The sequence below is a fragment of the Falco rusticolus genome, chromosome 3 (genome assembly GCF_015220075.1).
Source record: "Falco rusticolus isolate bFalRus1 chromosome 3, bFalRus1.pri, whole genome shotgun sequence".
NCBI classification, from domain to species: Eukaryota; Metazoa; Chordata; class Aves; order Falconiformes; family Falconidae; genus Falco; species Falco rusticolus.
The window spans coordinates 27,047,722-27,336,079 of NC_051189.1; the positions used below are offsets into that span (position 1 = coordinate 27,047,722).

Here is a 288,358-nt window from a genome sequence, read left to right on the forward strand (position 1 = left end):
CTCTGTTTTATTTTGGTGCTTTAATCTAATGTGGAGCGTCATTCTTGGTGCACACTTTGCATACCCGTCCTAGAAGGCGGCCACCATATTACCAGGAAGTCAGCTGCACCATGCTGAAAATATCATTGTGCTAATCGGGCACCCGATCTAGTCTGGAAGGCTTGGAGGTTGTGTGGGCCAGTCCCTTGGGCTATTTTTAAATATTGGGGTGAGGATCACATTACGCTGCTGCATTAATATCCATAAATCTCTACGGGTGATAGCCCTGGATTTGGACCTAAGTGCCCGGCTCTCTAGGCACACCGAGCAGAGTAGCCAAGGAGGGATGGGGACCTCATTGGGGCTGGTGAGTTGTTCACACTTTCCCCAAGATGACAGAGTTTTCCACATGCTTTGCTATTCAGTGGAGCACCTGAAAGCACAGTGAAGGAGTTTCCATCACGAGCTGTGATGGACCACAGGTGGTGTGAGCATGGTTCTGAGCATGCTGTGGCCAAAACACCCTGCCTGGCCCTGCCGACGTGGATGCTCACAGCCCTGTCACCACGGGCTTCTCTGTACTCAGCGTGCGCCTGGCTCTGAGCAGTGGCACTCACTCCTGGGGGTATAAGTATCTCTCCGTTACTCCAAGGGGATTAACTTTGCAGGTGTTCACAGTAATGGTGCAGTTCTGCTGTGCACAGGTGATGTCCCGGGAACATAAAGTGATCAGGGCTTGCCACGAGTAGGCCCCGAGTGCTGGCATTGTTATTGATTCCCTCTCGTTTCTATTGTCCTGCAGCCTTACTGTTTTCTGCAGTCAGTAAAACCTCAGCAAGGCTGCACGACTGGCACTATGTTCGGGTTTTATTGCCTGCTACTTAACATGCTGTTTTCAATTGTTCTCTTCTGCTGCCTCTCCACCAAAGGATGCTCTTTGATTTTAATAATTTATCTGCATGTGCTCCTTACTCCCAACTTGCTCTCAAACTTCACATCTGTTACACTTGTCACCTCTACTGCATCCTGTATGTTCTCCTTATATTTAAACACTTTTGCAGGTAACCAAAGAGAGGAAGAAGCCAAGGCACACACACAGCAGTGGGAATTGCTGCTCAGCATGGGACATGGCTGCTGGCCGGAGCAGGAGGCAACAGCCTCTGCAGCACCTTGGAGATGCTTTGACAAGGACTCTGCTCAGGCTTTCGCATCTTCAGTGCACCTGCTTGGCCCCAGTCCCCCCTCTTCTCCATCCCTCTTGTGTTCCCCCACTGAGCACAGAGCCTTCCCTCGTTGCTGGCGAGTGCTGGGCTCTGGCAGGGGTCTGTCCCAGTGGCAGCCCAAACCACCGGCTCCCGCAGGGCTGCAGCACTTTGCCTGCTGTGAGGCTGCTCGTCGCTGGGCTGTGAGCATGCTGGCAAGCTCTCCTGCTCTCTCTGCCTCCCCATTGACATAACTTTTGGCTCAAATTCTCCTCAAACTGCTTATCAGGCCACAGTCTGCATGCTCTGGGTGGTGTTCCTAGCTCTGTGTCTGCAGGCAGACAACCCTATGCCCCACAAACATGGGGCACGGGGCAGCTGGTGACCCCCCCGATGACAAGCCTGGGGCAGGGGGAGGTGCGAAGGGATGGAGTGAGCACCATCACCACTGGCCATGTGTGCCAGCTGCTGCGAGCCCTTGAGCTCAGCCCAGACCCAGGACCCACCTAGGCTTGGGGGCTCAGACCTCAGTGGGGGGCAGATTTTGTTTTCTCTTTTCGTATGTTTTAAAGTGCCACATCCACTCGTGTGACCGTGAGGCAGAGCCCTGGCTGTTCTCCCTTTTGCAGGCTTTTCTGCACATGCAGGCATGGATGCACAAAGCTATGCAAAAAAACCCAAAACAACCCACAAACAAACATAAAAAGAGTTTGCATTTTATTTTACCGGCAAGTTAAAATCTGTTCTAGTGAGGTGTGGGGAATGATGATTTTCCCTGCAATTCAATTAATGGTTTACAGTTTTTTTAATTATAGCATTATTCTTGCTTGTAGGCCTTTCAAGACTACATGCAACACCCCAAGTTAGGGACCAGCACAAGGGGCCAAAGAGCTGAGAGACCACGTATTATTTGTAATTAATGTTGAAACTGAGAAGGACAATTACATGGGTATGATTTCACACCACCTACATATAATAGAGCAAGCAGGAAGATAACCTCAGGGGCAGCCAAGCGTTTTTCACCTAGACTGGGATTTTGGCTCCATTTTTCAAGAGAAGAAAACCTCACACATCACTCGCCAAAAGAAAGGCCCAACCTATGGTAGCTGAAGTGGAGGAGGACAAACGGGATGATAGGGAGAGTTAGAAGGCAGGCAGAGATGGAAAAATAACCTTTTATTCAAGGGACTAGGGAAGGGACCTGCAGGGGGAAAGAGGAAGAGCAAGGGCCAGCGCCCACGCTCGCACGTGGAGGTGGCAGCTCCTTGATGGTCACGCTGGAAGGATCAGCTTACTCCTAACCTAAATTCAGTGCAGGATTATTAATGAGGTGACAAGTGCAGGGTGCAGAATGACAAGAAATCCACCAAGTCTTTGGTAGAGAGGCAGGCTTGAAGCCAGGGGTCCTGCTCTGTCTTCTAAACTCTTAGTGCTTTCTCCAGGGGAGATGACAGAAAACAGGCTTGGAAAGTTTATCTAAGAGTCTGGAGTGCCAACAGCTTAGTAGGGACAATGGTTAAATATAACTTTAAGCACAAATAAAACGGATGGATGAAGTTTCTCACCCCGTGTGGAAGGCAGCTGCACCAGTCCCAAAGCCTTGCCGTGCCGCTGCTCGGAGGACGAGGAACCGAGGCTTAGGCATGGGGCTGGCCCCTGCAACGGGCAATAATTTGCTCCTTTGCAGGAGCAGCTCTGCCATGCTGGCTACCACCCTCTGCCAGGGCAGGACCGTTGCTTGGGAGCAGCAGCACACCGGGGTGCCGCGAGGTGACAGCTGGGACCAACTGCTTTGCACCTTCCCACTAAGGTACTGCTCTCCCCAGTTTTGCAATAACGAGGAGAGAAACTACATTTCTACACAAACTAAGCCTGAAGAGCACTGCCTGGCTGTGGGAAAACCCATAGAAATCTGTAACTGAAGAGAGGTCTGGAGCTAGCATCCTCATATGACCTCCTGTTACAAATTCCTAGGGCTCTGGCTATTTATAAATGCCCAGTAAGGCTAGAGTTCAAGAACGCGCTAACAGTTTTAACTACAGAGCCAAGTCACCCTCTGGGGCACCTTCCTCATGTCAGGAAATTCAGAGAGGGTATCTGCTACACGAGGATGCTCCAAATCAGCCCCCAAAATGATTGATTGCAACAATGTGCTGCAGTATACATTAACCCCTGGAAGCCCCTATTGGGGTAATAGCTGCGGTAGGAAGCAAATGAAACTTGCCTTATCCAGGAGCTGTGTTCCAGGGGGAAGAGCTGCAGGATCAAAGGTCAACGTAATCCAGTGCAGAGACCTAACATGGTGGTGGTCTGTCACGAGGTCTCCTGCATGCCCAACATCACAAGCCACAGCGCTCTCTTGCCCGTCTCATTTGCTGTTAGCATTGCAAACAAAAATACTAGCTGCAGTGCGTGCCAGCCTCATACCAGCCTTGTAACGCCATCTTCATCGGGTTTGCTTTTAAGAAAAGTTACAGTGGTAAATTTTAAAATAAATAAATAAATAAATAAATAAAATATCTGCCACCTAGTGGCAAAGGAATTTATTTTATGGGAGATGCTGATGTGTGGGTGTGGTGTGTTGCATTAATGGTGGTTTTCCAAAGGTATTTTCACTTAGCAAACTCTCAGTTAAGCACTATGTGGCAGGTACAGATTTTGAGAACGTGTTCAGGTATGTCCCAAGGTATTTGCAGCATGGAGGTAGTCACAAAGCTAAGTGACTATCTGAGTGATTTGCTTCTATTACAGAAAAGGTCCTAAAGTTGCTCCTACCAGCCCAGACTAGCATTTGACAGGATATAAAATTAATTAGGAATTTTCTCCAGAATTCCCCCTAAGATGTGCCCCCTCAGCCTTCAAATCCTCTTTGAATGTAAACACTAGGAGTCCTAATCATTAGCAAAAAATGGCTCTTTGTAGCTCATTCCTGTAAGGAAAAATACAAACATAAGGAAAAAAAACCCCAGTTTTTCCTAAATTGTACTTTAATAACCGAAGCATACTTCACCGTGAATGTTTGTTCATGTCCCCTGGACTGCCATGCCAACCTCCCCGTGTCTGCAGCGTGAGGAGAAGGAGGAGAGGCCACAGGGGGACCCTGCAGCAAGCTGGGGGGCTGAGCGTGGCGTGGCCAGCCAGCAGAACCTCATCTTGGGAAGATGACAAAAGACCCAATGCTGTGTTTCTACCTCAGTACCATGTTGAGGGGGGGAGAGGGAATTACTGCAGCCAGTCCCAATGGCCACCTTCTCCAAGGGCACCGAAAACTTGAAAAAGAGGGCAAGAACAAGCTAAAAATAGTAAAGAGTTGTACATTGGGTCTTAGAGTGAGAAACTTCAGAATTCCAAGATTGAAAAGGGACTTGCTGACAATGTAGGAACAGTTCATAGCTGCTACTGAATCACTACCAAGTCCGCCTCTGAGGGCTTTTGTCATCTGGCAGAGAGAAAAAATAAAAAGAGAACTGATGATGCCAGACAATCTTGTGTTAGTAACAAGGCATGACATTTAATTATAAGAAAATAACCAACTGGAGCAAAATACAGAGAGTCTGCTGAAGTCTTCAAATAAAGACTAGGCACCTTCCTGGAAGTCGGGCTTCGGGCAGTTTGTTTGTGGTATAAGACAACGTGAGATTAGGCCAGATGATCTGGCAGTGCCTTCTGGTCTTGAAATCTGGGAATGAAGTCATACCCATCAATAGCCTTGTTACTCGGGAGTGTAATTTGGTGTTAGGAGCCTAACTTAGGAACAAAGTGTGAAGAGCATGTGTTAAGGATGAGCAATAAGGATAAGAGCAGCCATCGCCAGCCCTGAGATCGCTGCGGGACTCGGTATATTCTGCAAGTCTGAAGTCACGGGTAGATGGGAGGTGTTGAAATGTGTTTTCTTTTCTGCACGCTTAGACAGCTTCTGTAGAAATAGTTACAAAGTGCCAAGACTACATCCCAAAGGGGCTCCGGTTTTACTACTCTGTGGGCTGTTTTGTAAGAAGATGGTGTTCCCCAGGGGTCCATGGCATCCCCAGTCCCCATGCCAGTGCTTGCTCTCATGGGAGGCTCCCTTGCAGCCTCCTAGTTGAGGTGTGGTTTATTTCTACACATCCTCGACCAACATCAGCAGAATCAGGCTACCTGTGCATGGGCAGCCTTTCCGTATATAAAAGAGACTATAAGAAAGATGGAGAGAGACTTTTTACCAAGGCCTGTACGGACAGGACAAGGGGTTTTAAACTGTGAGAGGGTAGATTTAGAATGGACATAAGGAAGAAAATTTTTACGACAAGGTTGGTGAGGCACTGGCACAGGTTGCCCAGAGAAGCTGTGGATGCCCCATCCCTGGCAGTGTTCCAGGCCAGGCTGGATGAGGCTCTGAGCAACCTGGTCTAGTGAAAGATGTCCCTGCACCTGGCAAGGGGTTGGACTAGATGACCTTTAGAAGTTCCTTCCAACCCAAATCACCCCATGGTTGTATGGTTCTATACTGACCCAGCTACACGTCAAGTCCATAAAGCTTAAAATTTATTATCAGCTATTTTTTAAGCGTTAGCTGGATGCTGAAAACATGCCAGAAGCAGCTCATTTCTTGCACCAAAGTTGAATTACCGAGCTGGTTACGGTCAAGTCAAACTGATCCTCAACATCTTGCTGGGACGTTTTACTGCAGGAGTGGTTTTACAGTGGTGCTGGTTTTGGGGAGATGCTTGCAGTGGGCTGCCCCAGGGGGCTGTGTTCGCTCAACAGGAGGCCGAGGTGCTGCTGACTTTGCCAGCCTGGTCTAAATGGCATCAAATCGATGCAGAAGACTGCTCTGAGCCTTTTGAATGCATGAGCAGGGATGGCTTTGCTCCTTGCTGGAGTATGTCTCCAGCCGGGAGGAGCAGGGGGCAGCAGAGCTGGGGGTCTCCCCAGTCATGGCGCTCCCAGCCATTGACTCAATGCTTTGTAACCCATCCCCCCTGATTCACCACCTTCACACAAAAGTAAGGCTGGCTGTTTGCAGGCTCAAAATAAAGGACAGGCTTTGTTTCCTTCAGGTGTGTTTCCAGGGTAATATCCCTGCTGCAGTAGAGGGTGGGAGCCCTTGGCACCGGGGACCCCTTGGCTGCTGGAGGTGTGTTGCCCCAGCAGTGTGGGGGTCCCATGGGAGCCACGTCCCCCCGTTTGACAGTAAACAACTGTGTTTCTCAGCCAGGCTAATGGCAGGGGACGACACCCCACTCTGAGGGGCTTCAAGTGGGCAGCACACCTGCGCGACACCAGCCCGCAGGCCATCCACCCTCTCCCCTGACAGATTAATGTTGGAGGTTTGTTTCTGTGCCAGCTCAACCTAAAGCATGAGGTTCCCCACCAGAAAAATCTGCTGTGGGGGAGTGCACTGCAAAAAAGAGGGGGCAACCTTCCTCCCTCCAGCCCCAGGGGCTCACGAAGCCTCAACCATGCAGTGCTTGCTGGAGAGATGGCTGGCACAGGCAGCTTGCAAAAGCAGGCATCGGGCATATTGTCTTTTTATGTGCCTTTCTGCAGTCAAAGCGAATGCTGCTTCCTGCAGGAGTGCATGCCCAAGCGCTGAGGCCAGGGCAGCAAATGCAACCCCCCTGCAAGGCTGTTCCTTGTCCCTTGGTGCCACCCCCATCCTGCTGATACCTGTGCTCAGGGAGAGCGAGGGCTGTGGCTATGTGAGGTCCCACTCTGGACCTTAAATTTTTCTATATTATTACTTGGAAGAAATTATATTGACAATTCTCCTCTTCCAACTGAGAAAAGTTTTCTTATTCATTTGGAGCTATTGATTCCTATAGCAGGAAATGTTTTAGTCATTCTCTCCTCAGCTGGTAAGCCCGCTGCATTAGTCCAAACATCTCTGTCCTTTGACCTCAGCTGGGCAGCCTCTGCAAGAGCCAAACCAAAGGGACAAATGGCACAGCTTGGGTTTTTTTGGGAGGAGGCTCCTCCCCTGGAGGTGTTTATTATCAAGGTTTTCTTCCCAGAAATATCCTACAGCTCAAATAGAAGTGGCGGGACTGAGGGAAGTTCCTTTACAGAAATGTGCCTGATTTTAAGTGGTACCTTCCAGGCTCAAAAATCCATGATACCGTACACCACAGTGACAGCCACCCTGAACCACGTGGCCTCCAGCTGTGCCTTTGGTACCCAGGCAAGCGACCAAGCCAAGCATGCCCCAAACCAGCTTTGCATTTTCCTGCTGGCATCCCCCTTTTTGCCCACCGAACCCCTTCGAAATGAGGCTCACACACATCTGCTCAGAGTGCTGTCTTTCATTCTGGAAGAGGCCTGAAGACCTGCTGGCACACCGTTAGACCTAAAGCGGACGGGTAGGAGGGATGCAGCAGAGGAATGACTGTGCCTGGCTGCTGCTCCTGGCTGTGGCTCAGCAGCTCAGGAGATAAGGGCAGCGCTTGTGTGCCGCTGCGATCTTCACAGTGCCATTGGGTCCCAGTGAGTAGGTTACCTCGTCCTCCCTCACCCCTGGCGGCAGGCTGATTTCCTTTGTGATGCTTCTGTAGTTATACTCCTTTGCTCTTGCAGTGGTGCGTTCCTCCTTGTGCTCCGCTAACACCTTCACCTTCCCATCTCTTACTGTTACAGTGACTTCCTTGGAGTCAAAATCCTTCACATCCATCAAAGCCAAAAACTTGTGATCATGGGAAGAGTTTGACATCCCGTTAAGACTTCTTCGCATTCTGGAATAAAAATCAGATGACAGTCTTTCAGTCCAACTCACAGATGAATGGGTGGACCATCTTAAGGACAAGAGAAGTATATAGGAAACTATTGGATCCATCCTCATGCTGATGCACAGCACTTGAGGTGGTGTCTGCGCCATCAGAAGGAGCTCCCACCTGCACACCACAGTAGCCAGGACTATTTCAGTGTCCCCTCTTGAGATGGGCTAATCGTGGAGCTGAAAAGTTCTTTCACCTAAATACAGAGAAGCCAGCACTCCTCTTCCACATGTACATATGCCCACAAAGCCGTGTGTGTCCATCTTACACCTTGCCCTACATTCTAAATGGATAGTTACAATACATCACATTTTCCAGTTAGGAGTTTTGTTTAAAGCAATCGGTGGATAGGAGACACATCTGGCAAAAAAATCTAAAAAGTTCCTGCAGAGGTGGACTGGAGCCTCCCTGAGCCATTAAAATGGTTTCTGATTCTGTCAAACAGTGACTCTACTCACCCAGGAGGTTGGCCTTTATTCAGACGATTTGTAAAGCAGGCAATGGAAGGGTCACCTCAGTTAAAACAGTTAAACTGGGCACAAGGCACCAAATCAAAGAGATGATGGGAATGATGGGAAAGGAAATAGGGCAACAATGAGGGAACGGGCATGACCACAAAGGGGAGAAATCCCTAATGAGTGGTGAGTGGTTCGTTAGCAAGGTACACCCATCCCGGCAATTCTACTTAAAGCTCGCAATGATTCAACCTGGTGTGGTGGTTTTGGAGTGCGTTGTCTGTGTGAGCTGGCTCTTCTACCTGCCCCTTTAGCCTTTTTTCATATTGCTGGTTGGAGGAGAATAAATGTTCTTATGAAAGCTGATCCTTCCCAGTGTTTTCTGTGGGAAGGGGGTGCCTGAATTTCCCCCTGTGATGGGCTGAAATCCTGCTGTGGTTTCAGATGGCAGTGACATGGACTTGTGTTCCAACCAGTAAGTTGTCCCGAGTGTGGCAGTGCTGGGGAGCCTGGCACTCAGAGAGAGCATGCCTTGGCATCCCATGGCCCATCCTGAGACCCCCAGCTTCCACTGAGACCGAATTTCCATTTCTTCACTGGGATTTTGTTGTGCAATGATTCTGCAAGTGGATGCTGTGCCTGCCCAGCTCTGGATCCCAATGTGCTGGTGAAAATCTGGACACAGACACCAGTCCTGTAACACCTGGGATCTGAAATTCACTGCTCAACAGCCCTGCATGAGCTGCAGCTGCTGGGTAAGTTTAAAGTAACCTCACAGCAACTTTCGGTTTTGTTGAAGTCAGTGTAAAATTAACTCGGGGGTCAAGCTTGTTTTCCTTTTCCCTCTAATGCTGCTGCACGCAGCAGGTGACACAGACATGGCAAGCTGTGTGATGGTACTTGCTGCTCTGTGGGTAATGAAAGCGTCACAGTTGCCAGGGTGAAGACCTCATCATCTCCAGGCGCAACACAAGAGAACTCAAACAGAATCTTGAGTTTGGGGTGAAAATACCAATGCCTCAAATGCAGCAAAAGACTCCCACCGCTGCTGATGGCCAAGGGACTTCTTAGCCCTTGGGGTCTGTCAGCATTTGGCTGTGCCTTAATGTTAAGATTTTATCATTCGACAGCTCCCTTCCTGTAGGGGCTACCTTTGGGGTTTGTGTCAACTAGAGTCCAACCTGAACTCCATGAACAAAATAAAATCATCACACCAGTGGTCAAAATAGAGATGTAGGAATCCTGACACCTATTCCTCCTACTGTATAAGGTATGAAAGTATGGACACATGTCTGTGGTGCATCAGTGCTGCACCCAGCTGCATACAGGAACATTTTGGCTACTGATGAAGGCAAGTACATGTTTACCAGACTTAAACTGAATTGATGTTGAAGATGGACTTTGTTCCACAGCTGAACAGCTTTGGATCTAGTTGTGTACTTTACTGTAGACACAATTTGTGAGATGGTTAGTATCACAATGCCATGGCCCAAACCCTTTCTGGCACAGGAGCTGCCTGCATGGCTCCTCTCGGGCTGCCTGGCTGCACAAGCCGTGCCTTCCCATTCCCCTTTCAACTCATTTCTCCAGAAACGGCTATTTGTCTCCTTTCCTGCTTCTCCGCTTCCACTTTTGTTCCTGATGCCGATGCTAACCCTCCCTCCATCCTGCCTTAAAGGGTGCCGATGCCCGTAGAAAGCAGGCAAATATCTGTTACCTGCTCAGTTCTTGCTCCATGTCCAGCCTTGCTGTGAGGGACCCTCTCTCCCAGGGGCGAGGATCGCGCTGGCGCGAGCAGCAGGAGCACAGCGCCGGGCTGCATGGGGAGGGCACAGGGAGCAACTTGTGGAGCTGCTGCAGGTACTGCCCCAGCAGCTCCATCTGCCTCTTTATCTCTCTCTCCACATGCCTCAAATCCTGCTTGACCTTTTCCAAAAGGCAATTGTGCGACATCTTCATATAGCAAAGCGCATCAGGGCAGAAGCGTCCGTGGCAGCCTGTGCTTGTGGCGGGGGGGGAGGGGGAAACTGCCTTGAGAGTTTTGTCTGGAGACGAGTGTGTGAGCAGAGCCGCAGGTGCCCTTGCAGCCTTCCAGCTGGCACCTTGTGACATCATGGGTCTGCTGACACGTCACAGCTCCAGTCGCCATGGGAAGCGCAGCCCAGGTCCGTGCACAGCTGCAGCTCCCACCCAGGGACCAGGGCAGCCTGTGGCAGGGGCACACGCCGGGGGGCTTGGGGCATGGGGGGTATGTGTGCAATGGCCGGGCGGTGGAGCCATGGGCCATCAGGAGCATGACCTGGGTGCAGTTTCAAGCACAACACTCCTTCAGCACGGCTGCTCACACCGTCCCCTGCTCTCCTGCCCCGGCACACCAGCACAGAGGGAATGCAAGCCACCCCTCCCCGCTCCCAGGCAGAAATCCCCATCAATAAAGCCCACGTCTCCACTCAGGTTTTCAAGCTTGGTCTCCTCTTGAAACTCGTGGGGATTCCCATTCCCAGGGCCTGACCACCACTGCCTTGGGAGAAGGGAAACATAGACCCAGCAGGGGGCTGCTGGCAACCTGCTGCAAACCACAGCCCTCTGCAGCCTTCCCCCTCCTCACTGCCTTTGCTGCTGTTCACCACAGCCTCGAAGAAAAGATGTAAATCAAGGAGACCTACAGTTGCTCTTTACATTTTCCCTCTTCCTGCAAGTGCTTTGCATGAGGTGTTGGATGCGCGATGCCTACACACGCTGTTGGCTGATGCCCAGCACGGACTGCCATGGTGTTAGGCAAAGGTGACCAGAAGCCTTGGCCCGAATACACATCAGGATGGTCTGCGGGGTGCTGGCACCCCAGGGAGCACCCCCAGTTCCCCCAGTGAGTGCCAGGGAAAGGCAAGGTGCTCACCACAGCTCCCGCACAACTTCTCCCTGGCAGAGCACCCTGCCTCCCCATCCTGCTGGCTCTCTTCTCACAGGGTTTTCTCCAGTGGCAACAAGTTTCAGATGTGAATGCAAACCTGCTGTCCCCATCAGGAACTTCTCCCTGTGCTTGTTACTTTTTTTTTTTATTTTTTTATGGGAAAGACACAGCAAATGGTTAAAGATGTCCAGAAATGGAAAGTTCTCTTTGCATCCCTTACGGTCAGCTGCAGTTAAGGTACTTCTGGGAACATTTTCAGAACATGCAAATTCAAAAATATTTATGTCCCTGCTCTCACACCATGTTAAGCAAACAAGACACTAAGAAAAGCAGACCCAGGTCTTTGCTCCCCACCTTACAGATGTTACTCCACAGCTTTCTCTTGCTCATGCATCAGAACAAGGTGCTGCCTTGGCAGGAATAGACAACATGAGGATTTCAGATGATGGAAGACAGCAAAAAGGATGCTGCATCCTGCAATTATTTTACAGAGGACACAGGGCACGTGCCGTACACAGGGCACCGCTGCAAGCACTTATCTGAGCTGACAGCTTTACCTTTGCAGATCCTTTGTCTGCTGGGATCTGTTGCTTGCTTGCTCAGTGAGCTTGGGCAGGGGTGCTCGAGTCATCAGCTCCTGTTTTGAGGACTCCTGACGCCATCGTGTCCTGTCAGGCTGTTGTATCAGTTTTTCTTGAGGATGACATGCATAGGTTTCAGTGTTAGTGATGCTCATGGCATGGAGGGATTTGCCTGGCTCCCTGAAAGGTGCTTGTGGTGTACTTTAATCGCAGGCAGAGTTGGCACCAAAATCTCCTGGGTTTAGTACTGCCAGAAAAACTAAGAGAAGACTACAGGAGTGGGGAGTGCTTTGTATTTGGGGGAAATCTGGTCTTTAAGGCTTGCAGTGGATCAAGTACCAGTGAGAATGAGTAGTCCCTGTGCATTTAAGAGAGCAGGAGAAGACCCCTTGGGAACCCGGGAGCTGCTCCACCCTGCTGGCACCTTCCCATGGAGGAAATGCCTTCCACAATTATTCTCCGTATCCAAAAGCCCAAGTAGTCCAAGACAAGAAAATATCCCCTGAAGCATCAAGGGAGGTAAAGCCAAGCTGGCGCCAGGGGCTGTTCCCGCAGGGATGCCTGCCTGAAGGGAGCCGGACCTGCCGGCGGCTAAGCAGGGAGTGCAAAAGGGGACCCCAAGGACCACAAAGGGAAACAGGTGACATCCCAGGTTGCACAAGACCACGTGAGGCTTCCTGTTGGATACCGCTTACACTCAAACATTGGTATGTTACATGCAAGAATAAATTAACACATGCAGATAACTTTACATAACAAATTACATTTACACATACTAGCAATGAAAAACCTTTGTTAAAAGTCAAATGCCTAATACATACTTACAAATACCCCAATTCCCAGCAACAATACCCACCATCAGCTTCTGTCCCATCATCTCTGCTAAGTGCTGTAGCCCAAGACACAAACCGTATTCCTGCAGACTGGCCTGTGACACAAAAGCTGATCCCAGCCTCGGCAGCACCAACACCCTGGTCTCTCAGGCATCTGCAAACTGGTGAGCTGGGTGATGTGTTGTTTTCCCAAGGTGAAATATGAGTTTAGCTTTTCAAATAAATCAAAGCAGCCAGCTTATTTTTTATTGAATGGTAGTTTCATGACCAAAAAAAAAAAAAAAAGGCTGCTTTCTTACTCATAAAAGGCATCACTTTTTCAGTATGAAGACAAATTTTTTATTTAAAAGCTGAATTCAAAGGCTGTCAACACGTGAAGGGTCCCTCCTGTATGAAGTCTGTATACCTTTCTGACAGCAGTATTTTGTCTTTAAAACTCTGACACTTTCTAGTCTCTTTGGTTCCACATGAAAGAGTCTTTCAGGAGGTCTCTCTTGCATGGTGAGAGTCTGAATCCTTTATTTCACAGAGGAAGTTTTGTTTGCCAAGTCCCATCCGAAGAGACAAGATCTGGAGCAGACCGCTCGAACAGAGCATCAAGCTAAATCTCCATGTCAGAGCCCTGGGCGTATGGACCCCAGGAGCCGTTATGCAGCAAAGATGCTGAACACTAGGACGTGTGTCAAAATAAAATTTCCACAGGAAAAGTAACGGGTTGAAAACAATTTGAAGTTAAACCTCCCTGGTGCATGAAATCAGGGGGTTTGGGGATTCACCATGCACCTCACTGGAGAGCGGGGAGGCTTTGCAGGCAGGGGTGCTCACAGGATGCTTCATCCTTTGGGATGCATCTTTACGCCAGGGGATGTGAGCTTTTCCCCCAGGCATGATCACACAGGGAGTTTGTTCCCAGACCTGGAGAGCAACAGCATGGCCTACTACCCTGAGCACCGACCAGAGGGACCTGCATCCAAAATAAAATCAGAAGGCATCACCCCACATTCCGCTCGGATAAGTAGGTGCCTGTGGATATTAATCAGCCAAGCAGCGATTCGCTGCTCTGCTGCTCTGCCCCTCTGCCCCCTGTCCCATCCCACCAGCACAGGCTGATGCGCAGCGTGCGGCACCACTCCTGGCACGTGGTGACCCTGCTTTGGGAACAGCGTGTGCTTTTCCTTGTCTTACTGTGTCCTGAAACCTGCCAGGGAATCCTGCGGTAGGATAAAGCACCGTGCCAGCGAGTGCCCTCTGTGGAATCAACCCAGGGGTAGCAACACTGGGTTTACAGAGACTTCCCATAACACTTGCATGTGGAGCTGCTCATTCCCAAGGGCACTGTCACACCAGCTGCATATCTGCACTTATATTTGCAATCAGTGTTTAAAAATAATAAAAACCTACGTGCAGGCAGGGCATTTTTTTAATGCTCTGAAAACCAGGCTGTAGTTTTTAAACCAAAAGGAAATACATGGCTTTAAAAGCAATTTGTAGCCTTGTTTCCCTTTACTGCCGCAGCTAAGCAAGAATTTTATGCTGGCATTGTGCTTTTTTCATGCTTCTAATGCTGTTTTTAGGTAAAACCCCCACACTTTAAGTCTTCGGTCTTCCCCAGGCAAATCATTCACTTTGCACTTGTAAGGGATGGATGGCAGCTAGACTAGAAAACAATAGTTATTTTTCACTTTATGGTCTTGCTATAAAGATCTACATGGTGATAATCCTTACTGTGACTTCCTAGGGGTTGAGCAGAAGTGTGCACTTGCTTTGCCTGTGACAAGCGTCTCCCTTGATCATACGTGCTTGAAAACACTTTTGGAAGGCAGCTGCTACCTCTTTCTAGCATTTACCACTGCCCGCAGATGACAGCAGCCAAGTATTATAAATGTAGTTTCAGCATTCTCAGTCCTACATGATCGTTTCCAGTACTGTCCCCATAGAGTTTACTGTCTGTGGCTGTCATTTTCAGGAAAGGGACCTCAAAAGCATTCAGAGGAGAAAGACTGAACTTTCCTGGCAAATGATGGCAGCGGATGGGTTGCCTGGTATCCCTTTCCAGTCTTTCACTCCCCTTGAGTGCTGGTGTTACAGAAAACCCCACAGCCTCATTGGTTCAAAGGAGTCAGGTCCCACCTCAACCTGGTACATACAAACCAGCAAATGTTAGCAGTAAAAAATCCCTGAATTACTGATGTCACCTGCTCCTAGTACAGTAAGAGAAAGGGGGGACAGATTGGGATGTGAGCAACCTGCCCAGGTGGGTAAACCATAAAGATAAGGTTTATCACCAACCACTCTTTTGGGGGGGAAATGTGTGACTTGATATTGATACCACAACAGCAGCAGACTGGATGGAGCAAGTTTTTTCCTTAGAGATGCCAAATCAGCAGTCTGGGACCCTGTGATAAATGGAGATACTAGCGAGTCCTTCTGAGCCCTGGCTTGACGTACCTCAATAGGCTGGAGAGAAGTGTGTAGGTGACCCGTAAACTACCTGTCGTTTTTTGCTAAACACTCCAAACCATCCAGAATGTGGGTCTTGCCTCCCTCTACCTTCTCTCTGCCTTTTCTCCCAGCCTTCTCTCATGGTCTTGCTTCTCTCTGAAAAGATCACACTGTACCTGGCATATTCTGCAGCGTCACCATGAGTAGGCGACCGGTGTGACACCTAAGGGTACCTTAAACAACTCATCAGTCAGTCAAACTCCAACACCCCCAGCCCCAAAAAGCCTGCCAAGCCCATGTGCTGGGCTTGTCATTGAGCGGGCATGAGCTCGCAGGGCCACAGGCTCTTCCATGAGCCTCTGGGGTGACAGCAGGCTAGAGGCTACTCCACTCACCACAGTGTTTGTTGTGCTTGACTGCTCAAACAAGAAGCACCTGCATGGTGCCTTTTGAGAGAGGTGGTAGCCACAGACTCCATCACGGGGAGGGGGTTCACCTCTTTCCACAGAGCAGGATTAGAGGCAGGTGAGGGATGAAGGTCTCTCTCCCCAGTTTCTTCCTGCCTACCCATGGGCTGGAGTGAGGGCAGTGCCTCAGCTGTGTGCTACCACCACATATCACCAGACAAGGACAACTGGCGTGGATGTGAGGTCGACCCCCTGGAGGCAGGTACTGTGCCTTAAGGTATCAACATAAACAGGTAAAGAGACTTTCTGAGGCTGCTGGGTCTCCACCAGAGACCTGCATCTGTTCCTGCAGGGCAACGAGGGCGACTCAAGGCATCTCCAGGTTAGGAGAATGAAGAGTATTTTGGGTGGAGCTGCTAAGAAGGCATCTCTTCAGCAAAGCTGGCACGAGAGATCACCAGCCTTAGCCTTTCACTCCCTTATCAGGGGAGGATCAGGGTGGGAGATCACTTCATCCAGGTCAGCACCACGCTGGGCCACCTCCAGCTGCTCCGTGTACGGAGCTAGTGAGCTGTGGAGGTGGCACAGGAACCAGCCGAGTAAATGGGAAGTGGGGCCACACCAGCGTGAAACAGCTTCTCCAAAATGCCTGCTACTTTTTCAGCCATTTCTGAAAATATGCAACTCTGCAATAAAGGGTTGGGCTCCTGACTCACAAGGAGCCATTTAATCTACAGAAGCAGCTCACTCCTGAGGCAAGCTAGTCTGCCTTGTGCTAAACAGGCATTTCTTGATGGGCTGCTTCCCACAGCCAGAGCCAGGTCCACTCCTCCCCTTCCTCCCCAGCACTGACGTGCTGTCCTGGGCTTGACCAGCTCCAGAGGGGAGCAGGCGGGATGGTGGAGCTAGGGTGTGAGAATCACGCTGGGAAACGTCACCCACCATGAGTAATGCTGCTGGTGCCTCTGGGATGTATCAGGAAGAGCTCTGTGCTGCAGGAAGGTGAGCTGCTCTGTAATTATTTCCTTCAAGCTGTGGGAGAACTTGCCTGCCCTTCTGGGCATGGGGGGGTAATTACAGGCAGGCCTTGGAGGAGTAACCACGTGCAGCTGACTTGGCTGACATCACCGTTGCGGAGCTAGTGACTTCTCAGGCACGGGGAAGTGGCACCCAGGTTTATGTGGGTCTGCCTGGCTGGCTCCACTTGAAAGGGGCACCAAAAATGGCCGAGAAGGTAGGTGGATGGATGGGAATTGCTTTGAGCACAGGTCAACTCTACCTTGAAGGTGTGCTGTCTGTCATCTCAAGAACCAGCTCAGCTCCATTTCCCGAGGGGAAGGAAGGACTTCTGCCCCTCGGTGTGTTCCTCCGGCTGCTGGTGGGGTAGTCTCAGTAACCCACCTAGCAAAGAGGGGGTTTAGCATTGCTCCTTCACTGCAAGTCACCCGGTGCTGTAAATGCAGTGTGTGAGTTGCTGCCAACACGCTGATACGTGGATGCTGCGTGTTACTGGGACATGAGGATTTACCAGGGTAAAACCGCTGTGGTGTGATGCAAGCTTCAGCTTAATCAGGTCCCTGCCCAGGGAAGTCAAGGTGAATTTTGACTTCTTCTAAGATCAGGCAATCAAACATATTTGGGGCTGTCAAGGAAGTGAGTCCACGATCAAACTTCACTTGCAAATGCTGTTATGAAGTTGTCTTTTCTTATCAGTGGAACAGGACATCCTCCGGCTTCGAGTTTGCTGCACTCCTAGGGACCTTGCACAGTCAGATCTAACCCGATGGGAGGAGGAGGAGGAAGGAGTGCATATACCACAGCATCCATCTCTGATCTGGCCCTTGTCAGTCTCACACATTGTCCTGAACTCACTCCCACAGTGACCTTAAAGGCAACAACATTCCAACACGGTGAAGTCAAAACCAGCCTAAGTTCTTTGGCTTGTTGCTTCTGAGCCCTTGAGCATTCCTAGCTGTGGAAGAGCTTCCTGACACCCGTGAAGCTGAGAACTTTTATTTTAAATTGAATTTTAAATTGAATTTCTTTTAAATTGAAAACCAGAGTGGAGGGATGGCAACTGGAAGATGTCCTTCAGGCCACCGCTTACTGCCAGGGGTCACTGCCCCTCCCTGTCCTCAGCACAGAGCCAGGGACACCTCCACTCAGAGTCTACCTTGTCAGGGGAGATTATGGAGGGGGACTTTAAGATACTCCAAACGAAACCTGCAAAAAACCCACAAACCTAAAACCCCAACCCCCAAAATCTAACCCTAAGGGCTGGAAGCCTTGCTGCCTTCCCTGCCCTTCCAAACAGAATGCCTGGAATTAGCTTGTTCTTTCAAAGCCTCTTTTGGTTGCTTTTGAGCAAGAACAGACTGAGTACAGCAAGTATTGATCCGTTCAGAGTTTGGCCAATATATTTTCAGACCTAGCAGGTTTTGTCAGTGTCTGACATACTGATTTACAGTTATCAGCTAGAATCTTTTAACGCCCCCACCACGTCATTAAGTGTGGTGTAAGGATATCACTTTAAGCGCAGTCTGGACTAACTCTGGTACAGAAAGACAGACGTTTGACTGAGAGTGCAATTTCATACAGAGCACTGCAGGCACACACTGAAATCAGGTAACCATGTTCTCAAATGGATAATAACGATCATTTTCCCCTCTCCTAATTTCCATATGGAACAGAATTAATTAGCCATGCAACTACGCACCTATGTGTCCAGCCAAGTATTGCCGAAAGGTTTGGAGCAGACCCAGGGTGTCAGGCTCCAGCTCAGCCTCCTGCTCTCTGGAGTGGCACTGACTTCCCACACCAACCTGTAGAATTAACTCCTTGGGATGGTATTTCTGGATTCTCAGCACCCTGTTTATGTAAATGAGACAATCCTTTGATATCTTCTCGGTTTCACCAACTTATTTAACTCTCTTTAACCCTCATGGGAAAAATATTCATGTTACATCAAAACCTGCTTTTTACGTCTTTCCTCAAGGAATTCTTTCTCCGCTTGAAACTCATAATGGAGCAGCTGAGTTCCCTCAATTCAATTTTAAATGATTCGTTGAATATTCTACACTGACTCGCTTCTCACTCTGCTGCTCAGACACACTGATGCTTCGTCAACTTTAAAAGAGTTTTCTTTTCCTTGTTTTCCTAGTGCTGTCCTAAGTTGTCTTCCTTTCAGATAATGCTTCCCACAACATCCCAGGCTCTCTTCCACTTCTGCTCTCCCACTGGCACATAGCAGCAAGGACCTGAGAGCAGGGCCATGCTGTCTTACACCAAAATGAATAAATGTTCTTCTTCCTAACAAGGTCTGGTCTACACAGGCCAGATGGAAGAAAATTAGTGTTACCCTTCCCTTGTACAGCAAACCAGTTAATTAATTACTGGCCTGCTCATGGTATTATTCACTCCAGCTCTGCGTGTTTTAATACAATTAAAGCAGTGACAGATCTTTCCCCAGCATGTTTCAAGGCACCACGGTATCCAGCATAGTTGCTAAAGATGCTTTATCCCATGTGTACACAGGATCTTGACTGAAACACCCCGCAGCACTACACCTTGGAGAGCAATAGCCCATGGTGTACTTGTCACGGCATGTCAGTCATGCTCACTCACTAAGCTTGTGCTTTCTAGAGCCTCTTCTGACCCCAAAATGTCCCAGCGTCTCCCCACCAGCTCTGGCTTTCTGCCTGCTCGCTGCTCCTCTCGTGCGACGACATCTGCAATAGCCTGGCAGTGCCGCCCCTGCCCGTGCTTCTGCACTGATGGGGCGGTGCAGAGCGCTCGGAAGACACGCTTGCCACAGCTGCTTGCCATCACGCAGATTCCGAGGGGGTGACGCTATGGAAGAGCTCCTCTCTCCCACCATCAAGCCAGTCTACTCTTCCCAAAGGTAATATCTGAAAGCTGCTGCAATGCTTAAAGAGAGCAGCCTGCTGATAAATTGGAATGTCTTCTCTCTGTCACAGAGTCATTTCCAGGTACCCACATCACCCTTCCATAGCCCAAACAGGAGGACTGCAGTAGTCTTCAGGCCCTAAAGCTGCTCTGAAAATGCCCTTGCTTCAGCTTTTGTTTTCAGCCAACATTACTGCATTCCTACTACTCCCATTTAGTTCAAACAGCTCAGCAAATGGGTGAGTCTGGCACCCAGAAGAGATGTAAATTGTGGAGCAGCTGAAGATGGTTGCTGTCCGTGCTTTCCAGCTCTCAGGTGAACGACTGAGAGAGGTGGGTATTGCCCAGGAGCGCACAACTCACCTCGGGGGTATAAACTCCCATCTAAAAACAAGTGCTAAGAGCCGTCTGTGCCTGCACAGTTCAGCACGAAGTGTATTTGCTGGGTCTCGTCCTTCCATTTTAGGTATCTTGTCTACCTAAATGTAAATAAAGAACAAAATGTTATTTGCTATAAAAAAGGGCACTTTATGTTGTTAGTTAATAGTCTGGCATCTGCTTCTGTTCAGGACAGTCCTCTGTAAATGAAACTCAGCTTTGCTGCAGGAGTAGAAATCAATGTGCTAATGCCATGTAAGAGAGAACTCTTCTTAACGGGGACTTTTATTTCTCCAACACCCGTGCTCACTTCAACAGAAAATAGTTTGTATGTGCCAAGGCCACCTTTTGTTTGCTCCTCTGCAGGATGAAGGCAAGGCCTACCCACTCATCAGGGATGTGCCCAGGTTACCTGAAAACTGGTGAAGACCTCTCCATTTCCATCCACATACTTAAGAAAGTACCTCCCCAAAATGTGGTGTTGGCAATTGGTGCTGCCACCTGGGAGACGACCCTGAGCATCTGATAGGATATGAATGAGAATTCCCTCTGTGGCAGGTGTGCTGGACCAGCTGCAGCATCCCTGAGCACAGGAGGAGCCTTGCCTGTCAGCAGGGATCACTGGGCTCCTGAAGGCTTATGCAAGGATGCTTAGAGCTGTGCAAATCTCAGAAGTCACGCTTCCCTGGGAAAGCTGGTTATTTCAGTTTCCTTTCATTCCAAACTGGAACATAATAGAAATCTCAAAACCAAGTTTATTGAAGATCTTTGTTTAGATGCTGGCGTTTTATTATTTTACGGGATTCATATCAAATTGAAAAAGATTTAAAGTGCTTCTTAATTGTCATATGTCAGTGAAATCAGTGACTATGTGAAATATTTCCACTCTCATCCATCCTGCTAGGAAGAAAAAAATCTGTCAGTTTTAATGAGAGATGAGTTACCAAATAAATCTGTACCACTCACCAACATCATCTGGACACTCTGGATTACAAACGATGTCCTTCTCTGGCAGTCAGTTCTCACCACCAGCCTCCCATCATTTCTGTGACAGCTTGTCTCTGCACGAATGGAAAAAGGCATGGGCTCTGGTGATGACAAGAAAACTCCAACCCTAATTTTGCCTTTTTTCTCCAGTTTTTGTTCCCTGTTTAAAGAAGGATGAGCAGTTCTTGTTTGCAACAAAGATCTCCCAGCAAGGTGCAGCAATGACTGTGGCCCAGAAGGATGAGCCATGCAGCTGCACAGGTCCTACCTCATGACACCAAGCATGGGCCACCTTTTGCAGTGGTGAAATGGGAGCTGTGTCAGCCTGTGTCACTCCAGTGAGTCTATCCCAGGGCCTCAAAGTTTTATCTAGTGTATCCTCAAAGCAGATGTAAATAACCTGGTGGTTAAAACTGAAGAGTGTCTGGTAGTTTGTTTCTGCAGTTCTAGCAACAGTGGTGTGCGTGAGGAAAGACTAGCTTAGGGCCAGTCACAGGGATCTGAACCTCCACCTGGACATCAGGTACATCCTGACATGTCACTCTAAAAGAGATGCTTCCACCATTTAGGTATTATGAAACATGAAGCTCCTCAGCTTAGGGATTTTCCTTTCAGTGTATTTTTTTCTCTTTTCCATGGTTGGCTTCCAGTTTGGGGAACACCTGGGCACAAGAATGGAATCAACCTCAAAAGAAGCCAGTTCTGAAGCTACAACTAAACTTCTCCAGGCTACATGAAGCCGCAATGGCTCTTACCAAAGGGGGCTGGAGCTTCAGAGCAGGGATGGTAGCACAGGTAAACATGTCACTGAACCGCAGCTGCATGCGGAGGAGGAAGAGCACAAGATGTCTCTGTGAAGTTGTTGCCCAAGATTTGTTGAAATGAATTTCATCCTCTGTGAGTAATTATCAAATTAAATTGTTTAGGAATGAAAACTGGAAAAATTCTTTGAGAGGAAAAAAATTAGCCTTGAACTTGGTGTCCTCTCCCAAGAAACCCGTTAAGTATCTCTCATGATGTGGAAGCGGTAATTTGATTGTATTACAAAATAAACTGGAAAAACGCACAAATCCAACTGACAAGAACTTCCCAGTCAGAGGTGACTACAAAAAGCCCAGCTCACAGCATGAGCCCTCTCTAACCACATCCAGAGATGTTATTTGTGAAAGGGATCAAAGACCAGACAAAACCGTTGTTCTCATCATCTTCATTTCAGATGAATTCCGAGTCCCTCCGTATGCCACTGCGTCAAATTTCAGTTCTTTCCTTCCTCCTTTGGCAGCACCGTTAGGGTGTGAGACAGGTCAGACAGTAACTTCTCGTATTACTGAAGAGTTTAAAATTCAGCCTGTGCTTTGATGAACGATCACGATCACACCGTATTTTAGAAGCACTGATCTCTGAGACGGCCCACACGTGTCAGGCAGAGTGGGAGATGCTCTGCACCTCCCAGGCTCAGGTCTGTGAGGGTTGCTGCTTTGGAAGAGGCAATTACCTATGCACATGGATGTTGCTGCGATGAGCAAATGTTTGCTCTGGCACCCTGCCTGCAACAGCCCTGCCTGTGTTGGAGGCTTTGGAGAAGACCCTTGCTCATTTCCAGCTGGAGATACGGTGCTGCCACAGCATGTCCTGATGTGAGAGGTCCAAAGGACCTCAGTCAGCAGCTGAGGAGATGATTCATGGGAGACGCACATCCTCACTTCAGGGAAGCTGTGCCTGTCAGAGGGGCAGGATGAACGGCTGCCAGAGGCGACTGCTTCAGCACCGAGCGGCCAGGGCAGCGCTGCCTTGGGAGGGGGCACAGCCAGATGGCCGATGGCTGCCGTCAGCACGCACCTTGGTGGGCTTCGCTCACTTCATTTCAGACCCCTACAGCAAACACACCCACGCCCCTCCAAATTTCCTCTGCCTATGGAGAAGAGAGGTTCACCTAGGGCATGGTTAATCCCACCAGCAGCTGTACAGCTGAGTCTGTTGGGTCCCTGTTTCTCCCCACTGGCCCCAAGGAAGGTGCAGGGAAATAGCTCAGGTGTGGGCATCACCGTGGTAAGAGCAGGTGAGGCGGGTGCTGCTTTCTGAGCCCCAAAGCATGGGAACTGTGAGTCTTTGGATGTAACCTTACGCCAGTAACAGCACTGGGAATGCCTTCTGTGCATGTACGTATACCTCTGAAACGCAGAAAACCTGCTCTGAACCAGGAAAGCTCCAGATGTTGTTATAGCTCTGGCACAGTTTTCTTGTTCCAGAAACTATATCGGAAGAAAAGGCTTTTCTTTAAATTAACAACTGAGTTTCTGCCACTACAGAATGTTTTGGAGCCCCTCCTCCCACAGCATGACACGGGACACAGCTAACGAACACTGCTAGACCATCGAGCGCAGAGCTAGTTCAAACCTGTCAGGAATGTCCAGGGTTGATACCATACATTAATTATATGCTGTGTAAAAAAGGATTTCCTAAGAGCTTTTTTTCAAGTTAAACTGAAGATCTGGATCTTTCCTTTTTTTATGTGTCAAGGGACTAGATAAACCAGAATGGAAAATCCTGTAACAGCCACATTTCACACATCAGCATCGCATATCAGCGTTGCATCTCCTGAATGCCTCCTTTACCATGTAACAAACCCCTCTGTTTTAAAACAAATCTTTCTTCAAAGGAGCATCCTCAGGCTTAATATGCATTCCTGGTTTCTCCTTATGGCTTATCTTTGGAGGGGTGGAGATCCCAGGGTCCACCTTCTGAGTGCTAATGGCTTTTAGCCATGACGGGTCATCTTGACTGGTGGGCAGGGGGGAGTGGGGCACGTGCTGGGCAGGCTTTTATGACATAGCAAGGAGTGGTGGTGGCAGGCAGGAATGTGCCAGTGCTGCACCATCAGGGGCTTGCCACACATAGGGAATTTCATGAAGACTCTTAAACCATGGCCAGCTTGCTCTGCTCATCGTGCCCACGGCAGCCACCACATCACCCATTTTTGGGAAAAGCTACTGAGGCAGTGTACAGACAAGTAATCCCAGCAATACCTGATGCCTTCATCTCTCTTATCCCAGTCACGAGCTGCACTGACAGATGACTTCGCGATGAATGAAAAATGTGTCCTTGACAATTCCCCAACCTTTCAGCTACCAGTTTCCTCATAGAAACAGGTTTAAATGGATGCGTTCAGCTATGAAGTAGCCATAGGAAAGAAATGAGTGTTAAGAGAATTCAAATGTCATAATTATGACTACTTGGTACAGAAATGGGGGCTTTAATGTGTGCATGTTGACATTGTGGACCTGCAGCTTTAACATTTTCGTTTGATTCACTTTCTGGAACATCCCCATGCAGAAAAACTACCTGCGTGGCAGCATGCCCGCACAAAATCTGCTGGCAAAACCCACCCTCTAAGTGCAAAAGAGATGAGACTCGGTGACCCTGCCTCCAGAGGGTTAATCTTACTTAAAGTTACCTTATTGAAATCTAGTTACCTTACTGAAATCTCAGCATGGGCAAGGTTAGAGCCCACGGAAGCAAAGATCTTTGCTAAGAACCTAATTAAGGTGACCGCAGGCACGTGCTAGCAAAGCAGCCTGGCCAGACCTTGCATAACACAGAAGTCAGGGCTTCATGGCTAGTGCGGACAGGACCTTGGTGTCGCATCTTCAGGAATGGTTCTGGGAATGACTTACAGTCCCCTGAAGCTGCACTGATTTCAAATGAGCTGTGAGGCATTTCCTGATACTTCATTTATGGAAATGAATGTGAACTACCATTTTGTACCACAGTTTTTGGGAAATGCTCAGGCTGGCAGGTGGTGATGACTCTCTTACAGGTGCCTGCGCTGCAAAACTTCTCCAGCACACTGCAGAGGTTTCCTAGCAACTTCCTTCCATGGTCTTTGTGCTTAGATTTGTTTTGGGATGTGGGCCATTATAAAACAGTACTTCTGCCTATTTAAACTAGTTTAGTTCTTTTAAGCTGGCAAGGCAAGTGCAGTACAGCAGCAGTGTCTGATTTATATCCTTTTTAGCTACTCCCTCCAAAACTAACAGAGACCTGAACAAATGTAGGTGGGTTTCTTGCTTTTTTTTCACTAATCAAATCACCAGCTCATTGCTCAAATTGCTGAGCAATAAGAAAACTCCAATTCCATCTTTAAAAAACGAATACACAGGAGCAATGGCTTCTCTGATCTCTGCATCTATTAGGCTTGCTAAGCTCCTCTGGCGTATCCGAAACCAACAGATGTTGATCATGTGCTTTGGACAACTCTTTCCAAATACATGACAGACATCACATTTTTGAGCCAAAAATGCTCTTAAAAACAAGCAAAACCAAAGTAGCTAAACTGTGCTAACCTTCGTGCGCATGCATGTGTATCCAGTTTAAAATTGGCCATAGGTTTTAAGTCTGTAAATTCACTGATAGCATCCAGGTTTGAACACACTGCAGTGTTTATTCAGTATTTTGTACTGGCTCAGTCAGCTTGAAATGACACCCTTAACTAGAAAGGAAGCGAGGGAGCAATTTGGTAAGCGGAGCAAACTCAAAAGAGTTTGGGTATAAGGGGATGCAGGAGAGAAACCCAGATTATCCCAATCTCCTAGAGCATTATTTGTTACTGAAGTCATCCGCTACACAAACACACATATCTTCAAAGATAGCAGAGGGGAAAAAATGACTCCCCTCCCCTCATTTAGCAACTGGAATGTGAATGCCAAGTGCCTTGGTGTTTTCCTTGGCACCTGTGATGTTCTGCGAGCTCTCTTAGAGAGAACCATGAGCAACTGAAGTGCAGGAGGAAATGTGGAACCGAGTCCCCCTGTGCTGCAGCCAGACTCCTTCCTGCCCTCAGCAGGATCTGTCCCTGCTGATGCTGAACAAACCCCGTATTCACGGGGCTTGGCATCCCACCTGAGGCACAAACCCAGCCCTTCCAAAACCACCCTACATGAACTCTCTCCCTCTCCAGGCTTGGCTGCCACCAAGACTATTTTAACTCAGCATCAGGCACCTCCATCAGAGATTAGCTGCTCTTACACCCTTGTGTGAGCTGGGGATTTGCCAGCTCCTGCCATTTGCCATACTGCCCTGCCATAACCCATGGGATTTCTTGCTCAGCACTAGTGCTTGCACTGATGTGGCTATGTCAGCTGTTGGCATCGGCTGCAGAGATCAGGGCAAACTTCCAGAGCAGATCAGGCCTTGGATTTCTATCAAAACCCATCTGTTCCTGGATGAGAGTTATTCCCACCACCTTTATAGCTGGATGGGATAATGAGCTATTGAACCCACAAATCAGCACAACATGGAGCTCTTTTAATAGCCTTTCTCTCCAGAAAGTCAAGGCTGCTACCGTACCTTGTGTTCACCAGCCAGCCCAGCAAGCTAGGAGGACTTCTAGCTGACAATCTCAATTGTTTTTAAAGTGTTACCACACTGCTGACATTTGAAAAGCAATTCGATATTTCTCCCATGACAGTTACTTCAAGTAATCTGCAAACAACCTGTATGAAACAGCGGATGACAGCCACGATGCTTGTCTTTTCTGAGATGCCGGGCAGGACAGTGAGGTGAACACCGCAGCAAATACACCTCCACTGTCAACTTAAACCCATTTGGTAATGGGGTGTGTGCAGGAGGGTTAGCCTCACACCTCGGGCCCTGCCGTAGGAGCATTGCAATTAAAGAGTGCAAGGGCTGAAAGGAATTCCCACGGAGCTGCTGTGGCAGCGCTCCCTCCGCAGCAAGCTGCAGCACCAAGGGTTAACACTCTGCTGCCTGCCTCCACAAATCTGCATAATGCCTTGCGTTTGGCAGCTCATTTGCATAATTTTAAATGACTCTTTTGTGTCGAAAACAAAATCTAAAACATAGCTTGAAAAAATAAGTGGTAGATATTAACATTTCATATACTGAGAAGGCTCGGTTAAGTCTATTTGTCTGAACTCGTCAATTGAGGTTGTAAAAATAATTTTAACAGATTGATGTTGTTTCTTTATTGCAGAGCCTTGGGTGTTCTTTCCCGGTGCCATTTTGACTACCCTAAATAAGGTCTGATGTGCCCAGCCACCCCGCACAGCAGGGCTGAAGCATGCCCTACACAGGCTGAGAGCAGCCGGTGGGCTCAGCAGCTCCAGCCTTTGCGAGGGGGGTCCAGCCAGCCCCTCTCGTTAAACTGGAGACACAATGCCAGCAGCTGGAGACTGTACCCAGGGGTGTCGACACGCCAGCATGAGCTCAGTGTCCCACCTCCCACTGCAATGAGGGATTCAGCTCACCAGAGGACAGACACCTACATTTCATCAGCTGAATCACGCCCCATCTCCACTGATTACCATAACTAAGCCTCCACTGACTGAAGTGGGCGATAAGACACCTAAATTCAGGGATCTCTTGTCTGGACCTGATTCCCACCGCAAGTTCAGCTGACAGTGTGTCGTGTCGGTCTTTGCGGGCTGAGCCCCACAGCCCTCAGCTCTTCTCTCCCTCATCCTGGGAGACAGATATAAAGCACAGCATCTTCCACTTGCTGTGATGTGTTTCAGTGTAGGAGAAGGGGCTATTAGCTTGAACTGGCATGTCAGCGTGTTTTAAATCATAGTTTATCAGAGCAGCAGAATAAATCATAGGAAATAGGAAGCCAAACAGATAAGATACGCATTTAACAGTAAACTCACCTGTCGTTATGACTGAAGCCTATCTGAACTCCCACCCCAGTGCCTTACATACTGTAAACTTCAGTACATTCCTCAGGCAGAGACCTGTAATTTCTGCATCAAAAATTTACAGCATTTCTAGATGGGGCATCCCAAAACAATGCACTTTTGCTCTTGACTTTGCAGTCCCAAAAGCTAGGTGACAGAGGAGACATCTCCCACTTGTGCCCAGCAGGCGCTCTGTGCAGAGGAGTAGCCAAGGGGCAGAAGAAGGGCTCATTGCCCCCTCCTCTGTCAGCTGGAAGGCACCGCATAAGGGAAACCTTCAGGCAAATCTAGCTGGGTCTAGGTAGCTTGTACAAGCTGTATGGGGAAAAGAACAAGTGTAGGTATGTAATCTTGAGCGAACAGACCTGTCAAATGCTAACAAGTTTCTACCTGGCATGTTTAATTCAGTTTTAATTTTGCCCAGTGCTCATAACCCAAATTCAGGTGAACGTTGGCGTTTCCTGCAAGTGATAATACACTGACTGCCCTCCTTCAGACTCTAGTGGCATGACAGTTTTCAATAAAATGTTTCAAATATGATCAAAGGCCATCTTTTTCTATCATCACCTTTTGTAATAGCTAAACCTTTTGCTTGATACTTCTGTTAAAAATTAGACAAAGGCAGATACGCCGCATTAAACATTCAGCCCGAATAATTAAAGGCTGATAAATTTACAAACACCGCAGTTCACCTCGGTTTGTAGCAGTAGGCAACATTCATTGCAAGTGGAACTACCTGTAAGTTCAGTTAGTAGCCAGTAATTCTGTATTTGCAAATCTGCCTGCAGTTGCACGTAAACTACCTACCTATCTATATAAATACATGCACCAACACATACAACAGACAAGTGCTGTAACTGCTGTTACTCACAATAAAATGTTCATCCATCAAAGTCCCTTTCCTCTTACAAAGCACTGGAAAAAAAAACATTCCAAACTATTTATTCATATTTTCTTTCCTCCATTAGTTTCACTGAAGCTAAATGTGAACTGGCAAAACAGTTCCCAACACAGGTCTCTGTGTACTGCATCTCCTACTGACCACTGCCCCCACTGCACTTTTCTTTTTACTTTTTTCCTTTTCAGCACTGAATCTCCAGCAGCATAAAATTCCTAAAACTTTCTTTCATGGGACTCCCATCTGTTAGAGCTGCCTCTTCTTGCATGAAGTCAACATCTATTTTTTTTGACATTGTATCTCTTCTGTGACTGGCTGTGATGACCTGCTGCAATTATGTTCTCAGCTTGGGAATACACTACAATGACATGGAGGAACAGTTAAAGAACGGCTGTTCTGTTGTATGTAAATGTCCTCAGTGATTTAAGGAGGGAAAAAAAAAGAAGAAAAAAAATCTCGTAAGTTTTTTAGCAGAATGGTGAGATCTTTCCTGAAAGCAAAGTCCATTATTTAAAGGGAATGGGGTGGTCCAAGAGATGAGAATGCTTTCACTCGCAGGGAGCTGTGTTTGAAACCATGCCTGCTTGCCCATGGCAGGAGCCTCTGGCTGCTGAAATGTGGAATAGCTGTTTTAGAAGAGATGGTGAATTTGCAGCCTCTGCGTACACTCATTCTGCACAGGCCAAATTTCTCCTGAACAGCACTTCTCAAATGACACAGCCTCTGGTTTGCTTAAAATGCCAGCTGTAAATGGAAGCTGCTTCAGAGCTGTCTCATGGGCAGCTCAGTTTTCTCTCTGTGTGCCTAGGTTGTCATTTAAATCGGCAGTTTGGGCTCAAAACTCGTCTCCCTCTCACCACCCTCCAGGTCATGTTGCAGAGCAGCCTGAGACCACACAACCTCGCCTCCTTTTGGTGAAACCAAATGGAAACCTGTGCTCCCAAAGAGCGGGAAGCTGTGGATGTTCAGTCTGTGAGGCACACCTAGAGCTGGCCAACACAAATCCCCTCAAATTGCAGCACTGCAGATTCTTGGGCACTCAGCACCCATTGCTTTATGTTACAGTTGGCTCCTCTTCAACTTTTAAAATTTCAACAATTTTTCGAGCGGAATTAAACACAAATGCAACAACTACCTACTATTTCTTTCTATATTATAAATATCCGTCCACGACAGGTGGCTATTTAATGGCAGAGGAATAGCAGCTATAAAGTAGGCTACTACACCGAAAGGTAAATCTTGGTCCCATCGGAGTCCATGGAACAATTCATTTGCTTTTGCCCTGGAAGGTCTCCACTTCTTTCCCTGTCAGAAACAAATTTACTCTGCAACGATTTCAGAAGCAGTACATGAATCAAGGCCATACAGAAGTATTGCTGGGAATGCAGTTCACCCTCACAATTTATACAGGTGATTTTTTTTTGAAACTGCCACCTTTGAAGGTAAATACGGTTAAGGCAAGAGTAACTAAACCAATCAAATGGAACTAACAGGGAAATAAAACCCCTTTTCTGTCCCAGTTAATCATCCAGACTCCCTTGGCAGCCTGCAGTCACATGAGCAGGAGAAGGCAATCCACAGGGAACCCAGATGACCTGCTAGGGTCACATGCCCACCTTTTAGGTTGCTGAAGTTCAAACAAATTCTGTCTTTCCCTACCATAAGCTTACAGAAGCCACTCTGATGTAAATGAGCACCACGCTGCCTTTCAGCTGCCTGCACAGGGGCACCTGCCCAGGTGACACAGCCAACACAAAGCCTCAGAGATAGACCCATGACGTACACTGTCCATATGAGCTCTGCCCGTGCTGCCTTCCAGGGACAGTCGCACAAAGCGGCTGTCCACAGCCTCTGTTCCCAAGATGTTCAGCTCCTGCACCATGCCCAGGATGCCTGCTGAGCTCCTCCTGTGGCACCCAGCTGCATTTGTCAGCAGACAGGTCTGGTCTACACATACAAAAGCCATTGCGTAAACTTTGTGGTTGGGCCTGGACAAGAAGAGATGTCCTGAATGCCTAGTCAGAAGGAAGAGGTGTTCAGAAGTGTCTCTGTGGGAGCTGGAGAAGGATGCAAGTAAGGTGAGGAGCAATGTCAAGTGAGGGATCTATCAAAACAAAACCTCAGTCTGCCAGATACTGGTAGATGTACAAACTCCACTGAGTACTTGGCAGAGATCTCACCTTGGTCCCAGACATAACTGTGCCAAGTCCCCTAAAGAGAAGCAAGTACCCTGACTTCACACTAAAGAAAGGAGAAACAGACGCAGAATCCTCATTTCTAGCCCAGGAGTCCTTCACCTGCAGTACTGCCTTATTTTAAACAGGTGTATTTCAGTCCGTGTGCGGTAGCGAGTGTTGTATCAGCAGGCTGTGTGTCAGTGTCTAGCTTACCATATTAACTTCTGAACATTTGAGTCTCTTTGGGCCACATTTTGACACAAGGTTCTGGTCTCAGAGATCTGTTAGCTTAATTGACCTGAGCATCAGAAAGGAGGCAGGAGAACTGATTAGTACTGCACCTAAGGGAAAGACTGCAGCAGAGCTCAACCTTTTTTAGTTGCTGGAGAATCCATAGGGCAGACAGAAATGGTGCACCACTAGACACCAAAGAACCCACTGCAAGAAAAAAATCCATGGGAAACAAGTTTTCATCAGTTCTGAACCTTATTAAGCTCCCTGCTCTTTTGTGTCCTTAAACTATACTTCTTAAAGACCATAATCATTTCACACACAAGACAAATTATTTTTCTATTACAGCAACCTCTTCACTTGACAGCCAGGTGCAAGTTAGAAAATAAAGGATTATAAACACTTAATACCTGTTATCAAGATGAAGTTTCAGCTGTCATAAATAAGCAATGCATTAAAAAAAAAATCAGGCTATGACAATGTGGGAGATGAGCATGACAAAACATAGCCCAGGACAGCAGAAAGCAAATGGCTGGCAGCACAGCCCTCCTCAGCTGGAACTGATTTCTAGTATTAACTTGCAAACTATGCAGGTACTTGAGTTGCAAAACACACCACTGTGGTTTAGAAACCTGACGTTCCCAGCCCCAAACTGCTCTTACGCTGCACCTAGACAGAGGGAGAGCAAGAGGCAGCCAAGGAACTTGGCTTGAGTTTGTGGCACAAGGTGCTGGAAACAAAATTTCTTCCTTTGCAACGTACTTTGTTGCTTGCTATAGGAACTTCTGTGCAGCCTTGGGAATAATCTAGAAGCTGCAGTTTTGTGCACAACATTCTTGTTGACATTTCCAGGAATGCTGGCCTCATTTCTTCCACAGCAAAATACAATCTTCTGCTGCCAGCTTTATGTCATCTCTGTCGACATCTGGAGTTAACAGCCTGGAAAGCACATACTGGGGCTCTTCTTAGCTGCCTGAAGCCTTTACTCCTGCTCAGGGCCTCCTCCCTGACTTCAGCATGCCCCATCAGCCACAGGCCCCGCTGCACCTGCCAGCATCTGCTTGCACTGTTTACAGAGCAAAGTCCCTTATAGTCCACCTACTTTAACCCTCCCATCCCTTTGGGGACTAAGTCTTCTGTGCAAAGCACCAGGCCTGCAGCTGCCCAGGGAGTTTAGCGAGCAGTCAGGAGTAAGTCTGTCCTGGTGCATGTGATTCAGAAGCTGTTTCTGATGGGAAAGTACCTGGTCTACTGAACTGGCCATTTGTGGAGCAGGAGGCTGGAGGAGATGCCCTCCAGAGGTTCCTTCCAACCCATGCGCTTCTACCAGTCTGAAAACTTCAGGAAATGCTGACTCTCATCACAACTTAATTTCAGACACAACAGCAATGATCCCACAGCAGTTATTTTATATGGTATTTCCAAGCTGGCAAAAACTCTCGCACAGACAAGTATACCAGCAAGGAACTTGTTTGGCTAGTTGGGTGTTGGTGTATTTATAGCTGCACCTTCATAAGGAAGCTGCTGCTTTATCACTAGGCCTGAAAATAGCACCATCTATACACCGAGGAGCTGTGCAACACAGGGAAGTAAATTTCTTAGGCCAAGACAGAAGTCCTGTCTTTAAGATATATTTTGTAAAGAACAAAAATCTAGTTCAGTTCTTGATTTTTTTTCATGACTTGGTAAATATGGATTTTTAAATACCATTTCGGTATTGGATGTTGTCATCCAACAGGCTTAGTCAATCTACAAAACTTAGGAAAAGTTTTATTTTTAAGTTCTTAAAAAACAGGGGGTGTAAGAACGAGAGGTTCTACTATGAGCAAGCAATTCTATTTGGAGTCAGTTCAGGTAATGAAAGGACCATCAAACTCTGTTACCTTCATGAGCGGACAACGCAGGCATTCGATGCGTTACCACTTACTGGTACTCCAAAAGTCAACCGGTAAGATGCAGCCTTGCATTCTTGTTCGAGAAGTGTGGGTGCTTCCGACAGCATGCTGGAACTTCCACCGTGCTACAAACACCTGTCAGATTAACAATATCGTCAGCTTGGGTTTTTGCCCTCTCATCTACACTTAGGATTACCTGCCATTCTAGACAGCAGCATAAACTCTTTGTGCGAACAAAAGCTGACATTCGCACTACTTAAGTTTATTCTGGCTGCAAGTGCAAGTTCCAGTGGAATCCATTTTTTTTTTCTTTTTTGCTTATGCTGAGTGTTTGCATTGACACAGCCATAGGCAATGGCTAAAACTGGGGTTCAGTCATAATGTAAATAAAGCTACAGAAAAGGATTACTTGGAAATGCCAGCAGCAGAATGCTGAGCCCTAACAGACATGAGCCCTCTTTGGGCTTTTCCAGCTCTTTTCCTGTCTTTTATCCAACAGGTTTCCATAACCCATTAACCTCTAAAGCTTGCACGTGAAGGGCAGAAGGAAGAGAGTAATAGAAAACCCTTCCTTATGCCTGGCCCCTAAGAGAACTCCACTGAACAAGTCTGTTATTTGGAAATGTAAACACTTTGGAGGACTAGATCTTGATCCCAAGAGCAAACAAATATCTGGAGCTTCCCAAACCCTACCAAAAATTCTTGAAAGCATTCCCAGGGATGCAACAAGACCTACTGCAGGAGTTCATGTGGCCCATCCTCCTACAGTTCAATGGAAAAGAGGAATGACTGTCAAAGGCAAACACTAATTTTTTGTCTGGGAAACAACAGTAAAATTGAGGTGCATGGTTTTTCAGGTGATTATCAAAACACACTAGTGATTCTGTTAAGATGACTGAGGTCAAGACAGCTTAGAAAAATCTCTTATTGCAATAAACACCACAAATGTTTTCAGGAAAAGCATGAAGACTGATATTAAAAAAAAAAAAAAAAGCAAAACAACAAAACCCACAGACAAAGCAGGAGAAAACTAACAAATTTCGGGACAATCAAATGCAGACCTAAATACTCCAAAGACTTAGCTCTGTCCTAAGAGGAAAAAAAAGGGTCCATCATGGATCTACACATTGTTAAAAGCACAGCTACTGCACTGACTCACTATCAAACAGAACCAGTCCTTCTCCATGTCTTGTGTATTTCCAGAAAACTATTGGGATTTTCCTTCTAGGATAAGCTAAATTACTTATTTGTGCTTTTGAATCCACTTGAATATCACTGTCACTTGATAACAGAACATTTGGGGAAACAGTGAGAATGAGAAATCTAGAACACATCAACTGAGTATTTCTTCTCTTTATTGCATTTCCTGTTAATGATAGTTGCACTTAAAAAAATACACACCCCCAGATCTTTTGGCTGCAAGAAGCTACATCAGCTAATTCTTGAATTAGCTCCTTTCAGCTGTAGTGGAGAAGGAGCCAGGGAAGAAAGAGGAATAGAAGATGAGCAAGTTGCAAAATTCCTTAGATTTGGTAGTGGAGGAACAAACTATGACTTCTATAAATTAAATCTCAGAAAATAAATTTAACTTACAGAAATAGGTTCTAGAATTTTTTTTATACCATTATGATGTGATTGCTAGTGTTCCTCACATACTGAAAAATTACAAGACCGTTTTCTAAATTTCTGATTTCCTGAAAACAAGCAAGAGCAGGCTGCAAACCCTAGTAAAAAAAAAATAAAAAATCAAAGCTTGGTAGAATCCCGGCTAAGGTGTTAGTTTCTAGAGAAACTAATAGCTGTTTTGTTGACTTTGTTACACAACTTTCAGCAAATCGAGATGTTGATTTGTTAAAAACAACTCCATTTGCAAGGTGCACTCTCCTGGAACGCTCGAGTTGAACCCTGTCCAGAGGGAGGGTGCGCAGCCAGAGCGCCATCGAGTACTTCACTGGCTCGGGAACGAAGTTTTTACCGCGATCCACCACCCGCCTCGCAGGGAAAGGGTGGGAAACTCCGGCTGTTGGGGGGGGAAGCGGCGCTACTCGTAAGTAGGAACCACAAAGCGAGCAGCCGGCTTTAGCGAGTCGGTACAGGGCAGCAGCTTTGCAGTACCGTGCGGCGGCGGGGAGAGCCCTGTCGCACCCCCCCCCCCCGCCGCGGAACAGCCCCGCGGGCAGGGGCGGCCACACACCCCCCCTCCCCCCACCGGCCGTGCCCCCCCCACAGGGCGCCGGGCAGCGAGCCGAGCCACGCGCCGCTCACGGGGCACGGCCCGGCGCGCGCAGCCCCCGCGGGTGCCGGGGAGGCGCTCAGCAAGGCCGCGGCGCTGCGGCCTGTGCCCAGGAAAGCGGCGCTGGGCCGTGCCGTGCCGGGCCAGCCCCCTCAGAGCCCGGCTGACGGGAGGGGAAACGGTGCCGCCACGCTTCCGCCGAGCTCGGCCGCCAGGGAAGGGAACGGCTCCGTCCGCTGCCTCAGGGAGCCCCGCGCCCGAACCGCCCCGCCCCCGCCCGACAAGGCGTCACTCTCCGGGCACGTGGCCTTTTACGCCGCTCGCGCATGACGTCACCGCGTTCCGCCAGGCCTCCCTGACCAATCGGCGGCGCGCTTAGTGAAGAGGCGCCGCGCGGCGGCGCGCGCGCCAGTCAGCGCAAAGCTTACACCGCGGCCGCGCGCCGCCGCCCCGCCCTCCCCGGCGCGGCGCACGGAGGGAGGGAGAAGGGCCCGCTGGAAGTTAAGATGGCGGCGCGTGCGTGAGTGCGGCGCGGGCTGAGCCTCCTGCCGGCGCCGTTGCGGCGGGTTCCTGCTTCCTCGCGCCGCGCGCCGCGGCGGGCCAGCCGAGAGCTCCGCCGGTGGCCCTGAGCGGCCCCGGGGGAGGGACGGAGGCCGCGCGCCCCCTCCCCCGCCGCCCCCCCGCCCCCATTGTGTGCCCGGCCCCCGCCCGCCCGCCTCCCTTCGCCGGGGGGGGCTGAGCGGCGGCGTGGAACATGACCTCGATCCACTTCGTGGTGCACCCGCTGCCGGGCACCGAGGACCAGCTCAATGACCGGTGAGGGGCAGGCCGTGCGGCGGGGGGCGGAGGGGAGGGGCCGGCCCGCCGGGGCTCGGCCCCCTGTGGGTGAGGGGAGCGGCCGGAGCGCGGCGCGGCGGGGGCGCCCCGGGGGAGCGGGCAGTACCGGCCGCCGGGGACGTTCCGGCACCCCCCCCCCCCGCCGCCAGCACCCCGGCCGCCGCGCCGCAGGGCCCCGGCGCTTTCCCCCGGCAGAGGCCGGCGTCGAGGAGCGGTGCGGGCCGCGCCGCACGCAGCCGGCCCCTCCGGGCAGCCGCCGCCGTAAACTTTGGCCCCCGAGGGCGCGGGGGTGGGGGACCGTGACCTTCGCCGCGGGCCCGCCGCCCCTGCGCGGCCCCGCGGGGACTGCGGCCTGCCGGGGGAGTCCCGGCGCCTGGCGGAGGAAGTGGGCTCCCGAGGATCCCCGGCCGGGGACGAGGAGGAGCGAGAAACGTGTCCATATTAATCAGAGATGGAGCGAGGCAGACAATGCGGATGGGGGATCGCGGTGCGTGTGAGGGAATGACGGGAGCGAGGATAAAGGAGCGCTGCGCGGGGTGTTACCGGCGCACGTACCGCCGGTGCGCCCCGCCGCGCCCGCCTGCTGCCGGACCCCGGCGGGGCCCGTCTCCGGGCCGCCGGTTCCGCGCGGCTGGGCCGGGGCGGGAGTGACAGCCGGGGCAGCTGTGCCGCCTGCTTGGTGACCTGGCGGCCAAGTTTGTGTTGGGCTGGGGGGGAGGCACTGCGGGCTGGGGAGAAAGTGGAATGCTTGGGGGAAAATCAACCCCCGACCCGAATTTTCTTCGCTGCTTGACGCGTGCGTGACGGCGCTCTCTGTGGCTGTCACCTGTGTCTTCTGTAGCAATTAATAATGGTACGCCTTACAGCTTGTCAATTTCACTCGCGCTCTTTTATATGGAAATTTTTAAGAAATGTGTACCTCCTTGTTTTTAATTTCTTAGAGATTTATGTGTGAATAAATCAAGATCTTTAATCGTCACTGGATAGAAACCTACATTATTATCTTTTACACTACAGACAAAATACTACTTGATTTTTATAAATAGTATTTATAAACCTTCAAAAGTATGGGTGCTTAGTTAGATTGTTCTGGTTTTGATCTTACCAGGTTTCAGAATAGGTGAGGGTCCAGCTCGCTTCACTACTTGTAGTTCCATCACTTTTCCTAGACCAGTCTTTGCTGAGATGCCTCTGTTAAAACACAGCTGAGGTTTCAGGACTTATGATGAGGAAAATAGGTCATTGTAAAGATAACATTTCTGCCAAACTACATCATCTGTGCCCTTAAACAGGGAAAAGAAACTCCTAATGATAAAATAGGTCTGAAACCTGAACTGTGTTAGTGTGGAGTGTCCGTCCGTCCGTCCCCCCCCCCCCCCTTAAGCTGATAATACATTTTACAACAGGTTCCTGTTTCCTAGGAGGCCTACCAGTTCCTAAGGGATTGAGTGGCTTTCTCCACAGTAATACGTTCAAGTTTGGCATACATCATCTCTCTTTAGAGTGTCAAACTGAGAGGTGATGCTGTACTAGGAGTTCTGCTTCTTCATTGCACTGTTTTGATTTAGGGTAAGATCTAGCACTTTGAACTTGAAAGGACCCCAGTGGTTTTTGGTTTTCTTTTTTTTTTTTTTTTTATGTTGATAGGTCCTTAGAAAACATTTAGCATGTAATTATCACACTTTGTTTGGAGTGAGAGAGCTCATCTGATTTTTTCTTTATCATCACCTGTTTTGTTGACTTACTGATGTTAAATATAATGTCCCTTCAGTCTTCATAACGCTTCCTAATTTTTTTTAAGGTTGGGGTTTTTTTTTTTTCCTTTCTCCCTTCTTACCACAGAAGCAGTTCTTACAACTTCTGTTTGATACAGGAAGCTTCATAACGTGTAATTAATATATGGAGAGAGCTGCACAAGTGCTATTAAGTTGTGACTTATTCTGAAAAAACAAGTGGCTCCTTGATCAGAGCTGCAAGTCATAAATTTCTATTTCATAAATATAATTTTACTAGAAACGCGGTAGCTGTGTATCAGAACTTGTAATGCAGTGAAATCAGAATGATTCATAAATAGGGTTGAAGCACACACATATATGCTGGAAACGCCAGTTCAATTTTATCAGCAGCATTGCTGCTTATTACTGTTTTGTCAATGTAGATCATGATCTAGATAGGTTAATAAATTCTCATATACATGCTTATAGAAGTTAGGAACTTGGAACATCTCATTTCTCTGTGGTGTTTCTTTCCCTTCTCACACTTTACAGGCTTTTTGGAATTTGTGCTGCAGACAGTGCTCAGTAGCCCAAGTTAGGTTTTTTTTCTGTCAGCCTTCTGAATGACAATTCCTTCTCAAATTCCGATTTTGGGACCCTAATTCTGCATTGTATGCTTTCATATGTAGCGTACGTAGAACGTGATCGATAGTATTTCTTTCAGTAATGGATCCATGTTCTGTAAGGAATAATCGCATCTTTAAACATGAGGGATGTCTTGGTGCAATCGTTGTGTGTTCAGAATACAGGACAGTTTCATATTTTTGTGATAAGTTGATAAGTTATGCTTTAATAATCAGCATAGATGTGTGAAGAGGGTGAAATGTGTTTGGAAAGCATACTTCTGAAGTATTGCTCTGTTCCTAAGCAGTCTCGGGAATTCAAGGAAGTAGGTTTTTTTTGGTTTGGTTGGTGCAGTTTGTGTCATTCTGTTTTACAGTTTGATTTTCTGTGGAATTTGTTATACCTCTTATTCATGCAGCAACTTGGAGAATGGTAAAAAGCTTTAAAGAAAAAAAGGAAAAAGTAACTGTAGAACCGCAAATAGTTGGTTCCTGAGCATGCCTACTCATCATCTGAAAGTACATCTTAACTAGTGTTTTCTAAACCACTAGTTCATACTGTACCTTGATGGTAGTTATTAGACCTCTCTCAAATAATTTGAAGCAGTGTTGGCTTGTTCATGGTATTCACTGAGATGTCTGGAAGCTAGCTGCACTCAAAGCTTGTAGAGGACAAGGTTATGTTTAGTTTTGCAGTTGTATTAGGATTCATTTTTTGAAATTGATGGTAGGTAAGCTTTTTCTGGTAATTAGGAAGATAGGTAACTTGGAATTTTTCTTCTAAGCAATTTGTTCTCTGTGAACTGAATATGGTAAGTTTTAATGGGAGAAAAATTAGGTATGGCTTGCAGTTTGAGAAACAGTTCCATAAACTATTTGGGATGTAAATAATCAATGGCTTTAATCTTTGAAAAAGAGATGCCCAGCTTCTCTTGCAGTGGGTATTAGATGTATTTCGTTGATTATCCACCTGTTTCATGCATGTTTCAGGGTTGGAGACTTTGTGCTTTCTGAAGGAAGTTTGACACACAATTTCATAGATAAGTTAGTCTTAGTAAATTCTTCTTAATATATTTTTTACTTTGTGTTAGGAAGTGGGTGTAACCATGACAAATAACCATTTCTTGGCTATTATGAAACCTCACAGGAGCAGTTTAACTTGCTGCTCAGTAGAACAAGAAGGGGAGTCTTTCACCTTACAGGAATGGCTTTCCGTACGTGAACTAACCTGCAGGGACAGGGTTCATCTCAAGGCTTTGCCTTTGTTTTTACCGTATACTAAGAAATTTCTTGTCAGCTAAGCCATTTAAGTCCTAGCATAGGGTAAGATGTCGTTTCTGAAGTGGTCATCGACACAATGTTAATATGCTGTTTTTCTCTTTTCTTGAAGATGAGACATAATGAACTTGGTTAAATGAAGGGTGTTCTGAATTTAGGATGAGTGTTAAGACATGGTATGTAGTAAGTTTTCCCACAGTAAGCTTTTTGAAACAAGTATTGTGACTGAGAAAAGTTCGTTCGAAGCTTCAGCACGTATTTACGTACAGTCAGCTTCGAGGGAGGAAAGGATTATCTCAATTTTACGTGAGTTTGGTTGCCTTAATGATATATTAAATACTTCTCTCTGTTACTCAAATATTTCTTACTTTAGGCCATGCCTGAACTGAGAAATTAGCTAGTGTACTTTAAATTTCCTGCATTGTTTACACCTTCTGGTAATCAATTTATTTGGAAAAAGTACCTAGACACAGACTAAAAGTGTATGTTCTTGCTATCTCGTGGCTTATGTACATGAAAACATCATTTCAAGGTAATAGGCAAGTGATCAGTGGATATGTGGGCTGCTACTCTGGCAGATTTTCTTACCCTCCCTGTTGCATTTACTGATGAACAAATCTGGTAAAAATCCCAAGCAGATGTTGCTGGAAGGAGCTGGCGCAGGGTGTGGTGTTATTCTGTGAAAGGAGTCAGCAGGGATGTGGAACTGGTGTCCCGGCCCCACATGTCTGTGGGAGCCATGCAAGGAGAGGGAGAGCTGGCTCCTGCTAATGCAAGTGTTTAGCCCTGAACTCCCTCTCCGAGTCCGCAGGCATGCTGGGAGAGTACCTGTCCTCTTGCGGAGAGGAGGGCAGCCTGAGCATGAACTTCCCTGCTGTTACATGTAATCTGCATTGCTGCTCAAAGCTGGGGGAAAGAAGGGATTGATGAACTTGTTCTTAGATAGAAAACCTGCAAATTGTGTGCAGATAGTACAGTACTTCTTTTAGCTCAAGTGATTTATTTTGGTGCACTTTAAACAATTGCCTAATCTACTTTAGCAAAAGTGAAGTTAGCCTGCCTCAAACAGGAATAGATGGTTTAGTTACAGAGAAACCATTGCTGATGTAGTATTTTAATTGCCTGAGTTACAGTTGCTTGATGGGACTTTAGTAATGGGAGAAGTGTTGACTTCTTAGGATTCATTTCCTGAAACCATAACAAAATTTAAATTGACTTCTTTTAGAAGAGAGTGAGGGAATGGGATGACTATCATGGCATTATTATTATTGTCAGACTCCTAGTTTGAAACACTTTTTAAAAATAAAAAGTTTTAGCTGTATCAGAAGGTTTGCACCACCACTGTGGTTATACAGGCGGGCCATTATAGGATTTGTACATTGAGCAGCAGTGCATTAAGGTTTTTATCTTTATTTCAGTATTGTTTAAGGATGATAATTTGGGAAGCTAAGCATACACATAAGCGTAATTTCGTATCTGGTTGAATGTGAAAGGTTACTTATACACAGGCCAACAGTTTAGGTCTTTTTGGACTTTGCTCTGCCAGGGTCCTTTTCTGGTTATAATTTTTTGCTACACCCCAGACACTGCTTTTTAGAGATTACATATGTAATTGTCCATGAATGTTCATGCTGAAACTTTACTGAGATGTTGTAACTGGTTGCTCTCGTCTGGAAGGGGAGGTTTGTTATTCTTACTTCTTACCTTGCACTGACTTTTGCACTATTAAGTGCCTGATTACACAGTAAACTGACTTAGCTCTATATAATTTTAGCAAATTAACCCTGGCAAAGTGAAATAAATGGAGTTTTATGGATTAGGAAACTGAAATGGTTTATCTCCTGGTTGGGTGAGCATCTGAGTAGATGGATAAAAAAGGGAGGGGGTTTAAAAAGTGCTGCAGGAGGGTGAGTTGGGAGTGAAGAACAGGGAAGAGGAAGCAGGGTTGAGTTCCTTCCATTTTGAGAGCAGCAAGTTTATTTTGGCTACTGTAATGTGAAACTGTACTGTGAATGCGATCTGGGCTGAGAGTAGTTGCGACCTGTCACAAGGAATTTAGTAAAATGGTAATTGGGGCACAAATGCTGCCTTTTTTCCTTCTCAAATTATCTATGAGGTTTGAGCATATCTGTTGTTAGACCAATGATAAAAGTAAGATTAATGGAGGAAGATACTATTAGCTGTATTTTAAGGTTGGCAATGCAAGTCAGAGCTGTCAGAAACCAGCTTTTTCTGATTTTAAGAACAGTAAGGTATCAGTCAGCAACATTATGTGCTAATTCTGGTAAAAGGCAAAATCTATGATCAATAGTATACTTTTAAGGTGATTTTTATATAGTACATATTTATTAAATGTTCTAGTTGCCATTTAGAGGAGACTTTTGTAAAAAGATGTTTGTTAAACATATGTAATTAAACCATAAAATAGATGTAAAGGGTATGATGCTTTTTTCTTAAGCTCTCTAAAGTTTAAGTAGATAACTGTTCCTACACAATTACATCAATGTGAAAAATTACTTAACACTGAGGAAAAAAACCCAAGGATCTACCTAAGCATGGCAAGCTTTGCAGTGTGTTGTGGCTGCCTTTTTACAGTTATGGCATGGTTAACTGTGACTTAAATGAATTAGACAATAGTATGTATTTGAAAATTCCATAAAGAAGGAGAAGGGATTTCAAGGTAGCTTTTAGTGTAGTGATTACACTAACAGCAGTCTAGGTCGTTAAGTTTGCAAGATGCTCCCTATAGCTCTCAGCTGGTTTTTGTCTTTCCCTGCATCAGCTCAACAGCCACTTATGCAGAAGAAAACTGTATACACTGATAACAAAAACTACTTGTGATTTTCAGTTGCACAAACTTTTTTTTTTAAGCTCTAATTCAATGAGGTCCAGTAAGCATTTGGCTGTTAGTAATAATTTCACATAGAAGACTGCAGTAGTTGGCACCTGTATATGCCCCAGGGAAAACATGGGGACAGGTCCTAGTTGTAGAAGCTAGAGGATTTTAAATTGGGAGGAACAATTAGGAGAAAGAATACTGAAATAAGTGTGCAAATGTAATTTTCAAGGTGTACGTGTATTTTGTCCAAATCTGTAAGCTTGTCAGTTTAAATGAGGATGGTTAGTCCTCTACAGCAATAATTATCCAGGTTTCAGTATCCTTAATTCTTCTCTTTTTCTGACATAAAACTGTTTTGACAATAAACTCTGTGCTCTACTTTTTGAAGCCTTTCTGTGCTTAAAAAAAGCAGTCAACCCACACTGCTTCCTTTTTCTCTTACCCTTCCCCTCCAAAGCAAATTAACTATACCGTTTTAATTTAAAGAGCTTTTGGTTACATTTGAGAGAGAACACGTACCACCTCTCTGATGCAAAAGTATGAAGTTTGCCTATTCTAAACACTCCAAAAATACTGTAAAACTGAGTAGAAGGGCGTAAGGTGAGCACAGAGGTCATCTTCATTTATGTAAAACTGCCAGTTAGGTTCCAGTTGAGGAGTGATGTAACTATAGAATTTGCTGTCTTTGAAAATTTCGTCTTCATCTCACAAGTCTCACTGCTACTGCCAGCGCTTGTCAGGGGAATTTCTTATGGTAAATGTGCTTCACCTTGTCTTTCAGGAAATCTTAGCTACTGTGCTTTAAAGTGCAATGTGTTCTACAGTACTGATCCGTGTGGGTACAGAAAAGTTTTGAATATTTGCTTGCCACCCTTTTGTAACACCCCAGCATGATTATTTTGTGGCAGTTCTAAAAATGATTTTTTAACATAGCATTGTGTGGTTTGTTTCACTGGCTAGACTTTTGTAATCCCGAGTCTGGTGGTGTTACTCTGTAAGATGTTTCTTAGAGACTTCTCCAACTGTTTACATCCACAATGGAGATTAAATGTGTCTTTTCTTCAGTTTTGTTTTGGACAGCTTTTCTTGATTAAACTGGTTACTACCTTTTATCAGAAAGGATGCCCCATAATAGCTTGGGGTCTCTTATGTTTCTGATTTCATTTTACATGGTGTTCATTAAAGAATGCAGAATAAGAAATTTTGAAAACATTCACATGATTGGTACTATTTTGTACATTAACTGTGTTGGAACTTCTCACTGTTGTTGTTTTTATTGCCAGCTGTGAGGTCTGCCAATTTAATTTGTGACAACAGTGTAACCTCAACAGATGAAAGCACGAAGGCTGCTGGAGACTTCAGCAATCTTACGAATTTGTCTTCAGCACGCTCCCTCCACACACACACACACTCAAGAGGGTGTGTTTTTGTTAGGTTGGTTTTTTTGCTTTTTACTCTTAAGTAATCAGTATTGTGCACAGTGGGAATATCTTGAGTATTCCAGGGTGACTGAGCCCATGCAGCTGTAGTTTTCCTGGTCATTAGAAAATAGCCCAGAAATACCACCAAGCTCTGTGCACAGAGCACAGTTTCTGACTTTCTGCAGTGTGTTTGCCATCATCTCTAGTTAAGCTGGATGCAATTTTTAACAACTACTACCTTACTTATACAAAGTAAAAAAAGTTTCTAAGTAAGTTGTAGAGTAAGAAGTAGTAGTTGACTAGTTTAAGCCAAGCCTGTGTTAAAACAGCATTTTAAAAATCTCTTACAGTCTTTCAGTATGCTTCATTCTCTTTTCCATTAAGTTTCCTCAGACTCTCACCTTTTTCACCTTTGGGATAGATTCTCTCTTTATATACATAGGTAGTTCCAATAAAATGAGGTTGATCTTGATTGGGATCTCTTGATTCTACTAAAAATTATTTCACTATATAGTTTCCAGCATGGAATCTGGCATTTACTTTAATATGGATAAATGTTTCTGCTATAGAGTTTTTACCAAAAACTTAGCTGGAAAATACGTATTTACCCATGTGAATGCAGTTGAATGAGAGCTGTAGGCCTTACTCTGTTGTCATTTGAAGTAATTTGGCTTTATCACTTCCTTCAATAAGTGTTGTATCATTTTAATTTCTCATTCATCTTGCAAAATTGATTTTCTTAAATGTGTCTCTCAGTGTTTATTCTTTCATTTATGGTATGAAGTTTTGCTGTTCTCTATCCAGCCTGAAAATGACCAGAGCTGCTTTTTTTCCCCCTTTCTAGTAAATAGGAAGTTGTCTTCTTCTGCAGAGAATTTATGGCTTTTAATCCATTTTATATTGTTTTTCCTTTTAATATAACTGAGTTATTGTTGCCTGACCTTTAATGAAAATCTCTTAGGTTGGTGAAACTCCTTTTCTTTTTCTTTGTTTGACCATACTTAATGCTTTAGTAACAGCAGTTTTCCTTCTTTCTCTTCCCCGCGCCACCCCACCCCCCCACCCCCCTTTTAAAGGCATTATTTAGACAATGTTCTGGCAAAATGTATCTGTCTCTAGAGCAAGGAAGGTACTTAATAAAACATTCCAATGATACAAATCATACCATCATACCATCTTGTCATTGTGGAGCAGATTGGGTAGGCAGAATGTATGCAGTGCTCTTAATGGGATGGAGTCGGGGGATAACAGGCTCTAATAGCCAAAGCTTTGTTTCTTTCTCATGGTGCAGAATATCTGGCAAGTTTGTTACCTGAAGTAGTATGACTGTAGCCAAAATGTGAAGCAGGAGGTATGCAAGGTGCTGCTTCATAAATTCTTGTAGAGGAACCAAAATACCAGTTATGCTGAGGAGGAGGCACCTGGAGTTTCGTTGCTGTGGTACAGACAGATGGAAAAGAGAGAATCTGTTTCTAGGCAATGGAAAAAAGTACTGTGATGAGCTGTGCACCTCAAAAGCTGGGTTTTCTTTTGAGTTATTTTGCCTGCAGTGCACATCTGACAAAGTGTTTTGGCTGCTTTTTTTCTGCCATGGTGCTTGCTCTCTACTACTCTCTATGCCAGGCCTCGTTCCGTTCCTATCTAAATCAGAGATGCAGTGTCTGAGAGGAAGGTTTTGAAGATGTATGTTTAGTAGTATACAGTGCAGTGTGAGGAGAGGAGTCCATGGTATTTAAAAGGCAGTTTTTAAGAAGTTTGAAAAAGTGAAATGCAGGTGATACTGTGATATCGAGTTTTTGTTTAAGACTTCAAGCCTTGAAATTGAAGGAATTGGCAAAGAAAGGACTGGACATGCTGTATGATCTTTCCCTATTGCTAAAACTAATTCAGCATGTGAATAAGCATGATGGAGTTTAATGCAAAGCAATTAGAATTGTCTTGTTTGTGCACTTGTACAAAATACACTGTTGCTTTTCTCCACCCAAGACAAAAATTACTTAATAATGTGACGGTCCTTACTCTTAAAAATATTTTTGTAGCATTTGAATGCTCTGATCAAAGGCCATTTTCCAGCATTGCACATAGTGGTTGTGGCTTCCAAAAGCTTATAGCAAGAACGAAAGGGAAAATGATGGAGAGATTATGCTTTGAGTTCCCACAGTAGCCTCAGCTGAGACCAGAATCTGACTCTCCTGGCTTTAAGCTGGTGTGCTGGTAAATAAGACAGCCTCCATGGTGGCTTGTAATAAACTCTTGAAGGAGCTTTAACAATCTATCATTGTGGAACACAAAAAGGCTTTAAGATTTTACAATGACTGGATTTTTATTTTGATAGCAGGGTTGGGTTTTTTGTGTGTGTGGTTTTTTTATTTTATTTTTGTGTGGAATCACTACAGCAATGCTCTGATGGTAAAAAATAGGATTTTTTTTTCCATTTGTCTAAATGTGGCCTTTTAAGTGCCACTTCTTCTAGCCAAACAAGTGTACAGCTTGCTAGCTGCATTTTGGTAGCTAGCATTCATATGTTGATCAACACAGTAATACTGGCTCATATTATTTTATGTGAGTGTTTTTGAAGTATCCTTGAAGACAACCATGGGGTTCTAAATTCCCATTATCTGCATTTGCTATCACAGTAGAATATAATGATAGGTGGCTAAATAGCTTAAAGATTTTAAGATTCATAACTCACACCCAACTGAGTTGGTTGATCCAATTGTTTAGCTTTTAGTGGTCTTTTGGCTGAAGGAATAGCCTTCTGCTAAATGTTAAACAGATATTTTTTTTTTGCAGCTACAAGGACTTTGTGCAGTTGAACAGAATCTGGGAACACAGAATGATGGCTTGATGCATTCTACACCAGAGAACAGATTCCTGTCCTGTATTGCCTGAATCTGTGACCCATATTTTTGGAAGTCTGCTGTCATAGAATAACATCAGGTTGAGGCTGACTTGTTCTCCTGTAGTATATTTTTCTTTTTTTCCGCAGAAATGCCACTAGGCGTTTATGCAACCTGTGGCTGTAGGTCTACTGTACTAACAAATCTTCTGGATATTGTGCAAAATGACATATATAGGTGTGCTGTAACTGCTGTGTGCTAGTCCTGTCAGGATCATACCATTTGTGGTTTCTTTCTGTTTGTATTCAGACTTTTCATTACAATTTTTTTTTTTTCAGAAAAGGGGTGCCATGCTGCGTCATAACTATTTTAGGACAGGGGTTGGGTGTTTGCTTGTTTAAAAAGTGTGATTGACCTTGTATTCCTCTTGAGCTGGCTTATGCTTGTGCTTTGCACTGTGGGTTTTGTTTTTTGGTTTTGGAGGTTTTTTTAAGTATTATTCAGAAGGTGATGTTTTCAGTGTCACTTACACCCTTTCTTCAGATTTATCATTTAAGTAGATTTTGAACTAGAGGAACCAGTCAGCCAGCCTGCCTAGAAATTCATCGTTAATCAGAGGCATCTGGTTCTGGCAAACCTAATGCTGTGTTTCACAAGCCCTACAGGTGGCTGTCCCCTGGTCTTGCTGTTCCTGCTAGAAAAGGAGAGTACTTCCATCTGGATAATTTAGTACCTGCAAATATTTTTGCTCAAGGTCTAAATACTACTTCTCAGACACTTCCCTGACTCCTTGGCGTAACTTCTTTTCTAAAGCCACTGCCCTTACAGGGATTCTATAGCAAAACATGAGCTCCTATGTTTTCAATGGCAAAAAATGGGTTTTTTTGTTGATGTGCTTCCAAGTGAAATGTGTGGAGATCACATCCTGAAGGCAAAAAGCCCTCAGAATCACAGGATGGCTGAGGTTGGAAGGCATCTCTGGATGTCATCTGGTTCAACTCTCATGCACAGCTGGGCCATTTATAGCTGGTTGCCCATGACTGTATTCAGATGGCTTTTAAATAACTCCCAAGGACGGGAACTCCACAGCCTCCCTGGGCAACCTGTGCCAGTGCTCCGTCACCCTCACAGTAAAAAAAAGTTTCCTGCGTTGCGGTGTGTGCCCATGCCTCTAGCCTGGTCCCTGGGCACTACTGGGTACAGCATGACTGTGTCCTCTTTGCGCTCTCCCTTTAGGTGTCTATATATGTTGATAAGATCCTTGTGGAGCCTTCTCTTCCCCAGACTGAACAGTCCCAGCTGTCTCAGTCTCTCCTCATACGAGAGATGCTCCAGTTCCTTAATCATCTTTATGGCCAGTGTGTCCATGTTTCTCTTGTACTGGGGAGCCCAGAACAGGGCACAGAACTCCAGGGGTGGCCTCACCAGTGCTGAAAAAAGAGAGGGATTGCCTCTCTCAGCCTGCTGGGAAAGTTTTGTCTAATGCAGCCTGGGATACTATTTGCCTTCTTCACTGCAAGGCGTGGTGGCTCGTGTTCAGCTTGGCGTCCGACAGGACTCCCAGGTCCTTTTCTGCAGAGCTGCTTTCCAGCTGGGCCATCCCCAGCATGTACTGATGCATGGGATCGTTCCTCTCCAGGTACAGGACTTTGCTGTTCCCCTTGTTAAGTGTCGTGAAGTTGCTGTTCTCTGGATGGCGGCGTGAACCTCTGGCATACCCGCTGCTCCTCCCAGATTGGTGTCATCAGCGAGCTTGCTGGGGGTACACTCTGCCCCATCATGCAGAACATTAATGAAGGTGTTGCACAGGACTGGACCTGGTATTGACCCCTGGGGTACACTGCTGGTCACTGGCCTCCAGCTAGACTTTATGCCACTGATCACCACTCTCTGGGCCCAGCTGTTCAGCCAGTTTTCAGTTCACCTCACTGTCTGCTCACGCATATATACTTCTTGAGCTTTCTGTGAGGATCTTTGGGAGACAGTGTCAAAAGCCTTGCTGAAGTCTAGGTAGACAGTGTCCACTGCTTTCTCCTCGTTCTCCTATACAGTGATATGAAATCTGCCTTGCTTTCTTAAAACTAGAACTGAAATACATGCTTACCCTTTATGCAGGGTGAAGAAGGTGGTCAAGTCATTTTGCCTGCTTCTGCAGTATATGCTTTAATTGTATTTAAATGTGTTTTAATCCTGAATATTAGATGTTGGTGGGTATCTATCTTTAACCTGATGTCATTGCCACTATCCTATCTTTGTTAGTTTTTCTTCTCCTGCTTCAACCTTGTTGTGGTCTAGCTTGTACCTAACTTTAGATATAGGTCATTATCTATACCAGTGTTGTTAGATCATGAGATAATAACGGTCTGCTTTAAAGGAATTTACTTTCTGCAACCATTGTATTACCTGAGGACTTTTCAGTGCAGAACACTGCAGAGAACTATCTTCAAGAGATTATAGTTTGTTTGACGCATGCCATATTAGCTTTCTACTAGTGCTTACTAATTCAGCACAGTGTTACCATTGTTCCACAGAGGACTATTAAACAGTCAGAACTACCTTTATCAACCAAACTGACAATCTTTACAAAATGGAAAATAAAGTTTGGGAGCCATATTCTATAAACCCGTGTTGGTTGATACCATGAAACATAAGAGTAGCTGTTACAGTCAGGCAAGAGGTCTATCTTGTTTTCGTCCTGTTTGTGGCAGTGACTAGTGCTAGATGACAGCAGAAGAATGTTAGGATAGAGCAAACATACAGTGATGCTTTTCTAGCATCAAAGAATTTGCAGCTCGGGGATTTCCTGAGCAGTAGGTATTGGTTAGTGTGTAATAGCCGAATAGTCCTAATTTGTATTTCTTAGAATGGGGAGAGGACACCGTGTAAGCCACGGTACACCTGATAACTGACTGAGTGGAGCAACGACTTTGTCATCTTGTTTCAGTGATCTGTGTATTCCAGTCTAAACATAGTTCCACGCCACTGCTGAGAACTGTTAGTTACCTTGCAGGCTGTCATTTTGTACTTGCACTTGGGATTTTTTTTTTTTCTTATGTGCATTACTTTGTATTTTATGCAGATAATCTTACTACTTGCTTTTTTTGTGTGGTACTGTAGCATTTTTTTTTTTAATGAATACTCCCTTCTTACTACCCAGATTGACTTAAAGCACACTCTAATCTCCTCTTTTCCACCTACTCCCTCATGCCCACACCCCTTTTCTCCAACTCATTGGTGGGAAGGTGGTTTTTCACCTCTATTTCTTCATTTATTCCATTAGGAGAAAGGTGTTTGGGACAGGATCCTTTTGTATGCTGTATTATGGCATGGAAGATAGCTGGATGTGACTTCATGTCAATAATGGTGTCGAAGACATCCTGGGATCAGAACATGAAGATAACATATTTGCTCAAGCTTCTCATTGGTGTCTGTCTTATGCACTTCTGAGACTGTTTTCATGATGCTGATAGACAGGCACAGGAGTTTGTTTCCACGTGATTCAAGATAGGCCAGTGTGAGAGGGCTTTGATCTGGAGGCTGTGCAGCTCTGCTGGGCTAAAACCTGTTGGTTGGTCACGTAGCTGCCTCCTTGGGGCTGGCTGGCTGTGCTCAGAGCACTTCAGGGTCTCAGCTGAGGGAGGGAGATGAGGGTTGTATTTACTTTTAAAGTGTTGATAGGTGCGTCAATACTGTTTTCTAGGGCTTGAGTTGGTGAGTTTTTTTCCCCCTGTTGGATATCTGCTTATTGCTAGTCTTCCCTTAGAAAAGCATTGTATTGGTTCCTGTACACTTCTTTCTGCTCTGGTGTGAAGGTCTCATAGTTTTGTTGGCTTATAGACTTCGTTGACATACTAAGTTGTCTTAAAGGGGCCTGATAATTAGAAGAATCTGCCAAGGCTAAATTAGCTTAATTTTTAATTTCCCTACTCCAAGTTGCTTATCATAGCAAGCTGTTTTTTTGGAAAATGTACCTTTCCTTTTCATCTTCTGCAACTTGTAAAATCACCATGTGGTGCTGATGTGAGGAAAGCTCTTGTGGTGGGGCCTCTGTCTTGTGTTTTACTTTCAAAGTGTACAAATAACTTTTTAAGGCTATAAAGGAACAAACTCAGAAAAAATCCAAGAGAATCTTCTGACTGTTGTGTCTGTGACTTTGTAGTGTTTCTTGCTGAGTACAGAAAGACTTCCTTTCTTTTGGAGACATGCAACACACGAACATTTTGTTTTACATCTCTGTGGTTAAATCCTTTGTTTGGATTGCTTAATTTCAGTGATTTTTACTGTGTGTTCTTTAAACACCTAGCTGACATTTTAAAATCTACAGTTGCAGAGAAAAATGAAAAGTAGCTTTCTTCATGTTGTTACAGAAATTTATCTCTGAGATGGCAGAAATTGGTTTAATACTTAGAAATAAATGTGCTAGATGTACTGTTATTTGATCAAAGCTGCCAAATGTCATCTTAGATATTAGCACCTGTAAATACAGTTTCTGCTCAACAGCAAGTAAGTTTTTGAGGGGAAAATGTAAGTTTTGATACATGAGATTTCAATTTACAGTGTGCTATGCTTTTCATGTCACTCGCCTGCTTGGAAAAGTCTTCCTGGTGTTCTCTGAGTGTAGATGATGTAGGTGTGTTTTTTTTTTTTTCTTTATTTTTGTAATTGTTAGTTTTTAAACACATGAGGAGAAGGATGCGCATACATTCATTGAATTATTCTGAAATCTTATAGCAGTAAGAAAGTTCTCTTTGTCTCATGGTTTGTTTGTTGCTCTGTGATCTGTTGCTGGCATGATGGAAATACTTGGAAGGATGAATATTCCTGCAGGATTACTAGCAAGGTAGGACTGCTGCAGGGAACTGAGCATGGTGAATATGTATTACAGAAGTCTATAGTGTGTAACAAAAAAAAAAAAAAAAAAAATTTCTCAGAACAGCCTGCCTACTTAAAACCAGAAAATTTTTATTCTTGCAAATTGGGTAAAAGCCCAGATTGTAAAACAAAATTCTGCTTATGTGGATTTAAGCATTTATTTAAGTAGGGTAAAGTTACTTTAAAATGTACCAAAGCCCAGTTTTTCTATTAAATACTTAGTATTTTGAAATGGATTTTTTTTTGTAGCTTTCTTGCATTTTTGAGCCTAATTTGGTTTTATAAAACAAGATGTGCTGGAAGGTTAGGTCCTCTGATAAAGTGCTCTGGAAATAGAAATGTACTTTGAGAGAGGTAGTATCTTGTGATGAATAAAAGCGTCGCTTTTGAAGTCTGAGCTCCTGCAGTCTTGACCTGGAGCCTCTTCAGTTGCTTAGTGTGAGCGTAATTCCTTTCTATTCTGATCAGTTTGGAGAGGCTAGAAACTGTAGCTGCAAAACTTAAAATCAAAGCAATCTGTACATGGCTTGGACAAACTGATTTTTTGTTTTCCTCACAGCTGTTTTTGGATGAATTTTGATGGGGATATTTAAAGAATGTGTGTCTTAACACGCGAGCCATCACTGCTAAACTTTTTGTCTGAGTGTGGCAAGCTAGTGTGTTTCTCCAGCAAAATACATGTTGCTTCTACCTTCATCCTTTGAAATTGCCTTTAATGAGAATTTTTTCAAAGCTCAGCCTGTCCAGGCATTCATATCAGAAGTTTGTTTTACCACAGAAAGGCCTCAGTAGAAGTATTGACCTTCCTTAGAACTGATTAAATAGTCTCTGCCTGTACTTCTTCCTCCAGTGTACCATCAGTTGACATTATTGAATCATATTGAAAATTAACCTGATCTTAAATACGCCTTTTCTATTTTTCCTTTAGAGAGTTGGTAGTACAATACCATGCAAGTGTGCAAGTAGAAAGGCTTAGATTGCTGCAAGAAATGTTTTTGCTGCAGGTAATTACTTAGAGTTTTATTTGCACAGACTTACTCTCCATATAGAATGTACAAACACATCTTTCTGCTTTACTCTTGTTTTCCTCCTGGTTTAGTTTTGTGGCTGGCATTTGCACAAATGCTGGTGGCAGCACACGGGATGGTGAGGAGTGGGGATGAAGCCAGCAACCCAGCAGGGATGTGGCACTTGGGAACTACTCCTTTTTCACTGAGTGGTGGTCTGCATCAAATTTAAGTCCTCACGGATCTCTAAGCTTATTAGGCAGTACATGGTAATTTTACTATTATAGCAGTTACATATGAGATGCAACTCTCAGGGAGTGAGATAGTTTTTACTTTTTTTAAAAAAAATTATTTCTGTAGGAGAGTGTTTTACTTTCAGCATCATCACTTATATCCTTCTTTGCTCTCTCCCCTTAAATGACAGCAGCCTCTTTTCAATAATGTTAGAGCTCTTTTGATGTATGCTTGCTGCAGACAGACGTACTGTTTTGAGATTGATATTGCTAATAGATTCACTGAGTATGCAAGTCTTATTTTTCTGTGCATGTTTTTTCCCTATCACTACTTTTTTTTTCTTACAAATAACAAAGATTTTTTTTTAAATTGAAAAATGTCTATTTCTTTGGTAGCACTCAGCTTTTGCGACACAAAGCTCAGATAAGGAAGCTTTAAATGTTGCTCGTAGACTAGTCTAGTAACTGTTTCCAATGAAGTGCTACTTCACTTGTTGTCAGGTTTTCATATAGGCGGTGCAATGAACTTAAAGGTAGAACTTTCCTATTCTGTAATTATTACTCATGCTTGCCAGGAGCAGAAATGTTAATGGGAAACTGCTCAGGATTCCTGTGGGAAACTGTTAGGTGATATACTTAAGACATGAAACTTCAGAGATGTGTAACTTGTCATATATTACGCAGCAGATCCCCACTTGCTTTATAAAACCATCTGGTAAGCTGTGGAGTGTATGCCATTAATCTTCAGGGTTCATTCCACATTCTCCCACTGTAGTTCACTCTTGTGGGGTACCTTTCATGCAGATTGCATGTGAAGTTTGTGTTCTTTTTCCCTTTTGTGGGTTGTCTTCACAGAAACCTTATCTATGTATGTACTCTTGGACTGTGTGAAGTAGCTGTGGCTGGAAATCGGGAGTGTGAAATTGTCTACTTACAAACCAGCAGCCTGGCTTGGATAGCAAAAGGCAATTCTAAGCATGTTCACTTTCTTCCAGCTTTCCTTTCGCTGTGGTCCTTTCTTCTTGTGTTTGAAAGTTACTTCTATCAGTGTAGATTACCTTGTTTCTCAAACAGACATATATCTTTCTTTCTTTCCCTTTTTCCCTCAAGACAAGTGCTTTAGAGTGAAACTCTGTTGATAACGTTAAGACTTAGCTGTTTGGACCTCTGATCTGTATTCTTTCTCATGCTCAGGGTTTGCAAGTAACTGAAGTCTGTTGTCCATAGCAGTGTGTGTGTAGAAACTGAAGTGAAGCGAGTAAAAAGAAAGGATTTGGAGACGTGGATTCAGACAGAGAACAGTGCTGGAGTGCATGTCTTTTTGATAGGTTTAGAAAAGTGTTGCTGTGTATGGAGGAGATTGGTACCATGTTCATCCTAACACTCTACAAAAGTTGGGATTTTTTTTTCTTAATTAGGAAGACCTTGCATTATTTTTACAGGTTTCATCTTGATTTTATATCTTGATATAATGCGAATATTCCAAGTAACATTTGAAGCTTTTTAGGGGCTTTTTTGGCTTTCTTGTCATCTGTGGGAAGAAAGGAGCTCAAGTTTTAACTGAAATGCCTACCTTATACTATGGGAGTATCTTTACTGGCTGGAGAGGATCTTTTCTAAATGGATTAGGAATTACCTTAGAAATTACTGTGTTGGTTTCCACTTTTGGCACCATATGCTTTAAGCAGGAGTGGTCTGTGGGTTGGCCCTTTTTTGGATTCTTATGTACCATTTGGTGTGGCTGCAAAAGTGAGATGGAAGTACTTTTGGAAAAGTTCTTTCCCTTTTAGTAAAGGTGATGCTTTGCATAACCCTATATATAGTGAATTTTCTCAGAACTGTTTCTTCTACTAGTCAAAGTTTAATTGTACATCCCTTTTCACCCTGGCTTTTGTGCATCTGTTTCCCCTGTCTTTTCTGTTTTGGGCAACTTACTATTATATCTTTGGCTCTGATGTGCCACATACTTGGATTTCCTAGAAAATGATACTCCTGTCTGCTCTGGGATACTGTATTCAAGCTTATATGAGGAAACACAAGTGTATCTGCAGTTAAGGCTCATTGCTTCATCTGCCTATTTTGTGTATAAAGTTGTCAATGGTGGTAACAAAGCAGGAGTAGTGCTTCTTGGTAGTCACTGGCAAAATGCATAGAAATGCAAGAAAACATGGGTTTTGTGGCAAGATAGTAGATGGAAGGGTAAAACCCTAAAGTAAAAAACCTCTAAAGCCAAACCTCCAACCCAAAAACCTGATCTGAAGCTGAACACCATTCACTTCTTACATGACTCCCAACACCAAGTAGTATTTATATCGAGCTTTATTAAATGCGGTGGTAAGTTGTTCCCATAAAGTCATAAATATTCTCCTTAAGTGGATGTTGTGTATTGTGGATGTTGTCTTTCAAACAACAGCTTCATTTCTTACTGTTTCAGATTAAGAGAAGTTTCGGAAAAGCTGAACAAATATAATTTAAACAGGTAAGGCATATTGCATGCTGCTGTAAATTATTTAGGAAAGTACAGTATTTCTAATAACAAGAAGCAAATGATTGCACTGTAGATACAGCCTTAGGAAGCCTCAACAGTACTAATACTGAAGTTCAGAAATGCTTCAGGTAACACATTTCTTAGATTAGGAAGAAAATGTTAGGTTTTCAATTGTGATAAATATATTATTAAATACTCTCCTTCTTATGAAATGACTTCTTCATTTGAATTATAACCCCTGTTGTTTATTGCTGATCAAATTAAATGAAAACTCTTACTACCATTTAAGGTTTTGTTCTACATTTCCTGTGTTTAATGACCAGAAATACATCATAGTTGCTTCAACTAATGCACATGGTTAGTCATTCTTGTATGTTTTTATATCGGTAACTGTCACTGCGCATTGTTCCTCCCATATACCACTTGTTCTTTATTTTTTTTCAGGCTTTGAAAGTTTAATGATGTTATACATGCTTACTTTTTGTTTTTAGCCACCCCCCTTTGAATGTATTGGAACAGGCCACTATTAAACAGTGTGTGGTGGGACCAAATCATGCTGCATTTCTTCTTGAGGTAAATTACTTAAATCTGCTCAGATAACAAACTTGAAACCATACAGTTAATACTAGTTCTTCTAACAACAAGTTGATGAGCATTCTTCAGTAACTGAAGACTTGTTTTTGTTTATATTATTTTTTCTGTGCCTTGTCTTACATTTCAATTTGGGACACTTGGTTTTCTTGTTTTAAATATAGGATGGTAGAGTCTGCAGGATTGGGTTTTCAGTTCAACCAGACAGATTGGAATTGGGTAAACCTGATAATAATGATGGGTAAGAAATGCTTTCCTTCATATTAAATCATTCTTTTGAACTGGATAAGCGGCTTTGCTGCTTTTTTTGGTTTTGGTTTTTTTTGTTTGTTTTTAAACTAGATTGTCTTTGGAATGGGTACTTTGAGTAGATACATAATGGTCATGGTGATGCAGCCAAACAGCCTAGCTTGACAAACTGGTGTAGGATTAAATCATAGATGTGATTCCAAAAGAAGTGAGACAGGATCTCTTTAATGTCAAGAAACAAACCCCACCAAAAATAATCCTTGTGAAAGAAACTGTGTTAAATTGTTAAGCTTCATGTAGAATCCATTCTAAAAGTAGTCCCATCTGGAGAGGCCCACTTTCTAGACCTGTTGTCTTCAGTCCAGGTAAGTCCCCCTTAATAGGACTATTTAATGGTTCATATTTGAATGTAAACTGCTCTTAATATCAAAGTAGCATACTCAGGCTCAGGTTTTCAGATAGAACACCTGGTGATACAATTTGTGCCTATACACTAACTGAAAATGTAGCGCAGTGGCTAACTCACTTTGCTAATTAGCTTAATATGTATTTGCAACTGTGTTGTTATGGATTGCTGACACACGTAAGATCTACTAGGCATGCTTTCCACTTTCTTTTTCCAGTGTACCTCTTAATATACAGTTAGATTAGTTTGGAATATTCCCCAAGGGTGTTGCTTAAGCTGGTATGTTACCAGACTAAGTCCCTGAGAATTTAGACCTGGGATTCCAGGTTTTGTTCGTAACCCATTTGGGATTGTTTTGTGACTGATTTACCATCTTTTACTTTCAGTTCAAAGTTGAGCAGTGGCTCAGGGGCAGGAAGGACATCCAGGCCAGGCAGGACTAGTGACTCCCCATGGTTTCTGTCTGGTTCTGAAACTCTGGGCAGACTGGCAGGCAACACCCTTGGGTAAGTTTTGATAGGATTGAGGCTGCAATCTGTTTGTTCCATATTTGAGTATATGTGTATACACATATATAAATTGTATGCAGTATGTATAAGGGAACGTATAATTACAGCAGTTGTGTAGGCAGGGTATACTAAAAAAACCTTTGATTTGGTTAAAGTAACAGATATTCAAGTGACCCTTCAGTACCTAGGATGTGGAGCGTTCTTCGTATGTATGAGAAGAATAACTTGGTTTTGGCCGTGTTGTCTTTTTTTTGAACATTTTTTAGTTCCTTGATTTTGAAAAGCAATTTTTTAGAGGGACACTATCAATTTAAACCATGATAGGCTAGCAGCATAAAGTGAGTGCATTTATGCAGGAAAAGTCTTCATTATTTATGTTTGCAGACCTTTGTGTGCTCAGTTTTATTGTGCCTTCCTCTCCTCTGCCCCAAGTAATGAGAGTTGTTTTGTTAGTTGGGATCTTATACATAGTAATAGGAAGGGAACATTTGGAAGAGGTTGTCACTCAGAACCTTTAAAATAGTACTGTGTGCTAAATGTACTAAACAGATTCAGGTTTTTTATCATTAGCTTTGAAGTTGATGGTGTCCCTTTATATAGCAATGTAAACTAATCTTTATTACCTAATTACAGCGACCTCTTCATTATATGCTTTTGTAAGACTTGTTGAACGGTGCTGCTTCCTAAGGTTACTAAATGTAATAAGGAGAATTGCATTTACAAACTGTGGTTTCTGCATCTGAACGATTTGTTAAGAGGGAGGAGCTACAGCTTTTGCACAAAAGTATTTTTGTAGTTTGTTACCAAACAAACCAATTTCAGCTGGGGCTTAGTTGCATGAAAGATAATCCACCCCCTTACCCACCCCTCCCCCCCCCCCCCCAGCTTTCTGTGAAAACTTTGTGCATCTGAACCTAAAATCCACGTGATAAACTTTAAAGGCAAACTGGTATTGTCATGTTTAAAAAGTTACTATGGAAAGTGTAAGACAAGTGTAAGACTTCTCCCCTGCCCCCCCTTGTAATTTTTACATGAGCATAACCAATTAAAATTGGTTGAACCAATGTGCTTAGGAGATCAACCCTGAAGAATTCCTAATTTCTTCCCTAGCATGTTTCAGAACTAGGTGGTTGAAGGTCAACTGAACTAGTAGGGCAGCAGTAGACATTGTAACTGTTCTGTTAAATTAAGGGAATACTTAATAAACTTGAGTCTAAAAAACATTCAAACTGTTGAAGCCCTTGGATTATATCACTGGATTTAGAAAATTTCTAGCATGCTGGTGGGCAGTGGAGAGATCTGGAAAACAAGTAGGCGAGCAGAAAGAGTTCCGTTCTGTATTAATACTTACTCTAGGTTTAGACTGCTATTAAGGAATAGCTGTGCCCTGTGCCCTTATGATTTTTTTTTTCTCTATAACAGGACCAAGTTAGGACACACTTGGACTATTTAAATTATTATATGAATAGAAATGGTTTTAACTGTTAATGTCTTAAGTCTGTGGTTGATAGTTCATAACTTGAAGTGGAAAACGCTTCTGTAATAAGTATTGAAGTCTAATATGTAACCTTTTCTTTAAACCCACATCTTCCCTGCTGAGAGTTGAATTGAGAATTGTTGTGTAGGAAGAATTTGACTTCCCCTCAGCCCCCTTCCCACCTTTAGAAAGAGATTAACTGTCTTATTTAAAATGTCACATTCTTTCGTTCGGGTTTGTTCCCCCCCTCCCTTTTCAGTATTATTTTTTTTTTAGGGCTCTTTTTCTAACTCATGAGACAAGACTTTTCTCAAAGCCATTCTTGAATTGTATTTTATCTTGTCATTGTCTGTGTGGTTGCTGGCTAGAATCCTGAAAATGTAGATGGCCTCTGTGATAAGGCCTCATCTTAGGCAGAAACTTGAGTTATTCTGTGAATGCATGGTCTTGTCAGGAGAAAAAACAAACCCAACCAACCAGCAACAACAGAAAAAGTATCTTAGTCATCATCTTAAACCATAAAATGTTAGGTAAATATTGTTACTCAATTAGATTTTATAACTACATGTGGTATACTTTTGCCATGAATTTATTAGATACTGTTTCAGAGAACATGCTCTGTTTTCTTTTTATTTGAAGTGTTTTTCTTCTTGAAGGGAAATTGAGGTTTAGGGTGGTTGAGAGCAGGAAAGTTCTGCTAATACTGATAGCAATAATACCACGTCCAGTGTCATTTAAGGTAGATTTGTACAAGGAAGTGTAGTTAACCTTGAAGAACAAACTAGAGTCTTTTAGCCTTTCATGACAACTGCAGTATCTAGTCTTACGTGCAAATAGATTCAGTTGACACAGTTCTGTTGTGTTAACATTAGTGGAAGGCTGTAAAGGTGGTGAGTTGTCTGTTTCTACATATCACTGCCTTTTTAGTCCCTTGTTTTGGTACTGACCATAGAAATGAAGAAACTGTTCTAGGCATGTTTTTGCAATGTATACAGTTGATGTTGATTGCTCCGATAGGAGTAGGTCCAGAGTAGAGTATCTCTTGAAGACCATCTATGAGGATCAGAGAATTATCTAGTGTAAGATTTATTTTGCAGTAGATTACTTGATTTTTCCAGTGTAATCTTAAGAAATTTCTTAATGTAAATCAAGTCTCTGAAAGTTTAGAAGACCCTCTGTCAAACAGAGATCACTGACCGTGAAGCTGCTGCATATGTGCTTTTATAGTAGGAAGTTAACAGTTGAGTGTTAGATGTTATGCTTCTGATACTGTTGCTTTTAGAAACTCTGGGAATTGGTGCGTGCATGTATTTATGTATGTATACACCCACACAACTATATGAGTAGGAAAGTGTGCAATGTCCACTTGGAGTCCTGTTTTGTAATCCTTTTGTGTAATTCAGAACTTTAGCAATTGCCTGCTGCTCTTGTTCTTACTGGTTTTGAGAGATACTTTCATACTGTTTGTCTATGAAGTCAATCTGCAGTATTTTTCAGGAACTGTCTACAAGTTGTTATTAATAAAACTAAAGACTTAGCTCTTGAAGTATGCTGTAATATATATAAAAAAAAATCTAAATTTTTTAGAAGTCGCTGGAGTTCAGGGGTTGGTGGAAGTGGAGGAGGATCTTCTGGTAGATCATCTGCTGGAGCTCGAGATTCTCGAAGGCAGACCAGAGTTATACGCACAGGACGTGATAGAGGATCTGGGCTGCTGGGGAGTCAACCACAACCAGTGATTCCAGCATCAGTCATTCCAGAGGAACTCATTTCACAGGTATGTGAGCTGGAAACCGCTTGTTGCCAAAAACCTGGAGAGCTTCTCATAGCATGTGAACAGGAATGTGTTGTAATAGTAGTTCATTTTCTTCAAGGAGTAATGGCATATAATTGAAAAGATTGACTTTCTCTAGTTGAATTGCTTTTATTCTTAAATGCGTAGTGTGCATGATAGACTTTTTTGGATTCTAGAAGTTTTGTTTCCCAAACTTCTACTAAGATGAGGTATGTGTTTAATCTAGATGAGGAATGTCATGCATTGTTCATTTGCAGATGGAAGATTTGGTGAGAGAAAAAAGGTACTTTAGAATCATATTAAGCACGTAGCTAATAAAGTTAAGTTTCTTGAAGGAGTATAAGGAAGAGGGGCAGGTTGACTTTTTTTTTTCTTTGATAAGAAGCGATCCATTTTAGATTTAAATGGAAGACATTAAATATACTTCAAAACACTAATTTTTTCTTCACAGACACCTCTACTTAATTTGTAACTGATGAATGTTGGGTATAAATTGCTCTGCTTTTGCCTCTTAATGCACTAAAGCCTGAATAAACTGATGGACTTTGCATTGTGTGATTTAAGTGGAGTTTGTTAGGACTTTTTCTCCATGATTGAAGAAAGGAATACATTCAAATTATGTGAATAGTTAATGCATTTTAATTATTAGTTCAAAACAAGTTGCTGGTCTACATTTGGAATACAGCTGTCAGTTGCTAGGCCAAAGATAATCTGCCTGCATACTTTGAATGGCCTGTAGCATGACTGGCACAAGATAGGAGCTAGCAGGCAAGGTATCTACAGACACACGAGTAACAGGCTGGTTTCTAGTTCCTTTTTGAATTCAAAACGCAGTAAAAGCTGGGAGCTTCTGCCATCACAGAGGTAAGATACTGGAGATGTTGGTTACTCTGAAGTTAGCTTTGCTTTCAGAAGGTGGTTTGGTTAGATGACCTCTTGTCTCTTCCGACTGTGGAGTGGTGGGGTTGTTCACCTCCAGGATTTTTTGTGTTTACTGATGTCCTTGATATTTTACATGAAATAGAAAACCAGACTAATATCCCTTGGTTCAGAGAGTTCAGTTCTGTACTCTTAGTGTATGGTTTGTTGGTGATGACTTACCACAGCAAGGGAAGCAAAGTTCTTTTGCATGTTTTTTTGTTTTGTTGTTGTTTTTTTAATAGCATACTTTAAAACAGAAGGTACCATTTTAGGGTAATGTTTTTGGGGTAACTCTAAAGCAGACCGATAGAACAGAGCTTCACAGATGGTCTGTGTAGTATAGATTCTATTGTGTCTTGACAATCTGTAAACTTCTGGCATAGAATATTATGACAAAAAGTTTACCTTTGTGTGCTGTTAAAATGTCCCTTTCTTTTGCGTGTCAACGGACAACATTAATTGGTGTCTCATTTTTACTGTGTTATGAAAACATTCAGTACTGGTTTCTTACCTTCTTCACACAGTTTGTCATCTTCCAGAACTCTCGACCTTCTCTGGCATTCAGTAGAGGGTGGTCTGTCTGGAAGAACAAAATGCTCCAAGTTGTAGGCTTAATGGAATAGACAGAATACTTCTGGTTTTTGTAAATTCATTGCATCTGTTTAACATTTGGAAAGGTTTTTTCTGCAAATGCAGAATGTTTTGTTGCAGAAACTGCTGAAGATAAACCTGTAGAAACAAAATGATGAGGAAGACAAGGAAGTAAGGTGGTTACATGTTGCAGGGTAGTGGAAAGAGAAACCAGTGTCAGAAAGACAGGGATTGAGGTGTAGTTTTGGAACAACAGTTGGTTGCAAAACTGTTGATTGACACAGTAAGTTTAAACACTTTTATAGAAACATGTGGAACGTGCTCAAAACCAGATTTTCTTATCTTTTAATGACAGTATTAAGCATTTCAGGAATTAGATTCTAAGATTCCATTAGGAAATTCAGCACCCAAGTTGGAATTTAGTGGCCTAATGTGAACTGAGAGAAGGCTGACTGTCTAGTACAAGATACTGTGGAAAATCTATGTGAACCTTTGTCTGTATGTACTGTGATTGACTTTTCTATTTTATTACTTATTTTAGAATTAAACATTCTTATGAATGGTGGTTGGTGAGCTGAGAATAACCAAATACACTCTGCTCTTACAGGCACAAGTCGTTTTACAAGGAAAGTCCAGAAGTATTATTATTCGGGAACTTCAGCGAACAAATCTTGATGTAAACCTTGCTGTAAATAATTTGTTGAGTCGTGATGATGAAGATGGAGATGATGGGGATGACACAGCAAGTGAATCGTATCTTCCTGGAGGTCTGTATCTGCAGCTTTTGATAAGAAATTGCCAATATGTGCTTATTTTTTTGTATTTAAGCACTGACAGTGTGCTCTGTGCTGTGCAAGGTAGGCAGTGAAGACAGATCTTGCTTATAGGAGCAAAGTCTAAACACATACAAACAAAGGTTCACTGGGACGCCTTGAGGGATTAGGTTAGGCATTGAAGAATAACTGTTGACCCTGTTCATGGGTGGCATGAAAGTTATTTTTTTAGGATCCCAGGGTTTGTAACATCAGCATTACTTAATGTCTGTATTTGCTGCTCAGTGAGATGCTGAGACTGCTGTATGGCTTGCTTATAAAAGCTAATTCTAAAACCTTCTAGGGGCTTGCATGGTTTTTACTACTAGCATATACTCTTTTAAGTTTCAGGAGTTTTTAGACCAAAAGTTGTAAAGCTTTTTTAATCAAAATGCCTCAAATAAAGGCAAAACAGCTTACAGTTGTTACAGTTAGATTGAGAATTTATTCTTCATCTCAAGTTCCCTTCAGATGCTGTAGTATTCTGGCTGCACTGGTAAAATGCTGTAATGGAAGTCCAGTTAATTCTGAAATATTGTCTGTCCCACACAATTGCTTTTTATAAAAGACTTTAAGTCATCTTTTGCATTGGCTAAATAATTTAGGTAGTCTTTTCTTGCTGAGCAAACATATTTGAAAACACAGCAGCCAAATCTGATGTCTGTGTTAGGTGCACTGCATGAAAAGAACACATCTAAACTCTGACTACATATTAGCTTTTCTTTCTGTGTGTCAAAATGACATTTTGATATTTTTCTAATAAATGGGGTTTTTTTTCTGCTCATCTGGTTCACCAGGAAGGTTCATGGGCTTCCTCCATCTTTATCTTGTCAATCATGTGATTAGACAAAAGTGGTTTTTTTTGTTCTGCAGCAAAGACTTTGTGTTTCATTTTGCCTCTTGTAGTTTTAGTTGCATCTGTCAAGCTTCTTTATTTTGCTGTAGAATCGAGAATCCTCTGGTGAAAGGGGTGAAAAATCCTTAATCTGAGTCTCGTTTTTTAATGATCAGCTCAATAGCATTAGACAGATGCATTGGAGAAAGTAAATTCTCCTAGCTTTTTCCAAGTATTCAAAGCAGGAGTTCTTACTTTAAGCATACCTAAATGCATTCCTCCAGAACTGGCCTTCAGAAGATAAATCGCTGTTAGTAATGATTTACAGCAGTTCTTTTTAACCATACTAACCAGCTTTCTACAGTATTAACTATTCTCCTAATAGCTCCTGAGATCGTAAGGATCAGTTAATGGGGGTTGCCTGACAACCCATGACTGGTAACTTTTATTTGAAGGTGCCAGTGCTGCAGTCTGTGAGTCTTTTGTATTTTAGATAGGTTAAAGTAGAATGTAGTTTTGCTGTCTTCACTAGCTGTCCAGCAAACAGTTTTGTCATTGGCTTAATTTGTAAAGCTTTTCCCCTGTTTAGACTAATTATAGATATAAGGGATTGCAACCTCCTAATACCAGTATTTTTTTCCCCAGAGAAACTGTATAACTCTTCCCCAGTTCTTGTTGAAAAAGATGTGGAAATGACAACTGAAATGAACTTGATATGTTTTAACTCCAGTCGTTAAAGATGTAGTTCACAATTTGTGGAACATGCTAAGCCGTCTCTGTCTCATTTCAGTTTTATGGGCAAAAATAAGTTTGTTGCATAGAAAATAATTAATTTGATATCTGAATGTGATCAAAGCAGTAGGAAAAGTCTAGCTGAGCACTAGTCAGTGCTGTCATGATTCTACTATTGGTACATTAAATAGTAAAAAATTGCCAGTCCTTGCTTGTGTCCTATAACCATGCAGGCTAGTTTTCAGGAAAACCTGATGGCCAGAGAAATTGCCTATAGATCTCTGGAAAAATACCAACATTCTGTCCTTCAGAACTATGTAGAACCTTTTTTTTAAAAGTCTTTTGCTCTAGAAGCTTTGCACCACTCTTCTTTCACCTATCATCTTGCCTCTGGATGCTCTTTTGGAACTGTAGCATCAGAATTCATAAAAGAGAACACTAGATAACTGATAAATGCTATATGTATTCAATTCTTCGTCAGGTTTTTATGAATTATTCTGAAAGATAAAGAACTTCTACCTTTTTTTTTCCTTCTTTTTTTTTTTAATTATGTCAAATTATACTTCAAACCTTTTTGATTTTGTTCCTTCCAAGCACAAAAAAAGTAAATGATAAGAATGCTTTTGCCTCAGAACATTTTGATTATAAGCATATGCTAAGTTTTACTTTCTCCTTTCTGCATGAGTAGTGCTTTGTGGCCCTTAAATTTAGGGGTTACTCCTCTAAGCCTTCCAAGACAGAGAAGCTTTTTTAGAATCACTGAGAGTAAAGTACATGTGATTTTAAAAGTAAAAATAAAATTTAAAAAGTTAAGGTACTTTCCAACCACTGTGAAATTAATAAATTCTTGTTCAATACATCATAGTTTCATGAATGTATCAGTTGTGATAATTCCAGTTAGTATTGTAAAGGTTATGCATCTGAATTTTTTTAAGGAAACAAAACCCACGTCTCTGTTTTTCCTAAATTTTGCAAAATGTCACGTGAAGAGCAGAACTTTACTTTTCTGTGCAGATTGCCTTCAGTAAGTCTCTCTGAGAAATTTATTTTTGGACCCTTACGTATTTTGATTTTGACTTCTCTAATCTAGTCCCGTTTCTTTTGTTTTATGATAATTAGCAGGCAGGAATGTGGTTTCATTTGATGTATAACAAGTACATAAGGAAAATAATCAAGGTAAAAACTACACAGAACAAGATCATTGAGCATAGAAAAGACTTGAATGTCTGTGGATTAATTTTCCAGCTCATATCAACTAGTATTAGAGGCTTCTTCTGGATTTTATGTTGTGTTAATCTTCTGTATAGAGATTCTGTATAACTTAAAATTGTTGTTTGTATAGTTGAGACGTGTGCATGTTTGCTCAGTTAAGTTCTGCATGATACAGTGGGCTCTTGCTAGTGGGATTTGCGAAATGTGGGTTTGCAAACATCCAGATTGCCTTAGATGCTGGAATTGAGATAAGCTTGTTTAAAAATATTTTTTTTTTTTTTTAAGTAGAGAAGAGAGACAAGCTGGTTGCAGCAGTACTTAATTGTATTGGCTTGAAGTGAGAGGAGATGTGAACCGGAGCATGGTGTAGGATAGTTCAGTGGCTTGCTTTTTAGGGAAAGCAATTAGGCGTATGGTTTTTCTGTGCTTTTGTTGGTGCGCTGCTTTTTTTTTTTTTTTAAGATGAACTTCAGGTTGGGTAATATTTTGCACAAAAACCTGAATCAATTCAAGAAATGAATTCTGGAGTTCTGTTTCAGTTTGGTTCCCTAGGAAACCAACATACATGTTTCTCTCCCTTCACTGTCAGAGTTTTGCCCATTTAATCTGAACTTGAAAGAGGTGGAGATACTGAAGACATTGAATTCTTGATTATTTAATAAAAATATGCAGCTGAGAAGAGGGAGAGAACTTACGATTGCTCTCTTAAGGGAAAAGGCTTAATGTGTGCTCAGCTAGAGATGGGAAGTGATCTAGGCAACACCTTCAGTTAATGAATCCAGTGATTATGCCATGCATAGAGCTATTGAAAATAAAAATTTTCTCAGTACTTGAATTGGTGCTTATGTGCATACTGAAAATAGTTGGGTTTTTTTAGTGTGTGTGTGTATGTGTGTGTGTTTGTTGGTGTCTCCCCCTGTCTGCCCCGTGCTGGGATATTTTCAAGGGTATTTACAAGCGAATCGTAGGTATTTTCTTACCTAAATAGGTTGATGAGAATTATCACATCTAAATACGAAGGGTGTGGTCTGATTCTGGTCTAACACAGCACAAGAGATTAACGATACCATCCCATGGGATTTTTCTGAAGAACAGGAAAATAAAGTCATAGAGAATGTTTTTTTTTTTCCCCTGGATTTTTAAACTGGATGTAGCCTTGTGGTATCTGTGTTTTCACAGCACTAAAAAAAAATTACAGTGATGTTTGAAGGGGAGAGGATTTGGCTTCTATCCTTACTGGTTTTAGCACCTTTGTTTGCTGGTATGGGAAATGAAAGAAGGGGGGTCTCTTGCAGAAATATTGGAATAAAATTAAAATCTGATTTGAAGCTGAAATAAGAAAGTAAGAAAAGGCTTAATTTCCTCACTCACCTTAATGCACGTTTAGCCAAAACAACATAGTTTTGGTTTTTAAGTCTGATGGCTTGAATTTTTACTTTCCTTTTTGGAAACACAACTAAACTCAGCACGCCTAGCATGGTGCAAGGTGGTGTGTGTGTGACAAGTTAGTATATATTTTCTGTCAAGAGAATTTCTGGCTTAGTTTACCTTGAAAAAAACATACTGTCTGTTTTGAATGAGGCTGGAGAGTTCTTTTCTGTACTGGCCCGTCCTGTTCCTAAAAAGAGATCAATTTTTTTTGCAGTTTTCGGCTGGATAGTGACCCCAAAAAATGAGAACGAGTTGCTAGACTGTAGAGAGGTTGGCATTTACCTAGGAAGAGATGGTTGTCGTGGGTGCGGGAGGAGGGAAGAAGAGCAGCAGCATGTGAATATTGGGAGATAGAACAGAGTCTGAGCTGTGTTTCCAGCTCTGGAAGTCTGATACTTGGAAGTTGACACTCTTAAGGTGAGGTGTACTGCTGCTTTACCATTGCAGAAAGCCAGCGGAAAACAGATGAAGTAGCAGGCAGGATAAAGCAACTCTGATCTGAAGTTTGGCAAACAGGCTCTGTCTTACTAAAAGTCAGATTATTTTTTTTTCCACTAGGATTTCCAAGCAGTCTGTAAAGTATGACTTCCTAAAACGTACTGCGTGAACCACTGAGTCCCAAATGCTGTGCTTTCAGAAGCTTTCAGAATACACTTGAATGGATTACTTACTTAATGTAGAAAGTGTTTGTGCAGGTCTTTGCTTGCTTTGAAAGCCACAGCACTCACTAGTTACAGTGCTGTTTTTCTGGGGACAGCTGGTAGTAACTGGTGTGTATTACATTTCCTGGAGGTGAGAGTTTAGAAGTTTAATGATGAATATTCTGATGTGCATGTATCTGAGTAACAGTTTGAATAAATGCAACTGTTAAGTGAATTGATACTGGCTTAAGTGTGGACTTCTGGTTTCTTTTCAGTTTTTGTATATCCTCTCCTTTGTGTGTCAGTCTGTCCCGCCATCCCCTCTGCCTTTCATTCCAGACACTGAGAAAAAGACCCACAATAATCAGTTCCTACTGTTAAGAATGCTTTAATTTAACTTCAAACCTTGATTTCTAGCCACCATTTTGTTTTATGCCTACGATGACATAGAGGCTGAGAATTGGATGTGGTGTAATTGTATGTGCTACTCTTGTGTTTCCTGAAGGGATTCTTGTGTATAGCCTTGCGTTAGCTTCACAAGTGGTTTAAGCAGGATGAGGTGGTCCTGCTGCCAGAAAGAGCTATCTTCACATTCCCTTGCATGGTGGTGAGGTTTGTGTGCCTGCATGGGTTAGCTGAAACCTCATTTGGGGAGCCTGATTTTTTTAGTCACATTTGCTTGCAAATTTGGGATGGGGCAGAACTGTCTCTTTTGGCAGCAGTAGGGTTCAGTCTGTTTTGTTGCAGATGGTGAGGCACCACCTTTGGGGCTCTGTTCGACTACCCAGTAAAGTCAGTCTGAAGATTGCTTCCCACCTTACTTCTGTACCCTATGAAGTACCGTTTCAAGCCAGATGAATGCGCTACTTTGTAGATTCAGAAATCCCACTTTGCCTGAAGGAGGTGCCTGCCACAGGGACCAAGGAGAAAAGTAGGACTGTCTCTGTAGCAGCAAGATGCTAGTCAAGTTTAGTCATCTTGTCAGTCCATGTTGCTGGACTTCAATAAATTAGGTGAATTTTCAGTAGCCTCTTGTGTGTTTGGGTAGTAGCTATAGTTTAGTAAATAGAAGGAGATTGTTTTATACTTCAACAATGATCAGTACTTCAGAGAAACTCAAGTTTTCTAACAGAGAAGCTAGTGCAGTCACGGTATTTAAGTGTCATTGTTTTGGTGTTTGGTTGTTTTTTTTTAAACTGCATGGCTTTAAAAATGATGCTTTTTCCAGATAAATGTTGTTCTTAATGTAGCTGTCATTTAAAGCTTTGTACTGAGAGCTGCAAGCTACTAGCCTGTGAATTAAACCAGTATGTCATTCTGTGAAAGAAATGTTCCGTGGAGAAATGTACATTCTTTGACATCAAAGATGTGGGTTTGTGAAGGGTAGCTTTCACCATCAGCCCTCCCTTAATTCAAAGTCATCTTTGGAGTTCTGCATTACGTGCATGACCGTGTGTGCACATGTATGTATATGTATCTATCTTATGCTAGCACTTAGTTCTTTCAAGTTACAGGCTAAAGTTTGAATTTCTGGGTTACAGAAAAACGTGTTTTGGGCAAGTCTTGTTTGGGAAATGTAGTTAGGTAAGTGACAGAGCAGCAGTTCTTGTAGGGAAACTGGTTTTGTTCATTAGTCTACCAAGCTTGATTGTAAATGTGGTTGCATAGGAGGCACATGAGTTTGCACTGGTGAATCTGAAGAGCAGAAATTCAATTAATAGATAGGATTTTTTTGCTTTGATATTTGTTTAGTTGATGGTCTCTCTAGCTGATGTTTTAAGTAGCTGATTATTCACTTAAGACCCTTGTCTCCTCTTATAGAGGATCTTATGTCTCTTCTGGATGCTGACATACATTCTGCTCACCCAAGTGTCATTATTGATGCTGATGCTATGTTTTCAGAAGATATTAGTTACTTTGGTTATCCATCCTTTCGGCGCTCATCACTTTCCAGGCTAGGCTCATCCAGAGGTAATTTTGCACATTTTTTCTTTGTAATAAGTAGTTTGCTGTGGAAAAAGTTAGTGGTAGTACATACTGGTGCTTGAGATTCTGATTTAATGTGAAAGTAGACTGTGATATGTTTTCAAATGTAGAGTAGACAAATAGACTGTTACTCATCAAAATTATTAATGAATTCTGAATATTAGCAGGTAAGTTCTGCAAGAGCCTTGATAGTCATGTATTTTAAATCTCATTGTTGATCATTGGTGTTTCAAGGTGTTATAAAATTTTTGCATGTTAAGTTTGTTTTAAACTGTAGTGTAAGTACCTACTAATACATAAATTGCATTACAAATATTTAATTTGGCTCAAAAATGAGTAACAATTGATGACATGCAGCATTCTTAATTTTTTTTTCCTCCTTTCTTTTGGGTTGCTCTTTGTTCACTCTTCTTCACATTTCCTTAATTGTTCCACGACAGAAGTTACCTTTATGGTATGGGGAACTTAAAATACTAAGGAGGGACAAGAAATGTAAATTTTACCTTTTTGGAAGCATTTTTGTAGTTGGATAAGGAGAACTATTGGCAGCTGATAAAAAAACTTCCTTGAGCAGTGTTAAGGCATTTTACTTCCCCCTCCCCTCCCCCCCCGCAGTGTATTACACTTAAAAGATTTGTAACAGACCACGCAGCAATTTCCTATCTTTTTGAAGCTGTTGCGCAAATGCCTAGAGTATTTCCAAACTGTTAATCCAACCTCTGCTGTGATTGTTTGTTCAGTACAGTTTTGTTGCCTTTCATGAACATGTTTTAGTATATTAATTGCTGAACACATAAGTTCCTGTTACAAAACTGTTAGTCAAGGGTCAGTGTGATGTTTGATAGGAAGTAAGTGCAGTACTTTACGAAATACATCAGTAGGACAAGCTGTCTTGTTTGGCTTATGTAAAAAGGTTCCCATTTGTCTAATACAGCAAAAGACCCAAGACTTGGCATAATTTCTTGAAACTATTCTATATTGTGGTCATCTCATACATACAATTCCAGTTGATTTTTGTGAGCATAAGTGAAGTACTTAATAGGTTAAATGCATTATGTGCATGTACGAATATTCAGCATCTGACGTAACTCCTTCTAAATTACTCCTTTTTTTTCCTTTTCTAAGGTTATTCTATATAAGACGTTACCACGAATTTTATATTCCTTATTTTCCATGCATAGTTGACTCTTGGAAAGTTAGTTTGATTACCTGATTTAAAAAATTTATCTGCATGAGCGAACTGCAGAGTACTGGCTTTAGACAGTTTGTAGGCCAATTGGAGGGGAAGCATTTTGGTAAGGAACATTTTCCTACAAGGATCCTTTTTAAAACTTGTCTGACTCTTGAAAAAGTTTTCATTTGATCTACTCAAAACAGATACACTTTAATTTAATAAATCCAGTCCTATGGAATATTGCTTTAAACAAAAGGGGTTGGATTATCAAACATATACAAGGCCTTTTTTTAATGCTTGCTTTCTTTAACCTTTTCCAGTTACTGGGGTTTTTGGGAAAGTTGTTATGAAACTCTCTAATAAATACTCTTTTTTGGCTTGCATAAAGATATCTAACAGACTCTATAGACTTAAATCTTTATGTTCTTTTTGTTGTTGTTGTTGTTACTACTTTGATAAAACGATACTGCAAAACTCTGAATATTGTACTATAAAATTTTAAATTGCAATGTTAAATGTATTTGGCCTCTTACGATGTAAGTGAAAATGCTTTAGCACTTTTTTGTAGTGCACAAAACTGTAAGACTTCTTTATTTCTGGCTTATTTTTATGTTTAGTAATTCTAAAGTATGTATGCTTGAAAGGGTTAATATGTTGAATGTTGCATGTCAGGACTTTATTTTTTATCTGTGTGAGTAGATTTTTTTAACTGCTGTTAGTTGCATCCTGAAGGGTCTTTACTAGAGAGTGGCTTACTTTTATCCCACTGGTGTGACCCAATTGCATACCAGTTCTCCTTCTTCCCTTAGAGAGAGACTCTGAGCTGTTGCGTGAACGTGAGTCCGTTTTACGTTTGCGTGAACGAAGGTGGCTTGATGGAGCCTCATTTGATAATGAAAGAGGCTCTACAAGTAAGGAAGGGGAACCAAACCTGGACAAGAAGAATACACCTGTTCAAAGTCCTGTTTCTTTAGGAGAAGATTTGCAGTGGTGGCCAGATAAGGTATGGAAGTTTTTTTACTATTTTATTTGCATGCTGTGTAATAGGTGTGTTTATTTTCTCGAAATAAATACTTTGTGTTTGCTTTTTGAATATCACATTTCAGTGTATGTGAGATAATATAACAAAGCATATTCTTTATTATGCACTGAAGAAAATTACAAATAACTAGTTACACCCTTATAGCTGTGCTTCAGTTATTACTGTTTTAATTTTCTTCTCCATGTGTTTTGAAGGCACTGCTCTAGATCATACCATCATGGGGGTTTTTGTTTTTCTTCTTCTTTTACTTAGGTGCTCAAAGCATTTAATAGGCAATAGGGAAGTCATGAAACAATTTAAACTATCCTTCATCAAGGAGACCTTTTTCTGATTAACATTATTATTCCCAGAGATACTTTCAGTTTGAGTAGATTGGGCTTTTAAGCAGCAACAGTGAAAGTTGACATGTATTTGCCGTTACATTTTGAGTTGACCAATAATTTAAATGAGTATTGGTTGCTCCTTCAGAATCCCTTTTGGCTTTGATTAGCTGGTTTTCTTTGTAACCCTAATTCCATTTTCAAGACAAGAAGGAATTCCCACATGAGATATAAGAATAGCAGGGACACCGGCTATATGTTGCTAACTGGGTATCTATAGTCGTTTTCTTTATTAATTACCTAGATGCTTTGGGAAATGACTTTAAAAAACCAAACCAAACCAAACCCTAACCAACTAAAAAAACTTCCCAGGAATGGAATTGGTAAATTTCATGGACTTGGGGGTGTCTTTCTAGTGTTTCCATTTCTGTCTGTCTGCAGTATCTGTGCGGTAGTTATTTTGATATGTCATGCTTTATTTCTGTATGTTTTTGTTTTTTCCTTTCAGGCTAAATATAGATAGGGAGCTTGAAGAGGGATGCAAATTTAGAGACTTATTTCTGCTTACAGCAGCTTGCCTTTAGCTGCTATCATCTTCATTCAGGCATTCAAACTGAGAAATGAAGATTTCTAAAAACAATGTTTGTCTAATAGTTGCTCTCCCAACTAGAACTTTTATGTCTAAAGTGTGATGTGAATTTTTTCAGCCAGTAACATTGAACTCCTGTGTCAGTGAAAATTAGTGGCTTATGTCCGCTTTCCTTTGTCATAATGGTAGAATGAGAGAGTCATTTAGCTTGGGTGAGATTTCAGGGGTTTTAGCATCAAAGAATAAATGTAGTTTAGATATGTAATGCTGTCTTATCTTTTATATTTCCACAGCTGTGTTTCTGTAACATTGTTATGGCCATTACATTTGTGGTTTTTGTTTTGTTCTGTTTTTTTTACTACTTCAGGAATGTTTTTCCTGTTAATCCCCTTCTTCTCTCAGGCCCTGAAACTTAATTACTAAATTAGGTGGGTTTTTTCTTTTCTGGATTTTTTTTTTTGTTATTTACAAACTCATCAGACCCTACCCTAGAACAATTATTGCAGTCTTTTATTGGGCATCTTTTGGATGGCATTAACTTGTTGTGATACGTAATTCAATGCTTGTCCAGTTTAAATATATTGAACTTCTTCCAAGATACCTGCTTGCATATGCACTCATATAAACCCTTGCTTCTAGTTAAATGAAGGTGTCTTACTGGAAAGGCCTTTTATCTTTATCCAAAAGCAATTAAACTTTTCATCCTGTCCTTCAGCTGAACATTCATCAGAAAATTGTTCTGCATCTTTCTTGCTGTAGCCCCACTCTGAAGTTTTGTTGGTGGTATTTTCCAACAGAAATTCTTCAGGGTGAATCCTGAGGGAGATGATTTAGCTGAGAGGCCAGTTCGGATGTTGTTTCTATTTTGAAAATTGGAGAGGAGATCTTGAAATGTTAATGGAAAAGACAGTAAGCTAGGGAGGAGATTAAAGAACACGAGGAATCGCTACAGAATAACCAATCTTGTTTGCAAGTATTTTTCCTTCATTTTTCATGATTTTGACATTCAGCATTTGAGACAGAGCTATAGTAGTCCCCAATGAGGATAAACTTGCATTTATGGGAGGTAAAGTACCAATCTGAGAGGAAAGGATGGAACTTTGGGAAGCTGATAGTGTTTCCAAATGCATCGGTTTCACCTGTAATTTGAGACTAATGATGTTGAGGCATGTTGCATAGATACTGAGTTTTCTCCAAATAAGTCAAATCAACTGCTCAAGAATTCAAGTCAATGAACGAATTCTTCTGATAGTTCAAATCTTGTTGGACTGTAGTACTATCAATCTACTCTGCCATGTGTGTCAGAGCCACTCTGTAGTATGTCAAGTACGGCTCGTTTTTTTCCTGCTAGACTGTAGTTAGGCGCAAACTGAGTCTTTACTTTGTTCAAATAGGTGTGTTCTGTTTAGCTATTGAGATAATAAGATTTTGTCAGTAATCTGCATAGTCTTTGAGTGTGTAATTTCTCTGATCTGAAGTCGGAATTTATAGCTGAACACATTACATGCTGGTTGCAGAACCAGAGCTGTCATGTCATTTGTGCATCTTTGTGCCGTTAGCCTTTTGAATGGCCTCATGGAGGTGTGTCTAGTGTTGGTCCTGTATCATTTAGATCGCAATTGCTAGTATTTTGATGGAAGGAAGAGAAAAATTTTGAATGGCAGGTCTCTAGTGTCGAGCTTGTGGTATGAAACTGTTTACAAAAAGTTGTAAAACATATTAGCAAGATTAAAAATCATGATACTGTCTTGGAGCAAAAATTAATTGCTTTCCATACTTAACTTCAAGGCATTAGGCCAGATAACTTCTGGAGATTCATTTATGCTGATGAAGTAGGCATGCATCTCATTAGACCACAGTAGGTTCTGATGGCAGTTCTTTCTCAAAATATGCAATATTTACACAACGACAAGTATTAATCATGACACAGATTAGCATTCGTGCTACTTCTGCGCTGTGTTGGTAGATGCCCTCCAGAGCAAAATAATTCTGTTACGATTTAAGTAATCCTACATTCCATTATCAGTGTATAAAAGAGAATTACTTGTGATTGCTTCTGTCCCTTCCTGCTGCCTTCGTTCTCTTCTTTCCCAAAATACTGTTAAAACATTTTGAGCTATTGGTAAGAGATGTACTGAATCCTGTGTTACTCAAGGACACACTCACACCTTTTGAAGTGTGCACTTCTGGGCATGAAAATAGTAAAAAAATAGCGTGGATCCAGATATATGAAACTAAAATGTTGCCCCTTCTAAGCTTCTGTAGCTGAAAAAAAAAGCTCCTAATTTTAGGAACAGGTATATGTACTGGCTGGTGGGCTTTAATGGTCTGAGAGAGAATTCAGTTTCCCCTCCAATGGTTGAATTGGTCAAATGTGGCATATTCTATTCTGAGAGGAAGCTGGAGATACTGGTCTGGGAGATGTCTGCTACAGAGACCAGTTGTCATGTACCTACCTGTCTTTCAGATTTGTAGCTATAGAAGACAGCATTTGATTTTGTAGTATTTGTTTTTTAGTTCTTTAAAAGCTGTGTTCTCACTTAAGTGAACTTTTAGTTGTTACCAGTAACAAGTTTAGAAAGAGCATGGGTGTCCTATAGCTGCACTTGGTGAGGAGCAGTGGATGAATGGGCCTTACAAATGTTTTGCAGTAAACAGAAGCAAATGTTTTGTGAAGTCACTGAAAAAAAAGGTCTGTAGTTTGAGATGGATTACAATGCAAGGGGGAAGTGGTCAGATGGTATATGAGATTGGGAAAAGTGAGAGTGTAACTGTTCTGTAGTTGCTGCAACATTGATACACAACCAAATCTAAGAGGGGGGAAAACAGGCCTGTGAGGGCCAGGGTGAAGCAATTGAGAAAAGTTGTAGGATCAGAGTAGCAGAGAGATGCCATATGAGTTTTGGTAAAATGTTAAAAAGGAGAAGGGGCAGGGGGAGGCGGGAAGAATAACCCATAATTAGAAGCTTTTCCAGCGTTATCAGGTCATACAGCTGCATTAATATGTCATGTAGCATGATGAGGTTTTGTTGGAGTTTTTTTTTAAAATTAATCTTGTAGTTGTTTGCCTTCAGAAGTGAAAGATAAGAATTGCTTCATTGCTGAGGCAGTGAATTTGATAATTGATTTCTTGGGTAGTTGGAAGATACCTTTATGAGTATATGTAGGAATGGAATAATGGAATTATGTTTGGTTTTTGTTCATTTCAAAACACCAGAATTTTGGAGGGAAACTTTGTCAGATGTCAAGAGACCTTCCTGGTTTTAATTCTATGAGTAGTGTTGTGTTCTTAAAATATTGTGGGAGCTGTTAATAAACTGTCCAAGTTAAATGCCGTGTATATATTATTGCTACACTTCAGGAAAATAATATTTATTTATTTCTTACCTCACTCTGTCAGAAGCAATAATGCACTCTTTGTGTGTGTGTGTGTGTGTGAGCATGCTGAGCTTGAGACAAGCTGGTTATATCTGTATTTTCAAGTTCAACGTTCATGGCAGTGCTGAAAAAAACTTGATTTTTTTTTTTTTGCATTTATGTATTGATACATATGTATTTATAATATTGCTTTCTTAGACTTCATATTTCTGTATTTGTAGGATGGAACAAAGTTTATTTCTATTGGAGCTCTGTATTCTGAGCTCGTGGCTGTTAGCAGTAAAGGAGAACTCTATCAATGGAAGTGGAGTGAATCAGAGCCTTACAGAAATGCACAGGTACTCTACATCTTTAAATGCTTGCCTTCGCTATGATTTATATGCTTTGAATATCTGAAATATTTTTTTGTTTCCAAAGAATCCTTCGCTACATCATCCACGAGCCATGTTCTTGGGATTAACCAATGAAAAGATAGTGCTCCTTTCTGCAAATAGTATTAGAGCAACTGTTGCCACTGAAAATAACAAGGTATGAGATGTGTGCTGGTTGCTGAGTTTGGCAAAGATGGATTTGCTCAGTTAATTGTAGTATATTACAGACAAGTTGATTCTTCAGCTTCATCAGTAGTAGAAAGTACTTAACTCATTTGTTCATTCTACTTTTCCTCTATACAGATGTAAAAAAAGAACAGAAACCCAACTGGTGTTTTGTAAAAAATTTATTTTATTTTATTTTATTTTTAACCTTTTTGCAATCTGGCTGATTTACAGCTGAAACAGTGAAAAGATCTATGTTTTACCTGATTATCTGAAATACTTGGCTTTTTGCTGTAACAGTAGAAACTGACACTGGTTTAAGCATAGAGAAGATCCTTAATGTTCTGTATATATTTACTAGAAGAACTAAAGGGCTGTGAAGCTTCCAGTGCTGTAAAGCAAGCTATCTAAATACACTTTTCTGTCCAGTTAAGAGTAAACTTGAAACTGATTTGGTAAAGTATGTGCACTTTTTGAAGTACTGTTAATGACACTTCTGTTGTTTTTTTTTTTTTTTTTTTAACTTCTTTTGTTTTGTTGGGGACTGAAAATAGATGGGGGAAAAAAAATCCTGAAAAGCTCTTCTCTGGGGAAAGAAAAGGTGGTAGGAGATAAAATCCCAAAGGGAATCATTGGTTTTTTGTTCTGTGGTTGGTTTTTTTTGTTTGTTTTTGGTGGTGGTGTTTTTTCTTTCAAAACCAGTAAATATTACATTAAAGGGTGCAACTAAGGTGCAACTTTTCTTTCCTTTTTTCCCCCCATACCTTCTCTGTTGATTTCTTCTCCCTTAGGTTGCTACATGGGTAGATGAAACTTTGAGCTCCGTAGCTTCTAAATTAGAACACACTGCACAGACATACTCAGAGCTTCAGGGAGAAAGAATTGTTTCTTTACATTGCTGTGCTCTGTATACGTGTGCTCAACTAGAGAACAACTTATATTGGTGGTAAGTAAATAGTGTGTTTATGTACATCAGTGCAGATCCACTATCTTCACATGCTTGGCTCCGAGAAACATTGCAAAACTACCGATCCACAGTTGTTCTGAGTTCTGTAACTCTGCACTTGAGCTTAGGTTCCCTTTTAAAAGTATATTTATTCTCTTTAATGCCTAAAGCTTTTGGATCCAATTATAACATCTTTAAGAGAGTAAGGTTATTCTTTTAGGAGGTCTGTATAAATGCTTTAGCATTCAGGTATATCAGTACTACACAGTATCAGAGAATAACTTTTTTTATGCCTTTCAGGCCTTTTTCAGATTATAAATACAGAACAAACTTGCCCATGTATGATGTCCATATTACTCTGTTAGGCTCTGTTAGAAAATTTGGTCTATTAGTTTGTGGTCCAGATCTTAAAGAAGAGAAATAACATCAGATGCTCCCTCTGGAGCTTGTTAAAATATAACACTTCTAAACATTGTAAAATATGAAATGTTAATTAAAATATTTTAGCTAACAATCTGATAATTAAGAAGCCTATGTTTAAAAAACACAGACCCCCTCACCAAACCCTCAAAAGTAACACTCCCAAAAGAGCTCTGAAATTAATTTCTGATTTGAGTGAATTCATTGAATATTACTAATGCTTTGTCAGTATGCATTATTTTTGTTAGTGTGTCAGTAGTCACTGCATTATACATCAGGCCCAAAACTCAAGTTAAATACTTGATGATGAGTTGGAAATTGGAGCATTGAAAATTGGTTCTGTGAAACAGCTTTCTCATTAAATTCTAATAACTCTGAAAAATATTTAAGTACAATTGTAACTAGGCTTGTAAACTTACACAGATATATTTTATTTTAGTCCCAAATCTCAAAATTACAGCGCTCAGATTCTTGGCCGTTTTGTTATGTCACAGGTGACATACCGTGACACATAGAGTGATTAGTCTTAGTATGGAAACTAATAAGCCATAACATTGGAGATACCTGGCTACTAGAACCTGCCATCTTTACTAATTTTAGAATTGGTGCAATATATAAAAAGGCTTATTAGCATTTATATGTAATCTTTGAAAGTAATGTATTTATTAACCAACATGTCCTTTCTGAGAGAGGTTAAATGTCAGCAGCACAGTTTGGTGTAGACAGACGTTCCTGTTACTATTGATAATCCTTAGGTACAGTGGTCTGTAGTACAGTACACTAGACAGGATTTCAGTTTCCAGTGTTGCACAGGACCAATGCTTTTCATGGTTTACTTAATATGAAGGAGACTTTCAAATAAAAGCATCTAACTGTATAGGCCACTGACTAAAACATGAAGTGTCAAAATAATAAGCATGCTTAACTGTGTACGTAGGTGTTATTTTCAGCTAAACTGAATGGATCCAATTACAAAAGAAATGTTCTTTTTTCACCTTTTTGCAGCTTAAGTCTGTTGTAAGAGTCCTAGACTCCTTCAACCATGTCCCCAGAGAGAAAGTGAAGCTTTTGGAATTTAAAAATAAAAAAAAAGTTTATCCTGTTCCTTAATGACTGAAAGTTCTGGAAATTATCACCACTCATGGGAAAAATATTCTCGAGTTCAGAGGGGATAATCTGCAACCTGAAAGCTGTGACTGGAGCAATACAGAGCCAGCAGCATGTTGGACAAGGAGGAATGCCATTTGGCATGACATATTTTAGATGCTCTCCCTCTTCCTCCTCCTCCTAATAAACTGACCATTTGAGATTTGGGAAGTGGGACTGAATATAGAAAAAATGTCATTTCTACAGTGGTTTGAGATTTTGGAGAAGGTGGCACAGACTTGCATGTTTGATCATGACTACATTAAGCAGAAGGAATAAACTGTTCAAAGTTATAAAAAAAGCATTTCTTTCATAGCCTGTTTTTAAAACAAGATGCCTTTTTTTTCCACAGGGGTGTAGTTCCTTTCAGCCAAAGGAAAAAAATGCTAGAAAAGGCTAGAGCAAAAAATAAAAAGCCGAAGTCTAGTGCTGGTATCTCCTCTATGCCAAACATAACCGTTGGAACCCAGGCAAGTGCAACTGTCACAAGTGTCATTTTTACAGTGCTATGTGATGAGCTTACAGTCTGCACTTAAAAAAAAACCAAAATAAATTAGGTTCTGTTATTGTCATGCACAAAAGTTGTATCAATAATATGGAATTAAAATACCGTATTTTAATTTTATGACTGTAAATTGATGTGCCCTGTTAGCAGTGGTGATGTTTCACAAGTGTGGTTATTGCTGCAAACATGGAGGAACAAGCTGTACTCATACAAAGTATTTCTGTTTTAACTTACCTACCGATTCTGTATTTGAGAGAAAGTAAGTATAGAAATGCGATTCTGAATAGGGTACATAGCTTTGTAAATGATTTGGCATTTAAGTGCCTGCAATATTAAAGTCTGGGTTTGATTTATTTATGCAGTGGGATAGGCCTTTTGGTTTGAAGCCTCTTTACGGAAAAGGTTAATAGCTGATACAGAGGTGTAAGATTCTTTTTGTGAATTAGTATTAGAACTAGTATGAGACAAAACAGCTCCTTCCCAGGGAGCATGTTTCTTTTGGTTCCCAATCCATTCTGATCGGTTCAGGAATAAATCTTTGTACTGAATTTGTGCTTTGTACTTTTGTGGTTGAGCAGCTAAATACTATATATTAAACAGTTTCACTGCTAAAGCTGTTGCTTTCAGCTGTGAATTCCACAACAGCCCCTTTTTTTCCTAGCAAAGTGTGTATAGTACATCATGCTGACTTTCCTCTTCATCTAGTTCCATACGTTTTCTTGTTTTTTTGACTATTGCATGTGTCACCAAGAAAATGCATGCATATATGATTTCCATTGGTATAATCCATTGTTCTCATAGAAATAAATATTTCTGTCTGTAGGTGTGTTTAAGAAATAACCCCCTCTATCATGCTGGAGCAGTTGCTTTTTCAATCAGTGCTGGAATTCCTAAAGTGGGTGTGTTAATGGAATCTGTTTGGAACATGAATGACAGCTGTCGGTTTCAGCTTCGGTCACCTGAGAGCTTGAAAAACATGGAGAAAGCTAGCAAAACTACTGAGGCAAAGTAAGTGTTGAGAACATGCATGAAATACACACAAAACATTTATTTGCTGATCTCTTGAGTTGGTGATTGATTAAAAATTGAAAAGGAGGAAGGTCAGGTTTTTATCAGTTTGAAATTTTTGCCATCTTTATAAGATTCTAGCTTGCTTGTAAACTTTGCTAAATGTGCAGAAAAGCTCGCGGCTGGAAAGGCATCTCAGTGCCATGAAACCACTATGGAAATGTGAAATGCAGAAGGAATATTAAATGAAGACCATCTTGTAGTGTTTCATAAAGCTTCCAAGATGTTATATTTGAATAACTGAAAATGGTTTTGTTATGGAACTGTTTTCAGGCCCTTCTTCATGGCACTGAGACAGCTGTTTCAGCCCCTCCAGAGTTTTTGGGAAAAAAAATAGCGTTGGGTTGACAATAGCCATTTAAATGTTTTAAAACGTATTTGCAGTTTCAAGAAAAACTTGAGACAGCTTAGCAGTTTTAGAGTTTCAGGTTACTGTATAAAGCTAATAATTCTTCCTTCCAAATTAAGTACATCTAAGGATGTTTGTTTACTGTAATATTGTATCTATGCTCAATTAATATTGTAAAGCTAATCCCTGATTAAGCAGCATAGCACCATTCCCAACATCAGTTGTATAGCCTTGTCAGTTAGGATGGTTGTATGCAAGTATGGAGTTACTTCATTAAAGTATTATTAAAGGAACATGACTGGGACACACTGACACTTTGTCCATTGTCACAGAAAGATTTTGCCTTTTTCTTTATTCATTCTAAGTAATACCTTTTGTTCTAGACCTGAAAGCAAACAGGAACCAGTGAAAACTGAGATGGGTCCTCCACCATCCCCAGCTTCCACTTGTAGTGATGCATCTTCAATAGCAAGCAGTGCATCAATGCCATATAGTAAGTAATGTGTAGCTCATAGTAAGCTGAAATATTTGTGTAATTAAGTTTTTGTAGAAGGCAGTTCTTAGAAAGATTCTCTACTAACTTCAGAATCTGTTTCCGTCTTTCAGTCTGAACTTCAATATATGTAAAGGCTTTTGTAATAGTCTTCAGATAAGCAGTGAATTGTCAGTGTTACATTTAAAATGTATTAGTATAAGCAGTGACTACTTGCTGTAAGGTAAATCTGTGCAAGCATATCACAGTTCTCAGAATTAAAAGTATCTTTCAGGAGGTGAACAAGAGGGAGTCTGAAGATAAAGTTGTTTATGTTTAATTGCAGCGTGACAGCGAGTTTCATTACAGACCAGAAGTTGAAGTTGTTTTGGAAAATTCCTTTTAAGATTAAGCTGTTGTCGCACAGCTTCCTTGCAGTTGAACTTCAGAGCATAAAGCAGTAGTTCATGATCTATTATATTAAATGTCTAAAACTAGACGTTCTTAATATTAACATACAAAAGCAGTGAGAGAAGCTTTGTAGTACAAGTTGTACTTACAAACCTAAAAGGCTGCATGAAAATTCATGTAACTGACCTCTTAAGCATTTTTTTTCTGTGTTTAAACCCCATGCATTCATAAAGGGTTAATTACAATGCCATCATTTGAAGAAATCTCTTCTCCACTCCTGTTTCTTCTAATTGTTCACATACTGCAGTTTTAAGAAGTGTCTAGAGAATTAGATGGCCTCATTCAGTGAGTGAGAATCCTGTATGCTCCAGTCTGCACTACTGTCTACTTTTACTAGTAGAATCTTTTGCTACTTATTTCTTCTCTTTTGCAGTTTTTTCAACTGTAATTTCTTACTGACTGTATTTTTTCTTGAGATTTTTAACTGCTTGAAGTTAACTTCACAGTTAGCTTAGCAGTTCTCTGCTTCTTTCTTTAAATATGTTGGTATTATTATTTATACTATATACTCAGTTCAGGACATTAAAGGTTCTTGTCAGTGTTAATTTAGCCATATTATGTATTTAGATTTGATCCTGAATGTACTATAGTAACGATTCAGATAACGTCTTTGCAGCGAATCTAACTGTATTGCAATTACTATTAGCCCATATAGCTATTTTCTGTCTCATTTGCTACTCTTCTAGATGTTTACCAAAAAATCTGTATGTAGTGGGCAAGCAGACTTTTCATAAGGGTGATAAAAAGTACTTGTAGCAGGGCTGAATGAGGGGTCATACAATGTCAGCCTTTGTACTTACAGCATGGCTATCTGAGCCCTGCCAAAACAATTTCTTGTATTGTAATTATTTTGCTCAAATGTCCCTAAAAATTGCTTTGTTGATCAGATAGGCTTTATGAGTGCTAATTTCATAGAAAAAACATGAAGGTGGTATGGTATGCTGTTGGGTAGCTCTGACTTTTTTAAAGTCAGATTCTTGTTAACCTCTTGTTGATTGTTGATAATCTTTCTGGTGGGAAAGGTTTGGTGTTTACTGAACATTGCATTTTGATGCTTTGATTAAATATTTCAGGTCCTTTTTTTTGATGATAACTTTTTTGTCACAGAGCGACGACGATCTACTCCTGCCCCAAAAGAGGAGGAGAAAGTGAATGAAGAGCAGTGGTCTCTGAGGGAAGTTGTGTTCGTGGAAGATGTTAAGAATGTTCCTGTTGGCAAGGTTTGTCTGAAGTACACTGTCCCACCAACTTTGGGGAGGGAAGAAAAAAAGTTTTTCTTTTAGATAAGCTGACTATTAAGAGTCATGGTTTTGGGGATGCTTGAGAATGTTTCTGACTAGTATGACTTCTGTTGCGTTTTTATTTGTCCTTAACACAGTGGTAGTAACAGACTGAATGTGTTGCGAATACAACGTGATGAATCTTAAAAAATAACATTCTGGTACTTAAGGTTGAACCACAGTATTAAGAAAAGCAGATGTGGTTTTATCTGGGAGATTATTTTTGGTGAGTTGAGCAATAGCTCCCACATGTCCAATGGGATTCGGAAGAGTTACATGTGTTGACTGACTTCTACATACACATCAGCTGAATGTTCGGGTGAATCTAATGTTGTGGCAACCAGAGAACAGAAATGTTTTGATTAGAAATGACATGCTTCATTAATACAACTCCAAAGTTGTTTGATTTATTACTGCAAAAAATCTGTTTGGTCCTTGTAAGTTGTTCATTTTCTCTCTAGTAAATGTTTGCTCTGACTAAGAGTGCTGTAGAAGAAAATGGTGCATTTCTTCTTTCACATTGTTGTGTGATGTTAGGAGGGATTAGGTCATCTAGACAGTTCTCTGTCTCTATGCTTTTCAAAAATAAGAGCAACAGGTAAAGGTTTTCCACAAAATGAAAAGGTTGAATTGCTTTCTACTTGATTCATAGAAAAAAAACCCAAACCAGTTACCAGAAGAGGAACAGTCCAACAGAAGGCGGTTGGAATTAGTCAGAGTTGTTTTCCTTCTAACCTAATGGTTACAACCTAGTGGGTTTACTTGTGCAGGAGTGGAAGATTTGCCTTGAATGGTATCTTGGAAAGAAGGAGACCCACAATGAGTTTTGATTATCAAGTTCAGGTCATTTTTGCAAAAGGGAGTATGGAGCAACTTAATTCATGGAAACACTTCAGTTTCTATAAATGAGGTTTCAAGATCTAGTTGAAGTTGCTGAAACCATTGTTTGCATGTCATATGAGCTTTGGGAAAGCCCCTATTGTCCTTCTCTGTCCTTCCTGTTTTAGATCCAAGGATGTTCAGGACAGAGACTGTTTTACTGTGTATATATACAGTTGTGAAGGTGTCTGTCTTTTCACACTGCATCAAGAAGAACTGCTATAATAAATAGAGAAAAGCCTTAATTTTTGTATTTGGTATTTTCACTGAGGTGCTAAAACCAGTCAGTGGGCTGTCTTCTGAATAGAGTTATTGGTGCTGAGTCTATTCTGTATCAGTCATTTATGGCAAAGATGCTTTTTTCTCTTCTTCGTAAAGCATGCTGTCCTTTTGCAGTGATGTTTATGGTTGTTCACTTTTTTCCTCTTACAGTTTTGTAACACTTTATCTTTAGAGTTGATCTGTGAAGACAAAAGTCTTGCCTTACATAATGATTTATTTCTGTAGTAAGAGGAACAAAAACCTGGTTTCTGTCCTTTTACCTGTAAGAGCATCTGAAATTTTGAACATTTACATTCTTTAGAATGAGATTAATAAAGTGATAGCCATGAGTTTCTATCAAAATGTTTGCCACCTTTTAAATAGATAATTCTTTGTTTTACACACAAAAAAATAATTGTTCACTTAGGCTTCAGGGGGTGGAATTTAGAAATGGCATAGGGGCCCAGATTTACTGATGCTCAGCCTGTGTTCCTGAAATAATTTTGTTTTTCAAAAGATGTGTTCCTGTACTTTTGGATGTACACAACAACTTTGACGTCTCCAAAAATTGCTTGGTTAAAATCCTTCAAAGACCACTGTTACGTTCTGTCCTTGGAACGGTGGGCAGGTAGATGGTGTCAAGTTCTAACATGCCTGTTTCTCTCCAGGCTCTTACTGATCTTGATAGACTAGCAGTCCACCCCTGAGTGCTGAGATCTAAGATGACTGTAATTATTCTGATAGCAGTAGATCATACAACCAGCCTTTTACCATGCTACTTTGTAAATGTGGATTGCATATGGTGCCGCAGCAACAAATGACCAGGGGGTGTGGCAAGAGTGGGAAAGTTCTTACTTTGGGTGGGCAGTCTTGGAAGAAATTAAGAAAGCGTAAATCTACTTGCACCCTTGGACTTTGTAGTCTTTCTCCTTGGAATATGTTATCTTCCAACCTTATTTCAATTTAAGTCCATCATTAGATGAAGGAGAGGTAATGACTGTAAGATTATCTACCTGATGGAATGAGTAAGCCTGGCACTTGTCTCTTCTGTTGTCTGCATTGGTGAGAAATCTCACAGTCTTCTTTCAGTGTAGTTTAGAAGAGATACAGGCTGAAATAACCCTTTGTTACTGCTCACTCACATCAGATGGTTAGAAGCTGGTTTTGCCCACCCCGTGCAACTTGGGATACTCTGCTTACCCACATTAGCTTCGGGATCTCCTCTTCTGGAGTGGCTTAGATGGTATCTGGAACCACTGTTAGAACAAAAGGGTAGGGAACCTGGGTTGAAGGTGCTTTTTTCTCTGGCAGCCATGGTTTGTTTTGGTCTGAGGCTTTCCGTTAGCAATGTCCAAGGCCTCCCCAAACTGTTCATCAAGGTTATCCTCAATTGGGGTGAGACTTCTGTGTGTTGCCACTTTTTCAGTTTGTGTGCCCAGAAAGCTTATCAAGTACTAGTGGTTTTGTGAAACATAAATTTGGATTGAGTAGTTTGTTCCTTAACTTGTACTTTGCATTGTATTATTTCATTCAGTCACTTAAGCTTGATGTTGATGTTTATTTATCTTGTTGAGTGCCAGGCCATTATACCACATCTGTGCTTTGGAGCTTTCCGTGTACAATTGCAATCAAATGTTTCAGTCAAGCTCCTAGTTGCTTGTTACATCAATGGATAGTTTTATTTTTTTTCTGTGTAACTACTATAGCCAATAACTATAGTAGTAACTCTTTAACTGAAGACCTGCATTTTAGTTACCCTTTGAAGAGCTGAATTTCTTCTCAACCACATCTTAATAAAAATATTTTCCAGTTTTTAAGATACATGATTTTCTTCTCCAACCACAGAATGGGAAATAAAATAGTATTTGGCGTGCGGACTCTGAAAGAGTCACCAGAGTTCCAGCACCTTAAAAACTATCAGCATTTCTTTGAACACAAAAAAAAAAGTGATAAAAGTAAAAAGTGATGTAGGTGATAACACTAAGAGCAGACAGAAAGCATGTGGAAGAAAACTTTCAGTTATGGAGACAGGATATGTTAAATATTTGGGGATTTCACCTTTTCTTAAGGTGTGTTTCTTTCCCCTGTTGGCTAGATTATAAATCTGAAAGTTCATAAACAAAATTTTATACACCCTCCTAGACGCTGACCATTTAGAATCTTCTGTTTTCACAAGCAGCCCAAATTTGCAGTTTTTGTAGCAACATTCAGTCATTAAAAAAATAAAACTCTACATGTAGTCAGACTAAAAGCTGTGGTTGAAACATCAGCATGTGATTTCAGGCGTACAAGTTAGTCTGATTACCTGAAAAACATCTAAATGTACCTTGATTAATTTTTTTTTGACCAAATCACAATTTTTTCTAGTGTTGTCTTGCAAGTCTCAATAGAAATCTGTATTTGTATAGTCTAAATCAAAGTTAATATTCATGAATATTTTGACTAGATCTGAATTTTGAAATTTTTGGGTGGTAGTATTACAGCCATCAGTGATGCTCTACTATTAGAACTAGGAATTCTGCTGTTAAAGTGAAGTGTGAGCATATGGGGAGCAAGTGCTCTGACTATCCACAGTAATCTTTGTTACAAAAAAAAAAAAAGCTAAGACTTTCATATTTGTTGTTTTCTCTAGCATTGTTGATAGGCTGCATCTAGCCCTAGAGCAACTGGGAAACATAGAAATGGCTGGATTTTTATTACCTACAATATCTTGAAAATTTGAGAGATTTTTTTATTAAGTTGATTACATCTAGATCTTTAATACTGCTTTGTAAGTGCTTTCTGTGTAGAAACTATTGAGAAGTTAGGGCCTAATCAAGATTGGTGGTTGCTTGTGTCTGGTTTTGATCAAGACTGAGAGCATACAGCGATCTAGATCTTATTTTTACTCAAAATTAAAACATTGTCCATCCTTTCCTCTGCTCCCTTCCCTCTTAGCTTTGTTTTCTTTTTGGAAAGTCAAAGAGCCTTGCTGTTCGGTGGTGGCATAGGATGTTTCTGTATCAAGGAAACCTGTTTTGATGGTTCTAATAGCAGCATCTGGAGAGAGGCTTACAGTCTCGGAAATGCCTCTGTCAGTGTGGGGTTCAGTAACTTCCATTTCCTTGAGGGGCAGAGAGGGACACAGATCCATGAAGTCATGGCATATGTCTGGATAGCCTTGTTTGTATCCTTCGGTCCTAAGGGACTGAGCAGAGAACTTTATCGAGTGTGAGGAACAGGTAGTAGACCCGTTAAACCAACGCTTCATTTTTGCATTGTGCACAGTCATCTTGAGGAGTGACCACTTAAGACTTTGCAACAGAGGCTTTAAAAACTTAGATGGGGCCGAAGAAAAAAAAGTACAAGAGCTGACGGGCACTTAAAGAAGTAAGAGGCTCAGTGTAGTTGGGTTTTTGTGGGGTTTTTTTGGTTTTGTTTTGGTTTATTTTGGTTTGTTGGGGTTTTTTTGTGTTGAGTTGTTAGCTAATGTTTAGAACTCATTGCCACAGGAATAGTGTTTATTTCCAAAAGTGATTGGACAAATGAGTAAGACAAGAGTCTATCTAGGCTATTAAATGTGAGGTTGTCCTGCTGTTTGTAGTGGGTGGAAGCTGGAAGGGTACCAGGGAAATATCAGTAGGAGCTACTCTAGTTGGCGTTGGTTTGTCTTGGACATAGGATGCTGAAATGGAGGGACCTTTGATGTAATTCAGGATGCCTATGGCACCGTTAAGAAATCTAGGTTTTTAAGATTTCAGTAATTTTAGCAAAAGAGCAAGGCTGATGACCAAGGGCTGTAGAATTTAATTGCCACTTATTTTGAACTTTTTTCTTTTCCTGATAAAGATCTGGTTTATTTTGAAGCAAATCAACCTAAACAGTTTCTGTTCAAAGCTTTTGGTAAGATTGTAATGTGTTTTGCTTGTAGGTGCTAAAAGTGGACGGTGCTTATGTTGCTGTGAAATTTCCAGGCACCTCCAGTAATGCAAACTGTCAGAGCGCTTCTAATTCAGATCCTGATCCTTCTTCTCTTCTCCAAGACTGTAGGCTGCTCAGAATAGATGAATTGCAGGTATGTCTTTGTGAAACATCGAGAGAACTATCAGTGTTTTGAAATGTCAGCACTGTATGCTTAATTGCATCTTAAACTTTTACATACGTTTCAGGTTGTAAAAACTGGTGGCACTCCAAAAGTTCCTGACTGTTTTCAAAGGACACCTAAAAAGCTGTGTATTCCTGAAAAAACAGAGATCCTAGCAGTAAATGTAGATTCAAAAGGTAAGTAGGGCGTACGCTGCAAGATGCTCTGTTGGATCCTTTATTACCTCACTCTCTTCCTAGTGGAAAGCAACTACTGTCAAACTAATATGTACAGTTCTTTCAGCTGATATTAGTAATTCCTTAAAAGTGCTATAGTCAGAGGTTCTTTTTACTGGAAGCCATCAGTAAAAGACATTAACCTTTTTCTTCTGTATCTTTGAAGGGGTGCATGCTGTTCTGAAAACTGGCAACTGGGTTCGGTACTGCATATTTGACCTTGCCACAGGAAAGGCTGAACAAGAGAATAATTTCCCTACTAGCAGCATTGCATTCCTGGGTCAGAATGAGAGAAGTGTTGCTATTTTTACAGCTGGACAGGTTTGTGGTTTTGTATCTCAATCATCTAACTTCACTGCACTTCCAGCATCTTTGAATGGGATTGTACAGCCTTTTGTAAGGCTTTTCCAAAGACTGGCAAAGAAATAGTTCTTCCAGTAGGTTGTGAAAGACTTGTTGCTACCATTAGTATTTTGAAGGTGCAAGAGGAATAGCAATCTTAACTTGCTTAAGCACTTTTTATAATCTTACTCAAATTCTACCTTGAACGAAAAGTAAAAAAGGATGAAAAAAAACTTGGCAGAGTAGTTCCTGTTAGTGTAAACTTGTTATCCAGCTATATTTTGGAATTAGATCAGATGAAAATCCGCTCGTGAGAATGGATATGTTAACAAAAAAAATAAATCTGTATTGGATACTGAAAATGATACATTAAGGTTTTACGCAACTCTTTCTACTATCCAACGTTAAGTATCTTATTTTATCTTATTTTATGTGATTACACAGCTTGATTACATTGTGCAGGCATCCATGAGGAGGGCTGAGAAAAACTACCTAAGCCATTTTAGTAACTGTTTTACTTCACTTAGGATAGTTGAAGGTCTTTTGGCAAAAGACCTGAATTTGAATGTTTTGTTTCCATATATCCAAGCATACTTGGAGCATTTAAGTAAGCTTAAAGTACAGGTTCTGTTTCCTTGATAATCTTTTGTGATGCATGTATACCATAAAGAAGATGCTTTTATTAGTATTTACTATGTTAAGTACATTTCAGGCATCTGAGAAAGGGAATCTGTTGTGCTGTGCCACTTGTAATGATAGGGGACAATGGCATAAATGGGAATTTTAGGTAAAGTGTTGTTGGCAGTCAAGCAGAACTAGACCTTTTGGGAAGGATAAATTGTGGAGGCTTAATGATAAAACTTTTTCCCCCCAATTGTAGGAATCTCCTATTATTCTTAGAGATGGAAATGGTACAATCTATCCAATGGCAAAAGATTGTATGGGTGGGATACGAGACCCTGACTGGCTTGATCTTCCACCTATTAGTAGTCTTGGAATGGGTGTTCATTCCTTAACAAATCTTCCTGCTAACTCGACCATCAAAAAGAAAGCTGCTATTATTATTATGGCTGTTGAGGTAAGATATTTTCTTTACTACAGAGTTACGTGCTTTTTTTCTCTTGCTTTCATAAAGTAATGCTTAAAGCAGCTTTGTGTTTAAATACCATTTTGTATTTTAACTATTTCAAAGAAACTAATTTCAACAGAAAATTCTTGTAGAAACATGAAAGCACAAACAAATTTACGTAGTAAAATTAAGATCCATTTTGGGGGTGCATGGCTTCTGTAATCAGGCTTTTAACTAATATTTTTTGGCATTACTGTTAAAACTTATTATTTGATGTCTACTACCAGTGTACTTTTTTTTTTTTTTGGTTGCACAGTTTTTCTGAGGGATCCAGCAACTTGTTTTCTTGTGAATGCAATAGTTTATTGTCTTACATTTTTTTAAAAAAATATTTGGACCATAAGTTAGGAAATCAAGTCAAGCAAAGGCTTTGGGGTTTTGGGTTGTTTTTTTTTTTTTTTTTCTCCCACTTGAATTGCCTGTAGAGTTCTGTACTCATCTGTGGTGCTGTATGAATAGTTCTGGTGTGAATTTATGTATCATACTTGTATAGACCTATCAGCGGTTTGGTGCAGTTTAGTTAGATCTGCTGTGTGCTGTGCTGCCACCAGGAGGTATTGTGTACCTGTTAGACTGAGGTTGATTTCACAGTGGACTATTCCATCACTCTGGAAAACCTTGTTATATCAGAGATGAGCCTCCCAGACTTTCAACAGCTTCTGTTCTTTCACTTTGCAGTATGTATATAGTTTGTTTAAAACAAATATGTAAGAGCTAGTTAATGTAGACCCCTTCGTTTTTTTCAGTTGTACCACTTTTCCCGTGTTACATGCAGCCATGAAATAATCTCTTAAGAACCCAGCTATGAAGTCAGAGGCATACTTCTGTGAGCCTGATAGCTTCTGCTATTTAAGCCTTTCCTTTACCTTGTCTGTGCCTGAATGCATGCTGTTTTCTGTTTTTAACAGTGCTATAATTGAGGTAATGTATATTCTCAATAGTTCCTGCACTGACTTCCAGCCAACATCCTAGATTTAGACCTATTAATTTCAGAAATGGAAAACTATAAGTACTTGGGAAACTTGTATGTCTTGCCTTTTGTGTTTTAAACTGTTAAAATATTGTATTCTTTTGAGTACAGAAACAAACTTTAATGCAGCACATACTTCGATGTGACTATGAGGCTTGCAGACAATACCTGATGAATCTTGAACAAGCAGTTGTCTTGGATCAGAATCCACAAATGCTGCAGACGTTCCTTGGCCATAGATGCGATGGAAACCGCAATATTCTGCATGCTTGTGTGTCTGTGTGCTTTCCAACCAGCAACAAAGAAACAAAAGAGGAAGAGGGTGAGCTCAACAGTATAATGAAAATACTTTGAAAGTAAACTTTTTATGTATTTTGAAGAGCATTTGAAATAAAGGCTGCATTGTTCATATATGGGTATCTTAAAATTTAGCACCTAAAATGTGTCCTAGCCTTTCAAAGGTGCTGAGACAACGTTTTTGTTAATCTTATAAGGATTTATAAGAATGCAATAATTAGAATACTAACCTGTTTTTATTGATTATAAAAGACAAAGTTTTCCCATCCACATGCTAATTTTAGATGAAAACAAGTATTTTCCAGCTTTTTGTCACTAGTATCCCGATTATATCACTATAAACTTACAAAAGAAATGGTACTTAGTATTTTTCAAGTGTTACAGTATATGTTAATGCCTGCAGTAAGAAATGCTAGTTGCAGTTGACGTGTATTAAGAAACGTGAAAGAATGACCTTCTGTTAACGCCAGTTACTGACACCATTTAAAAATGTCTATTAAATACTGTTACGTAAAAAGTATGTTAACAGAACAAGGTTGCTAAGTCAAGCACTCAAAAATTAGGAAATGCCAGAATTAAGTTTACCCGTGTGCTATACATGGGTATGCGTTGTTAAATGGTCTTTAATTACACCGTCATACTATTTTTTCCACAGGACTACCTCATTCAGTGCACAAGATGGACGGTGCTCACCGAATGGGTAGCTATGCAATATTTCTTTTTATCCTCATCATCCAGTGTGTGGCCCCATTCCTTACTTATTGCACACCATACAAACCCTGCACTGAATAATGAATGAACTTCCTCGTGGGGTTTTTGTATGGTGCTGTCATTGAATTTTAGTCATACATAGACCTTAATTGTTCATTGTATCCCTATTTATAAAATGGGGGTAACGCTGCAGCTTTCTCATCTCTTGCTTGAAGTTTTACTATAGCTTAAAGTATTACAGCTTGAAGTTTTTCTGTATTCAAAGCTATTAACTAATTTTGAGGGTTCTGTTTGAGAAGTCTAGGGTCTGATCTCAGTTTTTGGATTAGGTGTTATCTCAAAACACTTTAGTCTACAGCTGGATTAATAGTAGTTTCAGTTGTTCTGTGAATGTTAATTATTTCTGTGAGTCAGGCACCTTTTAGGTGTCCAGAAACTATTAGAATGTATCATGATCATCTGTAAAAACTTGCTTCACAAAGTTCTGTGTGCTGTTAGATGTGGCAGAAATAGATTCCATTTCTCCAAAGTGATGTTCAGTGACATTAAACACAAGACAATGCTCCCCCCATTCCTTGCCAAGCTGTTGCTGCCCTATTACACGCCTTCCAAATGTTGCAGCAAACAAGGCATAAACAGCTTGCTCATTGTGCAACCCTTCATCTTCAGTGTGTCGTCCATCCTGTGCACTGATTGAGGCAGGGGTCTTGTTGCGGGGTGGGGTGGGGGACAAAAAACCCCAAAACAAATAAACAAAACCCAGTTGCGTAACTGAAGATTGTTTTACTATAAGCACACAAGGAGGCTGAAATAAGGATGCATGGGCAAACTTAATCTGACTTTTCCTAATTTGAGTGCTTGTCTTTGCAACCTTGACATTTTTTCAGTAACTTCATTTGGATGTAATTTACCTTTCTGAAAAATGAAAAACGTGAACCTGATACACTTTTAACACCCCTCTGCCTCTCTCTTTCCCTTCGCAACAATTGTTTTAGAAGGGAATTCGTATCTTTAGATTCAAATCACATTCACCTTCCACTGTTACTGTTAGCGATGGATATTAGGACAAGCTTGTTTTCTGTGCATCACCTGGAGGGCAGTGGTGACTGATGTTATTGTCTGTAAGTTATACAGTGTTCTGTTGAACTGTAAAAGAAGTTTGATTTAGGAGTAAAGGTTTCAATTCAAGACTCCAGATACAATGTTCTTTAACAATTACAGAACATAGTGCCCTTTCCCAGCTAGTACCTGTCTGAGTTTCTTTGCCCTTCTATGTATGGTTTCCTCCTGCTGCAAAGGGAATATTGAGGGCAGGGATAAGCTTTTTTTATTGTCAGATCCTGTGCCTCGTGTTGGATAAATGAGCTGCAGGAAAAGTGGCTCGAGACCTGCAGGGCTGGGAGAAGGCTGCTCTGTGTCTCTGTGATTTGATATCTCCTCAGCCTTGCCAGTGGAACGGATCTTGGAATTCCAAGACAGGTCCAAAAGAAATGTCTAAGGCGTGTAAAATCATTAAAGAGTTACGATACTCAATTTCAGATAACTTTATTGAACACATGCAAACTGAGTTTTTTTTTCTAGAGAATAAGGGCAAGTTTCATTAGACAACAGAACCACAAATTACCCTTGGAACCAGCACATTTACAGTTGATGGATCTCCAAAAAATAATACTGACTTCTTAAGTGGAGCAGTGAAAATTCAGTTACAGTTTACAGTGGGACGAGGGATAGGTGAAACTTCTCTGTTGCAGAGAACAGTTGATTGCTTTCAAGATCTGTGACCCCCTGTGTGAGGGGTCCAGAAGTACTATGAGATGGATCATGAGTTAAGAGAACTAGTGGACCTTAGAAACGAGTACAGCCCAATACAATGGCAATTTGTTTACAACTGCAGGTCAACTAGTATAGAACTAGGGGCACAAAAGTAATATTCTGTTAAGTATTTGGTAGTTCTCTGCTGTAGGCACTAGGTGACTTTTGTCTGAGAAACCTGCACATGCTTGAGAACAAGCAAAATCTAAGATCTTTGCCACTTCAGGTAGTGATAAGTGGAAAGATCTAAAAAGTAGCATACTATAGAAGCTGACGGAGACCACTGAATTACCTTATTCTATGAACTCAAAAGTTAAAGGTATTAATAGTACGTTCTTGTTTGGGGAGAAAAAAAACCCAGAAGGAATTATCCGAGTGTTAGTATTGTCAGTGGAGAAACTATGCATGCAAAGAGTGGTGGCTGTCAGTTTGAAAAGCCTTTAAATGGAAAGTGAGCACTAGCCATAGCAGCTTTTAGACATGTCCTGTAAGAATGATCAGACTCACTTTATGGATTATTTTTTTTTCTTTTTCCAGAAATACACCTTTTCCTTCTAATTTGTGCTAAAATTTGTCTTTCACTGTGTTAAAAGGAAAATTGCCTCTGGCCTGGCCTGTATCATGCTGAAAGTGGCTTCTCTTTCAGTTCTTTCTGGATCCATGACTGTAGTGATTCCTAATTTGCTGTGTAGTGTCTATGCAATCTTTAATTTTCAGTAGCTCCTAAAGAAGCCATGACTGTTGCTCTGTGCAAACCTTGTACAGCTGACTTCACTGCTTTATCTGTTTATTGTCTTGTGGATAGATAAATCTACACTAAGTCTTTGATTCAGATGGTTGCCTCAAGTTGTACTGTAACTGTGCAACTAGGCAATTTTTTTATATTCTGTATAGCACTTGGCACAGTTCAGTCCTCGTTATGACTAGGACCTTTAGGTGTTATGGTGCTTAGGGTTTTAGATGTTAGAACAAATGCTTATTCTTTCTGATGTAAACTACTTGTGCTATCTTATTATAATGCAGTTTTCCTGAGCATGCTCGTAAGGAGAGCATGTATCTTACAAACCCAGAATTTTGCATTGTTCATAGCTGCTCATTTTGAAGTGTGCTGGGGTTTTTTTCATTGTCATTACTTTTGAAGCCTTGACTCAGCAAACGTCTGGAATGAGCTACGTGACAGATCCTTGTCTTTTGATTATACTGAAATCTGTGAAAGCTTGTTCTGCAATTTGGGTGCCTTGGACTTCCTTCCTTGATGGCCTTTTAGAAACCAAACCCAGTCAGAATCATGGTTAAGCTCATCCAAAATAAAAATTTCTGTATGAACCTACTGTGTCCCTCTAAATCTTACTAAAAAAAGTGCAGGGAACATTTTATGATTAGTGACATTTCATACTTCATACTTCTTCCTTATAATTTTCCCAAGTGAAATTTGGGCAGTAACACTTTTCTTAATTTTTCAGAAGCAGAGCGCTCTGAAAGGAATACATTCGCTGAAAGGCTCTCGGCTGTTGAAGCTATTGCAAACGCAATCTCTGTTGTGTCGAGTAACGGTCCCGGAAATCGGGCAGGATCATCAAGCAGCAGAAGGTAGATTTACTAATGCTTTCCTCCTCTTTTCTGTATGCCGATTTACATATTAATTACCAATCTCTTACTAATTTGTTCCTTCAGTCTAGTTTAACAATGGGCTCTATTGCTAGTTTAAAGCCAGATTTGACTTCTTCAAACACCATACTAGAGCTCTGGTGGTCTTTTTGAAGCCTTTTCTGGTATAAGAACTAATGTTGGGATATTTCTAAACTAATTCTGCTTTCTGGGGTTGGGACATTGTCTCATGGGTTGTAAAGTAGAAATGCTCCTCCTTGTGGGGAAAGGGGATTTGAGGATAAGCTTTAACAGTCTTTACCAAGGAGAATTAAGTATTGCAGACATACTGTAATAGTGGTCAGGCTTGCTGTTTTAACAGCATTTCTGAGGGAAATTATCACTTGCACAGATCAAGAATACTGAGATCAACGTAACACCAGTGAGGAGGAACTCAAATTGATTCTTCCTATCCTAAGCAATCATTGTTACAGTGGGAGTCCTTTTTATCACGGTGGCTGTAAAGGATAGGTTCGTGATGGTGACAGAATCCTGATTTCTGATGACATTTATGTTTTTCCTCTTTCCATGATGGTAATTGAGTGGTGCTCATGTCAAGGGAATTTGACAGTATCTGTACTGACTTCTAGTCAGTTCACAGCACTATGGATGAGAGCATAGTACAATTTTATTACTCAGCTCTGTAGTCAAAGCAACTGACGTGAAATCATGTCTTCATCCTTCCCAAGCTACAGTCCTCATCACTGTGATCTTTTTGACGTGGGAGATAAGGGTAGGGGTTGAAGATTCCCTCCCATATTTTGCAGGAGACGTTACTTACAAGAGGAACTTGTGCATTTAAAAAAACCCAAAACTACCTTTACATTTGCACCTCTTTTGTTTGAATCACACTGGGTCTACCACCTTTCTCTCGTAAGATGATACAGAATTTCTTGAAATTTTTTACTGACTGCACCCTGTAAAGTAGTACTCTCACATTTACTTTCACATTAAATAACTTCAAAGAAATAACTATTTTCAAAAAAAAGGTTTTTTTAAGCCCTATTTTTATTTTTCCATTGATTTCTTCTTGCAGTTAGATTTTAAAAAACAGAAAACAGCTGCAACAAGAGCAAATCCTTGCACAAGCTTAACACCCCTGGCAATGAGTTTGGGGTAGAAGGAATGTCAGATAGTGGCGGTAATGTCCATTAGCTGCTGCTTCCTGCAAGAGGCAGTACTGTGATGACTAGGGTTACATTCTGGGCTCAAACCTGTCTTTATACATTGCTGGCTGACTTTTCTTCCAAGGCTGTTATATTCTGTTGCAGCAAAATGGGATACAGGAATGGAAACCACCTCTTTGCTCATTCTTTATGCTGAAGAAAAATGGAGATGATAAAGAGTTTGGTTTCCTTTTTCAGTGTGAAATTCTGCTCTAAAATGTTCTACTTAAATGAAAATGAGATAGTATTTTTACCTTCGTTTTGTATTCAGTTTGAGATTAAGGGAAATGATGAGAAGATCCTTGAGAGCTGCTGGACTGGGCAGACATGAAGCTGGTGCTTCATCAAGTGATCACCAGGACCCAGTTTCTCCACCAATAGCTCCTCCCAGCTGGGTTCCAGATCCTCCTGCAATGGATCCGGGTAAGTCTGTTCATGTGTCATATTAGACTGTAGAATTAGAGATTTAATGAAGGAACCAACAACTTTTCATGTGAACCATTTAGATTTCGGCATGAGACTGAAATACCTAATGTCATTGAGGTAGCTTTAAGAGTTTACTGAAGGCTTAACAGCTGTTTCTAAATCCAGTATGTGTCTTCCTAATGCTGGTGTCAAACTTCTGTGAAGTGTGTGTTTTGTAACGTTGAGTTACATTACTAATCTAGGAATGTGCCCATTTGTAGGAAAGAGTACCAGCTAAGTACAGAAAACCTGCAGTGTGTTAGACATTGCAGAAAGAGCATGTTGTTAGGGATGTTTTTATGTATTGATATACATCCTGCTGTTCTGTTTACTGAAAGATGGTGACATTGATTTTATCCTGGCCCCCGCTGTGGGATCTCTTACCACAGCAGCGACTGGCACCAGCCAAGGACCTAGCACCTCCACAATACCAGGTGAGGACATATTGCTTATCTGATTATGCTTTAGAAGGAAAATGATCTCAAAAGCTGCCTCTGCTTGCACAGACTTTCTGCATATGAAAATGCCTCCGATCAGATGAAGATTGGATTGAAGCAGAATTTCAGAAGTGTGCAGAAAGTAAATGAAGCGCCATGCTGTCTTTTATGTAAAAAATATTTTTACCTGGGGAATGACAAATATGTAAAAATACGGTAATCGGTATGAAATTGGGATTCCTTCCTGTATTTCAGAATGTAATTTGGAACTGAAATTTACAATACTTCAGTAAAACATTGTTGAAATGAGCAAACCACTGAATAGTCAAGCTACTGATTAATCACCCCAGTGAAATACTGAATTACTTGCTTTAATAACTAGTCATTTTTTGAGGAAAAACTGTTTCTCTGCAATTTTTTTTCTTTATTACAGGTCCTTCTACTGAACCATCTGTAGTGGAATCAAAGGATCGGAAGGCAAATGCTCATTTCATACTGAAATTGCTATGTGATAGTGTTGTTTTACAACCTTACCTTCGAGAATTGCTGTCAGCTAAGTAAGGATTTTTGTATGAATTCTCACTATCCTTTGTAATATTGTATCACCTGAAATTGACTACATAGAAGCCTTTTCGTAAAGATTATATAAAGATGCATTAGTTAAAATGGAGAATGTTAGAATATTGGCTGTATTTGTGTCCTGACGTCCCTTAAAATTAGGTCTATTTCACAGAAGTAAAACAAATAGAAGAGTCCTTGTTTGTTCTGTGGTTTTTCTGATTGCACAAGGTTAGCAGTGCTAAGTTTTCATATATTTGTTTCCTACCCCTGCTGTTACAACAAAAAATTTTAGTGTATTTTAACTTTTCTGTTGTTTTTTTCCCTAGGGATGCAAGAGGCATGACACCATTTATGTCAGCAGTTAGTGGCCGGGCATATCCTGCTGCAATTACAATTCTAGAAACTGCACAGAAAATTGCTAAAGGTACACCAGTTTCAGTAATTATCATGTGATTTCTTTCTGAAGTTTGGCATGTGTGCAGATTCATTATTAACAGTGCTTTTTTGTGTGTGTGAAATTACATGTGCTTTAGCAACTGGTGATGATGGTAAACACCTTTTTCCAAAATACTGTTTATTACTGCATGTTTTGGAAGTCTTGCTTTTATGGAGTATCTTCCTCTTTTGTGGTGTATATATTATGATAGGTTTCTGTGAGTTTTATTGTTTTTGTGTTCTTTATGGCCTTTTCAGTATTTCATTGCTTTATAAACATCAGTGCGTTGAGGTACTATTTTTCAGTAGCACAGTGGTATCACCTGGAACTTCTTTGAATTAGAAAAAAACCCTATGTGATAAAGCAGTATACCAGTCTAGATCCTGTTTCTGAAGAGACTCCTATACACGTTTTATGACTCTTTCGATGGTGGTATTTAACTATTTTAGAAATATGTGAAGTTGAACTTAACTAGAAACTTAAGCAGATGAGATGTGTGGTGTAACAAGGTCTATAGGGCTGTGTATTCCTTGTAAGAATATTGCCCATAAATTATTTTTTTATTTTTTCAAAATGGTGGTCCACTGAATTGATTAGAATATCTGTGAATTTAAAACTGGGAAGGAGTTGGTGGTTGTATTTTTCAGTCAGGAATTTGCAGCAGCTTCTTTAAGAAATACGTGTAATGTGACAAGTGGAAAGCTTTTTTGAAAAACTGTGACAGAGACTTCATTCAAACTTCTGACTCTGTATGGAATTTTGTAATGAAAAACATCTGTTAAGTATGGATTCTGTTGGTGGGGTTTTGTTGTTTCTTGAGGGGTTGTTTTTAACACTGACATTCTATTGTTCTTTTAGCTGAAGCAACTTCCAGTGAAAAAGAAGATGATGTGTTTATGGGAATGGTTTGTCCTTCTGGTACAAATCCAGATGACTCTCCTTTGTATGTTTTGTGTTGTAATGATACATGCAGTTTTACGTGGACTGGCGCAGAACATATTAACCAAGTAAGGCGCGCTTTTTTTTTTCTTTAAGTAAATAGGAATGTGTTTCAACCTTGTATTGTGTTAGTATACTAATCTAATTATTAAAGTTGCATTGTTTTAATGACTGTAAATTTTAAGTCTGGTATGGTTACTGCTCCCCTGTTTGCTTTGTACTGTCAAAGCTGGCTGTGTTGGTCAGAATGTGGCTGTTTATGGGTGTGCCTTTTCCCCTCTGGCTAGCTTTGGCAAAAATACTGATGGAAACAGCTCTCTGAAAACACTGAATATTCTAACTAAAACAAAGTTTCGCTTTCTAGAATTTAATTACTTCTAAGTGAAGGCATCGTTTTGAACAAGGTTTTATTGTAACCTGAAGTGCTGTGAGATTGCAAGTGCCATAGAGAGAAAACTATGCGTAATATTTTTGGTAATTTTTTTAGGATATATTTGAATGCCGAACATGTGGCCTGTTGGAATCTCTTTGTTGTTGCACAGAATGTGCAAGGGTCTGTCACAAAGGACATGACTGCAAGTAAGTATTGTGTCCTGTTTCTTAGAATTAAATCAGTATTTTGTGGTCTCATTTGTTTACTGACAGTTAATAGGGTTTTTTTTTTCCTTGGTTGAAGCGTTCAGTTATTAGAGAACAGAAGATTTAATAAAGTACTTTAAAATCTTCCTCTGCTGCTCTGTAGCGTTTAAGGGTCAGAATTGAAAGAGTAACCTGAAGCGGCCTTGTACTTCTCATTTTGTGGAATTCAGAGTAAATTAGTAATTCTGACACCCTCAAAGAAGTTAATATTCTAAGAATAATAGATCTAAACAATACCATGTTTTCATTTTGGGTACCTCCAGGGGTTGTCTGAAGCCAGTGAATCCTGATGACAGATCATTCTCATAAACTTCCAGAAAGAAGTGTAGCATATTAATCTCTAAGGTCAACTGTAATAAAGGGAAAAGTGGGCAAGCAGTCAAATGAATAGTCAAGAAGTCTATGATCAGCTTGGGCAAAGCTTTGAAGTTGCAGATGTTTTGTGCTGCTGTTACAGGGTATAAAAGTTGCAGCATTAATATCCTAGCTATAATAAGCTAACAGATACAAAGATATTCTCCAGCATTGTAAAAATTACTGAGATTTTACTGCATGTTGTGAGGATTTCCAACTTAACTTTCTTGGCTGGAGGCTATTTTGGGAAAGAGTAAATGGTATTGGATGAGTTTTACTAAGGCATTATGAAAAGCTCTGTAGTGAAACTGCTGTTTTAAAATGAGTGTAGGAGATAAGAACAGCAAATGTAAAGTGTTGCCACATAAATAAACTCTGCATTTCTCTTTGACACTGGGTTTTGGCATCTTGCTACTATAATAAACAAAAAACTCTAGCAGGAATCTTAATGTGTACACTAATGCCCTCAGCCTGCATAGAAGATATTTAGTATATTACTGAACAGTGTTGCAGCTCACTTTTTCTATTTCTTGTAGGCTCAAACGAACATCTCCAACAGCATACTGTGATTGCTGGGAAAAGTGCAAGTGTAAAACATTAATTGCTGGACAAAAGTCTGCTCGCCTTGATCTCCTTTACCGCCTGCTTACTACCACAAATCTCGTTACCATGCCAAATAGCAGGCAAGCACACAGTTGTAATGACTAGGGGAGAATAATTTTTATTATTTTTAAATATGTGGTATGTCATGTCTCCACTAATCAATTTTTCATTACAGGGGAGAACATCTGCTACTGTTTTTAGTACAGACAGTTGCCAGGCAAACTGTGGAACACTGCCAGTACAGACCACCTAGAATTAGGGAAGATCGTAATCGTAAAACTGCAAATCCTGAGGGTAAGAGCTGTTTCAGTGAAATAGATGGCAGATTCCATATTTCAGTGCCTCTTTCTTATATTGTTTTTTTGTCTCTTTAGATTCTGATATGCCTGATCATGATCTAGAACCTCCTCGTTTTGCCCAGCTTGCTTTGGAACGTGTTTTGCAGGACTGGAATGCCCTGAAGTCCATGATTATGTTTGGCTCCCAGGAAAATAAAGACCCGTGTGTATTTACCCACAGTTGTCAATATAAAATTTGATCTGGTATTTGAGACCTGCTGACTTATATAAAATTTATTTCCTTCCTTTTTGTTTTTTCCAAGTCTTAGTGCAAGCAGTAGGATAGGCCATCTTCTGCCTGAAGAGCAAGTTTACCTTAATCAGCAAAGTGGTACTATTCGCTTGGACTGTTTTACACACTGCCTTATTGTCAAGTGTACGGCAGACATTCTGGTAAGCCCTCTTAGCTGTGTTCTGTATAGATTTTTCTGAATAATGTGATGCTATAGCGTATCTCGGGTGATAACGCTTGGAGACTAATTTGCACGTATCTTCAAGTTACTTGCGGTTTTGTGAATTTATACTGTTATGGCTCTGGTCTCCCTTTGAATCTTAATCTGTCTTGTTTCATGCCTGGAAATTACACAACACTATTGGGTTGTTAATGACCTGTTTCTACAGCTCTTGGATACTTTGCTGGGTACTCTGGTGAAGGAATTACAAAACAAGTATACATCAGGACGCAGAGAAGAAGCTATTGCTGTTACAATGAGGTTCCTGCGTTCTGTGGCAAGAGTGTTTGTCATTCTTAGTGTGGAAATGGCTTCCTCCAAAAAGAAAAAGTAAGTGGTGGGGGGTGTGCATGTGGTGGTTGTGGTGGCTTGGGTTTTTTAATTTAAAAATGTATTCTCTTGTTAAATGAGTTGATACAGATCAACAATAGGCAGAAACATCTGAATTAATTTGCAGTCTGTAGGCAGCATTGTGTGGAAAGGTGCAAACCTCAAGATTGCACCATAGCTGCTGTTATGTCATGTGGCTTTTTAATACAGTGCTTGTTAAACTTAAATGTTCATGCTGAATCTTTGTTTAAAATGTTAAGAATTTTGTAAGTAGAGGTGTTTTTAACATGTTAAAATTAGAATCTGTGGTTGTGTGTCAGTAATAAATTTAGATATCCAGCCTTAGTCTCAAATTATTGAATGACAAATGTTTTTAAATTACTTGAGTAGCTGTGCATATTGTAGTGGTACACGTGAATATATGTATCCGTTAAAGATAATTGTCTTGACTCTTTGGAGGAAAAAAAAAGGTATCACCATAATTTTTTTTTTCAGGGGAAAAAAGCCATACTTGACCTATGTTTTTCCATATTTTTTTTCCTAGCAATTTTATTCCACAGCCAATTGGAAAATGTAAACGTGTGTTCCAGGCATTATTGCCCTATGCTGTTGAAGAGTTGTGCAATGTAGCAGAATCTCTAATTATTCCAGTCAGGATGGGAATTGCACGTCCTACAGCACCCTTTACTCTTGCTAGCACTAGTATAGATGCTATGCAGGGAAGCGAGGAACTATTTTCTGTGGAGCCTCTACCACCCAGACCATCATCAGACCAGTCTAGCAGGTAAAATATCCTAAAGCTCACCATTCGTTATTTTCAAAGACTTGTTAAAGGTGGTTTTGTTTTGGGTTTTTGTTAGCTTTTCATTAACGGAAGTGTGGTGAGGCTTCTTATTCTGGCCAAGCATTTTGGAAGTACTTTCCTACTGACAAATTTCTTCAGTAATTCAGGTTTATAGTGATGTCCAAAGATCCAAATGTTTTGTTGTTTGTTTTTTTTCCTGTTAAGTTCTAGTCAATCTCAGTCATCCTACATCATAAGGAATCCCCAGCAAAGACGAATCAGCCAGTCACAACCAGTTCGTGGCAGGGATGAAGAACAAGATGATATTGTTTCAGCAGATGTGGAAGAGGTCAGGGGTTCTTTCTTTGTATTTTTTTTTCTTCTCAGTACGGCACCTAATGAATTAGCGTGTGCTTTAACGTCTGAACCAAAAAGCTATGCATCAAGACCTCTGATTTGCAAAAAATACTGAGTAGTTACAAAGTCCTACCAAGCCATAAGTATTTTGTTTTTAAGAGCTTTGTAGTTGTTTTGTATTCAGCATTATTTAGTTGTTTAAAATTAATAAAATAAATTAATAAAAATAGACTAAATTAAAGTATGGTTTAGAATATTAATAAATACATCTGTCATTTCCTTTATATATAAGCATACACTGCATTATAATTGCCTTTTAAAAAAGTTTTTAAGTCTTTCAGCATATGGTTGCTATTATGTAGGTTCTATTAGAGAACTAGAGGGTCTTTTACCAACATGGGAGCTCTTCAATATTTGGATACTAATTCTAGGGTTTATAGTCAAGTTTACCCTTTCAGCATTGAAATCTAATGTCCAAAGCTGTGGTTTATTTGTGGGCCTGATCCCCACCCCCCCAAGCACTGTGGACTGTACAACCACATACAACTACTGTGGCTGTAAGTTCATTTTCTGTTCACGTCAATTGTGAGGTCATCTTCCTTAGATGTGGGGTTTTTTGTTTCTAAGTTTTTTATTTAAATTTTGCACTGTGTTTTTGAAAATATGTAGATTATTTCTGATATGGAAGATACTCTAGCATAAAATTACAGTGCTTTTTCCAGGTTGAGGTGGTTGAGGGGGTAGCTGGTGAAGAAGACCATCATGATGAACAGGAAGAACATGGTGAAGAAAATGCTGAAGCAGAAGGACAGCATGATGAGCATGATGAAGATGGTAAGTATAATGCACATTATGCGCATTACTGCTTGGATGAGCAAACAGTGCATCAAAAACAAAAGGCATCTTTGGAGTCACCAGTGATAATGATTTGGGAGACTTGTGTGAGTAGAGAGAAATCCAAGGGTTTTGGACTATGCATCTTACAAAAGGAGATGAGTAAAATTATAGGTAACTCATAGTAGGCAAGTACATGATCCTTTTTTAAAATTATTTTTCTCTTTCTGAATGAAGAGAAAATACTAAGGTACCAAAGGATAAAAAGAACCCAAACAATCCAAATGTTATTACATGCTTGGGTTTTTTGCCTTTTGTGTTTGCCGCTGTAAAATGTTGCTGACATAAACTACTCGAAGGACTAAGAAAATAGCCTAGCTTGTGTATGGCTAATGACAGAATAGTGGTCATCCTCAAAAGGGATCTGAATCATGATGAGCTAGGTTTTAAACCAATCACAAAATGTTAACTATGATTCAATACTTTGTAGACAAAATCAATCTATTATGTATGAAAATTCTTGCCATTAATATGACTTTTATTAGTTAGTTTGGGATTAGGTGGCCCAAAGCTATGATGAGAAAAAATTATCTTCTCTTTCCGACTGTGCCTTGTGTTTCTAGTCAACTCATTTACAGTACAGGAAATCTCTTTATTCACTTGCTGTGTATTCAGAACATTTAATTACCAAAACGTAAAACAAAGTCTGTATTTTTTAATTAGATTTTTTTCAGGTTTCAGGTATTCCTTAGATGTTTGTTTGAAACAGCATATGGTTAATTGTCCTGATACATGTGTATGAGGAGTTGTGGAGTCTTTTGGCTTGACTGACTAATTCTGAATCCTTAAAGTCTTAATTTTCAGTGTGTTTTTTGAATGTATATGTGCAGTACAGAGTGAGAGGCCCAGAGGCTGCTAATTGCTGGAAAATAAGAAAATATGCTCCAAGTATTGCTGCACGTTTGCACTGCTTTTGTGACCTCTCCCTGCATATCCATTAACTTCTGCTATAGTAAGAGGCTCTGGGTTTTGTTGAATGTGTCTTACATGAGTCACTACAGTCATTCTATTTTTCTTTCTAAACATGAGGTGTTTTGTATATTGGTTTTATAGGCAGTGATATGGAGTTGGATTTGCTAGCTGCTGCTGAAACAGAAAGCGACAGTGAGAGTAACCACAGTAATCAGGACAATGCTAGTGGGCGCAGAAGTGTTGTCACTGCAGCTACTGCTGGGTCAGAAGCAGGTACACCACATCATCTTGTGTTTAATCTAGCTGTTTAAATTTAGATATTAGGATTAAGTTGTACTTGAAAAAGAAATGTGTTAGTGATTATATATGGCTTTAACAGCGGCAGAAGTGGTTTTGGATCTGGACTGCATCCAGCACTCCAGAAATATATTGGAGAAATTACTTACTTCACAACTAGATTGGACAGAGTGACAATTACCTAGTTATGACATTTTTAACAAGTACCTTTCCCTTGTAATCTTATTTTCACTTTCTTTGTTTTATATTCTCTTCACCCAGCTTTTTCCCCTCCCACCTCTGCCTTCCACACGTTTCCTGTTTTTCCTTTGCTTTTAATTTGCCTGTAGTTGTAAGGTCTGGTGCAGACTTTTTGGACAAGGAGGTGCGCTGAGATGTGGCCTGTCTTTTTTGCTCTTATGGAGCTTCTGTATGTGTTAGCCAGAGATTGGGAAGTGAAATGAAATGAAATGTTTTCATTCATTTTTTTAGTGTAGAAGTTAAATATGGTTTAAAACAAAATACAAAATCTGGCCAATCATTTTAAGGCTTTTTGAAAGTGACTGCTCTACTGTCCAGTTTGGAAGCATACTTTTTAGAATGTATTGCCTGGGGGCAGAATCAGTGAAGAATTTTAAAATAAATTTATTTCTTTGTTTATCTTTTGAAGTTTAAGTAATCTTACTGCCTTTTCATGATACCTATGGAAAATTAGCAGTATCTTATAAGGACAACTGAATATTTTTGGTAGGGGTCCTTGAACCTTTTTAGTGCATGTGGTTTCTTCTCATGGAAGAAGTTCACAATGCTGATGTGATACATGGGAACGTGCATAGACATGCAGTTTTCAGTTACTTGTATTGCTTATTTTCCTCAACAGGAGCTAGCAGTGTTCCAGCATTTTTTTCTGAAGATGATTCTCAGTCAAATGATTCCAGTGACTCTGATAGCAGCAGCAGTCAGAGTGATGACATAGAGCAGGAGACCTTCATGCTTGATGAGCCTCTGGAACGAACCACCAATAGCTCACATGCCAATGGTGCTGCCCAGGCTCCCCGTTCCATGCAATGGGCTGTACGTAATACCCAAAACCAGAGGACTGCTAGCACTGCTCCTTCTAGTACATCAGCCCCAGCAGGCAAGTCTGAGTAAACTACATGCATGAATGTCAGTTAACTCTGCTTTTGTTCCTTCCTCTGTTTTTATTTGTTCTCATAAGGATGAAGTCTTATCTGTTTGTCTTAGAAGGACAGTGCTGACCTATCTTGACTGTTCCAGTTCTGGTTTTGAATTTAAAAAAAGGAAGGATCTGTTGTAGTTCTTAAGAAGACATGAGTATGCTTACTGTAGGTAGTAATTTGTTGCTAGTTACAGTTGTGATGTCCGTAATATTTACAAGCTTATTTCTGGAAATGTTCATATTGGTCAATACAGAAAATATATAGCAAAGGTTAAATACATTCATTAACGTCATACTTTCTTTCATGTTTAGCAAGTTCAGCGGGCTTGATTTACATTGATCCATCAAACCTACGTCGGAGCGGTACCATCAGTACAAGTGCTGCAGCAGCTGCTGCGGCACTTGAAGCCAGCAATGCAAGCAGCTATTTAACATCTGCAAGCAGTTTGGCAAGAGCATACAGTATTGTGATACGGCAGATATCTGATCTGATGGGCCTAATTCCGAAGTACAATCATTTAGTATACTCCCAGATCCCAGCTGCAGTGAAACTGACTTACCAAGATGCAGTTAACTTGCAGGTAAGAACATCCAAATCTCTGTGGAGAAAGATAATTTCAATAAAATTGGTTTCTTTAAGTGAAATCATAGAATTGTTGAGGTTGACAGTGACCTTTGAAGATTATCTAGTCCACGTTCCCTGCAAGGGTCATCAGGAGGCTGCTCGGGACTGTGTCTACTTAGGTTTTGAGTATCCTCAAGGATACTCCACAACTGCTCTGGGAAACCTGTTAATTGTTTGAATACTCTCATAGTAAAAAAGTTTTTTCTTGAATTTAAATGGACTTTCCAAGTATTACAGTTTGTGCCTGTTGCCTCTTGTGCATGTACTGGGTGTCACTGAGAAGAATCTGGTTCTATATACTTTATACCTTTTTATCAGGTATTTGTACACACTGTTAAGATCCTCCTGAGTTTTTCTTGAGTCCAGACTGTCCCAGCTCTCTCAGCCTCTCCTCATATGAGAGATAGTAATAGGCTGATGTAGCTATGGTTATTAATTCCATTAAATTGTTCATATTTCATATATATGTATTATTTCAAAAAAGGAATTTCTGTTGATTTTTTTTTTTTTTCATCCAAGTTTGATTGGTGTCTAATGAGTAGTTGAGTCAGGATTGACTGGTTTGGAGATACTAGTGATCTCTACTAGAAATCTTTTGCTCTATTCTTTCTGACATGAGCTGTTGAGTCTATAAAAGAAGAAAATCATTAAGGGCCAAATAATTAAATGAGATAAAAGACTTGTACAGGTAAATGTACTGTTCACTGTCCCTTCTTTCAAGGACGTGATCATCCTTTCCCTCTTATGTGTGTATTTTTGGGTACAGTGCTCTTGACTGTTGGGTTTTGAAAGTATATGTAAAATGCATTTTTAGAGGAAAATATGTGAAAGGGAAGACTGGTATCTGGCATGTATAGAAAGAAGTTTCAGAGATTTAACAACACAGGAGGAACTTCAGTGTGTTCAGAAAGTATGTATCAACTTGCATGTATGTGGGCATAGTATATAGAGTGAAATGATCTGTACTGTATTTTGTACAAAAATCAACTGTCAGAATAATACCACTGCTTTGGGGAGCTCAAGAAATCAAGCGATGCTGTTTTCTGTTAGTACTGCGTCCTGGGATGTGAAAAATGGATGGCAATGTATTTATTTGTAATTGAGCTACAAAGTATTTGTATGACTGTATTTTCACAGTGTAGTGGAAGAGAAAGGCTTCTGATTTGGGAGAGGAACATTACAAAGAGTATTATGGGATTGAACGCTGGGGGAAATATGCAGGGAAAGAAATAAGAGAACGTAGTTTTATTATGAAGGAGGCTGAAATTAAGTTCTGTTCAGGAGATTCTTAGTGGGAAAATACTCTCTTTGCTGAGTAGAGAAGTTTTGCAAAGCTCACGTTTTTGCCAGGTGAGTGCACAGGAGAGCTGTCCAGCTGAGGCAGCAAGAGATTTGTATTGGTATGCGAAAGCTTGGCAGTAGAGATTTTGTTTGGATAAAGACATGGGGTTGAGACAGCATTTTGTTAGTTTAGTGGGTACAAGAACATTTGAAGAGTGAGGGATGTTTTTGAAGACCCGAATGTAAACGAATGAAGAAAACAGACGGGTGTTGGATAAAAAAACCCCACAACAACAGATCAGCGGAGTTAGCACATGGCAAGAAAAGCAGGCTCCAGAGCCAGCATTGGGAACAGGTGAAGAGAAGACTGGACCAGGAGGAGATGTTTGTATGCAGGCATAGTTCTCTGTGCAGGTCTTACCTTTGTCATCTTCACTGAGTAAGTTGCAAGGGGTGAAGAATGGTGAAAGATCTGGCTGGTGAATGCCACAGCAGGTTGAGGGCTGTTAAAACTACTAGAAAGTCAAGAGTTGGACCAAAATCTCCAAGATGTGCACACCTGGGTGGTGTGGGGTGGTCATAAGGTGAGGAGTGGAAGAGGTGCCCAAAAGGGAGAGAGGGATGGTAAGAATGCTTTACAGACGCCAAGGTATTAAGTGACGAGAGCTGCATACCCCTACAGTAAATCAGCAGTGTCAGTAGAGCTTTTGGAAACTGACTGTTGGTCATTCTTGAATGTGGTTTTACAGGCTCTTTGTAGGGAAGCAGGTGTAACTGTAAAATCCATGGTGGAGGCTTATGTTGAGGTTGCATTCTTATCCTCTAGTTCTACTGATTGCAAAACTCATTAAATCTTGTTTTCTAAAGAATTATGTAGAGGAAAAGCTTATTCCTACTTGGAATTGGATGGTTAGTATCATGGACTCTACAGAAGCACAACTGCGTTACGGTTCTGCGTTAGCATCTGCTGGTGATCCTGGACATCCAAATCATCCTCTCCATGCTTCTCAGAACTCAGCCAGAAGGGAAAGGATGACAGCCCGTGAGGAAGCCAGCTTAAGAACCCTTGAAGGAAGAAGGTATGAAAATCATTTGATTGCTACATGCAATATGAATTACCAGTTTTACAGTCACCTCTTCTCGTTCGTTGACATTTTAGGAATCTAATTTTATAATGCAGCAGTGTAGTTACTAGTTTGGTTTAAGTTGGCTTTATGTGTTGCTGCCGCTGTTTGGTTTATTCTGATGTACTAGATTCATCCTTGAGCATTAAGTCTCTATAATATACTGCACCTGAGCTACTTACAGGAAAGCATAAAACTGATTGTTACTGTTACCATCACACTGGTGTTTTTTCTGGGTGGTGGTGGTTTTTTGGTGTTTTTGTTGTTTGTTTGGGTCTTTTTTATTTTTACATCCATGTTTCAAACACAGAGACTAATGTGTAAAGGATGCATTCTGCTGTGGTGCCTAATCTCTCTACTCAATCCTTTCACTAGACGTGCCACTTTACTCAGTGCCCGTCAGGGAATGATGTCAGCACGTGGTGATTTCCTGAACTACGCACTGTCGCTGATGCGTTCTCACAATGATGAGCACTCAGATGTCCTTCCTGTTCTAGATGTCTGTTCACTAAAGCACGTAGCATATGTTTTTCAAGCCCTTATTTATTGGATTAAAGCAATGAATCAACAGACAACATTGGATACTCCTCAGCTGGAACGCAAAAGGTATTGAGGCTGACTCATAGAAACAAAAACTTTGCAGAAGTGGTGTATGCCCTTTTGTTTGTCATTGGCATTGTTACTCAGAAACTCATATAAATATATGCATGTATCTGTATATCTGTGTAGTAAGATTCATATTATAAAAATAATACAGATAATGGTATATAACGTATGTATGTTTGATTGATAAGCCTGTTGCGGTTCAAATCATTTCATGCTGATTGCTGTAAAAGGTTTTCTTACCACTGAAAGTTAAGTTTGATTTTTAACTCCATGGCCGTGCCTCTAAAAGATGTACTCGGGACAATTTCTCAGTTGAAAAATGCAGTCTGCTCCTCACGTTTAACATGATAACAACTTGTTTAGAATTCTGTGGGATCTTCCTTAGAATGACATGGGAGAAAATGTCAGGGTGGTATGATGGGCTTAATAGTTCTATTTTCCATTTGGTTGTGGGTATTTGAGACTTACCTGATGATTTAAAGCACATAGGGAAATCAATACCTGAAAATGTCCCTAAATTGAAAATCCCTGCTACTTATAGTATAGCATTTTACAAGATGCATTTATTACTTTTTAAAATGTTCTAAGATTTTTTTTTTTTAGAAATGTTCTTTGATTTGAAATGGCCATTGATGATCGTAGAAATATCCACATTTGGTAGTCTACACCATCTGTTCCCATTTCTTACTAAGTTTTGAGGTAATGTGCCTGAACAGGCCTAGTCAACAGTTAAATGAATGTAAATCTTTGCCCCTTCCTGCTCCTAATTTTCGATGTTGCAGGCTGAGCTCAACTTTTTTACATCCTTTTCTCTACAAATGTAGTAACTGGAAAATACAAGGTATTGATATTTTAGATATATGCTGGACTGCTGCTCTAGTTTGAATGTTATGTTCAATATATCTTGGTGTAATGTAAGGCTTGTTATGACCTCAAAATGTATACCAGAGGATGTTGTCGTCAACAGTAGTTTTCTCACAAGTAGGGATGATTTAGTACAGTAACTGATGGAGCTTTTGTGCCAGCTGACTTGAGTAGTTATTGCTGTGACTTTAAGCCTCTTCCAGGCAGTAACATACTTCTGGAATCTGTCATTCATATTCACATACTGATCACATCTGAATTCACATACTGAAATCTGTCAAATGACTCTTCATCAAAGAATTGCAAAATTCCCATTAAATGCTTATAAACCTAGAAGGCCTAGACCTTTTCCATTAAACATGAGTGGTTCAAATTCAAACAGTCACTTGCTTCTGTTAAATGGTATTTCAGTAGCCTGTATGAAATGAAATTTTACCAGTCTTCGTCTAGTTTCAGAACATGCACAAACAGCCAGAAAAGAATACTAGTCAAAGTTCTCGATCCTTTTTATAATACAGTGAGGTCTGCAAGCTACATATTAAGAAAATAATTTACCTTCTGATGTGTGATCAGTGACATAATTTTTATAGGACTAAGCATATTCTACACCAGTAAATTCTAGAATAGCATTCATTTACGTGTTTCTTCCACTAATGCAGGGTTCCTCGGGTTTTTATATTGACAGTCTTTAAAAACAAGCATACCCATCACTGTCTGAAGCTGTGGCTTTTTAGATCAAACTTGGTAGATGGCCAAATGGCTGTAAGGGTAACTGTGAGTAATGTAGTGAGTGAGTATGTAGAGTACTCCTCTACAGTACTTATATTTTAGAGTGAATGAGTTCTATGTATAGCTCTCAAGTACACTTACTGATGATACTCTTGCTTTTATCAATTGCTACAGATGTAAATGCTTTGCCTAATGTTTTCTTCAAAAGGATTGACTCTTTTTTTTATTATGCCTCTCTTCCCCCCCAAAGAACTCGAGAACTTTTGGAACTGGGTCTTGACAATGAAGATTCAGAACATGAAAATGATGATGACACCAATCAAAGTTAGTACACAGAAACACTTTATAGTATTCCAAAATACGACACTTTCTTACTGTTTTTTCCCCTTCAGCTAGCTGAGACTTTGAATAAATTTTGCTACTTGTATATGTTGCATTAAAATTGGGGTTTAGTAAGATTTTCTTAGCATTGTTAATTTACCAAATGTCTTCTGCCATTGCCTGTTCTCATTTTGGAGCTCTTTTTGTGTCACTCTCTCTAAACTGTAGCATTTGTGCCTTTACTTACTATTCAACACAATGACAGTATTTAAAATTTTAATTGGAATTAAACTGGTTTTTTTATTGGTTAAACTGCTCCTGAAAATGGTAGAATCTATATTCTATGCTAAGTACATATAGTGTAGGATTGCATGTTCAGTAAAGTTAGTTACAGTAAAAAGAATAAAAGCGATGACTAAAAACGCAATAAAAAGATGAGATTTGTGGAAGTACCCTGTAGAAGTATTACATTTGCAGAGATACTCCTCCAGTCAGATAGCTAAGAGGGAAGCATATTAATTTTCGGTATTTTAAATCCTTTGCTTTTATAACTGTGAAAATTGAATCGAAATATTTTCTGATATTTAGGTGCTACACTCAACGACAAAGACGATGACTCCCTACCAGCAGAGACTGGCCAAAACCATCCATTTTTCAGACGGTCAGACTCTATGACGTTCCTTGGCTGCATTCCACCCAATCCTTTTGAGGTTCCTCTGGCAGAGGCCATCCCCCTGGCAGACCAGCCCCATCTATTACAGGTGACATCAGAGATGGTGTTCTGGAAGAAAATTGCAGTTTGCTTTTTTGTTTCTAACTGAAGTATATTATTTACCCAGAATGCTTTTGTTAATTTTCAGCCAAATGCTCGCAAAGAAGATCTGTTTGGCCGACCAAGTCAGGGTCTGTATTCATCTTCTGCCAACAGTGGGAAATGCTTAATGGAAGTTACAGTGGATAGAAACTGCCTTGAGGTAGGTTTAAAGGTTTTATTATTTTAAATTACAGGGTAACTTAAGCTAGTACCTTCATTCTTTAAAAAGGTACTCTAATGTTTTCACAGAGAATTTTGAGTAGCTTTCAGTATAACAACTGAAAAGCCTAGTAAGTGAAAACTTGGGACTTTTTAATGAAAAATATACTTAATAAGTTTTTTTAAACATAGGATCTTTTATGATTACTGGTTATAGCAGATTTTAGGCAATATTTTTAAAGGCTGCAGTACAATCCCCAGTTAATTTTGAAATGCCAATTATGTAATTGTGATAAAAAGAATTAAATCTCCTTGTAGCCCAGTAGATTTGACTTGCCTACCAACTAAGCATTAAATGTCAAGCATATGAAATGCAAACATAAAGTGGGAAAATGGTGTTTCATAGTTGTTGAAATGATTGAAGTTACTGTGTTTAACAGGTCAATTACAGTGCTCACTTTTGTGTGGTTTAAAAATTACGTATATTTATATAATCTCCTGAAAAAGCCTTCTGGACTGCTTTGAAAGTGCATTTAAATTTTACTTCTCCTTGTTTAGGTTCTTCCAACTAAAATGTCTTACGCAGCCAACTTAAAAAATGTTATGAGCATGCAAAATCGGCAGAAGAAGGAAGGGGAGGAACAAAACGTGCCTACGGAAGAATCTGAGAGTTCAAAGCCAGGGCCTTCAGCTCATGATCTTGCAGCACAACTGAAAAGCAGCTTGTTGGCAGAAATAGGATTGACAGAAAGTGAAGGGCCACCTCTCACATCTTTCAGGTAGTTTGAGTTAAAAATGACCCTATGAAGTATTACTGAGTTGATAAAAGGATACTTGGGACTCTGAAAAAGTCTTCTGAAATTAAAATGGGTAGCTTACTTCAGTTTGAATTTTTGGTTTGTGTTTTGATAGTTTTTAAAATGAACAGCTGAATGCACAGCAAGTCCTGATGTCTTGCTACAGACCTACTATGATGTCCTGGGTAGCTAAGTTTAAAAATTGGAAGTGACAGCTTGCCATCTGTGTCAGGTGATGCTGACCATGCTTTATGTGGTTAGGGATTTAACTGCCCTCACTTTGAATTACAGCTTTTTTTTAAAAAAAATTAAGGTCTTAATTGAAGGGAGATCAATAACAGTGAATTCCACGTGGCAGTGAATTACATGCTTTGAGAGTAGTTTCTCTTCAGAAGCAAGACTTGCTTCAGCTGAAACTAAGCACCTTTGTGTGCTTTTGTCCACAAACTTACTATACTGTTTTGTTTATCAGAAATAAAGAACTTACTTGAAGGCACAGGGTAAGAAAAAGCAGAAGTACACAAAATGTGTCTGAAATCTAACTTAATTTTGCTTGTCTGTCATTTTTTCCCTTCTGTCAGGCCACAGTGTAGCTTCATGGGCATGGTTATATCTCATGACATGTTACTGGGACGTTGGCGCCTTTCTTTAGAGTTGTTTGGTAGAGTATTCATGGAAGATGTTGGGGCAGAGCCTGGATCGGTATGTATTTCCCAGTGTAAGGACAGTTCCTCTTACAACTAAATTGTGAACCTCCCTCATTATTCTGATTTTGGGGTTTTTTGTGTTTTGTTTTGTTTTGCTTTTTTTAAGATCTTGACTGAATTAGGTGGCTTTGAAGTAAAGGAATCAAAATTCCGCAGGGAGATGGAAAAACTAAGAAACCAGCAATCCAGGGATTTAACGTTGGAGGTAAAAAATGTTAGTTTATCTTCTGAATTTGTTTTCATTAATAGTTGAGTTATCACACGTTGCGGTAGCTTGGTAGAAGTTGTATTTCAGAGTCTGCAAGCAGATGTCTTAAACCTTGCTTTGTGAACTGTGTTGCAGTTATTTTGTAGTTTTTCACAGTCTTATTGGTATTTTCTGAGTCTATGTGGAAGTGTCCATAAACTTCTCATGAAGCAGAAAGTCTCTGTATGATGATTGGTAAAGAAAACTTTTTGGTGTTTTCACTAGGTGGACCGAGACAGAGATCTTCTGATTCAGCAGACCATGAGGCAGCTCAACAATCATTTTGGTCGCAGGTGTGCTACCACTCCGATGGCTGTACACAGAGTAAAAGTTACTTTTAAGGATGAGCCAGGAGAAGGCAGCGGTGTAGCACGGAGCTTTTATACTGCTATTGCACAGGCTTTTCTGTCAAATGAGAAACTGCCAAATCTAGATTGTATTCAGAATGCCAACAAGGGTACCCATACAAGTAAGTGATGCACAGCAGTTAATCAACGTTCATAAAAGCTTGGGATGCTTTTTTACATTGAAATACTTGGTATTGTCTCAGAGATTTCTCATTAGCGCAGCACGAGAGCAGTGAAAATGGTGCATGTTACTTCTCTGAGGCAAGGAAATAGCAGAAACGCGAAGCTCTTGTTTTTTGCGAAATGGGTATGCTGTAGATGCTCTTAGCTTTTTTGAGCATCTTTCTCTCTAGTAGGTAATAATTGTCATGATTTTAACTAGCAAGAGCTTACACATTTTAATACGACTGTTCCATCTGGCTTATCACAAATACATTTTAATGTTTTTGAAAGTATATATAAGCTCTTGAGGTATTATGGCATTTATAAGTTGGTACAAACACTTCAGGTTCCTTTCTTAAGTTTGGGCGAGTGCCAAGTCACTACTTTTAAGTGGAGTGGTTCTGTCTCATCAATGCCTTTCAAGCTATCTTCCAAAACTGTCTTCCTTGCACTGAAACTTAGGTAGGAGAGAGAAATAGAAAGATGTTTAAGCTTATGAGGTTTTTCCTCCTTCAGGTCTGATGCAGAGATTGCGAAATAGGGGAGAGAGAGATCGGGAAAGGGAGCGAGAGAGAGAAATGCGGAGAAGTAGTGGCTTACGAGCTGGTTCTCGGAGAGATAGGGATAGGTAAGTGATGTATTTTTAATTTGTAGAGATACTTCATCAAATAGAACAATTGCCTTGGTTATCTTCAGGAAAGGTATTTTTACTTCCTCAAATTAAAGGTGTCTGTCTTTTTCACTTTCAGGAGAAATTTATAGGGTAATTTCTTGAAATTCAAAATATATTTTAATTCTGTAAAGAATAATTATGCTTACTTTAGCATTGATAGATTATGTCTCAACCATATGCCATCAATCTCTCCTCCTAAAAGAATAATAAAAACTTGTGTACTGGAATAAAATTGTGAGGTATTTTAGAAACAACGTTGCCTTTGGTGGCATGTCTTTGGCTACTGCTGTATCCAAAATACTAGTAGTATTAAAATCTCTGGATCATTTTGATTCTCTGTTTCTAAATCATTCTCTCCAAGCAGCTATGAGCAACACTACTATTCCAGCATAAAAGCTAATGCTATTCTGAATCTGTGTGCAAATTATACTGTTCCGGGAGATATTTGCATATTTCCTCTGAAATGAGTACACACTGCTTTAATTTTCTTAAGGGACTTTAGAAGACAGCTTTCCATTGACACACGGCCTTTTAGACCGGCATCAGAAGGAAATCCTAGCGATGACCCTGACCCTCTTCCAGCACACAGACAAGCCCTTGGAGAAAGGCTCTACCCTCGAGTGCAAGCAATGCAACCAGTAAGACTTATCTATGTTATACACTTAATGATACGCTGTTCTTGTAATCTTTTAATTTAACAATTAACTTCCTTGTCCATCATTGTTTTACATAACTGAAAATATTTGAAGATGTATGTCTGTTTTTATATTCTTTGGCATTTTCTTAAGATTTTATTTGTGTGATTTGTCATTTAGTTTAGGAGATATCTTGTAATGCATTCTGTATTTGAAATACTAAAACTTTCATAAAACCATTCTGTATTTGAAATACTAAAACTTTCATAAAACCATATTTGAAAATGAGAGAACTGGCGGAGAATAGTAAGACATACCATTCTTTATCCCCAGGCATTTGCAAGTAAAATCACAGGAATGTTGTTGGAATTGTCCCCTGCTCAGCTGCTTCTGTTACTAGCTAGTGAAGATTCCCTTAGAGCAAGAGTTGATGAAGCAATGGAACTCATTATTGCACATGGCAGGTAAAGTATCAAGGATTCAGATAAGAAATGAAAACTTATTTTTGTGGCCAAAGCACTTGTAATGTGCTACATCTAACTCTGATACATGCAACTTATTCCTTGCTTTATTCTAGATATTTTTCTTTGGGTAAGAGACTTGTTGACTTTGGTTTAATCTAATCTTTCTAGTTTCAGAATATGACAGTTTCTTTGTGTGAAATTAAATCTGTCCTTTTTTTCTTTTTTTTTTTTCTCTTTTTTTTTCACACCCCATCCCCCCCCCCCCTTGTCAAGGGAGAATGGTGCTGACAGTATATTGGATCTTGGATTGCTAGACTCTTCAGATAAAGTGCAGGTAACGAACTGTTGCACAAATCAAATTTACTTAAGATCCAGCTGTATTGGTTAATTTTAAAAGCCTAAGCAACTGGAGCCTTCCTTTATCATGCAAGACAAAGTTCCATTTAATTATCTTGTGAAGCTACCTTTTTTTTCTTTTGAAAAGATTTAGCAGTAATTACTCAAAAGTTTAAGATGTTCCCATTATGCAATATCATGGTCATTCTTAACCAATGGAACCTGAATCTTTGGGTCTATCAGCAAATAGCTTGTTGATATGTGTTAGCTACTAGAAGTAAGTTTGTTAATTGCTGTTCTTGCTTCCAAAACAGGAAAATAGAAAGCGACATGGTTCCAGCCGCAGTGTAGTAGATATGGAATTAGATGATACAGATGATGGGGATGATAATGCACCACTCTTCTACCAACCTGGAAAACGAGGGTTTTATACACCAAGACCTGGTAAAAACACAGAAGCAAGGCTGAATTGTTTCAGGAACATTGGCAGGTATGCTGCTGTTAACTTTCTAGTCTGAAAAAATGTTAAAAACAAATATACAAAATACCAGGGAAAGTACCAATGATCCAAACTTCAAAAACTTCCCTTACTACTTTTCTGATCAGTATTTCTCACCTGGAGCTAAATAGTGGGGGATTTGCACATGTCAACTGGAGATTTATTTTCCCCTTACATTTTTATTTTTATCATTTTTTCACAATCTGGAAGTTCTATACTGCAGGAAGTATTTTTTAAAATTCTGTATGTCCATGTTTTTCTTTTGGGGATTTATAGGACTGCAAAGCTAGCTGCAGCTTGATGCTTAGAATATTTTGACTTTTTAAATGTGAGTTTGCTGAAGGATCTCCAATGTAATTTCTGTCATACCAAAACAAACCCCGAACATTTATTTTCAGAATCCTAGGATTGTGCTTGTTGCAGAATGAACTATGTCCCATCACATTAAATAGACACGTAATCAAAGTTCTGCTTGGCAGAAAGGTAAGTTGAACACAGAAATTTTAATCTCCTTCAATTACATGAAATCTTATCTTTAAAAACTGCTGTTTTTCCCCCAAGGTGCATGTACTGACTAGCAGAGTTGATATTAGAATTGTAAGGATGCCTTTAAATTGAATTTGAGAAGTATTCATTTTTTCAGTACCTAGAATTTGAGCTGAGTATATGCACTAGAAGTCAAGTATTTGACTAAGATGGAATGGTTTGTAATAGGTTAGCCTTTGACTCTTCAGAACAGCTTGTTGTCTCCTCTTTTTGTCTTCCTGAAGACTCAAAGACATGGTGTTGGATAGTACTAGGCTATAGCATCTCGGCTTACCAAACAGCATTTTCCTGGATACCTGAGAGAACTCACTGAATTTAACTGTAATTAAATTGTTTTCTCAGGTATAATTTAATTCAGGTTGATGATCACCTACTTTAGCAAAAATATTTCCCCGCCCCAGTAAACATTAATTATGTACTGCACATTTCACACATTTGTCAGTAGCATTGTAAAGTTCTGTCTGATGCAGCAAGCTTAAACCAAATTTCCTTAAAAACAAAGTTGATCACATAATCAGTTATCCAGCGTACATAGGATATTTAATGAAAAAGGGTTAATGGCAGAAAGACACGCCTCCAGATATCCCCTGATGTCTTCCAAGAGAGATTCCCTTCTAGTTCTTTTCTTCATATTTTTCTTCTTGCATAAGTATTCTTTCCAGTTAAATGTTGGATACATCAAAGAATATTAGGTTTAGTTCAGTTAGTAGATTTCTCTCCAGGCTGATAAAGAACAAAGAATCAAGGAACTGTAGAAAGCAGCAAGTAAACATTGGTATTTGAATTGTCGGATACTGGTGTGCGGCTATCGGGGCATCAGGCATTTAAATGGACTTAGTGGAGGGGAACATTTTGGAGCACTAATGCAAATTGTTTCCAACTTCAGCCAACCTCCATCAAATCTCTGATCCAGGTGATATGTGGAAGAATTTAAAGAAAACCACTATACATTTTCTTTATAACCTCTGTGCCCTTAATAGCAGGAAAGGCTTTACAGGTCCGTCTTTAAATTCTGCTAATGCGCTTCAGTTGGGTATTTTAAAGTACCTTCAAAAGCAGGCTTTTGTCAAACAGGAGTTGGACTGCCTGCATTTCCAGGTGTTTGTATGCTTTGTTACATGGGTTATGCACTGCTGCATGCCAGCGCATAGGTTAGGCAAGGATCGTGTAATTTTTAATATATTCTTAAACAACTGGTATGTTTCCAACATCTAGTTTCAAACATTTATCTTTTTTTAATAGGTGAACTGGCATGACTTTGCTTTTTTTGATCCGGTTATGTATGAAAGCCTTCGGCAACTTATCCTCGCTTCCCAGAGTACAGATGCCGATGCAGTGTTCGCAGCCATGGACTTGGCCTTCGCAATAGACTTGTGTAAGGAGGAGGGTGGAGGACAGGTAAGCACAGCTACACCTGTGGCTCTGTAGTTTCAGAATTCGACAGTTTATGTATGTTGTAGTGCACGCATCTCCTGTCATCTGAGAAGAGCGTGGATTATGATGTTTTACCCTTCCTAGATTCAAATACAGTGTTTTCCTTAGACAGTGAAGTGTGGGGTTTTTTTCTTGAAGGTGATGTCAGTCCTACCATAACTTCTGGGTAGCGTAGTCAGTCCTAGGGAGTCCTTAAAGCTAACCTGTAGTAGTAAGTTTTGCTTGGTTTTAGAGATATGTTAAGCAATAAATGACTGTGCAGCATACTGTGGCTGTTGTAAAAATCTCATTTTCTTTTTTCCTTCCCTTCCCTCCCCCCTCAACCCCTTAAATTGTCCTTGTTACTTTGCTGTAGGTTGAACTTATTTCCAACGGTGTAAATATACCCGTCACTCCTCAGAATGTATATGAGTATGTCCGGAAATATGCAGAACACCGAATGTTGGTAGTAGCAGAACAGCCTCTACATGTAAGTCTTTTGGTGGAGAGTTTGTAAAAAAAACAAAACAAAACCAAACAAACCAAAAACAAAAGCATAAAAAATCTGTAAGATTTCAGTCAGTTAATTCTTTTCCTCATTATGGTATTGCTAATGAGATTTGTTCTGAAATCTTGACAGCTAGATTAATATATTGCATTTTTCTAAAGTGTTTAATTGTGTAGCTGTTAGTGCAGTACTGTGAAGACTGAATACTTCGAGCAATTTCTCTTTTTTTTTTATAGAATGAAAGATCATTTCTTCTAAACTTGAGCTCACTGGTTAAATATGTATGTTAATTTCTTGCTCAAGTGGTACATATGCTCCTGGGAATTTTTGTTTGTGTTTAGCAGCTACTTCATTCTAATAATTTGTTATAGATTTGTTTAGCCTTCTAAATAAAGACTGAAAAGAAATTTCAAATTATTTACATAAATCACCTTGGACTTCTGGCTTCTCTCCTTGTTTCAAAAGGAAAAATCAGTTACAAAACATGCAGTGGTGGTGTTGTTTTACTAGCCTGGCAAGAAACCTAACAATTGACTATAAAAATACATTTTTAAAAATGTGATTTTTGAAGCACTTTTTTATTTTAAAAGTTATGGAATAATATATTTTTGTAAACAGTTAATGAAGGTCCAGTACTTGGAACCACTTACACTCTGTCATATGATACTACATTCAAATTTGGTCATTTCTGCTGACTGTTTCCTGCTGCACTTCTGAGATAGCTAGCGGACTGTGCAGTTTAGGTCCAACGGTCCCACAGAAACGTGTTCCTGGAATTCAGTGATTTGATCTCAGTGTCTGCCTACATTAATAGTTTGTCTCTTTTTTACTTTAAGAGTTGAAAACCATGACATTTGTAATTCATTTCGGCATTTACTAAAACAAATGTATTCATATATGTCCATTTGAATATGGCATTTCCAAGCTTTTCAGGATATTAATTATTTGTATAAAGGGGGTGTGTGTGTATAACATTTTTAAAGCAGAGTTGGCATGTGAGTGTCTGAGGAAGAAAAGTAAAAGTAATATGCAAGATGTGTTTTTCATAATTCAGCGTAACTCAGCAAAATACCTGATCTTTTTAGCATTAGAGAATTAATTTGCTTCTGCTCCTGGTGAAATACTAGTTCAAACTGTTACTGCTTTCTTTTGCAATAGTAGGTAGGGTTTAACAGATTGGTGCATTTTTTGGGGAGAATTTGCATCTCAGGTGGTAAAACTTTGAAAGAAAAGAACAGCTAGGAGAATAATGAATTTTGAGTTAATAGGGGATTTCACATGGAACTTTTCAGTAATGCATTTAAAATCAGACTGGAAGTGATGTGGCTATAATGTGAATCTTGTGGTTTTAACTTAAGGCAATGAGGAAAGGTCTCCTGGATGTACTTCCAAAGAATTCATTAGAAGATTTGACAGCAGAAGATTTCAGACTTTTGGTGAATGGCTGTGGTGAAGTAAATGTGCAGATGCTCATCAGCTTTACCTCTTTCAATGATGAGTCAGGTATGAAATAACTTATTCATAAACAGAGTTGCAGGGATAGTTTAACACTGTTTGTTGTGTATGGAGTAGTTACCACCATTAAACTTAAACTACCTCTTAAAATTTGGCTGAAAGTCCTAATAAAACTAGTACTATGTTTTTTACATACTTCTAAAAATCTTTGCCTTCAGTTTGGTGGGGGGAGCACATTTTCCAACTTCCCTGTTACTTGATGTTAAATGAAAGGATGGTATTGTTAATAGCATATCTTTTCTTCTGAAGGTTCTGACCTAAATTTAGAACTATACATGTGATGGATGCAGTCTAATATTTCTTTAAATATTTTTTAAACTATATTTAGCTGCTGTTAGGATTTTTGGGACAGAGGGGGTGGGAGTTGTACTGAGGTATGTCAGAGTTGGCCTTTACATTCAAAAATACGTGTATTAGTTTTGAAATTACTTGTGTCTCCAATATCAGGAGTTTATGAATGAGATTGTAGCAGAGATCCAACTTAGTACATCTAAACCAGATCTCTCTCTTCCAGTGTACCAGTGAAATGATGTGTCTTTTTCATTTCACACAGGAGAAAATGCTGAGAAGCTTTTGCAGTTCAAGCGTTGGTTTTGGTCCATAGTTGAGAAGATGAGTATGACAGAAAGACAAGATCTAGTAAGTTGTCCATTCCCAGTGGAAATGTGCAGAAGAACTGAAATAACTTTGGCATCATTACTGTTTTTAACTGTATCTATCTGTAGAGACTTTTGTTTGCGAAGAGTTATGGTAGCAGAGCAGGGTAGTAGGGTTTGATTAGGCTTCTAGTTCTGGAAACGTCACACGTGAATCCTAGACCTTCTTGCAATGGAAAGTAAGCATGCTGTGTCATTACCCGTATTCACAGGTTTCTTATGGAAGCACCGTTACAGCCTCTGCACAGTTATTCTTCAGCTGAGTAACTGGTCACCTGTGGTGTGGGCTAGTAGGGATTTGAGGTTTAGTTTTCCTCCTGTGGATCACCTACTCTCTCTGACTTCTTTGTATCCTGAGGGCAACACCTGTGTCCTCTCTGTAAGGTGTCAGTAGTGATACTATCTCCTCCTCAAAGGCCTTTACGAATAGCTGATGAGAAGCATGAAAGAAAAAGATACTGTTCAGGGGGATTCATTTTTGGAAGACTTGCCTGTAAATTGTATTGGTTGTACGCTTCTGAAAACTATGTGCTTCTGACTTCCTGCTACTTAAGGTACTATCTTTCCTTTGCAGTTTGTTAAAAGGAAACAAGGACTAATCTGAAAAGCGGAAAATCTAGAGCACATTTGTTGAGGAATGTCTGTGGTTACACTTTGGTAGTGACTGCTCTGCAAGTCAGTATTGCACATTTGAGACAATAAACCAAAATATTCTCTGTTGCTGCCTTTTGTCTGTACAAGTACTATATTCTGTAGTCACTAACTGGTTTTTGAGAGATTTCTGATGCATTTCGTATTGATAGCAGTCACCGTCTTCCCAGATGGATTTGGGGATGCTTCATTTACTGAGGATTTGTCAATACAGGGTTATTTTGAGTGATGCTTTCATCAGCTTTAATGGAAGTATATAATATAATGAGCAGTTGAGGAAAGAGGAGGAAGCCGCTACAAAAGCACGTAGTGTGACTACTGAATTTAGTTGGCATATTGAACAGAAGATGCTGTTATTAAACTTGCTGCAACTGTGCAGTTCTTCTGTAAGCTGTCCTTGCACAACATGTAGGCAGTATTAATTTTAGCCTTGTACAGCAAAATTTTAAATGCGGTCTTCTTTTTTCAGGTTTACTTTTGGACCTCAAGTCCATCATTGCCTGCCAGTGAGGAGGGATTCCAGCCTATGCCATCAATCACAATAAGACCACCAGATGACCAACATCTTCCTACAGCAAACACTTGCATTTCTCGCCTTTATGTCCCACTCTATTCCTCTAAGCAGATTTTGAAACAGAAATTGTTACTCGCCATTAAGACCAAGAATTTTGGTTTTGTGTAGAGTATAAAAAGTGTGTATTGCTGTGTAATATTACTAGCTAAGTTTTGTAGATTTTTCCATTTGTCTATAAAAGTTTATGAAAGTTAATGCTGTCATACCCCTGGTGGTACTTTAAAGATTTAAATGCAAACATTCCTGTACTAAATTTGTAATGTAAAGGCCTAAGGAGCACTGGCAATATCTGATTGCAACAGTTTGCTAGTCATTAACTCCTTTGCCTAACCCCAGCCAAAGATGACAGCAGAACAATATAATTTACACTGTGATTTATCTTTTTGCTGAGGGAAAATATGTAAAATGTTCTGAAAATTCACTGCTGCCTTTGTGGAAAGTGTTTCAGCAAAGGTTCTTGTATAGAGGGAGTAGGGAATTTCAAAATAAAGAATTAAGTATGTTCTGTGTTTTATTTTAACTTTTTTTTATGGTGTTTAATTTGTGGTTGGCTGCAGTTGTGTGTCATGTATATTGAACTTGTAAAAAGTTCCTGACAGCTCAGATCCCAGAGTTGGGATCGTTCACTTATGAAACCACTTTCATTGCGATTTTTGTTCTGATTGCATTGAACTCTGGCACATCAGATACCATCACTAATATTTTGCATGTAATCTGTACCTTTAGGGGGTTTTTTTTGTTTGGTGGTTTTTTGGGGTTTTTTTGTACATATGATGAGGCCAATGCACAGTATTTCATAGTTCACAATCAACATTTTTGTATCCCTGTTTCAGTGAACAGACAGTCAGGAGATTGTTCCACTACCAGTTCTAACCTGACACTTGTACTACGTTATCTAACTATGTAAACTCAGCCTGGGCACTTTCTGGTAACTGTAAAATGTTTATAAGATCATGATTATTGAAGATACATTTTGGAAAACTTTAATGTTCGTGAGCAGCTTAACTTCTTTTGTATCTAGCCTTTTTTTAAGTATCTTGTTACAGTTTTTTAATAAAGAAATTACAGACGAAATACCAAGTCATACTGAAGAAACGATAGTTTTTATTTATTTAGCCATTTATACTTCAGCTAACAGCATACACTAAATATAGTTCTTCATAAAAAATCTGAATTTTGTAACTGAAAAATTGACCTGTAGAAGACATTCAGCCCACATTTTACAGTTAGCAGAGAATCCTGAATGAAACAGGCCAGGCAACCCCTTCTTTTCACAGAATTGGTTTGAAGGGAAAGTGGCTTGTTCTGAAAAACCTCAAGGTAATTAGGTTAGAATAAAATTCTCAAACTGCATTGTAGTGGGTTCTACTGTATGTTCACTTTTGAAGTGGTTGGTTGATTTTGGGGAGGGCAGTCTTTGACCATAACTTAGGACTTGTTTTCCCGAATGCTCAAGAGATTTTTTTAGGGTTAGAAAGTGATGAATAAAGGAAGGAGCTACTTTTTCTCTGTCAAAAGAAATTTCTGAAAGCTTAGCAGACTGAAGTAGTGAAGGTTAAGAGCTTTTGTGGTGGTGATGTTCTCCCGCTTTCTTGCTTCTCCAACCCATGTTAGTGATTTTATTTATTTTTTCCCTTCCTTTTGTTGGGAAGAGCTAAAGTAATGTTCCGTCAAATCAGAGTGGAGTTCACCTTTGCCAGAGCTCTACTGGGTTTTCCTTTCTGTCAGCTAGCTGAGGATGTCTGGAAGTTACCTACAGGTGATTTTCAAAAAAGCCTCTGTCTTCATCATTTATTTAGTTGCTAGAGTTATGGAGGGCAGTTGAGATAGGAAATTCTGATCACCAGCTGCCAAATTGTTGCTGAAAATCATGTTTTCTAAGTAAGGCTGACTGTTTCAGGCTTGTGTAGTTAAACTGCAAATGAATCAAGTAAACAGATGTACTTACGCATGTACTAACACTTCCTAAATCAATCATCCTAGAAAAGGATAGTTTCAATGTACAAGGATTGGAGCCTATTCAGGATTTCCTGCTGTGACCTCCAGTGTAGCTTAAATTCAAAACTGTAACAGATTTTCTATGCTAGTATCAATGAAAACGAAAAGCAGTACGGCTACACAAGTCTAGTAATAGGTGTATTGGTATAGAGAAAATTTATACTGTTACGGCTGTTCTTACATACTGAGGAGGATAGTTATAAAGGTACAAAACAACATATACCTTATGCCTGGATTTCTAACTGGTGTTATTATTTCCATTACCAAAAATGCCTCTAACTGAAATGTGTGAAGTTAGTAGAAAGCAACAAAAGAAACTGTTAAGAATAGGCATCAAATCTACAGTCTGTAAAATAAAGCTCCCAGCCTCACAAAGCTTTGTGAGACTTGATGTATTAAAAAGTATCCAAGGCCCTTGGATGAAAGGCCATATATAAATGTAAAGTACTGTGTGTATATATATATATATATGTATTGTGTGTATATGTATATAAGTGTATGTGTATGTATAACATATAAATATATGTTATATGTATATATATTTCTGTATATAGCTTAAACATTTTTTTAAGTCCTGTAATGTATAGCTAGACAAAAATATGCAGATAACTCACAGTAGCTCACCATATATACACACACAAGGCATTCTGGTAAGTGGAGAGGGAATCTAGAATGATTTATGCTGTCGTCATTGACTTGAAATGTGTATGTAGCTTTATAAATAGCTTTTTTCCTCTGTATGGTATATTTAAACTATATCAAGATTTTAATAAGAAAAATGTTTATTAAAATCATACACCTCATCTCCCTTTGACTTAAGCCCTTCTGTTAGTTCACTTTCAAGATGTGGTAGAGAAACTAGTTAAAGGAAAATTCTGTACTGTTTACATTTTTTAATAGTCTAAACTCTTAGCTGTTCGTAACTGCTGAAATAGGAGATAAAGGTAGCTACTAATAAAACGTTATCACCAACTACTAGACTAGTTCCTATCCTGAATCTAGGGAAAACCAACACCTTAGTGCTAACTGCTATGGCTAATTCTCGGCACCAGTTCCTGTTCCTTCGCTAACTGTGTCCAACACAGAAGGGACATCGCTTGCACCAGCTTTGTTAGTTTTCCAGAACTGAAAAATTGTATGGACTTGTCATCAAGTGGCCTTTCCCATCTCTTTGGTTTGGGAGTGACTCCTCTTTCCTGCAAGTTAGTCATTTGGTCGTGAGATAACATGCAGTGGAGAAGCTGCAAACTGGCAAATCTGTGACTCCGAGGCAACACCCTTCTTGTACAGCAGCAGTTACTCAGGGAGGCAGAGGAAAGGAAATCTTCCTAATCTCTTAACCTACGCATATCTTCATATAATTTGCACAACTGTATACAGTCCTGCTCTTTTTCGGAAGTTTACTTCCACGGGTGAGAGCAGTGTGTAGAGAGCAGGTTGTGAGCCTTTCCTCAGTAGCTGGCCTGCAGGTGGGACGTGTACCCTGGTCACTGCCAGCCACCTCGTTTGCGGTTCTGCTTCTCACAGGGAGCCCTAATCCAGTACATCTCTTCATCGTTCTTAACACCACGTGACAGGTTGTTCAGTAGTAACCTCATCAGAGGAAGCTTACTGCTGTTCTCCTTAACTCCCTTTTATACTGCCCTTACAACCTGTGGAACATGTCTTTGTGTGCGAATCTGTAAAAGCCATTCTGAGCTTTTTCTTTGTACTCTGTTTCATTGACACTTCCATTTTTCTGGCTTCTTCTCTCTAGGGCTAACTACAGACACCTAGCTTAGTAGCTTTGATTCCCGTTCTCTTTTCAAGCTTCATATGATTTGACCTTTTTTCTAAACTCTTCAGTTTGCCTTTTTAGTAACGGGTCTGCCAAAATCAAATAGAAAATTCCACAAGTCTGGATTAATTGGATTTCAGTGGGTGTGGCATTTGCTTATCCCGAGGTCTGAATGTCCACACATAGATAGAAATGTGTAGGTGAATTGGTCATGCAAAAGCTTCAGCAACTATCTTGAATTCGCAGCGCTGCAAGTTCCCATGTGGTCTGTGTGGGGAGGATGCAAGCAGACTTCACAGCTGGAATCTGGCCTCCATCAAAGCGTAGTCATTGCCCAGCAGGACTTCCTAGCATCATCAGGAGCACCAATGGGTCCTTTCCTCCTTGGAAATTGGTTCTGTGGGTTTTATTTGCAGCTGTTTGAGTATCTTGTCATTGAGCAGATTTGCTGGACCAAGAAGCACAGAGGGGTTTTCATTGTATCTTGTAAGGATTTCTGTGGAGTTGTCTTTAAGAGGATAACTTCATGTCCTGCTTGAAACACAACCCTGTAAGTGAGACTTTTTTCCCCCTCTTTGTCGGTGGCTTTCTTAATATAAAGGTATTTTTTGTCATTAAATATAATAGCAATACACCATTTAGTATAGCAAGAAGCAGTCCCAAGCGTTTCAGGACTTTTTTCAGTAATGGTGAAACTTGTCAGTATCCCTTGTCCAGTAACGATGGCAGGTAACACTGATGCGTAGGTTTAAATACTATCGTCGTGTGAACCTTTTGGAAAATAGGTAGCTGCCACAACCTGTGATAAGGTTTCCCTGCAAGGAGACGCTTTTTAAGAAGGTAGTTGTTTTGGACATAATGAAATTGTTCACAAATTGATTTTCATACAGTGAACAGTTTTAAGCTGAAAAAGCAGATTTCACTGTAAAAATGAAAATCTTGCAATTTACCTGAAATGGCATTTCTCATCTAAAATACAGTATTTATAAAGCATTTTTAAAAGGTAGCTAAGTATTCCCAAAGTAAGCAATGTCTTCTGGGGGAGGGAGGGAAGAGGCATTCTTGTTCAAGCTGTGTTAACTGCATATTGGATGCCTTAGTAGATAAAATTTTGGGGCATACTTTGAACTTACTCGGCCTTGTCATGAAAGAGTACTTTACCCAAAAAATTCTAATTGTTGCTAGCATAGATTACAGGGGCGTTGATTGCTTTTATTATTTTTAGAACTACTAAATACAGCATGAACTTCCAGATTGTTCTCATTCATGTCTTTCCAAAGGAGAATGTGGACTGGCTTTTCTTATTTTTAATAGGGTTTTTTTGAGTGGATTATTCCATTGGACAGAGCAAGTTTCGGGAATGCTAAACTGTGCTAGTAGTAAGCCTGTAAGGTCTGGGTCTGTCCAACAGTGTGCTAAAGGTGCGTGGTGCTTGCTGCATCTCCGTTAATTGCAGTTAGCAGAGCGAGAGCGCTGTTGTGAAGCCATAGGCCATCATGCAGGAACGCCCGTTCTGGCGTGCTGCCTTGCCACGGGTCTCCCCGCTGTGGAGTGCCCTGCACCTCCAGGCAGTGCCACCACGCTTTTGGGACATGACAGTGGATGTGACGTGATCCTGCAGATCAGAGTCCGCCCCCACGCAGAAACACCTCCCCAGCTCCTAGCGCATAGGTTTGTTGTGAGTGAATGCAGGTGAGGGGCTGTGGGGACCAGGGCAGGAGGGCTGCCACGCCACCAGGCAGTTAGGCGCTAAGGAATGAATATAGCGTCCACCACCCATCGGGGAGCTTGTTCTAAATAGAGCATCACAGGTACAGCTGAGTAATCCGAAATCTTGCAAAACTGTGCATAATGTTGTATTTCACATGTATGTTTATTCTGCTTGTAACCTATTTTACAGTTCCACAAGTGCTTTTCTGTATTTCATCTGTATTATGTTATGTACATGATGTAATTAGTTTATATAAAACAAAGAAGTTGGCAGATTTTTGCGGAGCCGTAAGAAGAGCCAACTGGTGTTTTCTTAATCCTTGTGGTATGTGTCCTTTGCAGTATTTTTCCTTTGTATATTAATCTTTAGGCATCATGTAAGTAGATGTTCACTGTGCATCTGTAAAAGCGCAGGTGTGACTTCAAGAAGTTATCCCCAAATACTGGAACTCTTTTCTATTGCTAATTATATTAATCTGTGGTAGTTCTTAAAACTTGTCAAATACTCAGCAGACCAATCCCTTATTTGGGGAATTTTGAAACAGCAGCCAGAAATACCAGGTTAGGCAGCTAAGACAACTGATAGGCAGGTCAATGGTATTTAATACGACTAGTATGCTTAAGTTTTGCTGCTTGTTTTTGGCACAGAAAGTCATGCATCTCCCTCTTAAACCATCAGCATGCTCTGCACTGCACACACCAATAAAATTTGTCAGTGCTAATGGTTCAGTTGGGTTTGCTCTACATCAATCTGTGTTCCTATAATCCTATGTTATGGGCAAAAAACTGGAATCCCTGGTACTCGGTATGCCAACAAGTGGACCTGTTGTTGGATGTGATTATTAAGAAACTTGTATGGGTATCTCTGGGTAATAAAACTTAAAGGCTGACTCAGCAGAGGTCAGGTAACAGCAGATGTTAGCGTAAAACCGCCTTTTCTCGTTTACTGTTTGTGTGTTTCTGGTGTGCTGTTTAGTAACGTGCTGCTTAGGCGTGTGTTTCTGCTCCTTAGAAAACTCGCTGTAAGAAAACCAAAGCTGTTCTCATGCTTGGCACCAACACGGTCACCTGTGCTGCACAGATCTCGCCCCTGAACTTTACTTACCCCCTGCCCCAGTGAGGCGTGAGCTCCTCTCACTGGTGTAAAGAGGCCACAGGATGCAGATACAGTCTGGAGGAGCCCAGCTGGCCCGGCTCCCACTTCCCACGCTTGGGAAATGGGGAGAGGGGAGGTCTCAGTCACACTGTGGCAACCAGGTGCCTTTAAGAAAAAAAAACACCTGAAAATGATAGAGAACTAACAAAAATGAAGCTTCCCGTTCTGTAAAAGGATACCAGGATCCCTTGAAGCTGCTACCTGTGTACCACGTACCTTCTCTGGCTGCAGGGTGGTTGGAGATGTTTGGCCGGTACTTGGAGAGGGGAGCACTGGGCAGCAGTTGCAGGGACGGTGCACGGTGTCCCTGGACTCGTCTCTGCTGAGGAACACCAGGACTCCAGCTTGTCATCCTCCTCCTGATGGGACCATGCTGGGCTCTGGGCATTTGTCTTGGCCTCTAAAGCATAGCTCAGTCCTGTCTGACTGTCTTGGTACTCATAAACTTCTAGTTCTTGCTCACTGGTGTTTGCTTCTAGGTTTGTGTCTTTGATTGCGGGTCTTCATGACAAACCGGGCTGCACCCATGGGGTGGGATTTTACTATCTTTTCTTCCTGTGGACTGTTTGTTTTGGTAAATGATCCGCACGCCTGCAGGAAAGGGGCCCAAGGGCCTGGGCAGCTTTGGGACCAGGAAGGAAAAGGAAACCACTGAACTCTGGCGTTTTCCAGCTCTGGATGAAATCTGCCCACTTGCAAGAAGGGACAGAAACCAAGGTCCATGGTACTGCCACACACAATTATAGTGCTTGCAGACCCACGCAAGCACCTCCGGTCACAGCAGCTGGGTATGTGTGCCAGGCAATTACCGAAGGGTATTCTGTTAGCTCAGGGTGGATTAAAAAACTTTTTTTTCCTTACATAGGTTGCTCTTTTTTGTACACTTTGAGTGCCCATGTGTACGCGGCCATGCCAACTTCAGGTTACCTCTCTGTGACAGCTGCTGCCTCAGCAGGTGTCTGCGGCCAAACAGTTACCCCCACCCACGCATCCTCCGGTATCGCCTCTCAGAGGCTTGTCCAGGATTTTCTCCTTACTTTGGGGTCGTTGCTTCTTTCTTTCATTCTTTGGGTTTGGGTTTTTTTGTTTTCCTTACACAGTAAGCCCACCGGTTGCACCCAGTGCTCCACCTCCCTCAACCTTCTGTCTGCCTCCGCCCCGGCAGCGGCGGGGGCCGAGCCCAGGGCAAGCGGGCACAGACCTGCGTACGCCGCTTGCCCCCGGCCCGGCGGGCGGCCCCGGGCACCTGCTTCTGGCGCCGGTGCCGCCGCACGCCCGGTGCCGCCGGGCCCCTCCCCGCCCTGGGCCCACCGGCGCGGGGTCCCCGCCCCGCCCGCCCGCCCGGGGGGAGGAGCGGCCGCGGCCGTTCCCCTTCGCCCGCCGCCGCCCTCCCGCGGCCCAGTCGCCGCCGGCCATGGGCGAGCGGCGGGGGCCAGCGGTCCTGCAGGAGGCGGCCGGGCCGGGGCGGGTAAGGCCGGGGCCGGGCCCTGCGGCGGGTGTCCCGGGCGCGCAGCCGCCGCCGCCCGGGGGAGGTGTGGGCGTGCGGGTGGCTCTGGGGGGCAGCGGGGCGGCGGCAGCCCAGCCCTGCGCGCCGCGTCCCAGGCCTTGCGCCACCTGCCTGTCCGGGGCCCTGTCCGGGCCGCCGGCGCCGCGGCCTCCTGTGCCGCCCGGCTGTCGGCAGCTGCTGCCGCCTCCCCGCCGGGCCAGGCCTCCCCGGGGAGCGCGGGGCTGCCACCGGGGGGACCCGGCCGCGCTGGCTTCACCCCCGCCCGCCCTGAGGACCTGCTGGTGCGGCTCCGTGTGGCGCCCGTGACGGCCCTGGGAAGGGCGCAGGGTCGCCCTCACGTCCTTGCCCCGCAAGGGCTTGGGCGGGTCGCAGCCCTCGGGCACCGGCGCCGCGGAGGCCACTGGAACGTGCGTGTGGCGAGTAAAAGCGGCCGGCCGGGCTTCGGGCCCCGGCGCCGGGGGGGGGGCCTGGGCAGCGCCGGGCTTTGCCTGCCCGGGGCCGGTGCCCGCAGCCCCCCGCGGGGCAGGCCTGGGTGCTGCGGGGGCTGGCTGCCCAGCCGCGACCAGGGGAGCCCGGCCCCGGGGGGTGCCTGAGCTCCCTCCTGGGGCTTCTCCCCGGCGCGACCCTGCCAAGGCAGGCAGGGGTGTGGGAGGGTGGCGGATCTTCATGGCACAGAGCCCCACGTGGTCTTCCCGAACCTTTGTGTCTCAGCAGTACTCAAGTTTCCAGAAACTGGGCTGTGCTGTGTTAGATACAAACCTAAAAAATCCCAGAAAACGTTCCCCCCTGTGAACAGCAGAATGCTGTACCCACTGTGAAGCTCGTTCTGGCCTGCCGGAGGCAAACGGCCATCCTGTGCATCCTGAGCGTAAGGAACCAGCAGCGTCGTGCTGTGCGATGGGTGCTGCCTCTTCCCGGGGTGCCGGCGATCTAACCAGCCTCGCTGCTGGCATGGTCTGCACCGCCCTGGGCTGCCTCAGAGCCACCTCTTGCCTGGGTGTGAGAGGGCTTATGGATACATATCGTGATGGGCCTTGAGCTTTTTCTCTGGCAACAACTGATAAAGGGCATATAACTGAGATACTTGCACGCATAGGCCAACAGCTGTTGCTGTGCGATGGTGGTTGTACCTGTGTATATATGTTAATTGTTTCCTAGTTTGCTGAATTTAAAATTAATGGAAAGAGCTTCAGTACCACCAGGCAGTCTTTGTTGTCCGTTGAATTAATTGTCACCACCAGAAGAGTTTAACAGTTGCAGAATAACTGGGGTATGATATACTGGAGTGCATCTTGCAAAGGGCTGATGATTAGGAGACTGGAGCATCTGTCACATGAAGAGAAGCCACGAGTGCCGAGACTGCTCAACCTGGAGAACAGAAGGCTCTGGAAGATCTCATCAGTGTGTGTAAACACCTGATGGAAGGAATAAAGGAGATGCAGCCAGGGTTTTCTCAGTAGTGCTCCATAATGGCACCAGAGGAAATAGGCATACATTGAAACACAGAAGGTTCCATTTGCATGTAAGAAAACACTCTGGTTTTCGTCGAGGTGGTGAAATGCTGGCACAGGTTGCTCATAGAGGTTGCATGATCTCCATCCTTGGAGATATTGAAACCTCAGCGGGACATGGTCCTGGGCAGTCTGCTCTGGCCGACTCTGCTAGAGCAGAGGTTGGGCTGTGCCTGCTAGCTTCAGCTCTTCCGTGCTTGTCTGAACGGCAAGTAGCACATTTGCATTACAAACTGGACACTATTCGTTATGATGATGAGTGTTGACCGTTCTGTGAACCATCATAGGATCAGGGAAAAGATCCAGGGTGCAGACTGAAAGCGGGAGGTGTATTGCCCTAGTGACTGTTACCTTCTCCAGCTTCCCGTACCTCTGCCAGTGCCCCCCGGGGCCAGGAAGGCAGGGCTGGGAATGCATTGTGTCCTTCAGCACAAGGTGGTGGCTGTTCTGAAGCCCTGGCAGCACTCCGAATGTGCTGTACATCCCAAATTGAATTGGAGTAGTATCTTCCATGAATTTTCAGCTGAGTTGTACCAAGACATGTACTGCGTTAACAAACAGGAAAGGTAACGAGTATTGCTTTTGATAAAACTTTTGCTAAGAGGGATGGAAGCCAAAATGGAGAGACTGGACTGTCTTGGGGCCAGCAGCTGTCTGGTTGTCAACTAAGAAATCAAGCCTGCTTGTGAAACTCCTCTCTACCCCAGAAGGGCTTAGGGGAGGTGGGAGATAGGTTGAGGAGAAGATTCCAGTATGGTGTAGTTTCTGTGGGCCGACCCTTCCTTTATTAACATTTAAAAAAGCCACCTATTTTTTAAAAAAACTTGTACCATTTTCCAGAACTGTGTGGTAGTCCTCTTCGAGGTCATGCCATCACTCGGAGTGTTTAGCTCCAGGAAGCTATCCTTCTGCTGTCCTGCCATCAGGGCTTCCCAGAGTGTACACACTGTGTCACAGACCTTTTCTTCTCTTGCCTTTCTGTCTCGCTGTGTGCAGACAGTATTTCTGGTGTGATGATCCCTCTCTCTGTGGTCTGCAGCGTGGCAGCTGTTAAAGGCCATTGGAAAAATGATAAATGCTCCTTGTCTCTGTGCTGGTCTCTGGTTTTCCTGCCATACTGGAACTTGGGTTTTCCTGTGCTCCACTTCACTTTGGTACGCCAGAAGTACTTTTCAAGTTATCTCCTGGTGTTATGGGCCCTGCCTGCTGGCTTTTCAACGACTTGGGAACAGCAAGGCTGAAGTTAGTAACTGCTGATATAAACACTTGGGGATAGTCCTCAGGTAGCATAGGAAGAAAATGCTGGGCTAACGAGGAAGACTTTGGCAGTGGTTCCTTTTCCAAGGATGATGGCTGGTGCAGAAGCAGACGGAGGGGCTAGCTGCATGGCAGGCCTGGAGAAGGTGCGTGTTAAGGCAGGGTGCCATACACACCGGGCCCAGACTCTCTGCGGCACTTCCAATGGTTTACTGCAACCATCTCTGCATCCTGGCAAATGCAAAAGGTTTTGCGCTCTCGTGGCCTTCAGCAGAGACTCCGTAAGATGATGCTGGGAAATCTGATGTACTTGCATAATACTTAAAAATATAATAAAGTGGTAAAATTGTAACCCAGAAGGTGCTTCCTGGTGTGTTTGCTTTGTGTATCTGTGGTACATAGGCCAGCTATCCAGTGTACATGTGTGTGCGTTTGTTAAACGTGAGCAGAATTATTTGTTTGAGGGTATTTCCCAAACTGAAGTAAAAGATTACTTTTTACTGTGTGAGTGGCTACAAGCAGACTGGGTAGGGAAGGGACTTTGGCACCTCCTAGGAGCGCGGTAGCAACGGTATTTAAAACCTTTTGCTCCCCTTCCCTGCTGCATTATATATAGTACCTCATACACTGCCTGTGGTTAGTTATCCTCTACGGCACTGTCAGCAGGATCTCAGAACTGACCCAGAAAGGTGTCCTGCTGGCTAAACTTTTGATCAGTGTGAGTCACCAGGCCTTCTGGAGAGGTTGTTATGTGCTGTCCTGACAGCTCTTCACAATGGTTCTCTTCAGTAGGTGCTTGGTGATGTGCCTGGCAGGATTGCTGTCTGGTGTTGATCCTAGGAGCAGATGTCCCCGGCTGGAGGTGACATGAAGGCCCTACTCACAGAATGCCCTCTCCATGCTGCTGTTCACTGACTTTGTCCTAAACACCAGCCATCCCCACCTCGGGTGGGCTGATAACTCTCTTGAGGAAGAGCTGTACACAGGCATTCTCTGGAAGCCCTGACAGAGGAAGCAGCGTGGGGATGGGTGACACCAGGCAGGGATTTTTCTGCTGCCTGTTGTTGGAAAGAGAGGCACAGAGCTTCATATCGGCGCTCAAGGGACAGTCTCCAGAGCAGCCTCTGGAGCTGTGCTGATGTGCAGGCTGCCTTCTGCCCACCACAGGATTGCACACATGAACATCCACACAGAGGCTCACTGAGGCACAGGGCTATTCTTCCACCCAACAGGATTAGTTGCTGTGATCTCTTGGCATTTTTAAGAAAGTCCATCCAGGCCCAGGTGGCTGGATTTGGAGGTAACCTGGGTGGTGAGCCTCGCAGAGCTGTGCTGGATGCTGGCTGGCAGCAGTGTGCGGTGACCTCTCACCTATCTCCCCGGGTGCAGTGCTGCGGTGACTGATGTCGTCTCCCGGGGCAGATTTTCTCCTTGCGGTGGGAAGGGCTTTCTCTGCAGCGTGCAGGTGTCGGGCGCTTCCTGGTGCTGGCACAGCTGGGAGGGGCGGCTGGTGTTAGCAGCACTGGGTGAAGCTGGGCAGACGGGTAGTGCTGCCACCCCAGCAGTGGGAGCACAGATGGAGGGTGAGGGCACAGGTATCCCAGGGATGAGTAGAGCATCCACCTGGGGTGGGCAGGTGAGTGCCTGAGTGACATGGGTGGCTTTTGGACCACATCTTTGGGATATGGGGAAGAGGAGGAGTAAGTAATGGCAACGTTAACCAGAACTGTGCTTTATCTTCAGAGCTCCTCTCCAAGCGTGCCTGAAAATGGCTTGGACCCTGATGAGGAGCCTCTCCTCAGAAAAAATCCCCGCCGGTTCGTCATCTTCCCCATCCAGTACCCAGACATCTGGAAAATGTATAAACAGGCGCAGGCCTCCTTTTGGACAGCAGAAGAGGTGAGCCCTGGGGCCGGTGGGTTGGCACAAGGCACTCAGACCGGGGTCCTGGGGCTTCCTTCCTAGCTCTGCTGGTGGCTTCTGTGTTGTAAGGGTTGGAGTTAGTTGCATCAAACATGAGGAAAGCTGCTTCCATAGGGCAATTCGGCAGAGCTGGTTTAGGGCAAGATGGAATTGCATCCTGGGGCGCTTCTCTGGCTATAGAGGGAGCCTAAGTTAGATAGCTCTGATTTGTGGACAGATAGCTCGTACCCTGCTCTGTATCTGCAACTAACTCCTCGACTGTGTAAGATGCCCTGGGAAATTTCACGTGAATGCTGTTCTTTAATGTTAGGCACTTAATTTCCAGAAAGTTGGTGGTAATCGGGTATTTTCTAAAAATGCTTCTAAGTGACTCCTGATTTCCCTGGTTAGATGCTTGCCCTGTGTTATAACGCAGGCTGTAAGGTTTGCCCCGAGGCTGCTGGTTAGCCAGACCTCAGCAGTCCTCAGGTCACTACGTTTGCAGCAGCAGAGGCTTCTGAGTGCTGCAGTGATCTGGAGAGGTTACCTGCCAGCGGAGCTCGTTGTTCCAACTTGAAGCTTCTGCAGTCTTTGCTCATTTGTGAGCAGTGACCTGCCATTGCAGAGGAGTGAGCTGCAAGCGCTGGCAGGGTCTAAATAGACCAGAAAGCATCCTGGAATGGTGAGGCGCAACTCTCCGTGAAAATGCTATTCCATTGCCTGCCTGGGAGACTTGTGCCCTGTTGCAGTAGAGATTGGTTTAAACTGTTAAGAAACGGCATTTAAATCCTGCCTTACCAGCATCGCCCTTTTACCATGTTACTGGTTCCTTCTTACACTGTCCTGCCATCTGTCAGTGCATTTCCAAATGAACTGGAAAGTTAACTGTAGAACTGGTTTGTGTGTTTATATACACACACGCATATATGCATATGTAATTATGTATTGCCTTTGTATTTTTCACATCTGGCCCTACTTAACTGCTGCTGCAGTTCAGAAATCCCTCCAAAGAAACAAAAAAGACCTATGAGAGGGAGGTTGTGGTTTTCTACTGTGGCTAGAGTTCAGTCTGGCAGACGAGAGCAGTTGCAGTGTTCACCCTGGCACGTTCTTTGGCAGGATGGAGGGCAAACATCTGCCAAAGGCAAATGTCCCCTCGGTCCTTCTTTTGGCACACCTGGGTACAAGTTCCTTGGAGTACCAGCATTTATTTCAAGTAGAGTTTAAGTGTCTCAGAGTGAGCTCTGCTTGCTGGTGTGTGTTTGTGCTCATGACAGGAAGATACAAACGCTTCTCAAAATCTCATTTTCTCATAATTCAATAGACACTGATTTTTATTCCAAATTACAATAGTGTAAACTGCAAAGCAAGCACGTTGATGTTACTGTTGTAGAGGGAGACGTCAGTACTGTGGTGTGTCTGCTGTCTTTTACAGTCACGCGTATTTAAATCCTCTACATATAAAGATCTGAGAGCAAATGCCAGAACTCTGCCTTAGTTATTTGACTGGGCTGCTTCTGTTCTTACAGAATGACAAACTCAAAAGGCCAATAACGTTCTTTTTTCTTTTCATTAGGTTGATTTGTCAAAGGACCTTCCTCACTGGAACAAGCTGAAAGCAGATGAAAAATACTTTATCTCTCATGTTCTGGCATTTTTTGCAGCCAGTGATGGAATTGTAAATGAAAACCTGGTGAGAAGGCTTTACAGAGGGCTTGAATACTTACTCATTTTATTGGCTTACTGGCTTTTCTTTTGGGTCTTCTCACATTAATGCATAAGTTTATTAATTGTGTACTTTTTTTTTTCTTCCCATCATTTCACCTTTGCTCAGGGGAGTAAGCAAGTTGTTCTGGGACCAGTGCCTGAGTTAAATTTGGTTTACTCTGGTCAGTGAGACTCCAAATCACATCACTCTTGGACACAGTTTTTAAGTTCACCCTTCTGCCTGGCTGTGTTGATCTGCATTTCTCAGTGACTTAATAGAACCTTACACTTCTTCCCATACTTGTGTTAGATGAGAAGTAGGGAAGGGTTGTGCTGTGCCATGCTCTGTCATCTTCATTTTGGTAAAATCTATCTTACTCTCACTGAACAGCGTCCTAGAATCTTTTAGGGCTGCAAGTGGGTGCTGCTAAAAAGGTGGGGAAATCTTTCTGCTGAAATCAGTTCTGGGCTGCAGAATGTCTCATCACAGCTTATCAGTGGTATCTGACTGCAAATGCCCCGTTTAGATCTTGAATGTCTGTAACATGCAGAATATGTCGTAGTTCATGTGCATATATTGCAGAAACACATCTTATGTCATAGTGTTTTATTTTTTTTAACGATGAACAAAAAGTCTGAGGCTTTGTTCAGTATGAAGTGTTTACTATTGCAATATTTTGCTGTTGTCCTGTGTATGTGTGCCCTCATGTTTCACTGCAGCTCTCTATCCAATATGCACAGCAGGTGTGTTTACTTATTATAGCTAGCTTGCTTTATTTTCTTCTGCACCACACCTGTCCTGTTGACAGACCTGTGAGTAAAGCAGGGCTGAACTGCTCCCATCCTTTCTCTGTGGTAGAGGTTGATTGTCTCTCCTGCTAAGCTTAGAGTACTGTCACGCAGGACTGGTTTTACTGTACTCATTGCTGTGCTTTCTGGTTTTGATAGGTGGCACGTTTCAGTCAGGAGGTGCAGATCCCAGAAGCGCGTTGTTTCTATGGCTTTCAGATTCTCATTGAGAACGTTCACTCAGAGATGTACAGCCTGCTGATAGACACCTACATCAAAGACCCTGAGAAAAGGTAAACCTCTAGAAATCTGTCACCTAGTCCAGCGGCACCACTGTTGGGCAGCAGCAGCTGTCTTCTCTTTCATCCTGACTTACTGGGGGAGTTGGGGGTAGTTCCTTAAAGCTTTCAAGGCCTGCCTGCCTGACCCCCAGAATGGAGAGGACTATTACTGACCAACAGACATGCGTGGGAGTGTCATTAATGTTTGTGTGGATCTTTGAGTACAGGAAGTGCAGGCAATGTGAAATGCTCTTAAAGGTTGGGACAAGCTCCTTATGGTTATTTTGCTCCTGAGGTGCTTGTTCTGACATCAGCAAAGGGTTTGCCTTGGGGAACTGAGTGCTCATGATCCAACAGGTGTTTCTAACTTATGTAATCAATATATTGCATCCTTTCAGCTTTTTTGTTGTCGGTGTTTTTTCATACAACTTGAACTGCTTTTTTTTGAAATACTGGGTTCTCTGGAAAGCCCCATCACTTTTGTTGTCTGGAGAACTTCCTGGTTTCAATAGTAGTACGTTTGAAAAGAAGCACTTTCCCTTAGAGGGTCCACCATGGCGATGGTCAGGCAGAGCTTGGTTGCCCATGGTGGCATCCTGCGTGGTGACAGTAGGAGGAATGCAAGATTTCCTTTCAGGTGTTTAGCACAGGAACAGAGCCTGTGCCCGTGGGAATTATCTGGTTCCTTTTTGTGGAGCTGGGCAGGATGAGGTTTAGCTCGGTGTCTAGGAAGTGGCTGCCATCTGGCTTGGAGTCTTGAGAGGCAGCATGGTCTGATGGGTGGGCACTCCTGGGGTGGGACATTTCAGTTCACTTCCTATCTGCAGCTCACCTCCACTGAGACCTTGGGTTTGTTGCTTACTGCCCATCTGCCTCCCTGTGTCCTTGTTATTGGAGACCATCACCCCTTTTGGGTGGGAATGGTTTCTTACTTGGGTTAGTTCAGAGTCTAGTGTAATGGGTGCCTCTGCCTGGTGGAGCCAGTGGGGACAACCAGAGCAGATATATACATAAATCCATTCTTATTATTTTGATGTTTTCTCTTTGTTTTCTTCTATAGGGATTTCTTATTTAATGCTATTGAAACAATGCCTTGTGTCAAGAAGAAAGCAGACTGGGCTCTGAAGTGGATTGAAGACAGAGAATCCACTTTTGGTGCGTAGCTTCTTAAAAACTTGTGTTGCACATGTCACAAGCTAACCCTCTGGGAGTGAGCTGCATCCCTGGGACATGAAATGAAATTCTCCACAGATGTGGCGTGTGGGTCTCTGGTTTAACTAAAGAACTGGAAGTAACTTCTGGTGAGCATGCGTGTTTTTATCTTCAGCTAAAGTGATGTAGTAATGACAGTGCTCACTAGAATCATGTTATGAAAAATGCTTTGGGTTTCTCTGTCTTTTTTTTTCTTTATACCAAATAAGCCTAGTTTCTTCAGTTTTTGCTTGTAGACCTTGTTTTCTAGGAGTTACAGGTTTTTTTCACCCAGTTGTCTCCTATTTTGTACTCTGGTGCTCAGAACTGGGCAGCTGGAATCTTGCAAGTTCAGGCTTTTCCTGTGTTCATGTTCACACAGACAAATTCCTGTGTGATGTTAGCCCTTTTTTGGTAACAGCATGACTGAGCCTGAGCAAAAAAGGGTTCGAGAATCGTTTGTCTCTGGTGTTTCTGATTTGCTCTTGGGACCAGGTTTCTAGCTTTTGTACCTCATTTCAGAGCTGTGACACTGGCTCAGCTTCTATCGGTGTGGTGCAGGGTGTCCTTTCCAGGGTTTTGCATGCAGCTTACGATGTTGACTCTGAAGGGTGTGTTGTAGCTGAAATGAATAATGGTCAGACTCTGGTGAATTTTCTAAACCAAATATCCTCCATACTTAGAGAAAGCATAGGAGATGGAAAGACTCAGCGAGATGAACAAAATAAACCTGAATATCATTATTTTGCAGTATTTGTTGTTCACAGCTCTTGTTTGAGCGAGGTTCTTTTTGTAGCTGTAGATTCTCCTGTCCTGGAACATCCCACTTTCTCCCAGTCTGCCTTTGCTTCTTGTGTGTGGAGCCTCATCTTCATCTCTTTCATTTGGCTTCCAGCAGTGTGGGATATGCCAAGAATCAGAAGGTTCCCAAACCCAAAAAACAATATCCCCTCCACCCCCTGGTCCCCAACTTCATGCATCCTATCCACATTTTTGTAAAGTATATTTCTGCTCTTCTGGATTTTCATCTTATTGAGAAAACTTCTGAAGTCTAAAACATTTGAGGGGGCCAGGTCTTCCAGATTATGAGATACGATATATGAAAGTGGCTGGCTGGCTTGTTTGCTTGGTGTTTCCTTCCAGCTTGGGGACCTGGCCTGCAAGTGGGTCTCCACAGCTTTGGGTGGTCTCTCATGCTGAAAGTTCAATTGCCATATTGCTGTATCTGTTCTGTGGAGTCTCAGCCTCCCAGCGTGTGCTCACGTTATGTGGTGCTGCTGGTGGGTAATTTTTGTTTCAGCATTCATTTGTATTATAGCTAGTCAGGTGGAATATAGTAAAAACTGTGTCAATATTCAGTCTTGTGCTTCATTAAATCTATCTTGTACGAGCAGCCTTCCTCCAGTCCTCTCTAGAAGTAACATAAGAGATCTTTAGTGTTGCCAGACAAATTATTCCCCTAGAAGCGTCATAGAAGTTACTAAGATCGTGTCACTCTTCACGCTTTTTTTTCTAACTTGAATTTCTTCAGATGAACCAGCAGATGGCATTTGCATCCCATAGAGGATGTGGGACATTTGGCTTTTTTGGGGTTATTTTCTTTTTTAAACAAAATTCTATGCAGTTCTCACTGGAAGAAGGCACCAGCACTTAATGCAAAAGGTTTTTGTGTTAGAATATACTCATGGATTTTTTGAAGCTGTTTAAAATAGAGCACATCTAATGATGTGTCTTTACCAAGCAGTCAGATGGTCTTGCAGTCTGAAGAAATACATTCCTGTCGAGAGTAAGGAGAACTGGGACCAATAATGCTGTGTTTTCCCTTGATGAAAGGTGGGATATCACAAATTGTTGTTTTCTTCTTGATGAATTATGGTCTGTGGTCTTCCACTCTTGCAAGAATATGGTTTTGTGTAGATTCTCAACAAGCAGAAATTCAGGTGTAGGATTTTCTGTTTAATTTATAGAAGGCTGACTCTTCTCTCAGTTTTGTCTATTAGTCATACAGCCATTTTCCTGCCTTTTAGGAGAAGGCGATGAAGGACTACCAATGTCATGGCCACTTTGGACAGTTACATTCTTTCCCTTCCGACCTGTGACAGTTTCAGTGGGTGCCCTGGTTCTTCAGTTCTGCTGGGGTTGCCTGTGGTTAAGTGCTGTTACATGTGTATACCCTGTATGCCTCAGGATGTGCCAAAAGATGCGGTCAGATACGGCACCTGGTGCTGCAAAGGGGTTTACTCCTCTCCAGCATTGGTCTGTCTGCTGCAAACAGTGCATCTTCCTGATGAGCAATACGCTATTTTGTGTCTAACTGAAAATGTGTTATGTTAAACAGGTGAGAGAGTGGTTGCCTTTGCTGCAGTTGAAGGCATCTTCTTTTCGGGTTCCTTTGCTGCTATATTTTGGCTGAAGAAAAGGGGCCTGATGCCTGGACTGACTTTCTCCAATGAACTTATTAGCAGAGATGAGGTAATTTGTCATGTTCTACATACTGTCTGGGAAGGAAAGTGAGTTTCCAGGGGAAGGGCAGAATTATATTCACGAAGATCCCATAGTCTTGCCAGAGTGGCCCACCTCTGGTGGCAGGGAGGGTTGAAGCAAGGGCAAAGAGAGCCGAAGGCAGTATTTGGGTAGGAACCAGTGAAAAAGAGAATCCAGCAGTGAGCAGGGGATGGATGTGTATCTGGGTACAATGGAGCCTTTTTAATGTTGACAGTGGTGGAGGCCAAGGAGGCTGTAGTAGTCTGAGTAGGTTCTCTGCTAGCCAGCGTCAGCAGTAGGGTTTTCCAGGGAAGGTCCACTGTCCTGGTAGGACAGAGGTCCTGGTTACCTGCCAGGTAACTGCAGGCCATGCTCTCTAGAGCTTCTCCTGCAGTAATCCTTCTGTGACTGCTTTAACATCACCTGCCAGACAGCACAGAGAAGAGAGGTACTTTCTCCAGAGCAGTGCCTGACCCTGTTCCTGCAGCCTGACGGAGGAGCTGTAACTTCTGACATGTATGAAGATTGGAGTCCTGCGAGGGAGCAGGCTATTCCCAGAATATTTGTGAAAAGGGGAAAGAAGCAGACCTCTAGTTAAATGTTACTAATGAACTTACAGTCTTAGGTGCTGCTGTGTCCCCCTGTTTTTAAAGGGAGTAAACAGAACTGTTAGCAGTACCTCAATGCATAGTATGATCAAAAGGGTGGACTTTTTGGATTGAAGGGGATGTTTCTTTTCCTGTGCTGTGAAGGGAGGCAAAGGCCTGGCTGTCTTAAGGACTGGTGTGGGATTGCATAGTCTCCTGCTGCAGTGGGGGCTGGCTTGGGCAAGGACCTAGCTAGGACGTGACTCGGCCTTGCTCTCTGCCTTAGCTGCTGCAGTCGAGTTCAAGTGGCCTCCTGTACCTCTCCCCATCTGCCCCTAGTTGTGGGTCCCAGAGCTTGCAGACGGCCTTCTGCATCTGCCGTCTAGCCAGCTGTGGTGGGCTGCTGCAGTAGCAGCAGGTAGCGCTCCCCTCCATGTTCTGGTGTTCCTGTGCAGCGATAGAATCTCCTGGGAGGGGCAGCTGCAGAGCTGCCTTGGAGGGGAGTGCTTCTTAGCTGAAGATGTGATGTGTCTAAGGGGCTGTGTGTCAGCACACTGAATGTGGCAGGCCACGTGCTGACAAGTGCCCTTTTCTTCTCACTGCTTCCTGTGCTGCTGCCTGCCAGCTGGCAGCGGTTGCTTACAGTTGGGGCCTGTCTTTAAGGCATCGCACAACTTATGGTGCTGTCAGCGCTGAAAAAGTGGAAAGACCAGTTTTGTGTACAGTATAAACATGCCAGTGGTTTGAACTTAACAGGGTTGGTCTAAAAGAATCAAGAGCTTTATCATAATGGAAGTAATTTCCATGGATTTGATAAACTGTTTTGAAAGGAGACATCTTACAAGATGCCTTTAATTTAAAAGACACTTTTGAAGAAAGTGATATGATCAGTAAGCAAAACCAAACAGCTCTTCAGCCTTGACCTTCTTTGTGTCTCCTGTTTCTGAGTCATCATGAACTGATCCATTTGAGTGAGGAGGTATTTGTTTGTTAGAAGGATCATTTCTATATAGTTCCTCTATACAGCACTGTGACTGTACTTCTCTGCAGAGCTGAGCACCAAAAGACTGAATTTTTCTTGAGCTCCGCTGGCGTAATTCCAACTGCAGAGCTGTTATGAGGGGTAAGGCTTGGTGCACACAGCACCTGCATTGCAAACCAGGAAATGCTGTTACAAAAGCAGTGGCAGTAAAAAGAATCCACAGTGGAAAACTACATGAACTGTTTTCTGATGCATCTGATCAGATAAGTGGTTAATGCTCAATATGTTTTTTGAGCTGCAGGCTCTGTTCCCAGGCTGTTCTTTGAGCTGGTGCATCTCTGATTCTTAAAGGTGCAAAGCCGCTGGGAGCACCAGTCAACGGAGCATACTGGTTTGGGTGAGAAGCCAGGCATGTCCTGCATTGTGCTGGTGCTGGTGCCCTGGACAGGACCGCAGGAAGCCCTGCAGCAGGCAGCTAATGCTGTCCCTAGAGGGGGAGTATTCCCCCGGTTATGTTTTATTTCAGGGCTGTTTCATGACCTGAATCACTACAAACACTTCGTAGCCTTTCTGAAAAAGATTTTGCTGCTTGGTTTTTGTTTTGACCCTCGTTAACAATAGCACTCGTAGCCCATAGTCTGCCAAATCCTTCTGATGGGTTTCCACTCTGGGTGTGCCCTCATGGTGCTTGTAGACTGTAATTACCACCTTGCTGTTGAGAGGAGAGATGGTAGCACCGTGTTCCTTTAGTCTAGCAGCGCTGGCTATGGCTGAAACCAGAGGCTCAAGCTGTAGCCAGGCAAGCTCAAGTAGCGACTGAGGCACCTCTTGGAGCAGCTGTGTGGTACCCCCCCTTGGACTGTGAGGGATCGCTCATCTGATGCGATGTTATCCAGTTATCCAGACTGGAGGTTTTTCTGGAAATCTTGGGAAAGAACACAATTTTCTGGGCTCTGTACAGGATAGCTAGGTGAAATGTAAAGGTGGGTTGAGTTGGGGCACCGTAGCCTGAAGCGTCAAAACCCTATGAATGTTGTGGCGGCACATTCCTTGCGGTAACTGCACGTTGTGTGGAGAAAGAACTTGTTGGTCTTGGATTTTGTGACTCTAATCTGAATCTTCCTTTCTGAAAATTCTGTGAGGAGAAGCAAGGGAAGAAATGCTACTAAAAGAACTTGAAACAAGTATTTCTGTACAGAAATCTCAAAGCAGAGAGCAGGTAAACAGTCTGTTAACTAGCAGGTAGTTTTGCAGGTCTTGACGTAGGACTCTTTCTGCAAATCCATCTCTGAGAGGCAGGGACCCAGCAGGGTTCTTTGTGGGATCCCTCACAGTAAAGCAGCTCTCAAAAATATGTACCTGAAGAAATATGTATGCTGAGCATTATTTTGGCGTAGGTGGCATGTGTTGGATTTCAGATCTTACTAATTGGGCTGTAAATTAAATGCCTGCTACACGTGGTAACATTAAGACTGTCAAAGAAGCAGGAGGCTAGGAAGCTTCAACCTGAATGAGGCTGCCCCAGCGTAAGTGCAAACTATGTGGAGGAGGGAAAAAAATTACTTTTTTTTCCGTTGTTCTTTGTTGTTTCAGGGTCTGCACTGTGATTTTGCTTGCCTAATGTTCCATTATTTAGTGAACAGACCATCAGAAGAACGGGTCCGTGAGATCATTGTTAATGCGGTTGAAATTGAGCAGGTAAGCCCAGCTGTGACAGCACCATGGGCAGCACAGGACCAGTCTTATGTGCAGAAATCAACAAATTAATTTCTAACTTTTGAGATTCCATATTTGATACTTGACTCAGGCCTGGATCCCTGATGCATTATACCATCCTGGCCCTCTTCTATAATGGTTACAATAAGAGTGAGGGACTTTCTGATTCAGATGTTGAGCAACTGGGAGAAGCTGAAGCTGGCAGCTGATTTCGTCCTTAATAATGGAAAAGAGGAAAGACCATCTTTAGTACAGAATGGAATAGTTCCAGTTGGAAGGGACCTACGGCAATCGCCTAGTCCAACCACAGCTGTCTCTTACGGAAGAGTTTGTTTACCTCTGTCCTTTCAGGATTGTTGTATCTCCCTGCTGTGTACACATCCCTGCTTGTCCTCTGGAGAAGACAGGGTCTGTTCTGGCCACGTGTACCATGCTGGGCTCTGACTTTTTCTGAGGCTGCTGTCAGGTTCTTTCACGTGAAGTGCTACCACCCATCTGCAAATACAAGTTTCTGCACTGCTGAGTGTTTGGCAGGATTGCAGTTTACTCTTTCTTTTCTGCTGTCATCTAGCTACTGTGATGATGATGAATGCCCCAGCTTTGCCTTACAATGCTGTCTGGTATTGCATCGGTGCCTAAACATACACATGGCTGGGTTCAGCACTCATATATATATCACTGTCCTCTCTGGTCTGTCATTCTATAATGGCTGGAACCCGAGGAAAACTGGAGGTTTCTGGATCTGTTCCTGCTCCCACTAGTATGGTCTGTCGGTTTTATTGAAGTTGAAGCTCAGGCTTACATTGAAACTTGGGATGTTCCAGGGGTGTAGGGAAAGGCAGGTGAGAGGGACAGTAATAAAAATTCTCGTGCCTTTTCCAGAAAAACATGCTAAAAATAAAGGAAGATAGAAACAACTACTGAAAACAGAAGACACTTGTTGATTTTAGTGATGCAAGTTATTTATTCAGACAACTGCCTGGGGAGCCTGGAATATCATAAATGTGTTACTGTGAAGCACAGGCATCTTCTCTCCTTTTCCCTTCTTAAATTTCATTTCTCTAAATGTCGTCTGTATTTTAACTTCTAGGAGTTTCTAACAGAGGCGTTACCTGTAGGTCTGATTGGAATGAACTGCACTTTGATGAAACAATATATTGAATTTGTTGCGGACCGGTTACTTATGGAACTTGGGTTCTCAAAGGTAAGAGGTGCAATCGTCCAAAATGCTGGCCTGCCAGGACAGCCCAGGAAAGCTGTCAGCACAGAGCAGTGCTTAATGTGCCTGGGAGCAGGTCTTATTTAGCGCTTGCACTTTCTTTGAGTGACAGCCGAAACCACAGTATTAATACATACGCTTCACTATTTGAAAGAGCAAGAACAATTTAGGCCATTGTTTCCCTTCAGTTGCTCTGCAAGTTTGTAATGGGAAACTTAATGCTGTGCTCAAGTGCTGAGGTGCTCGAAGGATAATAAGCACCTTGCGTGGGTGAACTTCACCATGGACCGAACTCCTGGGGAGTGACAGGACTGAATTTGCTTGGATAGTTGTCCATAGATTCTACAGCACGTTACAGCAAGGGATGATCTAGTTTGAAAGGGTTTGACTGTTCTGTTTGTTGGGGTTTTTTAAAGCAGTGTTCCCCTATCAGAACACCGGTCTAATAGTGTTTCCCTTCCTTAGGTCTTTCATGCAGAAAACCCTTTTGATTTCATGGAGAATATTTCTCTGGAAGGAAAAACAAATTTCTTTGAGAAACGGGTTTCAGAATATCAGCGTTTTGCTGTTATGGCAGAAACAATGGACAATGTCTTCACTCTGGATGCAGATTTTTGATAACTTGGCAAAAAATGGTGACTGTTTCCCTCTTCTCATCTCACTTTCTGCTGTGAAGTTGTCTTCATTTCCTGTCCTGGAATGGGAGTCTGCTGGAATTTGTTTCCTGGGTTTTCATGTTGTTTGAGGAGTAAATATGTTTCTCTCCATGTCATTTAAAAAAAAAAAAAAAGGGGGGGTGTGTGTCCTTTTTAAAAAATTTATATGACTTCTTTTTAAAATTATGGCCTTTTTAAGATTCCCTTGACTCAGTTGCTGTGATTGCTGTCTTTAAAAATGACCTGGATACTACTACTTTTTCAAGATTTTGTTTTAAGAAAGCAAGCTACGTATTTACCTCATGTTAGAGTATTTTAATCTAAAAACCAGATGAGGTAACACTCTATGTATATATGTTGCTATAAATTATCTTCACAGTCTATTTTCATGGCTATAGATTTGGTCTAGAGTAAAAGCTGTTCTCTTTCGTCCTGCTGCAGATAGGGTAATAAGTGAGTGTGGGAAGACATTAATAAGGTTTGAACTTCAATATCTTATTAAACCCAGGGATACAGTTTGATCTGCCCATGAACCTGGGTTCTGTCTGAAAACGTTTTTACTCTAGTTGCAAAACTGATGGCTGTTGGTAGGGGTTTAAAGCAAATACAATTTTTGTCTTACAGCTGCTGTTGAGCAGGTTAGTGGCTTTGAATGGTCCTTGAAAAGGCAAGCCTGTTAGTACTGGAGAAGAAAGACATCCTGTAGTTCTTTGGCTTGTGCTGCCTGTTTGTCCCTGCTTCTCTGAACAAGTGCCTTATTAAGTAGTCTGTAGTTGCGCTGAGTTGCGATCGGCATCGGACACTGGAACAGCCAGCTCTGGGTGTTTCCTCTCTTCCCTCTGTTGTGCTGGGTGATTCTCTCATTCTCAGTTTCACTTGTGTGTTGATAGGGTGAGCAGGCCTATCATTCCAAGGGGTTATCCCTTGAGGTGCTACAAACGTACTACTTGGGCTGTAAGGAAGCACTGGTAACGTATGGAGGTGCTTCAGGTTGTGTGTTTCATGTGAGCCATTGAAACCATTGTCACAGAAGAGCTTCTGGAGGAAGGTATTGTACCTTTCAAAAACAAAGTAGTATGGATTAGCAGCATCTTACAAAGGGACTGCTGTTTGGATTTTGGTGTGTTCCAATGTGTGCCAGAAAGCTTTTTTTTTAAAAAAAACTTTTTTTGTTGTCAATGCAGAGAATGGAGCGATTGGAAAATGGCTGACGTACTGCAGTGGTACTTGCGATGGAAGGGATACTATTCACTTGTAGGTGAATTTTATTTGCAAATAGATGTGCTCAATTTTTTCAAAGGCAAAGTGAGTGTACATCAGCTAGACAAAGAGTTCTGCTTTGTTAAACCCAAGCATTTTTTCATAATGTTTAGCGATTTGTATCAGTCTTTCTTTATTGTTGCAGACATCTTGTGCTGCTTTCAGTATGCTTGGCATGAGATGGAACCGACAGCCCAGGGTTATCAGTGATGGGGTGGTATAAGTGATATTTCCCTGCTAGCCCAGATCAGGCATAGCCCTCAGTACCCTTGTTCCATCAAATAGGTCCGCTGCCTTCGCATAGTTCCTAGTGAACAATTGTTCTGGTGTAAAAAATAAGCAGCAAAATGGACTCTTTTTGTTTGGTCTCAGTGAAAGGTTGTATGTAATGAGCATGGAAGCAGGACAGCTGGTTTTTTGTTTCCTAGAGAAGAGCCTGCATCATTTGACACATGGTACTTGGGAGGGGTAGAGGGAGCCTGGAGAATACAGAGAAAAGCTGAAGCTGGTGTCCCTCACTAACATCCTGCAACTGCAAGAGAACTATGGACTCAGAAAAATCCAACGCCTTTTGGAAATACTTTGTTGATGGGGGAGAAGGAGAAAATGTTGTAAATGGGTCTGTTGTTGGAAGAATGGAACCTATTTTTATGTCACTAGAAGTACTAAAAATGCATTTTGTTTGAGTGTTGTGAATTAAGATGAGAGTATAGAGAATATCCAAATATGAAACTACTATGTGCTCAGGTTCTGTAAATGTATATGAGATACCAAAGTCTGGTACAACAGCTCCCACTCCATTTGTGTGTAAAATATGTAGTTTCAATAAAACTTGAAAGTGGAGAGGAGCATGCCTTTGCTAGTGACATGCTTTCTTGGGAAATCTGAAATGATAAAATTGGGCCGTGCTGGAGTAAGTTGCTGTTCACAGCTTTTGGGTTGTGGGAGAAAGTTACGAGTACTCCATACGCTGTCTTGCACTTTGTGAGCGCTCGACTTGCTGTTTCTTGTTCCTGGGAATGGGATTTGCCGTCTAGGGAGCAAGCAAATGTATTTTCCTTCTGGAATTTTCTGGCTCAAGGGTGTATCTCTTGGGAGACCCTTCGATTCAAAGAAGAGACACTCCAGAAACGCGATTTTGATGGGATGGTATCTGATATATCAAGGGCATTGTGCCCTTGGGTCAGGCACCCTGACTGTGCCTGGACATAGCAGCCAAGCGCTGGCCAGCTGGGTCCAAGCTGGCAGAGGTTCACACCTGATGGCACCTGTGCGCTCAGGGGTGTCAGGTCAAAAGTCTGGTCCCTGCTCCCCTTTGTGCCTCCTGGTGACAGGCAGGAAGGGCAGAAGGTTGCTTCCTCTTCCATCAGTGCTGGGTCTTGGGCAGAACCCATGTGCCTCCGAGCGCTCTGGTGGGCAAGCTGGGTCTGGCTCTGCGTGTCTCATGATGTGGTTCATCACGCTTAAAAAGGCTTGATGGGGCTGCGTGGGAGAGAAGGTGCGGTGCATCCTGTCAGTGTATAGTCTGTGTGTTCTGGGTTGGAGTGCGAGGCTGGTGCACGACTCGCATTATAGCCAGCAGGACAGAGAAGGTGCTTCTGGGTGGTTTGTCTCATGGAGGCGGACATGTCTTCAATGGTCAGGTGAGCAGATACATGTCTCTGGGGGCTGCAAGGGAAGCTGAGGCTCACGGGTAGAATCCCACCTTTTCACATCCAAAACGGCCGCCGTAGCTCCCGGGGTTCTCATTTCAGCGGACACAAGGATTGTAGCAAAGCCCAGGGCTTGATGAGCAGCAGCCGCAAGCGACAGCGTGCTCCCAGCCCTGCCTGCCCGTCGTGAGCCCACTGCGCAGTGCAGCGTGTCTGTGACTACTCCCAGCCCTTGCTGGGAAAGCAAAGGGGGCGAAGGCAGGACAATTAGCAAGCTCTTGCTGTTTTTTGACAGCCTGGAGACCGTGTTGCTGGACTGGTAAGATTTTTGCAGCAGATGAGGACATGGTGTGCGTGGCAGCGCAGCCGGAGCCCTGGCGGGCTGGCTCTGCACCACGTCAGTTCCTTGCCCTAGCCTTTGAACGTGGCTCCACAGCAAGTCTGGCCTCCCTGCCCAGCTTGCCCCAGCAGCACCTTCCTTCCAGCCCTTCCGAAGGGGTGATCCGGGCTGGTTTACCTCCTGGTGGAGCCCTTGAGTCAGCTAATACCAAAGTTTCTGTCGCTACATTCTCTAGAGCTCCTTCTGGGAGAGAAACGGTCACCGGAGATGCTGGTGTGTTAATATTACGTGTGGCCCTGGATGTGTTTGCCAGGAGGAGGCTTGTGCGACGGGGGACCGCTCTGCGCGCTGTGCTCTGCAGAAATACACACGTGCATCTATAAACTTCGTGTACGTGCATCCCGATGTACGCGTCTGGTACACGTAGACGTACGCATACACGTACGCAAAAGCAGAGTTGAGGGGGAAGCCTTTAAATGTCATGTTTCAGCAAACCCTCTCCCTGGAGCAGAAGGTGAAGGTGGACACTGCTGTTGCTGCTATTCCTGGTTTGCTGGCTGCTGCCTGCCCTGCTCCTCGCTGCCTGGGCACGGGTGACAGCAGTGGCACAGCCAGAGGCTTCTTCTCCCATCCCATCGTACGTAATCTGGCTCTAGGAACCAAGGCTGCCCCCAAGCCCTCTAACCAAAATCTTAAGCGCGGGTTTTATCGGCTTAAAATACAGGTAAATCTCAGGAATGGCCGTGTTCAGCCAGTGTGGAGCGCACACACCTGCTTTGAAGAATTGTAGATGGTTCAGTGTAGCCGTGTGGATGGGTTTGGGAATTCCCTGTTGCATTTTGACCCTTCTAATGAAATAAAAGTGACAGACATGGGATTTCTATGACAGGCAGCGGTTGCTGCCAATATCGCAGCTCCTTGTTGGAGCTGTGCTGACTGGGGTCTGCTGCACTGCAGTCTTCTTCCCAAATCTACTTGAAGGGCTTACCTGGGAAATGTCCTTCCCCTGGCACTGCTGCTGCTTTGCCTGCACCATTTAGCACAGTGCTGGCTGTAGTGTGGCTGCTGGTGGGTTTGTAGGCACAAATCCATATCATCAATCCCTTTTTTTTTTTTGTTATAGTACGCAGTTTGGGTAGTGTTACTCTGGGAATGTCCCCAGGTAACTGCTGCAGCGTCTCTAGTAAGCTTGCAGTACAAGGAGGTGAGCTGCCACAGCAAGCTGCATGGACCAGCCTGGCATCGGGGTGAGGTGTTGACTCCTGCTATTGGGGACAGGTCACCTTTGGGCCTCGGTGGTGCCTGTTCTTTTAGCGAGTGCCTCTCGCTGCAGAGGCAGGAGGAGATCCTCACAACAGATGATGAAAAGGGACCGAGAGATTAATGAAAAGATGGTTTTTTGGATGCTTCCATGACCTCACCAGCAGGGACCAACTTTGGCTCCTGTTCCTCTGGTGCCCAATGAATGTCAGAAAAAATCTGTGCCAGGCACAGTGACTGCTGGATGGCTTGCTATGTTCTGCTCAAAGCCTGTCACTACAAGCCCCTCCTAAATGTCATCCCACAACTCCCACTCAGTGGCTACACAGAGAAATGAAGCTGCTGGGACGCTGTAAGCAGCTCTGCACGGTTGCTTCTCTGCCCACTCTGCGTGATGGCTGGCGTGGTGATGCCGTGACCTTTCAGCTGCAGCTCAGGCTGAAGCCCTGCCTGGCTTGGGCTCGGCTCTTGCTGAGCCCTGTGTGCAGCACCAGCACCAGATGAAAGGTCTGTGGTGAAGCAGGGGCTGAGAAACCGGGGCAGATGCTGACAAGAAGCACGCTTGCTCGCCCTAGCCTGGGCTTGGAGTAGGCTGCACGTTCATGTGGCTGGTGTGGTTTTGGGGGGCTTTATTTCAAGCCCCCCAAGCAAGGTCCTGTTTCAGGTCATCCATAAATTATTCCTTTTAACAAGGAGGCTCCCAAATTCACACTGCAGGCTCTGGGTGAATGGCAAGGTAGTTGGTGGGTTATTTTTTTTCTCGTCAGTTGGCAGATCCAGCAGAAGCGTTAAGAACAAGTCTCAATGTGCAAATAGTTTTCACTCATCTGGGGAAAGCCTCTGGCACCGCATCCTAACCTGAACCTGAGCTGCAGGGAAACTTTGGCTGCCCATCGTCGTTCCTTAGCTCACGGATGTGGTTCAGAAGCGATGATACTCGGGTTGTTTTATAAGGAAATGCAAGAACCCTTTCCGCAGCCGGTGACCTTGCGATGCAGGGGGTTGTTCGGGCTCTCCGCCTGTGCCATGTCTGCAGGTCTGTTACCAAAGGGCCCGCCCAGGGCTGGCTGGTGGTGGTCACCCATGCTGGCCCCCGCCGTGGGGCACCCGCAGAGCAGGGTGGGCTGTGCTGCTGCTTGCACAGGCGGTTTGGAATGGGAAGTTGAAGGCAGACTGAGGTGGCACATCTGCCACCTGCTAAGAGACTGGGACCACCCAGGGAAGGGCTGGGGGCTTCTGAGGCCAGTGATGTGCCTCAGGTAGAAAAAGTATGACAGGCAAAAGATGTGCTGATGACAATGGGAGTGACAGCTGGTTCACTCCTCATTGCTTAGGTGCCAGCAATTGTGCGACAAAACCCATCATCATACACGGACTTGTGTGGTCACTCATGTTCTGCAGTTGCTTTCCTGATGGCTCCATCACCCCGACTCTGGGGAACTGAACCCAATGGTGAACAGCACAAATATTGATGAATAAATATTCACTAACAGTACTGAATAATAATACTAGTGGTACCATCTGCTCAGTTGGAAGTTATGGCAGAAGCACCTTTGAGGGCGTGGAAAATCACTAGCACTGAGAAAAGTTACTGCCAGTGCTAAATCCAAGGAGCCCAGAGCAGACCTGGGGGGAGCCTGAGCCCCAAGAGTCTCAGCCCCCCAATGGCTGTTGCCACTCTGGACTTGGCAGTGACGATAGCAAAGGGCCACGGCTCCCTGCCTTGAGCTCCCACTTGGTGGCGAGACCCTTGTTCCCTGAAGCAGGGCCAGTGCATGTGGGCAACTCCGTGTGGACGCAGGATTCCGAAAGAGATCATTTACAGCTTTGGAAAAAATAAGATTCTGTACCAAACTGAGTGTTTCATTACTAGGTTGCTAACATTTAAAAGCATTTCTGTGGGACGTTCCTGGTTTATTTGCTACTGAGATAACTTCTTCCAAGCACAGACTTGCTTTGAAGTGTCCTGTTCCTCGTGGCATAGAGCAGGACGGGAGAGGCAGCTGTACAGCAGCTACTCCAGACCAGAGCTGGGTCCAGGGACATCTCAGCCACCTTCTGATGCACGGAAGCTCCCCCCACACTTGCCTTTCTCTCGGACATCGCAGCTCCGCAGGTAGGAGGAAATCTGGGCTGCTGCAGCTGTAGGCTAGAATGGACTTTAAATGAGGCTCCAGGAAAGCAAGGGGGGTTCTTTGGAATATATCTCAGCTGGCGAGTTCCTTCTGCCTATGGAGAAGAGTTTCTGTTAACGAATTTAAGCCAGGTTAGTGAGTAAAGGCTGTTCAGATCTTGGCTGTGGGATCCCGGGGCAGCACAGCATGATAAAAGCCACGGTGCAAGGGAGTACTGGTTTAGAGCTACAATAACAAGCATTTCTGCCACTTGAGAAGAGGCTTGTCTATCAGTTATTGATTTATTTTTTCTTTCAATTGAAGTGAAATAGAGTTAAATTACAGCCTATTAGGCTGACTGCAGAACTGAATGTGTTTATTGAATGACTTCATAGCGTGTGTAATTGCCTGCTTCGGAGATGGGTGTTACGACAAGCCCCGGTAGAGCTGCCTCACTCCTTGCAGTACCCTCCGTCTCCTGTTTATTCATCCCTCCGCAGGCTAATGGCACCACATGTGGAGGGGGGCCTGCAGTACTCTGTCCTGCAACCACTACTGTATGTGCCACATTTTTGGAGGAACACCTTGGAAAAAGCATTTCTTTGTTTGTTTCTCCAAGATTCCTGTTATTAAAAACCCCTTCCGTGCAGCTGGACCAGTCTGCTTGACTTCCCTTGTTAGATGCGCAAGGTGTAAGGTCCAAAAACGTTTTCCCAGCTTCTCCCATGTTGAGCAGAGTTTGAGGGTGAAGCAAAGATGTCTCCTGCCTTTGGAGCCACTTTTGAAAGGATAGCAGCCAGCTGATGCCACAAGCCCTGTGGCTAGGCAGAGGTGTTGAGCCTTCCTCCTTGCCCCCCCCCCCCCCCCCCGGTCCTCCTGAGCTATAAGGCAGCGGTCACATCGCTGGGATGCGCATCCTACATCTGGCACAGGCAGGATGTTTTATGGCTTCGATAGGCTGCTGAGGCTAGACAAAACTCATGGGGAAACGCTGTGTGCAGCTGCTGAGATAAATGCAGATGTTTTCACAGTAGGATGGGGCCTATTGCAATGTCTGTTTGCAACAGAAAATCACTGGATAGGAATTCTAACTAAAAAATAATTGTACTTTTAATTCTGTCTTGATTTTTTCCATTTTTTTCTGCTGTCTGGTTTTATTCACCTTGGGCCCATTAGATTTACATGCTTTAAAAACATGAGGTTCCGAACAGGTGTGTTAAATCTCTTCTGCCACTTAATATTAATCTACATGTACTCTTGGAGCTGCTGTACTTTGTGGTATGATACCTGAATAAGCAAATCTTTCTCTCCCACATCCATTAGATGTAAGGGGCAGTGGTAGCACATGCTGATTGTATTTTAATCTCAAATGGTCTTACCCAAACCCCATAAAACTGAGAGCAATTGCTACCATTTCTGTTTCCTTTGTGTCATGGCTGCTAATTTATTTCCCTGTTACAGCTGACTGTAGGTCCCAATTAACAGACTCTGGTTATTCTCACTTCAGCCTCACAAAAAGGCCAATTTTTGCCCAGGAGTAGGAGAGGGATTTTTTATTATTATTATTTTTTCTCCATTTACTCTGGCTTGTGGGGCTGAAAAACGGAAGTTTATGACAGTTGCATGTGCATCAGTGATGTTCAATGTGAATGCTGCTTGTGCAGGATGGCCGTGGCTGGGGTGGGAAGCACTTCCAGTAGACCTCAAAGATGGGAAGGCAGACCCTCACCCAGGATGCTGGTGAGCATCATGCAGAGCCACTGGAAACATTTGACCCAGTCAATACCCAATGGGTAAGAGGAAGGAACTGTGGCTTTGGTGCGATATGCAGCTATAAAGTCCCATTCTTTGCTCTTTCTGCATAAAATAATACCTATACACAGGTGAAGTGGAGAATAAGTTAGGATGGAGGTGGGGTTTGTACCATCCTGGGCAAGTATTTACATTTCCTGAGGGCCAGCAGTGTTTCAGACTACACCAAAACAAACACCCATTAAAAAAAAAACAAACAACAAAAAAACCCACCCAGAAATCCATGCAGTTGCAAGCCACCAGCACAGCATGCTGGCCCCCGAGCAGTGCTGTGCTGGTGGGATCCAGCCCTGCAAGCAGAACCTGGCAGCAGTACATCTTTACAGCCTGGTGCCTGCTAGCAGGTTGGGAGCTGACAAAGACTGGCTTAAACAGCATTAATTTCTTCCCCAGCAGCCACCTTGAAGACCTTCTCTAAAGTGAATTAATTGTCAGCACCAGCTGTTGTGGTTTTATGACAACTCTCAGATTCTTGCAATGAAAGGTGGGAACAGAAGACCACAAGAAGATGAGAGATTTTGGTTCAGAGGCAGCAAGTGTCTCCTGGGATCTGTCCATCTCTGCAGGGCAGGCCGGCTGCCAGCTCCTCAGGCTTGGGCTGGAGGCAGCTGGTGATGTTTGTAGGAAGGAGCTCAGCCACCCTGTGCTTGCAGCTACCCTCCCCTACAGCCCCCCTTGGAGCAGCCTGCGCCATAGCCCAGGGCTCCTTCGGTTAAAAGGCTTGCAGTAAACCTCACCCACGTCATCTCCCGGGGCCATCGCATGGCAGGGAGCGTTTACAGCTTCATAAAGTGCATTTGAGAATTCTTGTACATTTGCCAATAAACTTTCCAGGAGTAAAACATGATTCCACCTGAGAAGGGTTTTTGCAGCCCGGGGTTTTCCTCCATGGACAAACATGCGGTGGTCCAGGACTGTGTGTTCGATTAACGGGGCACTGCTAAGCGAGCCCGGGTGCCAGCACTGACCCGCACGGAGAGGTGAGCAGCCCAGGCTGGAAAGTGCCTGTGGGTTTACCCAGTGGGCTCCATTACGGGCGCTTACCCTGCCGTGTTTCTAGAGGGGTGTAAGGAGAAGGAGATGTCTGTGGGAAGCGCAGGCGTGCCTGTGAGACAGCCACAGCAAGCACTGAGCTCTGCAGCAGCTCTGCGCTGTGGCTCAGTCTGCTGGGACCTGTGCGTGCCATTGACTGTCTTTCTATTTACATGTGCCGTGAGAGGAAGAATGAGAGGATCATGCAGAAGGCAAATTTACTTTGCAAAATTAAAAATAAACCCCAGCCCCCTGCTCAGCTGTTCTCTGGCATCTACTCCTACATAGCAGGAGCATCTCCAGTGACTCTCCCTTAGTGATTGACAGGTTATTTTTCCCCGGGGACGCTGGCCTGCCCAATGCAGCACCCTCCCATGCGGAGGTGGCCACCAGCTGCTCCGGGGTGCTGGCAGCTCCTCCTGCTCAAGGGCTGGCACAGCCAGTGAAGAGTTGTGTCCACAGGAGGGAAACGGCACCAAGAAACCTGACATCTCCTTCCCTCCCTTCACCCCTTTGAGCAGTGCTCCCTGCTGCTGCCCTGGATGGAAACCAGCCCCTCCATCTGATGGCCCCTGGCATGGGTGCTGTCCACTCCTTTCTTGTTTTGGGGCCACTGAATTATTCCCTAGAAGAAAAGCACTCTCCCTAGAAGAAAAGCACTCGCTTTCTGTCCAGAGGCAGTCTGCTGAGGAAGCAGGTGGGTGCCAGTGCCATTGCACTGGGGCATTTCACACACACCTTTTTGCTTTGCAGGGGCAGTGGGCTGTCAGGTAGTGCTGACCCTCTCCGATGAGCAGAGTTGTACAGTAACGCACCCAAACTGCGTTTGTGTTTCTACCTCCTTATTAACATGAAACTGGCATTAGGAGCCTAATTAGTGTACTTTATGGGCTGGGGTGCTTGAGGCAGAAGCTGCAGCGGAAGCCAACTCTGCAAGCACCAGAAGAGGTAAATTAGAATAATCTTGATGTGATCTACTTTAATTTACACCTTCCTCACATCTGCACAGCTCTCTTCCAAACCCGTAGAGTGTCAGCCACACGAGTTTAGACTCTTGCTGTAAATCAAGCCCACTGATGAAAAAAATTCATGGAACTTGTAATGCCAGGAAATCAGGGGAAAGTTGCACTTCATTAGCAACATTGTTCCCTTGGGATACATGATATTCTTCTCCTGAACTTCTGGGTGACATCCAGACTGCAACCTTGCACAATGTGTGGTGTACAGGACTGTAGCCCCAGGGTAAGGAGTCCTCCAAAAAGGTGATGGAGAGTGGGACATTTGTGGATGCACAGCAGGTTTGAACCTATAAATCCCCTGGGTTTGCTGAAAGACCCGTGATGTTCAGCACTGAAGCCAGAAGAAAGAAGCAGCTGTTGTGTTTTGGGGTCTTCTAGAGTCCTTGGGGTCCCCTGGGTGAACTTTTGCCATCCCTGAAAGTGGCACGAGGGAGCAGTTCAGTCATTCACTTTTTGTGCCAAAAGCTCCAGAAATGAATCATGAAAGGTCCCTGAGCACTGCTGGGTAGGAGCTGCAGGTGTTGGGTGTAACAGGTAACTGCGGTGGTGGTTGCTCTGTAGCCACTGCGTTGCCATCATTTGTCTAGCATGCTCGTTCTCCTCCTGTTCTTCTGTGGGCATGAGACAGCACAGCTTGTGCCCGTATGGCTGCAATCTTCTCTCCTCCACCCCCACAAACTGTGGCGGTAGGGTTTGCCAGTCTCCCCCAGCAGCAGGCTCTACTCCAGACTGGTCCCTGGGCTGTACCAGAGCACCAGCAGGGAAGGGGCTGATGTGGCTAGCAGGGGCCGTATGCGTGCCGGGGAGGATGCTGATGGTTAAACACTGCAGGTGGCTGCAGGACAGTGCTGGAAGTTGTTTCATCCCCTATATGCATAGGGATCTACATCCTACATGTCTGACGTTGGCTCAGCACCAAATCTTGTCTTTAAACCTGTGGAGGTGGCTTCCTGAAGAACAACTTGGGTTCAACCGCAAGGTATTGGACTCGATTTGAGACCTCCTGGGTGCAGTTTTGGTCCAAAGTCATACTGGAAAACAGAGCAGATGATGAACATCTGGCGTTAAAATGTACCAGTTCATAATGAAGAACCTCCAGAAACAGAAATGGTTTATGATGACAATTCCAAGGCTGTCACAGCTGAGCTTTCAGCAACCACTTGACAGATCCCCAGCTGCAGGTCGCTTCTGAGGAACACCAGATCTTGAATACAGTCTCATGACTCTTAGGGAGCTGTTCCTGGAGGAAGTCTTTCTATTCCATGTCTCATGGCTTTGCTTGGGAGGTAGGTAATAGTTCAGGAGATGGTTTGTCCTCTCTGCCATGCAAAGCAAAGGATGCTTCTCAAGAAAGAAAGAAAGGGTAAAAAAAAAAAAAAAAGAGGCAACCTGAAATCTCTTTTTGAAGTACAAACCTAACCTGGGTCATTCAAGGCTATGCCTCTCTCTCCTGTTACCTGCTGCATGTCTCAGTTCATTAGCTCTGTCATAACTGCCTTACCTGGTCTGTTTGACCCACCACTTGGGAAAGATCTGCCTCTGCACAGTGAGAAGTGCTCAGGGAACTTACTTTTAGTTCGCATGGACTTCAGCACCAGGAAGCCCACTATGTACCTGATCTTTCTCTTGCTGAGTGTGTATCACACTCTGGTATTAGGAATGGCTCTTGATCTTCTTCCCTACATTTTTGCACAGTGGCTTCAGGGGCTCCTGTGTTTTGGATTCCTCCTTTGGGACTGGGAGGGGAGCTGGGACATCCTTTGCAGGCGATGGGTTAGTGATCCCTATTTCAGTCAGTCACATCTTTGGGAAAATCTGCAAGTCCTCGCACCCTGAAAGGTAGAGATGTTAGTATGCTGTAGAAGGAGAAAAAAAAATGCATCTAAATGACATCAGCTATACCTGACTACCTCTTGTTACACCAGTGTAAGCTGCGGGAGAAGGCCATGGATGCTGGGGCTGTTACTGGAAGGGTTTTATTTCTTCCATGCAGAGCTTCCATTCAATTAACAAAATTCAATCCAAGGCTTTTTTAAAAGATCACATGCATTACTACAGGGTCATTTTACAAAACTGTAGTGTTATAGTTATGTATTTGAATTCTTGGAGGGTTCTTATTACAGTCTCAGCGTACCACCTTTTCCTCCAAAATATCCTCTTTCCAAACAATGTCTTTCCTATTGCTGCATGTCCCTTTTCCTTCCCAGTCCCACTCCCTCCTCCTAATATTGCTAACTGGTAAAGCAAGCTCTAGGAGGACAGCATGGGCATGCACAGAAGTTCTGATGTTGTTGGGATGTTTGCAGGAGTGTATTTACTTTGGTAAATTGAAAAGGGTCTCAGATAAGTGAAAGTTCTTGTCTAAAAGAGGAGTCTAAAAGTGAGGGATTGGCTGTCTCAGCTGGTCATGTCATTACTGCCTTTAGGCTGGGGATATGACAGTTTAGTTCTGCTTTTAGGGTCATCCTCATTGCTATTTACCTAGACCAAGCCATTTGAAAATACCTGATGGTAAAACAAAATAAGTGCATTAAAGAGCTATAGTTCTTTTCATGGCAGGTTTTAAAATAGCAAAGCCACTGCAACTTAAAGCAAAATCTCTATTTATTTGTTAATAAATAGCATCCATTTTTAAAAATTCAATACTTGTATTTGATTAAGCTTCGAAGAACCATGTGTACTAGATAACAAGATAGAATTGCATTAACATCCATAATTTAATTTCCCATCAGACTTCAAATAAATTTTCTACTCATGTGAAACAAATATCAAAGTTGTTGTGGTTCATCTTCCATGAGTTCCCTTTTTTGAGTTATTGTAAAAACATATTATGCAAACCATGGGACAAGCAAAGTATGAAATAATTCCCTTCAGCATCTTTCTTGAAAAGCCACAGAATTTTTGCTTATTTTTAAAAGAACTTATGCCAAAAGGAAAATCCTTTAGTTAACCTGAGCAAAAATGTTGATTTTTATTACTACTTTCACCTAAGTTGTTTCTGAAATATCTTACCAACAGAATAAAAAAGGGTATTTTTAAGTAAAACTGTGTTAGTTGACATATTGGGTAAAACAGGGCAAAGAGATCCAGGTTCTTTAGAAGTGTCGAGAAATATGATTCAACAGTTCAGTGTTGGTCTGACTGTGAGTTCCCCACAGGAAATGTGGAGAGGTTCAGTAAGGAGGGTTTTAGACGCAGTTCATAGGATTAAATCTGAGCTTCCCTGGTTTTGTCACATTTCCACTGGGTCGGTAACAACTCTACTGGATAAGAACATTGCTAATGCTGTCTTGCCCAAAACTAGTAATTCTACGATTGTATTAAACTAAAGCTATTCTTTGTCAATTACTATTTGAAAAAAAAAAAAAAAAGGAAAGAAAAAAAAAAGAAAAAGAAAAGAAGGGGGGATTGTTTTCAGTAATCTTTTGAGGTGCAAATAGACATAAAGAAAGATAAACAGTTTTGGACTAAAATAACACACTGTGAAAGAGAAGAGAAAATTACACCTTGTATTTTGAAGGAAATAACATGGTGGGAAATAAATACATAAAAGGAAATAATTTTGAACACAGTTGTAGGGTTATCACTGCAATTTGCTAATAAAATATTCAATAGCTTAGTCTCGAGGCAATGTCCAAACCCATAAAGTCTGTAATTGGAATTTGTGGGTTGATTGAGACCTATTTTCATCTCTAAGTGTGAACTGCTCTTGTTGTATAGAGAAGATAAGATTATTCAAGAACTCCTAACAAGAGGACTCATTAAGATAATTCTAACTGGCTTTAAATAACCAAGAGGACTCATTAAGATAATTCTAGCTGGCTCTAAATAACCAAGGTTGTACCTGTTACTTTGGTAATAAATGTCACCGCCGTGAAGATTTCTATAAACATCAATGGAGTTATGAGTCACAGAACATTAAATTTTCATTAAAAGCAGGTTTGTACCTCCTAAAGGAAATTATACAGTGAGTCAAATTTTGGTTTTGGCTACATTGCTGGCTTGCACTCATAGAGCACAGGCCAGCTGTTGATGCTGCAGGGTGGCGGTGTGAAGCTGGAGCTCTTTTGCTGGGAGCCAAGGTACATGGCTACCACATGGGGTCTGCTAACAGCCCTTCCCCACAGCCGTTGGGAAGCTCTTCAAATACACCAGCACAAAGCAAATAATTTGCACACCAAGTCTTTGTGGCACAAAGAACATGTGTTTTGAAGCCTTTAAGGTTTGCTTCCCATGATGTCCCACAAACCCTGCTTATTACATGAACCCTTTTGTCTTGAAAGACACATTTGATTTTCTAGTAACGTGCTGTGATTAACTACTCAGGATAAATAAGCACAGAAATTCCCACCTTTCTCATCCCCATGATTAATGTTTTTCACTGTGTTGCTGTGTGATTCCTGTTGTCTTTGTGAAGCTCACCCACCCCAGCTTAGACCTTCAGGCCACATCTATGCTAGTAAATTAAACATGCCCATGGCCGTTAACTGCTTTAAGATCAAGTGGCATGGGGCAGCCCGGACCTGCACTGTCAGCGTCTCACCCCCAGAGTGGGGCTGCATCTGCAGCACCTGCCAGAGCAGCGCTACCTCCCAGCTTGTGGGGCTTGTCTGGGAAAGCATCACTTGGTTTGGGCTGAGACTCTGCCCGGGACTCTTAAAACAATATAACATCCCAGGCAGTGAGCACAAGCCATCCCTCAGGAAAATGTCTCGACACTCTTTTGATTTCCAAATAAAGCTGTAGCCTGTTGGTCTGCAAGAGAGCAGTCTGGAGCAAGGTAAAGGGCAAACAATGCCCAAACCCATTTGAGGAAAACTGAGGCCAAACTCTTGCAGTGTTGGAAAAATGGTGTTTTCAGTTGCTGCTTAATGAAAGTCAGGTTTGAATGTTATTTAAGGCATTCCTTCCCACCCCCTTCCTCATATTTTATATATTTGCAAATGTGTTTATGCCTTTTTTGTTTAATTTACAGCCTATCAGATGTTTTCTGGTGTGTCCCATATGACCAGGCTAAGAAAAAATATTTATGGCATTTTCTTTTTAATCTTGTTAAATCTTCATCACCACACATCTTCCCTAGATGTTTTTGTTGGTTTAGCACCTTACTCAGACTTAACCAAAAATTACGTTTTATTAATAAAGACATGAGAAACAAGAGCTCAACTGGACAAGGTGCAGGGCAGCCTGGTCTGGGTGGCCCTGGCTGAGGAGGGGGGCTTGGACCAGGTGACCTCCAGTGGTCCCTTCCCACCTCAACCACTCTGTGAGTCTGTGAGGGCATGTCAGGGGGATGCCAAAATGCATTACTGCTTCCCCAGGCTTGCCATGGCTGTTAAAGATCATGGATCAACATGTTTTGGGGAGAGGATCATGGGAACTGTTGAAAGTAGCCCTGTTCCCACCAGGCTCATCCCATGCTGACCCCAGGCCCCACTGTGGGTCAAACCCTGTCTTCCTGGTAGGGATTCATAGCATCGCTGCCCACTGATTATCAAAAACAAAAAATGGTTTGGCCTCATTTGACAGCTTTGTGGGTGTTTGTGCTATAGGATATATGAATAAAGACTATTTCTCCATGTTTGGTTTTACTCTGCATTGCAATCTGTTTCCAGTGCATAAGAGTATTCTTCTGCATAGGGACTTCCTATAAATATCTTGCTGCAAGCCTTTTCTGCAGTACAAATACAGCATCAATGCAGGGTGAAGATTAGGTAAGCGAAAGCCCAGCTAGAACTCAGGCTGGCCACTGCCATAAAAGATAACAAAAAAAGTTTTTACAAATACATTAGAAACAAAAGGAGGGCCAAGGATTATCTGTAACTTTTATTGGATGCGAGGGAGAATGAGGAAAAGGCAGAGGTGCTTAATGATTTCTTTGTCTCAGTCTTCAATAGCAAGACCAGTTGTTCTCTGGGTACCCCGCCCCCTGGGCTGGAAGACAGGGACAAGGAGCCAAATGAAGCCACCATAACCCAAGGGGAAATGGTCAGTGGCCTGCTGCACCACTTGGACACACACAAGTCTATGGGGTCCGGGTGGGATCCACCCAAGGGTGCTGAGGAAGCTGGTGGAAGTGCTGACTGAGACGCTCTCCATCATTTATCGACAGTCCTGGCTAACCAGAGAGGTTGGCTGGAGGTCAAGCAATATGGCACCCATTTACAAGAAGGGCCGGAAGGAGGATTCAGGAAGCTGCAGGCCTGTCAGCCTGACCTCAGTGCCAGGGAAGGTTATGGAGCAGGTCATCCTGTGCGCCATCACATGGCATGTGCAGGACAACCAGGGGATCAGGCCCAGCCAGCATGGGGTTATGAAAGGCAGGTCCTGCTGGACTGACCTGATGACAAGGTCATGTAAGGTCTTCTGTGACAAGGTCATGCACTTAGTGGATGAGGGAAAGGCTGTGAATGTTTACTACCTGGACTTTACTGAAGCCTTTGACACTCTCCCACAGCATTCTCCTGGAGAAACTGGCTGGTCATGGCTTCTGTGGGTGCACTCTGTGCTGGGTTACAAGCTGGACGGCTGAGCCCAAAGAGTGGTGGTGAATGGAGTTACATGCAGCCAGTGGCTGGTCACAAGTGCCCTTCCCCAGGGCTCAGTGCTGGGGCCAGTTCTGTTTAATATCCTTATTGATGATCTGGACAAGGGGATCGAGGGCACCCTCAGTAAGTTTGCAGGTGACACCAAGCTGGGGGGAGTGTTGATCTGCTGGAGGGCAGGAGGCTGTGCAGAGGGATCTGGACAGGCTGGAGTGATGGGCCGATGAACAGTGCTGAGTAGGGTTGTCATTATTTAGGCAAAAAGGGCAGAAGGAGATAACAATTGCTAGGCATGGAAGAATAGGATTGCTAGGGACCTCAAGAGATCACCCCAGTTATTCCTGTTGGCCAAGGCAGGTTGAATCATACTTCTATCTATCCTGACATGATAGTCAAGCCTGTTCCTGGCAGGATAACCCACCTTCCAGTGCTGGATCTCACCATCACTCCAGACAGTGAAGTCCAGTGCCTCACTGTTAGCTGGTCTAGTACAAACCTTCCTTCATACCATTCTAAAACCCTTTTCTTTCCTTGCCAGGAATGCAGAAATCATGTTAAGAAGTTAACTTTTTGCCACTGTGATTTTTTATCTTTGAAGAGTATTCTGATTAAGCTGACCAGCCTTGGTGCTCTTGCCTTTCCCCACGGGTTGTGGTGGAAAACCCCACTGCCTCAGCAGTCCTTCCCAGTCCTCCAGCTGTGCCCGTCAGTATGCGGTACATCACAAGCCACAAGTTGTAGCGATAAATGTCAAAGATGGCATTGCTCAAGACACTGGCTCCTCCTATTAGCATCAGCAGTGCTCTGCGTCGCCTGCTCCAGCCATGGTAGCTGAGACCTAATTTCTGTTGGTCACTACCAGAAGAAGCCTTGGCACAGGGGAAAAAGATGAGGCATTTCCCCCTGAAACAGTGAAAAAGACAAAAATTCAACAGGGAGAGAGGGCAAAAAGCATCTGGAATTCAAACTGCCCAGAACAAGTTTCTCTATAGTTACAAATGTCTTAAGACCAGGGGAGCACCTGGCACCTTGGGCTGGTTTTCTCCAAAATCCGTGATTTGCTGGGGAGGCAGCTTCCAGTGCCTTCTATTGAGATGCTGTTGGGGGTGTGAGGGCATTTAGGCTGTTTCACACAAAAATTACCACCCTGCTGCTACCAGCTGCTACTCACCATTAACTCATTCCTCCTAAAGCTGGCTCAGCCTTTGGTTCCTGACAAACAGAACCAGATTTTAGTATTATTTTTTTTTTTAAAAAAACCCCATGATTTCAGGTATTTTCCTGAAAGGATTTCTGAAGGAATTCCCCCAAAGGCCTGCCTTTGTTCCCATCTCTTCAGCATCAGCTATTCTAGCCTATGGACACACTCCTATTTCCTGAGAACAAGCTATGTATGGTTCAGCTCAGTGCTTGTTTAGGCTTGTTTAACTCATGTTTTTGCATTCTTCCCTAGTACAGGCTGTAGACATTTAATTTACCAAACATGGAAAGTGGTGGCTGTGGAGAGTGCAATGCACTTCTGGTGTGCAAGGCTGCCACAGCCAGGTATGGTTAGGTTTAGCAGCAAGAATCATCACTTGAAAGCAGGTTTTGGGACCACCCTGTTATATTTTTGTTTGTTTTTCAGCAACAGTTTTTTTTAACTGCATTCCTAGTACCTTGCTCTTTGATTTTAAAACCTTACTGACTCTTAAATCCTAAAGAAATCAGTGTGTTAGAGACACTCAAATGAGTCATGAAACAGCTCAGAAAAGTTCATGGAATTTCTGTAAGGGCAAATAATTTCCCTGTCCTTGACCCAAGTTTTCATGCAAGATAAACTTTTGTGCCTGGTGTGGCCCTAAAGTACAGCCTAGAAGGTCAAACCTTTCAGAAAGCAAAGTGTGACTGGTAATTAGGTGCTCACACAAGAACACTCGGGTAACCTTAACTGCAGTCCCTTGCCACTTCTACCAAAATGCCTCTGATTACGAGCTGGACTGGAGTCCCACCGACATGCAAATACTCTCATTGAATTCAGCTGGAGCTGAAAAGCATCCCCAGATCGTTTCCCCTTGCTTCCTCTTTTGCTTCATCCGGTTTCTCTTGCAAAAGAGTGCTGGCTGTGACAAGTGCCACCCCGCTGTGGCGGTGGCTCGGGGATGCTGCTCCAGGAGGCCAGGCTGCATGTGGTTTGCCAGCAGCTTCTGGAGATGTCTTTCAGGGAAACCACCACGTGAACATGTGTGGTGGTGCTCCGTGGGGTGTGCTCCTCACAGCCACTTTGTTTTGTCATTTCTAGGGACACTATTGGAAATGACATTCATTGTAATGTGTTCATCCTGCTGGATTTAATTAGAAACACTCAGCTTTAATTAAGTGTTTGTTTTGCAGTCCCGATAGTTCTATTTTGATAAGACTGTGTCATGTAAGCCCTAAATGAAGCTGAAGAAGTGGATTACTGCATGTCACAGCTCCTGAGTAATGATTAAAGACAATACAATGTGAGATGCAGTCGCTGAGAGTGGGAGGCAACTCCGTGCTTTGCGGTAAGTATTTACCTCGTGCTTTCCAGGATTTTCCTGTACTATTAGTTCTCTGTATCCTCAGACTCATTCTTTTCTTTCCAGCACCCTCCTCCTGTGACTTCTTCAGGGACTGGTGGAAGTGCAGTGGGACAGGGGCTGAAGGGCAACACAGGTTGTGCAGTGCCACCGACTCCTCCATCTTTCCACCCAGAGCACACCCAGCATGAGAGGAGTGGGGAGAAGATAGGGCTCCACCCCAAAACTGTAGGCCTCTTCTTGTCTCTCTTTTTCTCAATAAACCTGTAGTTTTTCCATTTAATTTTCATGCATGGTTTGGGTGCTTATGCTGCAACAGTGACTTGCCCCCACATGGCCCACTCCATATGTAAAAAAAGGCTGCATGTTCTGTAGCTCCTGGATCTGTTAATGGTTTTCTCTACTTACCTACAAACCTTTCTTGCTTAAAGTATAACTTCAAGCTTAGCAGAGAAATGAGTTCCAGTTATAATTAACACCAAGGGAACAGACCCAAGGGAGAGTTTTCCCATGAAGTCATACTAACGCCTGAACTCTTGCTCTAAGGGTCTACGGATGAAAACACCCTCAGAAATATTGCAAGCCTCTGGATCAAGACATACTTTTATATTTTCAAAAAAAGCTAAAGCTAAGGCTAATGAAGAAGGCTTAGACTTGGCCTGGAGGACCAGGGTGCTGCTGTTGGAGCCTGACAGCTAACATAGCATGCTTGCTCACAGACTAGTCCTGCATACGGTGCTCAGCACCTCTCTGGAGTTACCATTGCTCGCAGCACTGACCTTTAGCCAGAGAGAATTGTTCACATCAAAGAGCATAAACACTCATTCTCTCTCTCTCTTTTTTTCTTTTTTTTTTTTTTTTTTTTTTTGAGGGTGTTGCAGTGAACAGGGAAAAAAATTGCAAACCTCAGATGCGGGAACATAAATCCACTCTAGGCTGATGGCAATACATGCAGTTTCTACCTGTGTAGGGCCCACAGCCAGGCCACTCTATGACCACATTCTCTCTCTCCCTTTAATAGGATTTCATCAAGATTAACACCCCTTCATTGTTAGCCTGGTGTCCTCCCCTCCTGGAAGCTCAGTCCTAAAAGGAGGTAAAAGGGTAACGAAGAAAGACAAATCCCCACTCAAACGGATTTTGCAGTCAGGCTAAGTGTAAGCAGATGAAGCGGTTTCATGCAGAGTTTCTGAACCCCTGGAGGCTGATTTTCTGGGGAGACAGAGCATGTTGAGCACCCAGAGCAAGACACCCTCCCCAGTACAGTGGCCCACACGTACGCCTTGCCCTTGCCTTGGAAGTCCCTCTGTCTCTGGGTAGGTACCCAAGCAGATCATGATTTGCTTTCTCTTTTCTGTGCCGCAAGCCTCTTCCTCAGCCTCCCTACTTTCCTCTCCTACTCTCACCCTGTTCTTGAATCTCTTTTATTTTGAGGTTTATTTTTGTGCTTTCCTGCTGTCCCCTGCCTTCTTCCAGCTTGATTTTCCCAAGGTGATCTACCTTCAGTAAGCAGCGGCTGAGCTCAAAGACCTGATGTTGTTCCTGGTGGAGACATCCTGCACAACCTACGGACAGGCACTCCCCAGCCCAGCAATTTCCATAGTAAGAACTTCATGACATTGGTCAGAACCAGATCTCCAAATGCTTAGATATACACAGCAAAAACTATAGTTTAATAGGGGAAATGTTAGTAGTATTTACATTTTATGCCATAGCATTTTCAGAAGCTTATTACCTTCCTTGAATTTATGATATTATTTGGCCTTCAACAAGCTGGCATGAGAAGGAGGCACGAAAAGCAGCCACAGACGTTTCCATGGTGGTTTGAAGTCTGCTGAATACACCATACGCAGCAACAAAAGCCTTTAGAAGTCAGCTCTAGCTCCAAATGTAAAGTGTTGCTTGGTCACGTTGCTCTCTGCAGCGCTGCTGGCAGGTCTCCCCAGCCCCACTGGAAAGCTGCCTCACCCAGGCTACATGCAGGAGCAGAAGAAGCAGAGAGGCAGTTCTTGTAGCTGAACATGGAGGGGAAGTCTCTGTGCATGGGGTGTTGGGATGGACACAAGGGCTGTGGGTCATGTCCACCTCACCAGAACTCAGGCTGGGAATGGGCCAGACCTGCTTGCCTTGGCCGTGGCTTCCCTCCTCACAGGGTCTCATTGAGAAATCAGCTGCACTTTGGCTCTAAGGTAGAAAAAAAAAAGTCAGAGAGAAGGTTTAGAAGAGTGGGAAGTGAGGACAACCATATAGCTGCCTTGCCAGCTCAAAAATGTTCCAGTGCTATGACAACATCATCCTTGCAGGTGAAGCCTTTCCCTGCTGGAGCCTGAAACAGCTGTGCAGCAGGGCTGGGAGAATGGAGGAAGGATATGGACATGCGGATGGGGATGGGCATGGGCAGGAGGACCTCTGTCCACACAGCAAATGTGATCCTGCAAACCTCCCTGATGGATGTATCAAAGCTTTATGAGGATGCCCCTTGGTGTGCTCCTGGGGGTTGAAAATGGCAGGTGACACACAGGAGGAGAGCTTTGCTGCATGAGAGCAATGAAACTGGTAGGGGACCTGTGTGGGGCTGTCGTACAACTAAAGCCTGTGCCACCTGAAGTGGGTGGAACAATCATCCATTCACATCCCCTTCCACTAATTTGGGGGATGAGTGCTTGGGCAGCACCCTTAGGAGATGCACCGTCGTCCTGGGATCTGAAGCCATCAACTTAATAGTGAGGGCTAGTAAGGCCTTTCCAAATAATACTTGTTTTCTAGAGCTGGCAAGTGATCTGAAAAAAACTCCCGAAGCCTTATATAACTCTGTCTGGGTAGCTGAAAGTTTTCTCCTAACTCCAGCCTAACGCAAATTACTTGCAATTTACTTTCCTTTTGCTTAACATAGTAGCTGTTATTAAAAGCAGAAGCAGTTACTAACCATGAAGATGTGCCCTTTGCAGCATCATATCATCCTTCCCGTGCTGCAGAAGCTGGGATAGGATTTCTCCAGCACATTTTGGAATTCTTGGGGCACTGGTGGCATTAGCCCATCTCTACCTCCCCACACTGCCTTCTTTGGTTTGTCTGTGTGATACGCTTTCCATAGCACTTCTTCCCACACACTTCAGATTCACTTTCCCAGCATTGTAGCAATGATTACACATGCTTCTGTGCTATCAGCCCACCACTGTGTAGCAGTAGGATTACATAAAGACGGGTGACAGAGAGAAGTCTTAATCACTACACGAAAAAAACATTTAACTGTTACCTGTCTCGCAACAAGGAACAGCGCTTTTAAAGCCCTTGTGACATTTCTATGCTTTAAGCTCAAAGTCTTATTTTAATTCTCCTGTCATCACATATGAGCCTTGATATTTGGAATCAGAATTAAAAATATTTATGTATCAGCTTTCAGCCAAAGAACATGCAGAACATTAATGGCCTTTTGAGTTCAGGTGTTGGCTCCCAGTCTCAGTTTCTATTCTCTCTGGATGTCCCAGGCCAATAAAGAAGTCTCATTCTCCTTTCTTATACACAGATACACACAGACACTGACAGGCAGCTTGCAGAAGTGAGCTGACATGCTGCTTGTGTATGAATAACCATTTCTCAAAGGCATTCTGGAATAATTCTCCCTGTTAGCTTTTATCCCAAAATAGTGTTTATACCATGTGGCTTATAATAGAACAGCTAAAATACATCAGGGCAGTCTTTCCCCTCGTCACAAGATTTAAATATACTTCCTTTCTATTCCCAGTGTGATTTATTATCTGTCTAAACATATACACCCCCCCCCCCCAAGACAGACACCTCATCTTCTTTTGTATCCTGAACACACCGCAGATATTTAGGAAGTAACAAACTAATAGTGTAACAGTAATAGCTAAAATATAAAGATATGTGGCTGTAATAAAAGTTGTGGTAGCAATATTGGATTTTTGTGGTTTACAGTTCCAACTTTGACTTTCAGAAAGTGACATTTATATGCGCTCTGGGAATGTGATAATAATCTTGGTACTCCAAAGTAGTTTTCCAGTTTGAAGGACAATATAAAACAAATTAATTTCAGTTCTTAGATTAAGCATCTCCCCTTCCCTAGATGGTAATGACTCAAAGCTACTATAATAAAATTTAATGGCTGCTGTACTGTGTATGAGTTTTTTTTTTTCTTTAGCTCATATGCATTCAGTTTCTAGAAAAGATTGAGTGGAACTAAGAAAAGTAATTCCAGAACTGTTGATTCCAGGCAAAAGTAGCTCCTAATGTTGACTGTTCCATGCACTTACAAATTAATTATAACTGTAGTGTTTCAGAAAAAAAAAAAAATGCTTTATCATTCCACACCTGTTTTCACAGACTCTACTTTTTTCCCCCCCTTTTAAAATATTTACAAGGACATTTTCCATTCAGCATTTTCAGTGGAATGCTGCCCAAGAAGTGGCTGCAGAGCCCAGTGGGTGTCAGCTGCAGATGTTACTGAATTTGGTGAGGATGGAAGGCAGGGTAAATGCAAAGACTGATAGGTGCACTAACAGCTGAAAATAGCAGGTCCATTTGAAACACTAGTGTTTTGTAGCCTCTGATCAAACAAGCCAAATCCACAGCAGCAGAACACTGTTAAAGGACACAGAAAGGCCCTAAAAAGTTATCCAGCTGACTGTGTTAATAATCTGATGTTGGTTTCCAAGGAAGCCTTTTCTGTCTCACTCCATACAATACGCTATCAAAAAAAAAGCATCATAGAATCACAACTCGGTTCAGAAATGAAACAGAGGTGTTCTGCCATGGGGAGAAGTTCAGAAGTGATGGCCCTGGCACAGGGGCTCTGCAGGGAAAGGATTGCTCCCAGAGGTAAGCTTCTACCAAGAGAAGCACAGATGCTAAATTCCACATTTGAATCACGCCTCTCCGTATTTTGGTTAGTCAGCTTGAGGCTTTTCATAAGGTTATCACATATCCACACAGCAGCCCTGGAATATTCAGCTGTAAATAATATGCAGATGCACTACATCTTACTGAGTACGCATCTGGAGATAAATTGGGTTCCTCTTTCTGTAGATATGTTGATAATCATAAAAGTCAGCCAGGTTTTGATGATGTTTTAGGAGGAACCTCTATGTAGTTGCAGTAGTTATACTTCAGAGGCTGGCAGGAGCTCATGTGAACAAACTTGGATCTATCACTGACACTCTTGTTATGATCTTGTCCACAGATACATAGATACTCAGAGAGGCATCTTTCAAGAAATCAGGATCATTTAGGTTGGAAAAGACCTTTAATATCATCAAGTCCAACCCAGGCCTGTCAAGTCCATCACTAAACCATGTCACTAAGCACCACATCTATGTACTTTTTAAACACCTCCAGGGATGGTGACTACACCCTGCTGCAGCACTCTTAAAACTAGCTGTCTGCAACAAGGCTTTTACCATCCCACACCAGGTTAACCTCAATAAATAGTTAGCACACCTTGCCCCAGCACGGCCACCAATCCCCCACAAGGCTTCAACCCTTCATCTACTGTTCGTGCTGTTTCTTCATACTCTTCAGGCCAGTCCATCCTGCTTCTTGCCTCTGCTGCATCCTTCTCCTTGTCACTCCTCCATCCAGGGCACTCTCTTCTCTCCTCCCTCTGCTTCTCCTAAGTCTCTCTTCATTAACTACTCCTCTTCCATACCCCTTAGAGCTATTTAACTACTTAGCAGGAACCAGCCACAGCTGCACCTTATCCACATCAGCCAACCCACCGCCCCTGAAGCCAGCCCATAGCTGTGTATTGTTAAATAACTCAGCTTCATTACTCTACACACCCCCTTACTGAATAGCCTGTTCCAATGCTTGACCACCCTCTCAGTGAAGAAATTTTTCATAATATCCAGTCTAAGCCTCCTCTGGTGTAACTTGAGGCTGTTTCCTCTTATCCTGTTGCTCGTTACCTGGGAGAGGAGACCAACCCCCACCTGCCTACAGCCTCCTCTCAGGCAGCTGCAGAGAGCAATGAGGTTCCTCCTGAACCTCCTCCTCTCCAGACTAAACCACCCCAGTTCCCTCAGCTGCTCCTCACAAGATTTGCACTCCAGACTCTTCACCAGCTTCGTTGCCCTTCTCTGGATACGCTCCAGCACCTCAATGTCCCTTTTGTAGTGACAGGCCCAAAACTGAAGACAGGATTTGAGGTGTGGCCTCACCAGTGCCAAGTATGGGGGGGACAATCACTGCTCTGGTCCTGCTGGCCACACTTTCTGATACAAGTCAGGATGCTGTTGGCCTTCTTGGCCAACTTCTTGGCCACTACTGGCCCATGTTCAGCTGGCTGTCAACCAGCATCCCAAGGTCCATGTAATCCTGAAGTTGGCGGAGATTATGCCAACTGAAAGGTCACAATATATCTTGCCAAACTGAGATGGTGACTCTTGATTTATAACCCCCCATCCACATTCCAGAGAGCCTTGCACAAAGGGGGAATCTGTCTTAAAAGCAGGGTTTGAAAGCTTACATGTGTTCTTCCTTCATTCCCCTGGCTGCTCCAACAGCTATTGTGGTCGATCAGACATTTTCATGCTATTTACAACATCGCTATGCAGTGACTGCTGTCTGCAGACAACTGATGAAATCAAGAAACCTACGTCAGGCTTGATCTGCTTTGTCAAAGCATTCTAAATCCAACCCTGAGTGGAACCCATGGCATTTCCCCATTTACCTTGCCATATGGCACGAAGGGCTGAGTATCATGGACTGTATGCACTGTATCTGCTGTCTCCATGTGGACCAGGCTGATGGTTTTGCTCTGCTTTCTGGGAGAAACACAGCCTTTCCCTGTGGGGGGAAGGAACATGAGGGACCCAAATAGTGTGCCCACGTTTGGGTTTTTCAGGGCAGGAAAGTTCGTGGGTTCAGGCTGGTGCATCCCAAACTGTGGAGCCCCATGCAAACCCCCACAGCTCCCAGCCCATGTGACCATCCTGTGCTCCTCCAGCTGTGGTCACTCAGGCTGTGTAGACAAGCTGGTGTCTGAAAAGGATCAGAAGTTCCATGAAACATCCTTGAATACTGTAGGATGTCTGCTGTGAGCTACACAATGCAGCTGTTTCATCTGCTCAGCCTCCACATTTACCACATTGCAAAGTCCTTCAGAAAAAACATTCCATCAGGCTGCCATGTCTCTTCTCTATAGAGAACTGGTGGGACCCGTCTCTACTGCTCTTTGTAGTGAAGATACTAAATGTTAAAAGCTTGTTTGTATTAATTCTGGATGTTTCTACAACCTTGGAAAGCAAAATTCAGTGCCCTATTAGTTGTAAAAAATACTAAAATAGATGAAATGACAACAGTTCAATATTATCAGACAGAGTTGCAGAGACAGTCACATCACAAACATCTACCGATGGGCTGAGGCCAATTGTATGAGGTTCAACATCCTGCACTTGGGTCACAGCAGCCCCAGGCAGCGCTGCAGGCTGGGGGAGAGTGGTTGGGAAGCTACCTGGGGGAAAAGGACCTGGGGGTGCTGGTTGACAGCTGGCTGAACATGAGCCAGCAGTGGCCAAGAATTTGGTCAATGGCATCCTGGCTTGTATCAGAAAGAGTGTGGCCAGCAGGACCAGGGCAGTGATTGTCCCCTTGTACTCAACACTGGTGAGGCCACACCTTGAATCCTGCCTTCAGTTTTGGGCCCGTCACTACAAGAGGGACGTTGAGGTGCTGGAGCGTATCCAGAGAAGGGCAACGGGGCTGGTGAAGGGTCTGGAGCACAGGTCTTGTGAGGAGCAGCTGAGGGACCTGGGGTGGTTTAGTCTGGAGAGGAGGAGGCTCAGGGGGGGCATCTTATTGCTCTGTACAACTACCTGAAAGCAGATTGTAGCAAGGTGGGTGTTGGTCTCTTCTCCCAAGAAACAAGTGGTAGGAGAAGAGGAAATGGCTTCCAGTTGCACCAGGGATTGGACTGGATATTATGAAAAATTTCTTCACTGGTAGTGTGGTGAAACACTGGAACAGGCTTCCCATGGAGGTGGTTGAGTCACCATCCCTGGAGGGAGGTATTTAAAAAATGTGTAGATGTGGCACTCAGGGATGTGATTTAGTGGAGGACTTGGCAGTGCCAGGTTAATGGTTGGACCTGATGATCTTAAATGTCTTTTCCAGCCTACATGGTTCTATGATTCTCTGATTCCATGAAAGGATGCTACTTTGGAGCTTTTGTCATTGTCTTTCTGTTGTGCTTCCCAGTAAAAAAAAAAAAGTGTTTTATTAGCAGCAAGATGAATATTGAGGGTGTTTTATAATCATAAAGCAAAATTTAGCTACATTCATAAACACAGTTACCCTAGCCAAGGCAAACAGGGAAAGCCTAGTGTTTTGTTTACAAAGAGATAGCTGCCCTTCAAATATTTACAAAGGATGAAGGCAAGTTCAAGAGCAGTTGGCAGAAGGATTGGAAGCAGTAATGAGTATCTTCATGTAAGATTATTATTCTTGGGTGAAAAAAAGACTTTGCAAGAATAGTCAATTCTTAAATTATGAATGTAAATGTGAAAAAAATATTTAAGCACTACAGATGCCAAACAAGTTATGGATCTGCAGTCATATTATTTGACATTATCCTTTCAGTTGCTTTGATTTAGGAAGAGTATGTGCCTGAGGGAGAAGTTCTTGTGTTAGTAAATGAGTGACAAACAGGTTAGGAATGTTCATACCTACCTGTGGACACCGTGTACCACACGTTTTATTAAAAAAGGCATGGCAGGGCAGCAGAGAGGAGTGTCTATTTACCGCAACCTGGTTGAATAGGTCAAGTTTCCATGCCTGGGGATGGGAAGTGGTGGCTCAGCTGGGAGTAGCATGGGGAGTTTACAATGGGGTAGAGAGGAGGAGGGAGAGCCAGTGAACAGGGGACCCAAAGCATGTGGATGGACTGGGGGACTTGGGGGAAGAACAGACCCACAGTTTGGCCTCTGAGATGATGAATAGGAGGGGACCTTCTTAGGGGACCGTGTGGACTAAAAAGCTGATGGTCAGGAAACAGGGTACTTCCTCATTGAGGCCAGAATGGGCTGGGGGAGATCTGTATTCTGGTCTTACTCAACCATCTTACTTACAGCGATTATGGGGGTTTGTTTGTTGTTGGTTTTTGTTTACAGACAGCAACTGTTTGCCTGGTTCTAGTTTATTATTTTGTTTCATGTTGAGTCATCCTGCCAGATGTCAGAGGCATTTTGGTGTGCCTGTTTTAAAGCGCAGGTGAGGCAGTGTGTCCTGAGGTTCTGGCCGACTCAAGGGCTCATCGCAGTGGTGTGGCCACGCTGTGCTAACCTGTGTGCAACTTGGCAAATGACAGCCGTGTCTGCCAGGGTTATTGTGGGTGTCTCACAGCTGTTTTCTGTTTCAGAGACTTTGCACTGTGAATAAAAGGAGAGTTAACTGCCTTCCACTTCACATGCAGATTTTCCAGAGCTGTTTCTGTTTTGCTTTGAATGTGCGTGGAAGATGCCTGACCATCTCATGTGGCTCAGGCTGGTTTTTTTTGTACAGCAGTGCCCACTGGGGAAACGTCTGCATCTCATGCCTTTTCATGCTCCCATGGGCATGAAGAGCAGATGGTCACAGCCTCCTTCAGTTCTGCCTTGTGACAGAGGAGCTGTCAGTGCATGCCATTTATCAGAGATTAATTTATATTGTTTGAAGATTGTTGCTTTTTTCCCCAGCTGACTTAGAGGGAGAGCTTCATCTTCCCCCTCCTGATTTCCTTGCATTTAAATTGTTGGGATGGATTAAGGACAGAAGGGGTATTCCTAACCATGCGGGCCGTGAGATTAGGTGCTTTGCCTCAGGCCGCTGCTCACAGTCTTGCTGGTCCCAGATCCTCAACTCTCCACTGGTTAATAACACAGTTTCCAACCTAGATGTATTTGTGGCCAATTTATAACCATTTTTTCTTCTGCCAAAGCTGTCTTCCAGTTTCAGTAGTTTTTTTCATTCTCTGGTATTCCCCTTCCTCCGGGGATATTTATAAAAAGCTATCCTGTCAACTCTCAAGCTTTTACTCAGTTAGGCTGAGCAAGGACACCTCTCTTAATCTCCTCTGACAATTCTGGTAGCCTTTTTCTTGCACCTTTTCCCGTTTGAAGTCTTCCTATTGGCCATGGCTGATTGGACTGATCATCAGCAGCTTACTATCTGAGCTGCTGTAGATTGAGGAGAGCTTGACTTAGGATATGTCTTCTAGAGATGTCTATTCTCTTCGGACTCTGTTGTGCATGTAACAACAAGAGTGCTGTGGGAAAAAACAGCCCTGCTTACTGCTCTGAGGCAGATACATCCATCTCGGGGATTGGATAGGGAAAAGAAGAAAAAAGAAAAAGACACAGTACAGCTGACACAGACAGAACTTCACATAAATAACTTGGAGCCATCAGATCTTGCAAAAAAATTATCTGAAATCCACACCCTGATGAGTAACTCTTGGGTAATGCATTTGATAAGCAAACAAGATGTGCAGGCCTGTCTCATCTGCCTGGAAGACCCAGAGCTCTGAAAATACAGCTCCTAACACAGGGCAACTCCAGCATATCCTCCGTGGGGGTCAGCAGAAACAGGTAGCCTTCCTAGGCCAAGAACTGGTGTAGCAGAGGTCTGTAACAGACCAATATCCAGACTTGTTTCCCACTGGCACCACTGCAAATGCCAGAACTCCTGTTGGCATTATCAGGCTCTGCCCTCATGCAGTGGCCCACTGTGCCCTGGTCCAAAGGGAGAGCTGCAAAGATCAAGCAAGACCAAACCATCCTCTGCCACAGACACGTTTTTTGGAAATCACTACTAGCATGTGACATGCTGGGCTCTGAAGGTGCAGCATCATGGCCAGATTCTTGCCACTGCCCCACAGCCCATGCCCTGACATCCCCCTCCCTGCTGCCCAGTCCTGCTACTTGCCTGGCTACCTGGCCTTGTCACCAAACCTCAGCTTCGCACCCACCACTTGGTCATGCAGCTATGGACCCCTTCCATCCACTGCATGGAAGACGTGTTTGATATTGAGGAACAAGTGTGATATGGACCAGGGTGGAGATTGATGGAAAAGACCCTTGCCTACATATTGCTCTTGGAACAGGCCAACCTCCTGGCTGGCTTCCTGATCCTCACTCGTTGTCTTGGGATGCAGTTGTGCTGTGTCTAATATTAGGTGCTAACATTTTTCAAGGTTCTCCTGTGTCCACAAAACTTTTCTACTGTGAGAGATTTTCATGCCATGGAAGACATACTAAACTCTAGCTGTTTTGAGGAGCTGCCAAACACTGCAATTTAACTGCTGGAGCAGCCCCCAGATTCAGGGCACCTGGACTGTAATTTCTGTTGAGTTGGTGCATTTCCTTGAATCTCTCTGTGAGGAAGATTATACTTGCTGGAGGCTCAATGCTGTTGGGCAACTGAAAAAGCAGCAGTTAATGAAATCAGAGTGTTTTGCACTGCATTGGCCAGTACAGACTCAGTTCCCATTTTCATTGGGATCTAAAGTACCAGCGAAGCACAGATGTTAAACAGGCTGATGTCTACTCAGATAAGCTGCTTATTGTACTGCCTGGCTCACAGCATGTGTCATGATTTTGTAAATGTAAGATATTCCTCTCCTACACTCCACATAATTTTTGCTTGGAAATGTTTCTCAAGGCTACAATGCCCTGAGACAGAATAAGACCAACTTGTCTATATTACTTTTTTTTTTTTTTTTCCCCCTACTCTCCCTCCCCCCCCAGCAGTTCATCCAGTCTCTGGCAGAGCTGAGATTATCCCAGCTGGAGCACCAATTCTCACATTGTTTTGGTCCTTGGTTACTATATTCAGGCTGTTTTCTCTTTGCACCACACACTCGCCCACTCATTACTTTCTCCTACGTTCTTCCTTGCTCCCTATCCCTCAGTCTTTCTACTCTTTTCTGTTTGTCCCTGGCAATTTGTTGTCAACCTCTTCTAGTCATGTATTGTCTCCTCTTTTTCTCCTAACCTTCCTCTAGTAGATTAACATTTGGTTTTTTTGCCTTGGTGTCTTTCATTTCACTCAGTTTCTTGGTGTTCTCCTCTTTCCTTCATCTGCTTGTTCTTTGGGGTTTTTGGTCTCCTCTTTCCTTCATCTGCTTGTTCTTTGGGGTTTTTTGGTTGCTGTTGTCCTGGTTTTCACACGTTGGGTGATCTGTTACTGGCTGCCCCTGCCACGCTTGCTCAACCAGTTCCCATGTGCATCTCCTCTGGTGCATTTTAGGGAACCGGTCGTTGACCATTGGTTTTATAGAAACATCCTACTGCAACATAATGAAAGCTCTGTCTCTCTGTGTGCGTGTGGTAGCTTGTGGACCGTCAGCCACTTTCCCCGCTGCAGGGGCTGCTCAGGGCACCACATCAGAAAGTTCAAAAATCGGGAAACAAAGCGCCCGATGCCCCACACCAGTGCACGGCAGCACCACTTCTTCCAGCGTCTCCACTGCTGTCCGCAGGAGGTGATGGCACTAATCAGCACTTCTTCCAGTATGGCAGTACTGCCAGCTCTGCTCACCCTTTACAAGGTGGTTTCATGGGTCGACATGGTGAATGATTTACTGCCAAGAGACAGACTGAGGGGGGAGAAGAGGCTGTGGGAGGCGGATGGAGGATGCAGGGAGGAAGAATGGTGGAGGATGGCTTGGGAGGGGTCCCACCTGCAGGAGAGAATAGGCTGCTCTGGGCTCTTCAGACAAACAGAAAAATGAAAGCATAACTCTGATGTTGTTTATATAAAAAAGCCAGTAAGTCACAGTTTTACTGGACAGCATGTTGGATGCATTTGGAGAGAGAAGTCAAGCAGCAAGATATTTCTACTGGAGACATGCAGAAATATTCAGCAGCACAGTTTGAGGCCCATGAAGATGTCTTGGAGATGTGTGTTCCTCTGAGGAAGACACCTGCAAACTGGTCTGCCTGCTGTGCAGGGTAGCTTCTTCCTCCTATTCCTGGTTTTCTTGACTTTTTCCCTACCTGTCTTGACCTCTACACTTTGAAGATCTTTCTTATACCTTATCCTGACTGTTAAAGATGAAAAGTTGTTTCATATAAACCTGTGTCAGTGCCTTGTGGTCTTTTCCCTTCTGGTCACAGTTTCAGATGGAGTGCACAGGAAGCCTTGGTGGGAATTTCAGTAGAACTCAACTGCTGATAGGAAACTGCAGAGCTCACCAGAAAATGTTCATTGGCTTCTGGGCAAATCTAGAAGCAGGATCTACAAGAATATTTCAATCTGCTCATGAATTCGGCCTGCCACTGAAACAGGGTTTCTTGTTTCTGCACCGCAGTGAAGGTGGCTGGTAACGGTGAAGACAAGGAAACTGGTAATTTTGGCATGCGGCAGTAGTTCTTACTAAAACCTGTGGATAGACTGGCTTTAAACTTGAAAGGGCTACCTAAATCAAAGCCAGGGGATGCTGTCTTCGTTAGTATTTCAACCCAGTCCCTAGTGGTGTGTGGCTAATCCAGACTGGTGTATGCATTTGATTTTTTAACATCTTAGTAGAAGCAGGTGGTTTTGAGATAATTTTTTTTCCTGATTATAACTGCTACTATCTGCTACTTGATACAGAGCTTTTAGATCTGTTTGTTCCGAGGAAATAATGGTAGATTTGAATATGAGATTTCACCTGTTCCCACTGTTTTCCATCAAATCTTTGACTGAACTCTTGCTATAGGAACTGTCTTTGGTATTGCTCCAGCTGTTTTTTGCGAAAGCTACTTTGTATTTTTAGGCTAAAGTATGAAGTGATCCTGAGACATACTAAGAAGTCAAAAGTGCCATCACTTTAATAAGTTTTCAAGGCATTTATCACTTTACCAAAGTTGCTCAATAACATAAGAAATATTTTCAGCTTTACTATAAAATTTCATAAAGCTGCAATAATTCCTTCTAGTGATTTCCTAGCAAAAACACCTGGAGTTTCTTCATTTGTGCTGGAATCCCAGCATCTCAATATTCCTGATGTTGCAAGTCCTGTCTGCTCCAATTTAAATGTAGGAAAAGTTTCAAATTTTACCTTGACAGCTCAGATCTTCCCAGTATAGTCTCTAAAGGAAGGTGAAGCACTTCAGGATTTCTACAAGTTTTATATCTCAATATCTTTATATATCAAATCCTCCCTCCCAGAGGTAGCTGCAGGTTACTGAACTCCCAGACACATGGGATTATTTTCTGACATATGAAAATGGCACTCCAAGTCTTCTTGCTGGTCTCTGGATCTTGCTGATTATTTTGGAGAAGGCTTAGGCCCTTAGTAATTAGTGGGCATCTTATAGCACAAAACATTACCTGCAAATCCCACCAAAACATCAGTTAAGCAAAAATGTTATTAAAGAGAAATATCTACTAATTTTGATGGTTTAGTGTTAACTTGCCTGTATCTGCAAAGATCACCATGTTTATGATATTTTGTGTTCTAAAATCTGGCAAATTGAAAGCTGAATTATTAAAGGTTATTTTATTTTTCAGTTTCTAGCAACATTTTAACAGAAGAAAAGTAATATACTTTCTAAATGTTTATAATGCACTTTTTATGTGTCTTTCCTATTGCTCAGAAGTCTTTGTTAGTATAGGTAGGTTTTCAAAAAATTGTAACTTTGAAGGCAATTTCATTTCAGTGCTCTTATCTTGATCAATTTGCCATGTCTTTCAACATGAAACTTCTCCCTCCAGTGTGCAAGTGTCACAAAAAGAGTGGTTGGGTCCAGTCTCCTAAAGAATTACCACCAAAGACTTGAAGTGAAGCAGATTTAATAGGAATATGTGGGAATGTGACTACACAAGATTTGATGGCAAGTTTCACTCTATTACTTATCACATGGAGTAAATGCACAGAGATAAATCAAGTAGAAATCAAATTAGAATAGAGGTAGAAACAGTTTAATAAGATCAAAGGGTATGAAAGGGTAAAAGAGATCCTCCCATTGAGTCATGAGGTTTAGAGTAGACCCCCTTGCTTTCTAAACTCTCACAGGGTTTAGGTGTGGCTGGATCCAATCTTAGTCTCAGTCTTGGTCAACAGTTTATAAAGGGGGTGATATAAAAAGTGGAGTAAAGAATAAGGGAGACCCTTCTGCTGAGTCATGAGGTTCAGAATAGACCCCCTTGTTTTCTAAACTCTCACACAGTTTAGATGCAGCTGGATCTGTTCCCAGTCTCAGACTTGGACAACAGATTAGATCTGAAGGGTAGAGAGAGACAGAGAGAAAAAAAGAAAGTTTATTCACATTTTGTAAGATTTTAGCAGCAAATCCATTTGCTTTAAATCACAAAATTATATAACTAACCTAACTACTTCGAGCCTGCAGTATATATTGCAGCAAAGGTATACCTGCTAAAAGTTTGCTCTTGAGTTCAGTGAAATGCATCTTATGCTTTTGCATTCCTCAGTGGGTGAAGGGTTGAGCCTTGAGGAGCAGAGGAATCAGCCCAGGACCCATCATCAGCTTTCCTTGATGGTCCCCCTAGTATCCAAGGCTTGGTGGTCTGCGAGCCCTGAGTGATATCCCACTCAGAGGGAGATGCTGGTCGCAGCCCACTGTGGTCCAAGAAGAGCTCAAAAGGGTCTCACTTAAGGACCTCTGCTTATAAGACTGTGAGATGAAGGCCTTAGTCATCAGTAAATTTTTATCCCAACTGCAACCTGAGATATTAATTTTCCCAAAAATTCCAGGAACAACATATTGTTCCACTCGGTTACCACTCGGACAATGATCTGGTAGGAGGAACATTCCAGGGCTGTCAGGGAATAACTGATTATTTCCATTCTTCTTCCCTCCTTTGACCAGTCAACAGGAGTTCCAGCACAGGCAGTGCCACCCTCTGCCTCAACTGAGTAGGAGTTACCGGTACAGTCAAGGGGTGTTCAGCTGCCCAACTCATTACTTAAGGTGCTGAGGCGTAGCCAGCAACTCCCGAGTCCGTAGGACAGCCTGGAGAAGGGGGAGAAGTGCAGTCACCATAGCGCGTGAACTGCAGTGCAGAAAAGAGCTGTTAGTAGAAATGCTTTTGTCGTGCGGTACTTTCAGCAGTTGGTTTAATAGTCTTTCTATAATTTCTTACTCTGAAATAATAATTTTTGATTTATTTCTGAGGTGCCCATCACTGTAATACCTTAACACCACAAAATCAGCATGGGATGACAAAGTCCATACAAGGAGTGTTTCCTCACAAAATTTCTTAAGCAGAAGCAGCTGCAGGAGGCAGTGAAAGAGGCTGCACTCCAAATGCGACCTGTCCTGTCTTCTGAAGGTAACAGAAACTAGCTATAAATCACTTACACTGCTGAGTTTGTCATTTTTGTGTTCAGGGTTTGGGTGTTCATGGCTGACTGTGGTATTCTGCTGAAAGGAGAAGGTAGGGCAAATAGATGTAGGACTTCTCCTGGGAGGAAGGACAATCTGACAGTTTGACTGTCCCAAAAAAGATTATTGTGGCTTCTTACCTCCACTCCATCTCAACAATAACAGTCATGAAGGGGTAGGCAATGGTGTGCTAGCTTAGGCTTTGGATAGGTGAAATACTACTGTCCCAGAAGTTACAGACCATGAGAGGGGGCAGGCACATAGGTAGGACTACAAATCAGTAGGAATTACCAAGTCACTTCTGTAGTTTATAAATAGTCCCACTAATAGGACTGGATCTGATCTAGCTCTTAATGAAGAAAGAAAAAAAGATATATTAAAAAGTAAGCAAAATGCTGGGCTGAAGAGTGAACAAAAATCTCCAGATTACCATACCAACCCATAAATTAATGGAAAACCTTGATCTGGAATACTTCTTTCAGTTCTGGTAATCCTTGTGAAAAAATACACCAAAAACTTTCAAGTGTTGGCAATGGAGATGGTGAAAATGATTTAAAAGGCTGGAGAAATTTCTGTGGGAACAAATGGAACTTTTCAACTGTGAGTTGTGCTAGAAGGGCATAGTCAGAGTGCATGGAAAAACAGGTCACGAGGAGAGGCAAACTGCACCCAACCTTCATGAACAGGAATGGAGCAATGCAAAAAAATGATGAGACACGCAGGTCCCAATATGGTTGTGTGTTTGTAGCATTGCATTGCTGATGAAAAGTGTAGTTTGTTTATGCAGGTTTATGTACAGTGTTCAGAATAGAGCAGGAGGGAAGTGGAAAGGAGGAGAAAAGTCCCAGTGTATCCCTTTGCTCTCTTGTTTTCTTCTTAGATGAAGCTTGGACTATTTCCTTGAATAGCTGTTATGAAATCATAGTAAATGCTGCCCTGTTTTGACACGTGTGCATGAAGGTACCTGCATGTAATTCATTCTAGGCTCTTGCATTTCTTGTCCTTGTAGTGGCTGCTGCAGCTCTGGCAGTGCCCCTTTTGACAGGGTATCCCTAACCGGCCCTTTGAGAGATCATATCTGATGTTGACCTCTTACTGGAGAAAGGCTAATGGACTAGATGGACCAGTAGCGTGATCTGTGAGATCATATGATAAAAAAAGAAATGGAGATATGTTAAAACTGAAAGCCTTTAATCAAAATAAATATATTTCAAGCAAACTCGCTCCTGTTCCTAATTGCATCTAAGCCTGGGTTCCCAGCGAGCTCTTCTGGGTGCATGTGTGCTTGTGCACGCAGGCGTGTAACATTCACTCTGCATCAAGCAAATTGCCTTGGCAGCATCCTGACAGCTGCGGTCCTCGTGCCTCTGAGGCTAGGTAAGAACACTGTTCAATGTGATAGCATCAAGGGTAGACTTTCATTAGTTACTACTAAAAATATCAATGGCTGCCTATAGGTAGTGATTGTATCCAGTCACACATAACTTTTGTATTCAGCTGTTATTTCCTAGAGTAGATACTGGCTGGATTCTAAAATAAGTTATGCTGCATATTATCTAAGTATCTGTGTATGGACCTCTGAACTGTACCTTACTGTTTTCTAAAATGTGATTCTTTCTTTCCAATGATGAGGAAGTTTCTATATGAGAATGATAAAAATATTTTTGAAGCCACCTTGAAAATAATTTTCTTTCCTAGCTTCTCTATTTCCATGTTCAGCCTCTGCACCTGCCAGTGTATGAGTAACGTAACAGCAGCGTAGCACTAACAGCTGTAGGCAGGAACGCAGAAAGCAGAGCTAACAGCAAAGCTCAGCTACTCGCTGGCCCAGAGCTCTGACAAATTCTTTGTTTTCCTGTGCTGGAGGAACATATTTCTAAAAAAAAAAAGGATCACACCATCACCACCCCCCCCACCCCCCACCTCCCCATTAAATGTGAAATAAACCAACAAGGTCTGTCTCTCACGGCCTCCAGTCTGGTACCATGCACAACTACATCCCTGGGTGTAACAGAAGCCAGAGCCCAGGCAGCTGTGGGACAGGCAGTGCTCAGTGTCACAAACCCCTCTGTCTTCACACCAAACATCTCTTTTCTTCTGCTTCCCAGCTATACCTTCCCAGCCACCTAGTTTTCCTCATTTCCCTGTTTTCTTGACAATTTAACTTCACTCAGCACCGAGGTCTCTAAGGTGTTTGCTGCTGTTGCACTTCTGCTTCCCCACTCCTGTTTGTAAAGAACGTATCTGGAGAAAGAAGAAATGAAGTCATCAGTCCCTCTCTTCTTTCCCATCTTTCTCCTACCTCCCACTCCCTCATGCTTTTCCCACATCTCAAGACCAGTGGATTGAGAAGCATCCACTGGTTTGATCTCTGCTCTGGTGCCTCCCAGTGTCACACAGCAGGGTGGAGCAGCCAGGAGAGATGTGCTCTGGCTGTGGGGAATGCCAACCGCCTGGCTCCCTGCCTTTGCTCTGGCACTCCTGAGCACTTGCAGGCAGCTTGCTTCCTTGCCTGCAGTCCCCCAGGCCATGCAGGGAGCCATCCTTGGCTGGCAATGACAAAGAGTGCCTGCAAGGCTGTATCTTTTTTGAAAAGTTAATTGACATCTTCCTATACGGAGTATTTTAAGCTACAGTACCTGCCAAGAGACTCTCAAAACAGTCCTGATGGGGATGGGGCTTTTCAGTTTAAAGGGCCCCCAATACTATTTTCTGCCTGTTTGCTGTCACAAAGCTCCACTGCCCCACACATATAGTTGTTGTTTTGACACTGCTGAACACAAAAGAGAAAAGGAAAATGATTATTTCTGAATGTTTTTTGAAGGTTTTTAGTGCAAAACTGGAAATGCAAGGGAAAGCTTCCTTTTCTGTTTGGTAGTGTGTCCCCATGGCAGAGAATAGATGTCCTGTTACCAGGCTTTTGCAAAGCATGTGTATGTGATCATGGCGTAGAGAGGTTGAGAGGAAAATATTATTAATAGACATAACATGGGAAAAAAAATCAAATCACTGTTCCTCACTGAAGTGTAAGAAAAGGAATTAGAGAAGGAACCTGATGAATAGCTTACCTAAAATTGAGACTCTGATCAGAATTATACCTGTCTGAATACATAGTTCAAGCAGAAGAAAATTACACCCCAGGAAGCTGAAGAGCAATTTCTGCCTGAGCATGTGTTATTTTTAAGCGACAGAAGACTCTACAGGTGGTGACTAGTTCAACCTCTACAGCCCGTTCATATGGCACGGTGTCCAGCTGGCAGGAAACGTGAAAAGTGTTTCTGGGAAGAACAGAGCATCTTGCCTGACTGTCAGGGTCGCTCCCTCAGAGCAGGGATGGCAGGAGTCTGTGCGTGGGGGTGGTGGTGATGTGCCACCTCTCCACTTGCCCTGTGACACCGAGACAAACCAGGATGCAGCTGAGCTCCATTTATACCCCAGCGGGAAGCCTGCCTGGAGGCCGTTGCTTTCTTTTCTGTACAGCAGAATCAATTTGATGCATGTACTCAACAATCAAATTTAGATTATGAACGTTAGGGATGCTCTTCTGTGCAACACTTGATCAGAACTGAAAGATGATAGGAAGGAGCAAAGGGCAATGCATTCAATAACTTATTTCAATTCTCCTTTGGGTGACTTTCTTGTTAATCCACAGAGCTGTCACTCCATCATCATTCAGCTCTTCTTCCTAAGGCACCTACCAAAACCATTTATTTCTCCTATTAAATCAATAAAGAATTGTGAAAACTGTAGTCTGGGGGCTTTTTATTCCTTAATGATGGACAGGAGTTCACAGGAATCAGAGTGCTGCAGTCAGGAAGGGTTTGTATGTATCATATCTGTAGCTTTTCTTGGAGCCAAAGACCTATAAATTTTCTTATAAGCTTTTAACTGGAGAAATTTAGTATGTAGTGAGAAATAAACTCTTTCATGGTCCAAGTTTTAACTCTGGCTGAAGTGGCACTTGGTGACACACCTGTACCGTGCAGTATGTGTTAAATCACAGAGGTAATTTGAGCTGTGAAAACGAGCAGAAGCACCTTCTCAGATTCCCTGAACTCAGCATGCTTCTTGCAGTTCAAGACAGCAGAACGTGCATACTGCTGGACTTCTCAGGGTCTGTGCTCCCCTCTCAACTGAGTTTCAGCTCCAAGCATCTGGTAACACACTGTGGTTCACTTTCTCAAACATCATCTATTTTTGACACCAAAATGATATTTCACTCCCTTTGTGTTTCATCCAGTGGCTGACAATGAAATAGTTAACGATGATGACTTTGGGCAGCACTCAGTGCCCCGCTGGGGTTAACGGCTTCATGTCTCAGAGCTGTGGTGTTAGTTATCTCCATTTGTGCTTTTACACCTCTCTTTAAGAATCCGTTCAAGAAACTATTTCTTACACAATAGTTACTACAGAAGCACAATTATTTTTTTTTACCTGAGCACATCTCATGGAGAAAATCCTATATGTAAACAAGCCATCAATGAAAATGCTTTCTTCCTGCAGTTCCTGTCCTTATAATGGAATCTGATTTTTTCAGACAATGTTTGGAAAAAGCACCCTGGTTTGGTAAAAGGCCCGAATTCCCACTTTGACATGCAGCATTCTGCAGCACATGCATGTTACTGTACTAGAACTGGGGAATAGATTCAGAACATCATCTGGCATTAAGTGGGACACCAGCAGCTGGGACACCAGCTAACACATTGTGTTTGTCTACTTACATATTTATTTCATGGTTTATTACTTCCTTAAAGGGAGATGCTGAACTTCCGTGGATCCAGTTGAATATTGTGCAAATTACGGACATCCAACATTTCACAAGATGGATCTTTATAACTGGCAGATATATATAATGTGGTTTTGTCCTCACACCATTGATACGCTGTTCTTTTTTTGAATGCCAAACCGTACAGTGGGCCGGTAACGTACAGAGAGCAGTAAGCGTTTGGCTAATCTGTGACGTAAACCAGGTTGGTAGCACAGATATGGCATGCTGAGAGGTCTAGCCTCTGTTCCCAGCTGCACCCCACCTTAGCTGTGCGATGCTGAGCAGTGATCTTACTTTGTGTCTGATGATGTGCACCACAGATGATGAGGTTCACTTGTACAGCCCTCAGCAGCAGGAGTAGGGGCTGCCTCTCCAATCTGTGCTCCCTGCTCCCTGCTCTTTGGCCAGCAGCCTGCTTGGGCTCTTTTTCTTACTGGTAATGAATCATTGGCATCATTCTTCTGCATGTTTTTTGTGTGAGCTGCGATTGCCAGTGCTTACGGCTGAATGAAATGCAACAGGGCGCCCACAATTTTGGACCCAACTGTGACAAAGGGCAAGGAGTGTTTCCTCACAATGGATGGATAACTTGTGTAAAGTGATGTGTTGGAACAGTTATTAGAAATTTTTATTTTCTGGCCAAGTGGTGGCTCCATCTTTGCATGCTGAACAGAGAGCAATAGTTGAAGACAGGAGGAGGCTGCCAGTAACACTGAACACTGGAAAGAATAATTTAAAGTAGGTAATGCTGATGGTGCATTGAGTTGTTATTGCATCACAAGAAATTCTCAGGGGAGTGGGAAAGGCTTGAACCTAGCCAGAAACCCAGGGGGAAAACTGGTACATCAGGGTGTCTCCTGAAGCTGTGACCACTCTAAGATGAGGGTCTTGCCTAAAGAGTGAAAGGTGCGTAGGCCTGGGGGAAAATGAGGAAGTCCTGCAGATGAATACATGTGTTTCCAACCCTAGAAAATGTTTTGTCAGTCTTCAAACTGAAGTAAGTAAATTAATTCTTTACTTTCCCACAACATTAATCTACTGCTAAGAGTGATTTTCAGGGAAACTGATAACAGAGGATTTTGTATCCAAGCAAATGGTGAAACATAGGTAGAAGAACTAGTCTAGTTTCATGTTGCCTACCACCCTTGCACAGGGTCAAGGGTATTTCAGTGTGAGAGGAATTTTCATCCAACAACCAGTACAGGTCAGTGTGAGAGCTAATAATGTGGTGTCGCTTTTGAAGAGCTGTTTTCCAGTGACAATTATGCTCTCTCTGACATTTAGCAAAACTGTTAGTTTAGGAGAACTGTTCCTGATGTCTAAAAATCTTTCTTACCAGTTTGTGGATGAAAGCTATCAAAATATGTTGTAGTCAATAAAATCAATGGCTTATTCATAAGAACATTGAGAAGGTTTCTTGACCCTGCAAAAAATTGAAAATCTAAATATGTTTTCTCAGTAACTATATTCATTTTATCTTAGTAACTGGCATAATTGAACTGGTAAAATAAGTGCGTACACAGCTACTTACTAAGGATGATAATATTTTACTAAAGCCTAGGGCTTGCTGATAAAAGTAAAACCTAATTGTTGAGACTTAGTCTTAAAAATAACTGTGTAAAATGTGTTTTCAGACTATTATTGTCGTACAATATCGAAAGTGGATGAGGTGCTACCCAGAGCAGACTGAATTTTTTTTCTCAGGGGATTTCTGAGATCACATGTTATGGTGGGTTATTAACGTGATGTGCAGATGAAAGTTACTGTATCAATAATCTCCCAGATCATATGTACACCTTGGTACATTAGCTGAAGGAAACTTGAACTCCTTTTGTAGTTCTTGCGGGCCTCAAGGACACATTCTTGAAATTTTATTAAGGATAGAGGTGCTGCTAGTGTGCTACACAGATGTGCGCTTCTAAAGCTGGATCTCCCCTATTTCTCAGATTCTTCTAATGATGCAACAATGCATTGGACTGAAGGTACTGGATGAGCAAGGTGTCTCTGGATCAGAGCTCGGCAGCATTCGACTGCAAACAGTGTGGTCTGGTGAAGCTGGAAAAATTACTGTTAAGACTGCAGTTCAGTTAATGTAAATTTAGGAAGGCAGTTGTTTCACTGATTGTTTTGATTTTGCCAGCCTTTGCTGTACGCAGCATCTCTAACGTATGGGATAGTCCCTTCTGAAGACCGCAACTGGCTGATCAACATGTGATCCGATGAAGATTATGGCAGTACTTGGCAGATGAATCGGATTCCTCATACGCATGCATATGCTTTGCGCTCTCTTTGAGCAGCATTAGTATTGTAAACGTGTACGGTAGCCCTGTCACGACACATTTTTCCCTTTGCAAAGGGAGCGCCTCAGGCTGTTCCTATGAGACAGTAGATCTGTGTTAGTTTTAAAGCATCTTTTTGAACACTGCCAAAGCTCACATGGCCTTCTCAGCATGAAGTTCCTATCACTCAAGAGCTGTCGGGGGGGACTGCCTCTTCAGCTGGAAGTAATTTAAACAAGCAAATGGGAGATGTGTGCCCTGGCCTTGTAGAAACTTTATTTCTATTTTTAAATGACAGCTATTTCTCTCCTTCTGACAGGGCAAGATCAGAAGTGAGGCCCCCCCATGAATGCATCCTCAGGGGTCTCCAGCAGGGCCTGGGAAGTTCTCTCATACTGCTGGTGGGCTGCTGCGGGGCTTGGGGCACTGTGGACCAAGCTCAGCTGGAGTGCAAGGGAGAGCATCCCTCACTGGGATCAAAGGAGCAGTGTCTCCTTACAGCCTAGCTCCACGTGGCCCACCAGCTAGAAGCCCCAGAGGGTAGCTGGCTTGCCCAGAACTGTCTCTGCAGTGCAGAGAGTTCTCTGAAAAGTGACTGCCTCTGCCATAGCTTTGAAAATGGGATTTTTATCCTCGTAAGTCTTTATTCTGCATCCTAGATTCTGGAGGAAAACAACTGCATTAGCGACAATGGGCATAAAGTAAACTGCTGAAAGGAGGGGACCTCTGCAGAGTGCTCCTTCTCCCCTTCCATACCTGCCTCCTCCAGCCTGCAGCGTGGAAGAATATTAAAACCCATTTGTGCCTCCTCAGACAAGCATGTGGATGCACAAGCCACCCCAAAATCCCACACATTTCTGTGGGTGTTCAGAGCCCTGCACGCCCTGTAAGTGCAGGGTGGCCCCAGGAGGTCTCCACACAGCTGGGTGCAGCAACCTGGGAGGCAGATGGGAGAAGGACTGCTCCCCACCCAGCAGCGACGGGCTCTGAGGGTTTTCCATCCTGCAAGGAGAGGAACATGAGTGACAGATGTATTTTTCTTTCATTCAGAGCCTGTTATTCCTGCATTTTAGTTTCCATTCACAACAAAAGGAAAACAAAGCCTTGGTGAAATGTCAGAGTACCCCTGAAAACCAAACAGTTTTGTCGAACAACCCTGACCCATGCTTGTGCTGGTGGAGATCACTCTCATAAAGTCAAACATTGCCTTTGCAATAGAGATACAACAGTGAAAGATAGGAGGCAAAGCTTGCAGGGGCCTGAAATGAAGTGCCCTGGGCTGCAGTTTGGCTGACATCACATACTTCTGGATGTGTGAGATGCCCATGGTACGGTGCAGATGGCCAGGATGGTGTGAAAGCCCATGTCACACGAGTGGCCACAGATTTTATTTGAGGGCTTGATAGGCACCAAGAATCTCCAAGTGGTGTGAAAAACTCCAGCAGGATGGTGTCTTGGTGACATATGCACAAAGGAGACCAAAAGGGAGGATCTTGCCACCCTTAGCTATAGGGCCATGCCACAAATTTCTCACATTCTGATGTGGCTGTTGACTTGGTGGACAGCTTTGCTCATGCCTGTGGCACATGAAGGTACCTTGCAGGCTGGGATGCAACATGGGATTTGCCAAGTGCATGCATGTGTAAGATCTGGTGGTACATACGTCTTGTTTGTCTGGAACACAGGATGTGAAAAAGCCTGCAAAAAGGGTCAACGGTTATTTGGTGAGCCAAATAATAATTTCCTTTACTCTCAGAAATTCTACATTTCCTCCTCCTGGGTCATTTTCTTTATCCATATGTCATTAGCTGTGCAAGGTCACCTGAGTGGTACTTGCAGAGAGAATTGGCCGTGGCCATGTGGCTGGAGATGGTCTATGCTGACTGGGAGTCTTCTACAGCCCATCCCACGGTGATGGGATCTGGAAGAGTGGAAATCCTTTCCTTACAGACTAGGCTTTTTCCTTCCCAGGTCCCTGGCTGACAAAACAGATGGACAATGTTCAGATCCTGATCCTGACATGATGTGCCAGTCATGATGAGGGACGTCTGCTGTGCCTTCTGCTAACGTGGAGGGGCTTGAGCCATCCACTTCTGCATACATTTTAAACATCCTTTGAGACTTTTGCCTTGCTATCTTTTACAAATTTCCAGTTTAGAATAAGAAGTCATGAAGAAATCACTCAAAGGAGGGTTGTCAGAAATGCCTAACACATTTGTATATACAGTCTCTTCAGACCAAACTCTTCTGAATAACTGGTAAATAGAGTTTCCTACTGAACAGCGCTGCATTCACACTGACATTTCAGCCCAGGCTTTGTACAAATACATATCCAGAGGAGGCTTCTCTAACGAATTATGTTTATTTCCAAATGAGAAATCTGTCTCAAGAACTGATTTCTACTGTGACTAGCTGAAAGCCTATTAAATAGTGCAATAATGGCCTTTAAATTACAGTATGTGTTGAGGTAGACCTGCTAATAAGTTGGATTTTCTGTGGATCGAAATGTCCCTTTTTAGCAGGTTTGTGCTGTGCCGGTGTCCTTGCCTGTCTCAAGCAGCAGGCTCTGGGGGCTGTTCTGAAAGCTTCATTAGAAAATGCTTTATGAAAACCCTCTGATCTCGGCAGCAGGCAGGAGAGACCGTGTCTGTACAACCTTGCCATTTGTACAGAGCAGGGGGTGAGCACCTCTCTCTAATGTCCACTCCTTTTAATGCTTTAAATAGCTCTCCTTGACACATGACAATGAAAATGGCTTACTGACAAGTTTCTCTTAGCCCTGTGGCTATGAAGTCTGTTCTCTAAAGAAAAATAGATGTGGAGACCATTTGGCTTAAACCCCCTTAAGCAAGTGAATAAAATTAATCAGCTGTCTTTTAACTCTGATTCATTTTTCCTTTAATTCAATTTACAAAAATGTGCAGGCAGAGTCTGAGCCTCTGGGTATATTAACATTAATAAAACACAATTAAGCAAATGTTATTATGTTGCCAGCAACAAAAGGAATGCCCCTGAGTATACAGCTTCCCCTTGCCGTAATAAATATGCAGACACAAGAACTGTGTCTGCAACCCATTGCTTAAGCTGTCTTAAAAAACCAAAATACCCACTTTGGTTAATACAGAGAAACTAGCAGGAACAGGCTGAAAGTTAACACACCAAGATGTAGTTGTCTGAAGAGGAGAAGTGAGAGGGACAGGTAGGAAAGATTTGCCTTTTGTAGTCAAATTTAAAGGTTTGGACTTGATTGATTAGTGTGAGTCGCAGAGCAATTGACTGAGACCTTTGAGGATGATCACATTTTTTCATTGCTTCTAGAGCCAGCCACAGTCAAAACTCCACTCCCAGCAAGAAGAACAGAGGAATAAAAACTAATAAGGTAAGAAATCAGTCACTTTAATAACCAAAAAGGAAAACTGCTGAAAAGTGAAAATTCTAGTAGAATTTTTTGGGGGTGAAAACTGACTACTTAATGTGACAAAAAATTATAAAAAATAATATATATGTATGTGTATCCTGCATGTTTCAGAAGAACCCCTGATAAATCAGGATATATATAAAAAAGTTAACTTCTCATGTGATAATGCAGACTTTACAGCTGCAGAGTAGCTATGCACATGCTGTGTATGAGCTAGGAGGACCCTAATTTACCAAACTCTGCAGTGAAGTCTACTCATAATTATACCAATAGAAAAACTTCACATAGTGATACCCCTTTTCAAAGCACTGGATTAAGTGTTGTCAGGTAATTGTTAAAAATATCAACAAAATGCAAACATCTGGTCAAAAGCAAAGTTGCTCCTTTGGCATTTCATTCTGAATTTGGAAGTATATATTTCAAAAGATGGGATTTCACAGCTTGTGTTGTGTAGGGAATGTTTTCCCAGTGTTTTGACCCCAGGTACTGAGGTTATCTATTATTTATTCCTTTCTTGGACTCTTTTCCTCATTGCTTGTATCTCTGCCAAGTTAGGATAAATGTTTGTGCTAATCCACTGGATGACTCTGAGTCCTTTTATTGTTTCATCAAAAAAAGCACAATTCATTGTTCCTGAGAAAGGACTAGGGACTTTGTTTTGCAAGGATGCAATCCCTAAAGGCTTTCAATTGTGATTCTTTAATGAGTTATTCCTTTGGGGAAAGCAAAATTAGTTTGAAAGAGAGATGGTGGATTTTCCCTTATGATCAAGGTGGGATAAGCTGTAAGGCTCTTGGGTGCTCCTGCCCATAGCCGTCACTGCCAAGGGCAGCCAAGGGCCATCATGGTCTCCTGGTGCTTTGTGTTGGGCCGAGGTGGGAGGGTCATGTCCTATCTGGAGCCCAGGGCTCCACCTGCAAAGAAGCGATGCTCTGTTACCCAGAGGATAAGCTGGCCAGAGTGCATGTAAAGCCAGCCGCAATGCTGTTGGTTTGGGCACATTTTGTTGCCTGACCAGGTGGGGCTGCAGGGCTGGAGGCGAGAGCCCGCCCAGGGGCTTATTGCCTCCAGCCTCACGTTTGCCCTTTGCTGGGGTGAAATGGGGTCTTGGCACAAGGGGAGGGTCAACTTCGCGTGTGCACCTCTGTCTAGTTCCAAGTTTTCTGTAGCAAGGCCAGTGGTGGTCACTGCTCAGTGACATGAACAGCATCATCCACAAGAGCCAGGTGAAGCCAGAAAAGGATAGGAAAAGAAAGAGAAAGGTCACCTGGGTCCTGCAGTGCCTGGGGAAGGGATGGCCGCAGACCTAGAGCTATCACTGCTGACTTGGACTGAGAGCATGTGTTTACTCAATATGCAAGGCAAAAGGGAGTGTAAGGAGTGGGAGAAATAATCCAGAAGAGATAGGAAGCAATTCAGTAACAATGTATGAGCTATATAAGGAAAGCCTGAGAAAAGCTGGAGTTGTTTACTCAACAGAAGACTGACACATGGTAGCCATTTTCAAGTACGTCAGAAATTGCTAAAAAAATGTTTATTGTTCTTTATGGCTGCTCCGTTACAACAAGCAGGATTGGAGCAAGGGAGGTTTAGGTTAGAGAATTCCCAATGTTTTCTAATTGTTGGGAGAGCCAGGCAACTGAGCGGAGTGCCAAGGGAGATTGTCTACTGTTTGGACTTAGAGGTTTTGTGAAACAAGTAAAGTCTTATTGATCTGGAATGGTTTAGATATAAATTATTCTGACTTGATGCTTAGGGATGGACTAATGACTCCTTGAGCCTGTTCCAGCCCTATTTGCTGAGATTTCTACGCTGTATAAACTCCAGTGTAGGTCTGACCTAGCTGGAATGTTTTTGCCATTAAACAAAACAAAAGGCTTACAGATGGAATAGCAAGTTACGTACTGCAAATTAAAGTTTTAAGTAATTATGCATGGCCTTTTCACATTGTATTTATACTTTATGAATGTTATTTTAGCTCACTGCGTATAAATAACAAGTTGAGAATTGCTGCCCTTAATTGAAACCATCTCTACTTTTCTATGAGAGAGATTACCATTTTTAACAGACTCTTTGTGATCCAGTGGGGGTTATTGGAGGATTTTTTTGCATTGTTGCTAGGCAGCTTGCTCCATGCCAGCAGACAGACACTGCTGGGTATGTCACGGCTAATTAAAAAAAATCTCTATATTTTTGAGTACACAGCAGCCCAAGTTTTTAAAGCTTGCTGCTCGGGATAAGGACAATTTAACTGGTATGCGGACCAATGAGACAAAATAATAGCAGTTGTGCAGTGTTCTAAAATAATTTGTTGTTTACAGACTCCTGGATCCACTGGGTGAATGAAGCAGCAAATATCTAAATACTATTTATTTGTGAGAAAAGAACACTGAGCTGAACTATTCTGGCATCGGTTTTGTTCAGGCAATTTCAAATAATCAAGTATCACATTCAAATACAAGAATAATAAATATAAGAATGCTTACCATGGAAGAACGTGGAATTTTTAAAGGAGCCTAAATTGTTTAATTTCTACAATGTTTTTTGCGGTTAAAAAGCTGTTCCAAGTTATTACCAGCTCCACCATGGCCTTTTTTTTTAGAAGGTTAGCCAACAGACTAGGTAAAAAGGCCTCTGCAGAATAAGCTGAGGAATTTTTATAGCCAGACAGATTACTGCTAGGTGCTAAGCAGGAGCAAAGGCAGCATCTCTGCCTGGATGGTCCCTGGGCAGGTGCAGTGTGATATGCTGCTGCTTACCTGCAGCTGCTGCATTGCACATCACTGGAAACCATCCTGTGCAGTGAGACAAGGCTGCCTGGTTCAATAGATTTAAAGCATTTGGTAGCTTTTCTTCAGGTGACTTACACAGGGTATCAGCAGGTGCAATTAGCAAATATGAAAGAAGAGTCTTTGTATGATTTAAACGTGCAGAGGATCAGTTACAATTGGTTCGACCTCCGTTCACCCTCAAGAGAGCATCAGAAATGTATCATTTCTGCACAGAGGAGTACAGGCCAAAGGATTAATCTTCATTTAATCTCTTAGGAAGTTACTATTTAAAAAAATTATTGAATGGCAGGCAGAGGTACAGGGATTATAGAAGCTGAGGACACCTGATACAGATATGGATATTTATTGGAGGGAATAGATTTAACAGGTACTTGGGTTTTCTTTTTCTTTAGAGGGATTGCTTTTAATCTGGATCTAGTTCAGGGAAATGAACAGACTGAAAGAAGCTTTAAACTGCTTCTGCAGCTAGGCAAGAATTATACCTGTAGGGATCATTGTGGAAACTTGAACTTTTTCAGATGCCTTTTACATAAGGTAGGCAAATAGTCTTAGAGGGAAGCTTTGAACTGACAATGGAAGCTGCCACCTTCTTCTCTTCTTTAAAACCTTTTTTTACCTGTTTGTTTTTCTTTGCCCTATCCCTTCCTTCCCAACTATACTGTATTTCTTTTACTTGTTCATGTAAAACAGTTTTGAAGGAGACGCTGGGGCTTATCATAATCATATGGCAGTTGGTCTTTGTGCCTGGCACTTCTTCCAGGGGTGCAGGTCTGGACTGGTGACCTTTCTTTCCTTGACAAAGGTAGATTTTTTTACCGTTGTGTCCGCTACTGGCCTCTGAGAAAGAGAGGTTCTGTTCAGTCTCTATTAAAAGAGGAAATCTGTGTTGAAGCAGAGATGTTGTTGGTTTCTTTGGAATCCCTGATGCCTTTTATAAATAGGATTCATGTGGACTGTGTCTGTAGAGAAGTGGTATGTTCAGTCCCAAACCTGGACTGGCCACGACTGACACGAGGATGACCTGAGCAGTGGCAGACACAAGGAAGCTGGATGTGGTGAAGTTCACGGTGAAGGTATGATGGCTACTTGAGAAATAGGAATAGCCATAACCGGTGGAGCAAAGGATTCACTTATCTTTTAGGGGGGGCGGGGGGGGGGGGGGGGAAGTAAAAAAAAAATCTCTATCCTTCCTTGATCAATGGTGTTTTGGAGAAATGGTGTGTGTCAGGGCTCTCTCACCCCTGTACTGCTATAAATACAGCGTGGTGCACGGCAGTGCGTGTGCAACCCAAGGTGAAGGTATTTACACTGGGAGCCCACTGAACATTTTAGAAGCCATTGCATTCTGTAGGAGCGTGATTATATTTGTAAGGCTTGAGAGATGCTCTGCAGGCATCTACAGGACAATATAAAATGGCTGTGGTGGCTTATAGCTGCCTGGGAGCCCCTGCCTCTGTTTGCAAACTGGGGTAGCCCTGCAGGAGCTGGCAGTGCTGGGGATGGGAACTGTGAGATGGGGCCAAAGGAAAGCCTGGTCTCTGCTAGGGGGATGTTTGGGCTCTTCTGTGCCATAAAATACGTCACCAAATATCCGTGGTGGGGGAAGGAAGGGCAGATGGAGTAGAAAAGTATGATGGAAAAGATCTGTGCTGTTGAGGGTTCTGCGTGTCTGTTGGATTGTCAGGAATGCTGAGCATATACAGTTCCTGTTGCCACGAAGAGGCTGTACTTACAGTCACTATTTTTAACACCCAAGGAAAAAACATTCTTACGATGGCATATTCCATTTTCTGTGTTCCTATAAACATACCTCATCTATCTCTACCAACATAGGTAATCTGCTTAGTGTTTATGTTATTTATTCCTTTGAATTCTGCTTAAAATGGCATCTATTGTTGCTTTCCAGTACTCGTCCTCTCCTTCTCAAATACTTTTTCTTTCTCCCCTTATTGTTCCCATGGAAAAAAGTAAAACAACCCCATTTTGTGCTGGGATTATTATCTGGATCCCTGCAAAACTCTTTTCTCAGCGATGAGGCTGAGACCTAGGAGCTGGAGGATGGTTTCTTGACATGCAGTCACTAAAGCACTGGGGATTTTTCATGCGGAAGGGTTTTTTTAAATAAACGTATAAATCCTGTTAGTATTAAAGTACTGTAGAAGATTCTCTCAAGTTCATTTTAGGACAGTCTCTGAAGATCTAAATCTCCTGGCAGAGATCTTTCACATCTACTTAGCAAGTCAGTCTGTAACATTTTGGCACTGCAGTGGCTCTCCTGTACACCATCTTTTCAATGCTGCATGCTGTGAACTTGCTCTCCAGAAGATGCTTCTGAAGGAGAGTTGGGTGGAATTGACTTTCTCCAGCGTCTGAGGGCGGACCCCAGAAATAACACTGACCTCAGCAGTGCTGTCCACCGGCCCCAGGCAGCTGCAGGCAGCACTGGCACAGCCCTGGCAGTGCTCTCGGCATGCGGAGGAGGAGGAGAAAGGTTAGACACCCCATCACTGTCAGCCAAAATGGGATTTTGCCTATTTCTGTGAGTGAAATAGATCCAGCACTGCAACCCTGCTACTGAAGGGGTGCTTGTTGTCCTTAAAGTCTCAGTAAGAGACAGAAAGTAACCTGATTACGTTAGGACACAATTAAATTACAGGAGGAATGCTGTCCAAAGTCAAAGATTGGCTATTCTCAGTACATTTATTTAACATTAAGGTCTGTTATAACTTTCACTGTGGAGTGAAGGATGGGTTCAATTAACTCCCTGATTTCTTGTATTGAAAGAGATTAGATTTTCCTAAACGCTATGGGAAAAAAGGCTATCATTTTATACATCTCCAGAACAGTAAACTATTCATATCAATTTCATTTTCATCAAAACAGAGGTTTGCCCAAATTGGAGATCAACTCACATTTTATGCACTTGCCTGTGTTTACTGGGATGCACTGGGCTGTGTTATATACCCAATGAGAGCAGTACTTCTCCAGCTCTTACCGTGTGTTGTGGCACCAACCTGTTGCTGGCAGCCATGGAAGTGCACAGGCTATAAACTCAGATCTGCCCGCGTGCAATGGCACACGTGTGTGTGCACCTTGAAGGGTCATTCCACAAGGGGGTGGTCTGGACTGCTCCTCTGAATGATGCCCCCAGGGAATATCCTCAGGTTTGATTTGTGGTGGCTTGTGAAGCAAAAGCATGATGAATACGTGTCCACCAGCCACTGCAACTGAGCTTTCAAAAACTGTTCCATAATACTTCTTTGCAGTGGTATGTTCAGGATCAAACATCAGAACTCAATTTTCTATAATTACACAGGTTTATGGAGCTGTCATCAACATGTCAAGACAGCTAAGAAATTAGTTTGGCTTTTATTTCTAAAATAAGTCTTTTAAGGAGAATGTTGCCTTTCAAATATTTAAAAAGAAACAGAACATGGCCAGGGTAGAATGGGCTGGCAGTTCTTTTAATGGCTTGATTTATGTTTAATTAACTACTGATAAGAATGAAAATGCTCTGTCCAGATTTTGTGACTTACATACATTTCTCTGCATTGGCTATACCTTTGCAAATATACAGTTGGCATATATTAATTACAGCTTTGTGGCATTATAACTGGTGAAACAGAAGCCTGTGCATTTTGTGGATTAAAACATAACTGAAAAATTTTAATGGCTGCTGTTCCGTCATAAAATGGGAGCCAATTTCCTCTTAAATATCTACCTGTATCTGCACTTGGTGATAGAACCAGCAGAAGGGTGAATGTTAGAAATAATAAATAATTCTCCACAGAACTGCCAGTTTTATTTATTTTTTAAAAATGCTTTTGACACATCATTGAACTCTTTGATGAGGGTCTTTTTTCCTGATTTTCTTAGGTTTTTGAATTTTGCAGAGGATCATATAATTTAGGAGAACAGTTTGCTCCGCATTGAAACAGTTTAACATGCAGAACTAGGGCAAACAGAAAAATATCAGCTCTCCAGTGTAGTGAGGGTCATAATCTGAATCTGATACATGGCACCCTTCCCTATTATCAGTGCTCCTTGGTTGGTGGTATCTCTCTAATTATACTGCAGCCTTTTCCCTCTTCTTTTTCATTTAAAATGGCCATTGCAGTATTTACAGAGCAATGAGATGCCATGTACTTGAAATGCATCCTAGGAAGGACACCTCTGTGAAAAGATGCAGCAGCTGGAGTTCCTCAGCTGGGGGTAGTCCACTGGTTGGGCCAAGTGGTGGGATTTGCATTCACGAACGTTAGAAAGCCTTCAGGTCGTTAAGGATAGTGATGTGAGGAGAAAGGGAAAAAAAAGAAACAGGAGAAAAAGAGAAAGGTACTGTTACACCAACAAGTTCCTCCGTTTGGTGAAAGCATTTGGATTAGGAAGTTCAATAGGGTTACAGGTATGTGTTGGATGTCCTGCCCTTGGCTGGGACAGAGTTAATTTTCTTCCTAGTAGCTGGTGCAGTGCTGTGTTTTGGATTTAGTATGAGAACAATGTTGATAACACACTGGTGTTTCAGTTGTTGCTGAGTAGTGCTTGCTCTGCATCAAGGACTTTTCCATTCCCCATGCTCTGCCAGTGAGCGGGTGCACCAGAAGCCAGGAGGGAGCAGAGCCAGGACAGCTGACCCAAACTAGCCACAGGGATGTTCCATACCACAGAACATCATTCTCAGTGTATAATCTGGCGGGAGTTGACTGGAAGCTGCTGGTGGCTTCTGGGGGGCCAGCTGGGCATCGGTCAGGGGGTGGTAAGCAACTGTATTTGGCATCACTTGGGTTTTTTTTTCCCCATTGGATTTTATTCCTCTCTTTTCCTCTCTTCTTTTCATTATTATTATTATTGTTGCTGTTATTATAATTATTACTGTTGTTATTATTATTATATTTTATTTTATTTAAATTATTAAATTTTCTTATCTCAGCTCACAAGTTTTGCCTTTTTTCCGATTCTCCTCCCCATCCCACTAGGGTATCTGCGGGGAGTGAGGAAGCAGCTGTGTGGTACTTAGTTGCCAGCTGGGGTTAAACCTCAACGGTGGAAAAGTGACAGGGATCTTTTCTGTCCTCCCTTCTCTCCCCACTTCCAAACTGCTTCTTGCTGTTCTGTGCTTCTGCCTACTTCTGGAACGGAGGATGCAATGCAAGATGGTTTTGGAGATGCTGGGACTACCTCCCTCCGTCAACCCTTACTCAAAGGCTGCAGGACCATGGCAGCAGTGTACCTCATCCACTGTCCTCTTGAGACCTTCAAACCTACTGGTCCTTCCTGCCCAGCAGCTCTGCTTTGCCCTGGTGCACTTCTGGGGAGGACAGAGCAGAAGGTCCTCTCTGGGTCTTCTTCCCCACTGCCCCCACAAATGAATCTGTGCTCATTGGGGCAGAATAAAAAAATGTGGGAAGAGAGGGGGTGCTGCAGACGGGTGGGAATTGGGCTGAAGGCACTGACACTGCAGGAGCAGCGGTGCCTCTCAGTTTTGGTGCAGTCTGGTACCACATGCCCAGACTCTCAGTTTTGCCATGGTTCCTCTCATACACTCTGCCATTAGTTCCCACACCGAGGGGTGTGAAGGAGTATGGGCACAGGTTAGGTTTTGCAGGCACATACACAGATGAGTTTTCAGAAATGCAAGTGTGTAATACTGCAGCAGAAAAATCGTAGCTGTGCTAGCAGTGAAGCAATCAAAGAAATGCTTCCAATTATTTATCTTGCTGCTTTTTGTCACTACATCTTACACCACACTCCATGGAGGTGCCTGACTTAGAGCCAGACCTTTAAGGTGCTGCCAGGGATAACTGTTCTCATGAGAGGAAGAGATCTGTAGAGAGATGCTTTAGCAGAAGAGGAGCTGAGCTGTAGAGCAATGATGTGAAGGGGAGGGCAGAGGGCAAGTGGATGGAAGAGAGGAGCTGATATAAGCAGGGATAGAGAAATACTTCTAGTGCTGTAGAGATGATGTCGTGTGTTTGTTGCTGCAAACAGCAGTGACACTAACACGCTGCTTCAATACCCAAAGACAGTGCAGCTATGAACCACAGACTTTGAGTTCACTAATATTGTAGTCAAGGGGTCCAACAGAATTTCTGCAAGCAAAGCTCCTTAAGCGGAAGTAATTAAAGTGAGGAAACAAGAGAGCTTAAAGTAACATGTCAGTACAAGGAGATATATTAAGAAAGTGCTTCATTAAAGGAGTGCTTTTTATGATGTAAACAATGTATTTTGCAAGTGAAAATGTATGTTTGCAAGTGTACCAGCAGAGGTTAGTAACAACATCAGTGCCTTTTCCCATTTCTTTGCCTTGGTTAGAAGAGTGACTTCAAGAAGTTATTTGTGGGTCAGTGGAAGCACACACTTTGCATTTGTGTGGGAGCTCCTATGCAGTCATATTTCCATCATGTCCTTGTGTGCCTGTGTTTTCATGCCCTGGGCCGTCGAGAATGACCTGTGAGCATTGCCTGCCACCCAGGGCCTCCAGCTCCTGCCACTGCGCTCCTGCGTGACCTTCTGCAGGTTGTCTAGGGTTGGCTTTTCAAAATTACCCCTGAATTCCAGCTGTTGGATGTCAGATGACATGATATGGTTTTCAGAAATGCAGATCCTCTGTGCCTATGATTCATAGTGTCAAGAACAGCCATGAAATCTGGAGCTACCATTGAACAAAAATCCAGTTGAAGCCAGTGGTTGTGGGTGGGTTTCACAGCCTTGGAGGTTAATGTAATTTTTTTAAGATTGATTCCCAGAATTACAGCCATTTAATTAAAAAAAAAACACAACCAAACACCCCAAACCCCCAAACCCATCAGAAATAATCTTAATTTTTTTCTGCATTTCAGATGCCTCCCCAGCATAACAACCTTCTTTGGGTTTCTATTGGGGTTTTATTTGTCAATGTTTGTTCACTGCTTTCCAATACTTAGGAAAGTGCCTTGTAAACAATGAGAGCGCACTTCAAGTAGAGCTATTTGCCCTTCAAGTATCCCAAAACATTCCGCCAAACAATACATAGGAAATAATTTAATTACCAAGCTAAACCAGTTGCTGTACCCTACAGGAAGATTATTTGTCTCTTGCTACATACCTCATGGATCTTGTTATTGGGTAGCATTAAATGGAAATTGGTACCGAGGTCCCAAATTGTCTTTAATCAGGACATTATATCCCAGTATCCTGGGCTATGTCTGCTCTGAGTAATGAGATGCTCCTGGGTTAAACTTCCTTGTGCAGTTTCAGTGGAATATCACTTTCCTTATGTCTAACCCTGATTTATCACTGAGTGTCAGGGATGCTGCAGTCCCTTGATGTTCGTTGGCAGGATGAATGCGGTGGGAGGAAAACAAATTTCTTATCTAATAAGGCCTAATGTAGTATATGATTTTTTGAAAAGCTAGCAGATTACAGCATGTTAATTTAGAAAAACATGCATGATCCTTAGCTTCCTGTAAGAAAAGGGCAATAGGAAATGTGCTAAGATGACAGGTACTCTTTCAACAAGTAAATAAACTGATTGAAATAGGTCACTTATGCAAGGAAGGAATTAGACTTTGGAAGCACTTTTCCTCTAATTGTGAGTTATGTAATGATAAGTAACGAGTGCATCTTTTAAAAAAATACATGGGGCTAAGAGTTGCTCCAAGCTTGCATATTTTCATAAAAATACACACACCGGTGGTGTGATTTCTCCCTCCATGCTATTTTTTCTGGAAGGATGTTTGCATTTACAGCCTTTCCAATGATTTTTTTCTTTCTTTTGCATATTATTAATCTGCTAGTGATTGGATTAAATGTGAGAGAAGCAAACTGCTGCTTCTAGGTATAGAAGCATGGCTAGAGGTATCTCTAATAATTGTTTTACATACAGTTACCATGGAGACTTGTCTATAGGTCTTAATTTGGCACGACTGGTGTAGGAATTTTAGATTTTATAGAGGCTTGCCTGGGCGGAGGCAGGGCTGAGGGTTTGGCTGGGGTCAAGGCAGATGGAGAGCTGAGCCTATGGACTCAGGTCAGAGAAGGACCTGGAGAGGCAGTGGCATGGCTCAGGCAGGGACCAAGGTTGAGAGCCTGAGCTGAAAAGCATCTCCCAGGTGAGGGGTGGAGGCCCCGAGAGGGCTCATTGCAGCCCCTTCTCATGCATCTCCTTCCCCACGGCTGATCCCAGGTTACAGCTGCACCACACACCAGAGCTGCCTGTGGGCACAGGCAGCCAGACCCCGTTTCGGGGAGTGGACACAGCTGCAGAGTCCTGCTGTGTCTCTGGTTTTGCTTATGCAAGAACTGAAACCCACACAGGGTGTTAGCAGACACTCTTGCACCTGTAGGTTTTACCCTCTTACACTCCACTGGAGCACAAGCCTCTGTCCCTCTGCCCTCTGGGAAAAGAAATGTCTATTGCCATAGGCAAACTTGAAAAGCAAAACTAAAAACCCGAGCTTTGGGGAAAGTCAACTGGTGGAAGGATGGGATCAGGGATAGGTCTGGAGGTAGCTGGATTTTATAGGAGAGAAAAATCTGGGCTGAGAGGGAGAAGGAAAGGAAAAACCATGGGCAGAAAAGTGGAAATAAACTGTTTGCCAAGGAAGAAAGCAGTGACTCTGTGGAGGATTTGCCTGAAGCTCCCAGACCCCCAGACCACTGAGGTGGTGAGGGGTGGTGCTCAGCAGGAGGAGATCCAGGGGGCTCTCCTCCCTCTGTAGAGGACTGAAGGCAGTGGGTTGGTTAGCATTGATAACATGCAGCTGTGGCCTTGCCTCAAAGGCAGTGGGTTGATTGACATGGATGATGTGCAGCTGTAGCTCGTTCCACTAAGTAAATAGCACTGAGGGTGGGGGTTGGATGGTGGAGGAGTGGTGTGGTCTTGTCTCTGGAGGAAGGAGAAATAGCATAGGTAGTAGAATCTGGCTGATGGTAAAAGTCTTGTTGCAGCCTACTAGTTTGTTTGTGCTGCAGCAACTGGTGTTTTATGTGAAGCTAACTGGGTTGGACTTGACTACAATGTCCCTCCTCACCTGTGTTTTCTTCAAACTGAAGCAGTGAGTGACTTGCGGCTGGATGCAAGACTTGTGTGACAGCCTGATCCCACAGGCTCTGGAGAAGAATCATAAATTTGCTAGGTGTGCTGGGCTGCCTGTTGGGTGGTTGTGCTGCCTGGAGGTATTGCTGCTACCTCTGGGGTTGTTGCTGCAGCTGGGCTGAGAGGATCAACCTTTGCAAAAGGGTAAGAAAGAAATAAATAATCTGTCTTGAGGCAACATGAAGGGCCTCCCTGAAACAAAAGAAAGAGGTGCAAGGTGTCTGGGGACCTGAGCATTTTAGTCAGTAATGGATTTATGGTTTTGGAGCTGCTGCCTTCCACCTCACCCCAATGAAAACCAAAATGCTGCAATCCGGAAAATGTAATTCCTTTCCAATGTAGAGAGAATTATTTTTTCTTTTTATTACTTTTCAGCAGAAGAAAAACCTGAAAGAGATCACTTTGGACTGATATGAACTACATCGCTCAATCTAAATTAAAGTATTTGTTTCCATTTTAAATAACTTATTCCCTTTCCATAATTTAGAAGTAAAATTTTAAGCAGAAATTACCATTTTGAATCAAGTCAAGTCGGCTTTGTAATTAATAAAATTGGTCATTAGATTCTAGAAATGCTGAAATGAAATGTTCTGACACTCAGCCTTTTGGGGTGAGTGATGCTTCTGTTTTTTTCTCTCCTACCCTTAATTCCCTTTATAGTTGTTTTTATTGAAGTCTTTCTATACGCTCTAACTGGACTGTAACACATTGGTCTCTTGAGTGCCCAAATAGCGGAGTATTACTGATACTGTATGACAAAGGTATTTTTGTTTCTCATTTGTTGCTGGAGTTCCTAAAACTGGGCAAATTTGGCTCTTGCTTATGACCGTACTGTGTAGTTACTCTGTATTTACATTGTTTGCTTAAATGGTACTGAAATGCAAGCTTTTGAAATTGCTGTGGTCCCTGCCTTTAACAGAGAAGGAGGGAAAAAAAAAATAAATCAGCTGAAGGTGATGCTATTAATGCCAAAGTCCATCAAGGAGTGGTGGAGAAACATATAAATTATTTTCCAAGTAAGGGAAAAGGGAATTTAACAGTAGAACAGTGCCGTAGTACTTTGGCACTGTATACAAAAAACAGGAAAAAAGAAATAAAACACTCCAAGATAGAAAGAGAGATGATGAAAGATTCTAGGGCTTGCTAGGAGATATTTTTCACTAACAATTAGTAATGCATCCAAAGTAGACTTGATCATTTATTAACAGGAAAGAATGGTTTTATAGTTGAATAAAGTGCCATGAGTTTCGTGATCTCAGGTTAATTACTTAATCTGTGTCCCATATATTCCCTTTGTGACTGAGAGGCTTCATTAAAACTTTATAATCTCTATGATAGAGATAATATTTACCTTTGAGGAAATGCTCTAGAACTGAATTAACCATTTTGTAAATAGATTTGAGGCTATTGAGGAAGATGTGTTATGACCAGCTCTGCCAAACTCACTGCTGACTTTAAGAGATCTCAAGGCTTCATTTTTGAGGAAGCTGGTTTCAATCTAGTTGGATTAAGCTGTGCACTTGGTCTTAATTCATGAGTGGCTCCTAAATATTGTTATATGCATTATGAAGTTGTTACCTGCTTCCTGCCTGTAAATTAACTTTAGAAAGTTCCTGAAGATATGAGCTAGGTTAATGGTGACCAGAAGTGGCATGAATTAATATCGGTAAACTTATCACATCTACAACAGGCAAATCTGGAATCAATACAAAACACTAGTAAATATGCTGCAGTGGGCATAGCAGGTGTGGCATAGGCAAAGGAACATTTAAATACCTTCCAGCTGTAAACCATCATGCTACTGAGGCTTTCCCAAACATGTTCAGGTAAAGGTGAGCCATAAATGGTGATGGAGAAGGATGAGAGGGACCAACAATATACCTTGCTTGAAGGCTGCTTCAGAATGGGAAGGGTGGTACAGTTGGCCCCTTCATGGGCAGGTCTGTAATATGGACGTGGAGCTGGTGTGCCTTTGTCTGGGAGGGGGTAGGAGATTAGGGCAGAACAAAGACTCTGAAAAATTAGCCAGAAAAATAAAAGAGTCCTGGAAAAGACAGCTCTGAAAACGTGTCTGGTAGCATCCAACCCATGGGAACAACAGTGTTATGAACTACAGCCTCATGAGCAATGCTGGATCTTCCATGATTTCATGGATCTTCATCTTCTAAGAGGAAGAATGATCTTGAAAAGTCATGCTGATATGCTGGCTCTACTCTCCGTTGCAAGTCAAATGTTGTGATAGGCAACAGGCACAGTAGGGAGAAATGTGAGCAGCAGCAGAGTCCAGACCAGTTTTATTCAGAGCAGATTCTAGCACAGGCGAGCATCTGGGTTTGGGGTTGTGGATTTTTGGCAGTGGGGAAGACAGCCAGCACCCTGGGCACACAGGGAAGCACCTGTTGCCCTCCTCTCCTGAGCTGTCAGCAGCACAACTGTTCATGGGCTCTGTGAGGGCCACTGCAGCTGCCTGCTCGGACAGAGAGTGACCAAAAGAAGACAAGGTGCCACCTTTGGTGCAGCGAGCAGCAGCAGTGGCCCCACTAACCAGGCACAGACAGCACAGGCAGCTGCCCGCACGTGTGTGTTCTATCAAGGCCTTGGCAGCCCACCCTGTGCCCAGCGATGCCGGACTGTGGGCATTCGTCAGTCTCTGGAGTTTGATTCACTTGTTCAAATTCATCTTCAGGACAAATCCACCAGCCAGGTTATATAAGAACAGAGCTTGACTGGCCATCTGGGGAAATCTCGCTTGCAGAAGTAATTCAGACTGGCTTTTGTATGAGCAGTTTGCAGTTTCTTGTTGATTGGAAATTGGCTGAGAAATTGTAAACAATGCGTAGTGATTAACAGCAGTGAATCAAGCCACAAAGAATGGCCAAAGGGACTGGGGTTTCTTCTTCCTCTGCATCTTTAATTGTAACGAAACCCAAACATTTCAAATATTATGAAGTCAAACTTTCACATGATAATCAGTAGGTATTGCATTCTCTTACTAACAGAATAATAAAAAGATTAAAAGGTGGGCCAAAAATTGAACAGGATTCATGTCTGAAAACAGTAAACTGGCATCTGGCAGTTTGAAATGCTTATTCTGGGAGAGGGAGGAAACTTAGAAATGAGTAATTCACCAAACACCTCCTTGCAGGGGCATCAAGAGTCTGCAAACTAATGCTGACAAAAATCCAACATGATTTTTTGCTTTATATATATACACGTGTATATATGTATACACACACATCCATCATATGGGAACAAGTACACTTTCTCTGCAGGGCTGTGAGATGCCTTTTGTGCATGTGTGGGTGAACGGACCCTACCTTGGGTATCAGACCTTCCTTGGACACTGCCAGCTAGCTGAATATGAATTATTTCACTCAGTACTTTTGGTTTGATAAACATCAGATAAAATTAAGACAAGTTCTGAGAGAGCTTTGCCTAAATCAGGATAATTTGCTTGGGAGGCCACTGCATCCTTCCTGGTCCGCCTCCCCTGGCAGTTGCTGTGTGTCCGGGTTCCATGCGTAGGACCAGAATGGTGGGCATGCACTCATCCCTAAACACTCCTCCTGTGTTCCCTGCAGTGAGATGTGGCAGGGCTCAAGCAGGTTCCTGAGGCACTAGTATGTGTAGCCTGCCCAGAGGCAAGAAACCTTGTTTCTTCCGTGGCCTGCAGCTGCAGGAGAGAAAGCCTGGAGTACCGCCTCTAGCTAGGCATGGCCTCTGGCTCTTTCCAATCATAGAGTCATACAATAGTTTGGGTTGGAAGGGACCTTTAGAGGTCATCCAGTCCAACCCCCCTGTCATGGGCAGAGACTAGATCAACTAGATCAGGTTGCTTAGAGCCCTGTCCAGCCTCATCTTGAATGTTTCTGGGGATGGGACACCTACCACCTCTCTGGGCAATCTGGTCCAGTGCTTCATCACCCTCATGATTAAAAAAAAAAATATTCCTTATATCTAGTCTGAATCTACCCTCCTTCTGTTTCAAACCATTACCCCTTGTCCTGTCACAATAGGTCTTGCTAAAAACTCTGCCCCCATCTTTCTTGTAAGCCCTCTTTAAGTACTGAAAGGCTGCAGTAAGGACCCCTGGAACCTTCTCTTCTCCAGGCTGAACAACCCTGATGCTCTCAGCCTGTCCTCATAGAAGAGGTGTTCCACCCCTCTGATCGTTTCTGTGTCCCTCCTCTGGACCAGCTCAAACAGGTCCACCAACAGGCCCATGTCTTCCCTGTGCTGAAGGCTCCAGAGCTGGACACAGCGCTGCAGGGGGGTCTCACCAGAGTGGAGTGGAGGGGCAGAATCGCCTCCCTTGCCCTGCTGGCCACGCTGCTTTTGATGCAGCCCAGGATACGGCTGGTGTTCTGAAGTGTTCTGAAGATGGTCTCCTAAACCCCTCAGAACTGCTGAGCCTATCTTGCAGGGCTTCCAGGGGGTTTGGCTTTGAGACTGAGCATGTTATGGTGTGCTTCCAACACCTGTGTGTGGCAGGCAGCTGCTTTGCTCAGGCTGTCACAGCACAGCCGCTCACAGTGCTGGCTGGCTCCCAGGTAGCTTGTGAGGGCTTTCTCAGAATTCCTGATTTGAAGGAAAGGTGGACATTTTTACCTCCGGTTAAAAGTTGACATTTTATGAATTGGATAAAACACCGCATCAGTGGGCTCCCAGAGTGATCACCATTTGGTTCTGGGTACCTCATACTTGGGAGGTGCAGACAAGCTCGTGGGGGATTTGCTGTGAGGGTGGTCAAGCACTGGCACCAACTGTCCAGGGAGGTTGTGGGGTCTCCATCCTTGGCAAACCCCAAACCCAGCTGGACATTGTCCAAGGCAACATGCTCTGGCTGAATCTGCTTGATGGCTCAGGGGGATGGAGTAGAGACCTCCAGAAATGCCCACCAGCATCAGTGATTCTGGGAGTCAGGAGTGGCTGCAAAAGGGCTGGTTTCTGTAAAAAGACTAAGAGCTTCTCTGATCACTGGCTTTAGCTGCATCTTCAGGGGCTGGAGTTAGTCCCAGTTCCTTGGCTAGAGAGGGAGGGAGTGCCTGGTGCGTGTTTCCTCTCCTGCCAGCCACCAAAGAAACAAACTGCAACAGTCACTTGCTGTGCTGTATTTCCCTGCCTTTCCCACCCCAAAGCACCAACGGTGAAGATGGGCCAGGCATGAGTGTGAGCTCTGTGCAAACTCATGGTGCCAGAGGCACAACATAGGAGGCACAAAGACTATAGAAGATGGTGTGTTGAATGAGAAACTCTGTGTGTGTATAAGCCCATGTACATATGGTTTTAAAACCCTGCATGGTCATAGGCTGCATTCTAGCGCATCAGCACCCCTCCTGATTTTCTGTTGTGATATGTACCAAGCACACTGACAAAGTGTGGTAAGTGATAACGCAGTGCTGCTTCATATTTGATGAGTGTGTTGTATGGAAGCTGAAGGCTGTGACACCAACGTCCTTTAGCTGGCTGGCTTTCCCCAGCCAAGGAGAAGACAGCTTGGGCTGGAGCAGGGAAACCCGTGTGCTACATGAATGAGGGCTGCAGCAGAGTTACACTGCTCAGTGGGTGAGCCGGCGTTCCCTGGCATGTTGTCTGCCATCCAGACTGCACGTCCCTAGCCACAAGTAAACCGTGACATCCTATTGCACCATTCTGAATGAATTTATTTGAAGGATGACTTGTAAAAGGGCAAAATTTAAAATGGAAAGTAAAGGATAAAGGTGGCAGAAATCCAAATGCTCATTCCTAACGCTGGCTGCTGGAAGTGGGTGGAAGCTTGTTCGCTGAGCCACGCTGCTTCGTGATTTCAGTGCCTGCATTTTCTCTAGACATCCAGTACCTGGCTTGTCACTTGACATGGCACTGCAGCATATGCTTCATGCACATATTATCCCCCTCTTTTTCTTCCCCTCCCCAGTGTGAAATCCATCCCTAGCTTTACTTGTCATTGCAGTGGATGGAGATCTACAGCCATGTGCAAACACCATCCATGCAGCAGCGTAGGGCATGAGGTGAAGTGCCAGTACATATCCAGCCCCTGCAAGGAGGTTTCAGGTGCTGACTGCTGTTGGCAAAGGAGGGAGGGACAGCAGGTGATGGAAGAGAAGGCATTTCCCACTTCAGAATGTGTACCAGGCACATTGGTGTCACCACTTGCATGCCTTGCACCTGCCTTGCAGTGCAGTTTCATTGGTGGGTGTGCGAGCTGGCTGTGGTCCCTTAGGGTTTGCCTTGACAAAGCAGCACAAGGGGTAAGTGTAGGAGGTCGGCAGCCTCCTCTTCAACAGCAGCTTCTGTGGCTGCTGCTGATTCCAGATATTTTATTTTCAAACCTCATCCCTGCCCTCTTCTCTCCCACTCTCCTGCTCTCCTGTCCCCAGCCATGAATATCAGCCTTGGTGCCTCTGATTTCTCTCCTGCACCCACACAGTGGAGAGGCCAGACCATGAAAGTGTTAAGACAGACATTGCAGGGATGCTTAGGGGGCTGGAAAATGACACTGGCAAAGGAGATGAGGAGCTGGGATGGGTTAGAGGAGGTAAAGAAGAAGGAGAGGATGAGGAGCAGGAATGAGAGTGGGACAGGGAAAGGGAGGGAAGGATGGGTACATCTAAGCCAGAAAGCCAGCAAGATAGGAGAAGAGAGCTGGTACAGGCTTTGACTGCTGGTCACCAATGCTGGGAGATGGGAATGGGCGGTTTAATGCTGTGGGGATGAAATAGTAGAGCTTCTTAAGAGCCAAAGTGATGTTTGACAGGTCGTGCCCTGATCCTGGAGAGGTCCCATCTTGGCCACTGCTGGGAGAAAGAGCAGATGGAGACAAACACTGTCCTGGCAAGCTCCTTGGCATGTGTTTTCCCTTGTCCTGTGCTGAGAGACCCTCCTCAGCATCCCTGGTGGGGTTCAGGGAGCAGGTCCTTTTGTGCACCCCTGGGCAGCCCCCTCAGAGGTGCTGGAAGGTGCTAGGCAGTGCGCTGCTCTGCCCCAGCCCTGGTGTGCTGATGCTGTGCAGGCACTGCTGCCATGCTGCCACAGCAGCATGCTGGTTGGGATTGTAAACAGCTAAAGCAAATCTTGAAAGATTAAAAGGAGAAGGTGGTTTTCAAACAACACAATTATATAAATGTTGCAAAATGAGCTTTAATGCTATGGTTCTGTGACCTCCAAAATTAATTAAACCAATTGCTTTTACACCCACCCATGGAACAAGACTTGATCAGTTACAACTCTCTTCTGTTTCACTAAATATTATGATTGTCAACAGCATGAGTAGAGCTTTTGTTTGATGAAGAGATAATCAACTAGTGAGAAGCATTTGCTAAATACTGAGACTTTAGAAGATTCATTTTTTTCAAAGCCTGTGGTACTCATGTGCTGGAATTAATGGTTTTCGGGTCTAATGAATATGTAAGGTTTCCCGCTGGTGGAAGGATGCTGAGATGTGGTGCTGGAGGAGCATGTACATTTGCAGCCAATTTCCCTGTGGTGTCCTGGCAACGCGCTAAGCATGGCACCGTGGAAAAGCGCTACGCAAGGTATCAGCTGGAAATGGGAGCACTAAAAATTGATGTTGTCAAATCAGCGCTAGCAAGCAGGGTCTTTTCATTGGTTGTAAAGCCAGAACTAAATTTATACCTGTAGTATGCACTATGGTATGTATAGTGTATGATATAAGAACACCATCAGGTAGAAGATAACCGTAGGTGGTCCTAACTTCTCTTTTGACATGCAGATCTGCTTGTCATGCATTTCCAATTTACCTGCCCCACTGAAAAGTGGCTAACGGGACTTGCTTTGCCAAGAAAAGCCAGACTGTTTCTGATCTGAATAGCAAATCCAGCAGCCCTGGCAATCTGTGGGTCTGGTTTGTGACTTTCTTTCTTGGAAAGGAGAATTAATGAAGTTCTCCTCTCTGAATTTCTCTTCTCCTGAGCCTCTGTCCCCAGCTGTTTGCCACAATCTGCACTGGAGAGGGCTGTGCTGTGCCTGCCACTTATGGGAGGCCTGTGGGAGGTGGTGAATCCTCAGAGGTACAGGAGGAGGCTGTGTGCTGCTCCGCAAGTAAGAAATGATGTGAAAGACTGTTTTTATACTTCATCAGGTTTGTTTCATAACTTTTTATGTTTGTTTGTTGTCTGTAAGAACATTCTGCTCGATGAAATGGGCTCCATAAGGCATAGTAGCAGCAGGAGGGTTGTGACCGCGTTTCCCCGTAATGTTGTGCCTTCATGGGTGAACTTCCTTAAGATTCATAAGTTGCCTTTTTGCATCCCTTCTTTCCCCTTTTCCCTTTTGTATCACTGGGACTTCTGAAAATTAGTACTACTGACATTACTGGAGCAGCCAGGACCTGATGAAAACACAGCTCCGTTGTACTGTCCAGAAATAAAATAAAACCGGAGTGGTACCATCAGCACATACTGCTCAGCAGGGCTGCGGCGTGCATGTGAATTCACACATCTACATGTTTCATAGACTCTGGATGATCATATAATATTGGTAATTTGATGGGGAAATTGAAAGGTGTAATGGGCAACATGACATAATGCTATGTTTCTAGGGTCCTAACGTTCCAATAAAAAGCATTTGTTCCAGTTGGGTGGTTTTTATTAAATTAAAAGAAAAAGCAAAAAAGACCCCTCCTTCAGTTTCTCAGCAAGGAAGGTCAAAGCCTCTTCAAAATTAGATGAGATAGAGATATTTTTAACCAGTAGAAGATTTCCTGTTTTTAAAGGCAGTAGTGCAAATTTGAAATAAGACAACATAAAATGTAAAGTGACTTCAATGAGCTACTTTGTGACCTTGGGCTCTTCAGAGCTGCTGAGTTAACTGTGCTTCTGGTGGGCAGCTACACAGCGGAAACGAAGGAAAATATGTTGTGGGGGTGAGGGTGCTCGGCTGTTTTGATGGTTTTGGGGTAGTGAGGTTGTTCATGTTGCCTTAGTGATGGCTTCCTTGGAGTTTTTGCTGGCATTCACAAGCATTTAGATTGGGTCTTCGCATGGGGCTGCTGGGATAGAATATGCTGAGCTGCAAATCCAACAGTAGGATGTGGACATAGTCACCTGTATTTATACTCTGCTGAACACTTCTGGTTGCTTCACGTGCATCCTGCTCAGTTTAGTTCATAAAAGCTTCTGTTCATTGAAAAAGCTCATTCAATTCAATCCATAGCCTAGATGGCTAAAGCATGGTGGAGCCTTAAACTGCTCAGAAAAATGTTTCTGGTGGTGTTACCTCAGACAGTGTCCCTTTTTCCAATATACCACCTTATCCCCCACATCCAGCTCGAGCTCAGCTCCTGAGAAATCACTGATTTGGAGCCCAGAGGCTGGTGCTGGCAGTTGGTACGGATGTACCACAAGTGTGGGTTTGCTGGTGCAGCAGGGCCAGGTACCTGGGCACTGGCCGGGGAGGGGCCAGGGGGGTCCCGGCTCCCTGGGAGACGCAGGAGCAACCTTGGTGCCTGCCGATTGCTGTAATGAAGCTTGCTTCGCTTATAAAACACCCAGATCTTGGCTATTGTTAAGTACAGAACATTTTTCAAAAAGACATACGTTGTTTGTTTTAAGCTTTTAATTGACTACTATTTATAAGATTATACATGAAGGAAGGAAGGAAAAACTTTAAAAATGCCCCAGGTTCATACTCCATAGCATGGAAATATGTCTCGACTGTTTACAAGTGCTCCTTGTTTTGTGTTCGGAGGCCGGGTTTTTTACTTCCTTTTGGACTGTTCTCCACTGGAAATGAGAATTTGCTGCCAAAATAGTCCACCTTTTCCTGAAAGACTTGGTATTAATAGTTTTGACAGAACATCTTGTTCCTGTGTAATACAGGAGTCAGTCTAGCAGTTGGTCCTGAACAGGGGTACAAAATGTGGTTGCGTAACTCTTTTATTTTGAGATGAAATATCTGCAGTTTAATAGAAAGAAGTCTGAGCTTATGCCAGCATACATCTTCTGAAGTTAGGAGGAAAGTGTTGGTGTAGCAGATTTCTGTGCTTGTTTTTGTTTAAAGAAGCAAGTAATTTTTATTAAAATGCAGTGTGAGGCTTGGAGCATTTCAGAAATACAGTTGTGGTGCTTCAAGTCCCCCGAAAGGGCTTTTCTCACCCCTGCCCTGACCCCCTGCCTACGTGGGCAGCCCCGGTGCTGGCTGCCTGCTGCCCTCACACCACCTGCCTAGCCCACCCGTAGCTCTGCTGCAGGATGGGGGCTGAACAGGGACCCCAGCGTGCCCACAACAGAGAAGCTCCGCAGATGCCTTTGCTGAAATATCATCAAGCTTAGACTCTCTTGACCTAGCACACATAATAGGAGTGATCCCAGACTTGGCTAAAAGCTCCTTTGGAAAGCCTCATGACATCTTCTAATTTATTCTTTCTTAGTTTCCATTGTTTGATTTCGGTTGCTACTTTTTATTAGCAGTCATTGTAGCCGTGTGACAGGGAATGAATGATCTTTGATAAGGGTTATTTGTTTCTTGTGGTAGGCAAAAAGAAAAAGCAATTTATATTCTTGCAAGACTTTTCCCAAGCAGAGCTCGGTAATTAATGCTGTAGACTGTAGTGCATTAAGTGAAATGGCATTTTGTAGGCTGTGACACCAACAGCTCCTGAATGTTTTTAGGCAGTTTTACTTTGCTCTGTATCTGTGCTTCCTGGGTGGCTGTACACAATTATTGCTATATATTATTTGATTTTTATAGCAATTAAACAATCTTGTAATTTATTCTGCTAGGAAAAGATTTCTCTGCTTATAGACAAAATGCTATATACTTATGTATATATCAGAAGTATATGCTCTTCCCTCTTCTGCATTTTACAACACATTTTATGCACGAAGGTTGAAATGTAATTGTAGAAAGAGCAGTTGATAATGGCTTCAGTAGAATACCATTTTTACCAGTCCCTGTGACTGTTAAATTCTATGATGCCCTTTTTCAGATTGCTGCCTTGCTTTCCTTAAATTAGTGGAATGGACCAACTGTTCAGTTTAGGCAGGCTTTAAATTGCTCCTCGTATGTGTTACAGAAAACTGGGAAAGATTTGTAAGATTTGTAGAGTTTCATAATCCTTTTCACTCTTTTTTTTTTAAGGCCTACTCACTACCTCAGTACCAGTACCAGTTTGGAATTGGGCTTCTGTTCTACAAGTGAAAATAAGTTCCAAAGTCAAACAGAAACCTGTTTTGTACCTATTGAGTGAACAAAGCCAGAAAGAAGATACCTGGAAGGTTTAAAGCTGAGACAATAAAATTTGCTTTAACAACCCAAAGATGTAATTCTTTTTCCCTATCTTTACTTTTTATTTATAGACAACCTTTTCTAAATAAACCAGCCTGATAATTAATAATAATACAACATCAAGTGTCATTTGAGTAGGGGCATAAAGTGGATAAGGGATGAGGGATGAGGGTAGAGAAAAACTGCATTTGGTTCTGCTGGTAGTTCTCCAGTTGTGTTGATTTTGACCTTGTTTCTGAAGAGGAGGGCAACTGGAGATGAATGCACACAAATCAGAGAGAGGGGCAGAGCACAAAGCACAAGCACTCTGGCTCTGGTGTTTGCAGTTCAGCTAGTGCAGCTGCAGGAGGGTTATGAAGACTGCAGTGTTTCAGCACAAGTGCCCATGGCCCCACCATGTGCTGCCCAGGTGCTTACCCTGGGTGTCATCTATCCCAAGGTTTGCCAACTGATTTGCAGAAATGCAGAATGACTGCAGGAATGACTAATTTGTCTTGTCAAAACAGGCCAGTAAAAGCATATTTCTCTGAGACCATACTGTAAATCAGAAGATGAAAAGCAGGGGGAAATCTCATGCCAGGAGCTCATGATGGGGAAAAGAGAAGCTCTAACATGTAGTGTTTTAAAAGCAAGTGACAGTGTGTGGTCAGCCCTATGGGTGTGTTGGAAACCTGCTGATGAAAAGAGCTGCAAGCCTGAATTTTCACTTTTTTACTCATGCCTGAAGAAATGGCATCTATTTCTTATAGCAAGCAGCACCTATCAGAAAAGAACAGCAGTTTGGGGTTCATATTTTTTTGTAAACTAGACCTATGTTTGTAGGCCTCTGTAAATTTGTCTTACTTTTTTTGTCTCTGAAAATAGCTGCTGAGCAGCACAGTGTCAGTGAAGCCAGATGGTTTGTACGACAGTGTAGAGCATCCTGCTCGTAGGGATAAGAGCATATCTTACTGCTGTTTTCACTGGAATCTGGGCTGAGCTCAGGGAGAAAACAGCAGGATAAAGTAGATCTATTAGGTAAAAATGGTGCCTCTTCCCAGCAGGGGAACAAAGCCTCAGAAGAATTTCACTGACCGCAGTGAGTGCATCTTCTGTCAGGTTACGGAGCTCCTTCTCGCTTGGCTGGCGGTGAGACCAGCCTCGCGGTGTGCGTTTGGGGGTGATGCAGGCTCCAGGGTAGGCTCACTCCCACCCCACCTCGGGTACCTCCAGGCTGGCTGTCTACCTCAGACAACACTTGGCAGAGAAACAGGTGCTTCCTGGCCCACCAGCCCACCCATCCACAGCAGCCGAGGCGAGGGAGCGAGGCTGCCAGTGGGGCCAGGGGAGGTGGGTCGCAGCCCAGCGGCCGGCATTGGTGCTGTGGGTGGCTGCTTTTCCAGCCCTGTGCTGCCAAGGAACTGACAGCATCCGCTTCAGTTTTTAGAAGTATTCTTGTTATCAAAAACTGAGATCTGAAAGCGCTTACAAAACCCGAGAAACTAATTTTTCTTTGTTTGCAGTAATTTTCAGAAGCATCAAAGTAGCCTTTGGTAGAACCCCATCCAGCTTCCTCACAACATCTCCTCTTCAGCTGAGTTGTTTTCCACAAAGTCAAGTTCAAGAAATTACTTTCTCAAAGCAGGACTTTCAGTCACTCCTGAATTGGCTAATTGCTTTTTATTCATTTTATAAACAAAGAGATGAAGGAAGCTAACAAAACTATCAGCATATAACAGACAGAAGGAAACAAAGAGGATATTTATTAGTTAGCCAATATACAAACAGGCAGAAGGAGGATCATTTTACTGTAAGTTAATGTTTCAGCATAAATGTTAACCAAAACTGCTGTCTGCATCCCCAATGTAGAAGTAGCTCTGCAATATGGCTATTACTATGCCGTTAATGGTATCCGTTAATGGTATTTAAAACAATATTTCTATTTGCAAAGTTAGATTGAAGATCTCTCTAGTTAGGACCATCTTTATTATAATTATGAAAAATAAATGCTATTTCTGTTCTCATTTTTTGGGGGGGATATCCTTTGACACTTGCATGGTCCTGCTCAGGTGGGTGGGAGATGTGAAGTGGCCAGAGGTGCCAGCCTGCAGGGCAGCACGAGGGTATGAGGCCACGGGCACTGCTTGGTGGTAGTAACAAAGTTCACCCTTAATCGTGAATTGTCTGCAAAGGAAATGATTTTCCACCTCAGGAACAAGAAAACCAAGCAACTAAATGATCATTTTGGATTCATGTCATCTGTGAGAATTTTAAAACGTCCAGCTGCTTTTCTGAAGTTGAGAGAGGGAGAAAACACACAAACAAATGTCGCAATTTCTCTCACGGTGGACACACGAGGTGGTGGTGAGCCTTGCACAGGAGCGATCCTTGTTCATGGGTGCTGAGCTGTGCAAGGTCTTAGGGGATGCAGAGGGAAAGATCCCATTTTGGTTAATTGGTTACTGATCTCCATGCTAAATTTGTTGCATTCAGTATTGCGATACCTTGCCTGTCTTGTTAGTTTAAAATTTAATTTGAAATGAGACTGAGTGCTTTGGTTTGGGGATATAACCTACCCACACCTTGCTGGGGGCTTTGTGTCCCCAGAAGCATTGAGTTCCAGTCTGAAACAAGTTAAGTGGGAGATGAGCTGCTGCCGACTCACCATGGAGGTGCTCGATGTATGCAGGGGTGCGAGGATGCCTTTTTCACCAACTGCATGCAGCCAGAGGAAACCCATGTGTGGGATACAATTGAGGTGGACAGAGCCTATGCATGCCCCCCATTCTTAAACTGTTGTGTCAAATGGAAAAGTTGGCTCAGATACACAGTGATCTTGCACAGACCCAGTGCAAAATGCTTCTGTACTGCATGGGAGATAGATATGTGCATGCAGGGCATGCACATCTAGAGCAGATGGATGAGCATCCAGATGACGAAGACTCGAATATTCTGGCTGGCCCCAGACCGAGGTGAGCAACAGGGTGAAGTAATCGCTAGACAGCAAAAGTGAGCCTCTCTGATCTCTTCAGTAGAAATAAGGACATATTAATGCTGGTGCACTGAGCCCTTTGAGAGCTGGTCTGAAATACCAGGGGCTGTTTCGGTCCCATAGCTCAAGTAAGAACTGGAAGGAGAGTGAGGTCAGGGAGGACAGTGAACAACAGTTACTTGGGAAAGGACAAGGCTGGCCCAAGAACATCTGTGTATGAGCTGCTGTAAATAAAATAGGGTATCACTTAAAGAGACACGGGTAACTATTAGAGCAAGCAGCCCTGAGCCGTTATAAGATGTAAGAAGGGTTTTGGCAAGCATCCTGTAATTATCTTAGCTGCAGTGCAAGAAGTAGACTTGCTGACTTGGTCCCTTTCAGTCATACACTTTGTTTCTAAATTTCAAGTAATTCATATAGCTACACACTAACTATGCATATATTTTCCCATGTGGTACCATACACTATGTGATTGCATCACATACTTGCTCTCTCCTACATGTAAATGTGTGTACGGATACATGCGTCTGTCTGTGAAGAGAGGAGGAGAAATGAAGGGTAGTGTAACTGAAAATGTTTACATGTTTATGATTAACAGCACACAATTTTAACTCTGTGTCTGCTTCATTGAGTGTCTTTCTTTCAACAGAAATAAATTCTTGGGGTTTGTAACACTCTGTAGCTGAGCACACGGAAAGGTGACCACATCCTGCATGACTTTTAAACAGTGCACACTGGCAAGCGCTGCTGAGTACTGTGGTTTTACATCTGCCAGCCTCTGTGAGCTTTAGATGCTGTAATCAGTCATTAGTCTAATGGGTCACTCTCATTTCCTCATCCAAACTTTTTTTAAATTACATTTTGGTTTATTTGCACATTTACTCCTATTGCAGGAGTGGATGCTCTTTCTGAAGTGTGAATACATCCCATAGCCATAGTTACAGCAGTGCTGGTAAGGAAAGAAGACTCCTCTGACTCCAAGCTGAGTTTTCTCTCACAGATGTTTTATGAACAAACTTTCTGTTTCTGTAGCAGGTGGTGGAAACTCAAAAATTGGCAAAGAACCCTATTCCAGCTCATCTCCTTTGTAGCTGACTGGTGAAAAATGCAGTGTGTTCAATGTTTGTCATATGTTATTTCAGATACGGTTTAAAACAACACTTCTTGAATAGGTGCTGAACCCCCCTCTCCAATTACTGTCTTATCAAGGACCCTTGCCCATGGGCGTGCTGCTGAGAGCCTCATAGGGGATCACAGCTCCTCCTGTACAGCATCAGAACTGTGCAAAGAAAGCACCACAGGTCTGAAGGTGTCCTGGCTGTGTCGGAGCAATTATTTTCCTAAAAAAGCCATTACGTTCATGTCTGCTGCCCTGGAAAGTGTGGAGGGAGGTGAAACTGGGTGCTTTGCCCCATTGACCCCACATAATAATCGCAAGTCAGCAAAATATTTAACAATATCTTTCATCTGTGTGAATAGGTCTATTAGCTGGTGAGCCATGTGCAAAAACCCACTGACATGATTTAAAGCCTAGAAATGAAAGTATCAGTCTCTGGAAAAAATAAACCTAAGCTGGTAGGTTCCTGTTTGGAGGAGAACAGGGGAGAGAGGAGATGAAAGAAATCACCTTGCAGTGAATCTCTCACTTTTTGTAATTGCCACTAACTCAGTTTTTCATGGATTTAACTCTTGCAGATCTGAAATGTGATATGTATCATGCTTGTCTGCTAAAATTAGGTCAGAATTGAATTTGCTTCCCTGCAGGTAGATATTGAGTACTTACACATTTTTTCCCCTAAAAAGATGAAAAAATGATTTCTGACTGGTTGGTTGTGTGGTTCACTTAATGTTTGGATACATTTGTTTTTATTACAGCACTGTTGATGTTTCTGTTATTTTTATTCTTTGAGTGATGTGTTACTCCTATCCTGCTATTTCCTATTTTGTCAGCTCTTTCCTGGAGGAGGTTTCTCTGGAGTGTATTTATCTTTCAATTAGCAATGTTTTCTTTGCAGCCCTACTGATTAATTTATTTTGCCTAAGCATAAAACAAGTTGAATATGCAGAATGGCAAATGTAGGAGTGAATCAGCAAAGACACTTCAGAACATTTTTCAAGCTTTTTTATCTCAGATACTTTCCTGGATTCTACTCAAGAGCCCTTTGTTGAGCATTCCCAAGGACAGGGTTGCTGGCTTTGCAGATTTGGTGATCTTCCACCTTAGAATACATGCTGCAGTGCTACCTCCTGTCTGAGAGCTGTGCAGAGCTGTTGGGGCTCTGTTGGTATGCATTGCTTTGCCATCGCACTAATAGGGATATTAATTGCAGCATGGCCATGAGCCAGTTTTAAAAACACATTGTGGTGTCCAGACGTATGAATATGAAACCCCCGTAAGTTTCTACAGACCTCACACAGGTGGAGACTAGGGTGCGGAGGTATTTTTGACAGGTTCACTGAGTACCCACTGGAATCTTTAGCTGTTAACACCTTGTTTTCCATGCTCAGCCCCGGGGTGGTGGGGAACAAGGCTGCTGCACAGCAGAGCTCGTTCTCTTTGGTACTGTGTGTTTTGACCATCTAAGTGACCCTGCACTGGCTGACCCAACCTAGTCTTCAGCCAAGGACTTCAGCAGGGGACTGGTTTCAAGCCTTGCAGGGTTTCCCTGATTTGGGAAGACCTGTCATCTGAAAAAAATCAATGTTAACCCACTTTCATTGCAAAGGTAGCCTTGAAAATGCAGACTGGTTGATTAGGGGTGGCAACCTGTGTCTGTGCAACCTCTCAGCACTGCAGCTTTCCTTAGGCTGTCCCCACAAATTATCCATGTACAGCCTTAGTTCCCACAGTCACTGTCTGCCCTCCTTCCAGGTCTTGTCTAGGGCATAATTTCGATATCCTATCATTGAATAATAAAACAAACGAACAAAAAAAAGTTTAGGTTATTCCAGGGTCTGTGGTTGCCTTACTGGGCCTTGCTTACACATACATCTTTCCTTTGAACTGCTCTGGGCAGCCATAACATCTCTGAGCCTCATTCAGATGTTGTGCAGCTGGTGCACAACAGCAGTGTGCTGGGCTGTGCTGGGGTTGTGCTAGGCACACCCTGAGGCCAGGTGTGATGTCAATGATGCAGATACTGCTGAGGGAGTGAAGCTCTCAGCAGAGTCCTGTGGGAAGCCTTTGTGAAACTGAAGCTGCATGCTTTGCCTGCGATACACTTGAACACAGCATCTCATCTTTAAAATGCATGTCCCTGCAAAAAGCAAAACTTGTTGCTCTCCCATAGCTGCCTAAATAACATTCCTATGTGATAGGCCAGTGTATTCTGTGCCTGATCTGCCACACTCTCAGGAGCATGCTCTCTGCTGAGGATGGGCTTTTGAAAAGCGCTCGAGCTGCATCACAGCCAGCTTTGGCTGTGGTCTTTGTGATCTTTGGCAGCTGGCCAGTTTGCTATTTTTACTTACAGTAAGTATCTCCACTCCCCACAAGTCACAAAATTTATCTTCAAATAAGCAAGGCTCTGCTGGGTGGGATGAACACTGAAGTCTGTGCTGGCACTGTGGGCAAAAGCAAATTCTGGCCTGAAGGCTGCTCTTTGCAGGGACATCCAAACCACTACAGTCCCACCTGTCTGCGTGGTTCCAGTGTAAACATCACCATTTATCATCACCTTATTCGGTCCAGATTTATTATAAATAGCAGTCCTCCTTTTCTAGTGCAATTTGTGCTACTCCTTGTCTCTCTTTCAAAGGCGTTTTGAGTAAACAACCTTATTTTAACAAAGCAGATGGAAACCTTTTTATAGCTGTCGAGGCACTGGCAGTATATACATCCCTCAGCTAGCTCTGTTCTTCAGTACCGTTCTTTGTTGTACTAAGGAAATGCCTGAAGTCACTAAAGTGTTGGATATAACCCATTCCACTTCAGAGAAGGTGGATTATCAGGGTCATAATATTGCTGAATTAGTTTTACAGCTACTCCAGAGGTGCCATTGAACAACTTGTATTGATTTCTCTTGCTTCTCATCAGGAGCTGTTATCTGAAAGCTGAAAATAAAGCAAAGCCATCAGACTTCCTCAAGAAAGGCAGTGGAAAACACCAGCGCCCAAGAATCATGTACCACCTTGTGCTGGTGCCTCTGTGTTGGCCTGGCCGTTGCATCTTCCCACCCGTGGGGTGATGCTCACCTCATGCCAGAGACTTAGCAGTGGCACTCAGACGACTGTTGCTTTTGAAGAATTGCCCTCTTGCAGTGGAGGACATTTGGCACAGGTACCACAGGAGGTCACAGTGTCCCTTTTTTGCCCTTTCCTCCAGCCCTATGGGCAGCTGTGGGTTTCTGACCTTCTTAACAGAAGGCCTCTTGCTGTGTGGACATGATTAAATATGGGTTATTTTAGTTAATCTCTGTCTCATTGCACAGGTCTTTCCCAGGTAGCTAACATTTCTAGCAAAAAAGACCCAGAAAAGAATACTCCTTATCCCTCTGTATTAAGTCAAATATTTGTTTATGAGGCAGATGTGCTGATGAAAGGCTGGCTTCAGAGCTGTGGTGTGGCCTGGGCTTTCAGAGGGACACTCAGCTTCAACCTGGCTGAGTAAGTACTGCCCTGGATGCCTGCAGATCCACTAGGAGAAGCTCTAGCTTTATGCAGCATCTATGCAGTGTAGGTGTGGAGCTGCCCTGCCACCCCCAAGTAAGTGGGAGCAACACACGCTCACTCACCTTGTGTAAAGGTACCACAAGGTACCAGTCTTGTGTGCCTGGACCAGTTGTTTCTGAGCAGATACTGTGCCTGGGGACTCAGTGGTGTTCTCCTGAGGCTGGATCCAGCATGTGAAGCCCCCTGGTTCCTCAGTGCTGACAACTGTTTTGGTGGCAGAATGCTCTTCTGGTTGCACTGAGATGCAGTCGTCTGTGCTACTTGACTGTGAGCATCCTCCCTGCCAGGTTTTGGCCCATCCCAGCTAGTGGCTGGTTAGGGGAGTGACATGGTCATGGTGTTATTCTCAGGTAGCCTGGTTCCTGGGATTTGCCCAGATTGAATTCCCTTTGGTGCATCCCAGGAAATGCTCAGGTGCCGTTCTGAAATTGCCAGAAGGGTCTGTAGCATTGCCCTTGCATGTCAGCACCTACTTAGCGGCTTTTTCAAAAGGTAATTTGAAAAGTGATGTAGCCATCCTCTGCACTGGCTCTGCAGGCAGTACGGAAATGAAGGGCTGGGTTGAGAGCTTGCCACTGCTGTTATGGGTATCTGACAGTGCTGCTCTGGCCATGCTTGCTTCCTCCAGAGCATGTTAATTAGATGAAATGTCATTATACGGTGTCCAATCGAACCCTTCTTTTATCAAATTCCATTAGGAGATACAGCTGTCATTCAGGTTCCCCTCTCATTGAGCTCCTTCAGTGATTTTGCTCCTTCAAACCCTATGAGAGAACCGATATGCACCCCTGAGATCTCCAAGTGCTGGGCTGGGTCAGAGGGAAGGACCTTCTGTTTCTGGGGCCAGGCTTTTGAGTGCAAGTTAATCACCTGACCTGCACTTGTTTGAAGGGAAAAGATGAAGGGGAGGATGAATAAAACATTGTTAATTTGTCATGTGAAGTGCTTTGAGGTAATTTCAATATTTGACTTCTTGCCCATCTTTCATGAATTTCCAGCTTTGTCAGGAAAATATTACTTTTTTCACTGCTGATTACCCTCCTGGTGTGAACTGCATAATTTCTTACTCAGAAGATTATTGTAGCCACTTATTTTCTGGTTAAAGTGGTGTAAATAAAACAATTACACTGAAATTATTGGATTTTCTCTTTAACACATGAAGCACAGATGCAGAATACACAGTCCATTTAAAAAAATATTCCTACTTCCAATCCAATTTATATGAGAAAACAATCAACAAAAATAGACTTTTTTTACTATCTCTTTGCAGAGGAAAACATAACAAGGCCATATGCTGTATATGTGTCCACATTTTATGGGGAATTCATGCAAGGTAATGAGCTGCTGCTCTGTGCTAAGAGGCATGGGGTTGTCCCTTTAGTCCCGCTGAGGAGCTTTCAGTGTTCAAGCTAATTATTCCTACTGATAAAGCATCACGAGGAATGCAAGCGGCAAATGACAGTGCAGATGCCACAAGGGTTGTATTGATTCTTTTTGAGGGAGAAATCTGGACGTGAGAAGGAGGCTGGGTAGGATCCCCCCTGTGCTGGTGTCTTCTGGGCTGGATACGTGAGCAGAGAGCATCTGATCGAGCCACTGTAGGGTGGCGGTGAGCGAGCAGAAACCTACCGCATTTTGAGTACACAATTACACGTCTGCTTTATTCCTTTGATGAAGGCTTGTATGGCTTGGCTCTTCGTTTGATGTTAATTTAATACGCATCGGTCTATTCTTGTAGCTCAGGGTAACAGACAGCAGTTCCTTGCAGGATGATAAACAGCAAGCAGCCACACTCACTCCTGTGTGAATTCTAAGTTAAATGGCTTCTTTGCAATTGTGCTTAGCCTAAAGATGCATCCTCTGGTTTCTTATGGGGTAGTTTTCCTCTAGTGGGCAGAAATACAGAATCCCTTAATACATTTTGGACCCCTCATCAGTAATTAAGACATGAAACTGACTATTTGTGACACGTTTCTGGGTAGGTGAGAAGCTGCTGACATTTTCTCTGCCTGTCAATTCTGTGAAATGTCTTCTGATCTTGAATTTTGCCAAAGTGTTTATTGGTCTCCGGAGACTGCAGCTTGTGATGAGCTTTCCAATGAGCTGCGCCAGTGCCTCCCTGGTGTTGAAGGGTCATAAATGATCAATTCACTCATGAAATATCTTCACTGTTGGTCATATAGGGCTGATTAGTGTGAAATAATATAAGTTATAACGTAGAAACCCACCACACCTCTTGCCTTTCCACTTCAGTGGTGGGAAATTTTGTGTTTTCCATCTGCTCAGCAGATGACATGGAAAGAGCCATTTACCCTTTCTCTTGCCATAGGTGTCCTCCCTCTCCCTGCTCTCCAGCAATAATGTAATTGGATTTCTTGCTTTGAGAACTAGAGAAGCCACTTCCAAGTGGAGGGAAAATGTTCAGTTGTGGTTTTGCCATTACTAGGTACATCATTATTGTGTATTTTCCTAACAGCTGTGATCAGCTCTCATACTGCACAAGAAGTTGTACAGAAAAGGTGTGAGATAATATATAACATATTTAAGCACTGTCTTGTGTCAGGGCCTACCAACCTGCCTGTGGAAGGAGGGATTAGGCTCAGGCGCTTTTAATTATTATTACTCATGTAATTTTTCAGTCCCTTCCTCTAGCTGTATTGGAAAAGGTAAAGCTGGAGTTTCAAACCAGACCTTTGCAGGGAGATGTTTCATTACTTCCAGATGCTGTGTTAAATGGAATGGTTTTCATCAAATCTTGTTAATGATGACACATTTCGATGTGCAAATATGAAAAACGCAGGAAAGGAGCTGGCAGCCATCAGGGGACATGCAGGTTCCCGCAGGTTGTGGGCTTTTGCAGCCGCAAGGCAAGACCATCCCTTCCCTCCCCCACATACCTGCCTGGCCCTGGGGCTGGCTGCAAGCTTCTTGCTGCAGTTACACCAGCAGCCAGAGCCTTTCCCCAGACTGCCCAAAGGGCTGCAGAGGGAGGTTGTGCAGATGCATTAAGAAAGAGAAGAATAACTTATTGTTCGCTTTGGCCAGTGAAGTTAGCTGCTATTTGTGCTCTGCTCTATCAGGCAATTAAAATGATGGATATAAGCATTTGATGTAAACTCTGTTACTTACAAAGAATGTACACATGGACTGGTTTTTTTTCTAAATGGAGTAGGAACAGAGGCTGAAACAGAGATCAGCTTTATTGCTTCCAGGTCCTGCTCCTGCCCAAGGGTATCTCTTCAGCCAGAAAGCTTCTTTACTTTGTTTTTTCTCTGAGGTATGTTCCCAAGTCCTCTCCTGCATCTGCCTCACCTCCTGATACTGCTTTTTGACCATGGAAACCCTCCCTGTGCCTACGACATTTCTCACCTGCCTGTGTGTGACCTGTCTTTTCATGGGGGTTCCGTGGTTTGGTGATTGGACCCCACAAGATGATTTTGACTGCATCTCACATTCAGCCAGGATGAAGGCTTGCTCTCATGCAACAGGGTCTCAGCTAAAACAGGCCTTCAAGCACAGGGATTGCTCATTTGCGTGGGAGGGGCACTTCAGCTACCCACCTGCCAACACCTTGAGCTACCCACCTGCAAAAATACAGTTTTTCAGGCATATTGACCCTTTTTTTTTTTTTCTTATTCCCTCCTCTTCCCCGTGCATTTCATACGTTTGCTGACATCCTTCCTTCCATCCTTTCTCCAAAGACAGCCTCTCACTGTGCACCCACTCCTCATAAGCAACGAGGGGCTCTCGGAGTGCCTGCCCAGCCGGTGCACCTTCCTCCTGGCCACCCACTCTCGAACCACCATCTCCCAGCTCCTCCCACCCTTCACACCTTCTCCTCCACCCCATCTCTGCCAGGCAGTTTATTTACTCTTCTCCAGTATTTACTCGTCTCTGTTTTAAACCCCTCTGTAAACAGACTTTCCCACTGCAGGGTGCAGCATCACAGGCTGAATACATCTTCACCTCTCATGAAACTGTACTGAAAGCTCTACCCCTTTCCTCTCCCAATCAGTCACCAACTGAGTCCCAGCTGTATATCCTCCACGAACACACCACCAGCGCTCCTCCTCTGCCCCCGGGGAGGCAAGCTGCCTAAACCAGAAATAATAAGGCAAGGAAAGTAGGTCATCTGCTGTCTGAGAACATGAAATACAAAATCCAGCCACTCAGTGCTGGATGAGCACAAATGAGAAAGCTAAATCAACTATCAAATCAAACTGATATAGAGCAGAAGTTTCCCTGAATTTTAGTGCAGAACGCTTTTCTCTTCTCTTGCCTCGCAGCACGGCTGTGAGCACGGCCAGCCTGCCTGCTGCAGGCAGCTCCAGCGGCCTCGGCTGGGATCTGCTTGGCTGCACACAGCAGCAAGGACTGCATCACTCCTCTGGATTTGAAGGCACATAGTTATACTGCATGTAATCCTTCTTCAGCATTGCCAGATGTTTTTTTAAAAATCCCTTTTCCTGCTCTTTGCCTCTTAATTTTGCTGGGAAGCATTCTGTAGCATAACTTATTTTAAATGTGGTCAGAAGCCACTGAAATTTCCTATGGAGAAACTGGGACAGGAAAGGGGAGGCACTATGCCATACGCACAAATTACAGTCCTTCTCTTCCAGCACCATCTCTCCTGGGCTGAAACTCCTCTGAGAAATGAAGGAAAACCATGAAATAGTCAGAAATGTAATAATCTGTTCAAGAATGAGTCTTTCTAGCTGCCATTACTTGGCGGGGGCTTATGCCCTAAAGCTCGAAGCTTTGTTGAGGTGCATGTGCAAAGAGCTGGAGAAAACGGAGCTTCATTTTCACAACCAGGCAGAGTGAGCACTGTCATCGTGTCTGGCCAAAGAGTCCCAATAATATTGAAAGGCGTTATTATTAGTGAATCACTGAGCACTTCACTGTCAGCCTGCTGCGAAGCTTCTGAAATTAGGAGATGGAAATCCATAGGAGATGGATTTCCACTGCTGTGTGATGGCTATCTGCCTTTCCCAGCGTGTTGCTCTCTGCCTGCTCTCCTTTCTGCTTGCTGCCTTTCACTAGGCAGAGCAGGCACATTTCTCCACACCTTCTCCTTGTGCCTCACTCATGCTCCGCAACCTTTTTTCTTTACAGTGTCCTCTGTGTTTTTTCTAGTTTGTACCAGACCCATCTCCTTTTTGAAATGCACACTTTCTCCCTTTCCTTAAGCTAAACGCTGAGGAATAAAGGAACATCTAATGTGATGGTGCAGTGTTGTAACAGCTGAGGAGACGTGAACAGTGTAAATGATCAAAGATGAAAGGGGAAGAGAAGCAGTTGGCCTTATTTTCGTCCTTTCATCATGACTGTATATAGCATCTTTGACTTTGTGTTTTCCTTGGAAATTACGCTGAGAAATGTTGACGGCATGAATGAAGTTACAGTTCCTGTGCAAAGCAGGAGCTACAGGAGATAAAATTAATGCTTCCTGCATCAAGCATTTGGCTGGAAGGTTGGTGATTCACAATTACCTTTGGGTTGTTGGTTTTTTTTTTAAATCCTAAAGAGATGTAAGCACAAGGCATGCTCTAAGTAGAAACCATCGTAATGCAAGAATAATGCAACTCCCTGTGTCTTCAGAGGTGGTCAATATGCTGTTCGTTGCAGGTTGCCATAGAGATGCAATATTATTTTCTTAGCTTGGTGATGTGCACTGAATTCTAATACATTTATAGGACTGGTATAAGTTAATATAAGTCTTTATGGTTCAAGAAAAGCTTTTCTTGCTCATCCTTCAAATAACATTTGAAATCAATTGTTTGTCTAATGCACAGATTCCTCCGGTTTGACAAAAGTATGGTGACAGAATAACATTATTATGTCTATGCAACGGTGTTTGAATGTTCTGACACACATTTTGACTTTGCTTATGAAAGATGCAGTTGCACAGAGGTGCACTGGCCTCACTAAAATGGGAAGTGAGGGGAAAGGAGGAATGAGAGCAATGGAGAAAACAAACCTGTAGCTTCCCAGGTGAAAAGTGTTTTCAGTTCCTTCTACACGGCCTGAGACTACATATGGTCAACTGTGTTCCAAAAGCTCATTTAAAATATTCAGTTATTGGTATGAGTCTCAGCACTCCTTGTCAGGTGTCTTGGGTGCCAGCTTTGAAACTGCTCCCTGAAATTATGAGCTAGTGGCAATAAAACCTGCTGCTGCTGGAGCGGAGGGTCCATGAGCAGTTGCGGTGGTCTGACATAGTAGCCAGTGGTGACGAGGCTAGACGCAAAACTCCAGTGTGGCTGCAGATGTCAAGCTCCCTACTCTCACCTCAATAAATAAGGAAGGAAGGAAATGTCTGTGGGCTGTCAGAGCCAGAGCTGTGATTTAGATGTATTTCTGGTGACAAAACTGAGTGAGAGGAATGTGCAGAAAGCTCAGGCTGCTGGAGGAGCATCTCTGTGGTCTAGTTTTGTTTGTTTGGTGGGCAAGGTATGTTTTGTTTACTGAAATAAAGCACACTGGCTGAACATTAAGAGGCTATAGATATCTGTTGCTGAAACAATGACTTACCTATCCACTCCTCCCTTGTCTTTCTCACAGAAGTTCTCCAGATCATTTTGGACCACAAACACGACGATTACCTGTGCAGGTGCTTGTGGCAGCAGACCTTGAGGTAAGCAGTATTAAATACCGATATTTGATTTGTTGAGTGATTAGAAGAGGTACAAAAACGAATTTTTAGACAACATTGCAGTCACAGCTACAGCCTGAACTGCTGAAACATTCCTTGGCGAGAAAAATCTGTACATCACCCAGCAAGTCTTTGCCCAGAAAACCATCAGTATGAGGTTGTTGGCCTGTTTCCTATGTTTTCCAGGGGTGGAGGATGCTGCAGGGAAAGAGGTGCTGGGCCTTCTCACTGGACAAATGGTTGGTGGGACCCCTCACCTGGCAGCCTGTCACATTGGCACTCGAGCACTCATGTGTCCCATCCAGAGGCCAGTCTGCCATGTGGAGTCTGTGCCTGCTGCCCAGGCAGTGCCACACCACAGCACTGCGGCTGCCACAGGCTGGGGAGCCCCGATGCCCATGTATCTGCCTGTGTACTTGCTCCCTCCTGTGCACCCAGGGATGGGGAGGACAGCTGAGTGCAAGCAAGGAGCCCAAACCCAACCGCCCTGTGCAGCCCACAGCCACACACAAAACCTTCTGCTCCTGCCCATTGCCAAGGGGCAGCCCCGTCTGTGAGGCCAGGGCATCACCTCTGGGAGGGATGATGTGCTGCTGGCCAGGCAGCCCCATTTCCAGAGAGAGATGTGCCAGCACTTGTGCCAGTAGTAATCTGAATTCTCCTATTGGAGTGTGTGAAGTGGGTGGCCGCTGGCATCTCTGAATGACTAATGCACCAGAGGAAGGCTAGTGCGTGCCGGTGTTTATAACGCAACCAAATGGCTCCATCTGAGCCTTCCTTGAAAACCTGCCATGGCTGACCTACTTACTTTAAGGGCAATGTTAAGGAGTGAGGTTGCAGAAGGAGATGTTTTGGTGAACTCCAGGTTTATAATTTGAAAAAATGGCATGCCCTAGCTAAGCACCATCTACCCTCTGAAATCCAGCTGTTACACTTTCCAGAAGGTGTCCCCTGGGGCAATGATTTTAAGTTTTGCAAGTCTAGCCTCTAGCTGCTCCCTCCAAATGCCACATTTCCTTGAGAAAAACCTGCTTGTGGCTGCTGCCAGGGGCCAGGGGAGCCACCTGCCCTTGCTGCCAGCGCTGACCTTTCCAGCAGCTCTAATCTGGCTCAGGAACCACTTGTTCTTGATCCAGGGTGGGTGGCTCAAAGGACATGATATCTCCTACCACCCCCTATCTGGGATTTGCACAAGCTGCCCCTGAGACTCCCCTGGGGACCCCACACGAGTGCCCTCACCCTTTCCGTGGTGCCCAGCTCAGCAGCTCTCACTCCAGTTGTCTCCCACTGGCTCAGAGCTGCTGGGGATGAGGGATACAGGAGAGTGAAGGGCAGTGGTGCTGCAAGGTGCTGTGTGAGGAACCCTGCACTCAGCAGCACCCTCATGGTGGGGGGATCCCCTGGGAACTCCTGGAGGTCCCATACCGCCAATGTCCTGCTGTTTTGGGCAATGCTACTCTGTAATCCTGTTCACACTAGTGTTTGACATGCCATAGCAGTGTGCCTTCTTTCCCTTTCACGTGGCCAAGCCAATGGTGCCCGGAGCCCTGGGTGCTGGGGCTGGCTGGGACAACTACAAAAAGTGCAGCTGAGGACTGCATTTTGGATGGAGGCTCTGCATTGCAGGGATAGGTTTACCCCAAGTTAGGAAAGCCTGTGCTCCCCTTCTGACCATTTTGAGAGCAGTCCATGGACAGAGGATGTTTTGGCAGTGCTGTCTCTTTCATCAGCAGCAGGTGTATCGGGACTCTTAACGTGCGAGAGCCAAACACAGCCATAATATGAAGGTGAAGCGCCCCGCTGGTGGGGATGCTGCCACACTGCACACTGGCGAGCAGGCGGTGTACCACCCTGAGCCAAGCTAGCAAAGCGCCTGCAGCCCTTTCAGCCCTGCAGCAAAGCAGCACCTCCACATGCCAGTAACATCTGGGCAAGTGTCAGATCTGGGGTTCAGGGCCCATCGTTCAAATACTTTCCTAACCTCATGCTCTAAGCAGTTTTTATTGTGTGTGTTTGGCATAAGATAGAAAAACTAGATACAGCCCAGCACGGCAGATCTGGGGGTTCCTGTATGTGGCTAATGAATACCTCTGCCACGGAGCTCGGTGCCCTGCATGATTTCTGAAGACTGGGAGCGTCCTACATCACACCGTGCCGCAACTGGCTATTGCTGCAGGCTGGCCACAGGCTTTGAGTGCTTTGCCTTGCTCTTACATATCTCTGCCAAGTCACCTGTGTCGTGTGTGCCAGATGGCAAGTGAAAGTGACAATCAGTGTTCGGTGGCACTTGTGTGACACAGGACATTGTTGTGAGGGGGTTTCCTTCTTCCATGATGCAAGTGCAGGATGCTGAGCAACCATTTCCTCTGAAAGTGAGCTTAAGACGCTCGGAATATTGCAGGATACTTTTTTTTTAATCTGAATAATTGATTTAATAATTACCTGGTAACTATTTGATTTAATATTGAATGACTGATTGCATCAGAACTGAACCATGCTGGCTGTTGTACAACTGCCCTGGTATGAGCCAGGCCATTCCATGCAGGCTAAAGGCAGCCTGGCCAAAAAGAGGAGAAAATAAGTGTGTTTTATTCAAGGTCACACAAATGTTTTGGGAATGATATGTCCCTCTTATGTGTCCAAACCTAGTGTTCTCTTCCCCGAGTCAAACTTTCTGACAGTTGAGCACAGTCCATGTCCTTATCTGGGGTCTGGAACACGCATATGATGAAAAGAAAATCTCTAGCCCGATCTGCAATGAGAAGTCAGTGGATAAATTGTTTTTTTTATATAATATCTGTGGTTTTGGTCATGAGAGCATTATTTCACTATATTAGAACTGCTGTCATTCGATTAAGTGCTTATATACCAACTTACAATTTTCCTGGTATCCTAAATGGTTAAAAGATTGGGCTTAGTCTAGACTGTAAGTATAGATGTGATAGGCTTCCTGTTTCTTTAAAAAGCTTTAATTTGTATCAGCTCATTTGACTTCCTTTATAGATAATATCAGCCCACTACTTTTTACATAGGGAGTGAAATATTGGCAGTGCCTGGACACTAGTACTACTTCATATTGGATTGCAGAATTTGTTTACATTTTCTCTTGTGAAACCATCTGCTAAGTGGATTCTTGATCTTTTTCTGGTAGTAATCTAATCCAAATGGATGGGGGCTTCACAAATATGAAACCCCAAGGTGATGGATGGCATGTCTTTACTACAGGGAGTTAAATTCAATTGTACTCCAAAGGGTTACTAAAGCTGAAGTACTCTAGGAATGCAAACTCAGGCTTATAAGCCCCACTGCGATCTAGCAATGTATTTTTCTTCTTTGTAATGCGCATTTGAAGTAGCTGGACTTTCCCCTCCTGGACCCTGTGAAACATCCAGCGGCAGTGAGTGAGCACAAGGCACGTTGCTTCTGAGGAGCTTTACTATGGGAAGAGGTCCCTGATGAAGGACACCCCATGGGTAGGAGCATTCCTTCTTGGGTGCATATTTTGGGACCAATTTGAATTTATTTTTCAATTTTAATTTTATTTTTCAAATGAGCCTTGCTTTGGGACTCTTCTCTCACCGTGCCAAATGCCCTCACTTCTTGCTGTCTCTGTGCTCAGTACCCAGCAGTGGGCTCTGAAAGCCCAGAGCAGGTTTCTTCGCCGGACTGTTTCACGGTGGATCGCTGTTGTACAATATGTGCTAAAGGCTGGGTTCTGTGCCAGGTGCTGGGGGCCGCAGCTTGCCCCTGCCTGCTGTGTAGCGGGGTTAGCAGAGCCCAGCAAAGTTTGCACTGCTGGGAGCTTGCTGCAGGCTGCGGGGATGACTAACAGAGGCTTAGGTCTGATTTCTTAAGCTGGCTTAGCAGCATTCACTTCAGTCTCCAGTGCGTGTCAATAAAATCAGTCAGGCCTTGTATCTGACCTACATCTGTGTGACTGCTGCGGAACTGGTACCCGCTTGCACCAAATGAGGGCTTGCACTGCCGCATCCACCGGAGAGCTCCAAGATCAGCTGAGAAGCCCAAGGACTTGGCACTTTGGTTGCTTGTGGGTAGGATACAGATGGCTTAAATCCTAGCATAGCTGAGACTTGGCATGCCAGCTGCGGAGAGTGATCTCACCTCCTGCTCTCACAGTCTGCTCCCTCCACAAACCCTTCCCTGAGGCATCCTTGGGTCCCCAGGGTGCACACCTGAAGATGTCCGTGCTGACCCAGGAGTTCCCATGCTGGGGAGATGGGCACCTCTCCCACCTGAGGTTTTGTTCCTGTTTGGGTAGGTGTTTGTACCTGTTGGGTAGGTGGCAGCTGAGTGCTGGTTAAGCCCGCTGGGGAGAACCGGATGAAGTTAAACACATCTGTCATTTGCCAGTGGATTCAATGGGTAGAGCAACAGCCCAGGGAACAGAAAGCCTGGGTTTTACATTCAGGAGTCTTAATAAGGCACAAAGCCTTGCCAGTAGGTAAGTGGGATAAAATCTCTGTAATTGCATTCCTCCTTGTAGATCCAGCCACACGTATACTGCACAAGAGTAACCTGCTGCAGTCCTAGGGCAAAACTGACAAATTCATATCAGTAATCTCTGCGGCTGTTTAGAAACACACCTATACGCTGGCTTGACCTGCGGGTTCACAACCTGAACCAGAGAGCAGCATAGCTGGGACTACTGTGTGGTTGTTAAAGTTGTCTAACATTTTCCATTAAAGCATCATAGTTTCTCTTTCTTTTGACTTTGCCCATATTCAACTGTTGTGGCCAGCATTTTGCATACCAGGTGTCTTCCTCAGGCTGAGGAAATCTGGAAAATTTCAGACAAAAGGATGTGTTCATTTGCAAGGATGAGGTAAGAGGAGCATTCAGGTGAGATGTCCATCTGAGAAACGCTGGAAGGTCTTTCTCTGAGTGGTTCCTAGGTCTTCGGCCTGGGAGCAGGGTTTCCATCTCTGCCATCCCACCATGTGTCAGGGAGCAGCTTTCTGCCTGTCCCAGGACAAGGACTCACATGAAGGCAAGTCTGGGTACACACTCCCATTCCAGCAGCTGAAGCAGCTGGGATTTCCCAAGTGTGTTGGACACTTGCCTAACTCTGAGGCTGGGCAGTGATCAAGTATGTGCTGCCTTGGGCACCCCAGTGCCCTGAAATGAAGGAGGAGAAGCTGCTTTTCCCTTCCCTTCCTAGCCACGATGCAGTGCCAGAGGAAGGCGCTAATCCTGGAGGAGGTGCAGGAGATGGCAAGCAGGGGGTCAGACCAGCACACTGATTTTTCTTCTAGGACGTCCAGAAAAAACACTACTGCTCCTCATCCTGTCCTTCACACCCAAGCCAGTGTGCGCTGTACCCTCCAAAGGAGAGAACAGAAGGTACAGATACTGAGCCGAGTTGTTACTCCCTGGTTCTGCTCCAGCAGCAGCAGCAGACCCACGTCCTGTTTCACTCCTCACTCACCTCTCCCTTCCCGCTTCCTTGTGTGCTGGGGGAGGGAAGTAATTGCATCCAGGTGACAGGAAGGTGTCAGCTTTGAGTCTTCAGGTACCAGGGAGCACCCAGCCACTTTGACACCTCCTTTTGCCCACCCGCGTTGTGAACAGGCCATCACCAGTGCACTGGATCTGCAGTTACTCTGCTTGATGTGGGCAATTACCCACAGCAGTGCCAGGGTGTGAGGGTGAGTAGGAGAGATGTATTTCCTAATGTAGATTAAAAATGTCATTATCAAATCAGACTGGAAAGTCTGCCAGCACAGATAGCAGTTTAGCGATTTGGAAAATTTCAGCCAAAAGGATGTGTTCATTTGCCGGGATGAGGTAAGAGGAGCATTCAGGTGAGATGTCCATCTGAGAAACGCTGCAAGGTCCAGCCTTGCTCATCCACGCATTTCTACTTTATCCAATTATTGTATTAGAGGCAGTGAGGAAGGGCAATAGCCTCTTTTGTACCTGCTTCTAAGAGTGAATGCCAGAAGAGAGAGAGAGAGAGAGAGGGTTTTTTTTTATTGTTTCTTTTTTTCTCCCCTGTTTCCCTATGACTATATCCCACTGCAGTTTTGTGTGGTGGGGTTTGGAAAACTTCGGTACTGCATCCAACCAGAAACAAATGTAGATATGGCTGTGGCAGTTACGGGTTGTCATCAAGGCATCTACCCAAATGCCCACCACCAGAAAGTGGCAAAGATGCAGATTGTGTCAGAGGATACTGGGAAGATGCAGCACTGAAGACAGATGTCTTCTTTCTCTGCGTAGACACAAGAGCTCTGAATGCACTACTGATTCCTTCTACTGTCCCTAAGGGTGCTGAATAGCGCATTAAACCCAGCAAGGGAAAAAACAGGCCTTTTTTCCCAAGAAGGAGGGATCATTAGAGTGCTTGAGGGCTTGTTCTCAGGGCTGTGCATGTTCTCACCTTTGTTTCTTTTTGATCACTTGTCAGCTTCCTAGGCTGCATGCTCAGTCCAGCCTTGCTCATCCACGCATTCCTAATTTATCCAATTATTGTATTAGAGGCAGTGAGGAAGGGCAATAGTCTCTTTTGTACCTGCTTCTAAGAGCGAATGCCAGAGGAGAGAGAGCAAGAGTACCTGTGGCTAGCAAAAGGAAACAAAATGGACAAGTGCTGTTGCATAGTTAATGTAGGTTGTTTGCAACATTCTCTAAAGCTGTATGGTAAATTACAGAATAGGCTGTGTAGGGTAAGAGCAGGAAGAGGTTCCTGCTGGAAAGACTATGTTTAGGGGAAATAAGTTGTATTAATTAAAGCGTGTTCGTAATGTTTTGTTTTGTTTTCTTTTTTCTTTTTGGCTGAGTTGCTTACACTTTCTAAGCTGTTTCTACTCAATCAAGTCCTTATTTTCAGAGGGATCCTGGAGATTTCCTGGTACAACCCTGCCATTTCTTCTTGTGCTGACCAGACTTTAGAGCTGAGGCATTGCCCCCCATGTCCCACTGCAACATCCACCTGCCTCAGCGCTCACTTGCTCTTTGCATTGTCATCATCCTCGGCTTTGGGTCAAAAAGCTGTTAGGGGACGGTAAAAAATAAAGATCTTCAGTTCCTTAATGGCACTTTAATAGCAGTACCCATCACCAGAACTGAGCTTACTTCCCAAACACAACGTAGCTGCTGTGTACTGGCTGTGCTGTTGGCGGACTGCTGGAGTGTCATGCAGCATTGACACTGGAACTGAAGCTATCATAGCAACCTTTGCTTATAATCGGTTTCTGAAATGTTTCCCTTTTGGGTCTCAGAGCCCAGCTGTCAGCCCAGCTGTGCTATGAGCAGTGCCTGCCTGGGACTGCAGGAGGTTTCAATCCCCACCACGTTCACATAATGACAAAAGAAACCTGAGGGGGTGCAAAGTAAGAAACCCAGAGGGTGCTGCTCCTTCCTAAGGCTTTCTCCTGTCCTGCTTCTGCCTTGCTCTTCTCCGCCACCGCCCTTGTGGTGACCAAGCCCTGCAGCTGAGATGCCCCTGTTCCTCCCCTGGTGCCCTCTGAGGACCTAACCTAGTGTCCCCGGTGTGCTGCTGGGCCACCACAGAGGCTGCAGCTCGGGGCTGAGGTGTGACCGAAGCTTCTGTGAAGCTGTGCACTGCTCCCCCAATGCCCACCGCAGCAGCGCCTTAATGGATTGGCAAAATCCAACTCCTCTCGTGCACTTTCCTCAGGGCTGGGACCTTTTCTGTTAGTAGCCGATGACTGGAAGACCTAAGTAACACATCCAGGGCTCTGCTGGCTTCCCAGCTCAGGTCACAGGTTTTTTACACTGCTCTCTTTTGACCCCAAAGACGTTTTACAAGTCTTATAGATTGGGGAGTTATGGCTGGGGAGCAGGAATAGGTCCTCTGTGATTTCTGCCACCAGTAGGACTGAAAGCCTTTCTGGAAACATGTTACAGACAAGGGCTGGCTAGGTGAGATGTCCAGATCTTAAAAAGATGTAAGACACAAGTCCTGGTGGGATTTTCCAGGGAACCTTTGTAAGATCTCTTACTTGGCATACCCCAGTGCTTGTGTCTGCAGAGGGAGCATCCTTGGGGTGACCGAGGGACAGCATGGGGAGATGGAGCATTTGCTTGTTTGCAGTACAGAGGAAGTGTAACCTGTGGTGTGATGTAAATGAGCAGGCAAAGGGGAAGATGCCCTTTTGTTTCCGTTCTTCCAGCTGCCTGCAGTCAGTACCTTTCATTTCCATCTTACGGACTGCTCACCCCTATCTCAAAAGAAATTGAAAGCCTATAATTGAAGAGCTGGTTGCTAGCTAGGTGAAGTCTTTATGCCTGTCAACTCAGAAGCAATAACTCAGCTTAAAAAACTAAACCTGCAATGCTCTGGGGCAAATGATATGCTTAAAAAAACATATATTGTTTTAGGAAGAATTTTTTTAATAACATGGATTTAGAAATAATGTAGAAGATGATCTGATTCGTGGGTGACAGTGAGAATTTGCAGCTGTAGGAATGAAATCCCGCAGACCAAAAAAGATACTTGCAAAAAATGTAATCTGAAGCAAGGATGTGTATAAGGAGGTTGGATGAAGGCTGGGATGAAAATCAGATTTCATGTTTGATGACATCTTTAGACTTCTATCTTTTCCAGGGGAGAAGAGACTAATGAGTGCAATAGCAACTGGTAGTTCTCTCCTGGCCATTTTAAATTATTGTCAAGCTCTGATGCTCTTAAATGAGATTTATTACCTCTCCCAGAGTAATGTACAATGAATCCTCTGCTGAGGCTTTACATGTTTGTAGCCTTCAGTGGAATATTTCTTCAGTTACACGGTCATCAAATTGTTAATAGAGACAAAATGCTACCCAGTCAAAAGCAAACATTTTAAACCAGCTCAGCTATTGTTGAAAGATTTATTTGAAAACATGTAATTTATCAGTTAGGGGACTCTTTTGATTTGGACAATTTAGCATGCACAGTGTGGGTCCTGATTCAGCAGGAAAATCGGTATCAGGATCTCATTTTGGAAAATAGAACAGGTGAAACAGTGGTCTTCATTTTTAAGCAGAAATTGCAAATATAGTAGAGGTTAATGTGACCAAGTACTGGACGCTGCTCTAAACATAATGAATTTGGGATAAAGGTGTATCTTGTCAGAGCTTTGGGATATGTTGAGAGAATTATGTTGCTGGTCCAAGACTTGCCAAATACTTTCCAGACAAATGTTGAAATCCTCAAGGGCCCTGTTAAACTCTTATAATTTCAAACACTAAAGTTGCATATTGCAGAGTTGAAGGTGCTTTCAATCTGATAAATACCAGATTTCTGGCTTTCTTTGATCTAAAAATAGCCTGGCTGGGGCCCCCAGCACCCTTTACAGTACTGCTGTATCTCCCCACAGCAACTTGTGCTGGCAGGGGGAAGATGCGCAGCCGTGCTGGGGGAGAGAGGACCCCTCTTCCTGCCCAGCAAGCGGACAGCAGCAACTTCCAGCTCAGCCCTTCTCCTCTCCACGGGGAAATCCAGCACCAGATTTAGGTCACGTCAGTGGTTGGTGTCAGAATGTGCTTTTTGTGGTATTGCAAGATCCCAGCTGTGCACTGTGAACAGTCATTTCTGAGACCTAAGGTTGGAAGAGAAATAGAGAAAGTTTTCTGAAATGGTTTTCTGATGAGGATAGGGCTGAGCATGATCTTTCTCACCAGGAGGCTCCCTGAACATCCCCCATGGGAGTGCCCAGGTCCCAGCCAGGCTGTGCAACCACCAGCAGCATGTCCGACAGACATCACTCTGTCTTCTTCTGGGCCATGGAGAACAGGAACAAGCAGAAGGTAACACAGGACGTGAGAAATACTTTTCATGGATGCCTGGAGTCAAACCAAGGTCTCCTACTGTATTTCAGCTCCGTGCCATTAGGAACCCAGCATGTGCAACCTGTAGCATTTGCCAAGTGATGTACATATTGATTTGTGAGGAAGATAGCTTCTAGACTAGGCTGGATTGGACATGATGCTGAAACCTTGCTCCATTGATTTATCTTTGCAAGCTAGAAAATATCAGAGAACTTTCTTAATGATTTTTTTGGTTTCTACATGTCTTGAGACAGATCTGTTGGTCCCAGTAACAAACCAGGTCACAGATCCTGTAACCTCACAGGGGCTGGTCCACAAGCCCTGCATTTTTTTTGCTGTAGGTAAAAATCTTGAATTTATTTCCATTATAAGTTAGGTTCTGACAAGGAGATTTCTATGGCCATCAAGTCATCCTGTGGATGGCTTTTTTTTAACATATCTCATTTTGTTCTCAGATCACATAAAATTGTTGATGATGATGGAACTTTGCATTAAAGCAATTTGCAAAGGACACCAGTCTAGCTGTGAGTCAGCATGTGGGTGCCAGGGCATTTATTTCTGATGCTATCCTACTGTGAGAGACTGGTGCTTGGGCCTGTATTTTCCAACATCTGTGAACGTTTCCCTTGACATCTTCAATAAGTGGACCAGATCATTGTGTAGACTTAGGAAGAGGAAATCTGTACGAAGTAATTTCCCTCCAGCACTGCTGCAGAAGGATCCTTCCTACTTGTGTCCACTTCACTCAAAGCACAGACAAGAGAACACTTCCTTAGTGTTCCTTAGACGGCAGCTGCTAATGCTGAAATTAAACAAACAAACAAACAAACAAACAAACAAAAGGGATAAATTCCTGTTCTATTTGTTAAATTGGTATATATGTTATGGCAGCAACCTGTTTTGGGGTGCATGCCCTTGGTTGAATGGCACAGTACACCACCAGTGCCCTTTCCTCTCTTTCCTCCCTGTGAAGCCCTCAAAGGTTTTAACTGCAGATGCCACTAATACCTTTTTCTCTAGTCAAGTGTTCTTATTAATTCTGGCAATATTTCTGACAAGACACACATGCAAGCAGGTAAATTTGCTTCGTGTGTTTCTGCTATGCATTTCAGCCCTGCTAGATGCCTGACAGTTGTATATGTACGGCAGTATGGTCTCCCTGGCTCTGTCCTAAATATGAGCCTGGCACCATGTCTCACTCACATCCAAACAGTTGCTCTTGGAACCAGGATGTTCTCCAGTTGAGATGTTTATATGGTGCTCATCATTATGGTATGCTAAGTGCTCATTTTCAACAAAATTTATTTTCATATCATAACTTCTATTTTTTAGGATACAATGCTTGGAACAGATAACCAGATTATTTTTTTTTTTGTGTGATATCTTTGTGTTCCCTCAGTTTATTAAATATATTAATTGCTGTTATTATTGAATCATCTTTGCTCTTAAGCTTTGTTTATCTTTTAAAAAGAGCAAACACATTGTCTTCAAGCATTAATTAAATGTGAAACATTTTGCCCCAAAGATTTGCGAGCATCACAAATTAGGATTCAATAGAATCAGAGTTCTACATCAAAAACTGTTAAGCACCATAAATACCATTAATGCCATATACCACCTGCTTTTGGCTAAGGATTCTAATAACACAGAGAAGCCGTGTGCTGCTGGGGCTGCCTGGCCTGGGCCAGTCACGTTCCTGTGCCCGACTCTCCTGGCAGAGCCGAATCTGTGCTGTCGCTGAGTCATCCGGTCCACAGCAGCTGAGGTCTATAGGATCTGTTTGCACTTTGAATTAAAATATTAACAACCTGCTTTGCCTTATGTGAACACCCATAGCGGGAGCAGGCTTCTGCATGATCCACCAGCATGCAGGTCCTGCTGAGCAGGGCATCTATAGACTGCCTTCTCATGAATGTTATTTAACTCATTTACTGTGTTTGGAGGGATATAGGAGTCTTGATGGGAGACATACGAGACCCCTCATCACTTCTGTTTGACTTGTTGCATTAGCAAAAAGCTGCAGCAGTTATCTCCAGGCTGAGACGATTGACTAGAAGTGATTTTTCACTAGGTGACATTTGCAATAATTACATGGTGCTTTGCTTGCTCAAGAGGAATTAATCAGCACGACCTTCGAAAGGCTCCGCGGAAAGTGGCTCTTGTAAAAACAATTATTTGAACCTCCTACTACAGCTGCTCCCGGTATAGCTAGGAAATGAGAGGAGTGTACGGTGCATACGGTAACTGCTGCTGGCTGCTGAGAAGACAAGCCCAGCCAGGTGGGAGAAGCAGTAAACTCGAGGGAAATCAGATTTCCTTCTGAAATCCTGCCTATTCTCAAGATTTCTCAAGATCTGCTCCTCTCTGCCAGGCTGCGGGTTGTGGAAAAATCAAAACAAGTGGATGGGGGGTTAGATCTATTCCACAGCCTGGAGCAGGGCTGTGGGTCTGACCACCCTGTTCCAGTCTCTGGAAAAGTCTTCTGGGCACCACCTTATCCCAGATTTTACAGCAGCATGTGAGACAAGCAATTACCTCACATGCTTTCTGCCCTGAGGACAGGACTTTCCCCATAGTCCACTCATGCCGTGGCCCTGACGAATGACCAGTTTGTACTACAGTGAAAGTGGGGAGCTTCCTGGGGGAGCTAGGGGTGGGGCCAGCATCCCCCATCATGTCCTGGGACATAGCTTAGTCACTTGGGTGCAGCATCCCTGCTCCATCCTGCAGTAACATGTTGGACTCCCTGCGTTTCCTCCCTTCTTCCACCCCAGTGACCCTGAGGGGTGTTTTAGCCCCTGGGTGCCGTGGAGCAGTCAAGGTTTCCAGCGAGTGGAAGGGTTGGGGTGGGAGGAGGGCTCCTGGGAGCTCTCCTGAAGCCTGGTGCAGCACAGGGCCCCCCTGCCACCCCCGCCAGGTCAGCCATCAGTTTTTGCAGCACATTACTTTCCTACACTTTGGTGCACCATCGAAAGCTTTGCCTTGCAGGGTGATTGCTACGTGACTGCTTTCCTACAGCTGCCTGCTGTGAGGGTTATGCTTTGTGATGCTGGCCACGAAGCTTCGCTCCATCAGACCTACAGACCCAGGATGAAGCCCCAAGGGTGTCTCCTCTCCTTGTGCTCATGGTGGTCCCGGCTGAAAACCAAGCTGGGGTTGTCTGTCAGGGTGCTAGCTTTCCAGGTCACTTCATTAGGATTTCAACAGGGCTTTGGCTGCTTAAACACCCTGTTAAGAAAGAAAGGGTCCTACATGACTTTTAACCCTGTCTGCTTATCCTGACCACTGTCCCAATGCCTGGTGTAAAAGCATCCCCATGCCAGGTACCTCTCTCCTGTAATGCCTGCTGATGGACGGAGATGTTGGTCCGCGAGTGCTGGGTCTGAAGACACCTGCTTCAAACCCAACCGAGCCGCCGCACATCCCAGCCCAGGTTTCAATTTTCTGAACCCAGACCTTTTTAAAATAGGGTAATGCCATCTGGAAATAGCAGCCTATGGCTAACTGATTTATTGAACAGCCTAGCAGAAACAGCTAGCAACAGTTACCCAATATAAATAATTTTTTAGACATCCCCACACCCACCTTCTTGCTTTCAAGCTGAAACCAGCCTGGAATATTTAAAATGAGAATTTTTTTTCAGTGAAATTATGCTTATGCTCTTTTAATTAAAAAAAAAAAATCAAAACAGACTTTAGACAAACAAATACATAAAGAATCATTCTTAAGCTGAAAGAAAGCTGGGAAAATGACTCATTTTGGGTGATCCTGAAAAGGAAGCCAGAAGTCCTGTCTCTTGTTCCAGCCAGTAAAACTTGCTGTCTCATCAGAGAAATTTAATTAGCTTTTATTTTAAGAAGGGGTTGTAGATGTGTTATGTGAGCATGGCACCAGGGCAGTCTGCTGCTGTCCAGGACCCCCTGGCCCCCCAGGTTGGGTCTCAGCCTCTGCTTGCCAGAGGAGGTGCCGGGAAGACAGCCAGTGGCACAGCGTCTGGCAGGGAGGGGACATCATTTTGGTTTATCAGCTGTTTGAAAGAAAGCAGAGTGCTGCTTTGGGCCTGTCCTGGGCTTTACACATGCTGTGGAGATCCCTGGTGCTGGTGCAGGGCTGTGCGACGCAGCAAGAGCTGCCGCTTGGTCGCAGAGCCACACTGGCACCTCGTTTTGCCAAACCTGGCCACATCACCAAGTCACCCCAGCTAAGGGCAGCTGACGGGTGCCAGGTTAGAAGTCTGGCTGAGGCACAGCATGATTTCTGCAGCACCCATCCCCACAGGCACCCTCCCCATCAGTAGGGCTGCTGGCTGCTGGAGAGCCAGCCGCTCAGGTAGGGGTTGAAGCCACGGTTCTGCCTCCTCTTGTCTTCTCAGCAGCACTGGAGGTCTCTCTGTTTAGCTCTTTAGAGAGCAGTGGCTGTCTTTCCTTATAGATGCCTTGTATGAAAGCTGGCTGCGCTCCAGTGGGAGTCCCCAAGCTGAGCCTGGGAAATGCCCTCTCTTCTGTCTGGGATATCCCCCCCTCTTCCTTGGGACTGTGCAGACTTTTTTTCACTGTAGGCTCTGTTTCAGTGAAAAGACCCCAAGGGCCTGAAGAGTTGCTTTTATCTGCCTTGCAGGTAATGCAAAGCCCACGGAGGTGTCCCCCTGATGCTTGACGTCCCCGTTAGTAAGACAGGCTGCTGCCCATCATTTCCCCAGGAGTGCAGCCTTGTAAGGCAAAGGATGAGCTCTGCGAGCGTGCCAACGGTTGGAGTTAAACTCCCCGTACCTTCTGAACTGGAGCCCAACCATCTGCTGTACAACTGTGGATTGGTCCGAGAACTGCTGGTGACTCAGTGGAGGAAGCTGAGTATGGGCGGTCTATTTTTAGCTGTCAGTAAATGCACTAAAGTGGCTTACTGCTGAGTTGAAGACGGGATGGTCAATCCCTGTTTGCCCTATTTAGGGAATAAATGTGAAATACTTACATCCATTTCTAGAAGCTAAATTATAGGTGCTGCTGGGGAGAAGGGTGCTGGGGAGGAGAGATCTCTGGCCATCCCACTGCGTGGCTCAGGACAGGTTTGGCTTTGCTGCTGCTGCTGCTGCACAATCCAAAAGGCAACCAGCACGTTTGCAGAAGGAAAAGCGGAGGAGGAATGTGGGCACTCACCTGGAAGTGTGCTACAGCAACCTGGCAGTGCTCAAGTCTGCTCAGCCCTGCTTGGAAAGGATGCAAATAAGTGATGGGTAACAATGAGCCCAAAGGGACTGCTAAGCTTTTCTTTTATGAAGGGGAGTGGTAAGAAAGAAAATTATAAACCAGATTTGATATATTTATATATATCAAATAAAAAGTAATAAACATATACAACTAATAATATATGTATACAATATATATATGTAAAAAACCTTCTGTTAACCTTGTATCAGAATACAAGAATATATTCCAGGATACTGAAAGTTTGTAGATTTGCAGCTAACAAAGATGTTTTAGTCAGCCAGCAGAGAATTAGCCTGCAGGTACAGCAAACGTCAAGAGTACAGAAAGGGTGCAAGAAGGGTGAGCCGTTAATGTGTATGAAAGGACACACATGGAGATGTTAGTAAATTTTAACAAATCCCATTTCTGCCTGAAATGTCTTCTGTTACTGTTGACAATAACTCTGACTTTGATTGAAAAGGAGAAGAAAAAAGTAACTTTTCTTTGTATGTGGCCTTGCCTGTGCCACATTGGCACAGTTCCCTCTCCGGTCTTTGTTTTCAAGGCTTCCACACAACAGAAGAGCAAGAAGCCTTGCAGATGGGGTAAGAGCTGACATCCCATGGGAGGGTGTTGGCAGGGGTGAAGTGCTGTCCCCACAACTGCCATAAAGCTCTTCTGGGAAACGGGCTGGCCAGGGCTGTTGCTGGATAAGACGACATGAAGGAGTGACCAGACCAGCACAGCAAGTAAGCCAGATGTTAAGGAGGGCAGCAAACAGGTCTCGGTAGGGCACTGGCGTGACGGTGGCTGGGGCTGAGCTGGGATCTTCCTTTACGAGGAGTTTGCCTGGTGGGAGCTGGGGTAGAAACTAGGCAAGACATTTGGGATTTTGTCTGTGGATTGTTGCTGCCGTTGCATCTGTTCTCTAAAAAGAGACTAAGAAAGCCTATTCCACCTCCATCTGTCAATGGCAGTGGGAAAGGCTGCTCTGCCGCAGGCACTGCTGCTCCTTAAAAGCTTCCAAATGCTCCTTTGCTGAGATGTTGTCAAGGTTTATTTCCTCGCGGCAGCTGTGGTCACAGAGCAGTGTGATGGGTTCACAGCGGTAGGAGGAAGAGTATCTGTACTGAAATGACTTCGGAACTGTAAAGCAATTCAGTACACATTTTAAAAAGTTGGTGGGGAATAGAAAGGAGGAGTGACCTCCTAAAATGGAAGAGGATAAACAGCCTCTTGGATTTTACTCATTATTTTCTAAGCATTAGCAGTGATTAATGGAGATTTAGGGGCATCCATGCCGTGATTAATATTTGGAGGGATAGGGGTGGTGTATTAATTTAAAAAATGGACTTTCTCTTTGGCACTGTTATGGGCTGGAGCTGCAGAGATGGCCTGTTGACTCTCTGAGACTATTCACATACAGTCACTTGCAAATCAGTCACATGGGGTTTTGCCTAGCAGGTACTTGAGACCCATCCCTGCCGGCATCCTCGCAGGCACAGCAGCAGGAGCTTGGTCCTGCTGCCCTGCCTGCACCTGAAGCTGTGTCCGAAGGCAGCTGAGCTGGATCAGCCTCTTCCAACCCCATGTGGTCCTGCTGGGACTTGCACCGCTGACACTCAACGTGGCATCTGGCTGCTGCTCATCCTCACCTGCCTTCCCCTCATCCCCTGTGTGGCTGGAGGAACAGGGCTTGTTTGCCTGCTTTGGCAGAGGAAGACACAGGAGGTATGGAGAAATAACACTGTGTGTTTTCCTTATTCTATTATTGGTGTAAATCCTGGTGAGAAACCAAAGACTGAATGTTTAAAAGAGCTTTAAAAAAAGAGTTTAAAAGAATGTTTAATTAGAGACTACATAGGTTTGGCGGCTGAATCACCTGACAATAATCTCTTTAAATTGCTGGGCCAGGATTGGAGTCACATCTCTAGGAACACCACATTATAAAAAATCAATATTAAAATTAGTATTCTTAAATTTTCTCTACAGAGAGTCTGTTTGGGATTGCTTTTCCTTGTGGTTAGCCTTTAATTGCTAGATGTTCCTCACAGAGAGCTGCAGCTTCTGCTTGCTCTGCACTTCCAAAGCACCAGCCCAAGGCTGGCGAGGCAAGGTACCAGCACCGAGAAATCTTATGTTGCCATGAAACCCCATCTTTATACAGCACTTATTCCTTCTTTTCAAAAGCAGGCTTGCAATCCTCTTCTTTCTGTGGCTGTATAAGACACTGTGCTGGTTGTGAGCTGCTGTGCCGAGCCTGGTGCTCCCTGCTGTGCGCGGCTGGAGGTGGCACTGCCAGTGCAGGCTCACAGCACCCAACAGACGCCATCTCGGAAGCATTGCTCCCTTCCCTCCTGTGCCTTTGGGGTGTTTGGGTCTCAAAGTGTACCAGGGCTGCTCTGCAGCAGACTCTTGATTTTTCTTTCCCCAGTGGTTGCCCAAAACAGGATTGTTTGAATGTTTGCACTTTTAGGGGTTGATTTCAATCCTCAGCTCTGACTGCCTATGCTCATTATGCCTTGCTGAATCCAGAATTAGAAAGGATTTTCTTTTCATTTTGCACTGGAAGAAATTGAACATTGGTAAGAGCAGTGATTCCTGTTGGTGGAGGTGGGGGAGATGCTGTCTCCTCTCCCGCTGCTGCTTCTCTCTTGGCTTCACTAGAGCTTCCATCTGTGCAAAATCAGAGAGAGGACTGTGAAACACCCTAGCACACAGAATGGAAATGCCTTCCTCTCTGGGACTTCAGTGGCTTTGGATGGAAATCCTGGGTTGTTCCAGTGCTGGGCATTGCACAGCCCAGCCTTATCTGTCTTGATATTTTGGTTCCTGTCTGAGACCCAGCAAGATCATCACACGTCACATATACCCCTGAGACCGGCCTTTAGGTGTATTTTTTACTTTGAATCACTTGGATATATAATTTGACTCTTCTCTTGCATTTGTCATGGACTTGCATAGTCTGGGGTCTCTTGCACTGGGATCTTTTCACTGATGTTTTCCTCTGGCTTTAGTTTTGCACAGTTTTACTTATAAAATCTTTTGTGAAGCTATCTGCTACTGCAGGCAGCAATTCTTGTTTGTATGAAAGCTGCTTGCCACAGCGGAGAAATTCCCATTGGCTCTGAGCATACCTGTTTAGTATTAAAATATAGAGCTTGGCTATTTTTGGCACGTGCCTTGCAACGGTCTGCTGCAGAGAAGGGATCAGTTCTCTGACTGCTGCCTTTGTAGGCGATGTGCCCCTCTCTTAGACCTGGATGTTCTGTTGCAAAGCAGCTGCTTATGGATTTGTATTTTACTACTGCCACTTCCCCTCTGTCTTTAGAGATTTGTTTCCTTCTATAGCTCCGATGACCAGCATTTTATTTATTTTTCTTCTGTTATGTGGGAAAACACATTTTTGTTGATCTGACCACTTGCACTTTGAAATGTTTTGCCTTGTTTTCATTGTATTGTTATATCTTGGCTGAGCTGCTGTGGCTCATCAGCTTTAATTGGTGAGAAAGCACAGGGTGTGTTTACTTTTCCCTGAAAACCATTTTCTGCTCCATAACAAATTTTAAAGGCCTATAAAATGCATTAATAACCTACCCGAATGCATCTGGTGCTTCGGAGAGTAGAGGAAGTGCAGCCTGCCCCATCACGGGGCAGTGGGGAGCCCACCGCCCTCCTCCCATGCTCTAAAGGCACAGCATGCATTTTGGGGCTGGAAATGCTCACTTGATGAGTAACCCAGCCAGCAGCTAATCCTCTGCCTATCAGTGGGATCTCTGCTTGGAAAGGGAGGTAGAGTATCTTCAGGACTGGAAACAAGCTCCCTTTCTTCTGGCAGCCCCTCCGTCACTTCCACTGCAGGTATGGGGGACCAGCAGGGCTGCCCTGGGGAGGCTGGTGGAGAGACAGTATAATTTCAGTCCTTCTGGGGTTTAAAGAACAGAATTTGGGAGTTTATTTTTATTTGGCTGTAGCTGAGCCTCTGGTGTTGCCAGTGCTGCCTGTACTATATCTGGACAGCCACAAACTGCTTACTAAAGCTGCTCAGCCAGGGGCTGGTGGCTTTGCTCCCCATTCCCAGCTAGGTTTCCTCTCTCCCACACTGCTGCAGCCCCGCAAGCGTGCTCAGGTTGGCTCTAGACTGGGCTGTGCATAGGGCCAGCCCTGCACAGGCAAGCTGCCTGCTGGTCTGCTGCCGTGGCAGGGCAGAGACCAGGGCAGTGGAGAAGGAGGGGGGAAATGCCTGCTAAGGATCTGCCCTGTAGAAGGGACGGTGCCCATTTTTTTTGAGCCTCTCTGCTGAAGGCACAAGGATTTCCTTCTGAAGAAGTTAAAAATTGGAGATTTGGACTCCTCGTTTATTGGACTGTGGACAAGCACATTCAGCAGCTTTGGTGTTGTCTGCTCCGGGCTGAAATGCCTTTTGCAGCCCTGACCAGGGTCCAAATGACCACAGCTCCTTCTTTCTTGCCAACTGGTTTCTTTCCATAAATGTTTACAGTCAGATATTAAAGTTGTAGTGAGTGAAAAGGTCAGTACCTTTGATGCTTTCCTCTGGGATGCTGCTGAAGAAGTGTTTCAGCCCCTGCACACCTTCTGCTCCCACTGTGAGAGAGACCCACAGCTTTCCCATGCAGGGCTACAAAAGTCTCTTAGTGTTTCCTTACTGATTTTTCCTGGCACCAGTGTCTTCCGTATCTTCTTGAACACCCTGTCTTCTCGGGGACTTTCAAGACTCTCAATTACGAATTTGTTTCAAAGTTTTAATTTGCTCGGAGTGTTGCACAGTGAAAATAGCCAAGAAAAGGCTCCAGCAGAGTCTCTCACCATTGCATTTCCTAAGTGTGACTTGCAGGAATAGAACTACATAAGGGCTCATCTGGATCTATTGAGCTGTGACCCAGGCTGTCCAGCTTTCATAGCCCTGCAGGTTGATGCAATGGGTCTGCAGAGTGGCACAGGTGTGCAAGCGTAGGGCTAAGGACAGAGGCAGGCATAAGTACATCAGGAGGTGACAGAAACCCCTACAAGGCTGGCTGCCGCTGCTGGGCCACCAGTAGGATGGCCCGGCTGCAACTGAGCTGAATATGGATATATACTTTGGGAGGAGATAGCTGAGAAAGCCTGAGCTCTCCTTACACACTCCTTGCGGAAGGACAGGTCCACTTGAAGTAGTCACAGCAGGTGGCCGGTCTGCACCTCGTACTGCAAGGTGTTCATCATTGCTGTAATGCACACGCTGCATCTCTTTCTCTGCTAGAAGCCCAGGCAAATGGTAGCATTCATGTTGGCTAAGTGGCAGCCACAATTAACGTACCTCTGTGTAATTAAAGCACAGCACCTGGCCATGCCTATGAGGCTTGAGCAGAAGCCAAGTCGTGTGGGCGGAGGGTTTCCCCAGAGGCCCTGGCGAATGTGGGGTTGGGCAATGGATTGATTACAGCTGTGTGTGAGGGGGGTTAAAAATAACTCTCCAACTTTCCAGAGGAATGTATTTGTTATGGAGTCACTGAAAGGCTATAGTAAGAGACCTAGGAGCAAGCAACTGGGAGCAAGCCAAGAGACAGAGCTTCTTCTGGGCACAGTGCTTACTGGAAAGGCAGGCTTGGGCTGCTGAGCAAGGACCTGCTCCTGTTTGCTCTCTGTGTTCAGGGAAACAAGACTCTGTGTATGTTTTGTGTGATAAATAAACATTGCTGCACCAAGGAGATGCTTTACTCTTATGATCCATTGTAGTGGAAACAACCTAGCAAGACCCTACGTATTGGCTAATCCTCAGGCCAGATGGAGGTAACAATATGTTTAAAATGATAATTTGCTACTTCATTACACGTCTGATCTTCTGTTTTCAAACAAATTGCTGAGAAGGCTTGTTTAACAAATACCTTTACCAGCGTGTCCTGGTTCACCACTTGAACCTACAAGATCTCAAGGCTTAACAGCAAAACTGTTAGCTTGGATGTAACAGCAAAGCTGATCGCTAACATATGGGAAACAGAACCAGAAAACTGCAAATGGACCAGGAGCATGGCAGGTAACTGAAATAAAGGAGACACACACACACACTTTATTATTCTGCAAGAAAAAGACAGTACTCTGAGGTTTCCTCCTTTTAGATACACAGTGATCATAATTAGCTCTTCATGATGACGATGCATGAGGATGAAAGCGAACTGCTATGACTGTGGGTTTAATGCACAGATTCAGGTGAGTATTTTCCCATAGAAGTTTCCTAAAATGCATCCCCAGCACGCCCTGGGATGGGAGGGAAGGAAGCAATGATATCTGGGTTGCTTAGGGCAGAAAACCTGTTTGGCTTCAATGGAAAGGATTATGATCCCTCATGAGCTAGGAGCAAGGGTTATGCCAAGGCAGAAAAAGGGGCTGGAACCAGTGTGCAGAAAGAGGGAGATCATGGATGCCAGGCCAGAGGGAGTCCTGGTACAGCACCATGGAGCTGCAGGGGTTTGTAATCTTAGGACCATGGTAAATTCCAGTAAGTGTAGACCTAGCACCACAGAGGAGCAGAAACATCAGCTGTGTGTGCCATGGAAGGTAGTTTACTCCTAACAGGAGTGAGAGCTTGCTGAGAGGGGGGGGGAGTTTATTTAGAACTCTGGTTTACCCTACGTAAATCCATGGAGTCACACCACTGTGTGTAAAAGATCTGTTAGGGCCTTGGAAGCATTTGTTGTAAGAGGAGAAGTTTTATATTTCAGGGGTGAGATTGCAGGGATGGTCACAAGGAAAATAACTTGCAAGCAGTAGGCATTTGCCTGCATGTCTCAGAGAGACAAAAGCTCTTGTAGTGTGCTTGTGAGCGTGGGTCTGCAGATAACAACTTCATCCTTTGGCCATACTCGTGCTGCAGTTTTGCCAACAGAGTTACATCTGCTCAGGGAATGAAAGTTGTGTTCCATCATCGGTATATATATTGCTATATTGACTAGATGCAGGCAAGGTGTCAGGATGTCTGAAGGCTTTGTGCCTGCCCTTTGGGCAACTCTGCCAGAGATGCACCACTCCTCCTGTGGGTGCACCTTACACCCCACAAGCTGGCTTGGAAAGCCATGGCAGCAAAACATCAGTGCCGTAAACTGAACATCCTTCCAGAGGCACCAGCCTCAAGCTTTTATTTAGTCTCCCATCCCAGGCAGAAGATTTGCCTACTGTGATGAGACACATGGAGGAAAGGGTTTCTTGTAGCTACAGGGAAATGGTGTTCATCAGCCAGCTTCCAGACCTGCTCTAAGGAGGACTCAATCTGTAAAGCGGAAGTAACAAGATAAGATCATATCCTTCCAAAGAAGAAATTATTTTTGAATCTTGTATGATCAAGTAGTACAGAGATGTGACTATTTCTTCTTAGGTTGAGCCTTGGCTCCTGTTTCTTGGAATAAGTTCAAGGAGGTCTGAGGGCTCTGAATTTGCTGACATTCCTTTTTAGGCTATAAATCAGCATTTTCATCAGCACAGCATTGGTTTTGTCTTGAGAAGAGCCTTTGACCTGTCTTAGAGCTATACAAATACTGCAGAATCATTATGTCTTTTTTCTTATTTAAAAAAAGGCACTTTCTAACCTTTGCTGCAACAAAATCAGTTCAAAGATTGAGACTCCACTGGAACATGTTTCTCCCTGTCATGGCTTTCTCCACCTTTCCCTCATAGCTTGGTAGGTGTCGGGGGAGCATGAACACAACCTGGGTGTCTGCTTGCTCCCATGAAGGCTGCCAAGCATGCAGCATCACTGGGTGAACGAGAACTGTTCATCCCTCTTCTCCTTATCCTTGAGCACCCAAGGAAAGGAACATGTGGGAAGCACACCCGGGTGAACAGAGAAGCAAAACAGTGTAAGATGTAGTTTTAAGACATGGGTCAGGCAGTCCCACGGTGGTTAACCCACCCTACATGTCCATATCCAGTGGCACCTCTGCCCAAAAAACCTGTTGATCAGACACCCAGCACGTTGGGCAGCAGACCTATTTCTAACATGGAAATAGTGGTAATGACAGGGGAAAAGAAGAGGAAGGACAAATAGCATGTTTACTTTGGGTGTATCAGTGACTAGGCATGGCATGATTTGGAAACATGGAAGAAAGCTGAAGTTTGAGAAGGAGTTTGAAGGCAAATATGATAGCTTCTGGGTGTGTTTTTCTGGGGTGGCCTTCATCTTATTCTTTTTTTAAGGGGAAAACCAGTAAAAATGGAGATTAAAATGGAGATTTTATGTTGGCTAGGCAGCAAGACGCTTGTTGCGTTGCCTCAGAACCCTGAAAGGCTTGGAAGAGAAAAACCCATACAGCAGAAGCGTTGTTTAAAAAAACAATTCCTTTCATGATATTTCACATAATCTGAAATTTTCCATTGCTGCCTTTAGTTACACAGAGTCCTTTCATACACCCAGGTCTGTTGATCTTTGATAAAATTGCACAAAGGAGGTAGCTCATTAATTCTTGTTCTGCACTGAGCATGTTTTGATGTGCAGATTGCTGACAGCACAAAAAATCCTTTCTGGCTGTGTAGGTAGGGATAATAGCAGTATTGACAGTGTGTACCTGCTGCAGGCAAAACACAGGGGATCCTCCGTCTCCTCAGCATGTCATCTGAGGAGTAATGACCAGGGAATGTGAAGAGTGATTGTGGAGCTGAACCCAGTACTGTCACATGAACCCAAAGCTGTCACATGAAACCCCCTTGCCAAAATGATGATACGGTTCCTGTAATTCAACGCTCATTACAGCACCTCAAGTCAGACCTTCGAAATAAACAGTAACTTTTAAAAATTCCTGCTATTACCAGTTAGTTATTGATTAAAATAATGATACACTTTGGTTTTATCATGTTTTTCAAGCTCTCTTGTGCACAGAGGGCATCTCAACCATTTAACAATTCCAGGCATGAAAAGTTTATCTGAACATTTTGCTTGCAACACTGAAGACCGCAAACAAAGCACTGTTGTGTTAGTGTGGGGAGGCAGAGAACAGAACTAACCGAAATACCTCAGTTATCCAAACTGGCTGGAATTAAACAGCATAAATGAGAAGAAAGTTACATTTAGTGTATCATTTTTTAACTAGAGGATGTTAGACATCAAAGCTGGGATCTTTTAAAAGAGAAATTGTTGGCAGCACTCATAAGTGTGTGCATGATGGGCATGCAGCTTTGCGGTTTTGCTTTGATTTCTTTCTCTCTGCTCTGAAATCATGAAGGGACATGGAGAGAGGCAAAATGACTCCATTAGAGTTAAATGCTGGTGTTCACTAATGGAACAAAGAGAAAAAGCAAACAACAAATGCATTACTATGATGGTTTGTGTGCTTCATCATCTTAGCTAGTGTCCTTTTGTTTTTCTAAACTGGAGAAGATGATTTCAGACCCAGTTTAAGGTGGGATCAGTCTCACCTCTGGTAGCTAAAAACATGATGCCTGTGTACCAAGATGCAGAGACAGAGAACGGCTGTGCAGGTTTGAGGTGGCTGTTGCTGAGCCCAAGCTAATCCACCAGGCCAGATCTGCTGGGCCAGCAGAGCCCATGGCCCTGTCCACCCTCCCCTCTTCCCTGACTGCCCCAAACCCATGCAAGCACCTGCCCCAGCGCCTTGGGTGCTGAGGGGTACGGTGAGAAGGCACACCAGCAGGCAGTGATCCTGGTAAGGGACATCACCCATCGCAGAGAAGTGGTGAGTGCGCAGGGACCTCCCTAAGTTCCCCAAAATCATTGAGCCGGGCTGGTGGCCCAGTTCTCCAAACACAGCACAGGAACGAGCTGCTTTGCCCCTGCGGGCAGTGCCCAGGCGCTGGCTCCGGGCTGGCACAGCCCTGCAGCGGCCACAGCAGCTGGCGGGGATGGGCAGCAATGGTGTGCGCCTGTGCAGCCCAGGTTCCCAGCTCGGCTGCTCCAAGAAATCTTGTCTCTCCATGAATGGCAGCTGAAATTAGACCTGAGGGAAATTCATCTTTAATGTCAAGTGGCACTGTTTCATTACGCAGATTTTTCAGAGCTGCAGCCAAATCAGTCCAGTGCTGCTTAATTGCTTAATATGATAAATCATGGCTTTTGCCAACTGCTTGCCTAATTATGTATTTTATTCATTGTAAACATCAGCTCTGAGAGGATGGAAGGGAGGCCACACAGGGTTTCCACAGCTGATCTGATGGGCTGGAGTACAGCAGCCATCTCTGAAGCTATATTTAACTTGCTTTCATTGATGTGACTGAAATGGACCTCCAAGAAGCTATCTTTTATGCCTCACTCTTCAGAATGAGGACTCTCTTCACCATTTCTTCAGAGAAGCTGTGTTTCTGAATCTATTATAAAAGATTATTTGTCTCATCTCCTGAGGACTTGCATATTTTCACAAAATATCATTTGGCCTCTTTCTGTGTTTTCAGTCCAGAGTGTCAGAGGCCAGGCCAGCTTTTGGCAAGACCTGGGAAACTCCTCTCCACCTTCACTCCTGAGGCATCACCTCAAGATCATCCATTGTGGGGTGTTTTTGTGTTTTTTACTCATGGCCAAGCAATTCTGACAAACTGGAAAAAATAGTTTCTGAAGCCTTTAAAAGGTGAATGTCAGGTCTGAGGAAATTTAACACTTTAAGCTGGAAGTTAAGGGATGGGTTGAAGGTGGCAGGCACGTGATGGTGCTCAGCTCTGTACAGCCCAGCAGGGCAGAAGCCTTCTGCCCTTGGGAGCTCACAAGCTGATGGATGTGAGCAGAGAGACACTGCCTCTGCAGGGCACACAGGAGGAAGGGGCAGGGCAGCAGCTGGGGTAGGCATGACCTTAGCCCACCACCAAACCCATTCCTCTTGTCAGGGTGGCTGCCCCAGAGCATTACTGGTGGAAGAGGCAGGACTGAGTGTGTCCCAGCCACCACCCAGCCACAGGGGGTTTGCTTACACCACTTCAAAAACACTCCCATCCAGCAGTGCCTCGTGAGCAGAATACAGCTTTCATCTACAGAAATGCTGCTGAGGTTCATACATATTAATGCTCATATACTGACTGTTCTTTCTGATCTGCTTTAATCGAAAGATAAGCTGAATTTCTTATCTGGTTCTTCTGTAGTAGGAGTTGAATTTTGAAGTAGTATATTTTCCTGCTGTGTTCCAACTACATTTGAATTAAATGTTGTCATAATAGTGGAGAAAGCATCAACCTCTATATAAAATACATTTGTACCAAGGGAGGGATGTATAATCCTGTACTTTAAAGTGATGATCATCAGAAATAACTATCTGGGACATTCCAGTTGAGGATAAAAGCATCCAAGCCGTCCGCATTAACACAGTAAAATGTAGATGTCTCTGTCTTGTTTATAAGCTACTGAAAATGAAAGGTGTTTAAAGTCAGGGAATTTATTATCAGTTTAGAATATTTTTCTCTCTGATAGTGCACAAGATGAACTGGGCCTGTTTGTGTTTTGAGATCACGGTTCCCCTCTTGCAGACACACTATACTTTGTTCAGAGAGAGCAGGTCAGATAAATGAAGACCAGAGGTCCACTTACAGAAGTACATATACAAAATATGCTCATAACTACACAAATGACTATTAGGGTCGCATGTGATGACTGAACAGCACTGCACACAATTAGATAAATGGGAAGTTCCCTCTGGCCAGCAACTGCACAATGGATGGCTGCAGCTCACTGCACTGCAGCTGCACGGGCACCTTTGGTGTCCTTTTTGGGTACATTCATTTCATGTGAACGGAGGCCACACTTCCTGTGTTGATTCATATTTTAAAAAATATTTCCATAGAAATTCCAGAAGTTATTAGATTTATTCTTGCATTTTATGGACAACATCTATGTGTTTCCTGGTTATTTTCTTCTTTTTTCTTTTTCTCCTTTTTTCTGGAGGAGCTGAATAATTCATCATAGGAAGAGGCACATATATTTTCATTTTTTGTTTTAGTAAAACTGTACTTCATAGCGAGCACTGTCAGAGGCTTGCTCATTGTGACTCAGATTTAAGGAAAAGGCACTGCAAAGTCTCTGGGCTCTCATTTTAGCATGGCCCTATCCTCCTCATTTGTAGGTCTACTCTCAGTCTTGTGTTCTCTCAGTATAATCTCAGAAAAAACATCTTCAGATTCAGGGAATTCTGCCACTACAATATCCAGATACTTTGACTGAAAAACCTCTTAAGATTATGGATTTTCATTCTCTGGTCACAGCAGAAATTTTTCAAAAGATCAAGGTTATATGCTGGAAATACATACCTTTTATTCGATTTTTGGGTTTTTTTTTCTGTGTTAAGCTCATGATGAATGACTTAGTGAATTTCACCAAAATCGCCTGAGAACTCTACAGCTGAAAAAAACTATGCATTTTTGGAGATTATTTTTTCTAGCAATAAAACTGGTGATGCAAGATTCAAACTTTTTACCTTGTTGATCTCAGTCTGAGTTAAAAAGCAAATTATGTTCACAGAAGTAGTTTAGGAATTTCAAAATTCCAAGTTTATAAGGTTAGCAGTCCAGTACTTCACATTAAACCCACATCAAAAGTAAGTGTACCCTGTTCAGAGTGAAGGCGCTGGTCAGCACGGATTGACTTTGAAGTGCTCTGCACTGCCAGTGACCTTCAGCTCTGAAATTTGTCCCGCACTTGAGTTACTTGGTAACCTGCCGTAAACCCATAAGCCACTTGGAAAGCGTAAACACAGCAGGTCCCTAGCAAAATGTAAATCTTGTGCCTCTGACAGCGCTAGCTGGAGTAAAAGGGTCTGAGGGAGTGAAGGGCTTGACCCGCAGCCGTAGCACTGCAGCTCCACTGACCACCCAGGCTGGGAAGTGCTGTTGTCAAAGCTTGCAAATTCATGTGAAGTAAATGGCAATATGTCTGGAAAAGCAGGATAAGCATGAGTTAGTTTTGAAGATTACCTCCATACTCACTCTGTGTGTCCCACAACACAGATGTAGGATTTGGGTAGGAGATGCTACAGAAAGTTATTCCAAGTGTAGCACACAGAGCAATGTCTCACACGGAGTTGGTGAAAGTTTATGTGTCTAGTGCATCCCAGGACTGAGTTTAAAGTAGGTTAAAACTTCAATGCTGCAACCAGTAATAGGACAGTAACTGTTTTGTTGTGTTACTGGCTTGTGGGGAACTGGAGCCACATAACCCAGGACCTCCTGGCTTAACCTTGCTTTTGTCCCATGGCAGGTAAACACCGTAGATGCATCCAGCAGTTTTGATGCCTTCTGATTCACCATGACCAGACACTTCATCATCCAGGGCCTCAGTTGCAAAAACTCATTGTGTGCTTCTCCTTTCTGCAGCTTTGAGCATGGCTTATCTTTGAAGAGCTGGAGAGCCAGTCTCCTGCCGGTAGTGCAAGAATTACTAGTAGTTTTGATCTTGGAGAGACCTGTTTTCATCCCTTTTCCATATTTTCCATATCTTTTACCATTTTAAAGCCACCTTCTGAAATCTGAAGGCCACAACTATAAGCAATTTTCCCTTCAACTGTCCAAAGATACTTTCAGCTGTGATCCTTCAACTGGTTTAGAAGAAACTTTGGGAATCTTCTTGCTGCAGGAAAATCTTACTCAGACCTTGCTAAGCTATAAGTGAAAGTAGGAATAGTTTTCAAGGGTCTTGTAACTTCCTAGATGAGTCTGCATTGATGTGTATGAGTTTCTTGTGGTCCTGTGATCCCTGAAGTCGTCTGGTTGACCTCTGTCCTCAGAAAATTAGGTAACCATGTGGAAGACAAGGAGTGAGAATGTGCATCATCTTCAGGTGGCTGGGGAAAACCTACTCACTTGAAGCCATCACCACCCTCCAGAGTCCCAGGGATTTAGAGCGTTTTTTGTAATAACAAGCATAGCTCTTGGGAGGCAGCGGCATCTAAGCCTGTCTCCAACCTGGCCCCCACTACCTGCAAAGCTCCCAAACTGTTGCAACTGCCCACTCCAGATCTACATGCTGGGCTCTACAGTTCTAGGTTTGGTTTGCTGTAGGTCTCAAGGACAGCAGAGTTTTTCATCCAAAGGATTTTCTACTCCTCTAGTGGTATCTTATTTACAGAGCTCCTATTTTCCAGCAGTCTACCTCTAGTCTCTCAGGACCAGTGCCCTGCACATCACAGTCAGCCCATGGCTAGTCTCTGAGCAGTAGTCCCCACTGTCACTAGGATTTCTATCTCTTCTGGTAGCCTGGAGAGCAAGAGCATGGCTACACCATGTAGGATGCAGTCCAAGATGCAGGAGGTAGTGCAACCATCGGCCCCCGTGTATCAGGCTTCCAATAGCTTGTCCATGAAAACTAAGTTGTGTGGAGCAGACAAGGTGAGAAGCCGTGTAGAGACAAGCTGAGAGACAATACATATGTATCTCATCTGGAAAGTTGAGGCACTTGAGAAATATCTGTGCTGTTGAGGCCTCCATTTATAACACGTCATACTTTCCCTGTAACTCAGGATGACAAAGAGCAGTCAGCAACCAAATCGGACCACGGCTGCTCTGCCCTGTGTGTGACATGCCCCCGAGTAGCCCTGGACTCATGGAGTACAAGCCATTAGCAACAACTTGTTTGCTTCTGAACAGCAGCAGGGTCTTAATCCAGCCTTTCCCCAGAGGCTGCCCTCCTGTTAGCCCATGCCACAGTCTCATCCTGCTTTTAATACAGTAAGAAATTAAATCACAACCTTGGAGTCTGTGTTGTGTAGCTCTTCAAGACAAAGTGCCAGACCCATGGAGAGCTCTGAAATAATACCTTGGCAGCCGTAAAAAAACATTATTTCTAACCTTGCAGTCCATGAATTACAGAAGGTTAAGCGCAGGGCATGCTCTCGGTGGGGACAGGCTCTTCGCAGCCTTCTCCAGGTCTCTCATAGCGTCTTGGCAAAGCTGAACCTGACAGGGACCACATCAGAGGCTCGGTGTAGCTTTGTTTGGTTTTTGGCCCTGCTGTTGTCAGATGAGTAGAGTGCATACTTGGGTACTCTGTGCACACCTCAGATACCCTCTCTTTTTTGAGTATTTACCTTTTAAACCATGCTGTTCCAATACTTATTTTTTCTCCAAAAGGTTAACAGATCCTGCTCACCTCCTGCATCTTTGGGTGTCTCTGGTGTTTGTCAGGGGAACTGACAGACTCGAGTGCACCGCTCTTCAAGGCACAGAGATTCGACTCTCCACCAAGAGCTGTTATTTAAGGCTCAATTAATCTTTTGTTCACGTTTTGCCTTTAGCAACTGAGCAAAGCTCCTCGCAGGGTGCGCTGTGCCATGCCGCGTGGCAGATTGTTACAAGGACTGTGCTGGCCTTTGTCTAACGTGCCGGCTTGTCTCGCTCTCTCTTGGATTATCTTCTGGCCCAGCACTTCTTATCCAGCCATAACTGTCCCTAGGATTTCTCCAACCCAGCGGTGCATATGGTGTTTATATAGGCTCGGAGGGGAGCTCTTTGTTGCAAGTGCGCAGGGGCTGACCAGGCCTTTTGTGTCCCCCTTACGCTTTGCATGTGAATTTTGTATCGTTTCCAGACAAAGTGGAACTCCGCTGTGTGTGTTGTCTGGGGCCCGATACATTTTTTCTTTCCTTTCTCTTAGAACTACAAACTCAGGAAATGGTGTTATGCTCTTTTTTATGAGAAGCTGAGCTGGTTTATCTGACTTCAGCAGCATTACGCAGGCAGGGAATGGAGCCCCTTGTGCCTGCCGAGCCACGGAGAGCGAGGCGCAGGGCTGCAGGCTTGAGCCAAGGGCCAGCTGTGACCAAACCTGGTTTTTCTCACCCAAACTCACCAGCTATGGCAGCTGAGGGCATTTTTTAATGGGAGACCACAGGGGTTTTTTTGTGGAGTTCAGAGGTACATTTGGGGGATGACTCTTACTCCCTTAAGGAATAACTGAAGCACATTTTGAAGCAAATACACCTCAGTAAAATGGCCACAAGGCTGCAGAGCACGGGGGAAGAGGCTTCAGAAAATTTAAACTTGGTTTGTGAAACTTTTGTTTGGTGTGGCCTTTACTTTAAGAGTAACCAAAAAATCCAGGCTATGTGGGTGGGGGTCAAAAACATGTTTCAGTAACCTTTAAAGCCTCTTGAATTTTTCCTTGTAAAAGTAGATCCCTCATTTGCTTCCAGGCTGGGGTGGAGGCTGGGTGAGCCCGAGCCATGGGTGGCAGCCAGGCGGGTCTCCGTGCCATTTGTTACCTGGTGCCAGCAGCAGAGCTCGGTGTATTGCTTCTCAGGTGGTGGGGCTGGGGGTTGTGCTCACCTCTTGCATAAGCAGCAAATCAATTAGATGTTTAGTCAATTCAAGTAGAGTCAACAACTCAAGCTCCTGAGTTCATTGTGATCTTGTGTTTCTTTTATGACCAATTTTATGTATTATGCAACAGCTAGCAGAAGTGTTTTGATCTGATACAGCAGAGATGAGTGCCCTTCCTCATACAGCATCCACTTGTGTCTGAGCCCATTAGCTGTTCCTTTAAAAGCTGTCAGCCTTCTCTGCAGAAATAAATGCCCACGAGAGAAGGTGGGAGGCAGGGGACAGAAAAATGTTCAGGTGTGGATGCACATGTAGAAATGCTTTGGAGTGCCTTTATGGCAAGGGAACGTGCAATTTTTGAATACCATTCCCTCTGCTCCCTTGCTTGTGGCTTGTTTCCTCCTATTGATGTGAAGCATAGAGCTGCAGACTGAATGCAGCAGTGTGGGACAGAGAAGCCAAAAATCTAGGAGAAAGATAGGCCAGCTTGTGATGCCCTTGGGAAATCAATATGATGGGAAATCTGATCCTTTCCTTCCTCCCATTTTGTAATTGCAAACGTTGGCCTCATCCTTCACATCCTTTGTTCTCTGTTTGCTTGACAGACAAAAGAGCAGGTCCTCCTCCCCCAGAAAGCACCAGCGCTCCTGCCAAACCAGCTTCTCATGGGCTTTGCCTCTGAGTGGGTGCTGAGCAGGAGTGCTCAGGAAATGGGATTCCCATCTAGGGTACCCAAGAGAGCACACGCAGTGGCGGGGAACCTGTCCTCTGCTGAGGGTCAAACAGGCTTTCAAATTCCCCTGAGGGCATGTGTGCTACCTACCCAGCAACATCCAGGAATAACGCAAAATACAGAATATAGACAACATAGCCATAGGGTGTGTGAAAGGAAATCATGGGCTCCCTGGCTTGGGGGTAGAGGTTCCCCAGCCTCTCTGTGGTTGTACTCAATACCACCAGAAACCACTTGGGCATAAGATTAAATGATGTCTCTTGTCTGTTTACAGTCAAAAAAAGAGAGCAAGAGGTGACACAGAGACTCCTGGAGGAGCACATGGGTTAAGGACATGCTTGTGCCTGGAAGGTACCATGGCTTTGTTCTCAGGTGTATTCTCACTTCAAGGAGGTGTGTTGATGAAGGGCTGCTCTGCATGGTCAAAGCTGAAGTTTGCTCCTCATTTTGAATCTGATGTGAATGGCTTCTCCCATCCAAAGAAAAGACAGCTCCCTTGAGACATCCCATAACCACAAGGAGGTTTTTACATTTTCCTGGTGCAAACCCTTTGACTGAATACAAGGTGGGAAAGAAGAACTTTTCTTGCCTTGCCACCATGGGCTGAAAAACCAATGCATTAAAAAACAAGAGTCAAATGACTCTTATGGGTCTGGTAAGAGACATTGTCTCTGACTCATAAGGCTGATCTTCCAGCAGTGAGGTTCATCCACTCCAGGAGCACCCTGCGGGATGGACATCAGCCTGGTGGGATGGGACATGTCCTGAGGGATGGAGGTGATCCCCTCTGCTTGGCTTGCCATGAGTGGTATTACTAGAGGCTACAGGGGAGTGTGCAGCTTAACACAAACACAAGTTCCCCCAGCTACTGTCTGCTCGTATCTCCGTCCCCTCTCTTAAACACCAGCACCAGCCCTGGCGAGATGTGTGTGATGGACCAAGCCAGGCTCTGCCCAGAGGAACCCTTCCCTACCAGGCACTGCTCTCCCAGTGTTAAATAGACATCCATGAGGCCTGTGCAATGCTTTGCATGGCTGCTGCTGTGGCTCTTTTGTTTCATACTTAAATTAAGGTAGCTGGTAAATACTTTGATCTGTTTGATTTTTCTGCTTCCCTGCTACAGCACTGTTTTCTCCTTTTTTCAAAACTCTGATAATTCTCTGTATCACCTGGTCCCCTGAGCCAACTGCTTATTTCGTCTTGGGAAGGAAATTCATTTAGCAGTGCTTTTTTAATGCTCATTCTGTGCCTGATAATGTGAATAATGTATGCGCTACCAAAGCTATATGTAATTAGTCCACTGTGCTACTAACCAAAATCTTAGCACCCAGGGTTTTGGATAATGTCAGGTAGGAAGGCTTTTGCTACTGAGTTTTTTCCGTGCCTAATTTTTTGGTTGTATATGCTCTTTATCTCTGGTATTGTTTGACTGCTTGGAAGTTTCCATTTCTGATGAAGAAAATCACTCTGTGAATCTGTGATAACCAAAGGCCTCTGTTAAGTGAATTTCACTAGGTCATTAAATCATAATAGCACTAACAAAATAAAATAAAGAAATCCAAATACCCTCACAGTTGTTCAGATGATGTAGCGGCTGGGTGACTGAATATCTGAGCCTCCAAGAGTGCCTCCGTTTTGCTAAGGAGTCTTGGAGTTCTGGCTGATGATTTTAAATATTCTGGGGTTTTCCCCCTAAGTTTATAAAAGTGTGCCAGCCATCTTAAAGGTATTTACTAGTCAATTTTTGTGTTTGTTCTCTTTCACTGGTCTGGATTCTGACATCAAGATACCTTTGTGCAGCTGATCTAAGGCCCCCTTAGGCAGCCAGCTCCTGCCACTGTCCTGGCAAGGAAAAAAGCTCTAAGAAGCCTTTCCTGATAAATCCAAAGCCATTCACACTTCCAAAATGGTCTTTTCGGCTCCAGGGGGGAGCAATAACTATTTTAGCTACATGGTCCATTAGCCTTGTTACAGTTATAAACCACACTAAGGCTAACAGGTTCAGGTAATAAAATGCACAGCCTGAGCCTCAGGAGCATTTCTGGTAGTGAAGAAAATATGAATATTTATCAGGGTCCAGATTTAACTCTTTAAAAAAAGAGAAGGGTGGGGAGGTGGGAAGGGCTAACCACCTACCTGAGGTTAAATACTGACCTAAATGGCCAGTTTTTTACTCTGACTTTTTTGCCTCATGTTTCTTTTTAACTGCCAAGCCACAAGGGACAGGGAGGATGCTACAGGCAGGGCTGCAGGGGCGGTTTCCAGAGCTCCCAGTGGTACCACCCGCCAGGCTCCTGGGCTCTGCCCCGCCTGCACCAGGGGCCTCAGCCGTGCCTGGTGACTCCACTGAATCGCCCAAAACTTCTGTGGCCAGGAAAGTTTTTAAAAATTTGTACAAAATATTTGCCTTGCTGCACAAGCAGCCTGCATCTCAGACTGCCCTTTGGGACAGCATGTGTAAAATTGGTTGCAAAAGGCTCATCAGGGACAATGAAGGGTCTTGGGAAGCGGTGGGCCAGCTGGGCACATTTTCTCTTTCTCCCCTTTGATGTTTGGTAGCATTTCGTTTCCATCCCTAGATCAGATATTCTGGCCTGTTAATAAACTCAGGTGCAGGACAGCAGCTTGCCTGATGAAAATGGGTAATTACATTTCACTCCCAGGCTCCCAGGAAAGCTTTAGCTGTTGAGACCTTGCAGCTTTTCCTCAGGACATGCCAGTGTGGTTTTTCAGGCAGCCTGGGTTTTTAGCTTTGCATGGGGAGGCAGCCCAGAGCCGATGGGGTTGGGATTGGCACCTCCAGGTGGGTCACACATCCAGCCAGAAGGGCAGGAGAGGCAGGAGTCTTACAGGAAAAATTACTAGAAATTTTAAGGCTGAAAACCAGGTTTTGCATAGTCTTGTTTTTGTCAAAATAGCAGGAGCAGCTTGGTTTATTTTCCCTCCAGAAAAAAAAAGTATTCAGCCTGTAACATCCAGAACAGGAATCTGCATCCTGAACAGACAAGAGATGCCATTCTTCTGAACATCTCACTGTGGCACCTCGTAATGAGAATTTTGGGTAGTGTTAACAATATCAAATGTACTTGGGCAACCTGTGAGAGAGATTGGATGTCAGCTGTAGAGCAAAATACAAATGCAGCCTAACTGTGAGCCTTCAGGAGGAGCCTCATGAATATGTATAAATACTTGGAAAATATGTTGTGAATATGTATAAATACTTGAAAATATGCTGTGGCACCCAGTTAATTCTTCAAGATGTAGATAACTGTGCAGTCATGGTGAAGACTGATAAAATGTACGATTACGTAGAAAAGGGAAGTCACTTGTGAATATTCAAGAGGAATTAGGCACATGAAATGATACAAGAGGATTTTCTGCTCAATAACATTCTTCTTCCAGCTTCAGTTACGGTGGCTCCATGATGCCTCCAAGACACTTCTCTGAATTTTCTGTGCCAGATAAAACATTGCTGATAAAATATTGGACTGTGTGTAGGAACACTTTAAAAATATCTGCACAAGACCAGAAACAAAACACTACAGTAAAGACAAGTACTTCCTTTACCATTCAACACTGGATAGGATGGAGGTAGCTGGCGAGGTGTGTGTATGGGTGTGGCAGGGGTGATGGATGTGACTGGGGGAACAGTCACAAAGAGGTTTGAAAAAGGTTCAATTAAAAATCAGTTGCATTTCTGCAACCTGTATGTGGTCCCCATGCAAGGGCAGAGGAGAACCCCTTATCAGTGTGCCCTTCCCAGTCGGTGTCCAGGTCTGCTTGACTAGAATAGTCTTGGAAGTGCAGAATTCTTTTGCAAGGTAGTGTGTGTTCAGGAAACAATCACAGTCAGCACTGCTCCAAAGATATGCTGCGACAGTCCTGCAGTACTAAATTCTTCTGAAGATGTTTGTCACTATTTGGTATTGATATATATCTTAAAGACCTTCTTGTATATCCTGTTAAGTTACCAAAATGCAGAAGTGAGGGACGAATAGATAAAAATGTTGATGAACGATGCTATGGGAAGGTCAAATTACTAAAATATTCTCAGCTGAAATGCATCAGCCAAAATTTCTATCAGCTTGAGCTCTGCTGAATGACCCTTCGTAATGAAATATTTTTTATCATTCCTTGCATGTTGTGCTATAAATCGATATTTTTATGGAACAATCATGCAAACCTTACAGTAAATAGAATTTGTAATATATCAGGATGACAGGCACAGCTAGGAGAACACATTGCAGTTTGCCTGGTTTTGAAGGATAACTGTTGCAACCCAGGTTTTGGGGGGAGGTTCAAGAATTTCTGCTTACTAGGTTAATTATTTTGGATCGTATGCTACTCCACTTTTCTGAGAAGCTTTTGTGGGAATAGGGTAGACTGCATTTGGCTTTTCACTAGTGGGACTGAAGTGTTTAGGTTGTTGCTCTGAGTGATTGGTGCCTGCCACAGAAGATATTCAAGGTTTTTCAGCTTAATGACTCTGGGAAGAGGAGGTGCCACAGCTCTCCAGGGTCTGCCCATGAGTCTGTGGCTGGGGTGGAATTGACAATCCAAGGGGCTGGGGGCCACATACGTTAGTACACAAATAAGCCACTGAAGTCATGACAAGAGATGTTTGTGCTCCAAATATACTTATGCTCCTTGGTTTTATCATATTTTATCTGGCTCCTTTGAAACAAGAATAGTTCTGAAGCTATAACAGGAGGGAAGAAGGCTTGTTCATCTTCTAGGAAACCACTCAAATGTTTGTATATATGAGACCAGCTAATACAGAGCAAAGCAATCATTATTCAGGAGGCTTGAAAGCAGGTGGTTCCCGTTACGAGTACCAGATGTGCCACTGAGTGTTTCTGTGTAAAACCCAGCCATCAGTCCAGGGCTGCACCACCACTTTGCCTTTGCAAACAGACTTACATCTGTTGGGTTCGGCTGGCTGTGTCTTGCACCATCTGAATTTGGAAGACAGAAGGGGAGAAAGTCTCACTTGTAAAGGGATTTCTGCCTTGCTCTGGATCATTTTACCCTTCTTCTAGCCCCCTCCCCAAACCCTCTCCCTGTGCAACTATCTGAATGAATTTGGTGAGGTTCTTTCGTTGAACTTCCTGTGCTTCCTTACCTGCCCTGGGAGACAAGAGCATGCCTGTGTGAAGCTTACCTATAGACTGAGGAGGGCAGGGTGTTCTCTTGCCTTGCGGGTACTACTGGAAAACAACTAATCATGCATGGTTAGCATGAAGCCAGGCCAGTAAGCCAGTTAAGTCAGTTACCGGTAAATCAGAGTGTGTTACCAAGGTTAGCTTCATTAGGTAGTGGGGTTGTGCTTGGAAGGTGCCTAAAAATGCTTCATTTTCTTATTTGTTTTACATGCAGACAATTACATTCCTGCATCCCCAAGAAATAATGCATGCACAATCTGTATCACAGTTTGTGAATCAAAAAAGTGGCTAGAGCCTAGTCTAGAAAGAAGTGCATCTTTCATCTCAATGGGAAGTGAAGTCCAGAAAGGAAATATTTTCCTGCAGGCTCTTAGCAGTTTGACTCTGTGATTCTGCTGTAGGGTTTTCCCCACATCAGCATCTTCTGAGTTGGCTGTACCATCTAATACATCTCCCATTCCCCTTTGTTCTCTATGGAGGTGGAACAGAGCCTTGGAAAAGGAACTTTCTTCATGCTGATGGTTATGTAATCCCAAAATCTGGCTCCTTGAGCTTTTCTGTCCCCAGATTCACAAGCTCTGTCTGTGCTGTTTAGAGGAGGGGTTCTGGAAACAACGGGCATGGTCATATTCTTGCTCCTGATGTGTGACCGATGTAGACTGCCTCCCTCAGCATGGTGCATTTGGATACTCGGGTTCTGGTGCACCTGGTTGCTGTCTGCCAGGGTGACGCTTGTTTGGAAGGTGGCCTTGCCCCTGTGTGGTTTCTGGAGATACAGCGACTCCAGGGACTAGTGCTGAGTGACATCTCTTGTATGAATGTGGCCCTGGGATTTTTTTTCCTTGGCTGATACATACATAAATCTGCATTTCTGCTTCAAATCTGCTGGTTCTAATTTTAAGAGTATCTCTCCTCTAGCCATTAACACAAATACAGGATGCCTAAAGCAGAGATCTTTGTCTTCCCCTTAAGCAGCATCTTCCTCCAGTACTGGGCAAACATCTTCATCCTTGCACTTGTAGTCTGGGCATCGTCTTCAGGTTGGACGTCTCTGCAGGTCCTCACATCCAGGTGATGCCCACATCTTTCAGATTCTTTTGGTGCAACTACTCCACATTTCTGTCTGTCTATTCTCCCTCCTAAAACTGTTATCTGGATTTTCAAATGTCTCAATTATTGCAAGGTTATTGCCCTACCAATATCCACCCAGATCCTGCTATGAAGCTTGTTTTTCTAGCTCGCTGTTTTGAACATGCCAGCTCTCTCTATCCACCACACCATCCGTTTCCCTCCTCTCTTACATTGATATTCCATTCCTTTCCCAGGCATCATCTCTCATTTACTGTCAAAACATCAGTGCCTGCCCCAGCAGGATCACCTCCCACCCTCTCTCCCACCATCATTCACATTTTCAGTTTTGCTGCAAGCACTTATATGTTGCTTGTGCTGGAAGAAGCTCCTCACAGGTGTCCAGAATACTTCTTTCTTATCCCTGAAGCCTTTCTGAGCAACCTTTTTCACTCTGACACCTGCAACCAGCTTAGGACAGGAAAGTGGCTGGGATGTGGAGAGGAGACAGCACTCCCTGTTCGGTCAACCAACACTTTTGGGTTGATTCCCTGTTTCTATCTATCTTTTTTTTATATTTAAGGTCAAACATTAAAGCATATGAACTGGGCTTTTGTGCCAGTAGATTACTTAGAGCAGTGGTTAGTTCTCCTAAGCGCAGTGTTGATACCAACAGAGATAGCAAGGGGTCATCCAGATGCACCCCTCCCATGATACATTTTGAGAACTGCCCATCGCTTCCTGCCAGCCCTCAGCAGCAGGCTGGCCCCTTGCCCACAGACGCCTGCTCTGCAAGGCAGCAGCATCTGGCTCACAAAGCCTTCAGTTAAGATTTTGGCTGCTTACCGTTCCAGATGTATTAGCTCAGCATAGATGTAGAGGGCAGTGGGAAGGAGAGGCATGTGTGTGCAAGCTACAAGGCAGCTGCACCTCTCCTCCTCTGTTAGCATCGACCATAACATGTCCTCCCGTGTCACACGGTGGGGCAGTGGGACTGCAACCCCCAAACCAGATGGGCTCTGCAGTTGGCCCTCTTCCACCTCCCTTGTTCATCAATGGCTTCCCACAGCCGTGCATGAAGGGGGCCGTAACAGTGCCGGGACTTCTTAAAAGTGTAGATCTTAGGGCTTTCACAACTGTTTAAAGGAGCTTTGCCTTTTATGAACCAAACACTTTAGAAAGTACTTTAGCTGTGGGGAAAACAAAAAAAAGGGGAAAAAAAGCATGAATTGATGGAGACAATAGTCTCCTTTTAAAAATTCACTGTTCTAAACCATAATATTTGTTAATACTAACAGTATGTGTTAATAAATGGCCAAGCATTGAATGCTTGAAAAAGGTGTCTTTAAGAATATGGTACTGTAAAACTTTATTTCAAAAACTTTAAAAAATATTTTATTTGTTCACATCTGCATAGCTCAATAGTATGTTATTACATCTGGGTAATTTCTCAGTCATCACAAACCCACTCAAAGCACCAGCCACTGTCACACTGTGCTACCACTCTGAAGGTCCACATGCACCCCCAGACAGAGCTGTGCAGAGCAGTCTGCTCCATTTTTCACAGTAACTGTTCTAAAATACCTGTCTCCCCCAGGTCTGAGCAGCCCCTGCTTCCAGTGCTGCCAGGGAAGGTGACACCCTTGGACCAAAGTAGCAAGCCCATCTCCTCTGAGCCACCATGATCATGGGCCCCATGGCTGAGCAATGACCAAAACCCTAGCTCTCCTGAACTGCACTTCTGAGATTTTAGTACTGGCCTGAGCATCCCAGCTCAGCCATTATCTCCCCATGGCATCCTGCAGTGCTCCTTAAATGCTCCACACGAAAGAGAAGAAATCACATCAGCAACAGGCACGCTAATCACGTAAATGGCTTAATTATCTTGATCAGTCCCAACTGCAAGCATAACCCAGCTTATCCTGCAGTACCTTATAGCGCAACTAGGCAGGTCTGGATCAGATGGCAGGGTATAGGGTGTAAGGGCTTACCTTCACAGTGAGTACGCATCGAGCCCTCTGCTCCGTGAGGGAGTTTGTTTCAGGCTTATGTGGAGTCAGAGGTAATTGTGTTGCGGGCATGAAATGACATCTATGTGAGGAGGGACTGAGATGATCCAGGCTCATCAGCTTGGAAATGGGGTGACAGGGGGCCATACGATGCTACATGATCCTCTGGTGAACTACATGAAGGAAATGGATGGGAAGGGATCACTCTCCCCTAAAACTCAAGTCAAATTTTCATGGGCAGCAAATTAAAAGCAAAAAAACAAAAATATTTTTCTTTCATACCCTCATTTAAGCCAAAGATCCCAGTGCCACAGGGTCTTCCAGAGACCGTCTGATACTACATTTAGCAGATGTTCAGAGAAATACATGCAGGAAAGGTGCATAGATAGTCATTTGACAAAATGGGCCAGATGTAATCCATAGGTCAGAAAAACTGTCCTGCTGGTTGCTGGAAGCTGGAGAGCTGTCCCACAGGATTCAGGGCTCGCTGATTATCTGAACCTTTTAATTTTACCCTCAGCATCTCCTTCTGGTTACTGTGGAGATGGGATAGTGAGTTGGAGGCATCTCTGCTCTGCCCCAGTATAGGGTTCTTATGTACTGGCAAAGTCGCATTTGGCTTAAAAACTCATGTTAGTGAAATCTCGTTACCTTTGGGACCATACCTGTCTCCTACAGCTTCTTCAAAATCCAGGAGGGAAAAAAGGGGGTATGAGAGCATAAAAAGCAAGCAGTAACAAAAAGCTTTAATTTTTGAAATATTTTGTGTATTTCTGCTTTATTCAGGAAAGTTTAGAACAACTCCTGCTTAGGTAACGTTAAAACAACAAAATGTATCAAATATCATTTAGATGCTGGGTTTGGGTTTGGGATGGGTTTGCTTGCCTTAAACTCACCATCCCATTTTCATCTTCCAGGTAAGACTGAGTAAATTAGGAGGGATTTCTCCTTTGATATTCTAAAAATATAACCCAGAAATGTACGTAAAATCTCATTTGAGGGGATATTTCTGAAGATGATGGAGCTTGATAAGACACGACAGTGTGTATGGTTTGTGTTGGAATATCAGGATGTTTTTGATGCACATACAGAGAGATTTGGTTATTACTTTGTACCCCCACCCCAAACCCCCCCGGTTGCTGTGCTGGCCCACACACATTCTATGGCTCCAGGAAATCAGACACATGACAGGTTTTGACAGGTTTCGTCTTGTATTGGAGATTTGTTTCTAGAATGAATCACTCTTCTAATCTGAAGCCAACAGAAGTTGGTCCTGAATTTTTGGGCATCCCTCAGTGCTAACAGCTACATGAACTTTGAATATATTGCTATATAAATTACAGTCTCGTATTGTATTTCTTGGCAATTGACACACAAATGCAAGAGAACACAGTCTAATACCAATGTAAAAATTCCTTTATATAGCTTAAAGCTGTCTTTTGAAGCATAGTTTTATTTTTAACATCGCATCAGTTATCTCCAAATATAGACTGCAGCTAAATGCAAATAGGGGAGAGAGGAACAAGCACACACGTGTGGCTTTCCTGTCCCTGTGATGTGGTGGTGATGCTGGGAGCTGGGTGCCCGTCCTGCTGCCCCTCTGGTCACCGCCTAGCCGCTCCCATGTTCTCTCTCCTTCTCAGAAACAGGGAGTAGACCTTGGCCCTGCATTTTACACCTGCCCTGCACTGGGCCCAGCTCTCCCATCCTACAACCACATGCATGAGGTTCCAATGCGGTGCAGATGTCGGAGGGGGCGGGAGGAGGAGTGTGTGATGATATTTTGGCACAGAAGCTGGTGAGTCAGAGACAGAGCAAGATGCAATGCTCCTCCTGCCCAGGTACTGGCGAGTCCCACCCTGCTTCCCGCGGGGCCTGGGGGAGGACAGGGTCACCCTGAATGGCTTCATAGGCAACAACAGACTTGGACTTTGGCTCCAGTCATAGCAACCTTCACTCTTCCTTGGGACAGACCAGCCATTTGCATGTTCTGCTTTCTCATGCCTTGCCTCCACAGTAGCTTGTCTCATCCCCTGGCCCTGCAGCCACAGCCACTGCCATGCATCACCCTCACACCCACAGCTCTGTCGGTGGGACACCTGGGTGCACTGCTTGGGACAGGAGCTCCTCTGCACCCCTAACTGCAGCCTGGCGGAGGGGAGCACATCGCCTGTCTGCAGGCTGCAGCAGGACCTGCTCCTCAGCAGGAAGGGATGGGAGGTGTACAAGACCCAAGGAGGAAGACGCTTCAGCAGTGCCATGATGAAGGCACTACCCTGAGGGAGAGAAAACCTCATGTGGGTTTCTTCACCAGAAGGCACAGCCTCAACAAGAGCACTGGAGAGCATTTCTCCTCCCTTGCTTGTCCATAAACTGATGCTGGTCACCTTTTTTGGAAATAAGCTTTCAGTTTTTCCATCCAGCTGGCTTTTTTTATGTCAGGGATAAAGGCTCTGCCTGGGGAGGTGGCAGACCTCTGCCTGTGTCCCTGCTGCTGGTGCACAGAGATGCTGTGCTGGACGGGCAACACAAGCCTCACCTCAACCCTGGTCTTCAATACTTGCTTTGGTATGGGTACCACAGGGACTTGTAATTGAGTTTCCTTAAGCCTCATAACTATTTGGCCATGCAATATCATAGCCTGCTTCTCTCACTTGTTTTTGTCTCCTCTTCATGCTGGGAGTGCTGTGCAGGCTCATGAACCATGAACCAACTCGCCAAAAAAGCAGCATCAAGTAAGCTGCAGCCCCTGGTCCTGGCGAGGGGGAGTCAGGCAGCACTGCCTGGTGTGCTGTGTGGCATGCCAAGCAATGGCTGCATCAGATGCGGGTGGGAGGCCCAGGAGAACTAAAAGCTGTTGGGGGAATCAGAAGGGAGGACTCTTGTTATTACCAGCCATGTCACTCGATGACAGCCGCACCTCAGGCATCCACCCACACTGCTTCCTACTCCCTTGAACCAGCTGCTCAGCTTGGCTGGGTATGGAAATGCTCAGCCAGAAGCTCATAGTCCATATCTCACTCCTCAGAGTAAAATCAAACCACCTGGCCACTGGAGCAAGGAGGAAGGCATGGGTGGTGCCCTGTCTTAGTGGGATGTTGGGGAGAAAGGGGTCCCCATGGAAAGGACCGATGGGCTCCGGGGAAGTCAGTGGAGCAGTGGCTTTGCTGGACATCCATCACAGCAAAGTCATTGCTAAGTCCTTGTCTCTTCCCCCCCCGCCTCTGATTTCAGCTCATTTTTCTTTGCTTTTCTGACTCTCCTACGTTTAAGCTTCTGTTCAACCTTGCACTTATCTCTAGGAATTCCTCAGCATTTGGGCTGAGATCCAGGATAGCTCTTTTTGTTTGCAAATTGATTTAGTCACCTCTCGGGTTCTTAGCATAGGTGCTGTGCATTACCTGGCAACGTTAAATCATACATGGGTTCTGCCAGGGGAATTAGAAATAGATGAGAAATTGGAGATATTTCAGGAACTCTCCACACAGAAAGCCTGGGGGATCGTCACAGCTATCAAGTCTAGTGGGGATTCCTCAGTGGCCTAGTAACACAGATCTAAAAGAGAAAAAAACCCACATAATTAAGCTTTCCTTGAGCTCCTCTTGTAATGGTGTTGGTGTCCCTGATGCTGCAGGCCAGTATCTCTATGGGAACGTGTATCTCTTAAAAACACAGCCCTGTGTGCCTTGTCACCTGGCTCTATTCCTTGGCATCCCAGTTGTCTCCTGGAAATCTCTGGGGCACAGACGAAGGCAATCTAGGGGCATGGGATAATACAGGCATTTCCAGCCCTGATCTATGGAGGAAAGGGGTCTGATCCCACCCTGAGCAGTCAAATAACACCCCAGGACTTGGGCACATGATCTGCACCCACGCTGCTATGCATCATGAGGACATGGGGGCAGCAGAAGTCCCTTCCTCCATTCTCCTGTCCCTCCTGTTAAACCTGCTCGGCAGCCTGTTTAAATCCTAATAAGTTTCTTGCTGCTTGCTTGTTGTTATGCTCCATCTCTCACCCACAAGCAGGGCGGTCCTGGGGATCTCCCCCCACAAAGGTCTATGTGTGGTTTGCAGCTGTTCTCCTTGCAGTGGTTCTGCTGCTCTCTTGGCTTTCAGGCCAAATAGAGTTTTCATCCCTGAGAAGCGTTTAGCAATCCCACCTGGACTTAGTGAGTGAACTTTTATAACCTATTAAGTATTTTATGGATTTTACAGTATTTTAGTTTTGTAAGGTAAGCCTGGGCAAGAAAAAAGAGCTCTACCACCCAAGCCCATGCTGCCCTGGGGTTTTGTTTGCAGGTGGGAGGTGGTGTTGGTTCAGCTCTTCAGAGCAGAGGGAAGGACACTCAGTTAGCATCAGCCTCTGGTTAAGCTGCTGCTGAGGGGTGGGCAGGGGAGAGCTCTCCCTGCCCCCAGCATCTCGACAGCCCTCTCCTTAAACCTCTCTCCAAGGTGATCCACCCACGGAGAGAGAGGCTTACTTAGCTATTGGTGAGTTACAGCAAAGACTTAAGAGATTTTAAAATGATCCCTGTCACTGACTGGCTGCCTCATCTGAGCAGGATATAAGTTTTCCTAATTACTATTAACAGTTTTTCACTTGGCATGGAAAGCCTAACTGTGGGTTCAGACTTCTGTGTGTAGCCTGGATCTTGACCTGACCCCTGTAGCGCTGTAATTTTTGTAATTTTTGTAATTTTTGTAATTTTTTAAAGTTCCATTACTGTGTAATTCTGCTCTATCCTATCCTATCCTACCCTATCCTACCCTATCCTACCCTATCCTACCCTATCCTACCCTATCCTATCCTACCCTATCCTACCCTATCCTATCCTACCCTATCCTACCCTACCCTATCCTACCCTATCCTATCCTACCCTATCCTATCCTACCCTATCCTATCCTACCCTATCCTATCCTACCCTATCCTACCCTATCTTACCCTATCCTACCCTATCCTATCCTACCCTATCCTACCCTATCCTATCCTATCCTACCCTATCCTATCCTATCCTATCCTATCCTATCCTATCCTATCCTATCCTATCCTATCCTATCCTATCCTATCCTACCCTATCCTATCCTATCCTACCCTATCCTATCCTATCCTACCCTATCCTATCCTACCCTATCCTATCCTATCCTATCCTATCCTATCCTATCCTATCCTATCCTATCCTATCCTATCCTATCCTATCCTATCCTACCCTATCCTATCCTACCCTATCCTACCCTACCCTACCCTATCCTATCCTACCCTACCCTATCCTATCCTATCCTATCCTACCCTACCCTACCCTATCCTATCCTACCCTACCCTATCCTATCCTATCCTATCCTATCCTACCCTACCCTATCCTATCCTACCCTACCCTATCCTATCCTATCCTACCCTATCCTACCCTATCCTACCCTACCCTATCCTATCCTACCCTATCCTACCCTATCCTATCCTATCCTATCCTATCCTATCCTACCCTATCCTATCCTACCCTATCCTATCCTATCCTACCCTATCCTATCCTATCCTATCCTATCCTATCCTATCCTATCCTATCCTATCCTATCCTATCCTATCCTATCCTATCCTACCCTACCCTACCCTATCCTACCCTACCCTATCCTACCCTACCCTATCCTACCCTATCCTATCCTACCCTATCCTACCCTACCCTACCCTATCCTATCCTACCCTATCCTACCCTACCCTACCCTACCCTATCCTACGCTATCCTATCCTACCCTATCCTACCCTACCCTATCCTATCCTATCCTATCCTATCCTATCCTATCCTACCCTATCCTATCCTACCCTATCCTATCCTATCCTATCCTATCCTATCCTATCCTATCCTATCCTATCCTATCCTATCCTAAAGTGTCATGGCTAGCTCTAAGTCTGCACCCAGGGCAGTGCTGCTGGCCCTGGGTGGAGGGCAGGACAGGCATCCCTTGCTGCAGGAGCCCTGTGTGGGGTGGGGGATGGAGGGGCTCTGCTGTTTGTGCTGCCTGTGTTGTGGGTTGCCTGTGCCTGGCACAGTGCGGGTGCTCAATACCTCTCCTGGGGGGCCTCAAGGCAGCAGAGGCATTTTCCTCCTTAATATATGAGGCTGTGCCAAGCCAGAGGACAACCTTTTTATTTTAACTGCATGAATTCCTGGTTGCAGGAGCTATTCGGTGCAAGGTGTGACTTCAAAAAAACAAGGCAAAGGTGGCAGTAGGTGGGTGGGAGCAGGCAGCACACTGGTGGCTGGGGCCAAGGACAGGTCGCCCTGAGGCAGGCTGACGACGGTAGAAGAAAAAGCAAAGTGCCTGGTGTGCCTCATCCCAATCTTAGCTTGACCCGATACAAATAAATCCTCTGCCAGGGATTGTCTTCACTGCTGACTTTAAATAGCAACATCTTCATTAACTTAAGCCTTCTCTTGAGCCTTGTGGCTTCTCTCTCTGCCGAGCCTTTTCTGTTACCCCTACCTCAGACTGACAGTCCCATCCTTCCTACACCCACACTGGTGCTAAGGGCTGCAGGCTCAGGAGGATGTTTTAAAACCCTGGCATGTCATCCATGGAGCTTCGCCCTAAGAGAATTTTTCCAGCAGTCCTCACAGAGCAGCATCAGGCATCTCTGCAAACCAAGCATTACAGATGCTCCTCTCTTTCTTTCTTTCTCTTTTTCTTTCTTTCTTTCTTCCTTCCTTTCTTTCTTTCTCTTTTTCTTTCTTTCTTTCTTCCTTCCTTTCTTTCTTTCTTTCTTTCTCTCTTTCTCTCTTTCTCTCTTTTTCTTTCTTTCTTTCTTTCTTTCTTTCTTTCTTTCTTTCTTTCTTTCTTTCTTTCTTTCTCTTTCTTTCTTTCTTTCTTTCTTTCTTTCTTTCTTTCTTTCTTTCTTTCTTTCTTTCTTTCTTTCTTTCTTTCTTTCTTTCCTTCTCTCTTTCTTTCTTTCTTTTTCTTTCTGTCTTGCTGTCTTTCTCTGTCTTTCTTTTTTATTTGCACAGGCAAAAAATTGCAGGTGTTGGAAGAGCCCCTGGCAATACCCGGCACAAGGCCAGCTTGTCTTTGAACAGGCTGCACTGGGGTGTGTTGATAGACCTGGGTGGGAAGAGCCCCATGGGCAGCACCCCCCAGCAGAAGGGGGCACGGGGATGCCTGCTGTCCTGCACGGGGAGCCGAGGGAGGTGGTGGGGGGCCAGTGCTGGGACTCTGCTCCTACCCCAGAGCCAGGGTGTTGCTGCAAGTTGTAGATGCCTGTGTTTTCTTCCTTTTCTTGAGTACAAAGAGAGACACCACCTTTCCTTTGGACTTCCATGTGCATGTTGAAGACTTCCTGGAGGAACCAGTGACTTTCTCTTGTGTAATTGTTCTGTTCAATACACTGCCTAGCAGAGTCAGTTTAATTTGTCGGTTTCTACTCGGGATGTGTCAGACCGATGGTTGCTTATCTGCGTCTCCAGCCTCGCTGCAGCTGTGATGGCAGGTATGAAGCTGCCTCTGGCCCTGGCGTGGGAAGGGGGACCGGGGAGCCACGCTCCGAGCTGTCCTGACACAACGTGATTGAGCTCCCTCTTATGGATGGCTACAGAAGGCCAAGTTAGGCTCAGATCTTTGGATGCCAAAAGTATTTTTACCTCCACCTTTATTTACATAGTACCTGCTTCAAATGGGAGTAGAAAAGCTCCAGAGTGGAGTTATACCATGGATGACTTTTGGGGCAAGTTTTTTGGCACATGCAGATGGGGTTGTAAAGCCTTGTGTCATGACTCAAGCTCTAATTCATTTAGGAATCTCAGTTGTCCAACAGAAACTACAATTTAGGGAGCAGAGGTAATGCCAAATGAGCTAGGCAAAAACAAGAAACACACCCAACGGTCTGCTGACGCAAGGTGCCAGGTTATGGGCAGGGTCACCGAAAGCTGTTTGTGTCCTCTCTCCCCTAGCCCATTCCTCCATTATCCCCAGTGCATCTTATCTTTTTCACCCTTCTCCCTACCTAGTAACAAGGAAAGCCCAAACCCAGTGAGAAACCTGTGCTGGAAAGAGACTGAGGTCCATGTGTGTGCCAGGAAGCTTGGGGTGGTGCTCACTGGGACCAGCGACAGTGACTCTCTGGTCTTTGCTGGGCACTGCCCCAGATACACAGTGATCCCAGAAGCCTCAGATAAAGCACCTGATGAAAAGCTCTTCCATTGGCACCCAGTGGTGTCATGACCTGTTTCCAGGACTCTGTACTTATTGCATCCAAAGAATGAGTAACTTAATGAAAATATGTAAGCCTAGCCTTGAAACTGGCCCAGGCATGCCAGACTCCTTCCACCACTTACTCCTCGAGGCTGATTCTCCACATCTAGGTGGCCAGGGGGATGAGTTGGGTCAATTTAAGTGTGAGATTCTTCACCGCTACAGTGCCTTGTGCTTAAAGGGTAATTTCATCCCTCACCAGGCAGGTCATAAAAATCACATCCTTATGGGTGGGATCTTCCCTGGGGAGTACGGCCACTGTGTTTTGTAAAGCCATAGCCATCTTCAGTGTCAAGAACTGCAGTGAGTGACAGCCCCATCTTACCTACTGGGATTTTGTGGAGGGAGGGAAATGGTCTTCACTCCTTCCTGCACAATCCCATTAAGCAGAAACGTGGAGCTATGAACTGCCCCCACCATCTCCACATGACTCCTAAGAAGATTCCTGAAACTGCCTCAAAAGTACCAAAAGAAAGCTTGAATGATGTCCAGTTAATGCACTGCAAAGGATGAACCCTGCAGCTACTTGTCTGTCAAGGAGAAAACAGATTTCAGCCCAACAGTGACAGTTCACGTCCACTTAGAGATCTGAGCTATAGTGTTTGTATCTCTGCTAAACTGCCAAAAAACCTCTCAGCATACTGATAGGGGAGTACAGATCCACCTGCTGAGCTGGGTAAGTGCTGTCGGAATGGAATTATTTAATTTCTCTGTTTGCCAGAGTGAAGCAAACTAACAAAAAGCCCATTCAGCTCTTTAATAAAACCTTTCCTCCTTTTTTGTAATCAATATGGGTCAGTTCTCTTTTATACGACACAAGGCTGTAATTCAGCTGAGTAAAAAATGTAATGTAATTTTGAGAATCTATAAATGCTTTAAATGTGATGTAATTTAATAACATCAATCCCAGCTAACTAGGAAGCAGAAAAATTACTTCTATGACCATTAAGGATGGCGTTTACTATTCCAGAGCAAACACCAGTAATTTTATCTCCCATATACTGGCAAATTCAATGCCTTCTGACAGTGGAGAACACATGTTCCCTAACCCTTTACTGTGCTGAAATAACCATTTAAAAATAACTTCTGAGGCGAGGCGTGATCTGATCCTTTCCATTCTTCTTCAAATACTTTCACGCCCGGCACTGCTCAGTAGGCTAACCTGATCTTGAACAAATGCTTCACAGATATTTGGTAGTTATCAAAAGCTCAGTTTCAAGACTGGAGAGCGTTTCACTCCTAAAGCATAGCAAATCAGCCGGGAGAGCGTGAAAGTGACTCTGGGCAATCTCCCTTTTGTAGGGTAATTTACTTTCAAATAAGCAGAGAGAGGTGTTTATGGACTCCCCACCATCCCTGCTGGCTCTGCAACAGACTCTCAGTCCTCTCAAGCCCCAGCCAGCAAGTCAGTCTCCTCCCAAGGACTGTTCAAACAGGTTGAAGAGTGGGCAACCCCCTGGAGCTGGCTGGGGCTGGGGCTGCTTCTCTCCCACTAGTTCCTTCCACTTGCCACATGCAGGACACCAGCGGCACCCTGTGAATCTGCAAATCCTGGAGAAGATCCACCCAACCTAGCCTGTTCCCCAGCACTGTTATACTGACAGGTTTTGCAAGCAAAAAGCAAGCTCAGTTCCCCAGCTGGGTCCAAGCTGCCGTTTGTCCCATCTTTCCTGCACTCAACCATGGTGGGAGAAATGGAGATAAACTGCAATTACTCTCAGGTCAGGAGCTGCCACCACCAGCACTGAAGAAATGGGCTAGAGAAGAGGCTAAAGTCTTTCCCTCCACACCTTAGAGCAGACTTCATCATTCAATTATCTTTCCTTTACAGTTATTCACACATCCAAGAAAGACCTTAAATAGATGCTTCAGCAGACAGGGCTGCCAAACAGCTCCTGTGTAACTAAAGAGCTCCCCAGCACTGCAAGCAGTACCTGCCTGCGACTGCAGTCCATGACACACAGCATCTCGGCAGGCAGGCAAGCGACACCTCATCGTACAGCTTATTGTGAGGGGTTTGTTAAGTGGAGGTAATTAATGGCTGGAGAATGACGTTTAAACATGTGTTTGATACTTTCTCCCAGAATTAGGACAGAATTACACTACTTTGCATTCTAATTAATTCTTTTAGCCTGCAACTGACTTCAGATTTGCATAAGCAGTTTAGTTCATGCTTTCTGCTACCAAAAGCCAAAAGGGAAGATTTTTTTCAGCTATTATTTTGCTTTCAGTACTTCAGTTAATTTCCACAGGGCATTTGTCATTGCTCAAGAACATACAATGCATTGCCAGTTTTGTCATTAATGCCAGCTCAATAGAATAGTGTCAGAATGATGATGACATCTCGTTTGTATGAATTCCAGCTTTTCTGATAAAAATAAAAAATCCTGAGCCCTATGTGTAATTTTTTCTGACCCTGCATGTTGCTCTCTGTCCTAAGGACCACATGTTTCAGCCTGTGAAATTATATTTATGGTTCCCGCCATGGGTGGGGGCATTCAGTCCTAGGCCTATTGCTGGCACATTCAGTGCTCACAGGTTTAAGCCTGTTTATCCAAAACAGAAGCTTTCAGCTCCCATAATAGAAACATCACAACATTATGGTGCAAGGGCTCCAAGGTGAAGCTCACACTCTCTGCAGGCTCTCATGGGATGCTCTGGAGTATGGGCATCTGCCAGTCACTTCTTGTCAGCTAAGCAGGATAGAAACAAAAGCACAGGCAAATTAATTAGGGAAAAGGAAGACCCACTTTCTGCCCTCTAATTCAAACTCCTTGGCTAGCAGAAGTGGCCTCTTTTATTTACCCTAGCTTCTAGTTCATGAATGCTGCTCCTTCCATCCCATGACACAGACATTGTTCTTTGTTGTTCTGGTACCCACCAATAAATCCCCAGAAGAAGGGATATTTTCTTCATTTGGGAAGTTGTATTTAAACGACCTTGATTTAAAGTCACATTTCCATATGAAACTTTTGTTCTTGTAACAAGTAGCCCTTTCACCCAGGCATGCCACTAAGCCTTTACCTGCTTGGGAGGAACCAGGGAAGCATTGCATGTTTTTCTGCCCGATGGCAGATGCTTCCCTCTAAACAGTAATGGGTGCAGAGCCCCAGCTGTTCAGATGGTTGCTTGTCTGTGAATGTTGAAGGATGACCTTGTGCTTTGGGATGCTGTAGTTGGCGTTTCAGTATTGGTTTAAATGCTGCTGCTCCAGGGGTCTGTGCAGTCCCTCTGCCCCCGTGTGCTGGCCACCAGGTCTCTTCCAGACCTTGTCGGTGCAGGACTCATGAGGGAGCTGAGGCGTCTTCTGCTTTTCCCATGTGTTGCAGCCTGAGACAGATGCTCCAGCTGCAGCCTCCCACCACTTGTGACAGTGACAAACCTCCCTGTTTTCCCAGATAGGTATGTGAAGATTACTATGGATGAAGGAAGTCTTAGCAATAATTTCCTTGTTTTCAAGGAAAGGCAGACTTACGTAATTGGTAAAACCAACCTTCCTTGCTGTAAGGCTTGTCCTAGAGATCAGTGATACAGGGCTGTGAGGCATCAATGTGAAGCTAAATTGGAGAGCAAGGGTCTCACACTGCACTCCCCAGCACCAAGCCTGAAGGAACACTGGACAACCCAGCAAATCTTTAGCATTGAAGAAGAACTTACAAACAGCAAGCATTGCAAATTAAACCCTATAATTTGGGAAGAACTGGGACACTGTGGCCAGCAGCACTCTCAGAACAGGGAAGCAAGGAGCTGGAGAGCAGAGGTAGGTCATTCTTGCAGGTCATTGTGGGCTGTGGGAGCAGTGGGAAAGGATGAACATAACAGAAAGCTGAGGTGGTCTGGGGCTTATGAAGCAGCAGGAGATGATGTTGCTTTGGGACATGGAGCAGAAAGGGAAAAGTACGTTTGACTTTGAGGAAGAGGAAGAAACTCCTTCTCAAAAGCCAGAGCTCCCGCTAAGCTCAATGCATGCACTGAATAAATAGGCACCAAGCTCCTCTGCTCGGGAGGTGTCAGAAGGCTGCTGTAGCACTGCAGTTCTGCTGGTTGTACGCCCAGTATGGCTGCTCAGGTTCACACCGGTGCCATCACGGTGTTGCTATCAAACACCTCTTGCTGGGCTGCAAGTCGCCTGGTAGAGCCAAACCTCAGACCCTCCCTACTGCCCCTTTAAGTTTGGATGGCAGTGAACAGGAAAGAAGGCCAAGCAAAGGTTTATCCAGAAGCTCACACTGACATTTTTATCCTGTTGCAGTCATACACACACTCGAACACCCAAACACAAGGCCAAAGGGCACCACAAGAATTCAAACAGTTTCAGTCTCTTCTGCAACTGCTCAGCCATGGTGTATCTCAGTGTCCTCAAAGAATATTTAAGTCATAACTTCAGACACAAAAGCTGTTTCACCCCTCTCCTCTCTTTAAGCTGCATGGACAGATGAAGCCTGAGTACAAATGTCCTAATTTCCGTGGGTGAGTGTCAACCTTTCCTGAAGAGCTGGGGTGTGCTTTCAGATGCCTACTTGCTGAGCTCTGAATTTACAGTATTGTTTATCAGATTTCTTAATATTTACACTCAGTTCCCATTCCAGTAAACAGATGACATATTATCTGATACTACTGTTCAAAAACCCTGAGGAAATGAAAACCAGAAACTCTGCAGCAGAAACACACCAATGCAAAAGATGCTGAATTTAGGTTCCTACCGATGCCTTTTTACAGTGTCCATTATTAATAGACAACATGCAGCTCATCTGTATTTAGAGCAGGCACAAGCACTGTTGGCAGATAGGCATTGCATGATGGATTCAGACTCTCAGTATTTTTAACTCAGAACCTATCTCCAACAATGACAATTTCCAGATGAAAAAAAAAAGATTTCTGTAAGGGATGATAATAGGAAAGCCAGCTCCTAAATCAAATTCTTCTTTACTGAAGCAACTTGACTTGTGACAAGGAGCGTGAGGAATATACTCTGCATTTTTGGAACTCAGTTGAGTGGAGAATGAGAAAATGTCCTTGTCTGTACATCAGTGCCTGGCTCTCTTTGAATCCCACATGGCTCTGGCATACTCCAGCATCCTGGGGCATTGAGTTGCCCAGGTGAGTGCCTTTCAATGAATGGGCTTGAGATTTTTCTTCTTTTACTAGAGTACAGTACCAGCAGTGCCTTTCATTTTACTTCATACCTTTTTTGCAAAATTTTTGTTTATCTCCGTTGACAGACAAACCTACAGTCCTGGTGATGCCATGGCACATGAGCTGGCAGATGACCTGTCCGCCCTCTGGACAGTAAAGCCCTTTCATAGCAGCCTGAGACAAAACCTCTTCCTTAGAGGGCATTTTGTCTGCAGTTTAAAAGCAAGGAGGACAATCCATTAAATAAGCAGGTGTTTCCAAATCTGTCCTGCCTCCTGGTTTTCACCACAAAGTCCCTGCATGGCTGTGGGGTTTGGGCAGTAGCCCCAGCCCTTCCCGGGGATGGACGGGCTGTGGGTGCCGCAGGGGAGTCCAGGAACTGCACGGGATAACGCTGGTGAAAGCAGCTTCATAGGAGCCAGTGACTGAGAAAGCAAACACGTCCTGGCTGGGACAGACCCATGGTATGTGGCTTTTGCCCCAGAAAGGGAAAATCCCTCTTGCTTAATTGCAGGAAAGCTATTGTTACTTTTGTATTGCACTCTCCTGTCCTTAATTAAATTGAATAATTTTACATAATAAATTGAGCAGTGCACCTGCAGTACGCAATGTAGATTGGGAAAAATATTCATTTTAATCACACTAAGTTTATTCAACCATGCTAATGCCAATAGCTCCATCTGGCTAGAGCAGCAAGCACCATTTGACATTTGTTTCCAGGTATACAAAGCTTTGGTTTCTGCAAAATGAGAGAAGATGAGCCATCGAAGGGAAGTTGATTGCAATGTTTGATTTAGAGAATTAATCTTAAGCTTTTAGAACACGATAATAGCAAATAAAGCTGTATCAACTTCACCTGTCTCAGAGCAAGAGGGGGACATTTCCTGCATATAAATTAGCTTAACATGGAACCAGTTTTGGTAATGGCTTTAATTCAGTAATCCATGCATCAAAGTTAAACAAATGAGGGAATTTCAAGTATTAAATTTGTTTGAATATTAAAGTCATATTTTTTCATAATACAGACTAGCTGCTCAAGAATCCTCTTCAAAGACCAGCTTTGAGCTCAGCCATGATGAGGCACAGTATGTGCCATTATGTAACGGGGAATAACCTCTCTTAACAGGCTGTATTTGGTGTTTGTACATTTCATTTTAAAATACTCCATGTCAAATGATTTTAGTAGAGGATCTGCCACAATACACATTAGCAAGTGAGTGACACTCCCTGTATGTCCATGGTGAGCAAACCCAGACCCCTTCTACTGTTATTCTTGTGCCTTCTACTGTTACTCTTGTGTCTCTTGGTCTATATTCATTTATTTTTTGTTAAGAGGAGAAGTTTTCTTCTTTCCTGGTGCACAGAGGAAGACAAGCCATCCAAAGACAAGCACATTTGCAGAGGTGACAAAGCCATCAGTACGAGCTTATTCATTCTGCATCTGAACTTTGAAGCATCTGCACAGCGATGAGGGCCCTATCTGAATGAGCTATGTGTTACTTTTTAAGGGAATGAGCAAATGTAAACCTCATTAACATGAGTTACTGTTGTTAAATAGCCAGGAGATATGAAAAGAAGAAGCAGGTTGGCAGGCCTTTGTGGTTCGTGTGCCAAATGAGTATGGAATTGAAGAGGTTGCCATGAAAAGGAAACTTCTTGCATAGTGATTTACAGTGGGAGTGTTTAAGCATAAACCATAAATACTTTAAGGGTTAGGAAACACTGAGATTTAGTATGTATTTCTGTGATGATAAAGTAAATTCTTCCTTTTTTAATAGCATCTTCTCTAAAGCTTCTTTTTAAAGAGGTCAGTCCACTAGATATACGGCAGATACAGGATACGGAGAGCTCGGCTTTCCAAAAGCCACTGGAGATGTTGTCCCTAGTCCTGGTGTCTGTGGCTAATCTCACAAGTATTCACACAGACTCTGCCCAAGATATAAATTCTGTAATATAAACAGTAACACAAAACAGCCTCTTTATCCGCCATCTGCTGCAGTCTCAGGTTTACCCAAAGAAAGAAGAACGGTTACGGTGCTTTGTTCTCAGCTGATTTGGTGAAATCTAGCATACTTCACCATGGAGCTCCTACTCCTTCATTAGAGACCCTCAATGCATGAGAAGCAAGAGCTGAATTGCCTGTCATTTATGGGACATAGCTGCAAGGCAGAAAAATCCCCTCTGGCAACCAGGCTCTCCCTGTGCGAGGTGCTGTTCAGATGTGCTCAGGACTGGACTGGTCTGTTCCAAGGAGCTTGACAGACCCGGGGAGTGAAAAATAATAGGTGACTGCTAGGAAACAGTAAACAGAGAGATGTGTACATTGCGTGGCCGGCGCTGGGCTAGGGCTCAGCTTCACTGCAAAACTGGATCCCTGAAGGAGATGCCACTATGGAGGGAAGTGGTGGAAAAATAATTAGTGCTAATGACAGCTCAGTAAATTAAACTTGCAGACTCGATTACCTGGTACTCCCACCTTCGTGGGTTCTGTGAGGATTCCTAGGCTGGCAGATTAATGAGTCTGGAGCATCCATTCACCAGCTGATGTTTGAGCTGAGAGGTGAAGACGATGCAAGCCCCACCACTGTACCGACCAGAGGCACGGTCCCAGAACATCCTTTAGGCATGTGTTCTGGATGCTGGCTTGTAGGTCAGTATGGTACATTGACCCTGCCTGGATGCTAGGTGCCTGGCAAAGCTGCTCTATCATTTCCCTCCTAAGCTGAACAGGGGAGAGAAAATACAATACAAAGCTTGTGGGTGGAGATAAGGGCAGGGAGATCACTCAGCAATTACCATCATGGGCAAAACAGACTTGACTTGGGGAAAAAATAATTTATTACCGATCAAATCAGAGTAGGATAATGAGAAATAAAAACAAATCTTAAAAA

The 288,358-nt window shown here is 43.6% G+C and overlaps 3 protein-coding genes and 1 long non-coding RNA gene across 17 annotated transcripts; 2 read left to right on the plus strand and 2 right to left on the minus strand.

Moving 5' to 3' along the window:
- Positions 1-7,575: 7,575 nt before the first annotated feature.
- ODF1 (outer dense fiber of sperm tails 1) lies at positions 7,576-10,344 on the minus strand. Its single transcript, XM_037379060.1, has 2 exons — positions 10,103-10,344; positions 7,576-7,888 (listed from the first exon to the last, which is right to left on the minus strand). Exons 1-2 carry the CDS (start codon positions 10,342-10,344, stop codon positions 7,576-7,578), a joined length of 555 nt encoding a protein of 184 aa, XP_037234957.1.
- Positions 10,345-35,435: 25,091 nt separating this feature from the next.
- On the plus strand, positions 35,436-124,304 carry UBR5 (ubiquitin protein ligase E3 component n-recognin 5). 13 transcript variants are annotated; one of them, XM_037382388.1, is made up of 60 exons: positions 35,436-35,772; positions 55,056-55,100; positions 55,601-55,682; positions 55,865-55,941; positions 56,742-56,861; positions 59,929-60,118; positions 62,256-62,415; positions 69,133-69,282; positions 71,263-71,474; positions 76,022-76,138; positions 76,218-76,328; positions 77,128-77,282; positions 79,201-79,318; positions 80,177-80,361; positions 81,154-81,263; positions 82,821-82,933; positions 88,044-88,187; positions 88,282-88,393; positions 88,599-88,753; positions 89,655-89,852; positions 90,985-91,195; positions 91,826-91,870; positions 95,157-95,283; positions 96,778-96,929; positions 97,310-97,405; positions 97,842-97,965; positions 98,296-98,393; positions 99,264-99,412; positions 99,832-99,923; positions 100,874-101,020; positions 101,116-101,234; positions 101,315-101,441; positions 101,542-101,671; positions 101,900-102,060; positions 102,605-102,844; positions 103,070-103,193; positions 103,924-104,035; positions 105,149-105,280; positions 106,164-106,421; positions 106,776-107,044; positions 109,237-109,448; positions 109,869-110,099; positions 111,943-112,016; positions 112,602-112,774; positions 112,853-112,987; positions 113,545-113,765; positions 114,365-114,485; positions 114,597-114,704; positions 114,963-115,206; positions 115,763-115,874; positions 116,413-116,557; positions 116,888-117,018; positions 117,292-117,352; positions 117,669-117,844; positions 118,252-118,336; positions 119,642-119,797; positions 120,189-120,302; positions 121,679-121,823; positions 122,389-122,474; positions 123,612-124,304. In XM_037382388.1, the coding sequence occupies exons 1-60, from the start codon at positions 35,711-35,713 to the stop codon at positions 123,822-123,824; spliced, it is 8,472 nt and encodes a 2,823-aa protein (XP_037238285.1). In that variant the 5' UTR covers positions 35,436-35,710; the 3' UTR covers positions 123,825-124,304. The 13 variants fall into 13 exon arrangements, with proteins under 13 accessions (XP_037238285.1, XP_037238287.1, XP_037238289.1 ...); XM_037382390.1 differs by having other exon boundaries at positions 114,597-114,695; XM_037382392.1 differs by having other exon boundaries at positions 112,874-112,987.
- A 169-nt stretch (positions 124,305-124,473) lies between these two features.
- On the minus strand, positions 124,474-131,438 carry LOC119145688. Its single transcript, XR_005103495.1, has 2 exons — positions 130,574-131,438; positions 124,474-130,462 (listed from the first exon to the last, which is right to left on the minus strand). It is a non-coding gene; the product is annotated as an uncharacterized LOC119145688 (long non-coding RNA).
- Positions 131,439-131,716: 278 nt separating this feature from the next.
- Positions 131,717-156,185, plus strand: RRM2B (ribonucleotide reductase regulatory TP53 inducible subunit M2B). 2 transcript variants are annotated; one of them, XM_037379852.1, is made up of 9 exons: positions 131,717-131,825; positions 136,376-136,531; positions 138,111-138,227; positions 139,190-139,323; positions 140,372-140,466; positions 142,841-142,974; positions 146,149-146,253; positions 147,362-147,475; positions 147,956-156,185. In XM_037379852.1, the coding sequence occupies exons 1-9, from the start codon at positions 131,772-131,774 to the stop codon at positions 148,106-148,108; spliced, it is 1,062 nt and encodes a 353-aa protein (XP_037235749.1). In that variant the 5' UTR covers positions 131,717-131,771; the 3' UTR covers positions 148,109-156,185. The 2 variants fall into 2 exon arrangements, with proteins under 2 accessions (XP_037235749.1, XP_037235750.1); XM_037379853.1 differs by lacking the exon at positions 131,717-131,825 and adding an exon at positions 131,890-136,068.
- The last annotated feature ends 132,173 nt before the right edge of the window (positions 156,186-288,358 follow it).

Excerpts from the sequence above, each read along its gene's own strand:
- ODF1 (XM_037379060.1), bottom strand. The coding sequence starts at position 10,344 with ATGAAGATGTCGCACAATTGCCTTTTGGAAAAGGTCAAGCAGGATTTG. Across the intron at positions 7,889-10,102 it reads ATGGAGCAAGAACTGAGCAG|AATGCGAAGAAGTCTTAACG; the intron begins GTAACAGATATT and ends TTTTTATTCCAG.
- UBR5 (XM_037382388.1), top strand. The coding sequence starts at position 35,711 with ATGACCTCGATCCACTTCGTGGTGCACCCGCTGCCGGGCACCGAGGAC. Across the intron at positions 77,283-79,200 it reads GAGAACAACTTATATTGGTG|GGGTGTAGTTCCTTTCAGCC; the intron begins GTAAGTAAATAG and ends TTTTTTCCACAG. Across the intron at positions 99,413-99,831 it reads GCGCAGAACATATTAACCAA|GATATATTTGAATGCCGAAC; the intron begins GTAAGGCGCGCT and ends TAATTTTTTTAG.
- RRM2B (XM_037379852.1), top strand. The coding sequence starts at position 131,772 with ATGGGCGAGCGGCGGGGGCCAGCGGTCCTGCAGGAGGCGGCCGGGCCG. Across the intron at positions 136,532-138,110 it reads CCTTTTGGACAGCAGAAGAG|GTTGATTTGTCAAAGGACCT; the intron begins GTGAGCCCTGGG and ends TCTTTTCATTAG. Across the intron at positions 142,975-146,148 it reads AACTTATTAGCAGAGATGAG|GGTCTGCACTGTGATTTTGC; the intron begins GTAATTTGTCAT and ends TTGTTGTTTCAG.